The 288358-nt window shown below is 43.1% G+C and overlaps 3 protein-coding genes across 6 annotated transcripts; 2 read left to right on the forward strand and 1 right to left on the reverse strand.

The window, feature by feature from the left end:
- Positions 1-21566: 21566 nt before the first annotated feature.
- Positions 21567-129031, forward strand: CCDC85C (coiled-coil domain containing 85C). Of its 3 annotated transcripts, XM_065685399.1 has the most exons (7): positions 21567-22677; positions 87821-87897; positions 97372-97410; positions 104181-104285; positions 118600-118695; positions 123848-123946; positions 125280-129031. In XM_065685399.1, exons 1-7 carry the CDS (start codon positions 21966-21968, stop codon positions 125367-125369), a joined length of 1218 nt encoding a protein of 405 aa, XP_065541471.1. In that variant the 5' UTR covers positions 21567-21965; the 3' UTR covers positions 125370-129031. The 3 variants fall into 3 exon arrangements, with proteins under 3 accessions (XP_065541471.1, XP_065541472.1, XP_065541473.1); XM_065685400.1 differs by lacking the exon at positions 97372-97410; XM_065685401.1 differs by lacking the exon at positions 97372-97410 and having other exon boundaries at positions 104184-104285.
- A 96-nt stretch (positions 129032-129127) lies between these two features.
- Positions 129128-146356, reverse strand: CCNK (cyclin K). Its single transcript, XM_065685398.1, has 11 exons — positions 146169-146356; positions 144361-144627; positions 143250-143331; positions 142551-142682; positions 141651-141756; positions 141452-141509; positions 139409-139578; positions 137620-137900; positions 133616-133649; positions 132600-132671; positions 129128-130443 (listed from the first exon to the last, which is right to left on the reverse strand). The coding sequence occupies exons 2-11, from the start codon at positions 144555-144557 to the stop codon at positions 129821-129823; spliced, it is 1755 nt and encodes a 584-aa protein (XP_065541470.1). The 5' UTR covers positions 144558-144627; positions 146169-146356; the 3' UTR covers positions 129128-129820.
- Positions 146357-146677: 321 nt separating this feature from the next.
- On the forward strand, positions 146678-209359 carry SETD3 (SET domain containing 3, actin N3(tau)-histidine methyltransferase). Of its 2 annotated transcripts, none has more exons than XM_065685396.1 (13): positions 146678-146812; positions 168903-169012; positions 170586-170678; positions 175363-175511; positions 176633-176705; positions 177132-177388; positions 194409-194455; positions 196318-196432; positions 200440-200514; positions 203176-203342; positions 203972-204057; positions 206002-206162; positions 206799-209359. In XM_065685396.1, the coding sequence occupies exons 2-13, from the start codon at positions 168910-168912 to the stop codon at positions 207240-207242; spliced, it is 1770 nt and encodes a 589-aa protein (XP_065541468.1). In that variant the 5' UTR covers positions 146678-146812; positions 168903-168909; the 3' UTR covers positions 207243-209359. The 2 variants fall into 2 exon arrangements, with proteins under 2 accessions (XP_065541468.1, XP_065541467.1); XM_065685395.1 differs by lacking the exon at positions 146678-146812 and adding an exon at positions 149973-150040.
- Positions 209360-288358: the final 78999 nt, after the last annotated feature.

Consider the following 288358-nt stretch of genomic DNA (forward strand, 5'->3'; position numbering starts at 1 on the left):
TGATGGTCTAGAAACAGAGAGACTGCAAATTTAACATTTCTGAAATCTTTTTAGCTAGGAAATGAGGTACATAACATTGGCAGCTCTGTCAGGCCCTCAGACGTGTTTTATAAAAGACGTATCTGGAAACCAGGCTTTCAGGAAGGACAAAAGAGAAAAGAAAAGAGAAGTCATTCAAGTCCACATAGACAACCTGTCAGGCTCTCTTCTGGAGGGACAGGGACCATGGAAATGCAGACTGCATATAGCATGGGACCGCTGGAGAATCCTGGCCTAAACCAGCAGCTCTTGGGTATATAACTGCCCCAGCACTAGCAGGCAGGTGGTAAGCCCACTGCCACTGGTTTCCAATCGAGTGTCTTCATGAAATATGCAAGGAACATTTTCTGCTACAGGAATATGTAAATTTTCGGTTTATTTAGAGAAGTGTGGCATTTAAAGGCAGCCAAGGAGATCATGCTCTTCCATCCACTGATTTGGCACCTTATCTCTCACATTTTTGGGTAAAGTAGTGAAGAAACACATGTGATGTCTTCCCTCCCCAAAGCCAAGGAGGGCTTTGACCCCAGAACTACTAGCTGCCACTACGGGATATCAGCAAGCATCTGTCCCAGTACAGCAAGTGTCACAGTGGTCTGGGGTCATTGCAGAGCTGGACCGACTGGCTTCATAAGGTCTCATAGCCTCAAACAAAACCTGCTCTAGGTGAAATAAATGGAAATTTGAGGGCAGTTCTGAACAAGTTCTATGATTCTATGATTCCAAGTTCAGATTGCTTTCCTTTCTGTCAGCTGTTCTGCCCTATAGAAAGAGCTTTAATAGAGAATAGTAGACTGTTTAATTCTCTCATAGCCTAACTCTGGCGGAAGTTTATGACAAAAAACCTTTTACAACGAGTCCCAAGTGGGATAGGTGCTTGCCTTCCATTGGTGTCCACATGGGCTCAGTGTCTGATGTGCTTCAGCATGTTTGGCATTCCCACTGTCTGTATGTGCCTCTACACCTTTGAAAATCCAGCTCTAAACTCTTACTGACTTAAATCATAGGATTAAACACTGAGTTTTAAAAGAATGGCATTTTCAGACACTTGGAGTTATTTTGCCATAATAGAAAAGTCTCATATTCTGTACATCAGTCATGATTTATGTGTCAGCCTAACATCGCTCAAAATGCTGAAGCAGATGTGGCACTTACAAAGCATTGCAGCAACATAGCAGTGAAAGCCAAAGAGGCACGGCTGCATCGACAGGCAGGTACAAACTCTAGGTGTTGCAGAGAATTTTTATTTTTTGCAGGGTTTTCCAAGATCTGTTGGAAATAACTACAAATTGAGAGCTATAGTTTTTTGATGTCTAATTCATGAGCAACAGTACCTGTTGCTGTAGGAGTACGTGTGTTTCACTGCTGCAGCTGCAGCGTGAACGCTGCAGCATTTTCATCAGGGGCCTGACGTGTCAGGGGTTGGCAGCTTTGGCCATTGCAAGCAGGAGGGAGCAAAGCTCAGGAGCAAAGGGATTTTCCCTGGCAGCATATGCCACAAGCTCTGAACAGGTCATATCTGGGAAGTTACGGTCTGATCACCTCCCACAGCCCCAGCGGCCAAGCAAGGGGGAGGTCAGGTAAGGAGGTCTTGAACAGACTGCAGCTAATATATGTCAAAATTAACAGCGTGAATTGCACACAGAGATAACTGGAAGGTCACCGGAGATCACACAGCATTGCTATTTCTGGATGCCCCTGAGGTATGTTGCAGTAACCCAAGCTAGACTGATCAGAGCCTGGTTCACTATACCAACATCTGGGTCAGGAGCAGAAGGAAATCCCTCTGAGCAAGCATCAGCAGTGAAAAAAGCTCCTGGTGCTTTGGCTATTCATCAGCTGCAGAGGATCTTGTGCCATTTCTAAATACTAACCCTGTTTTATTCAATGCTCCATGAAATAACCACCTTTATCCCTAGACTGAGAACAGACTCTCAGCAGCCCTCAGTTCTTTACTACTCTTAAAGGCTCTTGTTTGAAGAGAAGGTGGCCTTGCAGGGTCACTGCAAGCCCAAGGCAGGCCCTGAGGTGCTCCAGGATGGGTTGTCTCTAGACTCCACTGAAGGAGATAGCTGACCTTTTGGAATAATGCAAATCTTGTAGCCGCAGTGAGGTTTCGTGCATGAAGCTCTGCCAGGGTACAACCACTTCTGTCAGCAGATTCTCAGCCAGATTGTGGAGATGCCCAACAATGCACAGCCTGTTACCATGTGGATATTTTCTGTATCTGACATGGCAGAGCTAAAGGGATGGATCTGGGTCAAGTATTAGTGGGGTTTTTTTCCTGTTCCTAATACAACATGTGTACAGTGTTTTGGTCTCTGGTGGATCTAAATGCAGGTTTCACCTCAGAGTCTTTGACTCAAATCTAGTTCAGTAATACCTAAGAGCTGTTACCATACAAATAGCTGCCATATGAGCTGTATCCAGCGGTATACATTATTAGCCTGTATTCAACTTTCTGCAGGTGGGAAACTGGCTTGTCCACAGCCCTGCCCTCACGAGGGAGCACCCACAGTTAGCCTTCTCCCCCTCCATGCCTCTTCATCCAAGCATAGAGCATTGCCGGCTTTCTTCTCTGGAAGCTCTGAGAGAATATTTCCTGAATATCCCAACTAAAGATCCCGTCTATGAGGCAAAACGTTGTGTGCGTCTATACTTCATGTGGCATGACTCCATCTCCTGGCAACCAGGGGTAAATAAAGCTAGCTGCTATTTGGGATTCTCAGGATCACTTTGGGGCTTTTCCTCTTACACGGAGCATGTGTGTCCCCTGGCTCTGCCAAAAACATCCTGGGGATGTAAATGGGAGCTTGCCCCAGGGCTTGAATGCCTCCAGTGTGAGACCCTCCCCTGGGTAAGCCAGCCTGACATAGCCAAACCTCTCTCAATTTATTTTTGCTGTACACAGATTAGGGGTATTTACCCCATACTTGCCCAGATTCCACTTTTGATGCCTCAAGGAAGGTCGTGTCCAGCAAACAGTGAAGGGATAATCCGGACTTCAAAGATTTGGATTCAATTGCCTTAAATGAGATGACCATGTATTAACGGTGCTTGTGATATGCAAGGCAGACGATTGAAGTACATAGGCAAATTTCAGTGTTTAGTCTCTTCGTGCCTGTTTCTGTCAGTAAAAAGGGGAGACAATACATCCTTGCTTCACAGCACTAATATTGTACTAGTGCAAGCCATAAAAACACCCAAAGTTTTCATCTTCTCAAATAAAGATTTTATTCATTTTGGACAAAAGCATTTTTTAAGAGTTTAAAATACAAGTAATAGAAACAAATATTGATAATCATGAAAATAGAGGATTTACAGAGAAATGTCAACTTATGCAGCAGTTCACCAGAAGGACGTGAAAATGGAAATGGGAAAATTCCTCCTTCACAGTGATGACTCTTGCCCTTTAAAAAACAGCCAGATGAGACTCTCTCTACCCACAGGGCTCTCCTGCAGTGACAGCTACATTAACCTTTGCTGACAAGCACTTCTCTTTGCTTGTAAAATCAGCTTAGTGTGTGCAAAATTCTTCCAGACTTTAAAATGGTTACTATCAAATGGAGATACGCTCCATGCAAAACAAAACATCCTCGTGCCTTACAATTACTCTTGTGTTGTTAGTGCTGCTCTGAGATCACTGGATGGGCTGAGGCAGGATGATGTCTGGGCATCTGTCTGCTTTGGCTAATACTGCAGAAGAGATGTGAATGTAGGAAAGGACACTGGGGGTTTTGCTGCATTTCTCTCCCTGGGCATTTTTCTGTGCTTATCACCACATTGTCTGTGCAATGAGCAGCACAGCAGAGGAGCAGTAATATATGCTTGGATTATTTGTCTGTTGCTATTAGAGCAATGCTTCGGAATAGCAGATAAAGCCAGCGCGCTCCCTCCTGCACGCAGGCCTGTATGCATATGAACACACACTCCTTTTCTGTCATCTATTTCCCCCTATTAATTTCACATCCTTCTTGTTCTACATCTGAGCCGTCCTTTATACGTGGGGGACTCCTCCTGTGCAAAGGGAATTCTTCGGGGCTTGGGCAATAGGAGGCTCTGCCAGTCTCCTCCCACCCTGTCACAGCACGGAGCCTTTGAAAGTGGGTCACACGAGCCCTGACACCTCATCAGAGTCAAGCTTCTACATCACCTAGGGCCATTTCAAAGACTTCGTAGCCCCATGCTGAATTGAAACTATGCAGCACATACCATTTTGAGGCAGCCAATATTCTGTAATATTTCTATGACATTTATAATTGCTGACCAAAAATCTCTAGGACTAGGACCTTGGAATAAAATACAGGTCAGGCTCTGAACCTACTCCACCCCATCAAAAAAATCTGTCATGTCTAGACCTCAACAAAGTACAGGCATCCAGCACATCACTGAAAAGATAATAATAATTTAAAATGCATAAGGTAGAATTGAATGGGATATGATAGGATAGCATAGCATAGAATAGTGTAGCATAGAATAGAACAGAACGGAATGCCTTAAAAGTGCTTGAAATTACCTTTATGAGTAACTGGCTAATTTTGTACATTCTTGTACTGTCTTTCCCTTAATGCTCCACTGCCAATCCACGATATTCATTACAAAACTCCTACTGAGCTCAAATATGCAAACCTGGCTTGAAAACCTGCCTTTTCAGTGCACTTGGAATTGCCTGAGTCAAATAATTGACTGTTAAAACCTTCAAGTAAAATGTTAATTTGAGTGTGAGAAAGGAGCAGCCTTCTGCTGCAAAAGCAATGGGAAACGACTTAGCTGCAAGCACAGATGCAAATCAGCTGAAGTTACTTTTCTAATAGTTTCCAAATTAAATAGTTCTTACTATTTGCATTATTCTAGGATGTTGGACTCGCAGTCATTGTTGTAGAGATGCAAAGTTAACTGGCAAATCAGACAAGGAATGCTGACTTTCTAAGAAGCTCCTTGTGTGTACTTGGTATTATTAGATGAAATTTTGGAACTGCCCTGGTCTTCTATGTGATAAAATTTAGTTGTATAGTACAGTTCATTAGGGAAGAGGTCCATGAGCTCCTGCTGGAACTAAACTTAGTGCCTTGTGAAGTGTATTTACAACAATGTCTATCATGGTGCTTAGAGTCAAAATGATTTTCTGCCTCCTGTATGCCCACATGAAGGACTGCCAACATCGTGTTCAATGCAGGTATAATGCCATTATTTTGACACTGAACAAATCTGAAATAAATACAGCTGTGGGAATTCAGACCTGTTTTCTGTTGATCACAGAGGCACAATTTTCACACGTGTAAGTCAATGGTAGCACGGCCCTCAGCTTCATTTGGGCCAGGATTTCAGCCAGGGTGTTTTGTCCTCCAAGCTCGCACGTGAGAAAGTTTAAAATAACCCACCAAGAAAGGAAAGGACTGTGGATAATGCAGCCAGGGTGCCTCACCCAAATGGAGTTTACAGCTGTGTGCTACAGACAGCTCATAGGCCAGAGCTCCTATCTCCAAAACACAGCACAGCCCTTCGGATGGTGAGCTCCTTGGGACTGAAAGCACTTTGCTGGGTGTGCTTGTTTAGCGCCCAGCACAGCTGGCCCTTGTTCCCAGGGATGGCTTCCAGGTGCTACTGCAATGCCTCCAAATATTAAACCTAATTGTGGCATATGGGAAGGAGGTTATGAAAGAGAAGATTAAAGAAGGTATAAACTGGGATTTAGGAAGACTTTTTACAATGCATGTGCAGTGATGAGAAGCATTTAAATGAAATGAATAGTAGGGCTGACGTACCCCTGGAAAGCATTACAGGAACACCAGCAGCTCTCATAGGTGGAGGGCCCACGCTCTCAGGGGAAAATGCTCTAAGTGCTGCAGGCTGGTACTGCAAGCAAGCCCAGAGCTGTCTGCCCAGCCTGACGGGCAGCTCTGTTGATTAAGCTATCAGAGGTGGGATCCAGAAGTAATCTTGCTGGTCCATGGTGAGCAGACCCTGGGAAGAGTGGGAAATAACCCTCCCCAAATTGTTCAAGGCTGAGTTTGCAGGAGGGAGCACTGAAGAAGATAATGGCTTTTTAAAAGTAATCAGGAGGAACAGAGGGAAAAGCATTAATTCAAGAAACAGGGTCAAGATGCAGGTCCTGCGTGATGGCATGGCACATCACTCCTTGGCTGCCACTGTGAGCAGCCTGTCCAGCTGCCACCATCCCATGGGTGATGAAGAGGGCAGAGGGGCTCAGCCAACAGCCCTGGGGTTCCTCCATGCCCTGGTTTTGCCAGCTGGAGTGTAGTTGGCCCCTTGCATTTTGCTGGTGCTGTAGACTTTGTGTGTCTCAGTATAAATCAGCTCAGGTCTGGCTGGATTTGCTAAGCTCCATCTTGCCATTAGCCAGGCTAGAGCCAGACTTGCTCAGGGATCTCCACTGTGCTTGGCAGCACTGCATTACCCATCTTTTTCCCTTCTCTGTGGTGTCCCAGCCCCACACAAGCCCAAATGCTGCAGATGTAACTGCAGAGGACACTAACAACCTGTCCCCTTCTTCATGAATTTGCAGGCCAAAGATGCTGGGAAGGGCTGGCACCCTGGGAGAACGTCACTGACAAGATCATAGACCCCCATGTTAGGACACTGAGATGCTGCTTTTGTTAATGGACTGTTTATGGATGGGAATCCAAATTATTCCAGTGAAGGGAGTAATAAGACTTCAAACTTGTGCAAGACCTTTTTTTTGTCCTAGTATCCCTGCCCATTTAGCAGCCCAGCATTAACAGCATGGTTAGTGGTGACCAGCTATAGGGTCTAAGACTTCCTCCTAGACAGCACCTCCCATTACTAGGAAAAGAGATCATTTAAAAGGCACCTATCACTCACTTGCCTCCTGGATACCCCTCTGCTCCCCTCAACCTTAAGGTAAATATCAGCTGTTCCTCTACCAGAGCTTCCTAAGCCTCTCGGCTGCCCTGTGCCCATCTCGCTTGGACTCCAACACCTTCTGGCTGGGGGCTGGTTTTGTTTTATACTTTGTCGAGTGTTGAGCTGCTTGGTTTTTCATTCAGCACCAACAAATACATCTGATAATTGGCTCAGACAGCAATTACTTTGGAAATGTTTTTTATTTGATTTTGGTTGGTTTGCAACTAAATTTCTATGAATAACAAAACACCGGTTCAATGTCTCAGCTTTAACAGACGCATAGGGCTGCTGTGCTTATTTCACAGCTTCAGCAGTGAATAGAACTAATCAAAGCATGTAAAGTAACCACCGTGTCAGAACAGTTCAGAAGAAGGTCACTAATAATCTAAAACTGTGGTCAGAATGTCTCGATTTTAAAGTCTGAAAGAGCCATGGGAGGGGGAGGCTGTTATTTCCTAAACACTTACATTCACATGTAGAAATGTAACCAGTTTAATTTCTGCAACTGTCGTGACTTAGACTACCCACAGTTTCTGGAATCAAACTAATAAAGCCTCAGATGGGTATTTTGGAAGCAGGGTGATTATTATTCCAATCTGATCCAAGATCTAAAGGAATTTCTAATTCATCACATCAAGGTTCTCTGATGAGTAGCCATGAGGGAGATTTCAAAGGTCAGGAGAAATGAAATGCAGATTTAAATTCAAATTAATCAGAGGCAGACTCTAGACTGGCTTACACTTACATGGGTAAACATTCACCATAGGCTATATATCACTCCAAAACATGGAAATATAATCAAGAAGTGAATTTCAGAGCAGTGAACAAAATGTAAACCATAGGAAAGAAACTGTGATTGAAGGCGCAAACTAGACAGCGGCTGCTGGGGAGCAATGGGGCAGGGAAAACGGGAGTGTCACACACTGGGGCAACCTGAAAGCTGCTGTAATTGATGCCATCATTAGCTTCCAGACATTTTTCCACCGTCTGATACCTAAAGTGCTCCTTTTCTGGGATTTGCCCCTCTTGCAGGATGGGGAAGAATCCCTGAAGGCCCATGCTGTGACACAGAGACCGTAACACTGCCCAGGTCTGAGGCATAGGGATTTTACACATGAGCGGTAGAAAGTTTGGAAAGTTTTGGTCCAAAAGCATATAGAAGCTCTGGAAGATGTGTTTGCTTTATTTAATCCATATGTTTGCCCATTAAATAATTCAGAGGATGTTATATTAAACAGACTTCAGAGGAAAGTGATGGAAGTGCATTTGCTGAAGCAAGAGCTTGTATAATGAGACATTCCATAAAAGAAGCTGGACTTTTAAACTCAGAATGGATTAGGGGCATGAATTCATGTGTCCCATGAGAACTTATTACTTACAAACTCAAAGGACATTCAGAGACCTTCAGAAAGAAGTGGCTCTCACTCTTGAGTTTAATTTTAATATATAAATAAATAGTAAATAAATTGGGTTTATAGTTGTAAATAAATTGGGTTTATAGTTGTTTCAGTGTAAGAATGAAGAATGCTGATCACCCAATTAGCAGCGTGGGTTTTTTGTAAACAATGAGGAGTTTATGAAGGATTATTTTACACACTAGAAATAAAGGAAATGTAGCTACAAAAAACGTGCCTTTCTTTTAAGACTACAAAAAAAGAGAATTTAAATTGTACCAAATACATCGCTTTGAAAAAAAGCCCAATATATTTTTCCCTATCTGTGCTGTTGTTATAATCTGCTTGGGCACTAATAACATCAACAGGTTGATGGCTGATTTCATGTTCTCATACAGTAATAATCATACTATGATCACTCTAACTACAGTGCTGCCAAGACTGCAGGAAAATGATAATTTTCCTTAAAGTAATACCTTCAGTAGTGCGTAAAAGAAAGAAACCCAAACTGGAAACTTTTGAATAGCCCCAGTTGCAGATGGGGTCTTGCTCCCCAAACCTGGTAGTGAGGATGAGGATGTGAATGAGGGGGATGGGGATGCAGGGGCCTCATCCTGCAAGCACCATGTGCTGGCCTGTCCTTTAAAATACTTATTTTTCAGAGCCTATTTTGCAAGGTGAGCTTCAGTGTTGCCTCACAAAGGGTAACACAGACCCTCTCCTCTCATCCTGCTCTATTTCCCTTTCCCTCCTCATTTTCACAGAGAATTCAGTGTTTTTTGGCCATCCCTCTTTGATTTTTCTGTAGCAGCAATAACATCTCCCCTAGTTTTCTAGAAAAAAAAGTTTATTTTAAAAGTTCTTTTTGAGCAGTTCATCATTATTTCTGCATCGGACACAAAATACCCCAGTTACAGGTGTGTGCAAAATGTGGTAGAATAGAATATTTCAGTTGGAAAGGACCTACAACAATCATCTAGGCTGCCCCTATGCAATGGATGCCTTTTACTCACCTCAGGCTCTTAAATAAGAGCAGCAAGCTCATAAATATCACCCATCAACCCTGTCTGCTGCCACTGAGACGCTTCCCTGCAATTCTTCAGCGAGGCTTGACCTCTCATACACGGTGGGTGAAAGATGATGACTGATCTGAGGCCTGGATCTCATTTGAATGAAGTAGCATGTGGACAGGCAACAGCTTTCAATAGCTGCCCACATTTTTCCTGAAGCAACTGCTGTGTGTTAGGTTCATAGCCAGAGTTATGCAGGATTTTAAGACAGGGTCTGAGAAGGGGAAATATTTACTGTAAGTGAAAGCAAGTCCTATTCTTACATAGCCAAAGGAATATTTGCACTTAAATAATAAGTGCACTTAAGTGCACTTAGGCCTAAGTAGTATTTCTTGCTCTATCAAGACTTTTGCATTTCAGCTGTCAAATGCACATATATAAACAGATATATATAAATAAAACTATTAGACCAATATTTAAAGCACTCTAATGACATGATCAAAAAGAATGAGAATTGCTTTGTTTGTGTTATCTTTGTCTTGCTGCTGTAGATACAGATCTGCCTCTCTTGCCTTATAGAGAGGACTCTCAGTGATCAGAGACAATTTCCCTAGGATTAAAGCAGTAGACTTTTAGAGTCTTTTAGCACTATCACAGTAAAGAGCAGGAGAAATAAGAGTGTGTGAAGCTTTTGAAAAGTGTAGGCTTGGTACCTCCAGAGGCTTAACCTGTCTGTTTATCCGAAGGGTAGCCAAGGGAAGGAACATAAAACATTTTTCCTCCATCAGCACACCCCACTCCTGGCTTGGACCATACTTCCAAGCTCATTCTGGTGCCTAAATAATTCACATCTCCCTATATCTATTAAATCACTGTCAGATATGAGGATTATAATTGGGTTCTCTTTGTGGTGCTCAGATGCAGACACTTGTTAATGAGAAAGCTCACCAAGATATCAACTCGATTGGCACCAGCTATTTAGCAGCTGTCAGGAGGTAATGACTCCCAGTCACTGCCTCTTTTGCCTGGGTTTGAACCAGTAACCCAGCGACGAAGGGCTCATATCTCATTATTGCCAGTCCCTCAAACCACCTCCTTCCCTTGCAGCAGATGCCTATTGCATTAGAGTCAAAAAGAGGTAATCATGTGTCTAAGTCATGTCCTGTGCTGGAAGAAGTTTGCAAAGGCACATCTGTCCAGCACCTGAAGGCACCACCTTGCATCCCAAAAGTGCTGGGGCAGGCTGCTGGGTGACAGGGATGTACTGCAGACTCTGTCCCCTGCGCGGGCTCCTACACTCCTGCATCCCTTTGCATACCAGGGCCCAGTACGCTTCCAAATGGGAAAGGAGCTTCAAGTCTTTATTATATTCTTATTAATACTACTATGTATGGCCTTTTAAAATAGCTGGGATAAAATAGCACCAAATTATAGACAAAAATCCATTCAAGTTAGCTGAGCTGCTCTCACTTATCCCAAGAGAGGATTCACCTCATCCAGTGAAGCTCAAATGACTGGGCTTACCTGTCTGACATACCTGAGAAGTACAAGGACTGCAAAATAATCCACCTCTAAGAAGACAGGTAAAAATAACAGCAGCCAAATGCACTGTGGTTTTGGCTTCAGTTTATCAGGAGTCTGATCCTGTTAGTATTCAGCAGCAAGCAGTAGCCAGACTGTATTTACAAGCTGCAAAAAAGCCTACTCCTGGGGTAGAAATGGCAATAAACCATTACTTGAAGAAACTACATGTAAAAATAGCTCTTGCTCTCTCCCTTCCCCCAGCTTTGATTTGGTGATGCTGGGCTCTGCCTATGGAAACAAACCTGGTAGGGATGCTGCTTCCAGCAGGGCTGGTGCTGGATGGCAGGCAGGTTCCCCTCCCAGGCCCCACAGCTGCTTTTCCAGTCTGTCAGGTCAGGTAAGTGAAGCAAAGAACAAAAGCATGACTGTGTGTGGAAAGGGGCAGCAGCAGTGACCTGTGGCTCCGGCAGCCCACCTTGCCTTTGCTCTGGCCCCCAGCAGTAAAGAGAGACCATTGCTCAGGGTTGAAAGCTAAGTAACTGCTGCTGGTGTCAGTGATGAGATTTACCTCAATAGAGGAGTTGGCATGTCTCTAAAAGCCTCTCCACATTATTATTATTATTATTATTATTATTATTATTATTATTATCACTAGTAGTAGTAACATTGGTGGTGGCATTAGTATTAGTATCATTATTGGTATTAGTATTATGACTTGTGCGATAATCGCTTCTGTGGCCTTCAGTTACAGACTCCAGCCCATGCAGGGTAACAGCACTGACTGCAGAAAGGCTTCCTTTCCTCATCAGCAGTTCTCTCAAGGACACCAGACTTGTATCCAGGAACTATTTGCTCTTTATTATCTGCTCAAGAGCAGCAACAGCAATCCCTTTCTACAGCAATCTGTGCAAGACGTTGATGTGCTCAGTGGTCAAGGGGGTAGGAAAGGGAAGTGCAGCTCTTGTGCCATCACAGATATCACACAGATGTGGTTCTGGGAATGGCTAGCAGCAGACAGGCTGAAGGGGATGGACAAATACCAAGTGGCTTAAGGGGCTATGCCACACACAGGAGGATCAGAAGAGTCTCTGATCGCTGCTGTCTGCTTCCCAGCCACTGGGCTGGCTCCTTAGGGGGTATTTTCCTGGCTCCTTATGATGGTGTTAGACCTAACCTAGAACCTGCCCTAAATTGCCTGTTGGGGGAACTTCCCCCTTGTTTTTTATTAATCCCTCTCTCTCTTTTCATTACTTACACAGGATTTACACAGAAATGTGCCTCCCAGTTCAAGTAGCATGGAAACTCCCTTTCCCATAGCCTTTCTTTTTCACTGTCCTCTGCAGGTCCCTGAACAGCAAACAAAAGAGAAGTACCATGTACAGCTGTAACAACTGTTTTTCTTGATACAGACAAATTAATTGCTTGCTACTGTTTCTGTAATCATATATCCAAAGCTAGACTTGTTAAAGCACTGCTAAGATAAAGCTTTGGAAGCTGTACGGACAGACTAGATACTACCTTTTGCTGGTGGCAATGCATGCTACTCCGTTGTTGGCTACACCATGTGCCACAACCCTGCCATATTTTCTACTCTTGAGCCACCATCAGCTCCTTCTACTCTTGAGGCCAGCCCAGCTCAGTAGCAGACCAGCTGCATCAGTCAGCAGAGAGCAGAAGTCCACAGCGCCCAGCTTGAAGCATCAGGAGGGTTGTTTAAACCACCACGCATTTTACCAGGCAGGTGACCAGACAAGAGCAACCTCACCCATAGGGCTGGTCCTCACCAGTGATGCTGTGGTGATCCCAGCAATAACGCTGACCTAAAGGCATGGGGTTAAACTGCAGGGAGCACAAGGGCATAATGAATTTGCTTTGATTTGCTCTGTTCAGCTGGAACTTTGGTTTCCGGAGTTGTCAATTCTGGAAACTTTCCTGAGTGTTACATTCACTTCTAATGAAGGCAAAACAGGGAGTACAGCAAATACGTTCAAATGTGCAGGCAGAACTGATCAATTAAGCCTGGTACATCCTGCATGCTATCAAAACCAATGTACATCATTGTTTAAAGTAGTATCTGCAGAGCAAAACTCGAGCTGTACCTAGAATGTGAATCCTCAACTTTGCTCTGGAAATGAAGGCAAGAGACTAAAAATAAGATCATAAAGATGGGGATCTTTGCTGCTTCGGCTGCTCAGTGCTAGAACAGTTCCTGGGTCTGACAGATTGTCTCCGCACTGTTAAAAGGAATCCGAGGCTCAAGGCAATTAATTCCTCACTTTCAGAGTTTTACTTCTGTGGAAATGAGGATTGCTATGGACAATAATGTGTGTTGGGGAGAGGGGTTGTTCAGAGCCGAGGTAAGCAACTGCCTGGCAGAGAATGAATGGCGAATGCAAAGGCACAGCAACCTGCTAGCTGGAGGGAGAAGCCCCAGCCAGAGCAGCACTGCTGTGACCCACTGAGCTGGGGGGAAGGCACCAAGCAGCATCATACCGGTAGCAGAGGCACGGGACATTTAATGACAGGCAGTGCCATGCTGGGGAAGGCACCAGGCCTTGCCATGGCAATTGATTACCATGCTGCTACCTGGGCTTCACCCACGGCTCCAGTGGGGAGAGCGTGGCATCCTGCTTCTGCTTTGTATGCAGATGGCATCCCCATTGGTAACAGCGTCCCTGTCCAGCAGCGGCAGTGAACGCGGGCAGAATGCAGAGGCAGGCCAGGAGCTGCTGTGGCCACCCAAGCCTGGGAGGAAGTTTTAGCTGAGCCATAGGGTGCACTGACTCAGAGGAGTGCTGGTTATGAGGTCTACATGACAACACCTTCCCATTAGGTCCATGTCTGCAGATGCACATCATGTGGTCCCCGGCACCACATCATGCAGCTGACAAGGTGTTGGTGTTCACAAGGTGTCCCTCCCCAGCACCCAGCCCAAAATATCAGACCCAGCAAGGGTCACCACTCCAAACTAAGGGGTGGGAAGTGCAGAGCAGAAAACAGATCTGCAGGCTCCAGGGTTTTCTGATTTTCACATACGCAAGAAGAGACAAGCTGGAAGTGCTATATTTATTCTGAATTGCAAGCATGATTTCCCGGAGGGCTTTCCCTCATTTGGCTGGGTGTGACAATGAGGACCCTCTGGAAAATGTGAGTCTGGCTTCCATCAAAAACATCCTCAGAATTCAGGGATCTCTGGTGCATCAGCATCATAAACAGCTTATCTGCATCCTTTGCTTTGGAATTAATTGTTTTGAAAGGCAGTCCTTATCAGGAACAGAAAGTGAGACTTAGCTCGAAGACCTGCAACAGCAACCCTGGGGTCTTGTGCAACCTCTCTGCAGTTAGAATGAGTGCAGGGGAAGGACACTTTGTCCTTTTTCCAATCTGGGTCCAATTCCATTTCATTTCAAATACCACACAAAGCAAAATGAAAGGGTAATGTGTCTAATCACAAAGAAATCACCCCACATCTTGCAACACTATTGTAGATCTTCCTGGGAAAGACTGATGACAGTTTTGTGTAAGAAAGAAATCTGTGGAGTTTTTTGTTTTTGCATAGGATGCACTAAAATTGGATGTTGTCACGTATGCCACTGTTCCTTTAACTTGCACTGCTTGACACTGAATTATTCAGATATCTTTATGATATATAGAAGTGGTGTCAGCATTTTAGGGCATGACTCTCCTTTCTCATCTGCTGTAAAATCCCAGTGGCTTCAGTGAGCTATAAAAGGCAAAATTAGGTCCTCAGCAGCATTGTTGTCTTGCAAGCAGAAAATACTTACCTCTGAGTGAAGGGTACAGGCCTAGCTCATAGTGTAAAAGCAGATATTTGTAAGTCCCTGGTTCATCAGTAATCTAAGAGGTCATTTATTCATTTGGAAACGAGCAATAAGAGTGTAATGAAGGCAGGGGATAGTGTAACATCTATTTTCTCTACTTCAGAACTGCACAGGTTTCATCGACCTCATGCTGATGATACCAATAGCCTCATCTGCTTGAATAGTGAGGTGCCTGGTCTGTAGCCACCTGTGCCAAGCCTAAACACAGAGCTGTGCCAGGGTAACCCAGCGTATGTGGAGTGGGGGAGCCCAGAAGAGCTCGAAGGGGTGCTGCATCCCTAGGGCATGGGCTGCTTGGGGGCAACCTGCCAGGCTCGGAGGCTGATCAGGCTGTAGCCACTTGCCATGGCACTGAATGCTCCCTAGGAACAACACTGATATTTTTCCATCCTTGGGTTAATTTTTCTTCTTTTTTTAAACCAATGATGGCAAAAATAGTTCAGTTGAAACTGGTTTAAATTCATTGTTACACATGGAACAGCACTCACTCTGCCTCACCTAAAACAAGGAGCTGTTAGAGTCATAAGGAAAACACAAAGAGGCAGTGAGAGAAAAGAAACATGCATGTAATATGAATATACTCTTGGCAAAGCCAGTGTTTAACTCACCAGTGGCTTAAACAGTGCACATCTAAATCCCTGGAGCCCCCTGGGACTTGTGCAGTGGATGGATGCTGCACACCCAGTAAAAATGCAGCCAAAATCTGGGATCTTTTTTGTCCTGCAAAACCACCTCCTGCAGGTACATCCAGGCTGCAGGAACCAAGCTCTGTCCCCAGATACACAGAGCCCCCTCCTGTGAGATCTGCATGTAACTCAGGACAGAATTTGTCCTCAACAATGTACCCCAGTATCAGGTTTAACAGAGGGGTGCAGCTTAGTGATGCCAAGACAGATGTAAAATCTTACCTTCCATTTTCACCACCTATTTGTTGGATCACCTGTGTTTGTAAAGGAGTATTTACAAAAGGCAAAGATGTATCAAGCTATCTCCTGGCCTTCTTCCCGTGTTAGGATGGCAAATATTTTTGAAAGGGATGTAAACCTTGATGCTTCTGGGAAGAAGCCAAGTGGTAGCAGATGGCAGAGAGGAGGAAACTCACCCTATGGGCAGGTTTTTCACAGTGTTCTCATAAGCATCTGGTATTTGCCACTGGCAGAAACAATACAAGGGCCAGTGCTCTGATCCGGCCTGCCTGCCGCCCTGCTCCTGCTACTGTCTGATTTCTTACCCATTCAGAAGCAGTTCCATGACATTTTTATTTCTTGACGCACACTTGGAGTCAAGGTCTCAGTGGCACTCCTCTTTGGGTAGATTATGGAGGAACAGGAGACTAAGCTCACAAGCACATTGCCGCAGCTCTGGCACATGGCACTAGTGATTCACATGTTGTAAGAGTTCGGGGATTTTTAATATCTGAAAAAAATATCAATTGCTCTGATATTGTATGCAGCCTTCTGACTGCACAATGAAGTTGGATCTCCACCACACTAAACTGGCAGTGAAATTTGTGCTTTAGCTGTTATGTATGAATTTGAGAAGTGCCAATCACCAGCAGCTAGGAGCAGCATATGCTTATTGCTTCTTAGGATTTAGCTTCCAGTCCTTTACCAACATATAGATAAGGGATGGGGATGGGGGGGGGGAACCTACATTGTGTTGCAAGGCATGGTTAGAAACCTAAGTGAAAATGAACTTTTGGGAAATGCTGTGGGTGAGGGGATTTTTATGGGCTTTTTCTACTTGACTCAAACATCCCATGTATGCCTACTCTGTAGCTGATCTGACTTGGCATTGCTCCAACAGCTCTGTAAGGGTCCGTGCATGGAGCACATCTGGACCTAGTGTGTGAGTGTGGACCTGTTGGGTGAATGCACGACACTTTGAAATGGGACTGGAAAATAGCTGTAGTTTAAGACATACCTTGAGCACACACACCTCCCATGTCTTCCTTCAAGTACCAGCTCTCCATCTCTGCTGGTCTCCAATTTGGATGCTGTTCTTAGCAGCAGTACTTAGAGGCTACTGCTTATACTTCTTGGATGACCTGTTTTACAGACACAGAAAAGAGTTTGCTGGTCACAACTATAATTCTTCTCTGAATATCCTGAAGGCTTTCAAACAAGCTGGTGCATTTTAGAATTTTACTAGCGGTTTCAGGGCATAAAGTAAAAGGCTTTGTGGACACAAGATGAAACCTTCCACTAAACCATACTACTTTCATAAGCAGAGTGAATGAACTGGATGGCCCGGTTATATTGCCAGAAGCCAGCATTAAGGAGTGCTGCATAATCTTCTAAGAGACTGCTTTTTCGTCATAGCTCAGCCAGATGGGCAAGTGGAGGGATGAAGGCTTTCCATAGGAAGGTTCAGCTGATCTGGGAAAAGAAAGAAGAATGATGCATGGCAGTTCTCAGGTAGCTGCTAACTGGAAAAACGTTCTGGCTGAAAACACTGCTTAATCAGGCTAGAAGCGAGGTACCTATCTTGATAGCAGAGATTAGGAGCATTGCACATATTTTGTTACCGCACTGCTTTGTTGCACAAAACAGAGCTCTTACTGTCGCAATCTGAATGGTTGTATTTCCAACCATTAATCAAGGATTAGTCCTTGGTGCTGATTTAGGAGCAAATACCGATGCTGCAGAGGATTTATAACCCATGTAAATGATTCATGGAGTACATGTTTTAATGAGATGGGTCCTCAGTGTGGGTAAACTGGAGCATGGCCTTGATGCCCATACAGCAGTGTGTACTTCCTAGGCTGCCTTGGAAAAGCAAGGTCCTGGGAGAATCTCACTAGGATTCCTTCTGCCCATCTGCCCACTCCAACCCATGAGGAGTGAGTGGACTTTGGGAGAGCCACCCCTCTCGTGGGAGAGAAGCCATAGCACAGGCCTGAGCTGTGTCTTCTGTAATACTAACATAGCCCTGTAGAGGGAATGCTTTGACTTCAATGAGGCGGTGTATTGCTGTGTTATACCAGGGACCAAATTAATTCTTTGTGTCACCAGCTGAGTTCAGGAGCAAATATCAAGAGAAATTTTACCCAGTAGGTGGTTTTGGTTTTGTTGTTTCCTAAAATTCTTATGATGCTATAATTCGCTTTAAAACTTTATCTCTGACTGAAGAGGGTGGAAGTGTCTATTTAATTCAATGCAAGAGATAGATACGCTTTGATGCTGTCTTACATGGGCATCAATGCTTAAGATAACATGCATATTAAAAGTGTTTTTCACTGAAAGCATGCAGAAGGCCCGATAGCCAGATATAACAAAAAGGAATCAGTAGAGTGTTGTTTACCAACTTCTCCTATGCTTCATCTTAAATCGGCATGGGGAAATCCTGACGCCTCCTGAACAACACCAGGAAACGGGCTTTGTTCACTAAAACTAAAATCACAAACCCATCAAAAATACTCTGATGTTACACACTACCTCTGTTGATTAAAAATCTGCTTGCAACACTGGGTTTGCTATTGATCATAAAACTGTGCACTGACCTAGTCCTTTCCCTCCAAGGTATCAAAGCACTTAGAAAACTACCTCATCACAGCCCCACTTTGCCCATGAATCATCTGGGCCACAGACACTCTCTGAGACCTCCAAGCCTCACCCTTCTGCTCTAACGCTGCTGCCTTTTGTTTCCAACATGAAGGGATTTTCCTCTACTCCAATGCAAGGTTGACCTTGAAGAGAAGATGAAGGAGCAGAAAGGGTAATGATGCATGGTGTCCACCCAATTCAGGACTTGTCACCCAAACCCACTGGCACCATCCCACTCTCTTCATTGCTAGTGGAGGAGTCTTTCACTGGGTAGTCATCAGGACCAGATACCATCTGCTTACCTGGCAGCTTCAATGCCACCTCCAGAGCATGCAGGCCTCCGGATGCTCAACTGCAGCAGGTCACTATGCTTTTATAGCTACCAGAATGACAGAAAACCCTTTGTGAATGGCAGCAGGGTGGATCTGTGTCATTAACATCTCCGAAAGCACAGACATACGCACCGAGTACTGAAAGCAAGTCTTAATCATCACAGGGACTTCCTCTGTGGATATTAATAATCTCCTCACTTCCTTTGAGGAGCCCCCCTGTCTGCTGGGCTCCGTCACTGCCCAAGCATCAATAAAGCTCAAACTTTGAAAAGTTTCACTTAAGAAAAACAGCTTTTCTTGGGAAAAAAATGAAGCAAACCTCAGGCAAGTCCAGCGCTACACTGCCTGGGCCGGGCACCACCATGGTGGAGCTGCACCTGTATCTGTGGTGCTGCCACCAAAGGCTTCTCCTCCCCTGTTCACTTTGGTCAGCAATGAACAATTGCTCTGCAGGGTGCTCCTGCTCTGCTCCTCCTTTTCCCAGCCACTGGGGATCTGCTAGTCAGATCAGCACTTGGGAGGGTCTGGGAGAAGCACTTTCCGCTTCCTGTGGGGAAGGATGCGATTACAGCCTTGTAAATAAATGTTTGGCTTGGAAAATGCCTGGGTGCCTTCAAGACATGATACAGCCACCACTAGTGGCAGCGTGCCCCATTCACAGGGGGTGCTGCATTCTGGTGCCCTGGCTCAAGGTAGTGAGAAACGGAAGATGGGGTACATCCTGATCACACACCATGCTGGCTGTAGCCTGAGGGGTGCCAGACCCCTCTCGGCACAGATGCCTGCTGGCTTCCTACCTAAGGGCTGACTTTGCTGCTGAGGTGGCAGCCTCAGGAAGGGCTGACCAGCCATGGCCAGGGCTGTACCTTCTGCAAAGCTGCCTCCAAGGTGGGCACCCAGGTCAGAACACAGCTGGTCCCAGGTTGCCCCTGCTTTACCTACTCATACTGGTGCCCCTTGAAAGGCGCAAACAGGCCTCACCACTGGCTTGCACAATGTGATTCCCTCCTGTCTAGGGAACTACCCTGGTGTGGCAATGTGCTAGGGAAGAATTGTCCACATCTTCATGTCTGTGCAGCAGCATGTTACCAGGGATCAAGTCCCACATGAAGTGAACCAGTGTGAATGCTCTGTCCTAAGCTTCTCTTACCCTTTTGATAATTGACGGATAAAAGCTGCTTTGGGAGAAGGGTCAACAGTGCCCATGGAGGGGTTGAACTCCCCCAGGTGCAGAGAAGCCCTGCTGTTCTACTTCAGCAGGGAACAGGCACTTGTCTTAATTTGCCAAGGGTATACCTGGACTCAGAAACCCAGGAGCACAGCCTTGTGCAGAAAAACATCCAAGAAGCTGCAGCTTTACCGAGTGAGACTTAGGACGATCACACCAAAAGACAGAAGTTGCAATCCTCTGTCCCTCTCTGTTCTGATGTTCCCTCCATCCACAGGCCATCTGCTCTGCATCCTATGCTCTGGCATCAGATTTGATGTTTAAAGCCAAAGGGTGTCTTGACCAGTTTTCCAGCATGGTCAGACACCTGAGTTTGCACTGGGTTAACCCTGGTGTCAAATCATTTACAGAGGTTCTTCAGGAACCCAAAGCTGGTAATCCCCGGGAGCTTTTTAAGGATACTCACACAAGAAATAGCTGGCAGCACTGCTCTGTACCAGTGCATCTTTCATTTTTACAATGTGATACTGGGAAAAGCAGCCTAGAGAGATAACATGGTCCAAGTAAAAGTACATTAGACTAAAAGTTAGGGATATGATGCAAGGACAGAGGAAATATGCCTACATGTTGCTTGCGAAATCCACTTAATGAACTTTCTGTACCCGTCACTGTGCTCTGTCTGATGTGTGCAGAAGCGATGCTGGCATGCCTGCTCCTGACAGTAAGGACCACCAGGACCTGGGAAGATTTTACCAGGGACTAAGCCATATCTGTGCCTTCAGGGCAGTTTCCTCCCGCACCTCTGAGGTCTGAAGGAATATGCCGCTCCCAGGAGCGGAGAGGTGGCAGGAACGCTGGAACCGGCTCCTCCGACCCGCAGGCTCCGGCCGAGGCAGGAGGGACGCGAGGACAAAGGCGGCCGCCCCGCAGGGAGAGCGGGCTGAGCGGAGCGGGGCCGGGCGCCGGTGACAAAGCCCGCGGCGGGAGGCTGGCAGCAGCGGAGATGCCCCGGGAGATCCCGCTTCGCTCCCGGCCCGAGCCGCCTGCCAGCCGCACCGGGTCCCCCCCGCGTCTGAAGAGAAAGGGGCCGGGGCCGCTCCGGCGCCGCTTTCCCGGGCCGCCCGTCGGGCGCGTTTTCCTGCCTGTCCAACCCCACCCTTGCGGGATGGGGCTCCTCCGGTAGCTTGCCTTTTGAAAACACGCAAAACCAAGAGACACAGGCAAAAAGGGGGTGGGAGACACGCTGTGGGGGGGCAGCAGTGAGCCGGCTGCAGCGGGCAGGACAGGGTAGAGCATGGCAGGGCGGGCGGAGGGAGGGCGGGCGCAGCCCCATCCCTTTGTACCTGCCGTTTGAAGGCGCCAGGCGGCCCCGCATTGGCTGCGGCGTCCGCGGCTCCGGTAACCCGAGCCGGCGGCGGGGCGCGGCGCGGCGCACCGGGGCCTGGCCAGCGCCCAGCCCGGCAGCGAATGGGGCGGTGCTCGGCCCGGCGCCCCTCCGCTCCGCCGCCAGCAGCCGGCCCTCCTCCGCCGCTCATCTCAGCTCGGCTGGGCTGGGGCAGGGCCTCGCCTCCCTGCCCGGCAGGAGGTGGGACCAGCGCCGGCGCTGCCGCCCGCCTCCTCCCTCTCTCCTCCCGAGGGCTGAGCCATTCCGGGAAGGCGCCGGCTCCTCCACCGCTCCTCGGCAGCGCAGCACCGGCATCGGCCGCCGCCACACCGGGCTCGGCCCCACGGAGCCGCGGAGCAGCGAGCGAGCCGCGGAGGAGCGGGGCAGCGGCGGCGGGTGCACGGTCTCCCGCGGCGGGGAGCGGCAGGCGGCGGGTGGGGGGCGTGTGGGAGGACAAGTGGCCGGAGAGTGGGGCGGGGGGGCGGCCGCAGCGTAGTTGTTTTACCCGGGGTAAGTTGACCGATCCCCATCGGAGACTTCGCTCGGAGGGGCAGCGCTCGGCTCCCGGCTCCTGCCGCCCCAGCCCCCTTGGGGGGAGCGCCTGTTTTTCCTCCCCCTTTTCCCCCCGGATTGGTTTTTTTATTATTGTTATTATGGGGTCTGTGGAGAAGCAGATGTTCCGCTCCGGCGTTGCTCTTCATCGTTGTCCAACGCTCTGCGGAGAGCTATAATATTTCTTTCTGGAGATGCTGCAGTGAATTTTAGTCCCAGAAAATCAGGCGAACAAAATAATCCGAATAACCCGAACCATTTGTTACCGTGTGAGAGCGAACGCTGCACAGATGATGGCCAAAAATTCCCTGGAAGGGTCTAAGGAAGACCTGAGCAAAATTTCGGAAGAGGAGATGCTGAGGTGGAGCAAGGAAGAGCTGGTGAAAAGATTGAGGAAAGTGGAGAATGAAAAGATGAACTTAATGGTGGAACACGGCAACTTGATGAAGGACGTGAACCGGCGGCTGCAGCTCCACCTGCACGAGATCCGCGGGCTGAAGGAGGTGAACCAGAAGTTGCAGGACGACAACCAGGAGCTGAGGGAGCTCTGCTGTTTTTTGGACGACGACCGGCAGAAAGGCAAGAAGCTGTCGAGGGAATGGCAGCGCTTCGGGAGGCACACGGCCAGCGTGATGTGGAAGGAGGTGGGCATGTACCAGCAGAAGCTGAAGGACCTGGAGGCCAGGCAGGAGACCCTCCTGCGGGAGAACGTGGAGCTGAAGGAGATGGTGCTCATGCTGGACGAGGAGCGGAGCGGGGCCGGCTCGCGAAGCTCCATCGACAGCCAGGCCAGCCTGACCAACCTCAACGGCGGCTCGGCCACCCGGGACGTGGGGGACGGGAGCAGCACCTCCAGCACGGGCAGCGCCGGCAGCCCCGACCACCATCACCACCACCTCCACCACCACAAGGCCGGCGATAGCAAGGCCGGGGCTATGCGGAGGTCTATGGATGACCTGTCCGCGCCTCTCCACCACCGGAGCATCCCCAACGGCCTCAACGGTGAGCGACATCCCCCGACCCCCAGTCCCGCGGGCAGCAGGTGCCGCCCGCCCGGCTCTGTGACCGCTCCGCTGGCAGGTCTGCTCCCCCGGGGGGTGGGTGAGGGATCCCGGGGCATGGCGGTCCCTGCGGGCCCCAGCCCTGGAGACCTCGGGAGGAGCAGCCCCGGGGGCCAGGGAAGGACCCCGGTGTCGTGTGTGCTCCATCACTGTGTTACCGATGTCTGGGGCTGAGGGCTGGAGTCTTATCTGGAGGGTTGGTGCCTTGTTTTGTTTGCTTATCTTGGCTTTGTGTTTTGTTTTGGTTTTTTTTTTTGACGAAAACCAGCCTGGGTTTTCAGGGTTAAATAAACACTCCCTCTTCTCCCTATCTCTCCTGCCCTTTAAATATTTTGGTTTACGTTGGGCTTGTTTGTTTGCTAGTCTGATCAGATTGATAAAGAGCCTGCCTGAGATTTTGGAAGCATCTCAAGTGCAGGTCTGGCCCACAAAGCATCACCTGTTAGCTCCATGGGCTCTCAGGGCAGGCTGACTGAGGAGAGCTCAGCAGTTTTGGAGAGGTGCAACTCGGCTTGTCCCACTCTGCTTCAGAAACGGGAGGTTTGTAGAGAGGAGACTACTCTCGAAGGGACGCTGTGCTCACGATTTTGTTCAGCCTAGTCATTAAAGTTAGGAGCAAGCTCCACCGTGAAATCATGCCAAGCCTCCTCTGACAATTTGTATTCAAGCAAAGTTTCTCCTGTTGTCTAATAGCGATCAAGCATTAAAACAATAGTGTTGGAATGTCTTTTAAAATTGAGATTATTTTCTTCTTTTTTGAAACCAGCAAGACCAAATACTTGATTTACAGAAGTTTGGCCAAGAGGGTTCAGTAGGAATCAAACTGGGCACCAGTCTAATTAATTGTTATCTGTAAGACTCCTTCTAATGTTCTTAATCCTCTTTTCCAACCAGAGAGGACTGTTTTCTGGTTGGGCTACCCCTTCCCTCCTCCAAGCACAGAGTGGGGGCTGAGGCCCCAGGGGTTGGCTCTGGCTGGTGTCAGCGGTGGATGTGTTTACCAGATAACCGTGCCTTCAGCGACCAGAGGTTTTGGTGGTCCTGGTGGGACCAGGTCCCTTTTTTTTTTAGTGATTTACGGCAAGTCCTTGTGCCCCAGGAGATCTGAGGGCACGCAGCACTGATTAACCCAGTTCTCGGGTACTGTGCTCATCCATGAATTTGCTGTGTGTGGTCCTCTTGCTGCAGCTGTGTGTTTCTCCTCACAGCTGGAGATGTTCTGGCCACCTCACTCAGTAGTGAGGGATTGGTTTCAAGGGTGATCCAGTCACCAGATGGTGGAGGGTGCAGCAAGTGTCTTTAAATGTTTGGTGGTTTGTTTTTTTTTTTTTTTAAATCTCTCTCTTCTATTGTTGTGTAGATCAGAAGTACCTGGTTTGTAAATCTGCAGATAGCTTTTGTTCCTGACTTGACTTTGGTTTCTGAAAGTGTTGCTCTCCAGAGAGGCCCAGGGAGGACGGGGTAGATATTGAATGTACTGTTACTCTTTTGAACAGAAGGGCTTCACAGTTCTGGTTTGTAATCCTTGGACCACATCCCTTTTAGGTATTGACAGCTGACTAGGACAAAGCCAGTCGAACTCATCTGTTAACCGGGGGCTCTTGTGCATACGGGACACCACCACACCTGAGCTGTCCCTTAAACCCGGGGTGGGGCACTGTGGGATACTTTGCCCTGTCTGCGCTAAGAGGAAAACCTCTGCTTGCAGAGCTGGGTTCTTATTGCCCTCCTTAAACGCTGTGTGCGGGAATGAGCCCATCAGCATCATTCAGGGGGTTTGATCACTGTTATCTCAGTCATGCCTTACCCTATGTAAGGGTACGGAGGTAGGTGGAGTATCTGCACATGTTTGTGTTTCCATGCATGCCTTTGCACCATTTTTCATGAGCCTGTATAGAAAGGAGGAATATGGGCTCAGGCATTCCATATGTGACCTTAGGTTCTGGTTCTGGGGTGCCTTTAGGACATGGTCTCTGTGGGAAACACTGAAGATAGACTTTTGCTTTGAACCTGCTTGGATTCATTTCTGAGTGAAGGACAGATATGATCAGCACTTTAAAGCTGGTAATCCTTGTAAAGATGCAAACATGCCTGATCTCTCCACTTAGGTAGTGAAGCCGGAGAATGACTTGAATAGTTGTCATTCTCAGATAGCATCGGTATTCAGAAAGGCCATTTCCCTGGCTGTGCCTTTGAAAATGCTTCTCAATACATATGCAAATGTAAAGCTTATCAGGCCCTTTTTTTGACTGACAGCAAGAAGTCTAGGAGGGGGGCCAATTCTGTTCAGCCTGTGACAATGTGGAGGAGCAGAGCAGGTGAAGGTGAAAAGCAACCCTAGTGGGTCAGGTGGCTGATGGAGCTGTGGTGGAGGAGCCCCTGCAGTGAGCATCCTTCTGAGCATCCTCCCGTGAATGTAGCCTAGATTTCAGCCTTCTTATGCTCTTTTTCTGATTACTTTATTTATTTATTTAACCCAGCAGTAAAAACAGAAGGGAGGAAAAGGAGAAAGTGTAGCCTTTCATTTCCAGGTTGCAAACTTCAGTGTGGTTTGCTATTGTCTCGTGTCTTTAAATATCTGGATAACTAACTGGTGGGTAAAGCAGAGACTGCTCACCCGGCTCAGCTAATACCATGATGAACAGCCCTCATGGACTTTCTTACGGAGAGCAGAAGTTGATCTGAAAGTGACGTAGAGCAGAATTTAGCATCTGTAGTAAGGACACAGCGGAAGCCTTATATGACTGATGGGGGCAAGGCATGGTAAGCTGCATGCTAGAGCATTTTTGTGTATGGAAAAGTTGGAAAGTCCTGAAATTGGAAGCTGGAAGGTCCTGAAATGTGCTGCCCCTGCTAGTGGAATGTGTTGGGGTTTGTATGGTGCTCTGCTTTTCTAGGTATTGAGCAGGACTATTTCACTTGTTTAGTGCTTTTCTGAAGGAGTCAGGAGTATGGTGGCAGTTAAACCGTGTTAAGGAAGTAGCTTTTTAATGAAATCTTAGTGGGAATTTCTCTTCAGCAATCCTTTGGAGGTTTGAGTTTAAACAACAAACCCAACACATCTGTGATCTGCCATCCCTTCATTTTTCTGGATATGTACTTTTATGAACTGGCTTTTTGAAAGCTGGTGATTAATTATTTGCTCATGGAAGATAACGTAATGAGTATAACTCATAGTGTGAAAAAGGCTAATATTAGATGACACATTAATCTTACGCAGCTCTGGGTACTCTGCTGAAAGCCAAGAGGAAATCTTTGTCTGAAAGTAAGTGGTATATGCATTCTGTTCATGTGAGCTGGGATCTGGGCTGCAGGACAGGGGCATTTCCAAGCTACATGATAGGAACTGGCCACTTGCATCTGTGTTGAGTGATATCTCACAGTTCCCGTAAATTTACCCACAGATGCAGGACAGAAATCAAGGCACAGTCACTGTGTTGTGCTTGTGAGTGCTTTGGCTTTCCTTTGTATGCATGGCAGGAGTCTCTCTGTGTGCACGCTGTCTTTCTGCCTGTCCTGCTTTGGGCAGCCACATTGGAGCGATGGCCATTGCGATTGCCTGCTTCCTGCCAGAATAAGGTTTAAAAAAGGAGAAAATTAAGGCAGTCACATTGAGTGATATTAACATGCCCTGGGGGAAGAAAAAAGCCTTTAGGTACCATAGGATATGTCCCTGGACTGAGGTATGTGGGAACACTGGGAGGAGTGACTTGAAGTTCCCTGAGGCCAGGGCAGTGGCTTCCAGTGGCCTTATCTAGATTTGACTGGGACAACTGTTTATCCATCTGCAAGCCTGGAGGCATACAGACTCACTAGCTGGTGATGTGCCTGGGACAAAATCCTGTGCATGCAGGCAAAGCTTTCAGGCTTTAATTTTTTCCCCCTCCCATCAACTCAATGTTGTCATTAGAACTTCACCTTCCACTGAAACTGTTTGCTCTGGGTTCCCAAAATGGTCCGTGTGGTTTCCAGTGTCTCTGACGTTATTCCAGTTGGGTAAAAGTGGTCAGAGAGGCCCAAAGAAAGGGTGTAATAGCAGAGACATTAATCTATGACCTCTCACTGCTGGCTGCTCCAATGAAAGAAGAATGGTCTCTCTGGGTGAGGGGGTGGGAAGATCTCTAGTTCTATTGATTCCCACTTGTAAATGTCCACATATTTACCTACGGGGTACGATATATTGCACATAAAGTGGTGGCAAAGAGAAATGGCTGTTCCCTGTGGGTTGGTATCGATTGGACATGCAGCTACCCTGTACTTATTTCTCTACTTCTCTATGCACCCTTTAGGCCAAATTTCTTTGTTTTTATTAGTGTATTTGTAATCAATATATGTATAATTTACTGTAATGTATTAATGAGGCCTTTGAGATGAGAAGATGCAGGGGCAGAAGCAAAGGGTGAGGTTCATCCCGTTTAATTTGAGATAACTCCAATATAGACTTTAACATCTGTGTCCCCTTGGGCTTCTTTTATTGGTCATGTAGAGAAAGGCACTTTGGTGTCATGATTTATGTCAACTATGCCTGCTTTAGAGAGGGAAGAGTTGCATGCTAGTTGTGCTCTTTCTTTCTGCTAATGGGAAGGAAGCCTTGTCAGCTAGTTCATATGCAACCATTTAAAGTCAGTTGGTGGTGTAGGCTGCTTGATACAGGTTTCTTGTGATTAGAGCAGGAAACCTGCCCTGGGCTGGTACACTAGGTATAGAAACACCCGTTTCCATCTCTGCTGTAAGTTCAGTGAGTTCTGCTAATAGGCTTATCAATGCTAGGGTTTCAGATGGTAAGGGTACAGCTTGAGTTTCTCGGAGCCAGTGGTCATTGGCTATCCAAGGGACTTCAGTGGAGTGCTCCACTTGAGGCATCTTTGTTGTTGCAAGCTCTTGATTTCTTCCTGGGCTGTGCCTGTGTGGCAGTGTGCTAGGCTCCTAAGCTTTAGGGTAGCTGGTGTCCCTGGAAACAAGGCTCAAGATGCTTAATGGAGGTACCAAAATTGGGCCATATCTGGAATTACATTCTCCATAGTGGTGTGTTCTAGTTTGTTTTTCTCTTTCAACTTCCTATAGAAATACCTTATTCTCAGCTGTCCTGTTGAAGGAAAAAAAAAAAGTATTGATTAAATGGCAATTTTCCATGGGCCTTTGATGGAATTATCCGCTTACGCTTGTCAAAGCAATTACAATAAGGGGAATAAACTTTGTTGGTTACATGTAAATTATTTGGTCCTCCGGAGGCATTTCATCAAATAAAGCTGAGGATTGAATTAAATGGTGATCTAATTAAGTGGCAGGCATGGGAACCCAAAATGCATCCTTGGCAGGTGTTACATTTGGTGTGTCTGTGGAGATGGGGGGCATGAGCACTAACAGAAGCATTGTATCTGGGAGCTTGAGGAGCTTTTGTGGAGACAACGCTGGCCACATTCATGAAACCTGGCTGTGGTCTTGCTTACATCTCACACAGATGTAACGTGTCAGGGTCTGCTGATGTTGTCCCCTCAGACTGCCCCTGCAGCATTCTTCTGTACTGGGGCAGCCCTTTGGAGATGCTCTGGGAGCCCGATGAACCATGGTCTTACTGGTAGGCAAGATGGGGATAAGGTGCTTAAGCTGCCAAGTGTCTGGTATACATTAGAAGGTGTGGAGTAAGGGAAGTGAAAAAAATTGTAAGTCCATGTAAAATACACTAAAAATACTTGATCCCAGAAAGGCTGAAGTTCTTTCCATGCTCATACTCAGGCCTAATGCACCCCACTGCAAAACACACAATGCTGCTTGCCTGCAACAGGGAGGGTTTGGGAACTGCGCATCCAGTTTTCCTGCAAATTAGCCGCAACTGACTGGGTTTGCTTCTGCATTCTGTATTTTTAACCTGACTTTTTGTCTGCCAGCCAGGATTCATCCTGCCCTGTCGCCAAATGTCATCATCCCCTCGTGGTTAACTTGCTGCAATTCATGAAACACTTGGCTGCCATAAATAGTTATGTGCAGAGGTTCCTGCTCACGTGGAGCGGGCAGAAATTCGCAGGCAGCGCTGCTAGGCACTCGCACACTAACATGTCCACCAAGAGAAAGTTGACCCACTTCTGCAAATAGACAACTCCTGGCAGAAAAAGTAACACTGTCTCAGAGAATCTATCTTCCGCCTGCCTACTGAGTTGTGAATCAAAAAGCAAGCCAGCTCCATCTTCTGAATTGACGGCGATGTGAGCACAGTGCTCCCCATTGAAACAGGAGTGTGTAAATCAGCCCTTGATCTGAGGAGGGATTAAAATGCCCACAATACATTTGTGATTTTCCTTTTTTTTTTTTTTTTCTCAATATAATGAGTGCTTTTGTTAGTGAATGAGGTGTGTGGAGTTCAGGGCTCAGCTGCTCTTAGACATTAGGAAACATTTATCACCATGGCAATTGAAGGCTGCTGTACAGGTTATTTTGAACACTTTTCTAGTGACTCATGTCTGGCCTGATGCCATTTATGCCAGGTTACTTCAGTCGCCGTGCATACAGGTGTATATATATGCTCTTCCTTCCCTTGAACTGCTTCCTGCCTTGTTATTTGCTCTTCTCAGGAAGCTCATAGCTTGTACTGTCTTCTTACATCTCTGATCAGTGGTGACGCCAAGTATTTGCCTTGTTCAGAGACAGTCCTGTAAAGGGGCTTTGTGAAAGGGACAGGTAGTCTTATGAAGCAGATTACAGGTTATTTATTAGTTGGATTTGAGACTTCAGGGATCTTGGGGTGAGGCAGTTGATTGCTGAAGCAATCCTAAATCTGATGTGAATTAGCTCATCGTCTGCACTGGGCTTCTCTTTCAGGCTTGTAAGGTAGGATGTCTCCTGTTTGCCTGAGGTGCCTGTTGTGGGAGAGGGCTGTGCTGTCTGCAGGAGTGTGAGCACCAGCAGTGAGTGCTGGGCTTATGACACTGGGGTTTTGGCCAGCTGTAAGCTGCAGTCATAGGGGTGACACGCTAGCTGTCTTGTGAAGTTGTGTCAACTCTGGCTTGCTGGCAGAATTAGTTCAATCAAAGCTGCAGTGCTCTGAAAAGCCCTTCAGACGGCTCGATTCCCCAGTTCTGCGCAGTGACACTCAGGACTGCATGCCCCCATTTCATCACCAAGCTCCTCTCCTGTTGGGGTTTCATTCACAGGGGGGTCAGAGACATTTGAGTGTTTGTGAGAGATGGAGAATGAAGTGTATAGAGTGAATGGATGAAGCAGGCCTGGGAAGCAAGAGGTGATGCTTCGCTGCTGTTTCAAACCATCTCCAGGGTAGTAGGATGCTCCAGGGCTGCTTTTGCCTGGGGATTTGGTTGCCCTGTCTGACCTGCCCCTGCCTTCCCTGGGCAATGAAACAAAGCCACGTGGGGCTGAGAGCCCTGCTTTGGTGGGATGGGGTGAGCTGCTGAGTAGGAGCTGCAGAAGACCCATGGAGGAAAGGAGCAGGCAAAAAGACTACTCAAAGTAGAGCAGTAAACCCAAACTATTATTTCGGAGAAGAAGAAAAAGTAAGCCTTACAGCATTTCCAGTCCCCAAAGCTTAATATTTCTATGGAAACCAATGCAGCAGGAGGCTTGCTGTCAGTCTCTGATCTAGTAGGATTGACTAGATTTAAAAAATGTTTGTCCTTCCACCCTGGATCATTTGAAGACAGGTTGCTGCATATCACAAATGCAAGATTAAAACCTACAATTCTGGTTTCCGACTCTCCATTAAGTGCTAATCATTCTCTGGAGGGTTGGCAACCGTCTTTCATCTGCAGTTTTTTACCTGCTAAGGTACATTTCATTCACTCCGTGACACTTATTGATAACGCCTTGTCCTATAAATGCCACTTCTGTGACACTGCTCCTTGAAGGATGACTGTGACTTTGCATCAGGCCATGGACTGCTTAGTGATGTGATACATCTCAGTGCCCAGTCACTTCAGGGACACTGGTCAACTTGAACGGAGTTAAGACTTGGACTCTTTACACTTGCTTTAGCCTTTTATTCAAAGGAAATCCGTAATGTCTGTGATCTGCCACAACAGACATGCTCTGGCCTATTAAGTAGTAGTCTGCTTGATTTTTGTGTAGCCAGAGGGCTACCCCTGGTTATATACCTGCAGCTATTTACCTTTGTCATGTTGACGTTTTCAGTGCGATGCTCAAGGACAACCTACTGTCCACTGTTTTATGCCAGAGTAGCATCATTAGATGTTAGCAGAGTATCAGTAATAAAAAAATAACTCATATTGATTGATGCTGAATCTTTTTCAGCTCCTAACAAAGGTGTTAAGAAAATCTTATTTTTATGTACAATCTTAAAGGGCTTTTATACAATAATAATACAATAAATAAAATAATACATAGTATTATTTTGTCTTCCTGGTTTCCTTTTCTTATCGACCTTACCGGAGTTTGCAGTCTCATATTTATATATTTCCCAGCAGTTGCATATAACTTTGATCTACGCTTTGGATCTGTGGAGCTTTTAATCCCTTTCCACTGAGTTAAAAGCTTGTTTGCTGTTGAATGTGATACACAGTTATAGGTTATATGATCTTCAGCAGTGGCTCATACATCATACAAAGATGGCATATTGTGAAAAACTCTGATAAAATGTCCCCTTGTTCATTTTCCTGATTGCAATTCAAACCCAGTATGGGAGAGGGTCAGTCATTTGCTCCTGGTCAGATGGCTGATGCACCTGCCCTTTGCTGTTATGTATACCTGTGGACTCACTTTGTTTATTTCAGTTATTCATTCATTTCTTTGTGATGTTTATTTTTGAGGCTACAAACCATGTGAGTATTTCAGCCAATGCAGCAGCCCTTCTGTCTTCCAATCCTGATAGCGTGCAGTGTTTTTCCTCTTCATCCTCCTAGCTGCTTGTTACCTCTTAAGATACAGGGATCAGCTTTAAAACCCACATGTTTATTCCTTTTTGATATCCTGAAACACAATAATACGCACCTTGTCTGTGGGAGATCTTCTGGAGTGGCTGCAGATTCCACTGTGGGAAAAATAATGATTTGTGGAGCTGTGTCCTCCAGCCATGTGGTTGTAGCTATGTGTGTGTGACTGCATTCAGCTGCCTTCTCAAACTTGTTGAGTTTCTGGTATAGCTGTTCGCAGTTTATTTGGAAGACTCCCATGCTTGTTTTCTGACCTCTTGTAACAAAATGCAGACCTCTTTTGACAAGATGAGTTAAGACTGTATTGGTTTAGGTATAAGCTTTGAAATTACAAAATGATGGATGTTTTTGCAATTTACAGCACTGAATTTGGAGTCTGATTTGGTGGATTTCTCATTGAACCGAGGTAGTCTTAGGTAAATTACATGGTCTGTGATTCTTCTTTAATGCAACCAGGATAATGATTTCCTTTGTCTTTTCCATGTTCCTTGTGGTTCATTGGGTCATTTATAATGTGCTCCTACAGTGCTCAACAGGATTACACCCTTACCTCAAGTGAGGCCTCTAACCATTGCTATGATACCAGTGATAACAAACAACACAGGTTTTGAGTTAGAATGAGCTAGCAAGGAAGGAGCAGCACTTATAGTAACTCCAGACATTTCTAATTCACAGTTTTGGAGTTGCTTCAAATTTGTTTCAACTTTACTGGGATACGAGCGCTTTATGCACTGGGGTGCTTCCTTCTGTATCGTATATACTTCGTGGGATCAGGATGATGATGTATGAACAGTCTCTAGTTGACTGTCAAAATAAAAACTTGTCAAATAATAATTATTCTCCCAAATGAGAAGACAAGGAGCAGAATAAGACATAAAGAGCAGTGTTTGCCTCTCCACAGAGACAAGTGCAGAACGATGCTGCTGCTGTCACAGCAACAGGTTACCTCAGTGTCTCTCAGAGACTGGGGGACAGTTTGTTGTTATTTCGTCTTATCCTATCTGCATTGCCCAGGTAAGTGTCATACTATAGATGTGTATTTAAAATACAGTTTATCTGGCAGCCTTGTGCAGTTTTGGCTGAGGTGAAGAATCACAGCTGTGAAGCGAATGAGTTCTTGTCACATTGCTCCCTGTCACTGCAAAGCAGCAGTGTCTTTGCTGTAATTGCTGAAGACACCTTTCTCTTTCCAATTAAATTCTTACCTGACCCCTTGTTTACTCTGACGCTGATAATTTGGTACCTCCTAACAAGTCCTGAGTGAAAAGTCATCAAAGTCACTCTTTGGGGTGAGCCCTATGTTCCTTAACCATCTTGGACTTTTAGTCCCATTTGCGTAGTGGATTTTGTAGGGAGGATTTATTTGCCAGAGTATCATTGAATTATGAGGAGGGTGACAAGACTGCAGTAGCTCTTTGTAGGCAATTATATATGAAAAATTGTCAGTACGAGTAGTATGGGAAGTTAAAAACTAATTTTCGTTTGGAATCGAAACCCTAATGACTTTACACTCCCACAGCTCATAAAAGCCTTGTTTCAGCCTCAAGTTGACCAAGATAAAGGGAGGGGGGCTCTTCTATTGCAGACTTTTTTTATGCATGGTTTTTGTGAAAAAGCAGGTTTGTGAGTCACTGTTCATTGTATAAAAGATAATTGCTGGAGTGCTAACCTCAGAAAAGTGACATTTTATGACTTTGACACTAGCCACACAGTGCAAGCTTTTGCTTTCTCTCTTCAATTAGTTAAAGATCTCAGTTTGAAAGGGCTAATTATGTTCCTGTTTGTTGTTTGCCATATATGCTAAATGTTTTCTATATGTAGAGCTAAGCAGTGGGGATGGGGGAAGAAAGGATCACCCCAAATGCATGCTATCTAATTATTTAAAATGATGGGTGTAGATCCTGCGGGGTTAGGTGGATTGTTGTATTCAGTCACATCCATCACTCACAGCAAAGTGAGGAAGAGAAACTGGCTCACGCAAATTCTTTTGTTAACCCTAGGAGCATAATTTAGTTCCTCTGGAAATTTGTTCTTTAAGAACACATTCCTCTGAACAACAGTATTGATTAATCCATGCTTAAATGTAAAGCTACGCGTTTACCCACTTCTCTGTGGTTTCTTGTTGGTTTTGTGTTTTGTTTCTTTAAGTAAAGGGAGCATTTTGTAATGCAGTAGCACCTTAATGCAGGTGAGAGCTGAGGGTGAGTGTGGACATAGGGGTGGTGCATGCAGGTCAGTCTTGCTTTGGCTCTGCAGCAGCAGGTCAAGAGTTTGCACAGTGGCAGGTGATCCAGAGCATCTCTGGCTTTGGGGATCCATTGGGATATCTGAAGGGCGTCCTCTGTTCAGAGGCCAGGTGCCCTGCATTTTCAGCGTGTTAAGGATTTTGAACATCATTCAGACTTGGCTCTTGGAAGTATCTGAGGTGACTAGATAATTTTCCTGGCCGTGGGGCGCTGTACTTGAGAAAGTGTCACTGCAGAGCTGTGAATGCCTTCTGTCTGTGACAGCATAGGTGCAAGAAGCTTTCTGATCTCACAGCCATGGACACAAGCCTGCTCAGAGTCCTGCAAGATGAGGATCGGATCACGTAAATAGCAGCTGATGCAGTTGTTGGAGAGGCCTCTGTTTTTCCTTTCAGCTTATTTTATAGCATTTTGGCCAGGTTGGACAAGGAAGGTTTCCGATGGAAAATCTGCTGTCCTGTCCTTTTATTCTGCCTTATTTGGATAAAAATTAGAAGGCTGTCTTGGTTTTTTTTTTTTATTTGCGTATTTTTTATTTTATTTTTTATTTTTTATTTGGCAGTTCAAAGTGAAGCAAATGTGGTATTTTTGGGAAAGGCTTGGAAATGGCCCTGTAAAAGGAATGTTATCTAAAGGGCAAAACTCCCTGACTGTGTTATGTTTAAAGATGGCAGTATTTGAATTTGACCTTTTCTTTTTAAATGAGAGACTTCATACCTGGATTTAAACCAAAGCCATATCAAACACAAAGGGACAGGGTTGTTCTGTCAAAAACAACATCTGTAGAGCCAGAGGGAAGGGCTGGGCAGCATGGGACGTGTGGCCAGACATGGGGGCCATGGAGGTGCCAGCATCCTGGACGTGCTGCAGGAGGGTAGAGAGCAAGTGGGCAGTTGGGGAGAGAGCTTCTGTCAAGCTCAGATGAAGCCCATACAGCCCCTGTGTCCTCACAGCGGTTGAGGAGCAGGCATCAAGTGTTGCTGCTTAGCTTGAGATGGAGTTGGAGACCACTGTGAAGGGGTGCGGCAGCAGCCCGAAGGAGGCGGAGTAAATGAGTCCAAAGATGTGGTTTGGGAGCTAGCTGTTATTTTTAACAGCCAGTTTCATTGAACTGGGTTGAACTCCCTCCAGCATGGCATTGATGATGGTGCCTGGAGCTATAAAGATTGTATTTTGATCAGCAAGTCAAAAGCAAGTCTACCACTAGTTATGAATACATTTTCAGAATTGCAAGCACAGGAGATCCCAGAATAATAATGGGCAGAAAAAGTTGCCTGAAGGAACCAGATTCCTCGATAAATGCTGGAGGAGGTGTAGACCTGAATTTTGCACTCCTTCCCACCTCAGCTTTTTAAAATGTGCAAGCAGATTTAGTTCCTGAGTTTTGAACCTGTTGAAATCCTGAGCAGACGTAATGCAGGGTGGCAGGAAACCCAACAATGATGAAGTTTTGAAAATACAAATATATCAATTGTAGATGGGTGGGATAAATGAAAAAGTGTGTGTGTTCTGTGCTGTATGTTGTTGACCCAGTTGGTTATTCAATGATGAAGTCTGATCTGTATGTTTCGAATGACAGATCTGGGTTCTGATGTGCTTATGATTAGATTAAGACAGTGTAGTAAACCTTAATGGTGCATGAGAAGCTACTGCTGCATTTGCAGTAATACGTACTTTTCTGCCTTAGAACAGCATGAACAATACTTCATGGTTGTGTAACTCCTTCCAGACGAGGAGTCCAAGAGTGCTTTGTAAACGCTAATGAGTTTGGCCTCGTGGCATATTTATAAGTCTGAGAAGTAGTGTTATTCCCCCCCTTTTTTTAATGGTTTGGATGTTGACTAGCCTAAGTGCGCAAAGAGCAGGCAGCAGAGCTTTTATCTCCTGGTCCTCAGTCCTGGGCCTTATCTGCAGGGCTCAGAAGGCTTCCTAAGTGTGTCTGAGGCATGCTTAGAAATTTACTGCAGATTCAGTCCAGCAAAAGGGGTGTTTTTTGCAAACCTCTGGGTATCCTTTGTAAAGCAAAAAGCATTGTAATTATTTGATAGTTATTTCTTGCTTGCCTCTTTGTTCTACAGCAACAGAGATTGAAGCTAATCCTCTAGTGGAATGAAATCAGTTTGGGCATTATGAATATGGTTTCCTTGCCCAGAACAGAGAAGCTAAACAAATGTGAATGAAAAATGCTGTTAGCTTTACATGGGAATTGCAGGTGGGTAAGGAATGTGAGGTCATCTGGGATTGGGAGCAGTTAATTGCCTGTGTCAAAGGGCAGTGAGAGTGATGCCTGTGAAAAACGCCTTGCAAAGTAGCTAGGATCAGGCACTGATGGACATATGCAGATTTTTCCTCTAGCAGCTTCTTCATCCCAGAATGTCTTAATGATTTGTACAGATTTATGTAGTGGGGTGTTCTGCAAGATGAGCATTGTGTGGATTGTAGATAAATTTTACAGGTATTTTGTGTGTGAATTCAGTGTTTGGTGACAACTGCCAGAAAGACAGTTCTAGAGGGAGAAGTCCCTCTTTGGCTGTAGGATAAGCATATGCAAGCAGACATTTCACGTACTGCTTTCACATTCCTAATCTGAAAAGCTGCTTCCAGATCTCTACTTTTTCATGGACTGGAGACCAGGGAGGATCCCAAGGAGTCTGGTAAGTTATTCATGTGGAGGTGGTGATCTTCATTATGTGGCCATCCATCTGCTAGCAGAATTTGTTGTTAGAATGAGCAGCATTTGTAGTCTCAACTCACAGAATCATTGAATACTTTGGGTTGGAAGGGGCCTTTAAAGATTGCCTAGCATCTTCAACTACATCAGGTTACTCCGAGCCCCATCCAGCCTGAACTTTAGTGTTTCCAGGGATGGGCATCCTGTTCCAGTGTCTCACCACCCTCATAATAAAAAAATTTCTTCCTTATATCTATCTAAATCTACCCTCTTTCAGTTAGTCCTTGTCCTGTTGCAACAGGCCCTACTAAAATGTCCCCATCTTTCTTATAAGCCCCCTTTAAGTACTGAAAGGCCACAATAAGGTCTCCCCAGAGCCTTCTTTTCTCCACACTGAGCAACCCCAGCTCCCTCAGTCTGTCTTCATAGTAGAGTTGCTCCAGCCTTCATAGCATCCCGTGGTCCTTCTCTGGACCTGCTCCAACAGGTCCGTGTCTTTCCTGTGCTGAGGGCTCCAGAGCTGGACACACGATACTCCAGGTGGATCTCCTGAGAGTGTTGTAGAGGAGCAGAATCTCTTCCCTTGACCTGCTGGTCACACTTCTTTTGGTGCAGCCCAGGATATGATTGGCTTTCTGGGCTGTGAGTGCACACTGCTTTTCATCCACAAATGCTCCCTCTTGGCCCACAGCGGTCAAGCCAGAAGACTAAGGAGCTCCTGAAGCTGTTTTTTGAGCTCCAGATTGGGTGGCATAGTGACTGTAGTGGAAGTTTGGTCGTGAGGATTTGAAACGGGAAAACATACTTGTGTTTTCTACAGTAGTTTCATTAGAACAAACGTGGGGAATTTCCTAGGAAGATTTACATGTGGTTGATTACTGTTTTGTTGGCACGATGGAGACTGCAATAATAAGTTACTTGGCACTTGAAAAAAGGTGCTGATTTTCTTTTTTTCAGAGGAACTGCTTTGTTTAGTTTGTCTTTCCACATGTAGATCAGACTCATCTCAGATTTTGAGATATTACTGCACTGAAGATATTACAACACTTTTTTGAGGCTGTTTACATGCAGTAACTGAGTTATACCAAAGGTGAATTTAGCTCATGGTCTTCTGCTATGCAGGTTATGACCACATGAACATGAAGAAGGTTGGTTGATTTCCAGCAAATTGATTCTGAACATATAAATGGCATGTGGAGTCAGAAGCAGAAGGAAGGAAAGATCTGAAGAGTGTGTTCATGTGTATTATCTGAGTGATTTCAGAAAGACAATCTCTGACATCAGTATTCCCTTCTACCATGACATCCACAGGCCCAGAAGTATGAGAGCTGTACTACACCATGTATTCTGGTGGTGGAATTATGTTCAGTGTGTTGCTGCACTTCAGACGTGTGTCTCAGTGAGTTAAATGGCATTAAAGCGGTTGGCTGCTCCATGTGACTGGCCTGTGTTTTTTAGTGTGATTCTGGTATCTTAAATGCTATATTGGCATGTGACTTTTTCCTCATCTGACTGTTTCTGGAACATAACCTAGCCTTAGCTCTTCAGCACAGAACAAAACCTTTTCTGAAACACTGTTTGCTCAAGGGTACAGATAAACTTCAGGTGATTAGCAAGAGGTTTTGGCAAGTCATGCAGATACACAGGGTATTTCAGTAAGTGACGTGGCATCCTTGCCAAGCCAGGAGCCGGAGCATCCTATAGAGAGGCTCTTAGTTGACTGTGCAGTGTTTAATCTTTATAATACAGCCCATAATGTGTAGTGAAAGATCTAGATAATGCAAGAAAATGGTTATTTATCTGGGATTAGCCTACATAAAACACTTACACTGAGCAGAAACTAGGCCAGAACACCCTTCTTTTGTAAATGCTGGTAATGAATTGTGACCTGATCCAGAATCTTTTGTAGTCAGAAGAGCCTTTGTAGTTCCTTTAAAGTGAATGGACTTTGGACCCTGGGCTTTGGCTTAGTCTGGGTTCTTTGGACCCCTGGCCTTTGGCTTACCACTACGGTCTATGTGTTTCAGTGTTCTCACTGCAAAGGGAAAAGTCTTAGTTTAAAAAAGTAACAAAATCCACTTCAGGTCGCCAAGTACACAAACAAGGGTGCCAAATAAACAGGGTGCGATTAATATAATATTTGTAACAAACTCGCAGGTTGGCTAGTTATCAGTGCCTCCTTATGAAGAATAGCCTGTCTGCTTTTCTGAATCCCTGCTCTGCTAGCGGTGCACAAGGCATTTTCCTGATGATTTATTATGGTGGGAGCTACAGAGTAATCCTTAGTAAATAGATTTATACATGTGACACTCTACTGAATGGGAGATTTATACTTGGCTATTCCATGTCTGCTTATTACCATATGATCTTTCATTGGATGCAATTACATGTCTGCCTCTACTCTTTAAAGCTGAGAAAGGTTTCACAATATTGCTATCTTCTTCTGCTCAGCAGAACCTCACAGAGAGGCACCTTCCAACATGATGGATAGGGTTTGTCCCTGGTAGGCCTAGTTGCATGAAGGTTTTGGCTATTAGCAAGGCTCATAGTACTGTTATGCTGATGGTGTTTTAGAAGTTGAGCTTAACTTTGCCAGCTGCCTGAGCTCTCACAGAGTTTTGCACTGCAGAGCTGACCTGGCTATTAGTTGGGAAGATCCTTGCAACTCTTACAGGTCTTACAGGATGTGTAGGTCTTTCCTCTTCATGAGATTAGTGTAACATTTTCATTGCACCAGCTGAACATCAGAACAGAGCATTTTCTTTGACATTAGAATTTATATTTTTATCAGCTGGTATTTTTCATCTAGTTTCTTTGGCACAGATTCTTGTGCTACTGTTTACTCTCCTATCTGCCACATTTTTAATCATAAAACATTCTCATTAGACTAAAATAATTTCTTTCCCTGTTTGGAAATCAGGATGATGTAAAGTCTTGTCAAAACAGTGGCTTAAAGGAGTAAGATCTGCTAGGTATTTTACTTAGTATATATTCCAGGAGACACCCTGGCTGCACTGAAGTCTGTGGCAAAACTTCACTTGGTTTTGGAAGGACTATGTTTTCACTTCTTATTTTCCATTTGCCCATAACTTTTCATTCCTGGCTAGAGTGTACTACATCTTTAATGATTTCATTTCAACATGGCTTTTAGAAACCAGGACCTTTTTTGTCCAGGGTCGGGCCCTGTGTTGCTGCACCCTTGTGATCTGAGACCTCATTCATAAACATTTCTGCAAACATGGCTCTTTATCCTGTGTCCGGGGATGGGAGAGAATCCCAAACAATAGTGAGGCTGAGACAAAAGCCCCCATTGTGGAGGGGGCGACGGGGCGGGAGCATGGAGGGGCCCAGGAGCCTTGGCGGGCTGGGACCATTGTGCCTGTAATTGGATTTCTGCTGGCGGTGGCCCTCCGGTGGGAGCGGGACCTGCCAGGGCCGGCATGCCCGCTGCAATAAACCTGGCACTGGCTGGAGGAGGCAGATGACCTTTAAAGCCCGTGTTGTGGAGCAAGACCTAATACGGTACAAATGCACCAGGTTGCAACTTTATTAGTGATTAGACACAGAGATAAGCCTCAGCACATTGCCTAATCTGCAGGGCCTAATTCCAGGCATTGAAACCAGGGATGCTGATGCAGACGAGCATCCATTTAGTCTGAGTGAGCTGGGGCAGTTGCAGGCAATGTGATATGGAGCTTCTTGATAACCTGGGTCTAGGGCACATTCTGATCAGGCTCTGCTGTGGGGGTGCTGGGACAGGGAAGCAGGCACTGAAAGTTGGAACTGGGGAGAGCATCATACAGCTGTTAACGTGAAAGCCAGCTTAACTTCTGTGATGATGATCAGAAGAGTACTTTCAGTGAGCAGGGATTGGTCCTTCCTGACAGAAATAAGGTGAAGGGTACAGCCTGAAGCAGCTTACCAAGTGGGGTATTTAAGAGGCACCAAACTCCATATCTTCGAGACTGTTCCTGGGTGCTCTGGACCTGGTTTTCCTCTTCTTTTGGACAGGGTAGCCTTTCCTGTGGCGCAGGGTAAAGGCTAAGATGGATTTGGCCCATCGTGATTGATCCATGCTGGATGCTTGAGGCTGTTGCTGAATCCTATTAATGTGTCTGCATGAATGGTGGTGGAAAATGTTAGAAGTTGCAAGCAAAGATGAATCGCCATAGGGCAAGGGTTAAGACAGCATAGCAAGTGTGCTGCTGTGGTATGCGCTGTTATTGGATTTCCTCCAAGGATTGCTCTTTGAGGAGCTCTGGCCTCACGGCATGCTCCAGAGACCTGCTGCTTGATGCCATCCTTTAAACATAATGTGTTAGCCTCCAGTTGGGTTGTATACAGATCTTGGTCTGTGTTACAAATATATGCATTGAAATGTTTGGCAGATTCACACTGCAAATCCAGACAAGCCCATGCAACCCTGACTTTTAAATCCATGGCTTGGAATCTGCCTCCAAGAGCCACTGCAGACTTCCTTATCCTGCAGTCTCTTGGTGGCATCTACCTTGTCTTCAGACCCACTTAGACAAATACATAAATATGATCTAAGAAACCATTTTGCTAATAGCCACACTCTCTTAACTTTATCAATTGGAGGAGCTCTTTTTGACCTTTATTTGGGCAACCTGGCATTCAACTAATCCCACCCGAGCACTGTAGTGTCTGGGTGACCTTTTTGTTTTTATTTTTTTAATCTTGTAAAATGATGTTACTGAAGTTGCTGCATCGCACTGCCTTTGCCCCTTGCCTTCAGGCAAAATCCATGTGGGATTCCTGCTTCTCTAGCTTTCTCTTAGCCCTTCATAACTGTGTTTTGACTTGTGTTTTGAAACACCTGGCTCTGCATTCGGGGCTGAAAAGGGGTGAGAAGCTTTATTTGTTGTAAGAGAAGAAGTAGCACTGGGATAACGTGCCACGAAGAGGTGACAGGCCATAGAAACTCCCTAGGAGAAACCACAGCCTTGTCCCTGTGATGTTAAGCTCTCCAGTTGTTAAGAGGTAACTGGGAGATGTTAAATTCTCCGGTGGTCTGTTCAGGACTGGAGAGTGACCTGGCCAAGGCTGACCTATAGGTGAGAGCCCGATAGGTCTCAGGCCAGGGCCCCCACCCCTGGGAGAGCACCTTGTTGGGCTACTGTATCAGCTTCCCTGCGGCTTTACCTTGTTTGCCTTTTATCACCCAGCCGGGGCTTGTTGTCGGCCTTTTGCCTCCAGAGTTTTGGAGAGGAGCCACTGGCTTCCTTTTCTGTACAAGGAGGCTCTGCATTAACTATTCCTCTCCTCTGGCTAAAGAGGTGTGAGTCTGAAGAGGAAGTTTCTGTTGCTTTGAGCAAATCTGGACCTGATTTTGTGAAGTCAAAATCTGTGAACAGCGAATGATGATACAAACTGTGTGTCTGGTGCCAGGTGGCCTGTCCAGGCCCACTTGGCTGTCTTCCCTGCAGGTCTAAAACGAGTATCATTCCACTAACCTAGTGTTTCATGCATCACCTTTCCTCAGGGTAGGATTGAACTTTTTTCTGAGGGTGCTTGGAGGAGAAGAAGTGGGAGCTGAAGTGGGGAGAGGTTGCTCAGCTCTGTTGCTTGTCTGCGGTGGGCAGTATGTGTGAAGGTTTCCTGATGCAAACTTTGGCCCTGCGTATAGAATCGTAGAATGGTTAGAATTGGCAAGCACCCTAAGATCATCCAGTTTCAAACCTCTGCCATGGGCAGGGACACCTCACACTAAACCATCCCACACAAGGCTTCATCCAGCCTGGCCTTGAACAACACCAAGGATGGAGCATTCACAGCTTCCCTGGGCAACCCATTCCAGTGCCTCACCGCCCTTACAGTAAAGAACTTCCTCCTTATATCCAATCTAAACTTCCCCTGTTTAAGTTTTAACCCATTACCCCTTGTCCTGTCACTACAGTCCCTGATGAAGAGTCCCTCCCCAGCATCCTTGTAGGCCCCCTTCAGATACTCTGCTGGTTTTGTTTTCTGCTTGCATCTGATGCAGCCAGAACGCACTTTGCTCCAGAGCAATGTTACTGCTGGGAGCTCATCAGAGTAGGATTGGACCTAAAGCTTTTAAGAGAAGCCTAAAGCTTTCTGCAGCAGAAGAAAACTCCTTGTTTGCTCCATTGTCTTGGGAAGTGGTGGTGTGACTTCCCACCCACTTCCTCAGTGGTAAGGACAGCACAAACTGTCCCTGAGATGGTTGAGATAGCTTGTATTTGAGGCTTACTGGGCAGCGTGCTCTTTGCTGCCTGCTGGCATCTCCTTCCTCTGAGCCGGCAGCATTGCAGTGTTCTGCTGCACAGCCCCTTCCTCACCCACCCGCAGGGATGGGGGCTCCTGGGGCTGCCATGGGGCCAGGCAATACTTTGTTCACTAATCCCCAGACAGTGTGGCCTTAGTTAAGTAAATCCATGCCTATAGGCAGCTTTGTGAGGCTCATTATAATACTAATTCAGTTGAATTCCTAGTTGGAGATCAGTGGATTCGTATGGTATTGGAAGTTAGTGTAAATTTCTTAGGGTGAAGGAACCATCCACTGAAAGCTGCTTTGGGGAAAGAGGCTGAAACTATGTCAGAATCTCAAAAAACCCCAAAGATGTCTGTAAAATAAAATTTTAGATGTGTTATAAAGCTGGTGTATTGCTTCAGATCAGCTAGGGGGTGAAATTATTCTTTTAGTTGACTTTTTTGTGCAACATCAGCAAGAGAACCGCGTAAACACGTCCACAGATGAAGAGATATCTCTGTCGTGAAATACTAGGCAGGGCAGTTACCAAGCCCAAGTCTAGTGTTATTTCTTTGGGTTAGGTGAGCCGGCTGCTTTAGGTAATTTGAATTAAGGTTAAAAAAAGGCAGCTTTTAAGAGAGAGAGAGAGAATCCAAAGGAAGGTCCTGCTTGACCCCTCAATATCTGTGATGAAATCTCAGCAGTATCCTTCTTTGACCGTTCAGGATTTGACACCTCCAGAACAAGCACAAAGAATGATTATAACCTGTGTATTTTAATTTCATTATTTGGAAGAAGTAATCTGCCCACTGTCCTCGCTTAGGCTGGTGATCTCTTCTATTTATATTGCCTTTTCTATTTGGAAGGGCTGCGCTGCAAGGGTTTAGTTCAGGGAGTGTTTTTGCATGTGTTTTTGTGTTGGTGTTGCACTCTATCATTGCTCTAATGGACCTCTGGAGGAATGTGATACAATAGTTAATGCTGGCTATGCTGTTAAATAATAGCTCCTTCAGGAAGGAAGTGAAGAATAATTTATGTACAGGAAAGCAGAACAGGTACACAGAGAACAATAAAAATAGGTAAGCTGTGATTTCATTAAAATAGTTGAAACAGCTCCTATAGCAGGAAGTTCCTTGGGCTCTGTGATGCCTGAGGATCCCTCCAGCATGCTGCCAGCAGTGACAGCCCCCTGAGGCTGGATGGCCAGGGCTCCAGGAGGGCATGACAGGGAGTGGGGCAAAGCCTGGGAGTTGTTCAGCCAGTGCTGAGCACTGGCAAATGTGAGCATCCGGCATCCCCAAAGCAACATCCTTGCAGATGCAGTACAAAAATCCCACATTTGTCAGGATTTCACAAGGGTGAGGGTGTAACCCCCTAAGTACAATTTTGGCATGAGTGGCACTGCTGGAGCTTGTTTATGCTGGGAACGGACTATAAACTGTGACCTGCCTTTTGGTTGTACCAACACATTCATTCTTGTCTAAATAGATTTGTATGTTAGTATACTTATAATCTGCTGGACACTCTCAGCTTGTGTTTGGATAGCCTTCCTTTTGTACTTAAGTGTAAATAAATACTGATGGAATAGATGGGCCTCCATCTGAACAGTGGGACTGGAAAGGAGGCTGTGCCCTTGCTGTGTGCCTGTGAGCTCCTCAAATAAACATAGAGACCTTCTCAAGGGCTACTGGAAAAACCCCCCTGCCACTAATTTTAAAAGTAATTTATAAATCAAAGCGTATCTCTTGCTTTCCTCCCTTTGGAATTCCACTTTTGAGGGAGGTTTACTTTTGCAGTGCACGAGCTGTAATGTCAGATTTCGGTTACTCCTTGCCTTTAGTCATAGAGATGTATTATTTGTTATTATTTAAGTATTATTTAACTTTCACATGAGAAGTGGTATCCTGTGTCTAAGCTGTTAGGAAGCGATCACCGTTTATCTTGTCAAAGAAACTTCTTGGCCTTTCTGCAGGCTTCACCTGACCCCCTGTGCCCCAGCGCCTCTCTCCCTATTTCACACTTGTACTGGAACCCCTGCAAAGCCTCTCAAACAGGGAAGACATGAAAGCAAGGAAATCCCAGTTGCATTCTTGTAAAGAAGCAGACCACCTACGTGATGGGGCATCTGGGCATGTAGGTCAGCAGTGTATTTTGAGATCATGGATTACCTGTGGTGGGGCTGCAGTTTACATTGCCATACAGCGGGGGACTCGGTAATGCTATCTGGTACTTCTGGTTACGGCACCATTATTGCTTTTCTACTAAAATTCAGATGGTAATTTTAAACCATGGGAAGGCATTTTTCCCCTTTGAAGAGCACTGTTAGTCACTTGTAGTCTCCTCCTTTGTTCCTTCTTTGAGTGCATCAGCCCTCGATCAGATTGTGGGTAGCCCACAATTCCCCAGGTGGGGTGGGAGGGGGTTGCCCACTCCCGGGATGGATGCAGAGGGGGCTGTCATCGTTTGACTCATGTGGGTGTGGGGGCAGGAATGAGAACAGCCACATTTTAATTATTGTCAGACCAAATTAACCAGCATTTTAGAAGAGGATTTTTGCATATTCGCAAGTTACGGTTATGTCAAGAAAATACTAATTGCCTGCAATTTTCCCTTTACCCCCTCTCACCTCCCAGCGTATCTGTGTTTCCTCGCTGAATAATATTCCACCTCTCTGGAAATGTAGTCAAACGCCTGCATGTATTTCAGTGGAAATGTCATTACAGTAAAAACGCTTAGTTTCTTACGTACTGTCAGGTGTTATTGGCACAGGGGGGAAATCTGCACTCTAACAGATCCTTGACTTAATAAAGTGAAAATGATGCCTTGTATCTTAGAGTTGTTTTTTTAAAGCTATCCCTGCTCTCCCAGGAACAATGCAAATTCATTCTGAGGTACTTGCATATTAATAGCACTGCCTGGTTTTTTTCTCAATACTGGGGTGAGTGAGATCTGATAATGCTGTCCAGGGTGGAAAACCTTGATAACTTGACCTGTTAATATAAAACAACATACTGTGTTGCACAAAAAGATAAGGCTACAGAGGTGTGGTGCTTTTTTATATGCATTTTGTGCGTTTCTCTTTCCTCGAGGCAAGAGCTGTGTTTGGTCATGACAGAGTTGGAGCAGGGGGGAGCCCAAATTTGTTGCCGGATACATATGATAAATACATACTACCTGGCCACAGATCCTTTTATAGATGTTACGAATACAGGGTCTCACCTGGAAGGTGGTAAGTGATGGTGGGAAGCAACTGTTGAGATTGATGTAATATCTTTTTTGAAGCTTTCTGCCTTTTTTCCTGAGCTCCTGGAAACTGTGTCTACCAAACACCTCTGCAGTGCTGGGGAGGGTAAGGAAATCCCCACCAGCAGCCTGGTGTGTAGCGGGTGTGCTGCTTGCCCTTCTGTTAAAAACAAGCCCCCAAACCCCGGCAGAACTAGGGCTTGTGCTGCCTCAAACAAAAGTCAGGGCTGCAGGGAAGGGTATGCCGAGAATCTGACCCCAGGAGCACAAAGCCAAAAGGGCAGCGGTGGGAACAGGGTTACGGCCATCCTGGTGCGGCACCTTCCAAGCTGTTTATTCAGTTGCCATTTAATTAAAAGCTGGGGAGGTTGCAGGCACGTTGTTATTTATTTGTTTGTGCCAGCAGAAGCTCTACTCTTTAGCAAAGTTTGTTTCAAAAGGGGACGTAGCTTGAGTGTTGGGGAAGCATGGTTGCCTTTCTGAAGAGTAACTTGTGGCATTGCTTGTTCTCCGATGGCCTCAGTCCCATCTTCTTTGGTGGGCTTGCCTCGGTAATTATCTCGCAGCTACAAAACCAAAAGTAATGTTTTCAACTAATTACTGTAGAATCATAAAATCATTTAGTTTTCAAAAGACCCTTAAGATCATCGAGTCCAACCGTTAACCCAGCATGGCCAAGTCCAGCACTAAACCATGTCCGTAAGTGCCACATCTATACATCTTTTAAATATCTCCATCGATGGCGACTCCACCACTTCCCTGGGCAGCCTGTTCCAATGCTTGACAACATTTTCAGGGAAGAAATTCCAATCTAAACCTCCCCGGCACAACTTGAGACTGTTTCCTCTCATGCTAAGTGTAAGCATCTCCTCCTACTAACGGAAAGTAGGTACCCAGAAAATGCTTGTGCCTGGTGAGGGAATATTGGTTCATGTAGTTTGCTTTCCCAGGTATAGATCCCAGGTTGAAGTGCATCCTTTGCCATTTGTGCACAAATTATTGCTGTTCCTGCTCCAGGCAGGTCAAAGAACCAATCCAGATGCCTGTGTGATCCTGTTAGATCTGGGCTTACATGTATGGGCATTCCCAAAAATGTGATAAAGTGATGGATTATTTTCAAAGGGGTAGAACACTGTTGATGCATTGATACCAGAGGATTTGTAGATGTATTTTCTGTGTGCACCAAGCCCTGTGATCTTGATGACATCCAGGACTTGATATTTCTGTGAGGTTTTCAGCAAGAATATTGAATTAAAATTCAATGGCATTCTGCTGTCTTTAATAATACCCGGGCAGAAAGTACAGGCAGGTAATTTCTGAGACAGGCAACAATCTTCATATATATACTAGGAACAATCTTGAATTGAGTATGCCTTAATTAATACAAATGCTAACTACTCTTACAAGTAAGTCACATTTAAATGTCATCCACTTGTTATTCACTGCCTGTGAGTAATTTTCTTGCTTGCATATGTGTGAATGAAGCGTATGTTTTAAGTTGTTAAGTATCCGAGGTCATATCTAAAAATAGTGAGTGCGCATTGTTTGTTTGCCGGCGTGACTTAGAAGAAATTCTTGATCATAGTTGGTTTCTTCCTGTGTGGTGTTCAGAGGAGAGAGGAGCATTGTGTGGTGCTGCAAAACCTTCCTGAGTGCTGCAATTTGTAGGTTAGGGAGGATTTTTTCCTTTTCGCTCTGAATTCCCTTGTTTGTGCGGTCTGCAGCAGGGGAATCCTTCCCAGGTGAAGCATTGTCAATCCAGACTTGCCACTTTAAAAAGGAAAGGAGGCAAAGCGTGGTTCTTCTGTTCATTTTTCTGTTTGTGTTCACCAGTATGTTTGTTCTGTTGCAAAATGATCAGCAAAGAAATGGTTACCAGCCTTTGCGCTTTAATACCCGTATATGGAAATAAGTGGCAGCAGTTTGAACCCTGTGAGGGCTGTGTTGGCTTGAGCTGTTGTTTCCTGGTAGTGTTGCCCATTGCAGGCTGACACGGACCTTCAGCTGCTGAGTTGTTGGATCTTGCAAAAAGCAGAGCAGGTAGGGCAGGCTGCTAAGGGCCCAAGCTTCTCCAGTCCCGCACTGCTGGTAGGGGATGCTTGGAAGAGTCCTTGTTGGGGATGCCTGGAAAAGTCCTTATTAAGGGTGCTCAGAGAAGTCTTTGTGTAACCAGTCCTTAAAGCTATGTATCTGGAATGGGTGTTGGGTTTGCTTCATTCAGAAATACCTTAGTCACAGCTTTTGCTATTCTAAGAGGTGGAAAGTGAGGTTTTCCTGTGGTGTAGGAGGTGGAAAAGGAAGCTTCTGTAGGAAGCCACAACGCAAGTGCCAAGATGCTGCTTTCCATTTGTGCTTTAAGGCTTCATTCAGCTGCTGTTGCTGAGACGCCTGGTTCGTGAAAATGCTCCTGGAGCTATAATTCTCCCGGAGCATAAGCTTGCTCATGGGACCGTGCATGCACCTGAAGGAGAAGCCAGATAGCTCTGATACAGAGCACGTCCAACGCAAAAAGGTTCATCTGTAGAGCAAGCCAGGGAGTAGGATCTGCAGTGGCTGGACCTACAAAACCCCTCATTGCTGAAAGCTGAACTGAGCTGATTCTTGCCCCTGAGATGGCTTTCCATGTCCCCTGTGGCCTGGCCACTGAAGCTCTGCTGGACGAGATGGACCTGGCTAGCCTCCTGCCCCCAGCCTGGCCCTCTGCTTCCTCTGATGCTTGGTGCTGGGACCTGGGAAGAGGCCTCTGATTATTTTGTTGTTGGGTTTAGGGCTGCTTTTGGAGCTGTCTTGAGCAATGTGGTTCTGGGGAGAGTTAGCCTGTGCTTTGATTAGGCAATCCCTGTTTTGAACCATAAAGAGCCTTAATTCTGCTGCACTAAGGGCAGACATCAGAGCTGGAAAACCAGAGATCTGAGTTAAAGGATCCATCCTGAGTGGCTCAACTCCTTGGCCCTAGGTAGGAAAGAAGAATTTAGCTGTTGTTTCTAACCCCTTCCCATAATATGGCCCCGGGTGACGAAAAAAGAAACGATATTCAAGACTTTTCTCCCCTGTAATGGAATAAATGAATGGTGACCCTCGGACTGTCCATAACGTCTGCGTTTGTCAGAGATGCTCTGGCAGATTCCCCTGCCAGCCTGGGTTTCTCCTTTGAAACGCTTATGACTTTAATCTCTGCTAAAGCATCCTGGGTGATAAGGGATGTTTTTATTTTCTCCATTCCTCCTCATGCTTTCTGGGAGGCCATGAGTATTTTGTAGGCGCACAAAGCTGCCATTTTAGGCAGCAGTATTAGCTTATTAGGTACTGGAGTCAGGCGCCTGTCTTCCTCCAGGTTTTGTGCAGGACTGATCCCTCTGGCAGCAATAAATGACAGCGGTTCCCTGTTGTGCAGATGGAGGTGTATAAACAGTCCTTGCTCGGAGGTAGGAGTCAGCCCTGGGGTTACCCTCAGTAGGGTTTCCAGTGGCTGTGTTGAAATCTGTAGCGATGTGGTCCTGTTTGCATTGCGCTGAGGTCGGTATACATCAGGGGTGACTGTCAAGCTCTGAAATTCCTGAGATCAGGAGCTGAGCACCCCGCAGAGCCACCAAAATGTGCCCATGGCCTGCTCCAGGATGGACAGATGGGTGGGCTTTGCTACCTGCTGGGCTCTGAAGTTGTATCTGTGGGGCCATACCAGAGCTGCTCCCGTGGCCTGAGCCTTCCCCCAGAGCCAGGCTGGCAAAACGCGTTCAAACAAGCTGCTGCTGCTGCTAATCTGCTTAATGTCTCCACACGCAATCCCACATCATCTGCTGCTGCTGCTGGGGAAGAGGGCTGTTGTCATCAGTAGTTTCAAGTGCCTGGTCATGCTGCTGAATTGGGTACAGTGCAAGTTGCAGAGCTGACCTGGTTCGTTAAGAATTCAGTGCATGAATTTAGAAGTCATTATTTCCTCAAACAAGTTGATCTCCGAAAGACCCCCAGCCCTCAGCTTGTAGCTGTGGCTCATTTGGTGCCTTTGGGCTTCTTTTCCCAGTGTGTCCCTGCATCTTGGTGTAAAGGTTGCTCTCTGAAAGGAGAGCCAGGAGTGAGCGCCGAGTGTGGAAGGAGGAGGAGCGCCGGGTGCTAGACCTGCTCTGTTCTCACATGCTTGCCAGGGCTCGGAGGTGGAGGAACGGGAGCCTCCCAAGGTGTGTCACTGCAGCAGTATGTACCCAGCTCTGTGGGTTTGGTGCCTGCCTCTTGTGTTTGTTTGCTCTAAGCTGTGTGGTTACTCGTGGCTCGGGCATAGCTTTAGCTATAGGAACATGTCTTACGTCACTGTGGCTTGTTCTTGGTGGGAAGAGGGTGTTGGTGCTAGTGAACACGTGTATGCTGGTGTGACAGCATTGGAGCAAAGAGAAGAGGGGCTGTTTCTTCCTCGTCTCCACTGGTGCTGATGCAGTGATACAACTTGTGTTCAGACAAGGCTTTGTGCAGAAAAGTGACATGTTGGACCTGGCCGGCCTGGTGGAAGAAGTTGATGTTCTTGGCAAGGTGGGACTTGCCCTTGCTGATTAGTGGCTCCGCTGACTTGCCAATGCAGCAGGTCCTTAATGAAGCAGAATTGCCGTGCTCACAGAGTTCCTGGATGAACTCTTAACATAACTTGACTGGAGCCAAGCAATCAAATTGCTGGGGAAAGAGAGTGTATTTTGTGTAAAGGGAGGAATGGGTGTATTGGGATTTTGCTTGTTTAAATATGTGTATTTGAAGTGGAAGTGAAGCATAAACCAGCATAAACAGAAGGCACAGAAGCAGCGAGCAGTGAAGATGTGGAGGAGGAGGATCAGCAAATGAGTCTAGAAAATAGGAAAATGCAGACAGGATGAAGGGAAACAAATGCAACGCAAAGGCATGGTCAGCCATGAGTGCAGGGTGTGTGGACCTTCTCTTGCAACAACCCTGCTTGGGGATGTGCTGTGGGATCCCTCTGCTTTGGAGGGACCGGATGGCCTCCTGGGTCAGGATCCAGCCTCCTAACTCCCTCACCTTGCATCAGCAGGGATTTTGTCTGAGAAGGAACTGCTTGCTGAGTACTATAAAAGGGAGCAGCAACACAGCTGGGTTCTGTTCAGAGAAAGGGTAGAGACGTCAGTGGATTTTTTTGTGTGTGTGCATTTAAAAACAATGGTGACGAGAAGCCTTTTCTGGAGCGTATTGGTCTTTTCAAAGCCTAGGGAAGATTCTGTCGCATGTTCCACCTATTTGAAAAGATGTGGGAAGGTAGGGAGTGATCCGCAGCACTCGTCAATACATATGTGAGCTCCTTATACAATAGCTAACGAGATTGCTTTCAAAATGTAGTCAGTGATTTATATGAGGGTGGCTGTTAAGCATCAGGCTCATGAATTGCTCTGGGATTTGAATGAAGCTTGTATTTTTTACGAAACAGCTCTCCAAGCCTTATGAAACAGTATTTTGTTGTCAGAACCGAGGAATGTCCAACTCCCTCATCTGAGGACAGTGTTTCAGCCTATCATATCTGTATTTGTCTGTGAAGTTCTGCTTTGGTGCCGCTGCCCCACCATGGGGTGAGAACCTCCAGTATGAAAGCCCCAGAGCCTTAAAGAAGAAATCTCTTGTAATAAAACTATATTGCTTTCACACAGATGTGGAACCCAAAGTAAACTCTTCCGTTTTAACAGCCATTTAGAACAAGGTTTAATTTGATCTGGGAATCACTTTTATTTTTATTAAGAAATGATTTTATATTTGCTTCAGCAGAAACCAGCCTCCCTTCAGTTGTATGGGGTGTTGCCTGCTGCAGTGCTCAGGCCGAGTTAAAGGTTTGCTGGGACCACCTGAGGCTTTGGAGACCACCGTGGTTAATGTACGCAGTCTCACTTGTGTCTGCGGGTGGGAACTGACCTCAGGATACCCACTTTCACAGTGCCTGGGGTAATGGGGCTGTAAACCCTTTAGGAGTCTGTAAGCACTTTAGCAGGAGAAGTAACAACCGGGCATTGTGCACAAATCAGGAGCATAGGCTGGTCCCTGGTGTATGAGGGGCAGGTGGGATGGCTGATCACAGCCTGAGATGGGAATGCTCTGCCGTGGTGAGTACCAGTGCAGGATCACATGCACTTGGCACAATTAATCTCTGAGCAGAAGCGGCGAGGCAGCCCTTGGAACACTCCACAGTTCCTTGTGTGTCCCTGCTTTAGCTGTGATGTCTCCAGTCACTTGGGAATGAAAAACTTGTCTTTATTTTTGTGTGTCTGAACAGCAGCTCAGACAAGGCTTGTTGTCTGTGACTAGGCTTATAATGCAAATAACAACTTCATAATAATAATATTTAGGCAAAAAATAGGTAGCAGGATTAAGATTGCAGTCTGTTGGGTTCTTTTTTTTTTCCCTAATGTTTCCTGGGGTTTTGTTGTTAAGTAAATGCTCATTGGCTCTGTCTGACTGCTTGTCATGCAGCATTTACAGAGAGGCATTTACTTGTGCATTAGTTGACATCCTTTTATCGAGGTTTGTGAGATGAAACTGTGCAGCTGTTTCATTTCAGAAATGCTCTGTTCAGTACTTCTGGGGGTTTTGTTTCCCACCATTGTTCTGCCCCTGTAATGTAAGACTGACATTCGGTGTCATTTGGAGAGCTTTAAAACAGGCCAAAAGCTGTCACTTGCTTAGGACCATCCAGATTGTGTCACATTTTTGGGTGGAAAGGGGGATCCTGAACCTTTTCAGTTCAATGGATTATTTATGTATTTTGCTGAAGTCAGACCTTTAGAAGCAAGGTGCCAGATCTGCAACTGGATTTGGGGAGGGGGCTACGAAGGAGCCTAAGTTCCGGGTAGCATGCCTGGCCCCTGGCTGTCCCTCTGTGGGACAGGGCTCTCTTCTCTCATCCACTTGATTTGCCAGAGAGGGTGGCCAAGGGGAGCTGTTGCTAATTATTTGATACAGCCCAAGTGGAGGTGAATGTCTTCCACTCAGGGAGAAGAGTCGGGAGGCTGGTGGCTTGTACTGATGCAGTTTTAGTTCCTTTGAGAAAAGGGGAAAAGCAGCACTTGCTGGACTCCGGTTGTGTCTCTGCTTTGGCAATTATGACACTTTGCTCTGCTGCTTTCTGACTTTTTCTTAGCCCCTCATGTGTGAACATGAAAATAACCTGGTTTCAGGAGAGTAGGTCTGTAGCCCTAATTGAATACCTAAATGCTCTTTGAGAATGGGGTCCATTGCTGTGGCGTTTTGGTGAATTATTTGCTATATTAGTCAAATAATGTCCAGAGTCTCAGACATAATATAAGGGGGCAGCAAAAACATTGTGCCCACTCCAGAGCAGTTCCATTTAGAGACTGGAGACAACCAGCTCTACTAAGACACATCATCACTGCATGTTCTGTCGCCTGGCCCTTACTAGTGTTTCTATAATACCACTTCAGGGAGTGCAACCAGTAATTCTGCACTTGTGTTGTTTGGGGTTTTTTGTGATCAGTTTTTTCCCAGGAGTTCTCTGAAGTAAGGGGTGCAGGAAACTGCAGATCTGGCAATCCCAATCTTGGATCCTCTTGACCCTTTCAAAAATGGAACAAATATTACCTGGTGCTTTAAAACCTCCCCCCCCCCCCCCCCCCCGCAGGGCACTGTGGATGGGAAGCTGAGCGTGTTTTAGTTCTTGCAGAGCTGAGCTCTTTAAATTGATAGTGCCTGTAGTTATATGTAGCTCTTGTGAAGGAAAATAAGAAAAACATCTTAAATCTTTAAACCTCTCAAGGCCATTTCCATGCCATGCTATGAGGAGTGTGTAACTATAGTATCAGAAGAAATCCAACATGAGTGTAGCCATGCCAAGATGTGCTTACAGATAAGAAGCTGGGCATGAATAAGTGCCTACCAAGGTCACTTGTGGGGGTCTTTAAAGGCTCATGTGGTCAGTTTTTAATGTACCTGGCTTTTGAAAGCGTTGCACACGTTTCAGAAAGCAGTAGAGTGATGCCATAGTTGCTCTGTTCATACCATGTAGATCTCAAAGATTATTAGCTTCTGTACTGAAATACCTTTTCTAGAGTAACAGTGGATGGCGTGTGTGTCTGACCAGATCTTTGAGCTCTGGAATGAATGTGTGTTGCACTTCTATTTTATTTAGATTTGGTTTAACTAATGAGAAGCACAAGTAAATGTTGTTTGTTGCCTAGAGGGAGATCTTGAATGTGGATCATTAAGAAATGGGGTCAGATGAAGAAGAGAAAATATCACTGTCCCCAAACTGGAACTTGCAAACCCATGCACTGTGCAATGCCCCACGGAGCTGAAAATCTTCTGTCAATGCTGATACGATTGTGATGGTCTGCAGTGGTGATAGCAATGCCTGGCTTCAGGGTCTGTGGTATCCCTACATGTCACAACCACTGTGTTTCAGAAGGCTGGATTGCATTTTCTCCTGGAGAGTTTGCCTGATTAATTGCTCACAGCACATAGCAATTTGAAAGCGAGTTTGGGTTTAGTAATAAACCTTTATGGCTCTTGCAAAGTGTATCTCTCCAGACTGGTTGAGGCAGAAGAACAGCTCTAGCTGACCCGCGTTTTGGGAAGACTGCCAGCCCACATAGAGGGAAGATGAGGTTGTTCCTTGTCAGGAGAAGGGGAAACACAAGGTTTTTCTCCCACTTATTCTGAAAACCCACAGCTTGGCAAAATAAATGTTTCTTCAAATTTCTGAAAAAATATTGAATTAATGTAGCTGTAAGTTATGTGAAATGAAATACAGAGGCATTAATTAGAATTCTGAACCATATGGTCACGCAAATACGGAGACCCACACAACTGCATTTTCATATCTAATGTTGACACATTAAAATTCATCAGTTTGCAGCCAGAGTTGTCGTAGTTAATTTAACTAATACCATAACGTTCCTGAGATGCATCATTACACCTCATCATGTAAATATAAACCAGGATGATTAGGGGAGAACCACTCACTTCAAAGACTTAATATAGCTGGAAAACTGCTTACAATTTAGAAGAATTAAAATAAGATGCTAAATATGCCTCCTTCTGCCCCTTGTTAAAGCCAGACCTTTATTAGTTTGCACAGTACCTGATTTCTGATGGTGTATTTTAGACAATGGCTTGTTTACACTTACTTGTTTACAATGTGCCGTTTCGATTCATGGTCCAGTGTTTGGGGCCGTGATGCAGGTTCTGAATGGGAGCTTTAAGGAAGAGGTTGTTCTGCTTGGTGGGCTGAATTGGCACCTTAGTTCCAGAAATATGTATTCCTCAGTATGAGCTAGCCATTGCCATGCCTTGGAAGGAAGAAATGATGCCCTTGGGGAGAGGAAGCTGGAAGGGAAGCCAACTGTTTCAGCTGAAATGCTGACAGAGGGCTCACCTGTGCTGTGGTGGGACACAAAGCCTTGCCCACCTCTTGTTGTCTTTGGCTGGGAGCCTGGTTGGACATTCGTGTTTGTGTCTAATCTTTGGCGTAGGGAGGTGGAAGAGGCTTGGGTCTCCTTTCATGCATCAGTTCAGCTAGAAACTGTCTGCTTTGATCTGCATCTAATTAGATGTGTGTTGCAAGACAGTTGGGTTCAAAAAGTTGATGCATTCTTGATGTCTGCTTAGATACTGTTTATTTTATCTCCTGACTGTAAATGGTCGTGTTTTGTGTGTTGCATATCTGTGCACTGTACACACGTACAAGGAGACAAAATGCACCCCTTGTGATTACAGCAGTCAGCCTGCAGATTTAGGTGTCTGGCAAAAAAGTGTCAGTGGAGTTTTGCTCTATTTGTGTGTACAAGGCTGGGGCTGCACTGGTGACAAGCTGGCCAAGGGACACCAGTTCTGGAGAGCAATGGCTGTGCTCCAGAGTTCTGTGTGATTCTCTGCCAGCTCCACTGTCATTTGGAACTCTTGTCCTTGTGATCAAGACCAGCTACTCTGGAGCTCCTCCACCGTGTGAAGCCAACAAGCAAAGCAGATAAGATCTTGTGGTCACCTGTTTTGTGGGTAGGAATTTGGGACCAGCCTCCTACAGAGGAGTAGTCCTGGGAGGACCAAGCTTAGCATGAAATTGTGGATGTTGAGAACAGGCCTCAAAGCAACCAGCTGATTTGAAAGTTGTGATAGACTTGTGAACCACTGTTACTAACTGCATAAGAGACAATAGGATGTGCAAGAGTCTTGCTGGAATCATCTAGCCCAGCTTTCTGCCCTGAAGCAGGACCAGCTTGTATCTAAATAGATGTTTCTATAGCCTGGTCTTGAAAATCTCTGCAGACGGCAATTCCATAACGTTAACAGGCAAGCACTTCTAGTGTGGCACTGTTGCTACCAACTGGAAGGCTTTTCCTAACCTCTAAGCTAAATCTTCATCATTGTAATTTAGGTCTGGTTTTGCCTTGTCCAATCTGCTGTAGGAAAGGAGAACAGGTTATTGTTTCCAGCTACTTGTCATGTATTTTAGAGATAGCTATTGTGTCTCCCCTCAGTTTTCGCTAGACTAAACAACCTAGTTCCTTCAGTCATTCTTTGTAGGTCATGTTTTCTAGGCTGCAGAGAAGTCTTGTTCCCCAGTGGACTGTCAAATCAATCCGCTTCCCTTTTTTGAAGCGTTATGCCCCAAACCAGCTGGCTGTGCGAGGGTGATGCCAAGCAGAGAGGGAGGGGTTGGTACAGGCCGGCTGCTGGTCACCAGGAGCTCAGTGTGTCAGTCTCCTTGAGCAAGGCACCATAACTGGCACACGTACTTCATGGCCAGTGTTTAGAGAGGGAGAAACCTCCTCTGGTCATGGGCCATGCCTCTGAGGTTCCCACATGTCAGAGCAGGTTGTTGGAGCTCCAGTGGTGTTTGCAGTCTGCGCTGAGTTTGTTGGGAGGGCTACAGGATCCCTGAGGTATCTATGAGCACGTCCTTTTGTAGTCCCAACATCCATTTTTATTGCTGCTCTCTTTTCTATCAAGCAGAAATACATGAAAAAGGAGAGGCTGAGGGAAGGGAGCAGAGTATTTCTCCCCTTGGCTTGTGCAGCGAGTTACCCGAGTTTCCAGAGAGCCTCTCAAGCTTTGCCTCTTTAAAAACTTGGCAGGTTGCCATTGCTTTAGGAATTTATTTTTTATGTATTTATTTTTTATTATTATTTGCTCCAAGCGTTTCAGCTGATTTAATAAGAAACTGTTGGAGTATGGTGTGTGTGGGGACCTGGTGCAATGAAACCAAACCAAGGGACCGTGCTCATTGTCATAGCGTGACACAGGTTGAGGAACCTCCTTTGCCTTGAAATCACAGTTTATGCTCAGGCTTAAAATAGACCTCATAGAAAGTGGTTGCATGGGAAGGGCCAGCTACCCAGCATGTCTTCTTCTGCAGCAAAACTGGTTGCTCACCAGCCTTTGCTTCCACACCATCAATCTGCTGTAAGTTGTCTTGTGTTCCTCTGCAGTGACCAGGAATTTCGGCATCAAAGTCAGGCCACCTCCTACATATGACAAAGGTGCCTCAGCAAATCAAGCTCGCAAACGTGGCCAACAGGTCCCTTGCAGCCAAGCTGCTTGCCCAAGGCTCAGCATCAAGCCATGTCCCAAGTGGCATTACCTGTGGCAAAAGAATGACTAAAGGAACCCTCCAGCCTTTTTCCCAGCGCTCAGGATCACACCCCTATGCATTCTCTCTGCTCGCTGACAGATGCCCGTGCTTTCCCCTCCCCAAACCAGTGGGCCACATGCCAGCCCTGGGAATTGTGCAAGCGCTCGCTCAACCTTGCCAGGCTGCCAGGCGCAAGGATGTTGCAAGAGGACACAGGGCTGTTCTTGCAGTGTTTTGAGGCAATAATCCTAGTTTCCCCTTTCTTCAGTACTGGCAACGGCTTTAAAGGATGGAAGATAATTGCCCTGTGAAATAGATTAGATTTCCTACCAGGCCTTTTGTCCCTGCCAGGTAGTGTTAAAACTTGAGGGGTTTGGAGTGAGAATTTCATGACACATGACCAGCAATTTAGCAATCCATGTGTGGATTTGACCTTGGAGTGTTTGTAGAGGCTCATTGGAGCTGTTGAATACAAGTGTTTACTTTTTACTCCTTTGGTATTTGCTAAACATTTGGGTCTCGGTCATCTGCTGACTTGCTGTTTGGGGCTGCAAACACCAGCCCCATAAAGGAGCTGCTGTTTGCACCGCTCCTTTCCCCCTGCCACACTGCGGGTTAAACAATAACCGAGTTGGGACATTCATTACTTGGGTGAAGCATCTTTTGGAGCTCTGCTCCAATTCATGGGAAGATTTATGGCCTGGTGAATAAATTGGATTTTGCAGAACTGAAGCTGTAATAAAATGATTGTATCGGATTGCAGTGTGTAGATGTGGGTGTGGGGGTCAGGTGGGGCTCAGATTCCTTCTGAGAATACTCACTTTTCCATCTTCCTCCTTTAAAACCTCACTAAAGCAGTGAGGAAAAACAAAGCAGATAGGTTTGGAGAGGATCGCTTCTGACTGGCTGACTTCAGAAGGATGGGTAATTTTAAAACAACAGCATTGTTTCTTTGAGGTTGAACTGACTCAGAGCATTTCTTCTCCTGTTCCTCCCACCCGAAGGGACAGAGTTTATTTTGTTCCAAGTAACAGGTCCAGACTGAGGAAAAAAAATTGTTTTCTTTATTAAATGTTTTGGGGGGAATCCTCAAGGCAAATTCAGCCTGTGTGTTAAAATCCGTGAGAAATGGGCTGTTCCTCAGTGTGTGTTTCTTTCCCTGCTTCTTCACTCCTGCCTTGAAACATCTGGTACCTAAACCAGGAAAAAAGCAGTAAGAAAATGCTGGTGGCGGAAGGAAAGGAAGATGAAAGATCAACATGATCTTCCTACTCTATCCAACACCTTGCTGGGATTAATGCTTTGGCCTGTGATTGCTTGTTAGTTGGTTTTGGACAGAAGATGGGATGTTATGAAGTGCTGAATAGAGGCAGACCAAAGCTATGGAGCAAGCCACGCCAATTGTTGATGCATCTGGAAAGGACAGCCCTGTAGCTGGCTTCAAAACTCACATTCACGTTGTTGCTGCTCTTGTCTGAATAGGTCTGTCACTGGCTAGGATGGCATTGGATGCGTATTTTGCATTTAACCACCAGTTACTAGTGTGCTCTTCCTGGCTGAGAAGGGTAGGCCAGCACCACATCTGTATTATGACAGGAAGCTGGTCCTATTTGTTCCTGGGTCTCATCAATGCAGAAGAGGTGTTGAAAGCTTTTTGGACATGGTTGTATGCTCCAGAACTCTCTGGGAGGGGATGAGAACTGGCCAGCCAAGTGCTGTAACATCCTTGGGATTAAGTGACCTCTTCCTGGAAAAAAAGGAAGGAGGGAGAGAGATATATCAGGGCATCATGGAGAAGAGAGGTGATTCTTCCCCTCAGGAGTAAAGCAGCTGTCCTTTGCAGTGCTTCAGAGCTCCATGTTGCTTCCAGGAGCCTCAAGCCATACAAATTAACATGAATTACATTAATATAGTCAATCCAAAGCCTAATTTTATGATGGCTACAAAGCAAACTGGATTGGGGAGGCAGGTCAACTTTCTCCCTACAACTAGTTTTCATTAAAATGATTTGTAGGGTGTGCCTGTACCTTGTCATGGAGCACAGCGCAGGGATGGACAGATGCCTGTGGGAATGAAGGCTGTAGCGGTGGATCCGGGTGTAACATAACCTCCTTCAGGGCAGGTTGTGCGTCAGGACTTGCTCGCTTGGCCACAGCGCTATCCTGCTCTACTTGCTTGAGATCTGCCTGGCATTGCCCTTGGTTCTCCCTGCCACACCTTCTGCAGGGAGCAGATAAGCACTTTTGGGGGATGATGTAAGTTTTTCCATTCTAAAAGCTACAATGCTGATTTTAGGGCAACGAAGTAAAATTGCATCCTACCTAATGAGTGCTGCTTGGGTAGATTCAGCCATGTAGTTTCAGATCTTGTGCAAACTGGAGAAAACCGTTGATGTTCATGGAAAACAGGCGATTCCAATACAAATGCAGTGCTGACTGGGAGAGGTTGTCAGGGTGCACAGGAGATTTATTTACATTATATATATATATATAATATATATATGTATATATATACACAGAGAGGTAATAGTAATAGCAAATCAAGGAATAACAATAGTTGTTGCAATCTGAGAAGCCTGTCTGGACATTTTGTGGACACAGACATTTTCTGGCATTGAGGACTATAGTCATCAGTAGGAGCTGTGCTCATTCCATTAAAAATAATGCTCATAATTGGTCGGTTCAAAATTCACCAGTACAGATCATTGCTTTCCAGGAGCAGCACTTTATGCTTTTCATTGGACATTGCTTACAGCATCAGTGGACAGTGCAAGGAGAAAATGTGCTCATTAGATATGAGCTTAATTGAGAGTGACATGGCTGGGTATTAATATTAGTCTTGCCGCAGGCTTTTCCTTTCTTTTTTTGTGTTTATAGTCATGCTAGTAGATGCTGAGCATGTTACTCTTTTACTGAATTCCACAACGGTGCCTTCAATAAAAGGAAATAGATTTCCCAGCTCCATTCTAAATGGAGATGCAGCATCAGATGTTCATCTCCTCCAGATGTCGGATCAGGAGCAGTAAAGCAGGAGGGCAGGGCTCTGGTTGGCTCCAAGCACGGGTCACCCTTGTTACTGTTGTGACCTTTTTTTGATGTATTTCTGTTTGCAGGAATCTGCATTTATGGTGGTTACAGTGGCTTATGGAATTTGACTTGGCATTTGTTTTCCTGCGGAATGTCGTGGTGACAAGAAGCTGATGCAGATTTCTTTGGGGTCCTGTCCCTGGGCACTCCAACCTCTTTCCCCTCCCCCTGAAAGTGCTTGGGAGAAGAAATAAATTAATTAGATGAAATGGAGGGGTCCATTTTCACTGGAAACAAGAGAAGCATGCTGGGAAACATGGGTGAGCGCAGGGCTCTGATTGGCACTGAGGGAGGTGGTGGTTTGTATAAATAGCAGGATGCGCTCCTTTGTGCTTGAGAGGTTTCCCATGTAAGGCAGAGCAAAGATGCTGGGTGTGTTGCTGTCGCGAGTAGCGCAACTCTGTATGGTACAAAAAGCTTTTTTTGAGCATGCTTCTTTTTTTCCAGCCTTTCCTCGCCCCTGCACACGCACTCTGTACATAGACCCATTGCAGGGTGTTTTTGGCTGCATGGTCCCTGGCCCCACGCGCTCTCCTGCTGTTCATGACCAGGATGAGCAATTATCAGAGCGGTTTGTCTCACAAGTCAGTGCCATCTGTTTGCTGAACAAAGGGTTTGGAGGGGCTGAGGGGCTACGGCTTTAAAAACCCTAACTGAATGGAAGAAAGGATGCTGTCACCTGCTTCTAACTACACGCTGGAGCATTGTTTCCTCCCAAAACATTCAGTGTCAATTTTATTACCTGCAGCCATGCCAGCTCTCGGCAGCACAGTGTTTTATTTGGGGACAGGGTAATAGATTCAGTCCTTCTGCCTGCTACTGATAGGTTTTGTTTTGTTTATATATATTTTACAGGGTTCAGCCTGACAGTTTTGTCTGCTGGGTAATTAAGCTGAATTATTGAAGGCCCTGAAATTAACACTGTCATTTTTAATAATTAAAATGAAGTAAATCCCAGCCTGTTTCATGAGTTATTTCCTCTTCCCGGTTTTGAAGGTGTGGGTGAACTTGTTTGGAAGAATGTGAGCACTCAGGTAGCTTGGTTTTTAACATTTTGTTTAACAAAAATATGGGGGAAAACCCTATGTCTCCTGTAAGGTCTCTCAAAACATCCAAGCCTTACAAGAAAAGAGAGTAGTAGGTGGGGGAAGTCAGTGTATGGTAGGCACTGCTGGCAGGAGTCTTTCCTGCCCACTGCTCTAGTTAAATACTAGAGAATAAGAGTATGTTGGAGAGTATCCTGGAGCAGGGAAGGAGCTTTACAGGTAGATTTTCTTTAAAGTTTTAATACTGTCCTTGCAATTTTTCACATTCTGTGTTTAGATCTTTTAAAAATTTTTCTTCAAACATGTGAATTTCATTTTTCAAGTGGATATTGAATTTGCTTTAGATTTGGGAATACTTCTCATTGGCTGTTTGGGAAAGCTGGGGTGGTGGGTTTCAAGTCCCACCAGTGCTGCTGCCTGTTGCCTGTGAGCATGCTGTGGGAGTGCAGGAGCAATGGGAGTCAAGGCCAGGACAGGCAGAGGGTAATTCATACTGGAAGGGACCTCAGGGAATACCTAACTGCGACCTGCCGCTCAAAGCAGGGTTTTGTTCATGAGACCAGAGGAGGTTCCCCAGCCATTGTTCTGTTCAGTCTGGAAAACCTCGAAGGCTGGAGACCACGAAACTTCTCCAGGCAGCCTGTTGCAATGTTGGACTGAAGGAATGAGGAAGCTCCTCAGGCCAGTAAGTCTGTGCCTCTGCTTGTGTGTGCACTAATGTCTAAAGATGCAGAGAAGGTCACAGGTGGGTTAGGAGAGCCAGAGAACAGGAGTGGCTCCAGCCCCAGTGAATTTCACTGGTTTCTCTGTGCACACCCAACACTTGTTATTGATAAGCATATTGTTGTATTTCCTTGGTGACACAGTCTGCTATGGCAACAGCTGGCTCTGAGTTTGCAGCCTGCAAGTAAAGAAGAGGAGGTGATGAAGTGCTGGATGGGGCAGAGCTGGGGCTCAGGGTTCTTCTATGGGGAGAAGTATGGGCCATGAGCTCCAGTCACTGCATGAGACTCTCAAAGTTGCTGGCAACCATGGGGCACTTGCTATGGAAAGGCTCAAGGATATGGCTTTGCCTTGTGGAATGTCAGCAGCTCTTAAGCTTCAGACCAGTCACCACATGAAAGAGAGAAGCCAGTGTGTGGTTAAAGCACTGCATTGGGCCTCGTGGGACTGGGATTTGCCACAGATTTCTTGTGTGTCCTTAGGCAAGTCACTTAGCTTCTCTGTATCTCGGTTCCTGTTGGTGAAACCGGGGTAGCAAGGCTTTCTCCATTCATCATGTCCAGTGGAACCATAAGCTCTTTGGGCAGCAGTGGCATTCCTGGGCATTGCAAATGAGGCTTCAGACTCTGCTGTGTGTTGTCTGCATGCTCCAAGGCCAACACACTGAGGCAGACTGCTGCTTTAAAAGCAAGGGAGATTGCTTTAGCATCCAGGAGGATGCGTTTCCTAAAGTTTGCTACCCGCTGGTGAGGTGCTGTATGGCCCCTGCACTTGGCATGGTGTGGGGGATCTCTGCTTCCCTATCCTGAGGAAGAGACTCTGCTCGCTTACCTCTCTGCAGCTTTGCTGTTTGCATTTTGGGTTTGCAGAGCTTCTTTCATCCCCACAGGAGCAGAAACATCTCTTACCCCATTTAGAATCCTGCATGGCAACATACAGCTCAGACCTGCCTGGAGGAGGTTTCAGCATCCCAGGACCTCTTTAGGTTGAGTTTGCTGAGCTCAAGGGGAAAAGGAATGGGTAGGAGGCACTGGAGGTGGCTGTGTTGTGGTCCTCATCTCCAAGGGGTTTGCAGGCTTCCGTGGTTTTGCTCATTCTTGCACTTATTTATCGGTGCTTAGCATGTGCAGGAAAATGAGGCATTTGTTCTCAAATAATGCTGTGGTTAAGGCACACATCTTAAAGGTCTTTAGCTTCGTCTACCTTCTGGCCCACGTTCCCTCTCGTTCCCTTGCAGAGGAGCAGGTAAAGTGTGAAGGGATCACTTGAGCTGAGCTGTGTATGTTCCTTGTGTTCCTGGTTCACTGGAGCATCTCCCAGATCACTTGCAAAGAAACATTTCAGCATTCAGATGATGAGCTGTTACTGCAGAGTCCCTTCAGATGAAATACTTAGCAAATCCATGTTCACATCTCTGAAACTGTGGGAAGATATTTTTAATTGGAAGATCTGGTTTGGTCCCTTCCTAATTTTCAGGAAAGACTGATGGAAGGATTATGACCAACCCTAATTTTGCAAATGAGGTAAGGAAGCAAAGCCCGTATAACAAAACCACAGGGTAATGTGTCATCTTGTGTTCTTTCTTCACTCATTAGATGCATACACTTTAATTGTAATGATGTGTGAACTTTTCTCCAAGTAAATCTTCTGGAATATGTTTTGCCAAAGGAAAGAAATCTCAGTAATACCAGATCTCATGATATCTCCCTGCTGTTTGGGGCATGCAAATTATGGGCGAGTTTCTAATGTGTTAAGTTCCCACAAGCCTAAACCAAATCCTTAAGGAGAAGCCGGTGGGAAAGGCATTTCCCAAAACAGCAGGACTTTTTTTCTTCCTAGCCTTGCAAAGAGATTTTTTTCCTTTATTTTTTTTTCTTTTTTAATAATGAGCATCAATATTAGCTCAGGTTCCTCCTCTTAGGAATGTAGAGCATGAACTTTCCCAGTGCCGTGTGGGCACATTGCCTGAGCCAAGGGCTGGTGGATTCATCCTGTGCGCCTCCCAGCATTTTCATATCAAGAGCTGACTCCTTGATGCTGAGCAGATGAAAGCCTGGGTGACCACGCAGGAGGGGGTGAGGAGCTGCCCCAGGGGTGAGCAGAGGGCAGCAGGGCTAGGAGGTGCAGGGCATAGTGCTGATGTGCAGATCAGTGCTGCAAGAGCAGGTTGGTTGTCTCAAGGGAGAAACTTTGCTGCCTGATCATACCTACCAGCAGTGGACAAGCCTGACTGGCTCATCCTGCCCATCTTGTACTTGTGCTGAATTGGCCATCTAACGTGTGTAGTGTTCCCAGGGAGCGACTTTTCCGAACTGGCCATCCCTGGATCTGGCTGATACCCACCACTGTTGTTGTTTTCTTGGTTTCCAAGTGCTGCATCCGTTTCAGTCTGGGAACTAGGCATGAAGCAGTTGTCCAGTATCTTTTTCCCAGGTAAACATTGCTGTAGATGCTGCAGCTGGATATGCAGTGCAGATAGGTGGGGACTGTCCTTTTTCTGCCAGCGGTAGAAAGGGAAAGTTATTTTGCTAAGATAAAAGTGTGATTTTCTCCCAATAGCTTGGTGCACAATATAACACCCCTTTCTCAACTGTGTTATCCTTGGCAGCTGGGGACAGCTGGAGCTGTGCTCTTGGGACAAGAGGCAGTGAACCAGACCTTTGGGAGTGCATAATTTTTGACCAGGGTTTTGAATATTTCCTTGTTCTCCAGGGGAAAGGGAGGGGAAGATGCTGTGAGCCTGCCTGTGCTTCTGGGCCAGCGCTGTGCTCCTCTTGACATCGCTGTGCCTGCGCATGTCAGCCGAGATACGGCTCCCGGCTGTGTTCTCGCAGTTACCCTCTGTGGAGCTCACCAGGGGTTTGCTGCTGCTGTTGTCAGGGCTCGGCCACTGGCTGCCTGTGTCTGCATGGCTTCCCCAGATGCTAGCAAGGCTGTTAGTGCTAAAATTAGAGCAGCAGGCCGGTGGGTCCCCCAGCGCCAATGGCAGCATGTGCATCACCATGGGGCTGCCCGCTCCCTGCTGCAGCAGTGCTGTGGGCATGGAGAGCCGCTCTGCAGGCAGAGCCCAGCTGGGCAGCTGCCTGCCCCCGTGCCCCTGGCTGCCCCCGTGCCCCTGGCTCTGCTGCCTCGGCGGCACCCGGCACACCGATGGTCTGGATGGAAGGCAGCAGTTTGGTGCTCTTGTGCAACAGACTGGCTGGCAGTTTGGGGGCCAAGAGGGATGAGGACAGAGTTACGTTTTTTGGTTTATGTCTGTTTTTTTGCCCTTGGCGGTGTCCTTTGTGGGCAGAAACACAGACAAGTATAGTATGTGTGCGTCATTTTAATATCATTATTCACAGTTCAAAAAAAGGCTTGAAAAAATCAAGGATGTTCCAGTAACTGTGGTAAACTCCCTGTGATAATCTTTCCAAGGGCTTTGAGAAGGCCCTGTGGCTCTTCTGTTGACTGCAGATCCATTGGCTAAGTGTATAGCACTGTAACAAGCTGGTAGTTGTTATGTGGAAATACAAGAATATTTGTAACATACGTTGTCATGGTGCTTTTTAAGTTATTGTCACCGACCCTGTGGTTCTGAGATCTGAAAGTTGGAGATCCTCTTAAAAAATGAAGACAATGCCAGTAAAAGGAAAAAAAAAAACCCAAGGAATGATTCTTTACCCTGTGCCCACTGTCTAAATTAAAAGTAATTACCAAGAGCAAAGTGCTTGCACTTTCTTATGTGGGGACTGACTTTTCTGACTGAGGGGTTGTGAGACTGTGAAGAAAATTCAGTTCAAGGATGAGCCCAACGTGGAGTCTGTTAAGTAGTGTCTGTCGTCTTCTCTGCTTCAGTCAAGCTGTATTAATCTGTCTGAAAGCTCACATTCCCAAGGGCCACCCAGCGCTTGCTATGCTGTGGCAGTGACCTGAAGGAAAGTGTGTTACTTGTGTTATTTTGTAGAAAAGCTGAAACTTAAGTTTTTACCTAACCAAAACCATCAGTGAAGCCAGCAGTTAAAGTGCTAGAGGATCCTAAAACAAGAGGCACTCTTATCCATTGCCTTCACCCTGGACATGCCCATCTCTGCATGTGATCATGTTTGTCCAAAAGACCTATTACCCCTTCACAGGTGCACAGCTCATGTGGTGGTAATGGGACATGGGTATTCAGTTGGCCAAGTTCATCCCTGAGGTCGTTTCAGTGACTTCAGCAGAATTAAACCAGGACTGAATTTGCTCCTACAACTTTCTGTTTGCAAATTAATTTGGGTGGAATCTACTTTTAATTATGCTTTACCTAATTATACCAGATTTACTGTCGCAAAAGAGGAATGCTCCAATACCCAAAACAAGCACAGTGAGTCCCCTCATTAATCTAAGGCAGTCCCCTTAGATTAATGTTACACTGGTGCTGTGCGTGATGTGGTGATAGTGTCTGTGTGTGTGTGTGTGTGTGTGTGTGTGTATGTATATGCAAAATGCACCAGTATTAAAGGACATGTGAAACCAGCAGGCACCTTTGGGGTTGGGGAGTGCTGCCTTGTGCCACAGTGAGCACTCCCACTTGCTGCTGCCTGCCGTCTGAATTTTTTGTACCTACTGCTTGTATTGCAGAGCTGCTCCTGAATCTCATGCCTCCTTTTCCTGATTTCTCGCCTAAATGTCTTCACATCGAGTCTATATTAATACTTTCATACCTTTCAGCTGCTGAATGTTTTGCTTTCACTGTCATCTCGTTGCCCAAGGCAAATGCTGCTGGGTCCTAAAGGAACACAAATGTGTTGGTGTGAATCCTGAGTTCTGGTATCATTATGTCCCTTTCATCCTAATGACAGTTCCTAACCTTATGATACGTGCTACAGATGTCATAGGCAGCCCTGCAAAATTACTCTCAACCCTCCAATTCCCACCTGGGAACCTGAGCTAATGCAGTATGCTGGAAAAAGACTGATAGGAACATAGTGAAGGGCAGTGTAAAATACCCAGTTGGTTGTTACGTTTACAGAGAAGCATATTTGGGGCAGTATTGCCTCACGGAAAGGGTAGTGTAACTCCTCTGGTGTGCACTGTGCCGCTGTGCCTTGCAGTGCTCTGCTCAGCATTTTTACTTGGGGTGCCCTCCCTGGACTGTTTTGAGTGAAAATGAACATTGGTGCTTAGGAGCATACGTGGACCTGCCAGGGACATGCAGCACTGAGCATCCTGTGCTAGTGAGCAGGACGTGTCCTGGCCCTGTTGGCTGTGCCAGGCATGTGGGGAATGGCATGGGGAAGACAGCCTGCCGCCTGAAACAAGGGGCTTGGAGGTAGGCAAGGAAGGCTCTGTTCATGGCTTTACTGAAGGCTTGTGATGCACAGCAAAGCATATGGATGTATGACTGACTCTAGGCCCTGGCTTTTTATAATTTCTCAGGTTACTGAGCTTTCAGACAGGGTGTAACACTTCCTTACCTCTGTGTGAAGCTTTGCTTTGTTGATATGTAGTTTATTCACTTTTTTCCTCTTGACAGGGAGGCCCAGGGCAGAGCTCGTGGGGGTGTTTGTATGGCACCACTGGAAGCCAGCAGTGCCAGCCCAGAACCCAGAACTGCATCAGCTTGTATGGGAAGTGCTATCAGTACTATGTAGCGTATTGACAGCACCAGATTTGTTGGTAGTAGTGCTGCAGAGACAATAGGTTTGCTACCCAGCACGGCTGGAATGCTACCTGGACTGAGCCACCTTGTTATAACAGCACGTTGTGTTTTTCATTCCGCTCAGCTGAATATCCTGTGCTACAGAGGGTAAAAACCAGCAGGGAGCTATTAGCTCCTGTTTGGCAATGAAGTGCTCGGCATGTGGTTTCAGAAGTGGCTTCGACTGACCTCGTGCTGGGCGGCTGCCAAGGGCCGGTGCAGGCTCCCCGTGTCCAGCTGCACGTCCTATCCTGCCTCGTGCCATCCCCAGCCAGGGATGCAGTGCGTCACCAGCTCATCACGGGATGCCATGAGGTAGCATCGCCCCTTTAGGCAGCTCTCTGCAGCTGGGCAGGCACAAAGGCCTAGGTCTTGCCCATTGTTATTGGCAAGCTTTTAAGTATAACATAGACTTTGCAGCTCCCGGGCTTTGGCCCTCTGCCTCCCCCATACTCCAGTCCTTGCCCTCCTGTGGTCCCTGTTACAGGATTTCCGAGATCTGAGATCCCTAGCCAGCTCTGATATCTTCTGTGGCTAAAACCATCACTTTTATATGAGGGAGCAAGTAGGAACCCTTTTGTTTTTGTGATACCTCTTAATGCATTTTGCTTGAGGAAGCATTTGTTAAAAGGGTTGAGTAGGGTTAGAGAAGATAAATTTGGGCCTCTGGGTGTGCTTGGTGGGCACAAAGCTCTTTCTGTCTCTGCTTCTGTCAGAGACTTGCAGAGCCGTCATATCAAAGCCTGGCACCAGCTACTGTACCATCATCAGCACTCACTTTTCTCCTCCTTCTGGCAAGAAATTTGCTGGGAAACCATTTGTATTATTTAACTAATGATGACCAATATTTAACTAATGATGACCAAAATAATACCATTTGTATTATTTAACTAATGATGACCAATGAGTGGGTATCTGTAGAATACAGTGGATAGACTGTGCCTGTCTGAGGCCTCAGCGCTTACCTTCTCTTTTCTGTGCCTAAGAACACAACCTTCCCTAAAAAGATAAAAATGAAAAATATTTCACAGGAATCCTTTTCATTCCCCCTTTTTGAGAGTGAATCATCCTGAAAATGAGTTCTTTAAAAATGCCCATCTTGGTGCTTGCTGAGGCAACACTATAGTTTTGGGGGAGAAACAGAGAAGTGCTGGAGGCCCTTGTCTCTTCTGGGACATGCACTCTTGTGTCCTTTTGGCAGGGGTTGTCCTAGTGCTGGTTACAGCCAGATCTCCATCATCTTCCATTTTCACTCTCTTGTGCATGGAGGCAGGCCTGGTCCCTCTAGCACAGGGACAAGGGACGCATGTCTGGATGCTTCTGAGGCTGTCAAATACTGGTCCTGGCTCCTGGAAGCAGCCGAGGATGGCTGGAAGATCACTGGCCATTGGGAGTGAAGGGCAGCTGGGCTTTTCCAAATATACCCCTGTGCAGTGCTATCCTGGCTGCTGCAAGAGGAGCAGCAACCCACAGCCTGGACACCCTGTGCCAGGCAGTCTGAACAGCTCCTTGGAGGGTCCCAAGCTGCTTGGTATGATGGAGCACACCAGAATTAATCCACTCCGTGGCATGTGCAGCTGGTTGGGCTGAGCTCACCAGGAGCAGAGCTCTTGCCTCACATGTGCCATTTTTGAACGTCATGTTATGTATGACTTGCATGTCGCTCTGCTTTGGCTAGTGTGTCCTTCTGCTGGGTACTCATGAAGCCTCCAAGCTCTGAGAGGTCTCTGTTTAATTTAGTTTAATTTTTTTAGGTGTTTTTTGGATAATGATTTACCCATTTGCAATCTTACTCTTTTCTCCCCATCGCCTTTCAGGACAGCGCCTGCTTCTTTCCTAAAGAAGCCATTAGCTTGCATGCGCCGAGCCAAAATGTTAGCTCAGCTGTAACAGATGGATGGATATGGGTATCGTGTGGCAACTTAATGAATAATATCTATCACCTAATTTCCTGAATGTTGGCATGTAATGAGGCTGGTGCCATGATTATTACCTCTGTAAATCATGACTTTAAGATGATGACAATCCCTCCTGCCCCAAGGATACGGGACAGCCAGACAATGATGTACATTCAATTGCTGTGTGAGAGAGGCAATGTGTTCAGGAGCATGCTATTGCCTCTAAATTATCTTCTGCCACACAGACACTAGAGGAGATTAGTGCAGATTGGAGGGGAGGGAGGGCCCTACCATGCCGTGAGGTGCTGTATATATGTGTGTGTTTATTCACTTGAGCTAGCCAACGGTGGTGGCATGAGCTGGCCAGGGTGGGATGAAGGTGTGACTCCCAGGCTTGATCTTGGTCTCTCCCCAGTACCAAAGAATCAGGAAATGGAAAGGGGATTGCTCACAGCTGTGTAGAGATGCTTCCTTTGTTTTTCTGATGGGTGCTTGTGGTGAATACCTCTGTGGACAGAGGACTGTGACCTCCCAAACAGCAAACTTGGCTTGGGGGATGAAAGCTGTGAAACCTCTGCCCAGACCTCATCCCTCTACGGGAAGTCTCTGTTGCTATTTCCTTCCTACCACAAGCCACAGCTGGCCATAAAGCAGAGCTGATGCCCGCACTGTGGTGTCTCAGCTTGCTCAAGTGGCTGCTTCCTAGGCAAGGGAGGCATCCCTGCTTGCAGGGCCCTTCCACAGTGTCTTGTTCTTCATCAATGGATTGAATAACCCCTCCTAGTAAAATCATTACTCTGCCGGGATTTTAAGGTGTCTTTTATTAGATGCTATGCTGTGGCAGTTGACAGGGGTGTGGCTCATTGTGAATGAATTGGGCATTGCAGCTGACCCTTGGAAAGCAGCCACTAGCAGCCTGCCTGGTTAGTGCTGGTTAGTGTTGCTGGTTTTTTTTGCTGCATTGCCCCTGTTGCTTGAGTACTTCTTTGTTTAGTTTTTCTTCTCCTTTTAATTGTGTCCCCATCTCCCTGATGTGCCAGTCAGTGTGGTTATAAACTGGCTGGAGCAATGGACTGCTGCTGCTTGAGCCTTCCCTCCATTTTGGTGCTTCCAAGCCATGTGATGAGCAGAGGTGACAATAACCTTAAAACTGTGGCTGCTTTGGGTTGGACCAAAGATACCCCTGGCCTCATGTCCTATCTCCAGCAGTGCCCATGGAAATTAAAACTAGGACAATGTGATGATCACATACAATGATGTGTTTACCTACAGTACTTGCCCAGCTCAAGGGCTTCCCAAGCCAAGAGTGTTACCTTAGAGTTTGGTGTCCCCTGTGCAGCCACCATTGGCATCATCACAGCTGCTTTCCATTCCTGCAGCTCAGCTCTCAAACCCAGATGCTTCCCTGGTTTGTTGGGAGATGGCTGTAAAACCAGCAATACTGTGACTGCTTGGACAGTGTGGCAATAGGCCATCTCCAAAGCCACCCAGTGCTCTGAACCATGTGGGATGGAACTGCTCAGCTGTGTGACCGTGGCCATGTGCTGTAGCGGAGGTGCTCAGGAGGAGACCCATGGCACTGGTGGACCCCTGTGTGTGCAGGGGGGTGGTGTTCCTTAATTAGCCTCTTGTCCCTCTTCCTTGTTGGCTCCCACAGTGGTGACCAGTGTCACCCTCCTCTGTCCCTGGCTCACAGGGCTCTCAGCTCAGTCAGGTTCCGTGGAAAGAAGGTGAGGGTGTGAGCAGCCTGCACAATGCAGAGCCAGAGGCCACGAGTGCGCATACCTCATTAAGATCTTTCTGTGGCTCTGCCTGGGGAACACCCTCAGGTTTTCTGTTCCCTGGGGGCATTTGCAGCCAAAAGGTGGCCTGGAGCATTTCTTTCCTTCCCCCCAAAAAGCATCCTGCCAGTACTTTGCAATGTCAGAAGATAATTCCCATACTGATGGGAAAGATGCTGTCTGCTAAAGCAATGGTGGCCATGCTGGTTGGCTTCTCAAAGTAACGTCAGTTTCTTTTCTTTAATTCACCATGGTGAACTGTCTGCTGTTGTTCTGAGCCTGCATTGAACCTTTTTGTCGCTAAAGACATTGTAGTGCTTATGGCATTAGCAATTACATAAACTGGCTGTCTCCGAGGGGCTTTGCCATGGCATGATGCTCCTTTAGGGTTAGGTAAGAGCCAGCCACGGAGCAGGGGGATGTGAAAGATACACATCTGTAATGGAGAGACTTGCTTGAACTTAACATGCCCCGCAGGAAAACCCGGATTTCGGAGTATTCATGTATTCTCTCTGGCTCCACAGATTAGAGGGGGACCGTGGGAAAGCTGCCAGGGCTTGGAGATCAATCCAGCCTTTGTAAATCCTTTCATCTGACTGGCGGCTTCATACAATTGAGTATTACCCAGTTTATTATTGTTAGTTGATTAAATTCCTGTTGGTCAACACAAATAGTGCTGTGCAGGCTGTGCATTAGTGGGATGGAAATTGGCATTGCAAAGCACTTCCTAGAGAAAGGAAGGGACAACCTGTCATTTAGAACCGCATTCAGGGGACGGTTTTACAAGGGGGAAAGGACAAGTCCCTTCATGCAAGCGGCTTCCCAGGCTTTTCTCACATGCCTGAGGAGGCTGAGCCTGCGGCAAGTGAGTGTAAGGATCAGGTCTCTGCTTTCCTGGCAGCCAGGGCAAGCGGCCTTAGTGGGGATATGCTCCCCAAGCCCCATGTCTGCAGGGCTGGGGAATCATGGTGTGGTGTGGACCCAGTGTGTATAGCCAGGATTTATGGGATGAAATTAGGTGAAGGAGAAAGTCATCAGGAAATGTTTCCTCAAGGTGAAAGCTATTAGGCTGTGGCACAGTTCCTCGAGGGAAGGTATGGACACTTATTTGGGCTGTGTTAAAATGAGAACATGAGAAAAAGCTGGCTTTGGGGAGGAGATGGGTGGTATCGGTGGCTTCAGAGGGCTCCAGGGAGACATAAATACATGCCCCCCCTCGAACAGTGCATTTCTAGGAGGGATGGAGAGGGCTGTGAATGGGACTTTCTGTCTTTCTGCGGGGCAGGGTCTTCAGCTGAGGTTTGTGCTTAAGGGAGCTGTGGACTGCTTTCTGTCAAAGCAAGAGATTACCAGTGGCAGGCACTTGTCCCAGTGTGAGGCAGGAATCTGGTAGGCCCCAAGACAGCACTCCCTGAATTCACTGGTCTTTCAGAATACTCTTTCTAAATACTGCCTGGCTTGTAAGGGAGGGCATAGGATGTATCTCTCAAGAGTGGGAGTAATTGGCAAATAAAATAGTTTGGGAACCTCCATGCTAGAAGATCTGAAACATTTTTATTCTTTTATGAATGGCATTACCTTGAACATACATGTGTTTTCTTTCCCCATCATTGTGCCCGAACCAAAGTGACCCCCTTTATCTTTGGGTATAATGATTCATCTCCCATCTCTATGCAATGTGCACCACTAGAAAATGAGCCCACCTTGTTATCTGGGGAGGAGATGTGGGATATCAGTGGCTTTAGGGGGCCTGTGCTTAGCAGTCTTTTTTTCTTTTGACAAAGAGATATCCTGCAGAAATAAGATTATTTCCCCTCTATTAGTTCTTATATAGTCCTGAGATGCAGACACAGAGGAGCCCCAGGTGACCCTCTGCAGTGAGCAGATAGGAGATGCCTGCAGCAACATGTGACTGGGAAGGAAGATGTTCATGTCAGGGTCCCTTCCCATATCCCTTGCATTTGCCCCAGCTCTGCCATGATGTGTGTGACCAGAACCAACTTATGAATGTGACACTGAAGTGAGCAGGGTCCACGCTGCTGGGAGCCCACTCTTCAAGGCCAAAATGCAGAACATGTGTTCGAAAGTCAATGTGCAGTGGTGTATCCTGTGTGTGCCTGGTGCTGCTGGAGTGGCGATGCCAAGAGTGAGCCGGGGAGGCCGCTTTGAAGACCCAGAGAAGTGCATGTTAACGTGTCTTGTGGGGAGCGGTCAGCCACCAGTCCAAAGGGCTTGAGTGAGAGGTAATGAACCTGTTAATAAATAACAGGGAAAGCTGGCTGTGTTGCATTGTTTTAGTTTCTGAATGTAACCTCAGGGAAGCATGGTAAAGGTTTGCACAGCCCTTTTGCAAAGCTGTAGCAAGCACTCTTTCGGCTTGTGGGATCAGAGGCTCTTCTGATCGCCTGCTGTCTGCATCACCGTGGGATTGGTTTTATTCTTCTCAGTGGCCAAATGCCTGGGCTCTCCTGGGCTGCCCTAGGCAAGGTGATGGCGCAGTTCCCTGCAGGATGCTCCCCAGCCACCTTCCCTCACAGTGGGGTCCCTCAGCCTCCCATGGAAAGGGTCAGGGCTGGCAAGCACCGGCTTTGTAGAGCACTTCTTAAAACTCCTGGCTGAGGGTGGCAGCATGAGAGTAAGTCACAGTTATCAGGAAGATTCATCTGAGGATTGACTTGCTGTTTCTAAGTGGTTTATCCTATTTTATCATAGTAGCGGTGTACTATTAACTTATTTTAAACCAGGTTTTGTTTCCCATTGTCTCGTTATTTCAATCCAGCCCAGTGATACACTGTAATCGGCTCTTCCATCTTGTTTCTACTCCCTTTAGACATTGTGCAGTTAGGAAATGTTTAGGTATTGTCTAGCCTTTCTTTCCAGGCATTAATTATACGTTTACTGTATTCAGATTCTGAAGCCATACCACGTGTCACTCGCTTAACTATCTGGAGTCCGTATTCTGCTTAGTTTGGGTTATAGCATATTTTTGGCTGGCCTACTGCTGTTCCCAGCTGGCCCTGACAAAGCCCTCACTAGCTCAGCATAGCCAACATGTTACACTTGACAGCCGTTCTCCTGGTTTAATTTCCTTTTGCTAACTCCCATGGGAGGGCAGCGGGTACAGGCAGGACAGGGAGGCAGGTAGGAAGTGGGGCAACACTGCTTTCCAAAACAAGGATTTCCCTTTACCCTTGTGTAAGAATACAAGCAACAGTCTCTGTCCACTAATGTAATTTGGTTGCACAGATGGGCTCCTCTGTGACCCAGCTTGACACTGAAGTACAGTGAATTAACTGTACATACGTTATTGTTTTTCCTGTCTGTACTGAGTCCTTAAAGATGTTTGTGAAGAAACACACCTTCCTCCCACCATCATGCTGCCGTTAGTATGACTTAAGTGAGTTAAATTACTAGGCAATTACAGCACGTAATGTTTAACTACAGTCTGCAGTAGGAAAGCATGAGGCTGAATGGTTTTCTGCTGCTGGGTGGAAAAGAGAAGCTGGGCAGGGGAAGAGAGAAAAAACACCTCGGAAAATACCCCAAATCAGAGGGGGCCAGGTAGAGGGGAGCAGGGTCTCCTTGGTGCCCTGGACTGCTACACTTTGCTTGCTGAAGCACTGGCTTGCTGGTAGAGACCAGCACATTAAACCAGCTAATTGGAAAATACTCATCCCAAATGGAGCTATGGGTGAATGCTGGGACCTGTGCAGGTACCCATCGTAGCTGGTAGGAGTCACTGGCTCTACAGCTGCAGTGAATTTTGGCAAGTAGGACCAGGCACAGGGTTTCTGCCTGCAATTTAGCAAGGCTTGGTATCCTTGGCCATAGAAATTTGTGAGTCTTTGATACAGAAGCATACAATCCCCAACTCCGAAAGAGCTTAGCATGCAGGGATTTAGACATTCCCAGGCAATTGCCTTAAGCCATGGGCTCGTGATTATTTTAGGCTTTCTCCCTTTCTTTCTCCGAGGGTCTGACCAGAAATTTCATCCTGAGCTAAAAATGGCATGAAATTGGATGCCTGTGTTAAAAATGCTCTCTTGATACATCAGTATTTTCCTATAAAAACCTGCTTTACCTAAAAATTCTCAATCAGCCCTCAGCCCAATTAGTGTGGCTGATGATGATGATGATACCATGAAGCCATGCATCTTACTAATCACTTGGGCAAGAGTCCTTTTGCCTGCCAGCCCCATCCAGTGGGAATGAGGTTTGTTACCAGTATGAAAAAGCCAGCCATAACTGGATAAATGCTTTTTGCTGGAAAAAGGCCAGCAACTTCTAGCACCTTTGCTACCTTGCACTTCTTTAGGCTCAGGGGGAGAGATGGTGGCAGCCAGCACTGGGGTCTGGATGTAGTGTGGGACAGCCTGGACTGGGGCAGGGGGTGTAACAAATTCCTGGGCACACAATGAGCGAGCGTTGGGCTCTGGCAGGCCCCTGGGTGGAAGGACTTTGATCTGACTCCAGCCTTTTCCCACTGAGACATTGCTTTTGAATGCGTTCCTGCACTCAGCCTTGCTGTGCGCGCTAGACAAAGGCGAGGGGAGCAGGGAAGAATGGGGGGGGGTGTTTACCCTCCTCAGGGATGGTCAAGTGGCCCGAGTCAATAGAGCCTATTTTTCATTAACCTAATCATTATTTTTTTTCTCGCTGCCAATTATATTTTTACCGTCAGTACTCAGAAGGGCATCATTTGCATCTATGAGATTTATTTTAATAGGTGACTTCCTGGATGTGGTGGGGGCATTTGAGGAGTGGAAATTAAAATTCAATTTCTCTCTGGACGGAATAGGATTTTTGAGTTTTAATTATCACGCAGCCTGGATTCCTGGAGGTTGAAGACCACATTGGAAAGGCTGGATTCCATTGTGTGGAGTGGATAATTATGCAGCCCTCTCCCAGGCTCACTGCGTTTATTGTCCAGAAGAATCTTCCCAAGCAAAAGGGGGGAGCAGATTTACAACCCAAAATGCATTTCAGAGCCTCCAGAAGTTTCAAGTTGATGTTTGCAAAGAAAGACAGTAGCAAATATTTAAGATCTTCTTATTTAGTCTTTTAACAAAAAAGCACACCATCAATTAATCTGGTCATCTGCCTTTACCCCTGCAGGTTGCTTAGGAAGTAGTTTTGTAAACTAAAGAGAGTGCTTCTGTAGCTGGAATGCTTTGTGCTATCCGTTTCTAAGCAGGATTCTTTCGAAGGCAGTGGGAATTTCTGCATAAAACCTACCAGCCCATCTGTATGTACAATGTCAAACATAAGATTTACAGCCATCTGAAACTTGGCAGTGCTTCTTACCTAGGAGGTAATCTTAATCTATCCAGGAGAAAATACTGAAGGATTCAAACAAACCTAAAACGTCAAAGTAAAATTCATTCACCACCCTTCTGTTTCACAAGGCTTTTGGCTAACCTGATGTCTTTACTGCAGGCCTTTTAACCGTTGGTGGTTAGAAAATTGCCATGAAAATGAAGAAACTTCAGCAAAGTTTCTCTTTAAATACAGTGAAGCTTTTGCAACTGCAACAACCCTGCCAAATATTTCAAGGGTGGGATCGAATCTGCATGTGTTTGAGTGGGTTCAGATTTGGGGGTAAATGTCTTGTGCAACTTTGGTCAGTGTGATGAATTCAAAGGTTAAAACACCGGTTTGCTCACTCTTCCTTCTTGCTGAGCGCTGGAGCGGCAGTAGTGCCACGTGGAAATCGGGAAGCTGATTCTGGGATATGCTTAGGCTTATTTCAATGGATTTGCAAGAGGTAACTGGCAGGACACTTGGGTGTGTAAACATTGCAGATCAGCCTGTTTTACAGAGCTTTCTGGCTGTCACAGTGACAAGGGGCTCTGAACCCAACTTGACTTTCATTTGCAACTCTTTTTGGTTTCACTAGTGCAAACTCGAGAATCTGTGCTGCTGATAGCTACCTTCTTATCTTGAAAGATCTTGTTGTTTTGGGGAAGGTAGCAAAGGCAGCAGCTTATTAGGGGGGTTTCTGGACTATTACAGTAGCTTAGGACAACCTGATCTCCATTCCCCATGTACTCAGTTTTCAAATTAGCACCTCTGTACTTTCGCTCGTGCTGCCCTGAGACTCATACTCGCGGACACGGCTGTGTCTGTAGCCTTCTCCAGCCCTTTCCTCTGTCACAGTGGCTAGGAGCCTTGGCTGCAGTCAGACTGTCAGTGCTGCTGAGGCCGTTTCCTAACCCACATGGTTTCCTGGCATTCCGCAGCTTGTCTGTATTTACTGAGCTCCTCTTTTTTAGGCTCTTTCGGCTAGAGACCATATGTTGTTGCTGTAGTCATACCGAGCCTCATGCATGTTGGCCTTCTGTGATTTAGGACTGTGAATTTCTTTGGAAAAGCTGGAAATGATAATGCTTTAAGAGAAAAGCTCTCTTTTTTTGTGGAGGTACTAACTCTTGAAATCACTGACTGTATTTTAAAGCATCCAACTGTTTTCAATATAACCTTTTTACTGCAACATGCCATTAGTATTGGAGGGCTCTACCCCAGCACTTGTTCTTCTCCAGAGGGTGTTGCCAGGCCTGCTTTCTTCTTTGCCAGCCACCATGCAGTTAGGTAAGAATTTCTGCAGGTGATGGAAAACCAAAATATGTGGATGGTTTCAGATTTATTGAATCTGACGCGCCAGTCAAAGGCTGTTTAGTGATTCCATTTTTGCCTTCAAATAATTGTGGTGCTTGCTTTCTGGAATGTAAGTGGAATAGCCTGAGATTTTCTCATGTGATACTTGGACAGGGTAGGCATGGAAAACAGAACTGAAAGGCTCTCGGGGTCATGTAACCCATCCCTTTGCCCCAGGGCAGACTCAGCTATACCTAAACTACTCCTGACAGATGTTTGCCTAACCTGCTCATGAAAGCTGCCTTCAGTGGCAATTCTGCCACCTCCCAAGGCAATTTCTTCTAGCCCTTAAACACCCTTGTTGTTAGGGAGCTTGCTCTCCCTGTGTGGACATGGAAAACAATTTATTCACTTCAGTTTTTTTTGACAATCATTTGCGTATTTGAACTCATTACTCCATCTATGTTTCGTCTTTTCTTCTCAAGGCTAAACAATCTGTGTTCCTTTAAGCTCTCCTGATGGATTATGCTTTCCACACTCTTATCCTCCTTATTTCTCTCCTGAATTCCTTCCAAGTAGTCCGCATGAGTCTTGAAGCATGATGCCTAAAACTAGACACAGATCCCTGTTCAAGAACTTTAATAGCACCAATGAAGGAGGATTATTTCCCTTGTTTACATACATGACGCTTGTTCCTGCATCACAATATACTCCTTTTGCCCCTGCGTGACACTGATTACAAACTGCACACAGTTTACAAACTGCACACAGTTTACAAACTGCAGTAGCCCCAAGATCCTTTTCCACAGAACTGCTGTGTATGAGGAATTGAAGGATGGTGCCACAAAAGTTTAGGTTGACTTTGGCAGAGGCTTTCAGCATAGCATGCTGGCAATGGGATGGATTTAGGTAGCTGTCGGTTGCTGTTGTAGAGAATGGGACAGTGACTACTGCAGCGGTAGCCCATGTCAGGTGGGAAGGGTTGGGTTTTTGAGGTGGGAAGGAGGAATTAAGTAACTAGATGTGAAGTGGAAATGAGTGCAGCCTGCCACATTAGTTTCAGGGCTTTTCTCCTGGGCCCATACCCTCTTGGTGAGTTCTAGAGGCTGCAGCATTCATCAAAGTGCCGCCAAAAGGAGGGCATGGAGCTAAGCGGGCTACTCTTCCTGAAGCCGCCAAACCATCCCAAATGTTTTGAGTTCTTTGTGGCCGGTGGAAAGCCACTAATCGGCTTTGGGGCTTTTTTTGACTGGGTCACGTGACCAAGCCATCAAGATTAAAGCAGCACGAGGAAGGAAAAGAGGCTTAAACAGCTGAGGGTGCCTGGCAGGTCATTTTAACCTTTTCATAATCATTAAATCTGCAGAATCCCATTAGCGGTAACTTGCAGCTGCAGTCCCCAAATGAGTGCTGGTGACAACTTTCCGTGCATCTCTGCCTTCCCCTATGGGAGAGTACATCACAACTGTCTGGCAGGGCTCAAACGTTGAGCAGAGAGTCTGGCTGTTCCTTCCTGTGCATTGAGGAGTCCATTGCACCAATGAGGAGCAACCCATGGCTCTATGAAAAGTGGAGGATTTATCTCTCTGTCTCTAAAATTAGACTCTCATTGAAGGTCCTGCTTAGGCCATACTGTGGTAGATCAGCCCTTGCCCATCTGTGGCAGAGAGGTGCAGGATAAGGAAGATTATGATGATCTCCTAATTCACTGCTTTGGCACTGGTCATTGGGCTATGGCTTTACTCTGCCTGAATTGGAGACAGCTGAAGATCCTGCAGTGCAGCTATGATAGGGGAAGCAAAGCTTTTTGGATGGAGCTACATTGACTAAGGCAGTCAAAAAGCCTCCAGTTTGTTGATGATACTCATCCTCTCTTACAAGTTTTTATGAGTGCAGTGTCATGTTCAGTAGCCAGTCTGATCTGCCCCTGTCCTTTCTCCAGCTTCTGCATGTTTTGTTGTCTCCCTTCATATCAGCTAGGAAAAGCTGATAGCAACATGCTGGTACTACAATGTCTGGAAGGGAGAATCTCTTTGATCCACCTATGATTTGAATGCTGTTGTAGAATTGTCCTTTCTGCATTCAGGCAATGCTTCCCTGAGTACATCTACGTGGTTGCACAGTACACCCAGGCAGCTGGTGAAGGTGCTGTCCTCTGCAAGCAGGCTTACAAGGAGAGCTGTGGAAAGCCATGGAGGGCCACAGCAGCACTGTCTGTCCCTGTCCACTCCCAGCAGCAGAAGAGCCGCTACCGGTTGTCCATCTCAGGAGAAGGGAAGTGTGGTGTCATACTACAGGATTGGAAGGTGTTTTACCACCTTCCCATTAAGCAGGTTTTATGGGTTGAGTGGGTTAGACATCCTGAAATGCAAGCGATTCCAGTGGTTCTTGCTGTGCTATTCCATGATAGAAGGACAGCTCCCATGAAGATTGTAATGTAAATTTCATCTAAGCATGAAGGAGAAACTGTTGGCTACTTTCTGATGGGACAAGACAGCTCTTTTCCAGCTGCACTGCAGTACATGGATATATACAGGCACATGCTCCTTGCTTCCCTATCAGCCGACTCCTAATGAAATCTCAGTATCAGGATATCTTGAGCTCCTGTTGTCAGTTGTCATGAGCAGATGTTTTGCCGTGCGTGGAGATGATGTCATGGCTCGAAGTCACAGTAGGGAGCTGTAAAATCTGAAATCAGAAGAGACCTTATCAAACGGTTACAGACTGACTTCAGGCTGCTAAGCTCCCAGACAGGCCTAATGAACTGGAACTGAGTTGGGAATGTGTGGTCTTGAAAAACTTGAGAGCTCGTAGTTACAGGCTTGCTATGAAATGTTAATTAAATAGCTGCAGTGGCATATGTTGCATCCTGCCAGAGCAGCACTTAGCAGCAGCACAGAGCATCACCAGCGCATAACCACTGCCTTGTGAAAGTTAGAAAAATGTGTATTGCTAGAGACCAGATTTCTTTGCTGTTTGTGATTGGACTGGTAACACACTTCTCTCTTGTTTTGAATAACGTTTGTGTACCTGTTCTGTACCTGAGTTATCACCTGCACCTTAAAAATGAGGTCTTACAAAGACAGATGTTGTCGTGAATGGTTTTGGGTGCTCCATATGAGTCTTTTAGTTCTTTAGCATAGTCTAATGCAATGTCTATTCAGTAAAAGTGTGCTGCATCATCTCAGATATGGAAATAATGATATTTTCCATAGTTCTGTTTCTGTAAGTGCCCTCTTGACACCTCTTTAACGCTGCTCAGCAGAGTGCACAATCTACAATGAATGAGGTGGTGGGACAAGAGGTAGAGCAGGTTGGTATGATTTGCTTGCAGAATATCTTGCAAAGCTACAAAAGGAGCTTCTGTCTGTCATAGACCTTGTTGTTGCATATTGTCTTGCCTCATCCCAAGGGAGACCCCAAACTGTGCACAACCTCCTACTGGAGAGGCGTGAGGATTGGAGTTAGTAGAGCATGGTATTCTGGACGTGAGAGAAGAGAAGGTAGTTGTAGGTCAGTGAGGTGGTGGGCATGGGTGGTGGGTTTGTCCATCTCTCAGTAATTTGCTTTAATGACAGTCTGTGAAGCTATGTGAGTTTCATCTGCTTCCCAGATGCTCTGAAAGAGTGCTGTTGCCTTAATAAATCGACTTCCTTACAAGAGTGCTGGCCTATTTTTCGTCCTGCTTGTCTGTGTCAAGAAGCAAAACCAGCAGAGCAATACAAATCTGAAATATGGTGCTGAAGAGCAGAGGTGTGATAACAAAGCTGCCGACTAACAGTAAAATGTTTTATTGAGCACAAATGAAGGCCTTTTTATGAGATGATCTTTGATGGAAAGGGAAGAAGTGAAAATGTCAGCATCCCATCACATGAAGGAGAAGGCAGCAGCTGGCCACAAGGTGCTAACCTGGCAGAGCATCACTCCTTCCTGCATCTTTCCTCCTTGGATTTGGATTATGAAGAATCCTGTTAGGATTCTCCTCTGTGGTGCGTGTGAGGACAGTGCTGGAATGGGGCACCGCGGTCCTGGCCTGCCAGCCAGCACCCCATCACACTGCATAGCAGACACCGAAAAGACAAACCAAACCTCAGTGGGATGGTGTGGAAGGGGACTAAGGCACCTCTGTTTGCTAAAGTCTGCTCATGCCAATTTGTTTCATATTGCCCTGGCTGGGTGTAGGGACCATCCTGCTGTGAGCCCCATCAGAGGGCCCTTGGCAGCTTCCTCATCTCACCAACACCTACAATAACCTTTTCTTGCATCTTTTCTGTGAACAGCCCTAACTAAAGGGGTTGCATTTTTTTCATACGTTCATTTAAGTGCTAAAGCCTTGTTATGAAAAGGTCTTAAATGAAAGTGTCTCAATCCCAACCATGTAGCTATCACACAAACCTCTACTCTGTGTGCTTGTGGTTTGGAGAAATGACATACAAGGAAACAAAAACATTTATTGTGCTACTATCAAAATAAATGTATAATTCATAGTGTTTACCTCTGACACATTCTTTTGATATCTCAGATGAGAATCAGAACAGTTCCAGTATCTCCAAGTGCCTTTGAAAACGATGCTGTTCTGTGCTCTGTGGGCTAAAAGTTTGTTTTCACTGTTAAAACAGTTTCTAATTTATGTTTTAAAAAAGCTTCAGGAGTCAGGCGGTTCCCTGCTCTCAGAGGCTGTTGAGCTAAAGCAAGATAGAGTGATTTGTCTTGCCTCAATTTAGCTGTAATGAGTATTAAGTGGTTTATCTATGTGGAAAAAAGTTACTCAGTTAGATTACATCCAGGTTGAATTACACCCCATTCCAGATGGAGTATGTATTTAAGGCAGTAAATCTTGAGGAGGGTGGACAATAACAGTAATGTTCTTTTTTAAGCTGGAATGTGACTCTTCTACCTCTCTCGGAGAAAATGTGCAGTGCTACATTCAATTAGATTTTCAAAGGCTTTGTGAAGAAATGGGACTTCAGGTTTTACAGCTCTGAACAATTTAGCTTGAAGCATCTGCACTGTACAAGTGATCAATGGCTCATGGTGATCATGGTTTTCATCCATTTCGCTGTTGCGGGTAGCAGCCTGCAGGGCATGGTGCTGTCTCTCTCCCCAGCCTTCTCTTCTGTGCCAAGTGTGATGGTTGGCTGTGACAGGGAGGGTGCTGGGTGTGAGGTGAGTGAGATGTTCTGATGGGAAATTCCTTCTTTCTGGTGCCATCTGGTTCACTAAGGCACCCATTACTCATGCAGCTGTGCTTGTGGCCATGAGGAGTAACTGGAGGAGGATGTTGGTTCTCTTGGCATCCCAGGTGGCACTGACTGCCAGACCATCCTCCCAAAAAGCTTATCCTTGACCCTGTGTCCTTGGCCTTGTCTGCTTCCCTGATACTGTACCTCCCTTTCACTGTGCTAGAGCTAGCTGGCATGGTTGACCAGCCAGGCTAGGGCAAGGTGTCAGTTCAGTGGCAAAGCTCCAGCAGGCATGGGTGGACTCAAAGTCGGTGTCATGAGGTGGTGGCTGGGTGGGTGTGCTGTGGATATGCCCCAGCACCCGGGTCTGGGAGCTACTCCTGCCAGTGAGGAGAGTGCACTGGGGCTGGTGAAGGTGGAGCATTCCTCACAGTGCGTGGCAGGCTTTGACAAGGCAATGCGGACCGTTTGTTCAATTTTAATGAAGGGGAAAAGGGGGGTCCAAGACATCAGTGATTCAGCTCTGCTGCCTCTCCTGGGTGGGTCAGCAGGGCTGTCCTTGCCCTATGGCTCTGGGGGAGGCAGGAGAGGAGGGAAGCTCTGATAAGAGGAAGGTCAGAGGCAGAAAAATGTTGGGAATGTGTTTCTTGATCTAATGTGGGAGAGATGCAGCCTAGGGTTTTGCTGCTCAGCCTGGCAGTGTTACTGCCTGCTGTCATGAGAGTTATGGGGTTTTTAAACCCGAGATCAAGATGCAAATGGCTCACCTGACACCTAATTCAACACAGGCAGGTCCAGAAGATGGAGGCAGTTAGTCTCTGAGGGCACAGCAAGGATGGTGATGGCTCTGAGCGCTGTTTCTCAGCCTTTGCTTGAGATGGAACATCTTCTGCTGACAAAAAACCTCATTTGCTTTCTTTCTTTTGTTTCCTCCATATATTTTATGATGCTGTGGGGTACTGTCTTGCTGAGGTCAGACATCGGACATGGTTTGGGGTTGAACAGTAGTGTTTGAAGAGTTCTAGTAAATCTCCGAGCAGGCTTTCAAGCCTGGAGGTAACTAGTGTGTCCTGGGGATGCAGGGGTTGCCTTCCCAAGGAGTACTCTTTTTTTTTTTTTTTGCAAGGGATATGAAACCTAAGTGAGGAAATAATCCTCTCTCCATTTCCTTTTCTCTGGCAGATATGCTCTATTCTTCTCATCAACCAACTGGTCAGTCCTTGTAGCATTTGGGGCCTGAACACAACAGCTTCTGTATCACCATTCATCCGCTTAACATAAATCTTCTTTAGCTGTTAGCAGTGCTGGAACCCACCCCAAGCACATATTGAAGAGGTTGCTCATGAAGTTCAGGTTGCCAGCCTCCACCTTGGGTAACTTCCTGCTGTGCTTGGGCATAGAGCTGCTGGAGAAGACTTGCTGCAGTTTGTCTGTTCTCCACAGGCACAGAACTGTGAGAAAAGAGCTGGTTTGCATCAGAAATATGTCCCATAAGCTTTTCAGGTTTTGGTTGCTGTGGATGTGGTGTGGTAGTTCACAATATAAACGCTTGGTAGTGGTAAAAGTATACAAAGGTGAGAGGGATCACTGCATATAGCGGGCTCCCTGCCACCTGGGAAGCAGATTTGGGCTACTAATGGGCAGCAGGATTAGTCAGGGCTATGGTTCTTGTGGAGTCCATGTCTGTTACTGGCATCACATTGAGATCTTTAGCATTATCTAGCATTTTTACACTTGTTCATGAAAGTGTTGCTGCCTGTGCAATTTATGCTCACAGAGGCTGTGCTTAATCCAGAGGCGTATCTCTGATTCCCAGGCAGGCATGGATGGAGCCTTTCTTTGGCACCACTTTGAATCCTTCCTTGTAGCTGCTTTGAATGCACCAATACTTGGAGATAAAAATCAGGATCTGTTGTATCAGAATCACTGCATTCATTGTGTAGAAGCACTTGGCTCTGCTGCTGCCCTGGCAGCATGCAGGTACAGGGCAGGCAAGGAAGGACACCTTATCTGAGCAGATCTACTGATGGAAGCTGTTGTATACAGCACACGAGTGAAATGGTGGAGTCTCTGATAGTCTCTAGGTCTGTCTGAAGACAGTTCTTGGAACTGTTCAGCCAAACAGTGTTACTGGACTGAATTTAGGGGTAACTTAACCAAGTGTGGTGGCCTGGGGTACAGAGGTGGTCAGACCAAGGGGTCTGTGGTCCTCCTGGCTTTGTATTAAAGATACTCACACTCCCCTCTTGTCCTGCTGGAGGACAGATTCATTACTAATTCAGCAAGTTGTTCAAGCTGATGCTGAATCTTGCTGACTTAAGCACCAGTCTTCAGCAGCATTATACTCACCACCTTTTGATATGCATGACTAAATTCATGACACTGTTGGCACGAGGCTTTGGCAGGGAAGGTGCTATGGATTGATCCTATAACCTATATAAGCTACTTGGTTTGCCCTCTTCTCCTCTGACCTGGAGACCCCTCCCACGCTGGGGTTGTTGTTGGACAGTTTGTGGTCCCTGCAGCTGAAGGTGATAACTGCTGTGAACCTTACCGCTACTTGAACTGTTCACTGAACTTGCATAGCTTCCTACAGTGTCATCTTAACCTTTTCCATGAGGACAGTTTGGATTTCCTCAGTTTGGACAAAGCACGATCCAAACAAAAAAGGGAGCATGTTTCCTCTGAGAGTGTTTGTGCTTTAGATGGGCACTTGACTTGATCCATCCTGCTGTTCCTTTATGTGCGGTTTGGCACTTGTTTATGGCAGCACTTTTTCAAGCATATTCCAATTATTCTCTTGAATGGTCAAAGCACTCTTAGTGATTAACGGTAGCCTGCATGCTAGCTCTTCTGCTAAACTGCCCCCAGAGTGGCCAAGAAACAGCATCCAGACTTGTGCTGGAGTGCATTTGGCAGCTACTGGCAAAGGCAAAGACAAACTGTTTAGCGCAGAGCCAGCCTAAACCTTATATGTGTGCATGGGCGCATGTTTGTGTGTGGGGAGATGCAGGCAGTGGTGCCTGCTAACCACAGTGGGGCTGATCCTGAAAGGTTCTGGCAGTTGGCAACATGCACCAGCCAGCATCAGTGCTGTTTGCCTTAACACCCTCTTGCTCATTGATTCCTGCTTGGTGAGAAACTCTGTGGTTGAATAGTGGCTTTTGCAGTCATACTGTGATAAATGAAATGAGGTAAAAGATAATTCCATTTTGCAGAGCCCCTTTAGCAGTGCAGAAGATGTTTGGGGTTTTTTGTACGCTTAAGCTGCAAAACCTTTTTCCTGGTGCTGTAACAACTCTCAGCCTCTGCTACCAAAGTGGAGGAGAAATTCTGCAAACATCTGCATGTCTGTAAGGAGCCATTGCAAACCACTAAGCTGTGATGAAAATAGAGACAAGGTTTTCCCAGGTTCCTTTATTTTCTTCCCTTGGAATTTGCAAGTGTGTTGCTTCAAAGCACGTTTCAAAACAAGAATCAGATGTTTTGGAGAGCAGTAAGCCACCCACATAGCTCTTCAGTAAGTTATCTTATACACCAGGTCACCCTATCTGGTGTTGCTGTCTTATTGCAATGGAAAAATGGCCATTACATTCTTTCAGGTTGAATATTGCCATTTTATGTGAGGGTTTTCTGTATTTTATTCTCCTGGAATTTTTCTGTTTAGTGTTATGTGCTTCCACTAGAAAAAACAGATGTCCTGGGCAAGCACTTGCTGTGTGTGTGCTGCAGCTCTGCGGCCTTGCTGTACACAGTTCTTCCCCTTTTACAGCACTGGAAGTTGTGGCAGTGATCTCCTTGTAGGGCTGTGCCAGCAGCTCATTCTTGTGAGGTTTTCAGTTGTTTTTGAAAGAAAAAAGGCACGTGTGTGGAGGGGTTGTTTGTTCAAGCCTAAAATCTTCTTCTGTTATTGAGTATTTTGGTACATTTTACATGAATCATAATGGCTTTTAAAGCTAGGAAATTACTTGTATAAAATCATGAAAGACAGTCTTTCAACTTCACTTTCCTTCTCTACTCCCTCACTCCCCAACCAAGTGGCACTGAGATGAATTCACAGAAGATGTTGCTGTTGCTGAATCTCAGCTTTTTAGTGAAAATCACTTTTGGCTGAATCCCGTACTCACCCTATGAACTTGGGGTTTTATTCTTTTGGTCTTTCTCAACCATGCCTTCCACGGAGTGGGAAGACGTGTTGCTGTCTGTCAGTACTTGCCTGTAGCACAAGAAGCTTACATGTGTTTTTTTCTCTTTTCCTAAAGATTCGTCTTCCAACTATATCAGGCAACTTGAAACAAAAGTGAAACTTCTGGAGGATGACAACAAGCTCCTTTCCCAGGTAGGTTTTTTATTGCCTAATAGATATTAATGTGGCTTAGTTTTCCATATAGTTGTATCTGACTGCCCACTTGAATGCACAAAGGCTTTCGGTGGACATCCTGACAGGGGAAGAACATAATGGACTTTTTATATCAAGCACCCACTGATGGAATTTGGTTTTGTTTTGTTATAAAAAAAAGGAAAAAGGAAGAAAGTAAACCCTCTGTTAGTGTCTGTGTATGTTTCAGAGATGCCTTCCTGCAGAACACCTTGATCTACTGCTGCTCTAGGGGATTCTGTGAGGGTCTGGTGCTGCCTATGCCCTTGCTGTAGGATTTTGTCTTGCTTGCCCATTTACATTGACTTTTATCTTGTTGAAAGAGGAGGCTGTAGTCAAAAGACAGCCTTGGGAATAGTTTTGTGCAGTGCTGGCTCCCAGCTTTTATTTGAGATTTTGCTTAAATCTGAACAGACCTCTCTAAACTTGCACTTTTTGCTTGCATCTGCCCTTCAAAGTCTACTCCACGTGCCGCTGGGCTTTTGATCACTCCTGGTGCTTACCTATCTGTATACAGCAATGTCAAGCAGCGGGAAGAAGACAGCCATTCTGGCTGGTATGTCCCCTGAATGCCCCCACAAAACACTGTGCTTACTGTAGATAGGGGCAACTTTGCTGAATTCAGCTGTCTGTTTAAACCAATGGAAAAGTTAGCCCTTTTCCTGTTGTTCTTTGCATCCTTTCACTGTTGTATATTCTACCTCCCTCACATTTTAAAGTTTTTTTCTATACTTTGCTTCTTATTTCAAGCACTGAGTTTCATGGTCATTTTGTTCCAGATTCTTTCCAATTATAAAGACTGGAATAAAAAAAATACCTTCAATTATTTAAAATTAAAAATACCCTTTTGCCAGTTTGTGTTGTGCTGATCTTTGCATTTCACCAGTTCTGAAGACAGACTGCTCCAGGATCCATGTTTCTAAAACATCCCTGTTAGAGGATGAAGGATCCATGCTTACTGAAATGTCAGTAAAATAATTTTGTCAAACCTTGATTTTACTGAAATACACATTTTAAACTGACTTTGTTTAGACGATTACCCCAGATTTCCAGTGTGCTCATTGGCATTGCTAGCTGTGAAACAAAGCTCACAAGGCACCAAAGAGTTAAAGCCCCCAAAGGGTGCTCAACTCAACAGCTACCGAGTGGCTTCATGTATTAATCAATTGCTAATTCAATTTTAACTCCCTTTGTCTTTTTTCCAACCCTGAGCAAGCTGGTGGTAGTCAAAACCCCAAGACCATTTAATTGGAGCTATTGGTAAGCAGACGGGCTGTGTGTGGGTAGCTGGGGTGCATATGGATTCAGGAATGGACTTTGTGCGCCCTTGGCCCAGCCTTGTCCTCCCACAGCTGAGCATCAGATCTGCCTTATAAGGTCAAAAAAAAAGTGGCTGGTAATTAATGGGTGGTAGATTAATAGTGGCTGAATAGCTGCCTGGACTTATTGCATTGAGAAGATGAAGCCCAGTCAGTATGGGGGTGCGTGGGATTGAACCAGCCCCATGAGCCCTTCCCCTTCTTGCTGTCCTGGGTGGGAAGGCTGTGCCTTTTCCTCCTCAGGTGTCTCTCCTCAGGTGTCCTCACCTTTCATGCTGTGTCACTATGGATGTTGAATCCAGGAGGGAAATGATTTTAAAACAGCTCTGTGCTATGGTGAAAGCCAGTTGCCCCCACCCCAGCAGCAGCAGGCACCAGTGCCAGCCTGGCTGTGACCTTCTGTACAGCCCCTGTGCGATGTCTTAATGGCCCTCCAAAAAGGCCAGGATCAGATCTATTTTAGATCACATTCAGGAATACTTCTTTTTATCATGTAAAGCTTTCCTTAGGGCAACAGGAGAAGAGTTGAAGCTATCACAGTCTGGGTAAACTCCCTGGGAATACTGAGCTCCAAATTTGTCATGCTGCAAACCTAGATTTGGATTTTTTCTCTTTCAATGAGAAAGATGAGGAGAATCTGTATAGGCACAAACTCACATGCATACATACATATTGCTCCCAGCATTTTCTTGGAAAAGTATAATCCACTTACTGTATTCTTACTTGCTCCATCTGATTGGAAAGTGTTTAGCTGTTACCATGCGGATCTTGGGATAAGACTCTAGTCAAAAAGGATCCTGGCAAACTTTCTTCTGTTTTTAAAGCTGCCTGGTGATCCTGGCTGTTTGAACTCTGCAGTGCCAAACTGGCTTGTCAACACCAAAGTCACATTTTAACTCGGCTTGGCTTTCTCCCTGGGAGTATTGGCATTGCAATAATATTTGCAGTCTGGTGTCAAGAAGTTCTATCACCAGCATGCTGAGGAGTGATGAAACCTGACGTCCTAAGTAACAAACAGTGCCTGTGCATTAAAGGATTAACAAATCAGTAGTGGTTATGGAAGTCTTTCTGGCTTCTCTCCAAGTGCTAAACATAGAGCTGAAACAGTGCTTCATCCAGAGACACCCGAGAAGGCTGGTGCTGCAAATGATATTGGAAGTTTACAGGAGGATTTGTATTACAGTGTCTAGTGACACAATGCCTCTGCTCGGTGGTGCATCCTGAGTAAGATTTCTTGCTTTATCTTCTTTGGCATCTGGGGCTGGAAGCTATGCTGAGAGGTACCGCCTTTGTACCACCTTCAGGCGCGGGATTAAGTTGGTGTAGGGGTCCGCAGCCTGCACTTTTTCTCCTGCTTCCTGACATCTCGTTTCTCTTCCTTCAGAGGACGAGTTTTCCAGCCCGTGCCGAGGCAGCTGCTCTGCCCTGTATGTGTTTCCTACTGTTTCCTGCTGTAGCGCAGGCATGCTGGGATTTACAGTTCTGTTTTTCTGGTGACTCATTTGAACAGATCAATGGTGAAAGCTTTTCCTCCCCTTGGGAGATGAAGGAGTACCATCTCACAAGCCACATTTTGCAGTGGGAGGAAATTCAGTGGAGAAGTGGATATTACTTATGATAGCCATGTATGGATTTATCTTGTTCTTTTGGTTTCTAGGTAAGGAGATCTGTATTTGCAGTTGGGAAGTGAGCTGCTGACATTGCTAACCTATCAGTAATCATTGCTTTTCCCATTCTCCTTTCTCTGAGCAGAAATGACCTCAGCTGTATACCTGTCTTTGACTCAGGTTTACACTGTAGTGTTTTGCTGGCATTGTGTTAACTTTGCGTATTAAAATTTGTTGAATTTGTTAATTTAAATTTGTTGAATTTGTTAACATTGCTGGCTGTGTTAACTAGGAAGTCATGCACTTGGATAGCATTGCTGTGCTGGCAAAATCCCTGCCAGCAACTGTAACAATGCACAGCTTTTGTTGCCCTGGTTTATATGGGCTAGGGAGATGCTGTAGTGCGTGCCGCTACCAGAAAGGGCCCCTTAGTGTCTGCTCACCGATGGGGGTAGGTCCCTGTGATGTAAGCACAGTGGCAACGCCCCTGCAGAGGAGATGGGGATATCGGTGTCCTAGGGTAGATAGTGTCAGCCTTTCTCACAAGTGTATCTGGTTTCTGGAAGTTTTAGTTGAGGTGTAGTGAAGGTGAATGTAAGCTCTGAGGCATGTTGGGTGTTGGCTTTGGAGAGCTTCACAGGCATCACTTTTGTAGTCTCACATTCTCCAGGGAAGAAGTGCACTAAGTTCTGCAGTGTGCATGCAATTAATTTATGCACCATCATGTGGGAGAAGTCCTGCTTTTCCACTGTGTCATTGTGGGAAGTGCCAGAAGAGCTGGTGTTAATGTCTCGTTTGCCGTGTCTGATTTACATGAGAGTGCCTTCTATATTGCTAAGATACAACCCCTGAGATGGGAGACCATGTCTGCTTTCCATTCTTCTGAGCTGAAAGTATCTAAGCAGAAAATAGACCCCTTAAGCCACCTCACACGGCCTGTAGGCTAAAAATGAATTTGTAATTACACCCTTTCCCCTCAGATTAGAGAAACCTGGTTTTGTGAGCTTTGGGAGGTCCAAAGGTCAGTTCTGGTTAGTTTTAGGAACTAATGTGTACATTTTAGAGATAGTAACAGTAACAAACTTCTGACCATTCTTTTACATTCTTCTGCATTTTCAGCCATTCTGTACAATGGCCAGGATTGGGCACTTTTAACTAAAACTGAAGTTTACAGGCTTTGTGGACTCATCACCCTGTTCTTCCTCCTCACAACTAAGTCCTGTGCACCATGGGCTGGCTGTTGGGACTTCTTTTGGTTTACAGTATTGAGCTGTGTCTGCCTTCTCCCTTAACAACAGGGATGCCAGAGGCATTTTCCTACTCGAAGGTTCCCAGGGCACGTTGCACACCTTTGTTTCAAAAAGCCCAGCTTTGAACAGGGCAGATGTACTGGGCTGGTGAGACTCAGCATAACTGGATGTTTGACAGGAAGGTCCTGGTACATCTTTCAGGGAAAATTTCAGGTCCCCTGGTCCAGATCAGAAATACAAAAAGTTCTTCCCTGGGGAGTGGGCAACCCTTGGGATTTATGAGGAACATGAGGTTATTTAATTAAAATCACCAAATAGACTTCATTAGTACCAGCACTTCACAGCATTTCAGCATCTCCCTGCTAGCTGATGGGGATTTAGAGTATCCTTGGAAGCTCTTCAGAGCATCCTTGGAAGGCCTTGAAAACTGCGGTTAGTCTTATTTTTAAGACACTGCATACTTAGCCTGAATTAAAAGAAGGTGGCAGCTGTACAGATAGTAAAATAACATTAAATAAGCTCTGTAAACACTGCTATTAAAATAGAGCTGAGGGTTTTGAACTGGCAACTTCCATTGCAAGGGCTTCTACAGGCTGCCTCAATTCTTCTTAGGCAAATGTGAACTTGGCGCAAACATGCACTCAGCAGGCTGTTTCTAGCGTATTGTTCTGAAAACGAGGGGGAAAAACTGGACCCCAGGATTGAAGAGAGCCTGAGACTCAGTACTACAAAGAACAAAGATGTAAATGCCGTTCAGTGGAGAGCTTGATCTCTTTCTGAAGCGCAGAGGACAGAGGAGAGAGGAATTGCCCACAGTGTGCTGGCTGGCTCCAGGAGAGTCAGAGTGCAATTTCCTCTCTTGTTTTATTGTCACTTTTGTGCCAAGTCTGCCATTAGCAGTTCCTGCTTGTGGAGCTGCCTCTCTGCTCTCAGAGCTGCTATAGGGTCTTAACATTTGGGCCTCTCTTTGAATTGTGGCTACAGGGTTTTGTTGCGAGGCCATGGCTTGTGCCAGGAGTGTTGCACATTCCACACAAAGTGGGATGAAATTACAAACCTGTCTTATTTCCCCAAAGTCTACCTACTGTTCGTGTGTGAGGAAGATAACTATAATTGCTTTAATTTAAGGTCTCAAAAGGGAAATTGGATTATTTTGTAATAGAAAGCAACTCAGACATGAAAGCTTTCCAGCACGTTTGGTCTCTGTTTAAATTCAGAGTACTGAAGGGGACATGCCCTAGGTTACTTTATTACCAGTTTTATGTGCTGTTTAAATGTTTAGCTGCATATTGATTTTAGCTAATGAAAAAGGAGATGCATATTTGGGGACTAAGTCAAATATCTCTTTAAAGTCAATGGTGAGTCTTTCTGTAGGACTCCATTCATTTTGAGTATATGCCATGCAGAACCAGATTTTCATGAGGCCTTTCATGAGACCACTCTCCAAACTTTGATTTAGGCCTGTAATGCATTGCACTGCATTTTGCTTACGTGTGTAAATGCAATAGATGTTAACAGAATCCACCAAATGTAGCTTCCTTAGCTGTGGCAGCGCTACATCCTAAGTGTGTTTCATTTCACCTCCTTCTTATATGATTTAAAATGACAAGACTGATCTGACCAATTTGCTATCAAATAAACGGACCAGAGATTTAAGTATACAATATGAATTTATTGAATAAAATGTGTTTGGCTTTTTTTTTTCCACAAATAAGAGATGTATATTTATAAAAGCAGTTTGGAGATGTTTCAGACTTGCATCCAAAAAATGCTTTCAAGCCCTTTAAGACAGTAGAGTTCCTTCTCTTGACTTTTGACATCAGAATCTTGGGCTGCTACCTACCAAAATAAATACTGTCTTGGTATTCATCTCCTATTAGTGGTAGCATCCTGTCTAAAAAGCAGGATCAATGACAGAAAGGAGCTTCTGCAACTTGTTATGAAAGCTGGGTGGTGTAGTCTGTGTTCTAGGGGTTGTCACCTGTGGAATCAGGGGATTTTGCAGGAATGTCACCTAGAGTTCCCCAACAACCTAGGAAATGCAATTCAAGGAGTTCAGAATCCGGAAGTCAAATTACAGACAGAAACGTACAGTATTGAATCTTAGGAATTTGAGATTATCATATCATTTCTTTCAGTTAAGTCAAAATTTTCAATGGGCTGAAGCTGGATTTCTGTGAGAGTGTGAGTGATACACACACACACAAAGCTCTGCCATGCCCCATGTATTTGTTTCTGTCTTGGGTAAGAAAGAACATTGGTTTTAATGAGGCTCAGTTTAACTTCCAGCTGTGAAATGCAGGATTAGTCATATCCTATGCTTAACCAGCTTTGTAATAATTTCACTAGATTCCACTTCTTTCTGCATATGAAGACAGGGTCAGGGAAAACCCTCTTAACTGCAGTTGGATCAGGCTATAAAGAAGCAGCATTTTCTGTGTTTAATGTGTAGAGAGGTTCAAAGTACCCACATTCTCAGTGATCAATCCATCTGGGAAGGACTGAAAAATGTTATAAAGGGAAATGAAACAATAGCTGTAGAGGCTTAAAACCAGATTTTTGCAAGAAGTTCAATGCCAAGGTCTAGATCAGCTCAAGAAAATCTCAGTGTCTGTTACGTGAAAACAACTTGGGGATGTAAGGGAAGGATGTTAGTCATTCATTGCTTTGGTAAAAAAAAAGAGAGGCACCACCCAAAACTGGAAGTTTGTGACAAAATTTTCAGTTTTGTTTTTCTTTTCATGAAGCTAAAAATGCAAATTAAGTCTTTGTAGGAGACTTTTAAAGAATATTCAAGCTATCTCATAAAAACTGAGACTGGCTGTAACTGATTCTTCCTGACCATAATGTCCTTGTTCAGTAGAGAGCTTTGAACATCTGAGTGGTCCTCCAGAAGAGGGGGACTTAAGTGTCCATCCTGCCCTGACTGCTGCTCAAAAGAAGAGAGAGACCTACAGCAGAGCTCTTGGCCACCTTGGTCCCAGCATTAGTTAAAGCCTGCAAGGGACCTCTTCTGATTTGTGAGAACAGGAATCAGGTCTTTGCCTTCCTCATTCCCAGCTCCCTCATTTTATGGCATGTGGCAAGTGTCTTGAAGGCAGCCTCAGACGTGTTGCTGTGGATGAGCTTCTGGGAGTAGATGTGGTGGTACCCATTGGCCTCGTTCCCTGTAGTGCAGTTAACAGAAGAAAACGAATGGTGACTCCAGGAGATGGTCCAGTGAGCTTATTCGTATGTATCCACATCTGTATCTACTAGTCTGGTGGAACTGGGGCAGCATACCTTAGCTTCTTCATTGACATCCCTAATGAAGAGATTTATTTTGGTGCTAATGAGCCACGGATTTGCTCCATTAGTCCGAGACTCTTAAACTCATTACATACAAACCACAGACCATATCAATGGTTATAGCTTTGTTTGGTTTTGTTAACTATTGAGCTGCATTTCTGCTTGAGTTATAGGCTGTGATGCTTGAAGCTTGGCTGCACCAGTCCGTATTCTGTCTTGAGCAAAGCCTGCCAGTTGTGTGATTATAATTATGTACTGCAATGTGATTTGAGCTGATTATCTGAGTCTCCCATGAGTTACGGGATTGATCTTTCTCTGCTGATCTAAAACAAGAGGGAAAAAATACAGACACTCTTGAATATTAGCGGTGTACTGAAGTTCCCTACCTCAGTTGCTACAGAGAATAGAGAGGTTTGAAACTTGCACTGCCTTTATTGTCTGTACCCCACTGAGATGCTAATAAAAATATTTTTCCAAGAGTGGTTATACATGGCAGAATCTGTCTCTTACTGACTGTCTCCTTATTTTTATTAAGCTTTTCCTGCTGTTAGCTTCCCTGACAATAGAGAATTTCAGTTGTCACCATTGTGACCAGGTGAAATCAGCTTGTATGAATGCAGCTCAGGATATGAAGAGCACAGACAGAAGTGGGGATGCTTGTTCCTGCGTTACGTTTGTGAGTAGCTGGTATCCAGCTATGGCACAACAACCAGAATGCATCCTTACAGCTCCCCGTGCTGCTGTGCAAGGGCTGTGCACCTCATTCTCAAGGTCGTACCATTGCCAATTCCACATGAACAGCTGAAAATGGCTTTACTGCTGAAGCTGACTGAGGTTGTGCTCATGACCTCTGGCTGAATACTGGAGAGGAAATCGGGACAATAGGGTCCATCATCCTCTAAAGCCTTTGTCACCAGTCTAAGGAATGATCCCTGGATGCGCTGCGTGTGCAACAGGCATATGAATGAGTGTAGAGGAATTTAATCTCTCCTGTTACAGAAAGCTCATATTATTACATGACATGGAGGATGCTAAATAGTTTTAATCTCATCCCTTAATTTTTTTCTTATTTGCGGAGTTCTTTCAAAATCAGAGACGTTGATTTTTTTATTGCACTCTCATGTGTGTAATTTCCAGCTTTCCTGATAAATGCTGTTGAAGTTAATGGGACTCTTCACATATACTTAAAGTCACATGTGTGCTTTGCTGAGCTTATTTTTGCTTCAATATGTCTTGTAGTGATAACTGCAATTACTGAACCTTAATTCAATTATTTGCTAGCTTCACACAGTGAAATTTCCCATCCCTCAGCTTCCTGGTGCATGAGACCCTAAAACATGGATTAATGAGATAAGGAGGAAATCTCTGTGCAAGGTCATGTGGTGCAGGATGTTCGCTGGGGCACAAGGCTGCCTTGAAAGAGTCACTTGTGCGTGGTGCTGTGGTCAGAATAAAACAGGGCCATTGCACGGGTGCCCATGTGAGACATGTGCAAGGCAGGTGCTTTGCAGCATCTTCACAGTGTCTCGGATGTGTTTCTGCTTTGCTTTACCTCGGCAAAATATCACTGCTCTGCTGGGATTACTAAGGATATCTTGGGTCATGTTCTTACGGAATCGTGTATTCTGATAGTGCCATTGAGCTCTGCAGGTACGGTAAAATATCTGTTGTTGTGAAGAAAAATAAGTTGATCATGCTTTAGCAACTGTTTGTGGGGTCACAATGCTCTAAATCAGGATAGTAAGATGTTAATGTTTCTGTAATTAATGATGGGTTCTGCAGGACTTCATTCATTAATATGGGAAAAGGGGTTGAAGTTCAAAGAATAGTATTATCTTGTCAAGTGCTGCATGTAAGACAAGCTTATTTTAGTCATTCTGTAGTAAAGATAGGGTTATTTCTAAGATTATGAAAGAACTTTTTTTTTCTGTGAAGTTTCTAAATGTATAATGTTCTTCTGTTCCCTTCTAGCTGGCTGACTGCAACAGCTTGCCACGAAATTTCAGTAAGGTAGAGAGCTAATACATCCACAAACAGCTTCTTTCTTGGATCTGGGGCTGCCTTTTAGTATTGCTGCTGGTTGGTTGGGGCTCTGATTGCTTGTACTTTCACATGCTAATGTTGGTGATTTCCATTTTTTAATCATCTGAATCATATTAAATATGCCTCTAATTATTTTTTATTTTCCTCCTGTACTTGTGCAGAAGACACTGGTTGGTAATAGCTGAGTTTTGGCCAACTTCAAATCAAAGCCATTTACCTACCTGAAGAAAGGTTGGTACTTTTAGTTAAATTGCTGCAGGAAATAACACTAAAAGATTTTGAGCTAAACCTTCCATTTAATTACCCAGTTGCATACAATGGGTTGTTGAGTGTCAAAATTGAGGCAGTTTCAATTACTGGAACAATTATGGTTTAGAAAATTGTTGCTGGTAGGTTTAAGAATTTACATTGCAGTGACAGGCAAGTAATTCAGGTAATGGGCAGTACAAGAGTTCATGAAGATGAAAGCAGCCTGACACAGTGGACTGAAATAAAACCTTTCTCCTTTTTCTCTTCACAAGTACATATAATTACAAGCCAAGGTCTCAGCAGAGTTTTCCAGCTAACATCCAAGATTTATGGGGTAAAGCTAGAATGTGAAGTAAGAACGACATTTTTTTTCACATAGACTTTTCTTCATAAAGCCCAAATCCTTGCAGATTTACATGGTCAGTTTCACCCTGATATTTAAATGACAGCTAAAGGAAATCTTGTGCTTTGTAAAAGGGTGGAACAGCCACTAAAAAATGGAAATTGCTTGTCACTCTGAGGGCTGGGTGATGGTGTGGCATCTTCGTTTGGCCAAAGAAAATCTTCTAGACTGGTGTCAATAAGGGTGTCTTCTATTGCCAGTATTGAGTTCCTCACAGTATGCTTTTCCATCTAGTTGCACTTCATGTTAAGATATGTAATTTCTTCTAACATTGTGTTGAATAGCAGGTATAATATTAATACATTTAAGTGGTGCAGTGTGTAATCTGCTGTCTCTTGAGCTTAGTGCCACTGGGTCTGTGTTGTAGGAAAACCAGGCTGATTATTATAAAGCCTCTAAAATGACAGTCCTCTGGGAAGTCTGCTGTCAGTGACTCACATATGCTTGATTCTCCTTTTCATTCTGGACACGTTTTTCTATTCCTTTATAAAGGGACTCCCCAGAGATAAACAGAAGGGGGATTTCTAGGACTCCTGGCCTCTAAATTGGTGCTTGGCTTTGGTTTAGTTGTTGTTTTTTTTTTTTTTTTAATGGCATGTGGACCAGGAGACAAAGCTTTCACAATGCAGGAGGTTACAAAGAGGCGAAGAAAGCATCATCTCAGGGACTCGGGCATGGTCCTCAGGTGCCACCAGCGCCATCCCTGCTGCATCCTGCCACGTAGCAGAAGGATGTAGGTCTCTAGCAGCTCTTCATCACATCTGCCAAGCCTCCACAGGTACCTTGGGCACACTCAGGCAGGGGATGCCCAAGAGTAGACACCTGAATTACTCCCAGGTGACCCTGCAGCTCTTGGGGAGAAGGGAAGCTGTGACCCTTGTAAAGGCTTTAATATTTTGCATGGCACAGGGTCAAACCCATCATTTATGATTAATTTTTTTAAAGCTCTGTTTTGCCTTCAGCTGTTCCAACTTATGCGAAAGGAGAAAATAGTGTTTTCAATTAATGGCTACTTAACGTAACAGCCCTGTTTTGAATGCTAATTCATGAATTACTTGTGTCGCTTTTTAATTTTCCTTGGTCACTTCAGTGCATAATTCAAATTGAAGTAGTTCTGGGTTGTTTTCTCATCTCTTTCATGAGTGCCAAGAAATATCGTCAAGTAAATTTCTACCTTTCTGTTCTTAATTTCTGTTAAGACTGATCCATTTTGTTACATCAAAGTATTTCAGAAATAAATTCCTGTCTTCTTTCTTCTCCCTTCCAGCAGAAGTAACACCAAAGTGTAACAGAAAAGATAATTTGTCTAACTTGTCTGTAAGTTTTCAGCACTTTATCTTCACAGTTGGTTCAACATGGCCAAAGCACCGATCTAACTTTACTGGACAGAAACAGATAGGAAAATAAATGTTTCTTCATAGTACTTTGACCTTAAAGTACCACAAACTATCTATCTTCTTGTGTTATTTGTGTTACTTTCAAATTGAATCACTCAGCACATCAGGTCAAAAAGTCAGAGGCCACCATTTCTTCTCCTTGCTATCAGGATAGAAAACTTTGATAGGAACACATGTTTGCTGATTTTTTAAAAGTGTAATTTTTGGCTTTGGTAAGCACCAAGACTTTAATTTCTATCTCAGGTATTGAAAATGGTACATTATTTTTAAAGGAAAATACTTAACCACTTTCCATCCATGTTAATCACATTGCTTCTGTTTTCTAGACAGAGAAAAAGTTGGGTTTACAATCCATTTTTACTAAAAACCTGATTTGTTGGTCCTGTTCTTTTCTCACTGATATGAATAGGCAAAACTCTTCCCCTGCCAGGAGGGGCATATCTAGGTCCATTTATTTCATAACAGGGCTGACAAGGATCTTGGATTTTGGTCAAAGAACAGCATTTTCCGGGGTCACTTGAAGTTCTGCCTAGTTGAAAAATGTAGCAATAAATGTCATGTCAGTATTTCCAGATAATGAAGAGTTATTGTGTCTGAGTGACCGCTGTGGAGCTGTCAGCATTGGTAGTGTGTAGCACAAGTTCATTCCGAAGGTGAAGCCTTGGGTCCTCAACTTTGTTCCCCTGCTCATCGGCTGGTAAAGAGAGGTGACACCGTGTAGAGTGATGCTGCGTTAGACCTAGGGGCGAACTTGCACTTTGGTACCATGGTAAAAGTTAGGAGATGCTTTCTTCTTCTCTTCTTCTCCTGTTTCCTTTCCTTTTTTTTTTGTTTTGGGTTTTTGTTTGTTTGGTTTTTGTTTGGTTTTGGGTTTTGTTTTGTTTGTTTGCTTACTATTTGGATGAAACTAGTGTTTCATAAAAAATCCATGCGAAAGAGCAAGAGCTACTCCGGAGTAGTCAATGGCCAGTTGTTGGCATTTGTTGAGAACAAGGGAATTTCAGGTTATGCAAGCTGTAAATTTGATCCGGTTAATTAAAGACTGACTGTGAGTCTCCTCAGCTCTCAATTTGTCTCCTTTCCTGTCACTCCCACTCTGCTTCTCATCTCAGAAAACATTACCAATAAAACCTCAGTTGAAACAGCACTGTCCTATGGAGTTTTAGTGCAGATGAAAATGGTTTTGCTCATAAATTCCTTGAAACTCCAGGAATATGAAGTGATTTTACCTGAAGAGTAATTTATTACAGACATGTTGCCCACTAATTGAGATAATCTCCCACAATGATGATGAATAGAGATGATCAGGGATTCTGTACTTTTAAAATGCCATTCTGACAAGAAAGGCAATTTGGGATCCACTTACATCTCAGTAATGAAAATTGGGTAAGGTAATAAGAGACTCCATTTTGTGAATGAATTGACAATGCAAATACCAGGATTTTTAATTTAGGTTTAAGTGGAGTAATGGCTACTCATTCTGATACATTATTAGTCATACAGCCTTTTAATGAGAGATTCGCTTTCTTTTCCTGGTTAGCTCTAACACTGATAGCAAAGCCCAGTGAATGTACAAATGTTTAGGGAGGTCTGATGAATACGTGTCACTGCACAATTTTAATTTAAAATAGGAAGAAAAAGCATTATGGTGAAAAAATACACATTTGCTTTTCATGCAGGGAAAATAAGTAGTGCAGAGCTGTGATTAGTAGGCTGTTGTGAAAAATAACTACAGTAAGATAGATTCTGAAACAAATTCTAGAAAATATAGAAGGAAAATTGTGTTGAAGGGAATGCTGATAAAAGGGACTGGCTTTATGGCTGTCAGCAGTAGGAAAAAGAGGTCCTCTGACCACCTCCAACATGGATGTGTTACAAATAATAGCAGATGAAGACTATCCTTGCACTACCAAATCCACCCTGGGCCCCAAACACCTCATTTGTCTTCTGGGTAGGTCTGTGTTCAGCATTTTTATTTCTTAGATGTCCTTTTTTTCCCCCCCCTTTTTTTTTTGTTCTTTAATTGAGAGCTTGTTTTGATATTCATTGAACTCAGTGGGAATCTTTCCATCAAATTGAATGCATTAGGTCAGATTCATAATCAGCAGTCACTGAAACAACCTAACAATAGTTTTGTCACACACAAGTGCACTGTCTTAAATGGGATTTGCTTAAGAAAAGCAATAGAACTAATCCATTATAAACACTTGTTATAGCTGAGGTTTGACTGTATCTGTATATTTACCAAAACAGTTTCAACCAGTTTAAGCTGAATTGAAATTAATGCAGACTCTTGCTCCAGGCAGGAGCATAGGGCAGTTAAATTAAATCAGTTTAAACTAGCGTATTTTTAGCCACAGCAGTATGATGTTGTGTGTTGGTTAGACTTGGGTCTGGTTGCCTTACTGCCTTACGCTGGTGAGGCATTTTGACTTTCTGTCTCTTGCTACGGCAAGAGAAGAAGTTCCTAGGAGGCAAACAAATGTCCACCAAATCTCTTTCTCATGCCTGTTTCTACACTCCTGGTGCCTCATAGCGTGTGACATCTTGCAAGTCTCGGTGTGGTTTGCAAAAGCCTGGGTAATCCAGGGCCTCTAAACACTGTTGAGGCGCAGTGTATGTCCTCCTGGAGCAGAGCCTTCAAGGAGATCAGTGACCTCTGCGGTCTCCAGCACAAAGCTACAACCTCACGTTTTCGGTCTGCTGTTTTATTGTGCTTTTCCATCGCTTATGTAAGTGCCCATTCATTACAAATGTCAGGGAAGGGTGCCTGGGCAGACAGACTAAGGGAGTGGGTAGCAGTGTCAGGACCTCTCCGGGAGGTTGCTATCCCCCCATGCACATACAATAGTGAAGAAGAGGTTGCACAAAGCAGGGCAGTGGAATCGTAACCAGCCAGGGTAAAATCCTTTCAGGATAACCTCCAAGAGACCCTTACATATCACATGCCTGGGAAAATGCCAGTAAGTGAAGAGTCTTCTCATCATCTTCCCTTGTGACCCACTAACCTTTTTTTGAAAGCATGTACCTCCCAGGCATGGAGGGGGAAACTCAGTTTTGCAGCAGTCACATTTTAGCTTCAGCACGAGTGATCTCCTTCAGATCTTTCTCTGACTCTCTGTTGTGAAATGTGAAAGAAATATAGGCCACGATCTTCTTTGACTCCACCTTGTAAATTCAAGGGAATCCCAGACATCTGATACGCTGAAGTCATTCTGTATCACTTGACTCTGTGTGAGGCACAGCAGTTCCCAGCAGACTGGGTGATACAGGACTAGCATCCCTTTCTCCTGATGGGTTTCTTGAAAACTGCCATTTTCTTCACAGCTTGTAAAAGGAAAGTTGATAGGGTGAGTGCACCAGAATGGTTGTGAAAGCCCTGGGTCATGCTTGGTGTTTTAACCTAAGAAAACAACATTTTGAAATAAAACCAAAGCTGAACATGTCCTAAAAAAGGCCATGGAGCTACAGGAAAATGTTTCTGACACTGGCAGAAAATGACGTATCCAGTCTAAATGTACCAATTCTTCTCTGCTAAATGGGAGCAAGAAATAGAAATTAACTTTCTCTATTTCCAGAGAGCTGTGCACAGCTGCAGTCCCCGAAGTCTTGGTTATGGTTAGGCCTTTGGGGTTACTGAGGGCTTTTTATATACAATTGAGCTGATTTATGACATTTCCTTTTAAATTTTATTGCACCAATGGCTTTTCTTTGGTTCTTTTGAAGTAGAAAACATCATTTCTGCATCAAATGCAAGTCAAAAGTCTTAATGGAGCATAAGAATCTGAAAGGTCATGATTTTATAGGTTTGAAATAGAGGACAGTGCACTGCTTGGTACTCTTAAAAACATGAAAAGTTAATGAGGATGTTTATCGATAATGAAAAGACATAGTCATCTCCCGGACCTTTCATTTTGGCTACTTGTGCATTGGCTTTTTGAGGGTGTGCTTTTATAAACGAGAAAATTTTCTGATGTCTAGGACTGGCCTGCTTCAGAATCACAGAGAGAACTAACAACATGAGGCAGAACCTTTGTCCCAGGGAGATTATTCAGTACTCTCAACACTCAGCACTGATTCTCCCTTTAAGCACAGACTATGATTGCATTTGTCTGGCGTCTAGGGTCACATAGACTACCTCTGTGTATTTGGCTTTGTTTTAGACCTGTGGGTACATGCAAATTTTAACCAAATAAGAAACTGTTCTTGTGACACACATTTTGCAAGCTTTGATGGATCACAGTACCACTCTCATTGCTTTCCACGTGCAGATGATTGGAATAGTGTATGGTGTTTTAAAATGAAAAATCTAGAAAAGGTCTCCTGGTGGATTTCTTCTATGGGTTTCGGTTTAATCTGAAGTCTTAAAAATACTTTTTTTCATTTGTATGCTAACAAATTTTTTAATGAACATGTAGGAACTTAGCCAAAATAAAAAAGCTTCATTGCTGTATCACTTAATGGAGCAGACCTTGAATGGTTCACCTCCAACTGCTTGCAACTGTTTTCTCCAGGCGTGGGCATGGAAAAAGCATTTTATTGTTCACTGTCACTGCTGTTGCAGGGAGAAGTAATGGGAGCAGGTCGCAGGATAGAAGTGATGGAGAAAACCAAAACAGCAGGAGGGGCAAAGCTTTCCTTCTTCTTGTTAACACAGACTACCCTGTTTTCTGTCATTGTCTTTGCAGCAGTCCAGCACAGGGGACCTGAGGACTCTGAGGAAGGGGTTGTCTCCGTACCACTCTGAGTCACAGCTCTCATCACTGCCGCAGTATCAGGATGCCCTGCAAAATGTAAGAGATGTTTCCTTACCTATACACACAGAGCCATGGGTTTCCTCAAAAGTGGGCATGAATGGAGGGGGATACATGAAGGGTAGAGGGGAGCTCTCCCAGCTGAGAATTCACCCTGAAACCAGTACAGCTGTGCAGCTGAAACCTGGAGCTGTGGGGAGGATGGGGAGCCCCTGGAAGTAATGATCTTTGCCTGAGTTTGAGCCATCGTAGGTTTTTTGGTTAGCTATTGGTCACTGCTGGGCATCTTTTAAAGCAAAGGCGAGTCTTGTTATACCTGGAGCTCATTCTTTGTCAGTGCTTTGTATGCCTGCTGTCAAAAAGCCAGTCGTGGATGAAACAGAATATGGTTTGTCAAGTGTCTGGCAGTGCATGCTTGGGGTTGCTTTAGCAATAAGGTTCTTATGACTTTAATTGTAGGTTTTTCTGTATCACAAATGAGGTTTATTTTTCCTGAGATACGCCTGCATTGCTTCTTCTCGAACAACAGAATAATCTTTATTAAAGCCTCTTGCAAAAGTTGGATACTATGCTGCTGTGCCAGGGCTCCTGCTGCACTGGTGTGCCAGGCATGGCTGAGAAGGCTGAGGCCTGCCAGACAGCTGTCTTCCACGTGTTTTCATGACTGCTTGAGACACTGCGTTTGCTTGGTGACATTGTTTTCCAGGCTGCAGGGAAAGCATGGATGCAGTCAGGGAGCCCTGCTGTGAGTGGGCTGCGAGGGTTGTGAACGTGAGCAGCAGCCTGATGGCAGCACAGACAGGGGACCTCCCTGCCACCCCGTGTCTTCTGCTCTGTGCCCAGGGCACTGGTCAGCAGAGCTGTAGGTGCTGCAGGACTAGTTAGTTTTATGTTGGCTGCCTGCTTGGGTAAAAGCCATTCTGTAGATTCAGTGTGCCTCTTAGAGCTATAAAACAGGGGGCAATGACAATTTAGGAAAGCATGCATAAATAAAACTCCACTGTGAAAGCAGACCCCCTTTCTACCCCTGCTGACCTGCAAGATGGATGGAGACCCTCCAGCCAAAAGAAACAAACAAAACCATGCAAATGCTATGGAAGACTTTGTGCCCCATATATAAAGTCAAGAGACTTTATAGGGAGGACAGAGAGAAATGAGTCTCAAGGTGTTTGGCCAGTGCTTTAGAGTTCTGGGGATTTTGCTTCACTTCCCTTGTGCTTGGGCTTCTGATCCCCAGCTTGGTTCCAGGTACAGTTTTGTATTTATCTTGTGGGTCAGGCTGGGATACAGCCAGCAGCTTCCTGCAGAGGAGCTGTGCCAGGACTTGGAGCTGGCAGGGGACTTCTCTACCTGAGCACTGGCCCCCGCAGCTCACCAGGGCTGGTGGCAGATGGTGCTGCCTGCTGGAGCCCTTCCTGGCCACTCATCCCTGCTTCCCCTCCTTCCTCAAGGAAGAGGTGGCACCTGGCATTTATGGAGAGATCCAGGTGCTGCGTGACATTCACCTTCATCTGTCACCCTGGCTGTGTTCTGCCTTCTTTGCAGGAAGATGGTAGATTAAAACAACCAGGTCTAGATCCAAATCCACATCATCTGGGATACTTACATAGCCATTTATCTACCTATTCCTACCAAAATCCCTTTGGTTTGTGGCTTTATATGATGTATTGTTTTTGTGATGAAGAATAGCAATAGCAAATTCATGCAGATGCCTTTGAATGCCTCACACATGTCCCAGACAGTGGACACTAAGATACACCTGACTTTCTCTGCAGCCTTGGTTTTTTGACAGCAGGCATGAGGTTGTGAGAAATCGTTTCTCTTTGGCTTCACACATGGGGGTGATGGACAATTGGTGTCGGCTCCGAGGCTGTCACATCTGTTCAGGGTCTCATCATCGTTTCTGCCAGTGCAGGCAGTTCTTTGGGGAAGATCCTCAGCACATCCCTCTCTGTCACACAGGTTGCGCGCAGGCACCACTCCAGCTCTTATGGCCCTGATATACCTCAGTTAATGAAACAATCTGTATCTAGTGGATCCTGGATCCTGGACACCAGTGCGCGCTCAGGACACATAATCAAAAGACACTCAGCTGTAGTCTGTGCACTGTTTAATGTGCGCATCGTGCAGATGGAGGATTATGGATTTGCTCTGTGGGTCTGCAATGGTTACCAAATATCCAGTCCCGGGGATGAGTTCTGACCTACAGGCCCCTGGCCATTGCAGGGGAAGGTGTGACATGCATGTTTGTTAGCTTGAACTGTGAGCAGGCTGGTCAAACTCACCAGCCCTGGGAACTGCATACCAGAGTCATCTCGTGGTGTAGTAGAGGCTCCCCGTGTTGTTTGGAAAGTGAGGGTGGTTCCCTTGGTCTTAGACCCTTAGTGAGGCATGGGAGGTGACAGCAAGCACCTCCCTGTGGGACCTGTGATTCCCCTTGGATAAGAGAGCAGGCTCCAGGGCAAACTGATTGTGCCAGCTTGTTCTTTCCTATAGCTGGCAGCCTCCAGACATGTAATGGTTACTTGGGAAGATGAATGCTGTAACTCCAAACATGTCGCCTTCCTTCTTCTTCCCCTGACTTTATATGCTGAGCATGACACCACACGGTACAGAGCATCTTTTGGCTCGGTTGGGGTCAGCTGTCCTGGCTGTGTCCCTTCCCAGCTCCCTGTGCACACCCAGCCACTGGCTGGTAGGGTGGTGTGAGGAGCAGACCTTGACTCTGTAAGCACCGCTCAGCAATAATTAAAACATCCCTGTGTTACCAACATTGTTTCCAGCACAAGTCCAAAACACAGCCCCACACTAGGTACTGTGGAGGAAATGAACTCTACCCCAGCCAAAACCAGCACACTGGGTGTCAGCAATGGAAGTGGTCCCAAAGCTTCCTTGGAGGACTTACCCTTCCAGTTGCTGTTTGCCAGGCTGTTGCTATGTCTTCAGTACTTTGTTTCTCCATAGTAGCTGGAACAGGTATTTTTCACCCATGTTGCATTCATGTCTTACCTGCAGTGCATGTGTTTCCTTCGTGGCTGCTCCATGTGGATGTGGCAACACTTGGGAGGAGTTACTGCACTCAGCCCTCTGATTTACCACAGAAAGCTGTTGGAGGAGTAACAGATCAGATGCATGTGTGGCTGGAGTGGATAGAGAAGGTGATGCTCAGTCTGTCCTGGAGACTACCAGATCAGAGCTGTTCTGGAGTTTAACAGTATCAAAAGGGAGTTACTGACTTCCCATTTTGTTTGTTGTCATTGTCCAAGGAGTCTGGATTACCCAGTCATCTGGTCTCACCTCTGGTTAGTGAAATTACATTTCAGTAACACTGAGGGGTTTAAGGAGAATAACGTTGGGTTTAGGTAATTGCAACTGGAGAAGAGGAGCCCTGCCAGTGCAATACTGTGAATCAGGACTCGGGGTCGTGCCTGCCACCGTGGAGGGACTCTTCTCTGCAAACATATGATCCTTCTTTTCACCTTTCCATGCCCCAGTATTTCCCTTGAAGGAATTGGGTGGGAAATCACTCATTCCCTAGCATGTTTTTCTGGCAGTTCTTTACTGTTAAGCTAAATATCACTGAGTGCTCCAGGATCCTCCAGGGGTGTCCACTAAGAGGTGGTGTTTAATTTTTGGAACAGTATAGTGTTGCTGGAGAGTTCACTTATTTCTCTGTGGGCTTTCTGCAGCTTCATTTTAATGATGAGTGGAGACTGGAAGGTGGAGTTATCCACACTCAGTGTCAGCTCTCACTCTCACTCTCTGTAAAGCCCCCCTACACAGTACTTAACCTTTGGTCACATATAATGATTGCTGAATTACTATTCTGACATGGGGAGAATGTGTGGGGGAAGATGAAACTCCCCGTCCACAGCACTAAGCCCTTACTTTGTTACTAATAATCATGTTTCAGCAATTCATTTTCTGAGATGTAAGATCTCGGCTACTGACTTCTGGAGCATGAGGTCCCTGTAGCACAGTTAAGGCGTGTTCCAGAGCTTGCATCTCTGTCTCTTCTGTGCTCCCTTTGGCCTCTTCTTGGGTTCTCTGGCTGCCTACCTAGACACATGGTTTCTGCAGACTTCCACTTTCCTGCCTGCTGCTCCAGGCATGTCTCAGTGACCAGGCATGGGAAGGTGGCCTGAGGGCAGCTCATGTTCCTATGATTGGAGGTACCTTCACCTTGAGAAGCTTATAAGCCAGCTGCCTGGGGAAGCCATTTATCCACATTGGCATGAAACACCATTCAGCCACTTGTTACTACAGTCAGAGCTAGCCTGACTGGCTTAGACTTTAAATTTACTAGCAGCCTTCATGTGACTTATAATAGGAATCCTGCCTTTGGTGGGAGTAACTGTAGCGGTTTGTAATGGAAACATTAAGATTAGCGTGGATGGAGTGTGAATGGAAAAGTGTGTGGAAATACCAGGAGGAATAGTACTAGAGCAAGGGATGCAGGGATGGCCTGTGCTGATGACCAGAGACACAACTGACAGCAAGCAAATGGGTAAACACAACAGGATGTGTGGTTTATGTCAGGACCAAGAGGTCTGTACTGTGATAAAGCGATAGCACAGATGGCTCATCACTAGAAGACCTATTCCCTGATAACGGGAGGAAGGTTACGCTGTGATGTAGCATGCTCTTCCTGTCATTCCAAGAGGAAGTCTTAGATAAGGTGCCCAAAATGAGGGAGAAGCAACAGGCAGCAGCTTTCCGTGGGTTTATGGTGGGTGAATAAAGCAAGATGCTGAGATAAGGATCAGCCTGTAATAACCATTGACTCCTAAAGCATGTGAAAAATGTGTCCAAACCCCAGTTCTTTGTTATCAATGAGGAGGGATGCCAGAGCTGTCATTAGGATTTGCTGGTGTGTGTCCCTTGTCCTCTGTTTCACACACAGTAACCCTGACCACGCCACAAGGACATCTACCTTTTGGTGAATGCGTAAGCATGAGTTTGTAGGTGTGTGGGTGAGTGACACGTTAGAGGAATAAGTTTTAGTTTAAAAGAAATATCACCTTCCCCTTACTTAAGTTTTTGTACTGAGTTTGTGCTGTGGTGGTTTCCTGTGTGACCCCTTGCTGAGGAGTAGGAGCTCCCAAGGGTGCACCGGTGGGTGCAGGAGGACATATCTGTGGGTGCTGTAGGTGGTGGATGGAAGAAGGGATGTGTGCTCATCTGGGGTCCAGAGCTGGGGGTCCCTGGGGAAAGCACCTGCAGATATGCCCTGCGAGGGCTGAGCAAACCTTCCTCTTCTGAGAAGACAGTGGTGATGGTGCCTGTGCTCAGCCTTTGTATACATCCCTAGGGACTGCAAGAAGTATTTCTGAAAAAAGGTGAGATTTCCATTAGGGTATTCAAAGCCACGACTCTCAGGAGTCTGATTTAGTCTACAGCCCAGGCTGGGAAGAGACAATTCTGTTTTCCTCCCTAAACCTACCCCAAACCCAGCAAGGTCCAGAGGAGAACATGAAGAAGCAGGACAAATGTGGTTATGTAGCAGAGAGCACTCAACTGAGGACTTCCAAGTCCCTGACTTCCTGGCACTGCCTCTTCTTGTGTTTTACTGCAGTGCCTGTTTCATGCGGGAGGCAAGGCCTGGGAGGTGGCTCTTGCTGCCTGCCTGCAGCACTGGCTTCTTGGGCTCCTTCCCTTGATTCCCATCATGCTGTCACAACCAGTTGTGCTTCATAGCTCTGCCTTGTAGAGATACTTGGGAAAAGTATATTCCATTTTGCCAGATGGCATGCATATTATTATAAAAACAAACCCAAATGTTTGTGGTCTGTAGGTGTAAAGGCAAGCCATTAGATGGGGTGGGAAGGGATGACGAGCGTCCTTGGCTGACGCATTGGCTGTCTCCTGAGCAGAGCAGTGGTGAGGGGGGTGGTATGAGGACATGTAGTAGCTAAATCCCAGCCCCAGTGACAGTTTGGTCTCTTCCTGTTGACTGGAAGGACGGTGTTCTCCATCCTCTTTCATACAAGGGCTAAGGCAGAAGAAAACACAAAAAGGTGACTTTGTGTCTCTCCCTCAGCACCCTGCAGAGGAAGGACCAAGCTGGCCCCTGCATCAGCCTTGTGTTGTCAAGGAGATGTGGCTGTGGCCAAAGCCTGGTCTCAGATCTCACTGGGGGGCCCAGAACAAGTCTGCTAGTCCCTTACTCAGTCTGCCTGGGAGTAAATCTGTTCTTCTCAGGAAGGAGAACTGTATCATCTCCTTATAGCCAACCTGACTTTTAAAATCCTGTTTGAAATAGCCAGAGACCACTGTTCCATCGTGGTGCCCAGGAGATGCACCCAGAAGAGCCAGGGGAACCCTCTGGGCGTTGGTGCCCATGCAGAGTCACCTGGGGACCTCAGTGTGACCCCAAGGTGTCCCTGCACAGCACAGGGACCCTTCCACTGCCAGCATGAAGCAGCCCCCAGCCCCTGGGTGCAGGGATCCCCAGGCTGCCTGGTGCCCGTGGCGTCCCTGGGACTGCTCTGTACAGCTTCAGCATTGCATCATGGCTTCTCAGTATGCCTTCAGCCCCTTCTGCACTCCCCCAGGCCCATCCTGTGCAGCACCCCAGTGGTCCCCCACATTCTCGCATGCACGTGCCTCATCCCTGTGGCTGTCAGTTGAGCTGAGCACTGCCAGCATGTGTCAGAGGATGACCCCAGGCCTGTTTCTCTCCTTCCAATGGTGATGGCCACAGTTCAGGAGGAACTGTTAGGCAGGAGGAGACAGTGATTGAGGAGCATGGCAGAAGGCAGCTCCTTCCTGCCAGCGTCACTGATACCACCAGGATGCTATTAGGCAGACAAAGAGAGAAATTCAAGGCAGCCGTTTTGCTGCAGCAAGAACAGTGGCTGCGAAAGGAAAGTAAAATGAAAGGTTTGTTGGGATTTGCAGCCTGGGGAGTGGTATTGTGAAGCTTCAGAGTGTATTACCCACAGCAGAGAACAAGCTGATCTATTCTGGAAGGCAGCTGCCCTTCATCAGCAGTTATTACAGCGGCTCTGGGCAGTGGGTGGCTTTTTTCCCCCATGGCAGCCAACCAGCACAAAGTTTGGCAATACAAAGTTTGGGATTTGATGAACAAAAGAGGCACTGACAAGCCATATCCATAATCTGCTCTTACAGGTGACTGCAGGAGGTGAGAAAAATTGGTCTGCTTTGAAGATCCGCTGTAGGTTCTCATGCTCACTTGTCACATGCATTTGTGTGGGGCTGGCAATGTGTCAGGGGAAAGACGCAGCCAGGTTGCAAAGGGGACCTGGAGGGGCAATACAGACATGCACAGCTATCACCCTCTGTTTGCGTGCATCCTGCACCCACCTGGAGGCTTTCACCTGGGCCAACCCCAAATGAGATATGCTTCAAAATCAGGAAAGTCTTAAAAATACCCACTTTTTCCGTCTGAAATCAGATGTGCTTGATGTTCCTTTATTAAGAGAACCAGCACCTCTCAGAATACACACGCTGAGAGTGCCCCTGTGAGTCGGTCAGAGTTAGTGCACTTTGCTCTACAGCATGGGCTCATTGTGTCAGACTTCTTGTTTGCTTCTACCAAGTAGTTATGGGCTAAAATTGCTCTGAATATGTCATGTGTGTAATAGTGCCACAATCCAAGGGGGCAGCTGAAGCTGTCAGTGGGGCTTTTTAACAGGGCTGGAGCTGCGATGCTGAGAACAGACACCCTTCCTGTTTGTAAATGAGATCCAGTTGCAAACAATGTCCTGACTTTGTTTATTCTTTCTTGGGCAGCCCCTGAAATCTTCCCTTTCCTTTGGTGCCCCAGCACAGCCCATACAGCCAGCACTGTGTCATGCCTGCCAGGGAGAAGAGCTATTCTGTTGCTGGGTATCTGTGATGTTTATGCTCAGAAAGCAATGAAGCGGTTAAGTTGTTTCTTTATTAATCAAAATGTCCATGTAAGACCCTAAACAGATACCCATGAATGCAGCAGAGGCCATGAAGATGCGGGAGGTTGTGCCTGAGCCATACAGACAGGCTCTGCTTGGCTCCCGTGTGGACCCAGCGGTTAATGCATGCATTTGAATGTTTACATGAGCAGCTGCTCTCTATGATTAAAGGCAGCAAATTAAGTAATGCCAAAGGAGATTAGCATCTGCAATAAAGTCCCTTGATTTGATAGGGAAGATGCTAATACAGAGTACTGACGGCTCCTGCACTCACTCCTGCCTGTGGCCAGGACCCAAGTTGTGCTGGGAAGTCGGTGTGTGTCTGCAGGATCCCCCACGTGTTCCTTCTCCCGTGCCTGGTGGCAGGGTGTCAAGCGCTCGCAGCTGCGAGGCAGCCCGCTGTGACTTTGGGAACACAGGGCTGAGCAGCCGTGTGAGTGCGCAAGAGGGGAGCGGGTGGTTTGTTTTGAGTGGGATGCTGGCAGGCTTTCTGCACAGCAGGCGCAGAGTAACAATAGCCAAGTGTCATCATTGGTTTGGATCATCTGCCAGGCAGACTGGACACATAAGGGATTTGCGTACTCCCCAGCTCTGTCGAGGGTGTCCTGTGCTCAGGCATGAGAGGTCTGGCATCACCTGCAGCAGGGTGTCAGAAGGCCTGTGTTTTGCAGTGTGGATTCCAGAGGAGCCAGTGCTGGTTGCTTCTTTGTGCATCTGGGAAATCTCCTTGCAGCCAGCAAGGGGCCCTGGGGCTGCTGCCAGGGTGCCTTCAGCTAGCCTCGTCCTGTGGGGCCATGAGACACTTTCAGGAGCAACATCTGTCGTGGCAATGGCAGAGCTGCCGTGGGCATGAGAAGACGCATCAAGGGGGGAAGGCGCTTCGAAGGAAGAGAGGGTGAAATGTCAGCCCAGAGCCATGTCACGCTTCAGTGCTGAGCAGCTCTGTCGCTTTGTTTCAGCCATTAACCCCCCTGCAGCTGCAAGGCAGAGGAGAATGGGAAACATGGCCCAGGTTGCAAAATGGTGAGGGATGTGACCTGCCTTTTGTGGGGCCCAGGGGAGTTCTCAGGCTGGTGGCAACGGGAGCTATTTCTGTGTGTGTCATCTCCAGGGATGCCGCTCATCTGTGTGATGGCACATTTCTCTTTCTGAATGGACCGACTGTGTGAGCCTGGAGCTTGCCCTCAGTGCTGCCTGTGCTACATCTCTGATGGGGACACCATGCTTCAGGGCTTCAGCGAGTTCCCTGTGAGGGTTTAGGGGTGCTTCTTCCATGCCAGAGTGGCTCCATGCTCTCAGTCATAGGTTTTGCTCCTGGTTTTCCTTCTGTGCCCCCCAGTACTGCCTCTGGTTGAAGCTGCACCAGGAACTTTATAAACTTGGAAGCCACAAGAACCATTCATAAAGCCGAAATATGCATGCCAGGGCAGGGGTTTGCAGTCAGACATGGCACCTTTCCACATTACTGCGCAGCTCTGCCACCCGTTTTCCACATGGCTGTGGGTATGTACTGCCTCCTGCTTGTCCATTAATTGTTCCTAATTTACATAGCGGTGTCGGCACCTTTGTGTGTGTAAAACACCTGGATGTTGACAAGGTGCTAAGGAAGGGCCCAAGTATAATTCAAACCTGGGTAAGCAGGCTGCAAACAAAACCACTGTGAGATAAATAGATGTGCTTCGGAATTTCATTGTCTGACAGGACCTGCCTGTAATGTAATTTTCCTTGTTCTGTCTCGGCAATAAAAACTTCACAGTGTCTGATACGACTCCATTTAGCTTTAATGTTGTCTGAGGAATGCCATTAGAAAAGTGTGGGTTATGTAGTCGGGATTGATCCCTAAATGTCTGCTTGTTTTTGGGAATGGTAGACAAAAATTAATAGAAGAGAACGAGAAGATGTGAGGTTCAGAAGCATTAACGTTTGCTCATACGGTCTGTGTTGGTCTGAAGCATCCTCGGTGCCTGGGCTGTGGCTGTTAGGTGAAGTCAAATCAGCAAGATATCCTCCTCTGGGTTTTGAAACAGTCTTTTGCAGTCTTTCTGCAGATCAGGAATAGCTCACAGAACTGAGGTGGGAAAGGATGTCATTAAAAGACAGGGTATAATTGAGCAGAAAGAGATTGAAAACTGATGGCAGGACTAAGGTCTCATGTCTTTCCAGATCCCCAGAGGAATCAAGGAGAAATTGTTTATCGTAATTTCTTTGTTCCTTTTTGAGATTTCCAACCCAAAACCTCTAAAAGAGCAGACACCTGTCATCCCCGGTTAGGCTCTTTTCTTCTTGGGTTCCAAAGCATTCCCACTGATATTAAGAAATGTTCATATTTTAAGCCTTACTTTGCCTCTCTGGAGGTGTGTTATTATCAGGCATTCCCAGCATGCCCTGTTACAGAAAGTCCTATTAATTTTGTTCCTCCAAACATGTAGGAATAGAGTACTGCTGGTGGTACTTGTCAGCATCTGTGCTGGACCACATCCCATGCAACCAGAGAGAGCCAGCAAGGACTCATTAGGCAACTTGGTCTTAGACATTGGCAATGCCATGTGTGGATTGATACAGAGCAGCCGATGTTCTTCAGCACCTGCAGGCTGAGGCCTCTGTTCTTCATTTTTTGTGTCAGATTAAAAAGGATCATTGGCAGTATTCATGGTCTTTGGATTTTCTTTCCCACGTAAGCGCTGCTGCTTTGCTGATTGTCTTTGGGTTCTGGGCTGGAGCGGTGAGTGGGGATAGCTTGATTTGTTTTCTGCTTTGGATTTGAGGTTGTCACCAGGTCAAGTATCATTCTTAGCAATAGAGAACTGGGGTATTTATCCCCTGTGCATAGCATATTGCTTCAAGGATGCGCTGCTATGAGAGACTGCAGAGTTCCTCTCTCCTTTCTTAGTCTGTTAGTGAAACAGCTGGACTGTGAATCTCCTTACTCACTTGGAGATTGAATCACAAGCCCTGCAGGCTCTAGTGAGAGGTTTCTGGGAGGGTCTCAAGCAGAATTGGGCTTTTCTGGTGGACTTGTAGTTTGAGCATGCACGATGTGGGGCTGGCGGGATGGGGGCTGATGCTAAGTGTCATTGTAGCTGGCTGTGGATGAAACAGAAAGTGGTGTACATTGCAATTATACCCAGCTGACCATTTGACACCACAACATAGATACACAGTTGTTTCCTTTTGAATGACGAGTTCCTTGTATAACTGCTGAGTTAAACATGCAAACTTCCAGTCCTGTCTCTGCTGCTGTAAACTTGGAGCAACTCTAAAGCTAGCTGGGCCAAAGCATAAAAGAAACTTTGCATTTTGAGATTGCTTGGCTTCTCATTCTGCTGAGGTTCAGCCTCAGCAGAACTAGAAAAATGACCAAGTTTATTATAAATGTAGTGTCACCCTTTTGGTGACTTCTGAGCTGTCTTTGAGCACCACTCATTTATATAGTTACGTGACACCTCAGCCACATGTCTGAGGATGAAGAGTGAACTATCCCTGAGCTACCAAATGCTATAGAAACCTATCAAGTGGAAAAGCCAGATGTGCATCCAATATAGAGAGTGCATGTTTGACAAAACCAGGCAAGGAGAGGAAATGGAGAGTGATACATGCCCCAGAACACACCGTATTGCTTTTTGCCTGTATGGACAATTTCTGCTTCTTAGGATGTAACCAGATTAACCTTGCTATTATTGTCTGGCAGGGTGCTGAGTCAGTGTGTTCCCATGGCTGTGAAAATGTCAGCTACAGGGAACGGGAAGGGCATGGGTTTCTGCGGTGATGGAGGTCCTCAGAGTGGCTGAGTTAGAGCGCTGGGGTGCCGCTGTGGTAATTCTTACCCACAGTTTCCAAATGCATCTATTTTAGGCATGAGGAATCTCCTCCATATGTGTGGTTTCAGCTACTACCTTAACAATGACTTCCTGACATTTCGCCTGCCCTCCTGCCCTTCTTCCAATCTCCTGTCTCCTATCTCTGATTCCCCCTCCCCTGCATTTCATTCATCTCAGCTGGTTTCCTGCTGGGAAAATGTACATCCTCCTCTTTCTTCCCATTCCCTGACTTTTCTCCTCTGTTGGCAGTTTTCCAGTCCAGCAACCTTGACCTTATCTCCAGTTCCTTCCATTTCCTCCCCTTCAACTAACACTGTTGGTGAACTCTGTCCATTTTCCTCTCCATCCTCCAAAGGCTAGCCATGCATCCTGCTGGATATGTTGTCATTTCTTTCCTTGCAGCTCCTAAAGCTATGTACAGCTCCCTCTTTTGTGGCCTCCTTTGTGTATGCCTCCATACAGGAAGCTTCAATGTTTTTTGTGTTATACAATACATGCAGTACATCACCACGTTTGCAGGAATACTTTTATCTTGTCGGTATGGTGATATGTTAAGTATGATCATGCTCTTTAGAAAAAAAAACATCTCTAATCGTTCTGGTTTCATTTGCATTGTATAATGATTTTGAGAGTGATTACGATCATGGAAATGCTTTGTAGCTCATTAGTGACTTCAGTTCTGTGAGGAAAAGCTACTGCTGCCTGTTGTATAGGAGACCTCGTGATCTACTCTTGTTTGGTCAGAAAACTCTATCTTAAATGTTGTCAACAGCCAGGTCCATCAGAATTCCTTTTGCTCTGTCAGTTTACTCTCAATTCAGAAGAAATACTGGATGTTAGAACTTTGCTTGATATTTCCTGTGTTACTTCTAAAGAGGGCTGTAGGGAAGATCAAGTGTCGTTCATGGCTACACACTCCTGAGTATTCTGCTGTCAGTTGTCATGGTCTTGGCCATTTATGGAAAGAAGGCATCTTTCATGCTGAAGCCAGGTGAATTACACATGTATTGGTGTCTTTGACCTCTGTGGGAGGCTGATTCTGGAAGGACTCTGTTGCATTTACCAGCCCTGTGAGAAATTGGTAACCCATTTTGCAGTCTTAAGTCACAGCTATGCCCCAGTCCCTGGTCCCCAGCCTCTGCCTTTTCTATGTGACGTTATGGACAGGATGGCTGAGGACATGTCCCCAGGTGGCCACAGCTCCAGCAACCTGTAACCCTCTGCCAGCAAGTCCAGAACTGTGGCCAGGCTGTGACTCTCTCTTGGTCTCTGTGTGTTGTCAGTTTGTCACATCTCCTTGGAGAATTACTGTGGAATTACTATCTTATTCTGCTTTTTCTGAGATGCCTGCCTCTCAGAAGGAAGTTCTTGTATCACCAGCTTCTCAGTTGTGAGTATATGGCTGTTGATCATGACAAGGGTCACAGATCAGTGGCCTAGGCATGAATGATTCCATACCTTTCATGCTATTTTTGTCTGTAGCCTAACGGATGGGCCCATCTTTTTCTTTAATGTATGCACATGAACACTTTTATTAGTAAAAAGGCCCCAGCAACTTAAAACATTTGGAAAGATGTGAGGTGGTGAAGTGCCCCTCTGTTCGTCCTCCTTTCTGACACAACTAGCTTGCTGGCCTTGGCTTAGAAGGCAAAATGATGAGATGAAGCGTAAAACATGCTGTGTTTTCAAACGTGGAAAAGATGAGAAAGGAGTGCCTCGTGTTGTATGTGAAAGCATTCCTGTGATGGTGCTACATGCCGCTCTGCCGTCCTAATTTGCTTTCAGAGGCTCAGTATAATCATTCTTTGTATTTCCTAAAGGATGTGAAGACTAAATAGAATTTGATCAATGGTTTCATTGTTGATTTCTCCCACTGCTGCAAAGCAATGCAAAAATATTAGGGACAGGCAGGGTGCATCTCACTGAATGAAGATATTGTGTCTCTCATAATCCAAGTCGGATGCATTTAGAAAGAGGGAAAGCCCTATGAAAAGTGCTTACAAGGCTGTTTGGACAGTAGAAATCCTTTGTAAAATGTAATTTCGGCATCTTTCCCAATGGGATCCTTCGTGCAGGAGGACTGGCCAGCATTTTGGAAACAAACCCGGCCAACATTAGGTTTGGACATCTGCTTGTTTTAAGGTTGCTTTCACAATTTTCTCTGTAGCTGAAGATTGGTACTTGATGTCTATGTAAAAATGTTGCCAGAAAAGCAATGAAGTTACACCAACTGTTTCTTTCACAAATGCAGCTTCTTAGTCCTTCGCAGTGACTGCTTTATGCTGGAAAATCATCTCGTTTGCTTTTCTCCCTTGGCTGGAAGGATGAGAACTGTTTGATCTTGTTCTTGTGCAAAGTTATCCTAAGTGAGTGAAAAAGGTTTCTTGAATCGAGTTAGCTTTAAACCTGGGTGATCTCCTGCCTGAGTACATCTAGACTGAGTGATAGTAGGCTTAAATGGCATTAAGTCAAGTGACTTGTGAGGAAGGGTAGTGGTGTCTTTTGTCTTTGCAGGTGGCTGATGGAATTTGAGAGAAGCTAGCGTTCAAATTTTCTGGGTATTTTCTTCCTCGTTTAAACCACCCAAAAGGAATTAGAGCATATCTTCTCTTATTCCAACAGGGACCAGCTCGCACGACATCTGATCTTGCATCTTCTCCTGCAGCAGGATATATGCCTGTTGGTCAGAAGCCAGAGGCTGTTGTGCACGCTATGAAGGTAAGGATGCTGCGCAGCCATGCAGTGTGGTGCAGTACCGTGTGGTGTGGTGCAGCTAACACTGAAGTGGCAGAACTAGACATTACTTCCTCTCATGGAAACACAACAACTAGAAAGTTAGTGCTCAGACAGGTTGTTGGTAGCCAGCACCTGTATCATGGTGAATAATCATCACTTAAAATAGTTGTGCAGTTATGTTGGGAGTGACTATTTTTTGGGGTGGGAAACCTCCAACAAAAGCTGCTGATGGTGAAGGTGTTGGTTACCCTTTCTGTTCATCAGTCCTGTATAAACTGGAACTTTGGGGTGACAGTGGTGGCCAAAATGCTGTTTTTAAAAGGAGCAGAACAACTGCAGTTCTTCCATGTGCTTTATTATTGAAATCCTGCAGCAGTCTTCAAAGGAGAAGAACTTCTTTTTATATAAATACACAGCAAGCCCCAGCATCATACCCTTGTAGATCTGTGTATCATCAGTGGGGATTACAGTCAGGATCATTGGCAATAAAACCCATGGGACACTGCTAGCTGAATTAAAGGTGAAAACTTGCACCGTGGTTTCACAGCAGTTCTCAAGTGCTAGTGACCATCCTCTAGCAGGAAAAATGTGATACCCTGGTGTTGCATGTTTAACTAGCTAAGCAAGTTCCTTCTGAGTATCTAAGGGACACAAAAGCACAAGTCCTTTCCAAGGTGCTCTAGCAATGGCTGGAAAATCTCTAAGTAAATTAGGCTCTGGTTGGAATATACTGATTTATAGATTTGCAGAACGTTGCAGATTCGTGTGATACCTTTGTTTTTCTGACACTTTGTACTAATCCAGTTTTACTTGTGTTTGATCATCCAAGCCCTCATGCAGTCCAGACTACTTTTGCTTTTGGCTTTTTCTTCCGTAGCTGTGGGGTTCGTACCTTTCTGCTCCTGCCCTTTGTTGCATTTGGTGGGGTGTTGGTGAAGTACAAAATTAAGCAAAGTTGATAATGTTTTTAAGTTACAAGATCAAATAGTTATAAATTGATTATGAACACATTCTGGGGGGAAATTAGGTTCTTACTTGCTGTAGGGGTTATGTGACTGGATTTGTTAGTAAGGGCAGGAAACATGGTTTTAAGATGTGGTTTGGTAAGCTTATGGAAAGGACTAGAAAATCAGTGAAGAAGATTCTTGGAAACTGGAAAGTAAGTTTGGGGGGTCTGGCACAGCGACGCGTATACAGGAGTTGAAGTTTTAAGCTGGTTGTGCATATTGTAACCCTCTATTTCAGAACTTTGTTGATTGCTAGGAAGGGCTGGAAAAACTTCTTCTCTGCAGTTTCATAATTTGCCCAGTGTGATACGTTTGTCTGTTTCCAAAACCCTGGAAGGCGCCATGACTAGAGTCAGGAAGCAGGTACCACAGCAGTCACATCTCATGGGCCATAAATGGTCTCACATGACGTGTCCTGCTTGCACACTTACTTTTAAGAGTATTCTCACATTTGAAGTGAGGAGGAATTCTCCGGTAGGTCAGTATGGAAGGGAGGTGTTTAGTTTTCCATCCTGTGGCCCATTTCCACAGGATGGTAACTGTGGTAACTGAAAAGACTGAGGAAACTGGCCATGCTCTCAATCTCTCCTCCTCCTTTCTTGTGGCACAGTGATATTGTGGCTGTTGGTCTCCAGCTGCGGATCTTAAACTGGGTATAAGATGTCATTGTTTTGGCCATGGCGTGCTGTAACATACGGAATGGCTCTTCTTTGCACCCTGTAGAACTGGATAGCTTTTCCAGTGCCAGCCCCCTGCATGTGGGAAACTGGATGCAGCTTAGACCCTCATCGCCTGTGATACAGTTCATGACCTTCCCTTGAGGAGGGAGTAGAGAAGAGAGCAGCCTACAAATGAGACTTGTGATGTGGCTATAACACATCAGATATTAGCAAAAGCCCTTGCTGGTAGTGTAAAGAAGCCTTTATGGCTGTAGCAGGTTAGCTCCTTACCATGAGGAAAAGCAGAGATGGAAGTTGGTTTTGCTTGTCTCGTGGGATGCTTGCATTCAGATCTGTCCAGAAGCGGTGCAGCTCTGTGCCCAGGCGAAGGACACTGAGGCACTGTGCGCTCTGCACAGACCTGCAGGGCTTCTGGATTGCCTCATCTGCACCCATCTATGCAGTGTCCTGTAGGTTTTTTCCTTAGTTTTTTTTTTTTCTGGCAGCTGAATACTTGATATGTGGCTGAAGCATTGTCTGCCGTTTAGCATCAATAAGTTCTCCCTTAAGCACATTTAGGGGTTTTCTTTTATTTTTGCTTCTGAAATAGATTTTGTTTATTTGTGCCTACTAAATAAGGAGCAAGATGACAAGTTGGCACTCCGAACAGCTGTTTTTGCTAACAAGAATAAAAGGTACATATGCTACAGCTCAGTATCTCACTGAACATCAAAGCACTTTCCTTGGGAATTGAGAAAACCTGCTAAAGATATGGGGAGCTGAGGAGGAGACACATGTAAGAGAACAACATTCAGCCTATAACCCAACTTCCCCTGTAGCAGCAGCGTAGACCTTTTCCATATGCACAGAGCCATCAAGCAGGTGATCAATCGCTCCTGCTGATCTTGTTAAGGCAGGATTTGGTCCTGCCTAAACTAGGGAAAAGTCCTAGCAGGGCATGTAGACTGTTCCCTTGCTGAAGAAGGATGCCATGTTCCCCAGTGCTTTGCCCAGTTGACTTATAAATCAGTAAAATCAGTGAGCCTTGCACCCTTTGGAAAGCATCCTTCAGTCTCAGAGTGCTTTCTGGTACAGAAATGCTTCAACTTTCATCTTCCCTTCCAAAGCTTTACTACAGTCATCCAGACTCTCTGATGGGGTTTTTGTTTGTTTGTTTGTTTTTTAAGTATGCATTTCATGGCCATGTGGGGCTAGTGCAGCCAGCTAGAAGAGAGGTGGATGTGATGGACTGGGTGACTTTGAGGCGACACTGCCTTGATCACAGACTTCAGTGCATGAAGGACAATTCAGTATACTTGAGGTGTTCCTCACAGTTCACACATCATCAGGGAGAAAGCCAGACAAGCCACACGCTCGCTGAGAGCAAGGTGCAGGTGAGCAAGGTGCAGGTTGTTTTCAGGACATGGTGTTCCCGGGCAGAGGGGCAGCGTCACCGCAGTCCAGCCCCATCCGCCTGCATCCAAGTGGAGCAGGCTGCCTGCACTGGCTGGCGTTTTACCCAGGGTCATCACATCTCACCCGTGTGTCCGCAAAGGGGCAAGTGCTCTCAGGGCTCCTTGAAGAACAGCAAAAAGGAGGGGATGGCATGAGCCATTTTTAAGCCTGGGGTGCATTTGTCTGTTTTCTGTGAGCTCCTGGATTGGGATGTGGCATAAATTGTGGGAGGATATACCCTGGTTTCTTAGATCCATGCTGAATCCACAGTCCTTGCACTTTAGCTGAGCCATAGGCAATTTGTGTGAAGGCACATCCATAGTCCCCAGCAGTGTAATTGGAGGAACATTAACCTGGTCTAAACAGCTGAGGAGGCGCCTGGCAGGATTTGAGATTGGCTGGGGCTGGGTCAGCACTGACAGCCCTTCCTTTCTTCAGGACCTGATTTCACTCAACAGAGCGTTTTTTTTTTCTAGCATGTCTTTCCAGGCTAGGCTGTTGAGTTTTTTCCCCCTGAATCACTTTTTCTCATACCCAAGATGCTAATACATCTTTGCAAAGTGCCCATGGAGATGTGGGCTGTGCTTGGGGAGCAGGACAGTTTCCAGGGTAAATGAGTCCCGAGTCATTCAGAAATGAAATACAGCCATAACTTCTGTCTGCTCAGCTTTCAGCTCCAGCTCTGCCTGGTTCACACCATTAAAAGACATTTCTACTGAAAGAAATAGGCTTTGCCATCCTTCCACACCTCCTGGACTAGGGAATGTGGTTTTAGTTTAAACACAAATTGTAGAAAAACTGTTTATTTTTACCCATTGGGATTCCTGTGCCTGCAAGATTGATGGCTGGTGGAAGCAGAGGCTGGAACTGATGTGATCTTTAACTAATCTAAACCATGGCTGTCCTTGATGCTTGCCCTGCAGACACAGCCAGTGCTTAGCTGCCAGCCAGGCAACCCTGGTGCTCTGCACGGGGATGTGATCCTGCAGGCTGCTGCCTTTGTAGCTGAGCACTGGAGGCACACTGACTCCAGACGAGCAAGTTCGATGTGCCGGTCCAGCTGGATCAATAATTAATTCCTCCCTCCTCTTTAGCAGAAAATAGATGCTTTCTTTGTCAGCACGCACACGCCTTTTGCAACCCTTTTGCCCTTCCTCTCCTCCTAGAAAGGATGAGGGTAATCCTTACCTGTGCAAAGACTGGTCCCAAGTAGGTTAAGGGCCCTAGGAGAATGACCTATTTTTGTCTGTAACGCAGTTCAAATACAGCAGGATTGTTGTGCTGAGGCAGACCGGGGGATAATCTACACTGGTATCCCATTTCATGGAGCAGCCAGTGCTGTGTACCTCAGGAAAGGGTGAAACTCATCCTTGCACTGCATCTAGCTCTGTTCTTCCCTAGGAGGTGTAGAAGTAGGTACACACACAAATACACCTGCTGAATGGCTTTATATGTGTGTGGATGTATTGTAGTGAGTAAGACCGCATGCTGTTTGATGGCATTGGGTGATTCCAGGAGCTCTGACCCTGCACACTGAGCTGACCAACTTGCTCATCAGTGGCAAAGCCCTGGGTGAGGTATGTAGGTCACGCATCTGGAGGTAGTCCTGTGCTGTGATGCACCTGAGTTGTGCAACATGCCTGTCTGGAGGGGCAATCTGAATGCATGATGGAGGCAGTATGGAGGGGGTTGCCTTGCTAGGGGTGCTGCCTGGAAGGTGGGGCTATTAGCAGCCTTCCTGGAAGAGATGCGTTTGTGGGCACAGGCAGCTCACTGCCACTTACAACATGGCCCCCCAGGACAGTGCTGGCAGCCATACCATGCAGGGGGTGGACAGATGTATGCCATCACCAGTGAAGGAGGAGAGTGGAGGCACCCATCTTCATATTGTGCTCATCTTGGCCCACCTCGAGGCTTTGTGACTCCTGCCAATGTAGATACTGGTTAATGATGCTGTTAGGGACACGTAATTATTTGAGGAGCATAATGCTTTTGTAATGTTGTTTTTTGTAGGTCCTTGAGGTCCATGAAAATCTGGACAGGCAAATGCAAGACAACTATGAAGAAGACCTGAGTGAAAAGGAGAAGGCGATCGTTCGTGAAATGTGCAATGTAAGAACTCCTGTCAGTAACTCTAGGGGTTCTTTCAAGGTCTTGTCTTAGAAGTATGGAGGAACAGGGATCTACTGCATAGAGGCCCTGCTTGATGTGAGATCCACAGGCACAAGGGCAGAGTGGAGGCTCGGCTGACCACTGCTTTGGGTATCAGTAGCCCGAGTGCCTCATTCATTGCATGGAGCAGCCTTTGCTCAGCTGGCAATTCCCACCTTGCTGCCTTCAAGGGTGTACAGTAGCTAGTCCAGCTGACTGAGAGCTGTGCTAGGGATGCTCCATGGCTAGGAGAGTCCTGTTAGCACTTAACTCCACCTGCGCCCTCAGGGACTTGGTTTGGGCTGAGCAGCAATTGGTTGCCATCTTTAAAGCTGTTTAGCTTGAATGGGTTTGAATCTAAACTGTGAGATAACATCAGAGGGAGAATCTTCTTGTCTGAAGCAGTTGGACAGCACCATGATGTGTGGAGTGCTATCAGCACTGCTAACATGTTGGGCAACCACACTGTTAACTGAACTTGCCACATCTTCCATGGTGGGCCTTCGTACCAAACCTCTGCTCTGCGGTGCCTGCTGCCGTGGCACTGTCTCCAGCTGCAAAGCACCTCTGCCATGCTTCGGCTTTGAGCAGAGTTTGAGAGCAAGCATCCTTGGCAAGGGCTGAGGTACATCAGTTGCTGGATACGTATGAGCAAAGCCAAGGCCACAGTAAATGGGCACATGCTCTTTAGGGTATTTTGTCTGCTTAATGCCACATTCCCTTGTGGCAGGGGGAATGGTAAAACACCGTAACTTCATCCTTCCAAATGGACTAATTTCTGTTTGTTCGTCATCAGCTGGTTTTTCTTTAAATATTCATTTAATGTAGGCAGATATAAAGTGCTTTGCAGCTTCTTATTTCTGAAGAAATTGTCTCCCTCCACCCAGTGGCCCTAGAGTGATAAAACTGTATGTTTGTAGAAAGGCACAGATGTGTATTTTTAATCATTGCCTTTTTCATTCTTGTTTTCTGTTCATGGTAACATCTTTTCTGTAAGCATGGCAGGGGTGACCTAACATCGAACGTAACTTCTGAACCTAGTGTATTTGTTTATACTGCTACCCAAAGCAAAAACAGTTCTAATCTCAAGAGGGACTAATTAGAAAAATTCATCAATGGTGTTTTCCTTGGGAACTGGCGCGCAGGTGCCATCCAGTGGCTCTGTTGAGAGTTGCAGCGCAGCTCCGGGAAACGGCTGATGGTGACTTTCAGACTGCAATTGTAGAAATACTGCAAAGCCTCACGGAGTTCGGATTTTAGTTCCTTTTCCCCACCCAATTATTCTTTCTTACAGGTTGTCTGGCGAAAGCTGGGTGATGCTGCGAGCTCCAAACCCTCCATCAGGCAACATCTGTCAGGAAACCAGTTCAAGGGTCCCTTGTAGGAGCAGCATCCCGGAGACTGGAAGTGATTGATTCTGTGAAGACGGAAGAGGCAGAGCTCAGCGTTTCTGGCTGCCTGTTCTTTGGGAGTTGGGGTTGAGTTTTTTCAGGGTTTTCTTGTTTTCTTTTTTCCCCCCAGCTTTTTTTTTGTAACAATAGTGTAAATATGGCAGCTAAAGGCCTGATTTCCAGGCCGTGGTGCTCTGGAACTACTGTTCAATGGGTAACCATCCAGTAATGCCAGACTTGCATCATTTGTATTGTAGTTCAAACCTGCTTTGTTGTAATGGTCTGTTTGTAGAATTAACTAACTCAAGAGAATTTCTATGAGGAACAAGAACCCTTAAACTACAGAGAAGTCACAGTTTGTATCACTCCTGTCCACCCGCTTGTCAGTGATTCATAGTGGCTCCAGGCAGCACCTTCCAAGGCAAATGCAACTTGAATTTGTTGGCTTACTGCCTGCCAAGCTCTTGAGCTGCTAACACTTACTTTTGGAGGTCCTTATTTGGAAGAATGACATGCAACTGTTTTCACAAAGCGCTGTGGAAAATACTGAGTGGTGAGCTAAAAACGCCAGCACCACTCTGCATTGTATGGTGGTACTCACCACACAAGCCTGCAGAAAGGTATGAGGCTCCATGTCAGCTGTTAATGAACTATTCTTCCTTAAAAATGACAAGAGATCTGCAGTCACAATGTGAATGAAGTCACTTAGCCACACACCAGTATTCCCTACAAACATGGCAGCACTTTCCTTGTACATCTTCTGCTACAGAGTAATTCATCAGAAACTGCCATCCTCACAGTGCTTGTGGTGTTCACAGGATCTTCGAGAGCAGCAAACCTTTCACATAAGGAGGATTCGGGTGGGGTTTTTGATGTTCTTGCTGGATCCCTCACCTATACTGGTTCCTGTGTAAGGTGCCCGAACAACAACCTTGCGGAGCTGAATAAAAACGCCATAAACACAGGCTGTCGGCTGAGACTACTTTCTGCCATTCAAGCTTTATTTTTGTTAATGAACCAAAACAAGTGGGGTTTCCCTCTTCAAATGGTTGTATATAAAACGATGGGACTTACATTCTGCTATTGTGGAGTAGCTGCTTGTATAGTTGTAAGAATTTGCCCCCTTCTTTTCCAAGTTGTTGAAGCAGCTGCCCCTGTATTTCATTAGATGTTCTTTCCCAATAGTCCAGGCAAGCAGGGCTGGGTTGTTAAACTCATTGGTGTGAAATAATTTTAAAGACAGGCATGTGAAAAGATCAAAGCCTCCTCTTCAAATGTTGCATTGATTATAGTGATTAGTTTGAAGATTTAATGACCTCAAACACCATCACTTTCTTTTTATCTCCATAAGAATCAGTCACAGCTACAGACAGCTGAATTAACTGGACGGGTTCTTCCTCTTGAATTAATTTGTTCTACCAGTTGAGTTCTTTGATTTGTGGTATTGTGTTAACAAGGAGCACCAATACAATACCAAGGAGCCCTTGCTGCAAGTTATGAAAGGTAATTGGTCCCATGGTATACAATAAACTAGTTGCCTGGGTGAAGAATTTGCAGTGTCAGAGCTGGAATCTGTAACCAGTAAAAAATAGAGAAGGAATACAATCAAAGTACACAGTATCCAGTAAGAGTAAGCACCGCTTCATTATTCATATCAGAAACAAAAATGTAACAGTCAAGATGAATAGGTTATTTTTTAAAAAGCAAGAACCATCCCCCAAAACACAGGCACATACTCTCACTCATACATTTACCTGTAGCTTATTTCTTACTCAGTATGAAATCAGCTCTCAGTCAGCGAACACTGAGTTAGCTAACTCTTAAGTGTAGTAATATTTACATACTATGGAGTCAGGAAAAATCCATTCTAGAGTCTGTCTCCTTTAAAATATAGCATCTTTGGAGGATTGTGGATTTCCTCCTCTTCGCCTTGTGTTTTGACCACCAGTTTCTAGTCACCATTGATTACTTGTCTTCCGCCTGTACAATTTATACCTTAAGACTGTCGTACCAGAAAACGTGATATAAAGCGGAGACATCATTCTTCTTTAACATCTAATATTGAACAGAGGGTTACTTTAATCTGTCTGCTTGAAAGCCTATTCTAATTTTGGTGGCATCCAATCGCTGGATTAAGTGGAGAATTTAAGCATATTGGGAACAAGGTTAATTTATGTCACTGAATTTTAACTAAAGCAATGCAAACGTTGCCAGCACTTGTAGAGAGTTAATTGTGTTGATGAGATACTTGCTGTTTTAGGAGTGTGTTAGACTAGCAGGACCTCTGAACAAGACAAGAGCTGTATTACTAATCCATTTACTAGTCTCTCCAGATGTGTAATACTCAAATATTCCCTGCTATCACATCTCTCTCAAAATCTGTTCAATGACTTCAGACAAAGCTTGTTTTATTCCACCTGCAGATCTCATCTCCAAAGGAGAGTGCTGCAATTGAGGTCTATTAGTGCTGCAAATCCTGAAGAGCCCGTTTACAGGGTAGCCAGTAGTTCAGCTGAACAACCTTTGTACTCTTAGGGTAGATTCCATTTTTTTTAAGATTCTCTTTGGCAGCATAAATCTTCAGCGTAGAAAGCGTGTCACTGATATTGCAGAAGAACATACTGTACATTGGGATGTTCTTGTCTGGGGGCTTTTGGAATTGCTACTCTTCATAGTTAGCTCCATCTGAGCTGTAAAGTGTCTTCCTTGGGTAAAATGACGCTCAATGACTTTACAGGATGACTTGGGTGCTGAATTTTCAGTTGTCTAAGAAGATGGTGTTTATGCATATTTAGATGCATTCACCTACGTGCTAAGTCTTCTGTGAAAGCTATCTGAGGAGCTTCAGGTATTCAGTTGGAGGGAAGCAGCCCTTGAAATAGTGGCCATTAATTTGATGTATTTTGAGCAATAGTCTTAAGTTAAATTTCCTCAAGATTGAGGCCCTGGGTTCTGCAATCCTCTGACAAAGAAAGCATCCATTGTTTACACATGGACTTTGCTTACTTAAGGAAAGTAAAATCACGTCCTTGACTTTTGTTGGAGTGGCTGAAGTAAGCAGCATTTCCCTAACAGTTTTGGAAAGGCTGTGGTATAACCAGCTCCAGCTGGCTCTCTGCACCTTGAGAAGACTGCTGAGCACAACCTTGTTTGAGAACGGCACATTTTTTATCCAAATACTAGATATAAAAAGAAATCAGTGTTAAAGTGACCTTTTATCTTTCTAAAAACTGTGGGGGAAGAATACTACTGATCTTCTTCAAAGTGCATGGCTGTAAAGTGATAAAATTGTATATTTTTCATAATGTGGGGAAAGTCTATTTGTGCTGCTTTAGAAATCAGTTTAAAAGTTTGATTTCTGTTAAACCTGTGATCTTACAGCCCTGCTCTATTTTCTGTAAATGATTTACAAAGAACTGGAAAAGTCAGCACCTGCTGTTGTGTATATAGCAAAATTCTTTAGACCTTAGCACGCGTTTTTACCTGTTATTGAACCACTCTGGCTTTTTGGGGGCGGGAAAGTAATAGTACAGATTTTTTAATAATGTGTGTAAAACATTCATTTGAAATATTTTAGTAAAAATGAAGTAAGAGACTGATTGTGATAGTGTATACTTCTAGTTGAATAAAATAAAATACATCCTTTTTAAATAAACTGATGAATAAGATTTGGGAGACCCCTGCTGAAATATCTTGCAATAAGTACCACAGTTATGAATTCTGAACTAATAGGAAAAACCTGGAAATCCACTAAATTCAGAACCAATTTTATTTGAGTAGATGTGAGCAAGGTAGTCCCATTTATAACCAGGATGTTCATCACAGTAGGCCGTTACATTCAGACTTTCACACTTACAAAATATATATATTATGTACAGGAATTTGCAAATAGGTGTAAACATACAATACTTTAAGATACCAGTACATTCCAAACCAAAAATATCAGCAAGGCCAACACCTCAAAATGATTCCAGTCAGCTAGCACTCAGAATCTCTCTTAAATACAGTAGCTTTTACGCTTGACATTGTGTTGTTTTAACTGCTAAACACAAAAGTTTCTTATTACGTATCAGATTTCATGGTATCTGGCTATTTTGATAGGCAAAAATAGGCACTGATTTCTAGAAGGAAATTTTCTTCTTGCTGATACAATTGAGCCAATATGGCTGGTTTTGCTAGTACAAAGTAATCCAGTGCTGGAATAACTCAAGACAATTTAAACTTAAGTCAAATGTATAAAGTTAGGATACTGCAAAGCTGATTAAAATCTAGAAGCCTATATAACTCACCATAAACAATACTGCAAACAGATCAGCTAAATTTTCATTTCACCTTCTCATTTCTTCGTCTAAATTATACAAATTACCCTCCTCTTCATCTTTACAATGTAGGTTTTGGCTAGCTACTCCTGCCTAGAAATGGGTATCGTGCAAATTACCTCATGCTATCTCATCCACGTAGCACGTCCAAGTCCTGCTACAGGTGGCATACCAGGTGGTGGAATTGGAGGTGGTACAGGTGGCTGTCCACCTGGGGGAACAGTAGGTGGGGGGTAACTGGCTGGTGGCATTCCCAGCCCTGGAGGCGGATGAGGTGGTACTGCATGAGTTGGAGGCAGTCTTGGAGGTGGGAAATTAGGGTTGTATGTGGGTGGAGGAGGATATCCTGGAGTAGGAGGTGGAATATTGGGCGGGGGGAAAGAAGTAGGGGGTGGAGGTGGAACTGGTGGTGGAGGGTTGGGAGGATAGACATGCGGATGATACGGTAGATGAGCTGGTGGTCCATAGGCTGGTGGTAAGCCTCCGTAAGTTGGTCCTTCTGTTTTCATCATTGACTGAAGACTCTGATAACCCTCCCCTGACATATAGGAATTTGTAGTAGACATCCCTGTAATGTAACTGGTGGGGGGTGGGGGCGGGGGACGATGCGGCAGAGGTGGAGGTTGATGTACTGGGGCAGGATGAGCAGGAGGAGGAATCTGGACCTTTGGCATATCTACTGAGTCCACAGTAGTAGATTGCTCTCCTTCTCCCATTGAAACCGCAGTTGTCAAAGGAGGCTTGCGCTCTGGAAAAGAAAATTTCATTCATTTGTTTGAAGGACAGTGGCTATAACAGCTCCTGAATACTTTGTATTTTTCTTCCAGTTAACATATCAAAAAAGGACTCAATTCTCCAAGTCTTTGAATGCCATGTGATATTCAGTCAGACCTTATGCCACCAGAAAATAATTAAGCTGCCTAACAAAGATCCAAGGTCAGCTTTTCCCATTCTAAAACTTAAATACATCTTTTCTTACTACTATTTTCTTACAATTTAAATACTGTTCTGCAGCCAGCAGAAAGCAGACTGGATGGACAGAATCACAACTAACAGATTCAAAAGTCATGGGACCCAAGAAACCAAAATTCCTTTGATCATGCTTCAATCTTCTTTAGTCCAGAAGAAGGACTCCTTTCTTCCTCTTTTATACTCCAGGAGCTGGCCTGGGATTACCCTCTGCAGTTCACTTGCCTCCCACATTTGGAAATCATTTGAGAATACAGTCCAAAGTCTCAAGACTTTAACATTTGGTTCTAAACCTGTTTATAAAATGAAAACTGGAGGGTAAGTAAGAAAGAGCAACAGGTTGCCTGGGACATGAAATCTTATCAGCTTTGTTCCACTGATTTCAGGGAACTCCTTACCTGACAGTCTAGGGAAGTTCATGAAAAGGTCAGAAATTTACAGAACTATACTTGGCCATTTCTGTGAAGAACATGCTTTAAGCTGTCTTCTCCTTAAATAAAAATCCAAGTTATTTTATTTCCTCTTGATGCAGACATTATAAAATAAGGAATACCACAATGAGAAGACTGACCTAATGGCAAGATCTCTCTATGGTCATACAGTCAGTATTAAAATGCCCAACAAGAGTTTAGGTCATCTTGACATCCACCTTGCTTTGTATATATAAAATCTAAGACATTCTTCAGTAAAAGTTATTTAGAAGCAGATGTAGGGCAGTAATTTCCAGTGACATACAATGACTAAGCTGACAGTGCTAAACGGAATTTGAGAAATCCACCTTATAGAACTTCTGTTCATCTAGTCAATAAGCATTCTTGATTTTTACCTGATTTTTCCTCAGAGCCCCCAAAAACAATCAGTTGGCCTCTAAAGACTGTTCTTAAAATATTTCAATGCTTATACAATGATTTGCTTGTATAAATTTTAAGAAGAAAATTTTAGATAACATGGGAAAAAAAATTCGTTACCTGCCTGCATAGGATTTACCTTATCTAAACAGCCCTAAGTTTAACAGCAAAATTGCCCCCTGGGACAAGTACATAATTAGATCACGCAAGGTGGGTACGCTGGCTGTGGCACCTATGATTTCAATGACTTGTAGTTCCCAAATTATAGCAGGCAGCAATTTCCCCATTTGCTTATTTTCAGAATAATTCTGGATGCACTCAAGATTTAACAACTGAAGGAATAAAGAACACTGTATTTAGAAGAACCCCTTCATTCTTAATTTGATTTTAACAAACAGGAAAAATGGTCTTACTATATTTCAGAGCATTTATTCTCTCTTGTAGTTCCCTACTAGAAGCTGTCATCTTAGAGTTACATTATGGACCACGCTTCATAAAATATTTATGTCATATTTAAGGGTCACTGGAAGGACAGCTAATGCATCAAGTCACTGGAAGCACATTTTTATAACAGTACAATTCATTTTGCAAACATAAGACGTGTGCAATGTTTAAGTTCTCTGGCATATACAAGCCATCTTTTGGGAGACAGGAAAGAAATCATCCCCCTTACTGTTCAGAAGTTACACACCTGCAGAACTTCTATACTAAGGATGTAACATGGAGGACTTCTGTAGGACAACTGGAAGCTACTTTAGTAATGTAATATGGCATCTGCCATCCTTTTGAGCACGAAAGTCCCTTTTTTGCCTGCCAGTGGCAATTATAGTCTTCTAGGCCTTTAACAGTCACAACTCTGTTTTGCCTTTGTCCACCTAGTACAGTCTTGTTTCCATCACAACTTCTTTGCGTCTGTATGGAAAAGCCTGTGCTACCAAGCTCAGATTCCCTCTAGAGCTTACCTACTTTTACTTGCCAAACTGATTAATCAAGTCAACAACCCCTGCCCCCTCACTGACTATCATCTGAATGAAAAGCAAGGCAATTAACAGCAAGAGCAAATGTGTATAAGAAAATGAAAGCTTACCTGGAGGTGGATGTGCAGGAGGTATTGGTGGATGTGAAGTTTCAATTTTAGGAATTTTAGATGGTGGTGCTTCTAAAAAACATTTGGAAGTTCCTAATTGGGCACTGCTTTGCAATATTTTCCAAATTCCAACTCTGGTCTCACACTAATGATTATCATATTACACTATGCAAAAGTACAGTGGAAATCCTACATACTAGCTACGTTTAATAAAAGGAAGCTAAATTAAAGACCTGTGCATAAATAAAGTGGCATCAAGCATTACACAGAAGTCTTCTAAAGAATACATGCCTATAAGTTCAAGCTGTGTATTTTTTAACTAGGGATAAGTTGTCCAATAACAGTAGATAAGTGAAGACGAGCATATATACATTTTTCTAGCACAAAACCATAACTTGTAAATAGTTAAACCAAATCTAAGAAAATATTGAACTATTTTCTGCTAAGGGAACATGTGTCTAGAAATAAAACCCCCTAAGAAGAAGAAAACCCCCTAAACACAAAGAACTAGATGTGATCACTGCAATGAAGCATTTCTTAATCTAGACTATTTATTGATATGAAATACTTTTCACTGGCAGCCATGCCAACAACTAATTACAAATGTCACTTGACTACCAACAGACATATCATTAGTGCAGCTATTTAATGACATGGTACCTTCAATTACTTCAAGGTCCTACCATTTGCTGAAGAACTACTCCAAATGATGCACGGAGTTATACACTGTGAGTTAAGTAGGCTAGCAAGAATTCTACTGAATAGACTGTATTAAGGGGCTGCGCTTGGGAAAAAGTTATACTCCACTTTTTCAAGTTTTGCACTTAAGAACACTTTAAGTTACAGTTTATATTTAAAGGAACATTTATAGTTACAGTATATATTTAAAGACACATCATTAGGCTCAAAATAGTTTCAAACTACCAAGGCTGTAAGCAAACAAACTTAAATGTACATCAGCAAATTACTTTGGTTAAAACAGTAAAATGCAAGCAATATAGAATATCATCCTTTACCTTGTGTCTTTGTCTCTTCTTTTGGAGATACAGCCTGTTAAGAAAAAAAATAAAATAATGGAAATAAGACCTTTGCAAAATACAAAGCATTTTAAAATGGTAGTAAGTGAGCAAAACAGGAAACAACTTGCAACCTGCTGAGAAGTATTTGTACGGTTCTGACTAAAACAGAAACGGTTTCCAACTCAGAACCAGTTTCCTCCTCCCTTCCATAAAAAGAGGCAGGACAAACCCTTTATTTATGCCTGTCTTTTTATCAGGAGGCTAATAATGTCCAGTCTCTTCAGACAGATGCAACACAAACACTGAACAAAGTCAAATCACATCGGGAAAGCCTAGCTTAACTGACAGAATGAATAAGACTGGAGGAAAAAAAAAAAAAAGCAGGTATTTTAGATACAGCATTTTGCTGCTGTTTTCACTGTTGAGTACTGCATCTCATTTACTTACTTATCATCCACTGCACGTACGTCACAGTCCGGTACACTGCTCACTGAGCTGAAAGCAAGAGACTTGGACTCCATTCCCAATTCTGTTTTGACCTGTCATGCAACTTTCACCAAAATCACTTTGGGCCTTTATGCTTTATTTACCAGGACAGGAGGGTAGTGAAAGTATTGCTCAGTGTAAAACATTTTGGAAGCCTTCAGATGGAAAGGCACTGTATAAAAGCCAAATACTATGCTAGAAAATAAACTTTATGCATACTGAGCAAAACCCATAAAACCTCCCATCATCCTTCCAATCCCAAATTTTTGGTTGCTTTTTTGTTGTTGTTGTTTTGTTGCAAGAAGTCTTTCCAGCTTACTTAGTCCAGCTGAGATGGCTAGTGATGGTCTTTGAGAAAAGAAACCTCACTGAAATTTTAAGTACAATAAGCATAATTACAAACATATTTAAAATTAATGATGCATGGCTTCTCTGTCTTTTGAATGAAAGGGTTCTTTTTAAGGGACTGTTTACCTCCAGTGGCTTTACCTTCACAAACTGTTGCTCAGCCCCCATCACATTACTTTCCACAGCAAGAAGGAACATGTATTTTAGTCCAACTTGAACAATGTTCCTTAATTCTGATGAGTGTTCTCAAGATTTTTGCTGTCCAATATAAAGGAACCAAAGGCCTGCTTGTGGCTACCTCATTCTCATATTCACAGTCATTTCAATTCATCTCCAGCCACCTTCTTTCTGGCTGCTGTCTTGCTTTTCAAGGACAATCTTTACCTTTCCATTCCAAACACACATACTTTTCTTGATGACTCTCACAAACTCATCTATTGCCTTCATTTTGCTGGGTGGTCATTTCTTGATTTTCTAGCACTAAATTCCTTGCCTGTAAAACTGCATGCAAACATCAGATCTCTCTGCACGTTCAAACAGAAGCAAGTCTTCACTACGTACTGCAACATTCCCAAAAATCACTCATTCTGTGAAGTCAGTTAATTGTTTCAAGAGACAAGTAATTCCATTATTGTGCATTTCTTAACATGAAGCAGTGTTCAGAAAATAATGTCACTGAGGTACACTGTTAGAACGGAAGAAGCAACAGGAGCCAAGTATCTCATGTGACAGAAATCCATGCATCAGTTTAAATCGCATTTAAGCTAAAGGAAAAAAAAATATTAATCAAGAAGCAACAAAACCAAACCATATAAAAATTAAGCCACTTCTCTAATAATGGCAGCTGCCAAGAGATGAAGGTTTTTTTGGTCCTTGCACTGCACTGTACTGCTCCAGCCATCACATCCCAGGGTCAACATTATCCATTAGCATGCTGATTGTTATTTAATTAGCTAAATCCATACCTCAATAGAGCTGTTCTTTCACTGCTGTTCCCATATGCATTGAAACTGTTCCCACTAACAGTTCCTAGTTTAACCAAACTAAATACTGGTGAATCATTAGATGTAAATGGGGTATGTTTTTAGTGAAGACAACTGAACATTAAAGTGCTCCTCACTACTAGAGATGTAAAGGATGTGCAGATACTTTAGACATTTGGTATAAGCCTGTAAGTCATAGGCCAATGCCTCAGCTAGTTGAAAGTATCATGGCTCAGTAGAAGGTAATGGAGTTATACGAGTTCTTTTAAACAGATAATACAGCATCCAGGAACAAAGTGTATTTATGTTCTGTACAAACCAAAGGAGAAGTCACACAAAGCCCTATTTATAGGAGGCAAACATTTTAAGTAAGGTTTATGGTACATCTAACTGAAGAACATTTTAGAGGCCCTACACATCTTGTTCCCCTAGACTGCTTTCTGGAGAACAAACAATTTCAGACCATCACATTTGCTTTTCTCAAATTCATGCTGTCTGTGCTGTCCTGCTAAATGCTATTGAGTCACCTTTGCTTTATATCTGTTCTGGACGCCTATGATGTACCAGGACTTACACCTTTTTATCTGCACTATTCACTTCCACTGGTACAGGTTTTCCAGAAAAGTTGTGGCTGCCCAGTCCCTGGAAGTGTTCTAGGCCAGCCTGGATGGGGCTTTGGGCAACCTGGCCTGTGGCAGGGGATTGAAACTACATCTTAAGGTCCCTTCCAATCCAAACCATTCATGATTCAATGATGTTTCAGGCATTTTTGCTGTGGGGGCGGGGAGAGGGAAGAGTGGGTGGGGTAGGGAAGATAAGTTCATTGCCCAACAGATCTAACAACCCATGCAAGCAGAATTTATGCCAATGGCAAAAGAAGTATGAAAAGAAATACTGACAATAAAGAGCTCTCCCAATTTTCCAACCTAATTAACAAATTTTATCAGCTTTCTATCCTAAACAACTCCGAAGTTCAGTGCAAGAATTATAAATTTCAGCACAGATTTTTCCCTCTAGTAGTAGGATATGTTCTGCAATCACAAGAGACCAAGTTTTACAGCACTACATTCTTCTCTTTTTTTGGGAAGCTGCTATCAGAAAGATGCTGCACTCTTCCAGTTCTATCTCATTCTATCATTTGTTGCTTCTTCCTGTTTTTTGGGTTGTTTTTTCTGTTGTTGTTTTGGTTTTGTTTTTTCCTTGATGTCTGTTCTCTAATTTGGGCATGCATTAATTACAAGTTAGAGAAAAAGGTGCAAAAGCGATACAAAATTTACTTTCTAAATGGACTTGGTCCAAACGTTTTACTTCTCAAAACACTCTTCTTACTAAGTACATATGAGAAAATCTGCGTAACACCTTAGCCCCTATTTTGTTTGGTTGGTTTTTTGTTTCCATTTTTTCGGTTGTGGGTTGGGTTTTTTGTTTGTTTGTTTTTGTTTTTTTTTAATATAACATACAAGTGAAAAAAAACCCCTCACCAAACAAACAACAAAAAGTGCAGATTAAAGATCAAAAGCTTCAGCTGAATTTGATTATTGTGGGAAAGCACTCTGAGTACTTGTGATATTATGCAACTGCTAATTTGCTTTTTTATTTTCAATGACGGGGTGATAATACAGACAAAGTGAGACTTCAATGTATGATACATTTATAGGCTTCTATTGTTATTAGATTATTTTGAAAGATTTTAAGAATTTTAAAATTTTGACATACATAGAATGGTGACTTCTAAAAGTAAGAGAATTGTAACCAAAGACCAGAGTGAAATAGCGTCTTCATCAGCATTATGCACATCTACATTCAGGTATGGCACAAGAGACCTTCCCTAAATCAAGCCTGCTTAACAGCAGAAACAACAGAACTTGATAGTACAGAACCACAAACAATTAGAATCTTAATAGGTCATACTGACTTAAAAAGTCCCTCCACTAGTTTTGCCTCAAGTGCTATACAAATGTGGTATGCCAAAACTAACATACTTGCCATATAACCGGTGAACAGTTTACTATCTACACTAACATACCTTGCCCTATAACCAACAGAAGTCTACCATATCAAATTAATTGCCAGGCTCATTCCTAAAGCAAATGCAAGTCTGCTGCACACTGCAGGCTTCAAATCAAATGAATATCGGATCAGCTTGAAAATAAAATGCAAGTTACAGTTCAAAGTTAAACTTACTGCCGGTCTTTTAATCTGTCTAGGAGGACTTGACTGGGGAGAGGGCTTTTTAGATTGCTGTGCTTGCGTTTGCTGCTGCTGCTGCTGCTGCGCTGACTGTTGCGACTCTTTTTGCTGCTGAGTCTGTGATTGCTCTGAACCCTGAGACTGCTGTGACTGCTGCACCGTAGGTGTCTGAGGTGTAGATTGAAGAGATGGTGGCTGCTGCAACTGGTGAGGCGTATGATGGGGCATTTGCTGTTTTCCCTGTGAGTATAGATCCAGGATCTGATGACAGATGTCTTAAAAAAAAATAATAAAAAATTCCAAAATATTATACACCCATAATGTACAAGTGTACATTTAATATACAATTATAAACTCAGCTTAACTCTTTTAAAACAGCCTATTTTTCTATTTATATTTGCATTTCAGAGTTTCTTCTGCCTATGCTGAACAACATGTAGATGTAGATGCACACCTTCCAGAAGAAGAACAAAGTGTCTTGGTATTAATATACCACATCATTACTGTGCACTTGGACAGCCAAGTAACTGTGTAACAACAGGGTAGTAATACAGTAAGAAAGTGAGGGAAAGAAGATTACATGTTAAAACTTACATGTCTAGTTAGGCCAGTCAGAAGAGTTTTAGAAAACTAAGTAAAGGGCTAGTACTAAATTCTTCCAACACATTAGCAACTCGAGGCTGTAAGAAACATGTAGGACCAACTGATAATCAGATGCAAGAGCAGCACTCGAGGAAAAGAAAACCTTTCTAGGAAAGCTAAATGAGTTCATGAGCATTCACTGATGCAGTAGCAGAAACTGGAGAAATGCCCATTCTACAACCTTCTTTGATGAGGATTCAACAAAGGATCTACCTGAAACTGAAGGAACTCTGAAAAAAAGCCACAATAAAAACACAGCAAGTAACCGTCTAAGAAATCTTCAGAACTGTAGGATATTCACCTAAAAGTTTCAAGAGCAACACATAGTATTCCACTTAACAAATTTTTAGAACCCCATGCCAGACTGTGATAAACATAAATTTTTAAAGGCTTCTAAAGCAATTTATAGAAGTTTGCTTTGCCTGACATTTATACCAGCTAAGACAGTAAAAATTTTAATGAAGACAAGTCAGTGACCACATAATCACTATTTAATTAACAAGAGTCAAGAAAGGTCTAGGTTTATTTTACGAACTTCCTGGGGCTCTCTCCCTCAAAAGTACAAGCAGCAGGTAAATGTAAGCAATATATACACACAAATGAAATATTACCAAGATATCTGTATTGATGACAAAGATTCGTAATTCATCCCATCAGAATTCAACCCCATAATCTGTTCCTCAGTCACGGTACACCATAAAAAACAAAATCAAAAAACAACCTAGCATAATTCAGTTGAAGAGGTCAATCATCAGTGAGAAGACCCCTGGAAATCAGGCTCCATTAGTTCAAGTGTTCACCAGATTTCTTATTTTAAATGGGGAAAAGGGAATAATTAGAACAATAGAAAACACACACCATGACAATTTTGCAGCTAATTAGCTGTGTTATAAACTAAACAAATCATAAAGGAAATACAGACCAAAAGACTTGTCATGATACCCAAGTGTGCCTGCAGACTAAGTCAGTCTAATCAGTTTAATTTAAACCCTGGTTAAGGCATAGCACATGTGACCTGAGTTATATACTCTACGCATGATTATTTTGACTAAATAGATAGAAAGCAGTTTGCGTTTACTTATGACCTAGATCACACAGTTAAAGGAAATACTCCTCCATCTATGGCAAATGTTTTTCATACCTTCCAGAACATCAACAGGAACATCTTGGACAAATTGCTCCCACCATCGTCTGTACATTGGTTTTGATGTCCATTCCTGTATTTCAAACTTACACAAACGGCCTGCTAAGTACATAACTGCAACAGCTATGATCTCAGGTTCCCACTGCAGTGACAGTGTGGTGCAGAGACTGGAATAAAAATAAATAATAGTAGTAATAAATAACCCCCACAACCGTGAAGATCTCTGTCACAGTACAACACTTCAATGTACAACAGCTATAATTAACATGGTATAAATTCCCACAACACTTTAACATCTGAGACAACTAAAATTAAGATCCTTGTTAAACCGAAGAGTTTACATAACTGTTTCTGCACTACTGCTATAATGAAACAAGGTAATTTTACACAGGTAATTCAGAGGACATATGTCTATACAAGCAAAGCACCACTTAGAACATCCAGTTTAGAGTTGAAAAGTAGAAAACATAAAACTATATGAGTGTGGAAGAAGAAGGAAAAGACAGCATTATATTCCAAGTAGGGGCAGCTACTTTCCACTGATTCTCACCTGCAGTGTTAACTAAATATAGTGTTCATGCTTATTTCCACATAAGTGTGCTGTCACTGCATGACAGTGGTTAGGGAATGACAAGCACATTTGGAGTTTCCCAATGTTTTGCTATAAAATGTAAACAAATACTACTCATCCCCCTCTCCCCTGAACAGCTAACATGAACTTGTAAAGCACAATGCAAGTTTTAGATCAAGCTGTAAAAACTGTAAAAGGTTCTCTCCTGAATAGCTTCTCATAAAGCTAATGCTAAGACAACTGGTATTATTGATATTAACTAAGTTCCTGTCATAATCAAAGTTACTGTTTTCCAGTATTAATTTTAAATTACAAGATCAGGTTTTCTCTTTTTGTTTTCCTTTAACTTTACCTCCACAGACTCTGTAACAATCTGCTTAAAGACTTTTAGCTCCAGCTAGCCAGCTAAGTCTTTATTATGTCCTTAAAGTTCTCCCTGGCAGACTCAGCAGTGACAGTCAAACCATACTTTTTGTTCAACCTGTAAGATCAACACCCAAAAGACTGACAGCAGCTGAAGTGAACATCTCTTGACATCCAAATACATTAAACAACCTTTGGCTCAAATTAATTTAGAGATTTTAGGTGGTATCTACAGAAAGTGGACCACACTGGGGTACTACAAATTAGGCATGTAAATAAAAAAATGCATGTATTTTTTTATGGTGTTCTATTGCTGCAGGTATGACTGAAAGCATTTCTGGATAGTCAGGCCACTCACACTTTTTTTTCCAGTTTTGTACAGAAATTAAAAATTACATTTAGCCATCCTTGCTCAATTAACTTGCCCAGCTCCGCAGAATCCTCTTCAACAAGGCTACAGTGTATTGAGTAGTTTGGTGGGGTTTTTTGGTTTGGATTTGGGTTTTTTGGGGTGAGCATTTTTTTTTTCAGTGCCACACTACACATGAAAAGTGCTTCTACACACACTCCTGTTAAGTGATGTGATCCTTATATTGCAACTACAAAATTCAAGAAATTGGAAATTTAGCACTAAAACCTGTATTCCTCTCTGAATTTAATGGCTAGGTTACTTCTACCAAAGCACTGCTGAAAAAAAAAAAATATATATAAAAAAATAAAAAAAAATAGTATTGACCGACACAATGGAATTGGGAAGTGGCAGCTTCACCCAGGAAGTGCCATGTTTCTCAGACTGGGCAAAAAGTCAGCTTTTATCCTGGAGTTCTATAGTTTTGTTTGGCTCTTTCAAACAGGAACTTTTTTTTAATGCAGCACTAAATCATTACCTCAAAACTGCAAAGGTCTTAATGGTCTACTTCTATACTTATCCTAGATTCCCCACTCAATGGAACTATCATGGTGATGATGGAAGAAATGCTGATGAACATGACCATGAAAACATGTAACAAGCAGAAAAGAAACGTGTCAAAGAAATACCTAATCACAGACTGAAGTAAGCAACAGAAAGCGTTTCACTTTCAAAAGGTTTTGTAGGAGTGTCTTACCTGTCATTAACAAATGTCCATGCCATTTGAACCAGTTTTTGAATTTTATTTTTGTCTCCTGAAAAACAATCAGGAAAGTTACAAGAAATAAAATTAGGACGGACAAACAGGATGGAATAGAGTATTCTTGCACTGTTAATGTAAATTAAGTTCTGAAAATTAACAACAGGTATTACTTGCTCACCCTGTAATATTTTACCTTTGAGTTGTTTGGCATACTTGAGAAGAAACTGGTATGGATGTTCCACTTGCAAATCAAACTTTATTGTTTGTAGTAAGATTCTTTCAAGGACCATCACTTCTTCCTAGAGAATGTTACAGGGTAACCACAATATTATTCCTTCTTTTACTCACATAAAGTACCAGCACAAATACTTTATGCTGATATAAAGCATGACTGCACACATCTCCAGGCAAATATGCTCGTCTGCTTTTGCTTGATTAGGGTTTTTGCCCCTGAGAGGAACAGAAATCTCTCTAACTTCAAACATTATTGTAAACTCAGATACTTTTCCTTCACATTAATTGGAGTCAGGAGAGGGGATATGGTGTTTAAGATTGTTTTCCTTCATGGAGGAAAGAACAAAACCAGACACAGCATGAAAATGCCAAATAAACAAAATTGCAACAAAATGGTAAGCTGTCACAACATCCCTCTCCTGAGTTTCAGATCCTTCTGCTATTATTTATAATGAGCAAGTTTCGAGAAACACAGTTTTGCTAAGTCAAATACTCTAAACAGGAAACTTCAATACTTTTGAGATTCAGTTCTTTGACTTAAGATTTGCTATTGCTTCCTAAAATGACACTAAGACTGTCAAATATGATTTACATCTTGGTGACACTTCTAGCTCTAACCAGAATTACTCAAATTTACTTTAATTTGCAAAATAACATCAGAATTGACATGAAATCAAATGTAAACTTTTTATACAGTTATCCCAGTAGCCTATCTATCACATTACCCAAAAGAGCCATAAATGCCTGCTGAATGTATAGTTAAAATTAGAACAACTGAAAATTGGCCAGTGCTCTTAGGAATGTATGCCACTTTGCTTGAGCAATAGGATGAAATCAATTTCAACATGAGTGTTTTTACCTTTGGGTCATCTCCAAACTGTCCAAACTGTACATCATTTAACAAGCTACGAGCTGTTTTAATTATATCTTTACATTTCTTAGGTGTTTCTTCAACTTTTCCTGCTAGGAAGAGACAGCAGGCTCCTGTCACCTAAAAAACAAAGTGCTTTCAAGAAGTTGTCTGCATGTACATATGCAATATAGTCTAACACTGTAAAAGCACTGTCAGTTTCCATTAACAGTTCTGTGAAAGTTTGTAAGGACTTAGCAAGCATATTAATTTCTAATTTTATTATGATGTTAATTTAAACCTTTACCTTCTCAAAGGAAAAACTATAGAATTTGGAGGACTGTCTTTTATACAGCTTCATTTCAAGGTCAGACACCCAAAGCAGAATTTGACCTGAACTATCAAGGAGTCTTAAGATGCTATTGCACTTCTTTTTTTCTTTTAGCCAATACAGGAGCACCAGCACTATAGCTGTTACTTCTAAAGAACAGTATCTTCAGACATAACTGCAGTGTGTTTCTAAGCCTGAACAGAAATGTACAGCCAAACAAGAACAGTGTATTTTAAGCTGTTACGATTTAAAGATAAAACACGTATTTTTCCTTGAGAGTGGTGGCCAGCAGTAGTACCCAAGTGACTTAGCACCATTTCAATAGTGCATGCCCAGTGCAATCACTGTACAAGGTCATCAATACTGTAAATACTTACATATCTTGGGAATTGTTTGAAGGAATGAAACATATAAAACCGATGGAAATAAATTATTCCAGTTGCTAGAGTATCATAATGTCTGTGGTGCAGTATAAGGACTTTCAAACATAAAACAAATTTAAAACCAAACATGCACAGAGGAAAATACATATTCTGCTTTATCAAGTACCTCAAGTTCAGTGACCAGCTACAAAACAACAAAAGCAAAACAGGAGCTTTAGGGGAAAAAATGCCACAAACCCCTTTATGGTTCTGTAAATATGATTCAGCCCAGAAGCATTTACTGGAAGCGTGCAAAGTCACCATCACATTTATAAGAAGATCCATGCAAGGTCATCCTGATGTTAAATCACACCTGCTTCAGAGAAGATCAAAACCCACAATAAGTACAGAAAAGAACAGAACAATTATCATTTCACGTTAAAATGCTGGTGAGGAGAAAGGTCATATCTACAAAGGGAAATAAACTCTGAACACACTCCCCACTCTTTAATAAGAGTAAAATTTCATCTTCACCAGGTTTTATTAAACAAAGAACTGAGGGGATTAAAAGAAGCATAGGAATATAATAAGAAGCAAGAAGTTTAAGTGGCAGTCTATGAGAATGGAATTTACTAATATATACAAAGTTGTAAATCCCAATCTAAACAAAAAAAAAAAACCCAAACCAAAACCAAACAAAAAGCAACAAACAAAAAAAACCCAGCAAGAGGGGGGAGGTAGAGGTTATAAGCCTCAGAGACAAAATATTGAATTGCAATATCCAATATAGGAAATTGAATGCTAAATGCAAGACTTGACAAGTTACATAGATTCATCTACTAAAACACTGAGTTTCACAACTGCCAAAAGTCATCCTTAATTGACAATTCTATATCATCTTCTCTGTTGCCAAAATGTTTCAGCTGAAATGTTGTTCATCCAATGAATAAAAAATGATAAAAACTGTGCAGGAACACGTTACCTCAAAAGCAAACTCAAGGAGGTTTTTGATTAATGATTAAGAAATATTTGAACAGCTAACTGAGCACGTGACATTTCCTGTAGATTCATTCAGAAAGTCCCCATTCACAAAGACATTTCACAGTAACATGAGTTTAAAGGATACAGCCCTAAACGTGTTCCCACATCGAATATGAATCTGGCCCCTTCCCTGCGGTATCGTGCCTCAGTAGCTGGATCAAGCCCTTCTAGCTGTGACGGTGTATGTGCCAAATCTTTCTTATCCCAGTACCAACATGGCTTTGTATGGTCCAGGTTTGCCAAGTTTACAGAAGGGCTGGAATTTTCCTTATTCTCCTTCATTTATTAAAACAGAATTGTTCTTGCTTTTTAAGTTTTCAAAAAGGAAGTCTTCAGAGAGTCGCTTCAGAACCTTTAAGACAAAAGGAACTCTTAAAAAAAGGATTCCCCCCACCCCCGCCTGCTCAAAGATGAGTAAAGAGGAAGGTGGGTTTAGCCTTGCCCATTAGAAGGGACATTTTCTACACTCAAAGACAAACAATATTTAACCTTGCCCTTATCCTCTCCATATTACCACAAAGTCACCTCAAAGAAACAGACACTGGTAATCTTTGTTATTACCTGTTTAATAAAGAAGCTTCAAGAATGCATTATCAGCTCTATCAGTTCTCAGTAGAACAACTTTCACTTATTCTGTCCATAAAATAAGGAAAACCAATTCAGTGATGGCAAGATTTTAAAAGTTGGGAGGGATATCAACTCACTATTCATAACTTTACCAGCACTTCGTGTATGTATATTCAATGTATGTACATCACCAAGCTCTACAGGCAACTTTCTGGTGTGTACGACTGACGTTCAGCCATGCCTTAATTTACAGACAGAATGGAGGTTGTTTCACTGCCTTTATTTCTTTCATGCACAAGACCATTCTTAGAGTAATTCAATAAATTACAAATACTATGCTCAAATTACTCCAGTCACCTGCAAAAGTTCACTTAACAAATAATGATTACGATGCAATAGATTAAGCAAAACTGTCAGAGGAAGACCCAAGCTCAAAACTTTTAATTTTAAACTGTTATAACTCTCCAGATGTTTCCTTTCTGAAAACGGAAGCAAGCTCACATGAACTGCTAGAAAAACGATGCCTGTGATCGGTATCCTGATCAACTTCACGAAGTTTCTCTTTTTCAGAAAAAAGGAAACCGTCTTTGTTTCACATTGGTTTTGGAAGAACCTTCACAACTGATGGTACCAGTCACAGACCAATCCAACCTTTACCACAAATAAGCAAATAGCTACTTAAAACTATTTCAAGAAGCAACCAATAAGCACCCTGCCACGACCACACGTTCTTAACGTCTTTACCAAAAAAACGTTACTTTCTACAGCAGTTACGGTTCTTCTTCCTCACAAGCTATTTTGCCTCCTAAACTCTGAACAGTTTAAAACCCAATTAGTACTAAAATCGCCCGAAGCAACAGCTGCTACTACACGCGGCGAAAGTATTTTTGAACTCAAAACTAGAATAACCGAAAGCATCCTAAAGGAACTAGCTCAAGCACCCCAAACCGTAACGGCCGACAAGAGCGATGGAAGTCCTGCTTCTGACCTTCCACGCACCCAACAGACGATCTCCGTAGCCTAATCCCGGTGTTTTTCCACCCTACCTTACACGAACCAGCCCACTGAGAGCCCACTCCCGTCCCCTAGAGCTCCAAACCGGCGGGGTGTGCCCAGCACCTCCCAGAGGCTGCCCGCCCGCCCGCCCGCCTGCCGCCGAGGCTGCCGGTGCCCGGGGAGGCGCTCGCTCGCTCGCTCCCGCCCCAGCCTCTCCGCTCCCTTCCCCTCTTCCTCAGGCCCCGGCTCCCGCCAGCGGCCGGCCGAGGAAGAGTACGGAGGCCCCAGGGGCCGGCGCCGCGCGGCCCCACACGTGCGCGGCGTACTCACAGGCCAGGCGCGGGGAGGAGGCCCCACCGGAGCGCGGAGCCTCTAACGACACCGCAACCCCCGCGCCCTGCGCGCCGCCATCTTGGGAACCAGGCCAGGCCGCTCTCGACGTCATCACGTCGGCGTCACATAGCGCGCGAGGAAGGAGCCCGTGCTGCCTAACGGCCAATGAGAAGCGGCAACTCCTGCACCCCGGCCAATCCCGTCTCCTTCAGCGGCGGCTAAGGGCAAGAAGCAGGAGGGTGACGTGCCCCCATGGTCTTAAAGAAGGCCAATCAGAAAGCCGGCGGGGAGAAGATTGCAAGCGATAGAAGCCAATAGGAAGCTGGAGGCATGGGTTAAACCCCAGCCAATGGGGGAGCCACCATGCCCTTTTTTAAGACCGGTAGCGAAGGCGAACGGGTGGTCGCTGAGGATTGGCCGCCGTGGGTCTCGGGGGGGCGGGGCCTTCCGGATGGACGCGGCTCGGCCAATGGCGGCCGCTGGGCTAGGGAAGGGGTGGGGCCGGGGCGAGAGTGCGGGGCTGGGGCGAGCTCGGCCACCGCCTCCCCACCCGCGGGCCGCGGCGTCCGGCGCGAGGGGCTGGGGCTGCGCACCGCGCACCGCTCGCTGCAGGCGAGGCAGGAGCCGCCGCCGCGCGGGAGGTAAGGCGGGGCCGCGCCCGAGGCCCCCACCCCCGGCGCCCAGGGTGCCCCGCTGCCATCCCGGCGGGACCCGGGCCCTTCCCCTCAGCCTCCCCGGGGGGCCTCGCCCCGCCGCGGTTCGCTCCGCCGCCTCCCTTCGCACGGGGGGCGCCGCTCTTTCAGGACGTCCCTTTTCCCTGCGGCCCCGGGACACGTTCCGCGGGCCCAGGCCTCGTCGCTCTCCTCCTTCGCCCCGCAGCGCCGGCCTCCTCCTCCTCCTCCTCCTCCCTCCGTTGCCTGGCGAGCCGGGCAGCCGCTGCCCCGCGCGCTGGGCGCCCACGCGCCACGCCCCTTCCCGCGGGGAGCGGCCGCCTCCGTGTCGGGGGCGTGGGGCCGGCCCGCGCTGCGGCTCCACCGCCTCACCGGAGGCTGGCGGGCGCTCCGGCCCGCCGCCGGCCCGCTCCGCCGTGGGTGGGTCGGACTCGTTTCGACCCGGTGTGCGCGGGTTGGAAGCGAGCGAGGCGGTGACATTCGCGTGTTCACGCTCGTTTCCCTTGTCCCACCACCCCCACTTAGCCCCCCCCGCCCCGAGAGGCTGATCAGAAACCGGAGTAAAACAAGTGGCTTAAAACTGCTTTCCCCGTGATGTAATTCCTTTTTTCATATGTGACCCATCTTGAGTACTCCCTACTCCTACTTCTTCAGCTTTCCAGGGAGCCTCCCGTACCTCCAGCGCGCGAGGTCTGGGTAAGGAGTGTTTCTGCTGGTACGTGGCTCCTCGGAGTCTTCCCCTGGCTGGAAAAGGGTGTTCTGGTTTCTTTCCCTTCCTCACCCCATCTGCAACCTGCTTTAGTAAAAGGGTTAAACCTTTGGAGGAAAAAGGTGGGTTTTGAAATTAGAGTAACTAATGTAAGCTGTTTATGTACAGGGGTGTTACTCCTGAAACAGGAGTGTCAGCCTCCCCCTGTTACTACAGCAGCTGCTGAGGTGGATCTTCTGAACCTTTTCTTGTTACCCAGCAGAACTCGCTTAGAATTGCCGAAGCTGAGGCTGTGCTTTGCATTTGTGTCTTTTAGCAACTTCCTAAATTTTCAACTGAAGCGGCATTTGTTTTTCTACCCAAAGGTAATATTTAGCCACCAGGACAAGCTCGGTTCTTCCTTTTGGAAGTTGTCTCTCACAGCTTAGTTCAGAGCTCCTCTTCTTCCAAGCTTGGTATCTGCTCTTTGGGGTGGACTTGTCCTTGGAACTTAATTATGAGATAAAGTTGAAGGCGAATTGCCTTTGTCCCTTCTAAGAGCATGTTATGTAAACCCATCTCTTTAGGTGACAACTTTGTTCTGTGAAAATTGCTGCTAATGTCCCACAAGTGTTTTCTGTTTTCAGTTTTTGTAAGCTTGTAACTATAAAAGGGAATAGAGCATTTTGTAGGTGAGTACAGAGCTGTAGCATTCTGCATGTCCAGAAACTGGTTCCTGGTATAAGATAGTAAGCCAGTGTACAAGTTGTTGGAAGGAATGGCATGATGGGCACAACGGAGGGAGTGTTTCCTGATAATTTTGCTCAGTTAAGTAGTTTAACATGGTAGAGGTTCAAGCATGTCAGCTTGCTGTTTAGTAGAGCTCTCAGTTACATTTAGCAAGCTGGATTGAAGTATATGTTAAAGTACAGTCGAAGATACATCCTTGGCATAGTGTACCTAGAAATAATTTAGGGTGTTGGGGGAAGAAATGAAATAATTTGTGATCTCTTTGTTACTCTTCCCAGAGATGGCCTAATCTGTAGCTGAAGCCAGAGGAGTCTAGAAATAGGCTTCTAATTTGAGTATGGTACATGATTTTAAAATAAGCCATATTGTGCCTCTCTGTATGTAGATCTTGACAATGTTTTTATTGTAATAAATAGAATGTACTTAGACACATCTGCTGTATCGGAAGTATTACATACTTCCCATAGTGGTGCTGATTATCCAGTTGATATATTGAGTAGTTTCAGCAAATGAGTGTTCTAGTGGCTGTTCTTTGAAAGAAAGAGGTAGTTTAAGGGTACTGGAGATCTCAGGAGTTCTCAGTCTTTACTACCAGGATGTCATAGTGTTTAGGGCTTGTTAAAGGACATGTCACGATGCGAGTGGCTTAAGCATTGAGTGTTTTTGGAGGCCTGGGCTGTTCTGTTAGGTCTGTTTGTGCTGATGACTGAAGTCGGAGTGACTTGCTTCATTCTCAGGAGTTATATTTTATGAAGTGAGATTAGTATTTTCTAAATTAAGAACATATTTAGAAACATGCAGATAAAAACACTACATTAGGTTTTCTAATTAATTCTCCTTGAAAGGAATTTTCGGAGAAAAGTCTGTGGGAGTCTTCAGGAGGAGCTAAACCTAAGCAATGAAATGACAAAAGTTGGCAAAGTAGTAAAGCTTAACAGCTGCTTTTCTGTGAAGAGCAAGTATTGTTTTTTCTTTTGTGGTCAAACAGTTGTCTGAGAAGCTGGTTCAAGAGAGATGCAAAGGAGTTGCAAGGATTAAGAAAGTGTTCCAGTTGTTTCTGGGGGGCAGTTGGTAAATTATCTTGCCTAGAATATCAGTGAGGTGTTTATAGTAAGAAGCACTCCTTCTGCCTAAGAAAGCTTTATTGGGAAGTGGAGGAACATGGGGACAATCCTATAGTTACAAATAAAATAGCTCAGAGTTAGCAAGCTGATAAAAGTGATAGTGATTATGAAATATGTACTTTGTGATGTTGTTGTGGATGTAGCCATTTTTCTTTGCCCTTCAACATTTTCTGTTACCTTCAAATTAATAATTTCTTACTAGAAGTTTATATTTAATTTGTGAGGCAGTCTTGTATTTAGTATCTGACTAGGTTCAACTGCGGGTGGCGTGGGGAGAGAAGAATGTCAAACTGACAGTATTTACTTGTTTTTTTTAGTAGATCAGGAGTGTCTTGAGCATCCCAAGTCAGAATATTGTCAAGATGTGTTCTCTTTGATTCTATATATAACACTAAATGACTTTTGAAATTTGCTTCCCAACACTTGGCTAAATTTGTTGGAGTTGTTTTTTGTTTTTTTGTTTGTTTTTTTTTTTTTTGTAAGTGCATCAAATAAACATTTAGCTGATTTTAGTAACTTCTTTTGATATTATTCTGCAGAGTGGCTTCTTCCCAAGATCACAGCAATATTTATATACCATCATTCTTTCTTTAACCTGAAACCAGAATGGGATTAATAAAGTTTGTTCTTTGCAGGGTAGGTGCATACAGTGTATACAGCACTGGTTCAATCCTTTCTCTTTTCCAGATGCTTTAGACTTACATTAATGTTGACAAACCTGTGATGGCACAGCTTGTTTTTTTTATATATATATATATATATATATATGGAATAGGGGATAATTAATTTAATTCTGGCCATCCTTTGCCAGCTAACTTATTAGAGATGCTTCAGCTTCCTAGAGATGGTTTTATATGTCTAATAATGTTCTAACCAAGACTACTAAGTGTAAAATACAAGAAAGGACCTCTCAAATCTAAATAAAGTACAGTAGGAGTTCTACATCATTCCATAAAAATACCCCATTAGTGTTCTCTGGCCTTGGTCTTGTGTATTTGGAGCTAGACTTTGAAGAGGCTTGTGTTTGTACAAATCAGAAGTCAAGTTCAGTGCCCAAGAGTGTTTTAACATTGCTTTGCATTCTTGCTCTTGCCCTTCTGCTGCTGTAACCTTCTTTGCTCCTTTTTTCTGTTTTTAGCTGCTCTGCCCTACATTGGTTCTTGCCTGCATCTCTTCTACCAAATGACTATTCCAGTTGCTCCATCTATCCCTGTCTGTCCTTTACCACTTCCCATACTGTTCAGCAATCTGCTAATGCTTTTTCTTCCTTTGAAGTAAGGAAGAATTAGAAACAAAGTCTTGCATTTCAATCTGGGATCTGTTACCAGGATAGAGCAGCAGATCTGTCAGCTGCAGGGAAGATTCCACCTGTCTTTCTAGCCTAGGCTGAAACATGCGAAGATGTGAATGACTGTGCCTGAGATCAGTTTTATCTCCAGTGAGTGCATGCAAACAGGTGCTTACATGCTCTGGAGCTGGACACAGCTAAGTAATACATAAGGCATGCATCTGAGACTGTAGCTGCTAATATCCTATTATGAATCAAAATACAATGTAACCTCTAATTTGAGAGGTTTCTTTTACTTTACAGGATTATTTTGATCCCAAAGTTAAAGGCTGTTAAGTTATATATTAGGGGATGATAGGGGGTGACAGACTAGTATATGCTTCCTGTTTTTATTCTTTGATGTCTTCCCAGTATCTCTGATGGAATTGGCTGACCTGTCCTGGAAGTGCCTGAAAAAGCAGTGCTTGGCTTGTTTTTCAGCCAGTGTTTTAATGTAGGTCAAAATTGTCCTTGTGGTTGAAAATGAGCTGTAAACTGTATCAATTCTAATAAGTTACTCTTCAGTCATTTCTGTTAAGAGTGTAAATAACCTGCACTGAAAAGAGGCGAGTCCATCTCCGGGCTCTTGTTTTAGCAGTCTGATTGCTAGCCTTTTCCATGTGGATCAGTTGTCCTCAGTGCTTTACAGCACTAATGCCCAAAGCTTTCACACAGTATTGTTTTAGTGCAGTAGGAAGAGGATGTGACATTCCACTTCCATGGAACCTGTGTTGATTGATCAGTACCTCACCTATGCTGGGTCTTGCTCAGTGTTCCCATTCTGATGATAACTTAAGGGAATATGAATTACTTGTGGAGGGGAAACAGTGGCAACCAAGCATGAGGCGTGGGCTGTTTCCAGCCCCTTCCAGGCCTTCTGAGGGCTTGGATTAATTGTCCACTCTTGGAGCCATTTGGTTATTTTTACTTGACAGCAAAGTTTATAGTTGTAGCCACATAAGAACTTCAGGTACTGCGAAAAGATGCTTTGGGGTTTAAGAACTTTTGCATGGAAATATTTGACAAGGACTTCTGAAACATCTAGTTTTGCAGATTTTGCTTCTAGGTAATTGAGGTGAACAGTATCTTAGCGTCTGCAATTACATGAGTCGGGAATCCGTATGTATACTCTGTGCCATTGTCCAAGTCACCAGTGAGGATGGTAAGCAGTGTTGGTCCCAGTATTAATCCCCGTGGTACACCACTGTGACCAGCTGCACCTTGTGCAATTCATCACCACATCTTGGACTAGACAGTGCAGCCAGTTTTCAGTCCACCTCACTTTAGTTGATGCTTCATCAGTTTGTCTATGAGGATGTGATGGTAGAAACTGCCAACAGCCTTACTAATGTAGAGATACATGAACAGCATCCACTACTCATCTGTCAAGGTTATGAGGTCAGTCAGGCATGACTTCCTCTACATCAGTCCATGCTGACTGTCCCCAGTCACCTTGTATGTTTGGGAGTGGCTTCCCAGTTTACTTGCTTCAACAGCTTCCCTCCACTCAGCACTGGTGAAACCATACTTGGAGTACTGTGTCCAGTTCTTCCAGCGTGAGATTCTGTGAGATTAAATTTGTTTAAATGTTTCTTCTCCTGATCTTCTTTCACTGAGGATAAGTCTTCTTTATACCAGGTCTCAGGGTCTGGGATTCCTGAAGGCAGGTCTTGTCAGAGAAGAAGGCATAGAGTATCAAAGTCTTGTTTTTTTCCTGTGTCCTTTGTCACCAGGTCCCCTGCCTTCATTCAGCAGCAGGCTCACACCTGGCCTAGTCTTAGCTTCCTTTAGCTCCTGATGTACCTGTAGAAGCCATTCTTACTTTGTTGTTGTACTTCATGTTGTCAATTTCAACTCCAAATGGGCTTTGGCTTTCTTGACCACATCCCTGCATACTCGGTGTCTTGCTTTCTCCTGGCTCACCTGGCCCTGCCTCCGCTTCTGTTTGAGTTTTGTCAGGAGCATCTTTGCTCATTCATTCAGGCTCCTTGCCACCTTTGCTTAACGTAGGGAGGCACATAGGGATGAGCCGTTCTTGAGCTTGAAAGAAGTCATTATTGAAGGTCTTACCTCTTTACGGTTCTTAAAAATAATGGAGTACTAGCAGAATAGCTTTCTTTCCATCGTTCAGTTTTCAGTTTCATATGCTAAGGGGTGAAAGTAGTAGACCACTAGAGCATATTTTGTGAAACTAAGAACAGATGTCTGAGGTAGCAAATACAGTTACCATCTCACATCAATCTCCGGTTCCATGAAGCTATATAGGATTTGTTGGAGCATTTGATGCTACTTTTTTTTTTTTTTTTTTTTTTAATTCTAAAGAAAGCAACTCATCATTTTGAAAACTAACCAAAGGTTAAAGTGTTCAGGCATATATATGACTTCATTTCATTTTTGATATCTGTGCAGACAGTGTCTCAGTGTTTGTCAAAGCAGTTCTGATTTACTGCTTTGCTAGTCATTATACCTTGCTCTGTTTTTAAAATTTCTTGACTTTAACTGGGATATAATGAATAATTACCAATTTGCTCTTCTACTGACTATTGTTGGAATGGGATAGAAGTTGTGAACCAATGTTCACAAAGTTGGTTTTTTAACCCTTCAAATCCAGTGATAAAATGTTTGGATCTTCCAGTCTTTGCTGGTGCCTTGCATCTATTTAAAGGTTATTTTATTCAGTTCTGCTAATTGAATCCTTGATTTGAAACCATTTCTTTATAGAAATGCATAGGTTATTTCTTGTTTAACGTTACTAGGAAATAGCTACTGGTGTGTATCTAAAAAAGCCTGTGACTCATTTGTCCAATTTTTAGGTTTTTACATAAACAAAACCGACTTCTCAACATAGGCTCACAGCCTTCTGGGTCAATACTGCTTTGACTTGAGCTTACAGGTGCTGTGGCCTAGAATTAAGGAACTTGATGGAACAAATATATTTCAGTGGTCTTGTGATACTCTGTCGTTAACCTCTGAGCCAGCAGCACCCTTTATAACTACTGCTGCTCACTGTGGAGGGTCATACTGCCTGGGTTTGGATATTCCTGATATGTCTTAATGTTTGGAGGCTGTTCTATATGTATCTCTGATCTTGCAACTAAATAATCTTTTGGAAGCTGCCTTCTCAAAATAAAGTAGGCCTCAGCAGGAAGTTGAGCTGTGTATGGATGAATTTTTCCTTGAGGAACTTTGCATGTTAGAATAATATTTTTAGACTTGCAAAAAGTAGCAAAGGGTGGCTGGTAAAGAAGTAAAAATGGCTGTCTACTTTGGAATGACCACATACAGTGTTTAATCTTCCCCTTTGCGAAGCAGAGTTGCACTGATAGCATATTAATTTATTAACTCTCCTTAAAATAGAAAAGCATCCATCCCCTCTGGAGCGTGCTGCACCTGATTCTGTCAGTCAAGAGTAAGTAAAATGGATGTTGTCAGACCAATTTGGGAGGCTTCATGTGCTGATACAGTGAAGAGACTGATATAACTGTAAAGCTAAAAGTTGCAGAAAATGGCTGTTGGGTTTTCATGTAGCTGTGAGGTTCGGATGGGTATCTGTTCTCTCCCCATTTTTCTAAAATTCAGCATTCAAAAAGGTATTTCTCACTTTGCTCCCAGGTGATGCTTGGGAATAATAGTGAGCTCTCTAAGGGTTCATGAAATTACAGTTTTTGCATTTCTCAATGCAGTATTTAAAAAATAGAATTCCTGCTTTCAAGATGATGACAGTGTGATTTCCTTCTGTCACCGCAGGATGCCTGCCTTGTGTACCCTGGTTCTCTGGCTCCTTAAATCTTTGAATCTGTGCCTTAATATAAAAACCTGACCCATTGCACTTTGTTTTCAGGCATTTAGACTAAAATTAAATGATAGCCTAATGCAGTAACTGCTTGCTTTGTTTCGTGGTGTCTTCTAGTTGGTCTCTGCAAGTGATGTTTGCAAAGTTTTTAGCTGTTCCCTAGTAAATGGTGGTTGTAGTTTTAAAGGTACAGTGTATGTCTACTTTGAAGGTGGGAAGTTAGTGTAGTGATGCAGCTTTTATTTGTTTTACCAGGGTTTTACTGTTGTACTCAAAGAAAGCAGAATTCTGTGCAACACTGAGGAACACTTTACCTTCTGCAAAAATACAACTTTCTTTTCCAGAAAACTCTCAGAAATGTCAGAACAGGTTAATAACAAAAGCTGGTTTGAGCACGTTTCTGCAGACTTCTACCCTTACAGTATGCAGCATGTTGGCCTAAGGCACAGGACATGAGCAGTCTAGTTTTAGAAAGTACTGCTGCTCCCAGAATGCATTTTTCTCTGATGGATATTTACCAGTATCACCTGCAGCAAGATGTCAGGAGCGGCTTCTCTATGGTAATAGTCATGGCTTGTACTCAGTTCTGTCCTTTGTGCTCTTTGAGGAAGAATTAAGTGCTCTGAGTGGAAGTCATCTCTGTCTAGAAATTTGCCAGACTAGGAGATACTGGTTCTATTTGTGGAAGCGGGAAGCTCAGCTACAAGAAGCTGGGAAACAGAATATTGATGGTAACAGCCAGTATAGTGAGGAGTTGGGCTGCTGGCACTCCTCTGGGTTTTAGTGCACGGCCTTTCTTGGGGCCAGAGGGATAGGCTGGTGACATGGTTAGTGGTTTGCACGAAAGAGCACGAAAACTGATTTTCAGCAGGCAGGTTAGTATACCTGAGGCAGTCAACTTGTGAAAAGATGCTGTTTAATCTTTCTCCCTTAATATATAGAAGAGGACTTTGTTCAGAAAGCAGTGTGGCCATTCTGGATGTGTTCTGGGACTGGCAGGGGCAATACGTTTACTCTGTAATGGGTGTGCTGAAATAAATGTTTAAAAAATTTCTGCTTGAGTCTGTTTTGTCACCCTCAAACTTACTAAAATGAAAATAAAATTCTTACCGAGCAGTTCCGCCATAGCTCTTCTGAATTGAGAATTAAAATTCTGAAAAGCTGGTGGCACTATACAGTGCCTTGTGGTCTGTTTGCATTTTGTTACTACATTATCAAATGTCTGAAAGCTCAGGGGTGAAGCCAAGTAACACTTAATATTGCTGCATCTTTCTTGTTCCTGAGAGCCCAGTAAATGCCAGCTTTCTTATTTCAAGTGTCACTAGTTTAAGTAAACATGGAGGAGACTCTCTAAGGGCTCAAGTTGCCAACTGTGAATGCCAGCATTTAAAAAGGGCTTGGAGGAACCTGCTCCTTCGCTTTCAAGGTCTAGAGTGGAAAGAAAACTTGCTAGTATTTCACCTGAAACTTGTAGTCATGCTTTCTAGAATAGTCATTGCTAGTATTTCACCTGAAACTTGTAGTCATGCTTTCTAGAATAGTCACCATTTTAACCACTGGTTAGGGAATGGGCTTAAGGCAAGTGGATTTGGATTTCCGACAGTTGGTAAGCCCTCAATAACATCATAGCATTCATAGCAGAAGTTCTTAAATTTATTTCGGGTTTTTTGTTGTTTTTTTTTTCAATGTACATAGCACTTTAAATGTTGTCAGAAGTTCCTCTCCGAACTGTCAAAATAGTATTCTTTGGGGATTTAAAATGCTGAGTGCTTGGTCTGCTGTGGGTGTTTCCCAAGGACACTGAAATTACAGTACCTTGAAGCGTAATTGTAACTGGGCTTTAGGGCTATGGTCTCTTCAGTGAGAGTTCCCCAGCAAAAAAAAAAAAAAGAAAGAAAAAAAGGGCTCTAAACATTAGCACCTATTAGGGGGCTGGTCTTTAATAATCTTACTGGGAAAGATTTTCCTGTGCGCTATTAAGAAATACTTCGGAGGTGCACTTCTTACCACTTGCATTGTGGTAAATCTGTGCACTGCTGCAGTTTATGTTGGCAACCATTGTATGACCTTACCATATAACAGAGTTCAGTTTCCCTCAAATTTCACATGGGTGCATATGAAATGAATGACTAGGGGGATTTTTTATATACAACACTAGATGATATCAGTCTGTGTCCAGAGCAGGAAGGCAGGCAGATGTGCTATCTGGGTGTGAAAAAGTGCAGCATGGTCTCACAGTGGTGGAGTGCAACTCCAGACTTCTGGGTTTTTTTATCTTCCTCCTACCATGAACTCAGTCCTCTTTTCAAGATAAGCAGTCTGGTGCCTTTCAGAATTGTGCTGGGCACATGATATCACATAAGAGCGAGCACATTAACTGGTGTAGATACTCCCACATGTCCTAGAAAGGTTAAGAAAAGGCATGCAAATACCTACTGGAATTATCCACATTGTTATCTTTTTCCTTTTTCACCCTAGTTTGCACTGTGGTTCCTGGCCACAGCCTGGAAGTCCTTGGCATTGTATAGGTGCTTCTTTACTATTCAAGTGTGCTTTCTTCATTGTACTCTGATAGTGATCCTTAAGCACTGCTGGTAAAGCTGAAGTGCCAGCAGTACCATCTCTGAGTATACCTTTAGGGAGTTCATCTGCTGTGGGCAGAAGCTTGGTGGAACAGTTGTGCTTCACTCAGCTAGAGAAAAATACAGCAGTTATTTTGCAACTGCTTAGATTCTCTTCTGTAAGGACAGGGTATTCCAGGAAACAACACAGAACTGTAGCTGAATTCAGCTATTTATAACTTCAAGTACAATTTAATTATGTACACTGGGTAGTGTCAATTCAGTATCCAAATATAGGTCTTTAAGATTTTTTTTTTTTTTTTTTTTTGTTCCAGCAGTGGTATTGAAACATTCAGCCAATTTAAGTTGTTACAAGACATGAATATGTAATGAAACTCATTTTGAGGGCAAGCATCACATATCCTGCCATATAGAATAAAACAGGTCTTCAAGCTTGTAGAAACTTGTTTTCTGCTGTGGATAGCATCTTTCCTTCCTCCTTTTCATCAGAGAGACTTGCAAGATATTTTTTTGTCACTTAAGTATTACAAGGACTATGTGGGTAGGAAGTCCTTTTGAATGAAAGGGATACAGCATTATCTGGTGTATGGCTACATCTCTATTACCTGGCTGCTTGGTAGAGAAACTTCATGCGGATTGGGACTAGGTATCTTAAGGTCCTTTCCAACCCTAACTATTCTATGATTATTAGAAGGGCCCAGGGACTGTGGCGATCGCTTTTGTAGGATCTGCTACCTATCCCATGATCAGAGATGTGGGTTGTCAGTGTGATGGCCCTACATAATTACCTGATTGGAAAGGAGCAACCTAGCAGGCAATAGTAAATCATACTGGAGATGCAATACGTGTGGGAACAGAGGGTAGGGGAAGGTGTTAAGACAAAAAATAAACAGAACTGATAGAATTTTTCAGCACACAGAAATAATCATGGGCCCAATTGCTACTAGGCTGCTTGAGGGCATTCCACTTAAGTGGAATTATTGTTGCAATTAAACAGTAGTCCTTGGCATTAAGCATCTTTAGCTTTAAATCTCTTCCTTGGAGACATCCAGTTAATTGGAATATATGTTATTGCCTAGTTTTGTATTATTTATGCCATTAACTGTAAGGCAGTTAAAAAGGACTTTAAACAGTATCTCTGCGATGATACCCAAGGATTTTTATTTTGGGGTTATTTTGGGGTTTGGTGGTTTTTTTTTTTTTCTGGTTCAGCCAGGCTCAGTTTCTTCTGCAGTAGCTGTTACATGAAGCAGCAGATGCAGTGATATGTATCCAATATGCATCCAGTCTTTTCTGTGCATCCTAGAGAATTTACATACAAAATATATAGGTGATGCTCACACGCACTTTATTTTTTTCAGTAACACATAGAGGAATAGGTTAACTTCTTGTTAGAAGTTTTTCTGCTGCTTTAAAGACTTGCTGTGTCTTTTCTGGTGGTTAGATTTATTATGATTCTTAGTGACTAAGAAGTTGCAGTGAGGGCTGACCCATGTGAAATGTCTGTCTCTAAGCAAAATACAGGAAATGGTGATAAAAGGTCCTAGTTGTTGAGCACATAAGTCTTGTAAGGTTTACATAAAGAAGTTGTAGTGACCATGCTGTATTTATCCTGTAAAGTAAGTTCACTGTGAGCGTGCTAGCATGGCTCAAGAAGTCACTGTCTGAAATCACTAACCAAACTGATATTGAGCATTGTGAGCAGTGGGAAGTGGGATAGGTTGCGTTAAGCCATCATAGGAGCTAATTCGGAAATTTACACAATTTTTAGATCTTTACAAATCAGTTAAAGTAATGGCAAGTGTAGCATATAGCTGTGAGTTCATGGCTTAGCATATGAACATTTGGAATTAAACATTGTGTAGTATGTTGTTTCCTGATGTATGTGCACAGGATAATAGGTAAAACCAAAGTAACTTTCTAACTGTAGGTCTTGCATAGCTGTGACATACTGGCTAATGAAGATTTGGGGTAGTATTAGCATTTCTATATTTATGGTTATACCATTTGAGGAAATTTTCTCCTGTAAGCATTGGGGGTGTAGCTCTTGACTACAACATCCCTTTTGTAGACCAAACCTTCTTAAAGTTTCTTGTATATGTTGAGGGGGTTGTTTTTAGGATTACACAGTCATAGTGAACAGATCTTCCGGCATGAAACATGTAAGCAGCATTCTCACAAACAATCAAAACGTATTTTACATCTGGGTTTACTGCAACACAAGTCAGTTGTGTGACTGTCTTATGCCATTTGTAATTCTGCAGCCCTGCCGTAGAATTAAGTAGAAGCAGCACCCTGTTGAAACACAAATGCTTTGCATGAACTGGATTTTTGTGAATAAGTACAAATGCAAAAATGTTATCTCATAATGGTTTTTCATGTACTTAGTTGACATTAACCGTTTTTAAAGTAGTGACAAATGCATATGCTGTAACTGTATTCCAGACCATCCTGTGGGAAAAAAAAATAAAGCATTCATTTAGAAGCATTAATAATATAGGCATATATTTCTAATGTGGGGGTTTTTTGCCAGTAAGTTCTTTTCATTAGTGCAAACTTGGGATATGTTTTCAGCTTCAGGTTGGGGTTTGGTTTTTTTCTTCCTTCTTTGCTTGTTTTTACTCTTTCAGTGTTTTAAGAATTTATTCTTAATAAATTTAGGTAAGTGAACTTTTGATATAGTACTATACCTACTTTCAGGAACAGCGAAGCTTACAACCACTGGCTTGGTAAATTTCTTAATGAAAATAGATGCTTGGGAGAACCAAGTAGTCCAGAAAGTGGAGACAAGTAAAAAGTAGCTACCTCCTAAAGGGGATAAAAACCATCTGCTGTCTGATTGTGAAAGAGGTATGGGGAGGAAATACCTGAATCAAAAAAAACAGGCTTGCAGAGAGCTTATCTCAGGAAGAGTGTGCTTGTTCAGAAGTGATGGGGACAACCCGTTTCATTTGCTTTTACCTGAGGGGTGCAAAAACTACCGGTGGGTCATGTGGCTAAATTAGGTCTTTGAAACGAAAATAATACTGAATTTCTCTATGAAGTAGGAGGAGCTGACTGGGGTAATTTCACAACCTTACAAAGAAAGAAAACTTACTACATTGTAGTTGGGAATGCAAGAAGCTGAATGAACATACTGGAGAAAAATCCCTTTGTGTTTTTCTTGTAGGTCTCTAAGTACCTGCTCTTGGTTGCTGTCACTGTTACTTTTCTTCTGGTAAAAGACGTGATGGGGAGAGAAGAGAAATAAAGACTATGGTGAAGATGAAAATTGTAGACTTTGAAAAGAAAGAACAGAGCAACTTCTGTTGTTGTTGCTCCTTCAGCAGATGGTGGATGCTGCTCAGTGCTGTTCTTTAGAGATGGGAAGATACTAGGGGATGTGGCAAGTCTTTTTCAATCAAGAAGACTGAATCCAGGGAGCAGATACTAGAAAAGGAGGGAGGAATGATAAGCAGAATCTTGTAAGACTGAACTGGAAGAAAACTGTAACTGATACATGTGACCAATACCAGTATCTCCCTCTTCCTGCAGAAGATGCGTATCTGGAGTTGTGGGCTCTTGCCCAGAATGCTGATGGCATTCTTGACTTGATGATCAGATGAAAAGTCTGCGCACGGCAGTCATTTTATATAGGAGGGAGTTTACATTTTCTTAACTAGCAGAAAGAAGCTGCATTTGAGGAGTGCAAGTTGTTTTGGGAAAGCAGAAGAATCTAGGGCACTCTGTATTAGTTGAGCCATATGTTGGACTGATTCAGAGTATGGTGTCTTGCCACAAGGAGCAAGTGTAATCAAAGACTTCCTCTTGAAGAAGGAAATAGTGTGGGTATGGCTAAGGGAGTTCTTGGGAAATATAAATTTACATTGTAAGCGGAATGCAATTCTAAGTGAATACAGTATGGGATTTTCTATCATTAATCTTTTTCTGTAGGTAATTGTAGGTAATTTTTGTCATTGTCATTGGTGTTACGGCAATATTTCAGATCCTGTTTAAAGAAAGGCTGCCTTATTACAAGCCCTCTATAATCACCAGAGTTCCCACTTCCAAAAGAGCTTACAATTTAAACAGAAGAACAGAAACATGCTGCAGAAAGAAAATACACAGATACAGTGGACTGCAATGACGCAATACAATGTCATTGTCTGTAGTAGGGCTTTTGGGGCAAGTTTCATGAAGAAATGAAGAAATGGAAGAAAAAGGAAAGTGTGCGGTGGTGGGAGAAGAGAATTAATAGTGAGAATGAGTAGAGTACAGCAGAGGTGAGAAATTGAGAGCTGGGGAAAGGGACTGAATCCATAACTAGTCATTTATTTAGTGGGAACACCTAGATTAATACCTTAGGAGTGATGTGAGTGTTAATGTGGTTTCCAAGTGACATGGTGTAGGTGGTTTTCACAAGCAAACATAGTGTTCATTGTAAATGCATAAGCTGAATTTTTCTTAAAGATCACGGATCTCTTCCTCCACCCACACTGTTCTTACACTTCTTGATACCATACTTTCTATTTGCTATAGAATGCATTTCTCTTTTTACCTGCAGTCATAAGGTTGAAGTTTGGGGGGGGGAACCCCAAAAAGAAACACAACTAACTTGGAACAGTGGAAGCAAAAGATCACATTTGTGGTAAACCTGGTTATATCAAGTGTAAAACCGGGTTCTCCTTACATAGGGATTTGAGAACTCCTGTCAGTTGCCTGTAAACATTAAGCTTGTCCCTTAAGACCCTAGCTTCTTGACATATGTTGATACAAGAGATGATATACTTCCCTCTCAAGTAGAGGGGCAAATGACTTAGCCTAGGCAAACAAACTAAGGAAGAAAAAAACTGGAGCCTGGTTTGTGTGCCTGGTACTTATCTGGCCTCCCTGCAGATGCAGCCAAGGAACAGATCCCACAGCCACCTACTCTGCTTACTTCTCCATGCACTTTGAGTGGCTTGAGAGTTCACTTGTCTTCTCTTGCCTGCCCTTGTTGAGCCATGTCTGTCCTTCTAATACTGATTCTAGATCTGCACCCCTCACCTTCTGTGCTAGTGTATGCCAAGATGATGCGTGGGGTGGGAGCTATTATGTAATGGAACATAATGTAATTAGCATCTACAGGGATCTGAATTAAGAAGCTACAGTGTTAAGATACTGCATTGGAAATATGCTGAGTCCTTGAAGCAAAGTTAAACTTCAATGGGTAATTCTTGCTGTGGGGATTCTTAACTTGGTTGTTATTGTAAAAGCTCAGCAAATTTTTGAGAAGCTGGTTTACTACTCTGTAAAGTAAAAACTAATAGCTGAAGCAAGTAAGGCTTCTGTCTGCTGGGCAGTTCTTTGTGCTTCACCCATCAGTTTATTAGATATTTTCAATCAATATTGACAGAGTGGGAGAACTCAAAAGTAAGTTGGTGGGCTTGCTACAGAAAAAGCTGTGTTGAGAATAGTTTCTCTGCTGGTTGGCCTGTTTGTTAGCTAGTCAGTATGTGTGCTGATGGTTTTGCCCAACATGCACAGTGAAATCAAAACCTGCCAAAGAAGATGCTGCTTGGGTAGTAAGGTCGTGTGGTGGGGGAACTGAAAGCTATGTAGAGTCCCAGAAGAGATGAGGAAGGTAACTGAGAGCTCTGCAGGGATGCTTGGACTATTAGAAAAGGCCTGTCTATGTAAGAAAGGGAGATGCACATCCAGAAGAAATCAGGCTCCATATAATCTGCATCGTGTAGGCTAAATTATTTAAAACTACCTAAGTACTTAAAAATTAATATAGTGCTTGTGTAGCACAATTACTATATTAAGTTTTGTAACAAAGGTTGAAAACTTGTATTTTTACCCAATGAGTGAGAAGTAGGCATTTTTCTCGTGTCTTATGATAGATTTTTACGTTCTTTCCCCTCTATCAAATTTAACTGCAGCTTTACTTAGTGCTACAGTAAACTCCTTGGTGATCATGTGAATCTGAAAAGCGGGGGAAGGGAGGAGGAGGTGTTAATGATTAAATGGCTTATTATTTTCTGAAATAGTATTCGGTAAGATCCATAGTCTATCATCCAAGCTTGGCATTGCTTCTGTGAGGAAATGTGGTCCTGTGATATGATCAGGTTCTCTAATACCAGAAGTATTAGCTTTCTTAAATAAAATGTTTAAGCAGTCATGGGTTTTTAAAAACCAAACCACATGCACTTGGTGTTTGTTCTTTAGTACTCTCAGGATTTTTGTACAGACATCTCATGGTTACCTTCTAAAGCTGTTAGGTGAACATGCTCACTTTTTAAAGCTGTAAGTCAAGAGGAGGCATATTTTACAGCTCATTAAAATATTATTTGTGTGTGATGCGGAAACAAGTTCAAAGTCTGACACAACACAACTGCTCTTTGATAGCATTAGAGGGGGAAGATGGATCGTTTACACCCCTCACTGCCAGTTTTGGAATGATTCTTTTTGCCAAGCCAGCTGATACACTATATTTGGAAATGTGGCTGTGTTATGTATTACCAAGCTTATTCATCATTGCTGTCAGTGTACTCTCTCTCTGCAGAATGCTTTCAGGAATTTTCAACAATGTTCTTTTGAAAGGAAACATAGCATAGTACTTAAAAAATATTCACCAGAAGACAACCAGAAAAGCAAACTTACATACCCCCCCCAAAAAAAAAACAAACCTAACCCAAAATGTGTGTTGCTGCTGTTTCAGATATTTATGAAGTCTGCAGTTCATCTCAGGGCTGAAGGATTTTTTTATGTGTTTTTCTCCACATGTCATGCAGCTATATTTTAAATTGCTGCTTCTGTTGTCATGCATGTGCTGGCAAAACAGCCTGTGTTTTTTCACTGCTGTGTTGAGAAACAGGCTCACAGTTCGTTTCTTTTGAAACAATAGTTTGTCACTTGCAAAAAAAAGATGCTTTATATCTGAAATTTTGTTACAAATTAAAAAATACTGTTTTCTCCAGAGTCATAAATCTTCTTAGGAGTTCCCAGTAATTTCTTTAGAATTTAAATTGAACTCTAAACTCTGTTTCATGAATTGTAATTTTAATTACAAAAAGCAGTTTCACAAAAGAACCACACTTACTTTCTCCATATTGGGTCTCATCATTGTAAGTCTTCATTTGCTGTTTAAATATGGCAGAGCATTGCTCAGCTAACGGCTTTTTGCCGAATGTGAAATGATGTTGTGTGTTAGTTTTCAGAAATTTTGAGGAAAACTTTCATAATCTGTTTTTCAATCATATATTATATAAAATATGTGATTTTTTTTTTTTTTTTTTTCATGGTACCCCTGCCAGTGTTCAAGGCTGGGTTGGATGGGGCTTTGAGCAACATGGTCTGGTGGACAGCGTCCCTGCCCGTGGCTGGGGGTTGGAGCTACATGGTCTTTAAGGTTCCTTTCAATCCAAACCATCCTGTGATTCTATACACAGCTCTACTGGGTTGGCATTTGGAATACATCTTCTGCACAGCTATGCATAGCAGCAATTCCTTTTAAATTATGGTTTTACTAAACAATACAGCTGTCAACGCATAGATTTTAAATAGTTATATCTGTAACTGAGCAGTGAATGGAGATAAGTAATGTAGGAAGTACATTTCTGATTGGGAATTTGATTTTTAAGAGTACAGTTTTGATCAAGATAGATGATTCCTTAAAAGGAAATACTTCCATGCCAAGATATCTCAAGATATCAGTCTGCTTGGTTTTGCTTTTTTGTGCAAGAGACTTGCTGATTTAATAATGCATGCTGCATATTTTGTCTGTAGAAATTCTGATGATTAAGTAGCAATAGTTTAGACAAGATAGATACATCAAAGAGGGAGCAGAGATACTTCCAGAGCTTATTTCATGTTCATATCCTGGTAGTATCCTCCTGAAAAAAAACAATGCATTTCTGATTACAGTGCCATCAATCCAATGGGTTGTGCTCACTGAACTTGTTTTTTTCCTATGGTATGTTTGCTGCATGTTATCTGAGCAGTAGGAGCTGTGACAGATTCTTGTGTAGCCTTGAAATTCTTACTTGAGTAGATTTCAGCTAGAGAGACAAGGGATTTTTGCCTTTAAAACAATATTCACCTATGATATTCATGGAAATACTAAGCATTGTTTGAATTTTTCTTTGTCATATTTAGGAAACTGAACTTCATATACTCTAAAATGCCCCAGGACTTCACATTCTCCATGTGCTCAGGGATAATCTTGTTGCTTGTGCTGTGTTTTGTGTCAGAAAATGAAAGAATTTGGTTTGTTTGCCTTTCTTTTTGAATACGCCTTATAGTTTTGCTTTAGATTTCCCACACCCTTTTGATGTGAGATGTTGTCTCTTCAGTTGGTTTTGAGCTCCTTAAATTTGGAGTTAATAAGTTAACAGTGTTAACCTTAACTTGCATTGTGATCATTCACAGTTATTTAAAATAAGCCTTGGGTTTTGCAGTTTCTTGTTTAATCTCAATGGAAAATGAAAATAGCCAGATTATGTACCTTTCCCACTAGAATTTTTTTTTTACATATAGCATTTGTATTTAAACAATCTGCCATGTACAGTTACTTAACATGGATTGCAATTGTTTTAGCCTTTGTCACTGTGGAGAAGCAGCTTTTCAGCTGCTGTTTGATACATTCCAGTATTAATACCAGCTGCCAAAGAACAAAACTTTTTGATAGGAGTATGATAGGAAGCATTACATTTTGGGTAAGCTACACTGACTAAGGACTGCTATATGTGCAGAGTGCTCAGGAATCCACAGTGCTTCTATGAGTATTTTAGCACTGTTATGGATTATCACAGTGTGTGATAACTTAAAGCTGCTATGGCTGAGGTGATCTTGATGACTCAGGCAGCTGAAATCTTTTGGGTGTCCAAAGCTGCCTGAATGTATCTGAATCCCCTCTCCCCGTGAAGTAACTGAACATAGAACCTTCTGTACTGTACAGGAAGATACTATATACCAGAAGACCACATAGGCTGCCTATACAGACGTGAAAGCATCAGTTGCAGTAACATGTAGAATCATAGAAATATGTAGGTGGAAAGGGACCTCTGGAGATTGAGAGACTTGGTTCTCTTTTAACTTCAAAGTTAGATCAGGTTGCTTAGAGCCTTGCCCAGTAAAATTTTTTAATTCTCCAAGGCTGCGTGGAGATGCTGCTAAATCTCCATCCTGCTCAGTGCTCAACCACCTTCACAGTGAGGAGTTTCCTTGTATTTATTTGGAATTTCCCTTGCAGCATCATGTAGTTGTTGCCTTTTGCTGTGCTTGCCTGCGAAGAATCTGCCCCCACCCTTTGTATAACTTCCTGTGAAGTTAGTCATGGGCTCCTTCTCCAGACTGAACAAATCCAACTCCCTCATTGTCTTTCATCTCATGTGTCAGGCCTTCTGTTGTTTTAATGGCCTTCTTCTGGATGTGCTCCAGGTTGCAAGCGCCTCTTGTTCTGTATGGCCCAAAACTGTAGAGCACTCTAAATGTGGCCTCACTAGTGCCAAGCAGAAGGGAATAATTATTTCACTTGACCTGCTGCTTATGGTCTTGCTTATAGTGCTCAAATTACAGTTAGTTTTCATTGCTTTAAGGATGTGCTGCTGGCTTATGCGCAACTTGCTGTCTGCTAGAGTCTCCACATCCTTTTCTGCAAAACTGCTGCTTGTCCAGTCTGCAGCTGTAAAGCTGAATAGGGCTTTTCTTTCCCAAATGCAGAACACTTTATATTTGCCTTTTATAAAGTTCCTGTTGGCCTCTTCCTCCAGTTTGCTGAGGTCCCTCTGAATGGTAGCCTTACCCTTCAGCATGTTGACTGCTTTCCCTGTTTGATGCCATCTGTAAATTTGCTGAGGATGCTTTCTGTCCTAGTGTCTAAATCTGATTAGGATGTTTCCCAGTACTGACCACTGTGGAATACTGCATCTAACCAGTTGGCATTTAGACTTACAGTTACTGACTACAACTCTTTGAACTTCATGGTCCAAGGGATTTTTGTTTTGCCCTGCTTGTTGTCCACCTATTCAGTCCATGTCTCCTCATTTTGTCAGCCAGGATGCTATGGAAGATAGTGTTAAAAGCCTTGCTTAAGTCAAAGCAACTGACAACCACTGATTCTCCCTGGTCCCTGGTCCAAAGTGCCACTTGTTTCTTCAGAAGGCAGGCAGGTTGGTTATACAGTTTGCCTTTAGAAGTCCGATCCCAGTCACGTTCATGTCCATTCTGCCTGGAAATAGCTTCCCTTTAGGACGCACTCTGCATTTTGTACAGCAAATGAGGTGAGACCGACTACTGTCTAGTTTCCTGGATCCTTTATCTTCTCCTGCCCTTACCTTGCTTTTCTCTTGGGTTTCGTTCGTTTAAGTTACCAGTTTCCTGTCAAAGGCGATCACCATGACTTTTCAAAGATGTTAGCCAGCAGCTTTCCACTGACACCAGCTAGCTTTCTCACTACCTTGGATGTTTCCCATCTAGTCTTATGTATTTGTACAGTAGATGTAGCTTGCCTGAATAGTCTTTTAACTTGATAGGTCCTCTCCCTCAAGCTTTGCTACTAGATGCAGACACCTGGGGAGCCTGATAGCAGACTTTGCTGGTAGAGACCGTGCCCAAGGATTGGGTGCCTCAACTTTTTCTGTACCTTTCATCCCTGGGTTGCTTTCCAATTCAGCCGCTGAACTACACTTTATCTGCTCATAGTGTACCTGTTGAATCATTTCTTCTTACATTTCACATCCCTCTTTAATATCAACTCCAGAGAAGCTTTGGCCTCCCTAATTCAGTCTCTGCTTGCCCAGACAGTGTATCTGTATTCTGCAGTTGCTTGTCCCCACTTCCACTTTACATATGTTTCTGTTCTGTTAGAGCTCAGTCAGTAGTCCCACATACAGTAAGCTGGTCTCCTGCTGTGTCTGCTTATTTTCTTGTGCATTGGGAAAGATTGTTTTTGTGCCCAGAGAAGAGTGTGCAGGAAAATGACTGGCTGTCATGGGCTCCTTGTAGCTTCTCAGGGCATTCTGCTTACCATTTCCTGAGCAAGCCCCTGCTCTGCTGTTGTGAGTCCAGAGTCTCTAGTCTGCTTCTTTCTTTCCTTTCTTTCCTCAAGTTCTTGCACTACCATTTCACAGTTACTGTGTCCAAGGCTGCTGTTAGCTGCCATATGCATGAGTTCTTCCGTATTCACAAGTACCAGATCTTGTGCAACCCCAATCCCAGAAGCTTGTTCAGTGCCAGCATCTAAAATTGTCCCCACTGCATGTGAAAAGCTCATTGGATATTTCACACCCTGCTATGCTGCCCTTCTGGTAGATATGTCACTTAAGTCCTCCATGGAAACAGGGGACTCCGAATACTGGAAAACCAGCCTAGGATGATGTTCCGTTTAGTTTGGTAACTGAAAATAAGTTTTCCTTAAGTCTTGAACCACAGGAAGCTGCTGCAATGACATATATATATATATATATATATGATGTCTGGGGTGCATCTGATGAGGTAAAATAATCTGGTTATATAGCATGGATACTTTGTTATCCATAATATTTGTTCACAGCTAATGAATTTGCAAGTGATCTGAATGATTTTTTTTTTCCTTCTAAGATTTCTACTTTTTAATTACCCTGAGGTAATTAATGTGCAACTACGTGAAATATTGCTTCAGATCATACTGTATGGTTGTCTTATGTTCAGGCCATGCAATATTTGCACATGTGCCAGAAACAACTCCTCATGCTGCTGCTTTAAGTGACTAATAAGAGAAGATCTTGACCATTCATCATTATTGTATTTTGTTTCTTGGTAATTGGTGACAGTGTGCTTCTTAATCTGTTTTAGTTGGAAGATGGGGAAGAAGAGCCGAGTCAAAACTCAAAAGTCGGGTACAGGAGCCACAGCAACAGTACCTCCAAAGGAAATGTTGAATCTAATTAGTGAGTTATTGCAAAGTGAGTTTTGTTTTTTATGCCTCTCTATGAAAAAGAATGCTGTGCAGACCACTCAAAAATGTTCTCTTGTTGAAGTCGGTGAAGTCTATTCATTTCCCGAAAGCAGCCAAGCTTGCTATTTCAGCTTGCTTAAGAAAGTATAGTATGTATCACTGTTAGTATCTACCGTTGTTGGTTTATTTATATGTGTATATATTGAATGTACATATTTCTGGCAGCTTTTGGCTTTATATCTAAACTCAAACATTAAATACTGGGCGAGATTAGATTTTTTAAAAAAACCCTAGGTAACTTGACATTAAAGCTTTGTCAACAATGTTTTTCCTCTAAACCCCAAGAATTGCACTGTTTCTGTTTATTATATGAACACTTCTTTGAACTGATATCAGATTAGGTAAATTAACTGTGGAAAGCAGCAATACGACTCAGTACAACTGCACTGATATTCTTCTTGCTTAAATAAAAATTCTGTTGTTGTTGCTGCTGTTAGGAAACTTTGTAGTGCTTGGTTCTTGTGCATGGGCCAAAGGTTGATTCTCTTGTTGAGAAACTTGGAACTCCTCCTTTAGTTTTAGTAAATATGAAAAGCAGAGCATAATTTCATATGATGCTGCTAAACTGCTGCTCACTCTTTCTGCTGTCGTTAGTGACTGCTAAGCTACACTTCTTGTTGAAGCACATGTCTAAATTTTTATATCCTTGATACATCTAAATGTTCCTTAGAAAAACTGAGTTTTTTCTTTAGCATTGCTCGCAAAGAGGAGACAAGGAGTTGGCAGGGCTGTTTGCTTATGATGCAATTGGCCTCTGCTTTGCTATCAAAAATAAAACATAGATCTAACTTTCTAAGCAAAGTCAAGTATCAGATGTTCTTTTTGCAAGATGCCATATTTCATTCAATGCAAGGTGACCTTCAGCTGTCCACTTGGATTTATCCAGCTTAGATCAAGAAATCCACACAGTGGCATTTAGTATATTGTCAGAGACACCGGGGTTATAATCTAAAGCTAAAGCTTGGCTAAGTGTTCCTTTGCTTGTCCTTCCAGTACACACGCATCTATAAAACCAGTATTGGTTAGGCAAGTCAAATGTATGTACCAGCAAATTTCTCAATTATGTAAGGTAAGCTCTGTGCTATTATCATCTGTTTTCATTACAGCAAGAATGATGGCAAGCAGACTAATGTAAACAGATCGGTTTGCTTGGATTATTGAAAACAGAGACCTTTTTTGTGTGTTTGTTTATCTGAGAGACTACTTAATGGTCTAGTTATTTACCCTTTTTTCTTCTTAGCTTTTTAGACTTTGATATTTCCATGCTTGAAAGAATGTAAAAAAAATATGCTTGAAACAAGTTGTACTGAAAATTTCAAAAGCCTCAATGTCTCTGTCCATGTTAAAGAACAAGATGCTTGTAATGATGGGGGCTGTTGTATTTACAATTTGAACGTATTTGAAAGACAGGTAGTGCTAGTGTTCAGTTAAAGTTTCTGTGTAACCATGACCTTTTATCTGATGTTAAAATTATATATATATACACTTCATTAAGGAAAATATTTTTATGTTAATTCTAGAGTGCAGCAGTCCTACCCCAGGCCCTGGAAAAGAATGGGAAGAATATGTACAAATTCGCTCGCTTGTAGAGAAAATACGCAAAAAACAAAAAGGTAAATGTGAAACACTGTGCCTCACAGTGTGCCTCAGAGTACTGATTAACCTAAAGAATTGTCTGTTGACAGCTAAAAGGAGTATTTTTTTTGTTGCTGTTATTTTATAAGTATTATAGAATCATAGAATCATAGAATAGTTATGGTTGGAAAGGACCTTAAGATCATCTAGTTCCAACCCCCCTGCCAGGGGCAGGGACACCTCACACCAAACCATGTCACCCAAGGCTCTGTCCAACCTGGCCTTGAGCACCACCAGGGATGGAGCATTTACATCTTCCTTGGGCAACCCATTCTAGTGCCTCACCATCCGCACAGTAAAGAATTTCTTCCTTATATCCAATCTAAACTTCCCCTGTTTTAAGTTTTAACCCATTACCCCTTGTCCTATCACTACAGTCCCCGATGAAGAATCCCTCCCCGGCACCCCTATAGCCCCCCATCAGATACTGGAAGGCTGCTACGAGGTGTCCATGCAGCCTTCTCTTCTCCAGGCTGAACAGCCCCAACTTTCTCAGCCTGTCTTCATACGGGAGGTGCTCCAGTCCCCTGATCATCCTCTGGCCCTCCTCTGGACTTGTTCCAACAGTTCCATGTCCTTTTTATGTTAAGGACACCAGAACTGCACACAATACTCCAGGTGAGGTCTCACAAGAGCAGAGTAGAGGGGCAGGATCACCTCCTTCGACCTGCTGGTCACGCTCCTTTTGATGCAGGCCAGGATACGGTTAAAACAAGCTGGTCCCAGTCTTTGCTGAAGATCTCAAACTTTATCACAAAGACTGATTACTTCAAACCCACACTACTTCCGTGAAAGATGGGAAGTTAATTAAGCACACCTTGAGGACTGGGTAAGAGAAACCGCAGACTGGGTATGTGAATGAATGGATTACTGCCACAGCAGGGCCATTTTCCTGAGCATTGCTGCCTTGGCCCCCCTTCCCTCAGCGAGGCAGAGAAGGCATTTGCAGAGATTCAAACCTCAAATGAGCTGAATTGCCTTCTGAAGGCACTCATCTCTCTCTATTCAGGCCTTTGCCTGAATTTAGCACACCACTGTTTGTGAGATTCAGCCTGGGCTTAAGTGCTCCAAAGGGGACAGCTGTAATCATCAGCTCCAAACCTAAAAGGGACAAATAAAGCTGGAACCTGTCAGGACTTGGCTCCTTCAGAGGAAAAAAAAACAACCCACCAACAAAACACAATTACCAGACTAGAGAGGACTAGTCCGGACAGCCAATAACTGATAACCCCAAAACTACATTTTGCATTTGGCAATGTGGCTCTAAACACTTTGCTACAGACATAAAGAGGTTACCGATGGGGGAAGGCAAGCAGGACTCTGCCTTTCCCTGCTTCCACAGAGCACTCTCCTGTTGAACATGTACTCTGTGGCGCAGCATCAAAGGCCTACCATTACTTTAAAAAAAAAAAAAAAAAGAGGAGGGACTGAGGTTCCCAAGTCTAAAAATCAGATTCAAACCTTTGGAAGTGCTACTCCTCAAAGTGCACTAATCCAAGCAGTTACGCATGCCGGCATTCTGAACTAAATTTCATGATTATTTTAATATGAACACTGTACTAGATACGAAAAGCATTGCAGCAATTCAACATGATGACATTAAAGTATGGCAATATAAATACTATGTAAATGCACAAAGTAAAGACATCAGCTGATAAATCCGCTATAAATCAAGTACATAATTAAAGAAATACCTATGGTGCAACAGTTAATATGGAGTTTTTTTGCCACTTTTTGTAACTTTTAAGGTATGCTTATTTTTCAGACTAGAACAGTTTTCTTCTTAACATGTTTGGCAACAGCTGTCTGTTGTTGATACTCTATTTTCATATTAGTTTTGTTTTGATTTGGAGATATCTTCTAAAAAAAATGCTTTTATTATAATTTTACTAAAAATAGCCTCTTTTATGGCTGAGAAGTAACTTTTTACCGTGGAATGAATGGTCTGGTCTGGACATATCTGAAGTCCTGAAACAATTCTTTCTTCTCTGGTATTTATACAATGATGACAAAAAAGTCAGACTGCGATTAAAATGGAGTTTGAGTGGTTCATATATTTGCTTGATAAAGCAAGTACTTAGAGGCATGAAATGCCCTTTCACACCTGTTTTTAATGTATTTTGGCTAATGCATAAAAATCTTTATGAAAGCAATTTTAAGACTGAAGATCAGGTACTGGCAGAGGGCCCATGTAGGAATAGATAATACCGTTTGAGTAACTGCATGCTGTAGCTGTGTAAAGATGAACTTGATAAATAGTTTTGCTGTCCCATGGCTTCTATAAGTGTATGGTACATGTCCATGTTTTTATGATGCAATATATGTGTGAAATGTAATTTGGGTTAACAAGAACAGAGTTAGCATTGGGGTTGGCCTGTTGATCTTCTGCACCAGAAAGACTGAACCATCCATGGGCAAAATGGTTGCTGGCAGAGGTGGTAGAATTAGTATAACAGTATTATGTTAACAAAGCATTTATTTTTTTCCCTTGAAAGATACAAAACCTAGTAACCACAACACTGTTGACATACAAATATCTTTTAATGTAACACTTTTACAGACATAATGTGGATATTATGGTCTCTTTCAAAAACATTTTTTAATGGAACATAGTAGTGTATACTACACATGCACAGTTTTCTAGCTTAATAAAGACTTCAGACAATTAGCAAAGGAAATACAAATTGCTGTTGGGAATTGAGATGAACAAATTAGTATATATTGCCTAAAATGTGAGAATTCCTGCTTTTCTTAAACAGACCACTGGCTTGCAGAATGTGGACTAAAATGAACTTGATTATACAAAACTTTAAAGGTGAAAACTGAGTATTTTGACTTTCTAAAATTTTTTCTTGACTCATTAGCAAAATCGTAAAACTATTTTTCCAATGCAGATTTTCATCAGTATAACTATATCTTGTTCAGTATAGAAATAAATTGTTCCCCAATTTGTAATTGGTGCTTGTACTTTAAAGGAGCTGCTCTTTTTAGTTTGGTAAAATGTGTTAAGTATCAAACCACGCCATATATGAGGAACAGAGGTGTATATATATGAATATATATATGAATTCATACATGAATATATGAATTTCAGAGATGCCTACAGAATGGTTCCAAATACAAGCTGGAGGTTAGAGACTTCCAGTAGCCTTATTTAGTATTTGCTTTTCAACCCTTATCAAGTAGGAAATGTTGGAAATCAAAAGAGCAAAGTCCTGGACAGTGTAAACACCAATAAAAGTTCTGTGGAAGCTATGCGATTAGTCTTACAAGGTTTGTAAGGCTTTAATTCTGGATATATTCCACAGAAAACAGCAAACTGAAGGGAGCATGAAATAAAGCAGAAATGGCACCTTTAAAAAAAAAAAAAAGAGACCAAAACACAGCACCACATTCTCATTGCATTCAAAAAACCCTGTATCAATGTTGAGTTTTTATACCGCATCATCATAGACTATAGTTTTAGATGCTACTTGCACTTTTGACTGCAAATTTGATTTGTCCAGGGGCTTGAAATCCATGATTTGGAGCGGGAGGAAAATTTCAAATACCCTAATGCTTCTTTTCTAAAATCCCTTTAATCTAAAGATGTATTTATCACCTGTGCTTAACCAAAATATCTTTGGAGGTAAGCAACTTGATGATGACATTTTCATAGAATCACAGAATGGTTTGGGTTGGAAAAGATCTTAAGATCATCTAGTTCCAGCCCCCTTGCCATGGACAGGTACACTTTCACTAGACCAGGTTGATTAGCCTTCAACACTGCCAGGGATGGGACATTAACAACTTCCTTGGGCAACCTGTTTCAGGTGTCTTACCACTATCAGTAAAGAATTTGCTCCTTGTATCTAACCTACATCTCTCCTGCTCAACTTTATCACTCATAACATGGCCTGAGCATTTGAGGGGCATTTGGAACTTTTAACATGATCAGACATGAGTTTGGGTTGAAGAAAATGAGACAAAGTACAAAAGGAACTGGTTGAGTATAGCCAGGTTCATAAGTTCTAATCAGATGGCGGAAAAGGGGAAAACAGAAAATGAATGAGGCTTGTGATTTCACAGCTGGATCATGTTTCTGTTGGAGAAGCAAAGCAAAAAAATTTGGACAAACTCTGTGTTGTTGGTAAGATGATCAATCCTAAATTGTTTCAGTAAATCCATTTGCTACAGGAAAAATCTAACTGCCTTGTATGTGAGAATAGAAGCTTGGGATCTGCTTATTTTAATTTCCAGTGCTGAATTAATGAAATTGCAGCTGCCTCTCAAATTCCTCCTTGTGTCTGTATTATTAACACGTGGCGGTGATTGCATTTATCATCAGTATTAAGCTGGGAAATAGTTTTGCTCAGCTTATTTAAAAGGGAAAGTGGAGGGGCCCTTCACATTTCATCACAGCTCAGTTTAAGTGGTTGTGTTTTTAAGATGACTGATAAGCCAGTTTAACAGATTAAGATTTCAGCAGTTTAAGTTTGTGAAAATTGGGTACGACATTTGTATGCTGTTGAGTAACACCTAACAAAGACCACTCCCGACTCAGCTACTTCAAAGTAGAACTGCTGTCGGGTAGCAGGTTGCTTTACATGTGCATTTATATTGAACTTCTTTATCTTTCCAGATCTTCTTTCTGCATTTGTTTTTAATCAATTGTGTTTGTAGGTTTGTCTGTTGTCTTTGATGGAAAAAGAGATGACTATTTCCCTGAACTGATAAAGTGGGCAACTGAAAATGGAGCATCCACAGAGGGTTTTGAAATAGCTAACTTTGAAGAGGAGGGGTTTGGTTTGAAAGCAACAAGAGAGATAAAGGTAAGCATGTGAACATTTGACTTAGGTTAGGAAATCGTGTTTGGAATGTTGCTAAAGAGTTCTGAAACACTCGCTAGCTTCTCTCCCACCTTTTAAATGCTTATGAAACTGCTGTTCTGATATGCTGTCCAATCTGTGTGCTTGAAATACATTTATTGATAAAATTGAGTATTGTTTTTTAGCTATTGGATAGCAATGTGAATTTTTAATTGGCCATTTTTTTCTCTCTGTTGCCTATATTCTGTACATAATCACCAGAATACACTACCTCACTGAGGTATCCTTGTCTTCCATATTTATTAAAAACTTAGTCTCTTCTCTTCTTTCATGTGCCTTCTTTTAAATCACTGAAGTTTTTCCCTCAGAAAGAGGTATTTGCAGTACTTAATTTCCAGAAAAAATTAAAAAACCCAAAGAAAAAAACCAAACCAAAAAACATACACACACAAAAAACCCCAAACAAATTACCTGATAATTGTAAAGAATCTCTTTTGATCATCAGGTAAGGAATATAGACACACACAGCCAGCTAACTGTTAAAGGATAAGCATTTAAGATTGCCTCTTTCCATTTTGCATTTTACATATGGGAAACAGCTTTGAGGAACAGTAAGCTGCTGTAGAAAGAATATAAGAAAACAAGAATATTATATTGATTTTAGGGCTTTAATAGCACGTAGTTAACAAGGCTAGCATTACTGGTTGATAAAAATCTGAATAGTAGTTCTAAAATAAGAATGGGCAATGTGAAAAACCTCTACTGGGAGAAAATATTTGATCACAGAGTTAATAGCAATATAATCTGGTATCTTTGAGGTTGTGTGGGCAATCTAGATGTTAGCAGTTCCAAACTGCAGCACTTTATTTTGTAATCTCAGGCTTTGTTTGAAGCTTTGTGTGATGCAGACTGAATCATTTGGTTACCACAATGTAAAACATGGTGTGTTTGTTTAATTTGCAGTGGAAGAGAAGGAAGAATTTCAATTCAAAATAATTTTGATTAAAAAAAAGGGAGGGGGGGAAAACAACCAAACTTTAATTAAAGATGATGTAGATTTGAGACGCTTGGGCATAACATTATAAATGCTAACTGACCCTCTATGCTTTTTTTCTTTTCTGTAGGCTGAAGAGTTGTTTCTGTGGGTTCCTAGAAAACTGTTGATGACAGTTGAGTCAGCTAAAAATTCAGTATTAGGTAAGAACTTAAAGAAGTCCCTAAGCAAGAAATTGATCTGTATGGGATCATTCAGTAGGAGAAATGCATTTTTAGCTGATCTCCTTTATTACAGGACTTGCTTATCGTGCCAGCTGTAAGGTTTAGAATACCTAGAAGCTTGAAGTGTCAGTGAAAAGAATTTGATTTTCCCTTTGTTTCTGCCTGAGTGCACTAGTACATGCGGCATTTACTGTGTCAAATAACTTGCAGCATAATGCAATAAGGGTAGCTAAATATTTTAGAAACCTGAAAAAGCTGTGGGCTTTTTGTTATTGTTTTGTTGTCTGTTTGTTGTTTTTTCCTTAATTCTTACATGTTATCTCATCATGTTCATTTAAAGTAAATCTACAGTGCTAGTTTCCAGAGGCAATTAACTTAGTGCATCATCTTTCTGGGTTAATTCAGGTTCCCTGTATTCTCAAGATCGAATTCTTCAAGCCATGGGCAATATAACATTGGCATTCCATCTTCTTTGTGAGCGAGCCAACCCCAACTCTTTCTGGTTGCCCTACATCCAGACACTTCCCAGTGAATATGACACTCCTCTCTATTTTGAAGAAGATGAAGTGCAGTATCTTCAGTCAACTCAGGCCATACATGATGTTTTTAGCCAATATAAAAATACAGCTCGACAGTATGCGTATTTCTACAGAGTTATTCAGGTAAGCATCTTAAATGTAATGTATAGTATATGTTGTTCTCATGATGATGATTGAGGAAGGTGTGAAAACAGTGATGCTAAATAATAGAGCAAGTGTATTGCTTTTATCGGTTTGAATCATTAAAGCAATTTCCTGCTGTTTTTTGAACTGCTGTTAAAATTTCACAGATCAGTAGGCTTATGAATATGTAAGAATGTATTTAGTTGGTTGAGAGGGGTGATTACTGCCTTTTGTTTGGCATTGGGTGAGACTTCATCTGGAATATTGTACAATCCTGGGCCCAGCAGTACAAGAGACATGTTGACAAACTGGAATGAGATCAAAGGAGGGCTATTAAGATGTCATTTGCTTCAGCCCTTTATCCATACAAGGAGAGACTAAGGGAACTGAATTTGTTTATTTTGAGGAAAATGATAAGGGATGATCCAGTTATTGTTTTCAGCTTCCTACTGATAGCCAGTCTCCAGAAGTTTGCCTGTGGGAAGTCAGGCTAGGTGACCTGCAGGCACCTACAACCTATGCCTCTGTGACTCGTCGTAAAATGTATAGTCCACAGTAAACAAAGTAAAACTGTAATTGTTATTGACATAGAATAAAACCATTATATATGTTGTATTTCCAGTGACCGTGGATTAACTCTTATTTTCTATTCTTTTTAACATAATTATTTTGATTGCTTTCAAATAAAAATATAAACCTGATAACTATTTGAGTGTGGGGAGGCTTGAGATGGGTGAACTTTTTGTCATGTTCTGAATATATGAGTTAAATTTAGTTTCTCAGAACTGTTACTCTGATGTCTAGAGATAATGGATGTTGTAAGTGAATGGTGATGTAGTGTTGTCAAGGTAGATCTTAATGACCAAACATCCAAAGCTTTTTGTCACAACCTGTGTAAAATGTGTATGACTCTACTTGAATTTCCACAATTGTGTGATCTACACTCATTTTTTTTGGCCATAGGAGACATCAAAAGACAAAACAATTCTATTCCCCTTTAACATTATCAGAGTTCCAAACATTTGCTATTACCTGTTTTAAGTCCACAAAATATAAGTTACTTTGCGTAGCTATTTGGTGTTCTAAGAAGTTAATATATTTCAGATACAGTGTCAGTTTATCAAGTATAAGGACTGGAGGGATACATTTTGAAAACCAAAGTTAAGAAAATAGTGGGTGAACACCACTTAAGATGCACTTCATTTTGAGGCAGGGAGTATGGTACAAACAATGGGTTTGATATTGGGAAGGAATAAAATTCTTCCTTCCAGGTGCCACAATTCAGGAAACGATGGTTTAGCTAATCTCTTCTCTTGCCATGTACTATTCTAGTCTGCCATCCACACTTGACCTTCCAGCCTTTCACTTAATTTCTCAAAGTATAATGCCTCAGCAAACAGAACTCCTAATTTTTTTACTGTTTTCAAAGAGTTATTAGCAGAGTATTGTATAACATTATCCACTTCATCCAACTGCTATTCATGCTCTTGTATGTACTTGGTCAGACAGCAACTATCACTATGACTAGTTCCATCATTTTCATTGACGAATCCTGCACTAGTAATATTATGTGAGAGGTTATGTGGTCACAACATCAGTTAAAAAAAAAAATTAAACACAATTTTATGGAGAGGTGAGATCTGCACTAAAGCCCTGGATTTTGACTGCCATGTGTCCAGTGTTTCAGAACCACTTTTCAGTGATGGATTAATATATGAAGACTGATATCAAAGTGATGCAAACACGGCTGAAGAATGTATATAAAATGCAGTGGTGTAACATCAGTTGAAGCATGAGATACCTATTATATGAAAAGCAGCTTAAATGTTTGACAAAACATTTTTGTTACGAAAGTAACAGTTTGTTATAACAAATAACATATCTGTATTTGTTACAACAAATCACAAATCTGCTATGCAAGTAAGTGATTTCATGTGGCATGTACTCACTGTTTCTCCTGTTGTCTCTTGAACTTAATCAAAGATCATTTGTACAGCACTTAAGCTAATATGGTCCAAATAATGCCTCACTAAAAAATAAGTTAAATTCTGGATCGAAGTCCACACAAAGAAAATAATGTACATGAAATTAGTTTAGGAGCAGACTGTCTTTAGAACCCCAGTGATAGTGATCTGCTCTACTTGATAACAAGCCTTTAATACTCTGCATTATATTTTCTGCATTTACAGTTCTATGGAAGCTGATATAGCAGCTTATAGAAGAAAACTTCTCAGTATGGTATTGTTGAGACTGATTCAGTTCAGTTTGATCTACAGCAGTGGGAAACCTTTGTGGAAATAGTGTTCAAATAAATGACTACATTCTCTTGGGCATATTAGTATACCCAAGAAAGTGATTAGTACTGTACTGTTGCCTTTTATATAAACTGTTAAATGTAGGTTCTGGTCACATATGGTCAGAAATCGAGACCAGATTTTTTTTTTTTGTTCTCCTGACAAAATTCTTTTTATTACTTGGTTTGTGTTCTAGTACAATACGGCTGTTGTTTCACGTTGAACATGAGCATGAAGGTAGATAGAGTAGAAATAGTATGCTTTATTTACTTGTTCTTTGGAGAATGAGTGGTAATAAATATTAGGCAAACTGTAGGTATGTTCTGGTTGTTTGGTGCCATGTGCTGCCACATAACCACAATTTCATCTGAATGTTTCTTAAGTACTATTCAGTAAATGTCAAATTAGGAAGATAGATAATTTCAGCTGTCTCCAGGAGTGCTGAGTGAATGTGCTGGGTGCCTATTATTAATGCTTTTGATGAAAACTCTGGGAAAAGTTTTTTAAAACATTTTAATTTCTGTTTCTGCTCTCAAAAATACGAGCGTCTAATTTATAAATAGTGGAGAAAAAAGGGGGGGGGGGGAAGCATCTTCCCTAAAAGAAAGTACCATTTTCCATTGCTCAGAAAAGCATAAATGAATTTTGGTATCATCTTGCATGCACTTATTATGTGAACGAAGTTGACCCACAAAATACTCATGCTAAGGGTAATTCATGAGCATGTAGAAAAGGGAAGGAGAGGTGGTAAGAGAAAAATTCATCATGTAAACAGAAAAAAAGCAAAGCAAAAGCACTTTACTATGAAAGGCAGTATACTCTGTAAGCTTTATGAAAGTGGATGTTAATTTTTGTATACCATAATTTCATTTGCTACTACTGCTGCTTTAGCATAAGTGTTTTAATGAAAGCTGTCCTGTGTGAGCTGGATTTTGATATTGCTTCAGGTATGCAGACTAATTTTTGTTTTCTAATTTGCAAATCTGCTTTTTGTAATACAAAAATCTTATGTAATACATAAATCTTCAATATATTTACTTTCTTGGTAGCTATAAATCTTCTAACTGTTTATTTTCTTGGTAGCTATTCTACTGCAGAAAAGAAAACTAGTAGCATCTTGACATAAAAGTTGTTTTGATATTTGGAGACACTGAAAAAGGGAATATGTTGTGCAGGCAAAATATTCTAATTCCTTTACAGTATTTTTATTCTGCAAAATGTTTCTAATGGCTGGGGGAACAAATAACTTCTTCAAATGCTTCATTTTCCTTCCATACAGGATTGCGAGACTGTTATTAAAATAATTTGGCTTGTGATAGGTGTGCAGTTTTAAACATTGTTTGACAAGCGCTGGTCTGTTTTATTTCCCTGGCTTCTCTTTAAGGGTGGTTTTGTCAGAATGCTGCTGTGCTAACTCTTTCTCCAAGTGCTTAGTCTGGATACAGATGAAGAATTGGCAGATTTATGAATTTCACAGCTGTTGCAAGCCTAAACCCTAGTCTGGTTTGATAAGCAGAAACAGGTGGGATGTTCAGTAGACAAAAATAAACTGTTGAGTATGTTAGCCAGGCTCTACAACCTGCACTGACACCTTTCTAAACATATGTGATTTGATAACTAAAAAATAGCTAGGAGTTCTTACAGATGGACTTTAAAGGCACATTTGGCCTCTGCATTGCTACCAAAGTACAGTGAATGGTCAAAAGAGTACTTTGATTGCCGCAGACATGTAGTTTGCAAAGTGTTTTTATATAGCTTGTTCCAAAGAGAAATCTGTAAACTGCAGGGTTATCCCTTCCCCTGGAAGGTGTGTGTGTGACTTCTGTTAACATTTATGGGTCCTGCATGTCTACTGAAGGGTGAACAAGCACCAAATGCTTACGGTTTAATATTTGGGGTTTTTTTGTACACTGACATGTAGTAACATAGGCACAAGAGGGAGCCATACAGTTTACAGACATTCACAGTGAGATTACATTCCTAAAGAAAATACAGGCAGGTTTGAACCTTTTTTAAAATAATATGCAGTGGTCTTCGTGTTTGACTTCCAGTTGTATCTGCATGCCTGTTTGTAGTCTATTACAGTGAAGTTTTTGTAAATCAAAACAAAGACATAAAGACAAAGAGTGCTCTTAGACAACGTGGGTGGATGTGCCCAAACTCTATTTATATTTTTGATACTTTGTGTCTGAAGCAGTGTTTTATCTTTTCCCCAGGTGTAGTAAAGGCTGTTATAATCTGTGTTACTAAAAGACAATTTTATGATAGTTAACTTTCAAAATCCTTGAAATGGTAAGTCTGAAACCAGCAGAGCCCATCAGCCAGCCATAGCTTTTGCCGTGGCAGCCAGTATCCAGTGGAATTCTGTGTGTAAGTAGTGTCTGTATGTAGCTGCCTCTTACGCACTGGAAGAAGGATCAGTTTGGAGGAAGGTCCAGGATGGCGATTTGACATTGCTTTAGACAGTACTTTCAACCTGTAGTCTCTAGACCGCTGTGGGACTGCAGATTTTTCTCAAGGGCACCAGCAAGCCAGCTGTCTGCAAAACCAAACAAAAACACCCCAACAAAAACAATATGGGTGACTCTGTAGTGGGTATCTGCTATAGGCTGCCTCATCAGGAGGAAGGAAAGAGTGGATGAAGCCTTCTACAGACAGCTAGAAATAGCCTCATGTTTGCAGGCCCTGGTCCTCATGGATGGACTTCAACCACCCCAGTATCTGTTAAAGAGAAAACACAGCAGGGTATAAGCAATCCAGGAGGTTCATGGAGAGCACTGATTACATCTTCCTGACCCAAGCAATAGAGAAGCCAATGAGGAGAGTGGCTGGTCACATTCATGGACCTCATACTTGCAAACAAGGAAAGTTTTGTTGGGGATCTTGAAGACACCTCAGCTGCAGTAACCACGAGATGGTGGATTTCAGGGGCCTGAAAGGAGGAAGCAGAGCAAAAAGCAAGATCACAGTGCTGCACTTAAAGAGAGCAGTATTGGTGTCTTTGTGGAGCTGCTTGGAAAAGTAACATGGGATAAGGCTGTGGAGGAAAGAGGGACCCAAGAAAGAAAACTCGGTTAATATTGAAGAATTGTGTCCTCCATATTCAAGAGCAGTGAATCCATGAGCAGGAAGTCAGGCAGAAATACCAGGAGACCTGCATGGATTAACAAGTTGCTCCTGGCAAAACTCAAGACACCAAAAGCAAGCATACAGAGGGTGGAAGCAGGGACAGGTAACATGGGAGGAATATGGAAATATTGTCCAATTATCCAGGGATGAGATTAGGAAAGCAAAAGCTCATCAGGAATTAAACCTGGCAAGGATTGTGAAAGGCAACCAGAATGGCTTCAGTAAGTACATGGGTGACAGAAAGGATGTCTATGGGAAATATGAGCCTTCTGTTGAATAAGGCAAGGGACCTGATGGCACAGAACATGGGGAGAAAGCTGAGGTACTGAATGGTGCCTTTGTCTCAGTCTTTACTGGCAAGACCAGCCTTCAGGAATCCCAGTTCCCAGACACCAGGAAGAAGGGCTGGAGCAAGGAAGATATACCCTTAGTGAAGTAGATCGGGTCAGGGAATGCTTAAGCAAACCAGATATAAGGCAAGTCCATGGGCTGTGATGGAGTGCATGCATAGGGGAGCTGTCTGAAGTTATTGTGAGTGACTCATGACTGAGGGATGGGATGCCAACCAGAGGGACTTGGACAAGCTTGAGGAGTGGGTGCATGTGGACCTCCTGAGATTCAACAAGGCCAAGAGCCAAGGTCCTGCACCTGGGTCACGCAACCCCCAGGATCAAGACAGGCTGGGGGATGGAGGTATTGAGAGCAGCCCTTTGGAGGACTTGGTGGTACTGCTGAATGAAATGCTATACATGAGCCGCCAATGTGAGCTCACAGCCCGGAAAGCCAGCTGTATCCTGGGTTGCATCAAAAGAAGCATGGCCAGCAGCTCAAGGGAGGTGATTCTGCCCCTCCACTACACTCTGGTGAGACCCCACCTGGATTACTGCATCCAGCTCTCAGCACAGAAAAGACATGGACCTGTTGGAGCAGGTCCAGAGAAGGGCCACAGAGATGATCAGAGGGCTGGAGCAACTCTGCTATGAAGGCAGGCTGAGAGAGTTGGGTTGTTCAGCGTAGAGAAAAGAAGGCTGCGTGGAGACCTTATTGTGGCCTCTCAGTACTTAAAGGAGGCTTACAAGAAGGATAGGGACAAACTTTTTAGCAGGGCTTGTTGCAATACAAGGGGTAATGGTTTTAAATTAAAAGAGGGTAGATTTAGATATAAGAAAGAAATATTTTCATGATGAGGGTGGTGAGACATTGAAACAGGTTGCCCATCCCTGGAAACGTTCATGGTCAGGTGGGACAGGGCTCTGAGCAACCTGATATAGTTGAAGATGCCCTTACTTGCTGCCAGGGGGGCTGGACTAGCGTACCTTTAAATGTCCCTATCGTGGTTTAAACCCAACCACAAAAACCCAGGACAGTCCCTTCCAACCCAAACCATTCTATGAATCTGTGACTCTTGGTGATCTTAGAGCAATCATGGTGACTGGGAGAGGAGATGCCACCCCTGTCTTCAGGAAGGAGGACCCAGGGGACTACAAGCCCGTCAGCCTCTTTCAGTCCCTTGAGAGGTGCCATCCAGGGACCTTGACAGGATGGATAAATGGGCTGACAGTTGAAGTTCAGCAAGAAGTAGGAAGTCCTGCACTTGAGGAGGAAGAGTGTTGCAAGCAGGTCGAGGGAGGTGATCCTTCCCCTCTGCTCAGCACTGGTGAGGCCACATACAGAGCACTGTGTCCAGTGCTGGGCTCCCCTGTTACACAAGAGAGGCCAGTAAGAATTTTAGAATTAAAACAAATGGAGAAAGCAGAGTCACCTGTTTATGTAACATTTTAGCAATGAAACTGGGTTTTCTTTGACTCAGTTTTATGTTTCTTTGCTAAGTTAATGAGCAAATACTTGCAAATGCTTTCTTTGCCTTCTGTTAAGCTACTGTTACTCAAGAAAGCAGAAGCTGCCCCATGAATCACACTTTTTTTAAATAGAATCTTATTTGGTAGAAGTCATTAATACTTTCAGATAATATCTGTCGTCTGGTTTGTAGCCAGTGTTCCATAGGAGCACTCATATCACTTTTCTGACTACTGCGTACTGACATCTGGACAGCACTTGTGAAAGTGTTATTGTAGACCCATTGTGAATACAGTCCTTGCAGGAATCTATCCAGAGATGTTTTGATCTGTTTGTGTGCACTACTGGGCAGAGAACTTAATTTCCTGGAGGCTGTAATGCCTTTTGATCAGATACTAAATTTGATTTATTATTCATATAAAATTTGACTAATTGATTTAGCGTGAATGAAATTCTAAAATCCAGTTATTAGCTGTTGGGCACTGGAATATCATTTTAGCTAGGACATTTTAGCACATGAAGTTCTAGATCTCAAAATAATATTATAGCGTCTTTAAAATCTGGTATCACATTTGACTCGTCAATATTGGGTATATTAGGTGAGATTTCACGTCTCTAGCTTAATTTTGACACCAGTTTTTGAAGTTGTGATGATACTTTCAATATGACTTATGCTGCTCTTTCGTTATTTTTCTGTTCTGTTTCTAATCTATCCTATTCCAATAAGCATATGATTTTCCAGGTCAGCGTGAAGTACAGCGTCTGGTGTCTCTCTGTACTTGGCTTTAAGATACCACCATTGAATTTCCATGTGCTAAATAACGTTTGAGTTGAATGCAGAGAACTCTACTGCCTTTTAAAACACTTTAAGATATTCAAATGTTTGGAAGTCTTTTATTATTTTTAAGTTGATCTAATAGAGAATATTTTAATGCTTCTAAGGAGTTCAACCAATATGCAATCAAAAGCAAATGTATTTGGAAGCAGATTACAGTTTTGATCATGTATCAGGTAGGTCCTTGGGGTTCTCATTCCCCCCCCCCCCCTTGAGTTATACTTAATTGGCATGCCAGTCAAATAGCCTTTTCCAGAACTTATATCAGTGACACTCTAAAAACCAGGATAGGTGTCACAGTTGTAATCCCTATAAAATCTTTCCCTTTTGTTCCCTTGTCTACTATATATGTCACCTTAAGGAGGGATTTAAAATTCCATTGAATGGGCAGTTACAAAGGTGTAGTAGTGTTGCTATTTGATTTGCTTTGTCTGAACACCTGAGTTGTTCTGCTTGATCAATAATAAATCAATAGGCAGTTAATAATGGAACATATTTATGCTTTTCTGCGTTCTTCCTCTCTGTGAAGGCCAAAATATTGTATTAATCTGTTTTGCTGGCAGCAGGCTGAAGATTGACTGTATGCTTGTACCACTTAGTGTAAGGTGGTTTAGATTTTGCAAACGTGTGCCAAATTTCTGATTTTTGTGTCACTTCTGGTGTATCCCACCCCCAGCTATGACTACAGTATTGGCAGGTCCTTGGCCTTCATTGGGCCATTCCTGTGGCTGCCCCTTTCCATCTCGGAAGCAGCTACAGGCTTCGCTGGGTTGCGTCTGGCCATCTCAGACAAATGAAGAGCTCAAGTCCTTGTGTGGGTAGGAGGTCTGCTGCCTTCTTCCCCTGTTCCTTCCTTGCCTTCCACAGGAACACAGTGACAGTTCTGGGCTTTCAGCCAGCCGGACACAGGAGGAGGTGTTTGGCTGTTCGGGCAGCATTTGCTCCTCAAACAGCTGTTCCCTATCTCCTCCAAGGAAAAGGTGGCAGGCCATATGGAGGTATCCTGTGGTCCAGATTCAGCCGATGGGCGCCAGTTGGACCATGCTGGCCTATATCAGAATACAGGCTTGTCCTACTTGATGTCTTCTATTTCTTACAGTCAAAATGTTTTAAAGTTGGAGGGCAGATGGATAAAACGTATCTTTCTTTCTGGATATAGATGTTCTCTTTATTCGGATATTTCATTGTTAAGATCTCCTAGTCAGTAGGTTTTAATTTATTTTATATATTGAGTGGTTAGGATTCTGTTATACCAGCATAAATGCCCTCTTGCCTCTGGAGAAGCAGAGATGTACTTCAAAATGTATATGCCAGTGCTAAACAAAATCTGTTTCTGCACAGTTTAAACTCCATTTGGGAGGAATAATACATTCTGTTGTTAGTATTATGGGCTTTTAAAGCATTTTTTTGGAAGATGGAGTTCTCTGCCACTCTCCTGGTTGAGAATGCAGATAAGCATCTGTTTTTACAGGCAATAGAGTGGAGAGGGGGTTTTGTTTGCTCATCTGTTGGTTGCTTTTATTTTTGTTTTTCAACTGAGTTGCACTTTCTGGGGCAGTTGAGTTTATCCCCAGAGATGCTGTCTGTGTCTTTTGTGGAAGTGAGTGCCTCAGCAGACATCAGGAGATCATCACGCACTTACAAGTATACTTTCTCATATAAAGTTTGTACTTATTGTTCAGATTTAATATTTTTTCCTGATATAACAGCAGTTACAAATGTTCCATAAATTTAAAATATGATAACAAGCTGATGTTTCTTAGAATGGAATACTCCAAGGATGTATTCTTTAAGCACTGCAAAATTATACAGGGGACTTATCTTTGTTAAAATTAGTAATTTAACTAAATTACAAAGTGGATTATCCTCTTCAGTCAGACCCAATGCTAATACTCCACACAGTAGGAGATTGATATGTTGCTAAGTTTATTTTCTTCTACTATGGTTTGAATGTGAGTTGAAGAGTAAGTGGTAAGTTTTTAGGATGTGTGTGTAATATAGTCTTAGTACATCTGGTTCCAGAGCTTACCATGCCTCCGTGTGCCATGCTGGTTGTGCAGCACTGTACCTTGGTTTTAAGATTATCATGATCCAAGCTTCTACCTCAGTGGCTTCTGATGTGATCTGTAACCTTCAGTAGTTGATTCACAGGTAACAAGATTTTGGCCATACTGCATAATATTAATGCTTGTTAGCAGACTCTTTGGATGTGGAGTGGTTGTGAATAGGAAATGTTGACCCTGTCCTTTTAAAGTAGCTCACTTCAGGCTTTCCATCACAGCATTTTATTTGTGATTGAATGAATTAGTAGTAGAATTGTGGGATGAATTTGTGCATGAACATAGTGCATGTGTTGCACTAAACAAAATGAACAGCATAAACCTTGTACCTCAGGAGGAGACTAAAGGCTAAGTGACATCTTGTGGTATACAGGCATAGACCTTTGTGAGGAAGCCTTTTTCTGTAGCTGTCTTACTGTACCTTACTGTATCGTACTGTGTAAATGAAGCACTGCAGGCCGAACCTATCAATCAAAGGCTCAGCATGAACACTAAAGTCATATTTTGTTAAGAGATTTGCCACACGAGATAATGGACGTAGTGTATCTTTCTGTTAACATGAATGGGGACAGGAGGGAGGGTGGTCTCATTGCAAAACATGTCCAGTCTTAGGCCAGCTTGCCCTCCTACTTCATCCCATCAGCCCCTCGTGGAGCTACATTCAGAGCCAAGTGATTTTGTGAAAGGACAGGAAAAGGAATAGACAAATTTGTGTCATATCTGAGTACCTTCTTTTCTGGGAAAATTTAGTATTTTAGAATTTTGTATGTTAGGAAGTTTTCTGTAATGGTGTGAGCAAGAAATACATGTTAAGAAGTCCATCACTGTCTTGCCTCTGTTTGATAAAGGAGATGTTGCAGGATTGTAGGCTCATTTGCAGCTGGTTCAAAATGTCTGTGTACTCTATCAGCCAAATGGTAATGTCCACTTTGCACGTAAAGTGGGTTTTCAGTCCTTGAGGCTCCCAAGCTAGTAGTTGATGACATGGCTTGTGTTGTCTGTTATGCCACTGCTGTCACATTAACTAAAAACAATTTTTGCAGGTAGAAGGTACAGAAAAAGGGACTGTGCAGTTAAATTCCACTGCCCCAGGAGGAGTCATTCCACTCTGCTTCTGCTACATGAATCCCCTAATAGCCTGGAACAGTACTTTCGTGTGTATATTGGCAGAAAGTAAATAAAAATGCTGACATAAAGAATAATCAAGAATGTTATTTAGATTTAATAAGTTTCAATCCTGTGGCACCTTTTTTAATTTTAAGATTCGTTCTGTTAGGTTTTGCAAAGTAGGATGATCTTTCTTCCGTTAGAAAAGTCACATAACAGCGCAAGTTTGTGGACCTAGTTCCTACTGCCTCATGAATTAGGCTGTTTGAAAATTCCAAAGCGTTCTTCTGTAGTTATAAACTGTTATTACAAAGTAAAATAATCTTGCCTTTTTTCCTGTCAGTGAACTGACTTTACCTCATTAGCTTATGCATCTTATATCCAATGGATAAAGTGAATTCTCGTATCCCTATAGATCGCTAGGATCCTCCACTCTAAATTCCTTATTTTACTTAGCTTTAGGGCAGTTAAAGCCTCAGCAGCTCCACAGAGAGGAGTTTCTCTTCAAGGCTGCTGCTTCAAAGGATTTCCAGAGCAGGGAAAGGGACAGTAACCAGCAAATGCTGACAGATCTTCCTGCTTCTGGCCCTGAAAGTGTGTGTGTTGTATGTGTTTGGTTTTTTGTACACCTACACATTGGCCTGAAACCATCAAGTAACATCCAGCAAGTCTCATAACAAAATCTCCCAATGTTAATGAGTACGCTGGAAAGAGGGGAGAATCCGCATAGAAGGCAGGAAAAAAGATGTTTGGTCAAAAAGAACAAACCCTTAGGCTTGAAGTTCAAAGGAATAAAAGTTAATAAGGTGGAAGCTTAAACTGGGTTTGGCTTTCACTGGCTTTAACCCCCATACCCTTAGTGTTTTGGGGACTGGAAGGGGAGTGGACGGATGGCCTCAGCATAATCTCAGCCCTTGGTTTGATGCTTTCCTGAGTTAGAAATGGAGCTGTCGCTACTTCAGTGGTACACAAGAGGGAGGTTTTTGAGAATATTGGAATCTGATTTAGTAATACTGATACAGAGATTGCCTTGGACTTGTGAATACAGAAATCCAACAAGCTTTTGTCTAGAAACTCAGGAAGCCAACAGACCCAAGGATTTTATTGTTGGCTTTTTTAGTTATGTATTGCAGTGGAACAGTAGATGACTCCGATGGTCAGCTTCTCTCAGCTGAGGTAGTGTCTTTAAACCTAATTTCTTTTCTTACTCAGAGTACAAGGGCTGATGGCACAGTGGAATATACTGGCCAAAATGACTCCACACCAAAATACATCAGTTCTTTTCAAGACGTGGTAGCACAGATATGAACACAAATTTAACCCTGTGTAATCCTGTACACTAATTTTAACTTTTACTCAAGACATTGCATTGCATGTTACAGTAACAGGACTCGTACTTTGCATCACTTGGTAAACAAGCAAATATTATTTAGTTTTAATGGAAATTCCTCAGCAAATTAGGAGCTCTGATAAATGAGCTTTTGCATTTTGTGATTGAATGAGGTTACTGCCTCTAATAGTCTGGCCACTCATTTACAGAAGGTTAATGCCCTCGCAAGCTGAATTGCAGAAGTAAACATTATGATGGTTTCTCAGCTGGAAAGGCACCCACCCTTTCCATACTGAAACCTTGATGCTGTCCAAATAAAATCAAGCACATTTCAGAAGTGGAGGAGTCCTCTAGCATCTAGTTTATAAGACTTAAGAATCATTATCTTGTGATGTCCATCCAAAGATGTGATGGGGAGAGATGATTAGCCCAAAGGCCCCTGTGGGGCATCAGGAGTTGTGCTTTCTTGTGAGACATTAAATGTGAGATACAAACCCCTGGATGTTACTGATTCACAGAAAAATATCTGAAAGTGTCTTTTCCTTTTTTTTCTTCCCTCCCCCTGGCTCCCCCTCCCCCCTTTTTCTCTGGTTGCCATACTGAGTAACTGGCTTCTAGTCTGATAGTGTTTTAGGTGACTAGAATAACAGTCTGTCTCTTTCCGCAATGGCTGCAGACAATCTGGCAGCAATCACTGTTACTTTTTAATATTTCTGGTTATTTTGAGATATCCTCCAAATGTCTCAAAGAAGGCTTGGAACGTTGAACGGGAAGAAGCAATTTTTATTTATTTATTTAATTTTTTTTAGGAATAGCAGCATCAGGAGGAAAATGAAATTCAGCGTGCCACTATTTGTTTTTGCAGTGGTCATCACCCTGATTGCCAGCTCTGACAATATTTTCACAGAAAGGGTAACAAAATAGATGGTATTTGTTCTTTATAATAGCTCTTTCAGTAGAATGTCAGGACCTGCATCTAAATGAATATATTCACATTTTCATGTTCCCATTTCTTATTTAAAGCTTCCCCTCCCAACTTTTTGAAACTACTTCATACAGACTTGGTAAGTTAAAATTAGGGTTCATGCAGTGGAGAATGTCACATTTCAAAGCTAATCTGTAGAGACCTAGCTGCGTGAACCTGTAAAAGCTAGATCTGATTTTTTCTACGTATTAAGTGTTTGTTTAGTTTAAATATGTCTGTATCTTTTTTGATCAGCCCGAGCAATTTGCATGCTGTGCAGCAGTCATCTTCTATACTTTATTAAATATCTGTCAATTATAAATATCAAGGTTTTACATTAATGTCAAGATAGTGCATCAAAAATTCATGGAATATGTGACTTTTTTCAAGGGTATTTAATACTTAATGCATTTGTGTCATTTTTCTTTCTAGATATATTGACAGGTTTTATTAAGTGTTTGTTAGGGAGATTTCATTTTTACCAAGGGACTATAAAGAGAAGCTGCATGCTAAATCAATTTTTTAATCAGAATATTGTTCTTTTTTGTGTGTCTTCAGATTGTTGTAATCTATAGGGCTTTTTAAATTACATAGTAAAATATTGCGAGTCAGAAATCTAACATGGTCAAATATGCTGATGTATCTTAACTTTAAAATAACTATGAAATATTGTACTGTGGAATGTTATAAATATGGTGACTATGTACACTGGGATTTAATTCTGCTTTGTGCCTTTTAAGACCTTGTATTTTGTCCTTTACTGTAATTTACTACTGGGTTTTTGTGAATGGTGCCTGGACAGTCTCCATATAGGGGCAGTAGTCCCGAAGTTTCACAGATACACAAATGGGGGGTACAGAGTGTTCGGCATCTAGAATCTTTGCCCATGGGATGTGCATTCAAGTTGACTCGTCAGAGGGGGATTACTTATGTCAAATGAACAGTTAACTTCACTGCGATCTACTGATGTAATACAGAATTTCTCAGGGAGAGGACAATGGCAATATGTATGTATCATGCTTCCTATATAGGTATTTGTTCCAAGTTAGGGCTGAGCATGTTGGCTGGCGCTCCCTCATAGTAGAAACTGCGCACAGGCAATGTGGTTTTTTTTTTCCTGTAAAAACTCCTTTTACACTGTTTGCAGTCTCTGTAATGCCTTCATACTTCCAGTGCTGTATCACCGTAGTAATTACTGCCGTTTGGAAGATGATCTGTTCCGTGGAAAGCTGCAGTTTGGGAAGAGAGAGGAGAGCAGCAAAGGACAGGAAAGGGCAGGGGTTGCCTGTGTGCATACTCGCGGGTCTTTCTCCTGCCGTAAATTTGCCGGACCCTCGGCTCGAACTGCGGCAGCAGCGTTCATTTACCGAAGGGCAGCTGTCCGGAGCCGGGATTTCCCGATGCTGCAGTAGTACCCCGGCCCGCTGCGGGGGAGCTTCGGTTCAGTTCTGCGTTCGGTGCCGCTCAGGGCGAGCGGAACGGCTGCCGGCGGGGGTGGCCGGCGCTGCTCGGCTGGCGCTGGGGTTGCGCGGCGGCACCGGCAGGTGGCAGTGACGGTCCGCGCAGGCGGCGTGTGGCCGCCGCCCCTCGGCCGCTCGGCAGCGGCGGCCCGTCGCACGGGTGTGCGCTCGGGCCGGGCAGGGGGCCCCGCGGTGTTGCGAAGCGGGGCTTGCTTCCGCGCAAGTTGAGCGCGTGGTGTGCTAGGAGGGTGCTTGCTGAGCGAGCCTGGCTTCTCCGCTCCTGAGAAACATCCGCCTCAGGTGCTGAGCGTCCGGCTTGCCCCAGCAGTAACAGACGAAAACGTTATCGTGGTTTTAAACTCATAACGTGGCTCACTGTCGGTGCTGACTCCCCGCTTACCTCATCCCACTGCTGTGAAATAGGTTAATAATACCAGCAGAAGAAGTTGAAATTAAGTTGTCATAAAGGAATAATACAGGGTTGTGTTTGCCTGCAAGAATTACGCTTTCCAGTTGAAGGCTGAGTCGCTGACTTCATTTCTGGAATCGAGTCTGGACTGCTCTGCTGCAGGGAAGCCACCTCCTGGGATGTGTTGGCTTGGGGTTCAGTTCTGGTTCTGGTTGGAATGCGTTGGTGAGAAGAAATAACTGTAAAATGTGTACAGTTAAACTCGAGGGGACTTGTTATGCAATGACCATAAATAGCTTCGTTATGAATGAAAGTCATAGGGAAATGTAGAGTGTTTTAAAAAGGGAGAAAAAAGGAAGAATGTCAGGGAAGGGACAGGAGGCGCTGGAGCTGTAACTTCTGCCGGGTTTCAGAGAAGCCCCATCCAAAGGGTTAACCAGGGGGGCTGAGGGAGAACAGGCACCTGGGACCTCACACCCAATTGGCAGTCTTTTGTAATATATAATTTGCCTAGAATTGCTCACTGAGCACAAGCTTTTGTTTTCTAATTGATTTACGGTTTGAGCCACTTTTACCTCATCCCCTACTGTCCTGCACACAGTGCCAGCAAGTACATTACAGTGAGAAATGATAAATTACTGTGCACTTGTGATGCTAATGTATCAAGAGTAAAAAAAAACCTGCATGCTACATGGAGCTTCATGCATTAAGAGTGTCATGCAAAGACAGAGCTATGCAAAAAATCATTTGTAACTTCTGAAATAACCATTTGATCATTTACTTCAATTCATCTCTGAGAACTAATTGAACCTGAAGGTTAAAATTTACGCTGTTATGGCTTTCCATCTGTGAATTGGAATAAAGTTCTAAAGACGGTGTGTGAGCGCTTAGAGCTGCCTGTGTTTTTTAAAGTTTTAATGAGCTAATTGATCAGGAAAGTTACAGGTATTGCAGCTTCTTAAAGCATTTTCCAAACCTGAATATTTTGCTTGTGTTGATGAGAACTATGGTATGCATTCCTAAAGGGCATTGCTCAATTTTTAGATAGGAGCATGTGTGGATATGTTAATGCAGATACCATCTAATCAGTGTTTGTCACCAAAACTATTCAAATATTTTAATCTGATTCGTTTCAGAGGTGTAATGAAACTTTTCTTGAACAACACCTTTGCAGGTATAAAGGAAACATTGAAAATTTTGTGTATTTTTTCTTGCATTTGTGAAATCCTGGACTGATATCCCAGAGAAGAGGAAAACGTGGAAGCTGGTGAAACCCAATGTGTGCATATTGCCTGATTTCTTTCCCCCACGCTGCATCAAGGGCTGGATTTTGTTTTACCTTCACATACTCAGTCCACCTTAAATTTTTTATTTTTTTACAATGTCTGTGGGTTCCAGTCTTGAAATATGAAGAAACAGATTTATGGCGGCTGCTGGGCACAACAAATTAAGTTGACAGTGATGTATGAGAGCATAATAGCATGATGATCCCTCTGTAGCGCGGCTGGACGCCTCCTGCTTCATTTGGCTCTTGTTAGGATCTGTTAGGCAGCTAAATAATGAAATTCTGCTGACTGATTTCTGATTTCTCTTTTCTTTCTCTTTTCACCTTTTTCTGAAACTTGCATTTCCCAGACCAGCAAACTGCCCTTAAAGGATTCTTTCACTTACGATGACTACAGGTTGGTCTGTTGTTTAATTCCTTTTTATTATTCACTACCCCCCCCCCCCCCCCCCTTTTATACATAGTGAACTGTGGGGCCCTGGAAATGCTTCTTTGGTGGGAAAGCCCCATTGTTGCTGAAATGTTAAATGTAGGATTTGATACTGATGCACATTCTTAATGAAGAAGAAAGTAAAATAAATATGCAGATTTTAATTGTTACAAAGGAATGGCCATTATGAGCACTTAATTTAGCTAACTGGCACACCTAGCCTGAGATTAGTACGGTAATTTGTTGGGTTTGAAGAAAATAACTCTGCTGACGTTGCAGGAGATTGGGGTTAAATCTTTTTTAAAAATACTTTTTTATTTTTATAAAAAGGCTTTACCAGCACATATTAGTAAAAACTAACATTTACAGTGGCTATTGAGCAGGAAGAGCTGGAGAGCTGCAGCTGTACATTTGAAGCGTGAGTGTCACTTCGAGGTGCTATAGGGAGTGACTAAATAAAAGTAAGAATAATTAAGATAACGAGAGCTTTAATTCTGTTAAGTAATTAAAGTAGCATGAATAAAAGGCATTCATGAGGTCTTACAGGGACATTTTTAGCCTAGTTGTGCTTCTGGGTAAGTCTATGAAAGTGGGGTTTCCAAAGCATGCCCCCTTCCCAGATAGGGTCACTGAGGAGCAAACCAACTTACATGAGAAGTGTTCTGAAATTGTGCAGATAAATTACAACAATTAAAAAGAAACATATTACTGTTATGTTTTAAACAGTGTTTGTATATCAAAATCATCCACAATTTTATCTTGCTTTTTAGAAATTGAGTAGGTTTCAATTTGACAGTACTTTTCTGATGTAATCCTGTCTAATTCTGTATAGCAAATACTTGGAGTCTATGGAAGTTAAAATTATTTTGACCTTCTCCTGGTGGTTTCTTGGTTTTTTGTATGCTTTTTTTTTTTTCCTCTTAAAAAGCCTGTAACAAATACGTGTATTAAGGCCAGAAGCAAATGTTTTCCCCCCTTTGGCATTTAATATTAATTTTTGCCTGAAATAAACCCCAGATTTTAGAAAATACTGAAACATTAAGATCCTCTGGAGATTCTTACATTTGAATAGGTAGCTGCCATTCTGTTTGCTTAACCTGGCTTCGAAAGGGATTGAATGAGGTCTCTGTGCTCTAAACTATGTTATAATTCCGTCGTTCTTCTTACCTGGATATCTGTTTGGAGTATTGGTGTTTTTTTTTTTTTTCCTCTTTATTCTGTTAAGGAAAAAAAAAATAGCAACAGTGATCTAAGCCAAAAGTTTGCAAACTGAAGAGAAGTGCTTACCAAAATACCATGTATGTATCAGATGATGACACTGGTTTCCAGTTCAGGCAGTATATAAGCTTTTTAGGGACCAAGGGGAAGAATACATTCTGGCTCTTACAAGAGTCTGCGCATTGATGAGAGTTACTACTGCCAAGCAGTAGCTGTGAGCTGCTCTGAAGCCTGCAGAAATAGCTGACCCCAGATTTAGGATGTGTGGTGAGAGTTGTGTGTGCAGTGAAGGGTCAGGGAAGCAGGAGACACAGGAGCAGGCACTGGTTGAGGTAGCGGAAGGTGTGAAGGTTCTGTTGCAAAGAGTGCAGGAGAGGGGTGGGATTGAAATCATGGTTTGGGAATTGGTCTACGTGCATGTCTTGGAAACCTCAGGAGCTGTTCCTTCTGTGAATGTATTTCCTTCTACTGTTACTATAGTCAGTGTGATCTTCAAGAAAACTAAATTTGGAAACTCCCAGCCTAAATGATTGCTTCAGGTTGCACTACAGTCAATCAATCATATTTTAATGTTTTGAACATTGACCATCTAATGTTTTTAACTTTTGTAGATGGGCAGTTTCCTCTGTTATGACACGACAGAACCAGATTCCAACAGAAGATGGTTCCAGAGTTACATTGGCTCTAATACCTTTATGGGACATGTGTAATCATACTAATGGACTGGTAAGGATTTCTTCAGTGTAGCTAAAAAGCTTTAGGGCTTAAGTATTAGGCCTTTCAACTGCTGTAGAACAGTTTAATAACACTTTTCATTATGCTTCTTAACACAGGTGTTTTATCTTCCCAAGTGACCCAAAAAAACTAGTATCTGAAGGAAAGGTTTGTCAGTTCCTTAAATGTTTTACGTTGGCTTTTCAGGGAGAATTTTCTTCATCTAGAGAAAACTTTAGAAGTGGTTGGGTACTTAGAGTTACGCCTCGTAATGAGTTTTGCTCCTGTTTCCGGGCCAAAAAGGATTTACAATACAGGACAGATCTGTTCTGAGAATAGGAAGGCAGACAGTAATGGAGGCTGCCTCTTGTAGCTACCACTAGGGAAAGTGGTTAGAAATTTGCAACTGAGAAACACTGTCTGCTCTCCTAACCATGCCCAAAGAGCCTTGTTATGGAGACAGCAACAACAAGAACAAAGCCTAGTTCAACAAAAACAGAACATCTCTCACTACATCAAAGAAACAAAATGCAAAAATACAACTTTAGGGCATATTAAACATTTAAAAGGTGACATATGTATATAGAAAGCCAGACCTGTTGACATTTTGGCTTTTGTGAGCTAGTTCAGAGCATGAGGTCCTGATTTCATCAACAGGCTAGTTAATGTTGAAGTGAGGAAATGGAAAGCTGTAAGAGGATGGTTTATCAGTGATATTTAGGCAATCTCATGTATGCTTCAAAGTTCATACCCTGCAATTGTGTTTCCAGTAGATAGCATTATTTATTGTAAGCAATGAATACAACCATACTATTCAAGTAATGTGGCTCTATTGTATGAGAGTTGACCTGAGTGTTTGGACAGCAGCATGTTAGTATTGTTGGTATAAGAAAAGCCTGGTTTAAATGAACAAATTGTAAAGCAAGTTGTTTCTCACTTGACATTTAGGTAATTTATAATTACTATGACTGTACCAAATATAGCACTTAAGGCTAGGCTACAAAGTTGCAAGTGTTTGGTTTTTTTTTTTTTAATATGTTTTCCTTATTAAAAGGTGATTACTTGTTCTTTAAAAGTGATTCTTTCACTATTTGTTATGCAGTCTCATAACTTTGATTTAGCAATAAAGCTTGAATGAGAGTTTTCAATATAAAGAAAATTCAGGAAATGATACATAAAATTCAGAAATGTATGTTTTTGTAATAGAAGTCTTAGCTGCAAGCATCAGTACTTCCTGTACCCTTTTCCTGCTGGGCATCTCTTTTAGATGTTTTGCAGAGACTTGTCTGTATTCATTAGACAACTTCTAATGAGTGCCTTCAAAGTTGGGATTAGAGGAAAGAGGAAGAGAATTAAGGTTCTGGGAGGGAAAAAATTAAGTAGCCTATATTAAAAGAGCAGCTCATTATGTTGTTTTAATCATTCAAACTTCTATTCAAATTGATAAAGTAATTTTTATTTTTATTATGCTCTTTAACAGTGGGTTTGATATAGAGCCAGCCTCTGGAGGCAAACCTGCTAATGCAGTAGTATGTCAGAGTTGGAAGCACTTTTTTATGTTGAAGTATATCCTAAAGGGTGGGGGAGGGACTGAGCTCTAAGTATTTTGTATATATATACAAACTTAAGTCATTTGTTTCGTATTTCTACAGAAAATAGTTTAAATGTCTATCTAAATCTGTAAACAGCTGTAATATGGATAATGGGTTAAGAAAAGCTACTAAACCTATTTTTGTTGTCTGTTGGTTACCTTCTGCTACTAGAGATAGGGGGAAAAACTGCTAAGATAACTAAGCTGCTCAGACAACTGTAAGCTGTCTGTATTATAGTTTATATTATTGTGGAGTGAGATGAGGGTGAGTTCTGCTCTAATCATAGTGCATTCCTTGAAAATAACATGAAGGCGATTGTTCTTCATTGCAAGAAGTTGGGAAACAAAAGATGGTGTAGTATGTGCCCATCTAGTCTATTCCAAATGTAGTGCTGAAATACTTCTCAAGTCGATCAGCTACTGTATATCCCTGTTCTAGCTTTATCCCACAGGGCCCTTTTCCGTGGGCTAGATAATAAAATGCTCTTTGGGTTTTAACTGGAGCTAGGTCCATCCAGCTTTTTCGTGCTTCTGACACTATTAATTAGATCAACCTGGCTCTAAGAACTATATCAAAATGGCTGTCTTCATGCATTTCGCATTGTTATTCTTTAGTGGGATTGTATTTTGACAGTCAGAGGTTGATTACCCGTTCTGACAGAGCTTTGAATAAGCTACATTTTGCCCGTTGGGCTGGGTCCATCCTTAATCACTGACCAAGCAGACTACTGCATGCTTTGTACACAACTTGAAATTCATGTATCAGTCTGCTTCAGAAATAAAACTGAAGGGATGCAATTTGTCAGCTATCATGTGGGAAGAGAAGTAAACACCCTGTTAATTCTCTTACATGACTACTATTAAAAGAAAGAGGAAATAAAGAGTCTAGCACTCCATTATGTTTTTATAGAAAAGCCTTTCAGAAACACTGCTGTTTATAGGGTTTTTTTGTGTGTGTAGTGTTCTTATATTTGCCTTTATGGAAGAAAAAAGAAGTCCAAAAAATGAGCAGTGTTCTAGTGAAGTATGCTTCAACTGAGAATCCTTCTCTTAACTTACTGGAATTATCCCAGAAAGCCTCCTTTTCCATAGGCGTTTCAGGAGACTGGAATACAGACTTTTCACATTCAGAAGTATTTCATTGGTTTTACACACTAAGAAAATTTTAGGCTGTATTTTGTGGCTCTCATGTTCTCTTCTGATCTCAATATACCACAGACTCATAGTAGACCTGTGGTGGTGGATCCTCAGGGCAGAGCAGTGCTGCAAGCCTCCACAGGGCCCGGCTGCCCATGCCTGGGGCTTCTGTCTTGAATTTGCTGCACCAGGGACAAGTTCCCCATGCTCACTTTGTGAAAGCCCTGTTTTGGCTGACAAGTGCATACTTGATGATGCAAGCAGCCAAAACTATTATTGTGTAAACCATCAACCAAGCCTTCAAAATAATTTATGGAGTTCTGTCTTTGGACAAACTGCAACCAAGATGGGAATCCGGGTATACCGCAACTTGTGTCAGTCAGCTTACAAAAAAGTGTGTTTTCACTTACGAAGGCTGAGAGAGAATCTTTGGCTTCTTCTCAGTTTTTTTCCCCAGGCCAAGAGCATAATTTTCTGTCAGTTAGCTCTGTCAGGACTGAATTCAGGATACCTACCATAAAAGTTGCTTCCTGATCATTCAGCAGCTTATGTTCCACCCTGTGGGTCAACCTGTGCTGGCATCTAATATTACTCAAGAAGATGCTGTTTGTCACTTTATAAAAGTATTGCGTTTTTAGGATAGCGTTACTTGTTAGTGTAAAGACCCCTTTACAATTTTGTAATCTTTTTTGGAGAAGTACAGGTTTGTTAAGAAAGTTTATCCTCTTCCATTGCCTGCTACCATCAAAAAAAAAATAATCTTTTAGCATTTTAAGAGTATTGCTTAACTCTTAGATAAAGGGATTATTTGCAAGTAAATTATAATTCTCTGAAGAATCTATCCCCTAAAGATCCACAGTTATCTAATCCTTTTTCATTGAGAGATCAGAAATGTGGTGGCAGTTGAAGGATAAAGCACAGCATATAGTGCTGTCATTGCCTTGCTCCCTTGGGCCTCATGGGAGTGACTGAAAGCTCCAGAACTTTATAACAAGCTGCTGGCTTTAGCATGGGACTGCCTGTGGTCTATGGAGGGTACTTTTCTCAGAGCCTTCTGTTCACTTCAGGTAAGTTATTTCCTCCATTAGATTTCTTTAATGCAGAGATTTTTTTTTAAAGAGATTGCTCAGGAATCATAAAACAATCACTACCAGCTATGCTATATTGTGCAGAGAAAGAAATAGATGCAATTGCTGTTGTTAATATCTGCTTCCAATAGGACGTTTTGCCATTGGTGGGAGAGAGAAATATAAAATGCTAAAGGTGCTTTTGTTCTTCTTTCCTTGGATAGATCACTACAGGCTACAATTTAGAAGATGACCGGTGTGAATGTGTAGCGCTTCAAGATTTCAAGGCTGGAGAACAGGTAGCGTGAACAGTTATCTACATAATTGTTCTTCAGTTAAGTTTTGTGGGCACTGGTAATTCCATACAGCATTTTAATAGCAGAGTGGTTGTGGATTAAGCCCTGCTACTTTACAGTGTTATTATGGTGAGTTAATTTTGTGGGAACATGCTACCAAATTGCACATTTTCCGAAATAAATATTTTCTCTCACTTGGTAGACCCCATCTTCAGAGGAGTTTTGATTCCTCCTATTTTAGAGAACTAGTTGAAATATTTAATCACTGGTAAATGCACATACATAGGCACTGAGTTTGGTATTCTGGAAGAGGTTAATAAAAGGCCATATCAAAGGGACCAAAGGTAAATATATTTTAGATTTGGGGCATGACTTTGAATGCAATAGCAGATTGTAGAGTCTTTCTTAACGTTGTTGGTTTGTTTGTTAGTCTTCATTTAACAAGAGGTTAAATGCAGTATGATGGCCAGTCATTTACCCATGTTGTCATTCCTATACTTCGTGAAAATGAGAAAGGACCTAAAAATGTACTTACTGCCTTTGGCACAGACACGCATGTGCATTCCCCTTCATCCTGAAGCAGAAAGTACCAAGGGAGAGGCTTGCAAAGATGCATGAAACAGTTCCGGATCCAGTATTTTGTTCAAAGCTGCTAAGAAACAAAAATGAGTGTTAAAACTAGTGATGGATTGAAAACAGTGGTTCCAGGAATATAGGAAATCTCCAGTAGGAGGGTTCCTGTGCTGTGTCAGCAGCCAGCCTAAACCCACAAGTGTAGTAGCACTCAATTTTTCCTACTCATTGTGCAACTGCAGCCAGCATGGCCAGAAAAAGACTTCGTAAAACATCCTGAAATGTTTTGTAACTCGGTCTCTGAGTTACTACCTTTGGAGTATTATTTTGCCAGTCTTACACTTTATAGCCTTTTGATTTTTCTTACGTATTGTTACTTCCTTTCTTTAACAAAAATATGTCTGAAATTTTAAGTATGTCTTTCCAGAAGTATGTTTATCCTCATTGCTATGCCAAGTTTTACAGTGATTGTATATTTTTTGTGTTGTGCTTAGAATTTGTTATGGCAGTCAAATATTTGCTGTTTTTTCCAATACTGGTATGATGAGTTAAAAGGGGTCCACGGTTTTTCCACAAGTGATCCAATTTATAATTTTCCACAGCTGGCAGTGGATGTGTCACATAGCTGTTCTGGCTGCTCTCTCCAGTTCAGTTATAGAGGCTTCTTCTGTTTTGCTTTTATTTTAGTAGTTTCATTTTGTCTGTTTTTTTTTTTTTTTTTTATATATTTCTGTGCAAACTTTAACTGTTATTGACATCATTAAGGCACTTTAATTATATAATGTTTCAGTCTTTTAGTGCACTATGCAGATGTTATTTCTTATAGTTTCAGCTGGAAGAGGGTATGATCCCTGCTTTTACTACAGGAAATAGTCCACAGAATCTGTCCAGCACTGGCCTTGAATAAAGCAACTTTCTTGTACCATTTAATTGTCTTTTTTGTAAAACAGTCTGAAAGTATAAGAGCATACTGTATAATCTGCCCATGATATGTGACTTTCATTTTAATATGAGATGTATCACGGTAGCTTTAAAACTGGAGATGGTTAGCAGCTCTTTCCTTAACCACTGCCTTAACATACCTAGGCAGGTCACTTGTTCATTATAGGAGTGTGTTACAGTACAATGTTTACTATAATTTAATGTCAAGTGTAAGCATTTAGTGCTTAGGATAAATAGTTCTAATCTGAAATTGAAAACAAAGAAAGTAAATGCCGTTGTTACTGCTGAACCCATAAGAGAACACTGCCTTTCTCTGTACCTAGAGAAGAGTAGAAGCTTAGAGATATCCAGAGCATTGCTGTACCCTAAGGTTAAGAAGGGAGTCCTATAACTGTTGAAACTTTTTCCGATCGACAGTTTCATTATTAAACAAAAGGGGACAATATCCTCTTGATGCTGGAGAAGACAAGTGCTACTCTGACCTCTTGCCCACGTACTTCATACAGCCTAGCCCCAAATTAAACACTTCCTGGTTATATTTAGGAGCTTCTATAATGTGAATTAAGTAACCTATATCCTTTAGATGACGAGTTCAGAGTATAACACAAAAATAAATACTGGCTGAACACGGATCAAATCTCTGTATGACATACTGTGGTATATCTGTGCCTTAAGGTAACATCAAAACAAAAGCAAAGTTGATTCATCAGCAGTATAGGTTACTTTTTTGGGTGGACATATGGAGAGAAAAATTACCCCAGAAACACCATTTCTTTTAATGGGCCTTCCTTGTCTTGGATTTTTTAGTCTTTAAAAGGCATGATCATTGAATGCTTATTTCCGTATATGGGTATTTTATGACTCTGAGAAAACAAAGCATTTTTATTTTGAAGTATAGAGTAAGATCTCTTCTTTCAAAGTTTCTCAGTTACATAGATCTGTTTACATCTACCTCTAAAGTATATTGTCACACTATATATAGCATTTGAATGGATACTGGAAAACAAAGCCTGTTTCTTTCTATAACCAAATACACCTTGTACTCAGACTAGTAACTCTTTCAGGAAATAACTTTCTAATTATGTCAGTTTTGTGAGCTATCTTGAGCTTTTTTTCCTGTCCCTTCAACTTCTCTTTTCATCCTTCTAGATTTACATTTTTTATGGCACTCGGTCAAACGCTGAATTTGTGATCCACAGTGGTTTTTTCTTTGATAATAATTCACATGACAGAGTGAAAATAAAGCTTGGCGTGAGCAAAAGTGACAGGCTGTATGCTATGAAGGCAGAGGTCTTAGCTCGTGCTGGTATCCCAACGTAAGTAAAACACAATGCCATGGGTTTTTAAAACTTTTCCGAAGTACATAGTGTCCAGTAGAGCACATATAAAGCTGTTCTATGATAGTTTTCTTCAGTGTAATATTTCTCCTGTTTGTATAGCAAATTATAGTTATTGTAATAACATTTACAGAAGTTCTCTGAGCTATATTATCATCTAATTTGGACAGTATATAAAGGAAAAAGCCTTTGCTTTAATAACCATTTGAACAAAAACAGAGTAAGGATTAATTTAAAGCAATCTGTGGGTTTTCTTTCTTTCCTATCCCTTGCAGACATACTGATGCTCAGTATGCGAACCACAGCATTTTCCTTTTGTCTTTTCAGTCTAGAGGGTACTGTTAGGGGCAGCAGACATGAAACATTGCATTTTCATGAATTTATTATAAAAGCTGTATAAAAATAATTGTAAGTGTAAAATTGTAGAGATAATTGTTCTTTTCAGACACAGGTTAGGGAAGCTTTTTTCCAGTTAGAACTAGTATTATGTAATTTTTTTAAAGTTACTTTTGTAACAGTCCATTTGTTGTATACTTGTAAAGTCTTTATGTTGAAATGAGTTCAAAGGTATGGCAATTGATCTTACATTTACTGTTGTGTTTGATTAGTTCTAGTGTTTTTGCCTTGCACTCCACTGAGCCTCCAATCTCTGCCCAGCTTTTGGCTTTTCTTCGAGTGTTTTGTATGAGCGAAGGTAAGATGTTTTATAAAGATACCCAAACCAAATGTTAATAAGGTTATGTTTGGGGGTTATTTGTTTGTTTGTTGTTGGCTTTGTGGTGTTTGGGGTGGTTTTTTTATAATGCAGGAATGTGATGGACATTTATATAAAACATTAAGCTGGAAGACTGGAGAAGTTGAGGAGTTGAGGTTAAAAAGGGATCTATAAACCAATGAGAAACTCAATCTTTTGCCGTGTTGCCTGCAGGAATATTTCAGTAGCGTAAGCTAACATAGGCTATTCTGTAACTCCTAAAGCATCAGCTAATTTATTTTTTTTAATGGTTTGTTTGGTATTTTTTTAATCTCCCAGCCTGTTGTGAATGAATGGGCTTTGGAGCTTTATCTTACAGTTCTTAGGTTTAATACTGATTCACAGAACCAGATTATACGAGACTTGGGGGTTTACATGCTTAAAATCATAGAATCATAGAATAGTTAGGGTTGGAAAGGACCTCAAGATCATCTAGTTCCAACCCCCCTGCCATAGCATATTAGCCATCACTGCTAGAGTCACTTAGGTATGGTATTGGAATGTTCTGTACTGTAGGAGAAATATGAAAGAGACATTTCAAAGATGAGTATTTTAAGTATTTTTGTAATTCATAATCTAAAACTAAGTTATTTATTTGCAAACTCTTTTTGTAGTGTTTCTCTTAGGAGCTTGGGAAGTATTTTAAGTATTTTTTTGTTAATTCATAAGCTAAAACCAAGTTATGTGTTTGCAAACTCTTTTCATAGTGTTTCTCTTATGTTAGGAGCTTGGGGAGGAATATGTGTACAATTAATAAATATTCATCTAATTTATGCATGTGAAACTTTGGCTAAATGTTTATAATAGCTGCTTGCTGGTTAGATGCAGTTTTGGAGGTTATAGATGTGACTGTTTCATGACAATGAATTTCCTTGCAATTAGGGATGTTGTGCACATGATGTGGATCTTAATACCAGTAGGAATACTGAATTTGTTAGATTTTACATGTGCTCTATTTGCTGTCTTGAACAGAAACAGCCTAACTTATTTAGTGTTATGCCTCCACTGCATCCTATCACCCATCTTTTAGAACATAGTAAGAAACTGGAATAGGCTAGTTCAGTTGCAGAGGACCTGCAGCAATCATCTAGTCCAACTGCCTGACTACTTCAGGGCAGCAAATTCAAGTAAAGAAAGTTTTAGGATGCTGGTGAGGGGTGAATTTTTACTCGGAGGACAAAATGTAGCTAATGGACAGTTTAATAGCATCTCTCTGATGTGAATAAGCTGAGCACAATCATACGTCTTAAATACTGTAGAAGAAAACTTGAGAAACTACATGCAAGTGGTCTGTGAAGTCTGTGATAGCTGCTTTGCAGGAGTGAAATTCGGTAATTAAAAGATTAATGGAATTTGTGTAATGTCAAGGAGCTGCTAAGCATTTTCTGCTCTGTGTGAGGTTTATTTGATGGATGTCTTTTCTGACCAACTGTAGGGAGTTTCTGCTGCTGAAAAAGATTACCAAAACAATAGGGGAAAAAAAATTCCATTGCTATTTGCACACTCTGGCCGGTTCCTTTTATTATCAAAGTTCACTGAACTCTTTCAAGAATTGCTGTCTTTGGCTTATCAAGCATTATACAAGACATTGTCTTGCTGTTAGAGAGTTATGCTGTGTTTCAGAGGCTGTCATACATAAAGTATCTTTATTTCCATATGGAGCAGAAAGTCAGTCCATTTTCTGCTAACTTCAAGACTTCCAGTTGTCTCTTCAAAGAAAACCCTAGAAATAACCAGCATCTCTGATAATTCTTACTTGAGGAGAGGTGTTTTTTTTCTGTTAGCTGCTCAAAGCTATACTATTAAAAATAAAGCTTTCTGCAGTTTGTCAACTGACAAATGATGAGATTATTTTTTAACAGATTGGTTTTATGCTTATTGCAGAAGAGCTGAAGGAACATTTGATAGGCGAGCATGCCATTGACAAAATCTTCACTCTGGGGAACTCTGAGTTTCCCATTAGCTGGGACAATGAAGTTAAACTTTGGACATTCCTAGAAGCCAGAGCATCCCTTCTCTTGAAAACCTATAAAACAACTGTGGAGGTAAAAATATCATTATCATTACATGTAATTTAAATGTCTGAAATGTTCTGTGTTATGATTGTAGGAAAAGATATTTTGTAACCCATCTTGTCTTTACAAACTTCAATCTGAATGTTAGCACATAATTCATTCTGTCCTTTTTAAACTGTAGAGGCAGATTTGCATTATGTAAGGAAAATCAAATCAGATTGCAAAAAGGAAAATTTTCTTAATGTAATCTTGTTAATGTATTTTTTTCTTTGATTCTCCAAATAGAGGCTACCTGCTTTTTCTCTGCAAGTAAAATAGGGAATCAGTTTCAACTTATCATCTACTAGTTAGGCTGCAGTTCTCCAGACTGCAAAGAAATGTGCTACTATTGCAAGCATATCAGTAAACCTAGATATTTCATATATTTGTGAAGTATCCCGACTTTGCTTGTTACGCATGCTGATCTGTGTGGAGAAATTTGGGGCTGCTTTATAAATCATTGACAAACGTCACTGGGACTGCACGCAGACCCCCTCATTCATACATATATCCATTGGCTCAGCCTGAAGAACTTAGTGTTACTTACTGTTAACTCAGAGAAAAGTTGAGAATTTTTTTTTATTGTGTTGCTTCTTATTAACAGTCTTGCTTTTTCTTTTCTAACAGGATGATAGGTCATTCTTGGAGACCCATGACCTTACTACACATACGATAATGGCCATCAAATTGCGCTTAGGTGAAAAAGAGATCTTGGAGAAAGCAGTGAAAAGTGCAGCTGCTAGCCGAGAGTATTACACCAAACAAATGGCAGAAGGAGCTCCACTTCCTAAATATGAAGAGAGCAATATTGCCTTGTTGGAGAACACTGTGGCAGACTCTAGACTCCCTATTGTGTTGAGAAACCTAGAAGATGTAGAAGAGCAAGAGGACTTAAAGATTGATGAAGCTATTAATGCTGAAGTCACAGAGAATGGGTTTGTAAATGGTGAAAACTCTTTATTTAATGGGACCAAATCAGAAAGCAAAAATCTAAATAAAGAGAAAAGCAACAGAGAGACTGAAGATGCCAAAGAATCTTCTTCAGAAAGTACTGATGAGGTTAAAGAATAGTCCTAACATTTTACTTTCTTGTGAAATTAAATTAGCTGAAGTTTATGAACAGTGCGTTTATGTTGGTGTGTTTCTTTGTTAACATTTCTCTTTCTGCAGAGAAAAAAATGGTTTTGCTGCTTTATATAAAAATGAATTTTTAAGTTATTTAAAAGATTTAGCATCCCTTTTTAACTAAGATTGCCATCTTGCTTTCAGGCAAAAACTGGGGAAAGAGGTGCCTTTGGAAGATTTTGCAGCCTTTTGTTGAACCAAATGTATTTTCTTCCTGGGGAAGAATTAAGCTCTTCTATCTGCTGTGCTTTTGTTGTTCTGTCACTCTGACTACCGAAATTAAAAGCTTGCTCTGCCTCCTGCCAAGAAAAGCAGAAGGCAGGACTGACTCGGTATTCAGCTTGAAGGTGGGAAAGCAGTACAGCAGAAAGCTGGATAAGAGAATCAGAAACTTGGGAGACTGGAGGAAAACCTGTTTAAAATCAGGTGTGCCAGTCCAGAGAAAGGTAAGGTGGCAACCTTATGATTGGTAGTTTTAAATGTTGATGAGAATCCAAATTGTATACACTTAAAGTGATCCTCTGAAGATTTCAGTTTACTTTGTTTCTTGTTTACTGTATAAAAATATCTCATCTTTCTTCTTCAGTCAGAGTTAGGCTGCTACAATACAACATTCACCAACTTTTAAAGGCTGACTTCTTCTTATTTTCAGGTGGTACTTTTTATTTACAAGGTTGGCAGTTGCTACTGGAGAGTTTGAAAGCAGATAGGCCAAGCCACGGCTTTAAACTGTACTGTTCAAAGTGAGGTCGCTTCCCAGCTGCTTCAGGTTTTCACAGCTAGCTAGAGATTTTCAAAGCTACACTTTTGACTAAACCATTACTAAAAGGAAAATGCAATTAATATTCCTATCTGCTACTCCTTCCTTTCTCTGTTGTTGGATGTAACATTGAATGTGACATGGTTACCTGATCTTACTCAACTTATCTTTTGGTTAAGATATTAATTGATGCTCTTTTCTTGAAGGAAATGACAGGCAGGCTAATACATTTTTGGCCCAAGTCCAGACCACAGCCAAGTCTGCAGTATGCTTTGCCATTTAGATTGCATCTCCATCTGATGCACATTTCTTGGAATACCTTCACAAGTTAAGGAGGTCTACTGTCTCGAGGAGTTTTGGTCACCCTTGTACTATGTTTTGATTTCTAGATGGAAACAATACAATCATAGCACAGTGAAATACCAGAACAAGGGTAATTCCAAGGGTTGACTTTGAAATTACCTGGGTACTGGGAGAGAGGGAGGCAGAATATTTTTATTTTGTGGGTGAATGGAGAGGACTATAAAGTGATTTAATTCTCTTCTCAGTATTAAGGACTTTGTCTTTTACCTTTGTGTCCTTAAGTTCAAGATAATGCATAGAATGGACAAGCTTGGACAATTGTTTAAAGCTGCTGAAATTGTTAAAGGTTGATGTTGCAACCTGCTCATCCAAGGTCAGCTGCTGTAAAATGTCTCTAGACATATTCATGGTTTTATTAGATTTTGCTTCTTTTATACTGCAACTTGGAAATGTGTTTTTGCATAAATCTTTGGTGCAATACACATGATAAGTAGTGACTTTTGGGTTGTCATAGCAGTTTTTGTGTTCAGCTAGTATCAGTGCGGGGAAAATAGGAAGAAAAATTAGTTTTTTAAAGAATATTTCACTAAGAAGAATGGCACATTGCCATTGCACCTTGGATATTGCTTCACCACTAACAAGATGCTGGACCGGTATTTTTGTAACTATATGCTGCCTTTGGTAGAATGTTATGAATTATTGTCTTTGACGGTTTAAATGTCATACAAAAGTCATTACATTAAGGTTTTTATTAGGACCAATATTCCATTTCTGTTTCTGCCACTTCCATTGCACAACACTGTACTAGATACTATGATGCAATTCTGAAACTAGCCTTCCCTGAAAACTATAACTGTAATTCAGAATTTAAATGCTTTGATTCAACCTGATACACTGTATTTTGTTCCAGTATTTGCTGATATCTATGGCTTAGCAAAGCCTGTGGTCACCACAGGACAGAATGTGTGGGTTTTCTTGAATAAAATATAGTTCTACCATGTCTACTGTAGTGAGTGTATTCCACAAACAAAACTCCTACCAGCTACCGCTATATCTTTTGGGGTCTGTGGGGAGAGGAGTCCAGGTATATATAAAGATTCAAGGAGAAATATCTGGGGGGAAAGAAAAAAGAGTGATTCTAGTAAACAAAAAAGGAAAGTGGTCTGTTAAGCGCATGGTCAAATTCTTACTCTTCATCTGTTACTGTTACTTAGAAAAATATGTTGCACACAATAATAACAGTAATCTAATTTTGCAATTTGCATTTTTCCTCCATGCATGTAATGGTTTCTCAGCAGCACTAACCTAAAACTTAAGCTTTTGAAAACTGAGGTGGAAACAAAAAAAATTGGCACTGATGAGCCCTTATTACCATCTGTCATGAAAACAGACCTTTCAAAGCATTTTAAAGTTAACTTTCTTCATAATGTTTGGTTAAGAGGCTGTTCACACTAATCCCAGGCTAAATGCCAAATCTTGCTTCTGTTTAGCTAGCTATCTGAAGTATTCCTGTAAGAAAGACATCACTTGGATTGCTCGGACTGTTCTCCAGAAACAAAATAGGAGGGGGGAAAAAAACCCTTTTGAATTTTACATGAACCTACCTACTGATGAATCATTTCCCTAACAACCAATAACTCCTTTCGCTCTGTCATGCGAGATGATGTCCATACAGCCCTGTTGATAAAGTCAAATACACAAAATGGAGCAACAGCCTCCACTCTGAAAAAATGCTTTTAAAGTATGTAAATGCAACCTTAGCTCGAGTGCTGTAGCAAAGAAGAGCTGAGAGCCTTTTGGCTCTGGAGGTAAGATGGTTTAGGATCTTGGCTAAAATAAGTTGTGTTTTAGCATCTCGGTTAAAATAAGTATTCCTTCATTTGGACGTCATGAAAAGGCAATATAAACAGAAAATCTATGCAGCTCAACAGTAGCTGCATTCTTGAACCTAATTTGCCTTTAGAGAGGACTGATCATGATGGAGTCATGGAACTTCCATGCTTCAAAGGTACACTGGAAGACTTAGGTTCGGCAAGCTGTTGTTCACGTGTTGCTCACATGTTTAGAAACAGTATGTACTATCTGCTGCTGCCACTTATGTCACTCTTACTTTATCAAAAGGTATAGAATAGTTAGGGTTGGAAAGGATCTTCAGAGCATGTGAAGTAATTATGAAACAGGAGTGTTTCAGTCTGACACAATAAAGGTGCTCCCAAAATCTACTGTTTTTTCTGATGGTATGGACTGAATGCCAGTCCTTGCTATTTCTCACACTTTATGCCAGATGGGAGTGGTCAGAAAAAAACATTGCTCTTTCAAATTTATCTGGTGAAGCAGCATCCATTCCTTTTTCTCTAGAAGCTTTTTAACTGATCCTTGAAGTCAGCTATGACCCATGGCTTTCACATAATTACCATCTATATTTAATAGTTTCTAACATGCTACCTTCTGAGTGCATTGCTTGCTATATGAACTGCAGCACGGAAATTGGTGACTCATGGTTAGAAGAGCTTCCTTAGCCTTTCTCGAGTTCTACGTCTACTTCCTAACAAATGCCACAAGCTTGGAAACTATGAGGAGGATTTTTCAGTTAGAATACAAAAAAAAAAAAATCATACTTAAAAAAAAGCCACAAATGGTCCTGGGTTCCTTGGGGGTTTGTGGCTCCTTAGGTTCAGTGGTGTATTCAGTGTGTTTCAAAACTGAATGAAAGACTGCTATAGAGTTAGTGTGCATGACATGAACCTGAGTTTCACTAACATAAATGAAATCTATACTTTATTTCATGGAATTTTATACTTTTATTTGGTGAACTTTCACCAAATGCCAAAGCACGCACCCTGCAGTACCAAGCAGAAACCAGAACACCCCCTTTTTAACGTTTTTTGGTAGCCTTTTGCTGAATATGGATTGCTCTAGTATTTATACTCCTGGGTTACCAGTTAACAGGCTTTGAAATATGTTTGAATAAACTGTTTTGTGTGGCAGCATGCATTGGGTGGTATATGGTGCTCATGGATTTCTAACATGATTTTTGCCTAGTGTTAGTCTCACACAGTTATATTTTCAAGGTATGTAGACATCAAAATCCACTTGCAAATTAAATAATATCTTTTTTTATCCACATTGGTAGCAGCATGAACTCAACCTAGCAGTTTACATAAGCAATCAAGTTGGTCATCAGTGTTTGCATTGCCCAGAAAGTGTTTTACAGTCTGTACTGGAGGAGTTGGAAACCAAAAAGCATTTGACTTTTGCCTTTGTCTCTCCTGCTAGGAAGCCATGCCAGCTGGAGCTGGTGCCTGTTTTCATCATGAAAGATAGATAGGGGAGAAAAGCAAGGAGGTGTCTTTCCTTAGGTAGAAAATAAAAGCTGGACAAGTGAACACTGCCTAGCTTGTCTTGGATGCAGGGGTTGCTATGCTAAAGAATAAGAAATGTAGGAATAATTTCAGTGTGTGTTCAAAAAGAGTATCTCCAATTTGTACTGTAATTACTGTGGATTTTTAATCTCACAATTAGATAAGTGCTTCACTTTCCCTAGGAACAGGTGAAAACATTCATTACAAACTGTTGTAATGAGTTAAACTTGTCAGTGAGGAACAGACAGATAAAAGTGGCTGCTTGCCTTGTCAGCACAGTTTTGAGGGCAGACCGAGTGCAGTCTGGGTTGGAGTTGCTGTTGCCCATTAACTTGCTCCTTTGCCATTGTGGGAGAACTACTCAGCACGCAGGGGTAAGGAGAGGCTTTGTGAATCCCCCATGGAAAGCTTGTACAAAGCCACAGAGAGCACTATGAAAAAAGAAGGTAGCGTTGTACTCGGGACCCTCACCTGAAACGTAATACGTCTTGATTTAGCGACCTTTGTAATATTTTTGTGTGCAGAAATTATTATATAAAATTGATGAAGCATGGAAGAGGCTTTTGAATCTGAGTCTTCCATCTTACCTTTACAATTTGGATAAGCTAGGTAATCATTTTCCAATTAAATCTGATTCAGACATAGTAAAACAGGTAATGTAGACCACCACAACCTGTGTCTTTCTGCAGCTTAACGTGAATAGGAGTGAAACAGATCTGTAGCTCTTTGAAACTTGACTTTGCTTCTTCAGGAAGGTGTTTAAAACCTGCATGAGGATAGGGTATAAAATCTTGCGTGTGTGAGCAATGCTGATTTCCTAACTGAATCACTAATGCACAGATTTAGACACCATCAGAATTAGATAATCTAACTTAAACACTTAGCTTTTTATTTATATTAAGCATATTTTGTTCTTGAAATAGAGGCCAGCTTGACAGCCCTGAGCACACAAGTCATTTGTCCTTTGAATAGAATCAACAGGGGCAGGAAGCAAGTTTCCCTGCAGCATCCCACACATGGCAAGACTGAGAGTAGCTTAATTCTAGCCTAGTCCTTGTTTCACTCACAGATGTCACTGGCCAGGTAGCCTCTTGCTCTGTGTCAGGCTGGTGCCACCTGCCCTTTTCCTAGATGCACTTGCTATCCATAGGAGAAATACTGGCTGTCCTCCTGGCTAATTTATCGGTGTTTGACACAGTGAGTGGAGGTTTGGTGTTGTGCTGCTGACTCAGATCTGTGCAAATGGAGTTTGGGGTTGGGTTTTTTTAAGCTTTCTTCTTGTGAATGCTGTTTGATTTAAATATTCTGCAGTTTGTTTCACATTTACAGAAGTTGTCTGTTTCTCCCCTGTCAGGCTGAAATTTGGGAACTGTGTGGGTGTCTTTCATCCAGTAATTGCTATATGGTATGGGTGAAGGCAAATTTGTTTCCCTGTACTTGTTCACCATCTTCAGAGTTGTTAGTAACTCAGCCATGGCTCCTAATTTCAGCACCAATAAGTGGGGTGGTATACAGATCTATGGTCCAAAGGTAAGAATAATGTGCTTAAAATTGAATGTCCATACGCAACAGGCATGTACCATCAGCCTCCTATGAACTACAAAGGAATTTAGAGATTTACTTGAATATCCGCAAGAAAGCCCTATTACCTTGCAGCAATTAATTCAAGTGATTGGATGCTAGGAATGGTTTATTATAATTTCACACAGGTAGTAATTTATTAGGGTGGCTGTTTCTTTTGGCATATGTCAAGAAGGTCAGAGTTTAGACTTTTTTGGACATTAACCTAGTCTTCTGAAACTCTGAAGTTCCACTTTTTGGTCATTAATTTCATACATGCTGAGATTGTGACAATTAACCCACTTAATAAAGGTCAAGTTTCAATTTTTTCCAATTTCTGGAACACTTAACTTTATTCCTTCTTGAAAATGGGCAGATACAGAATGATAAATAGTTATTAAATGAGAACGAAGATGTAGTTCTGCTGTCAAGATACTATTGAGCAGTTAGTAACAAAAAGACCAGAACTGCAATGGAACTGAAGTGAAAGGCATAGCCTTGAACAGACTACAGGAAAATGAAATAGAAAGGTATAGATCACAGTAAGCTGTTTAAAATAATTTCTACTAGCATCCTTGTTAGCTTATTCTACCTTAGCTTCTAATTATGCAAATCCATAATTTGTCCCTTTTTTCAGGTACATATGCGGGTTTGTATGTATGAAACCTGAAATATGTACCATTTTCAGGTACATATGTGGGTTTGTTTTTTTTCCTACAGCTCTAAAACAGAATCTAACCATAGCTGAAAGGCATAAGCAAGCAAAGTGAATAAGGAAATAGAATCATAGAATCATAGAATAGTTAGGGTTGGAAAGGACCTCAAGATCACCTAGTTCCAACCCCCATGCCATGGGCAGGGACACCTCACACTAAACCATCCCACCCAAGGCTTCATCCAACCTGGCCTTGAACACTGCCAGGGATGGAGCACTCACAACCTCCCTGGGCAACCAATTCCAGTGCCTCACCACCCTGACAGGAAATGGTGGTGATGTTTTCACATGACCAAAGCCTAGCTGTACTGTATTTTAATAATACCTGGATTTCAATGAGTTACAAGAGTAGATAAAAAACCTCTTGGTTCTATGTAGTCGCATCAGTTCCTAATGGATACATTGGTAGGTTGGTTCTGTCACTTCAAAATTAGAACTGAAGTATGCTGTCATTTTTGAAATCTCTGAAAAGTATCTTTCAAAAAGCATATTTAGTCATTTCAAATTGCATCATCCTTTGAAGAAGTGTTTGCAGATGAATCGGACGTAGTAATTTTCTATGTTAATAAAATCATTGAACTTCTAGTGTTATGCCAGTGCCGAGTGACTTTTGGACACCTATTCTTCATGTACATTTTTCAGCGGTTTTTAGGTATTGACTAATATAGTGAATCCTTCTGGAGCATTACTGCAGCAGTTTTACAGGTTGATGCTGAACACTACAACATAGGAATAATATCCAAATCTTACAAATTATAATAATATGGATGGAAAAGAATAGTGTTTCCTGTAAAATTTTTTCATGAAGTAATCCAAGTACTATTACCCAAAGCTTAGACAGGGAGGCATCATTGTCACAAATTCTCAGTCCTGTTCTGTGGAAGCAGCAGCTTCTGACCAGGCTCTCTTCAAGCACGGATGTACAAAGTGTGTGGCAGTATTAACACAGGCACCGGTATAATTGCACAACATTCATATTCTAATATTCTCACTCAAGATTAGATTAAATTATTTTCCCCCTGTAAAAAAGTGTGGCTTTTGAGTTTAAAATACTGAAATACAGTTTGGCACTGGTGTGGCTTATTTTTCATGGGAAAGGTTTAGCTTTTGCTTTAAAAACTTGCATTGTCCCCAGAGGCTTTTACACACACACACACACACACTCTTGAGGTACCCTCTGCCCCTTATCCCTTTGAGAGGAGTTATTAGCCTGTGCTAATGCTGTCTAAATGCTCAGTTAGGAGTAATACTTGTGGGACAGATGATTTATAGCCACTTGATTCAAAAGATTTTCAGCTAAAGCTAAATAATAATTTCAAATGATCAAATATTATCTGCCACAAGAAGCAAATACACAGCACAATGATAGTTACCAAGCTTACTCTCAGCAAAGTATATTAATCTTTTCCTCAATTTTACTTTTGGGAGTAGTAATACTGTCTGACAGAACAGTTCACTCATCTTAAGCTGAGTTTCAAGACGCAGCAGCATTTTTCCGTAGTGAAATGAGGTTCAACAGGTAGAACTTCAGCCTAAAAATAATGTGCAGTGTTGAGATGGACCTCATGATTTTGCACAAGAAATTAGCTAGCCTTCTCTCTCTTTATTAAGAAAGCTATTTTTGTTGTCCATATTGGGCAACCGTATAAAAATAAGCAAGTTTTATATCTTGGCAGGATTAAATGAGAAGTATGTATGTCTTTTTTCATATCCTTGAATATCAAAACAAGGCAAGCCTATTTAGGAACTAGAATTTTATTGCTTAACATATATTTGCATCATGCAGAGAAGACATTCACTTTCATGGCACGTTTTCTCCCAACGGTTTCCAAATGCCTCGCAGCTCTCACAAAGCTGAATTTCTGCAGTACATTTCTGAGATGAAGGAGCATTATTATGCTTTCTGACATGAAGAAGAGGCTACAATAGGGTGGCAGAGCCTGATTCTGTGGTTCTGGTCAAGAGAAATGGTTTTGTTAAATGTTTTCAGGATCAAGTGAAATAGTTTTGTGAACAAACAATAAGATTGTGTCTAGAAAGAGAAAAAGAAGATGTGCCTCCTATTTGTTTTGAACAAACTCTTGCTAAAATAAGCAGTTCATCTTTAGGAATAGAAGATCATTAAGCATTGGGGTTTTTTTCTCCCTAGCCATGGATTGGGGGAAGAAAGGAATGTTGCAACAGTAGTGCTAAGCGTCCCCCAAGAGAATACATAATGGTACAGTCTGGTCAGCCTATTTCTGGACAGATATAAAGAGTAAAATACAGACAACAAAAGCCAAAGTGGAGCTTCTTCATGAAAGAGCTTCTGAAGACTTTAGGGTAAAGAGTGGTTGTGATACAGATACACGAAGTAACAAAAAGTGGTGTAGGGGATTCATAGCTCGTTGATTTAGTGACAAAAGTGTTCTCTCTCCAATATGTTGGTCTAAACTGCACAAATCTGCAGGAAAGTGTGAGATTTAGCATGTCTTCCTCATGCAGAAAACTTCTCAAAACATTGGATCTGTCAAAACATCCTATTTTGATGTTTCAAGGCTGATTTGTTAAAGGAACAAAACATGGGCAGTGACGCAATCTCTTTGCACTTCCCTACACGTTACTTAAGTACTTAAATTACTTAAATGTCAAGTGTTAAGAGTTTCAGAGAATCATAGACAGGTTTGGGTTGAAAGGGACCTTAAAGATCATCCAGTCCCAGCGCCCTGCCTCTTGGTGGTCATCTTCAAATCTGAAAAAATTATGGAAAGCTCAAAGAATGCTGAGTCCCATGATGACAGTCACCAGCCAGGTAGTGCCCTGCTATAGGGGCAGACCTTCTTTACAATCTCATGCATGCTCATGCAGAAAATCCACATGGAGACAGCAGCTCGTGGTTAGCCACAAGGGCCAGAAGAAGACCATGCCTCTTTGTTCACAAAAGCAACTTACGGTTAAAATCTCTGATTTGGGCTCAAAATGACCTTTTAAAAAGACCCTTTTCAAAGACCCTTTAAAAGACTTCAACCTATTTCTCTGAAATACTGAAGTAAAAGATTCAAAATTATCAGTATCTTAATAGTTTTTTATCCTCTGCTGCAAATGGTCAGGAATTAATTTTATTGCAAATTTAAGAACAAACTAGGATCTGAATTGGAAAGTTGCTTTCTGGTCCAGCCCTAGACTCATTCATAGAATCATAGAATAGAATCATAGAATAGTTAGGGTTGTAAAGGATCTTAAGATCATCTAGTTCCAACCCCCCTGCCATGGGCAAGGGACACCTCACACTAAACCATCCCACCCAAGGCTCTGTCCAGCCTGGCCTTCAACACCGCCAGGGATGGAGCATTCACAAATGGCAACCCGTTCCAGTGCCTCACCATCCGTACAGTAAAGAACTTCTTCCTTATATCCAACCTAAACTTCCCCTGTTTAAGTTTTAACCCATTACCCCTTGTCCTATCACTACAGTCCACGGTGAAGAGTCCCTCTCCAGCATCCTTGTAGGCCCCCTTCAGATACCAGAAGGCTGCTATGAAGTCTCCACGTAGCCTTTCCTTCTCCAGGCTGAACAGCCCCAACTTTCTCAGCCTGTCTTCATACAGGAGGTGCTCCAGTCCCCTGATCATCCTCGTGGCCCTCCTCTGGACTTGTTCCAACAGTTCCACGTCCTTTTTATGTTGAGGACACCAGAACTGCACACAATACTCCAGATGAGGTCCCACAAGAGCAGAGTAGAGGGGCAGGATCACCTCCTTTTACCTGCTGGTCACGCTCCTTTTGATGCAGCCCAGGATATGGTTGGCTTTCTGGGCTGCAAGCGCACACTGCCGGCTCGTGTTCATTTTCTCATCGACCAACACCCCCAAGTCCTTCTCCGCAGGGCTGCTCTAAATCTCTTCTCTGCCCAACCTGTAGCTGTGCCTGGGATTGCTCCGATCCAGGTGTAGGACCTTGCACTTGTCATGACATCAGCCCACCTCACAAGTGTGTCAAGGTCCCTCTGAATGGCATTCCTTCCCTCCAGTGTATCAACTGAAATCTTCTCAACCTTCTCTATGGAAGAACACCAGGGACAGTCTGAAAGACAGAGAACCCCATACTGACCCAATAAAACATAGTTGACTGCTGACACTTCATGCTATAGCAAAGAAGCCAACAAACTGAGGAGGAGTCTGAAAAAGCAAAGCATTGGTTTACTGTCTCAGATTTCTGTTAAAGGAAATAGACAAAATTAAGAAGATAATCAGTTCTCCCTAAGATTACAAGCACCCTCTCTCACCCTAAGATTTCAAACAGATTCAGATTGAGGGATGAAGGTAGAAACTTATCCCATGGGCAGGTAATTACACAGTTCTCTAAGGAGCAAGGTTTTTGCATTGCTTTTGATGCTTTTTCTATGCACAACAGAATGGAAGTTCAGTGGTCTGAGCTGGATTTCCTACATTCCTCGGAAGACCAGTCAGACCAAGTCTTTGATAACAGACTCATCAGTTTGGCAATATGGAACTCGAGGAAGTGTGCATAAGTTTCCCTCCTATTTTATTTTATTTGACAACCTTTTTTTGAAGATCAGAGCATACTTACAATTTTTATAGAACTTCTAAATCATTAAACTTGCTGCATATGATTATAAATGGCTTTTGTAGTCTGCTCAGCTTTTTCATATGCTGGGTTTATATCAGGTAAACTGGAATAAATGCAGGTTCCTGACTCCCACCTGATTTTTGATATCTCCATGAAAACTTACTGGCAAATTGAGTTAATTTTCTACCACTTGAAATAGCCACTAAATAAGGTCCATATGCTTTTCAGCTTTCTGACCTTTTTGTTCCAGTTACAAGTTTAATGGAGCATGTAAGTCATATACCAACCTCAGTAGGGGTTGATACGCCTCTCCCTCATCTTCAGCCTTCAGAGGCCCTTAAAAATACAGCTTCTTTGGTCAGCAGACATTTGGCTATAGGACGTCACCAGTTATTAATATGAAGGAGGAGAACATACATAGAGCATGTGCCACTGAGGTGGTCGAAGTCTGGGAGGAATAATCCAGGTGGAGCAATAGTAATGAGTCAGTTGAAACTGTAATCTCAAACACAGAAATCTTAAACCTAATAAGCCTAAAAACCTGATGTGTGTCAATTTTCCTGTTTAGGTTTGTTGGGGTTTTTTTAACATCTTTCATATTTGCAAGATCTCTAAGGACACCCGTGCCCTCTCTGGTAATGGGATAAATACGGTACTTACTGGAATGAGATCTCATTTTGTTCGGTTTCAAACCAAGTAAGTGTGCTTTAGAGATTATCAAAAGTCTGTAAAGGGATTTACCTCCAAAGCTAACAAACCAGCCATGGAACAAAGGGAGAATAGCCCTTGTTTGAAGTCAGTGGCTACCAAAACGCAGTATGTTGGCACTCTGAGTGCCAGTTTTTCCTTTTGCAAAGCATGCCGCAGTATTCTGGAGCAAGTGCCTCATGCGGTGGTGCAAGATTTCTACCTTTGCTGTCTCTCTTTCCCCTTTCACTGACATGCAGAGAAAACTACAGCATGGACATGCTGCATCACTCTCCATACCTTCAAGCTGAGTTTCAGATGTTGTACTGCTTCTGTCTGGTTCAGATGGGTTATGAGAGAAGATTATTTCATTACTAAATGTACGAACTGCAGAAGACCCAGTCTTAGCTGAATCTCAGGCCAGGACCTTAGACATGGGCTCCAGATTATCCCCTCAGCCTGCAGCAGGGAACAGCTGACTAAATGTGCATCCAGAAGTGCCTAACTTGAGACATGACCCAGCCAAGCTCACAGGGAAGGTGCATCCCTGATTTCAGCACAAATAATATTCCCCTTATTTAAAAAAGGACCTGACCATGTCCTGTGCTTTCTGAGGGGTCTGGAAAAAAACAACAAAAAACCCCACTAACTGTTGTGCTTCTGGCTGAATCTCATCAGGCAATGGCTGGTGCCATGTTCAGAGCACTATTTCTTAATTCTCTCGCCTTCACTTCATACTTATCTCACTTTAGAGAGTGTGAAATTTTTCAGTTCATTATGTTCTGAACTGTTATTTAAGTGGAGCCCGTAATGTTCAGTCAGTATACACTGCACACAGTCATTTAAAATATTCCAGCAGTGCACATTTTTTATAAGTGGTTCAATTGGAAATGATCAAGGTTTGAGACTTGCAGCCTGTAAAGGCTTCTGCTGTGGAAATGTGAAGTGCTGCTCTCAATAATTTCAAACTGCTTCCTAAGCAGGCCTTCTGTTCTGACTGTCTTAAACTGCAGCATAATTTCTCAGCATGGTATGCCCAGAACCTCCATTTAATGTCTCGCTCAGAAAGGAGCCAGATTCAACAGAGGGTTTCACAGAGCCCACTAGCTGTGGAGCGTGGTTGGAGCCCTCACCTCTAAACAAAGAGGTTGGGTGGGAGATTTTTGTTTCCCTCACCCCATCTTGTCCAGAAGTACTGGAACAGAGTGACTGCCCTTTGCTCTGCATGGTGTGTGTCATGCTTGCAGCTTTGTCCCTAGTTCCATGAGATCTTGAGCGTGACTGAGATACAAGCGGAGTCTCTCTAAACGGATTTCCTCTAGCAGTGCACTCTGAAGCTCCAGTATTGTAAAGGAGGATGACACCCTAGAAGAAATTAAGGAAGAACCACAGCATTAAGAGCTCATATCAGAACCAACTGCAGTTTCACTGCCACGGAGTGGAGCCGTGGTGAAGAGAAGGTACTACCCAGGGATCAGGGGCAGCAATGCAGCCATTTAAAGTTTACTCTGCCTGTATTTTGGACATGGCTGCAACCTACGACAACACAGACTGCAAACTTAACTTCCATTTCCTATAACCTGTGCATTCGTGATAAAAGGATCTATGTCAGGGGAGGGTTGTCTTCAATCTTCCCCAGCCTGATTCTGTGCAGCAAAGGAAAGACTACTTGTGAGGGAGAAAATGAAGCTCACCACCTCCCTTCTCCTGCTCCTCAGAGCAAAATGATACTCAGGGATTGCCAGCTGTCTGTTGTGGTGGAGCAGGACGGTGACAACTGCAGACAACACTGTGTACCACACAGAGAAGAGCCTCCATTATTTTTCAGCATTCAAATTTAAAGCCGAAGATGAGTCAGAGATTCCAGTTTTATTGAAAATGCTCGGTAATCTCTAGTAATGACCTAGTCTAACTAAAGAACAAGCACTTGTTAAAGGTCATTTATCTGAGCAGCTAAAAGTGTTCATTTTCCAAGCGCTGTCATCTTTTACTTTAATTAATATCAGCCGTGTATGCTGTTGGCAGTGGCTTCAAATATTGTAGCATGGGAAGACTGGACTTCCAGTGACATTTTTAATGAAAAAATGTAAATCATTTCTCACAAATTCTGTAATCAAGGTGTTCATTATCTAACCCTGGACTGCAGAGGAACACCTACAGAAACAACCCGAACTCTGTGAATTTTGGATAAGTCTGTAGAAATGAGAAGTCTTGCAGACATAACCAAGGAAATTGCTATCAACTGGGGATGTGTCTGAAGAGGCATGGCCCGAATAGCAAAAAAAGACCATGAAAGAGACTGATGAAGCATGAAGAGGCAGAATCTAACTACTGATGCTTAATGGAAATGTAGAACAAGTACCTTAGGAATCTCCAGATTTGGGGAACTGCTTCTGTGAAGATCTTTCTCCTGATCCGGTAAAGAGACTGATGAAAGCCCTGAAGAACAAGCATACATCCTTTCCAGAATGCACTAGGAGTAACCACTCCAGCTCTAGATTTACACCTTGAGGCTGGAAGGGTCCAGCTAGACCACTGACCCTGATCTCCTCAATTGCATCCAGTTACCTTGTACTCGTACATACTGTGCATTTGCCTAAGACACAGGCATCCAATGTTGATACAAAGACAGGAAAAGATAGTTGATTCCATTGTTATTCCTGGCAGCTTGTTTCAATGTTTGATCATTCTCACTTTCAAAAAAAAAAAATATATTTTCCTATTGCTTCAGGTCCTAATGGTAGATTTGGTACTGCTTTGTTTTGCTGGATGCAAAAGTTCTCTCTCTAGTCTCCGGAAATTTCCCTCTGTGAATATACTTGTAAGGAATAATCCAGTTTACCTCCCAGGCTTCTTCTTTTGATGATATAGGCAAAGGAAACTCCCATTGTAAGCTGTTTCCTCCAGCCTGAAAGTCATTTTGGGGAGTCCCTTCTGTGTTCCTCTCATTTTTCAGCACTCTGCAAAGATTTCTTCACTGGAATGTATGTAGGTACTTGTAACACCCAGGCTGTTTATAGTGGTATTCATGTTTTTAATCACCATTTCTTCTGGTCAAATATCAAAGTAGATCTCTTCATCTTAGTGCTTCCTTGAAGCTCCCATAGAGTTCCATGCTCATCGTTTGAATCACTACTACCAATGATATGGTTTCCACAGTTCACAGGTGGACTCTGTATGCTGTTTTCTAGTCATCTGGCTTTGAATTCAGGCATATTAAAAAGTTCTCAGGTTTTGTGATACCATTTTAGAAAAAACATTGGACCATAACAACAGCTCTGTGATCATCTTCACTTATGACTGAAATTGTTACATCTTCTTCAATTCTTTTTTCGGACTAATTTTCTATTTCCTTATTTCTCTAAGTCCAGTGTTGTTTGGGGGGGTTTCTCTGATCTTCCTAATTTCATGTGCTGCATGCCATATTCTGACAAGAAGCTCTATAGTTAAGTTTAATGTCTTCTGGAATATTTTTACTTACACAGATAAAAATAGGGACATGTTCTCCAGTACATTTTTTTGGAACAGAGATAGCTAAACTCCACACTTTTCACATTTAGTCATAATTTTGGAAAAACAACAGTGCCAAACTGCTTGCAAAGTTTGTGAAGCTCAGCTCCAAATTCAGTTTTCCCAATAGTGGGATGAGTCAAAACTTGTCTCTCCAGGTACCTTCACTTTTTACTGTGGATGAGAACTATACAGCATGGGTGCTCGTGGCTTTTGTTAAATATGTTCATGCTCAGCAGTCAGTTTGTACAGTCCTTCAGTAAGGAAGAATATGGATCATCTGCACTAGGCAATTCTCGAGGCAGGCATCTCCTAGAAATGGTCTGAAAGGAATGCCTCTGCTCAGTCAGGCTGTGTCAGGGCAGAGATATTTGCAAGCTGTGGCAGAGCTGTATGTCTTCTTACCAGGGACTGTGCAAGCCTTCACAGCAGAAAGAGCAAGCGGACTCTCAAAGGCAAATTGCACCTTCAAATTGACTTTGCATGCAGGTTTTAAATATGCTCATCTGAAGGACTGATGGGTGGCAGGCCTTTGGTGACAGAGGAATGCTGAGTCAGAACTCATTTGAACTACCCTGAGAGTGTGGAAGGGCAGTAGGAGCTGCTCACCTAAAGCGGTTTCTGGAGGTGAGGGCTGAAGCTGCACTGCGCAATCGGTCAGGGACTAGGCAAAGGAAAATGGGAAAGCTCCGATGACTGAGGAAGGTCTTTAAATTCTCTGTCTTCTACCAATGTTGCAGAATATTTAGGTTAGTTTGAAAAAAAAGTTTTCTTGCATGTGTTTGCTCAAAGCAGCTTGGCCTGGATTATTATCTAGCTTCCCTTGGCTATCAATTTCTAGTACTTCCTAGCATATCATGTAGTGACACAAGAAGTGGGATTAGGCCCTGTTCATCTCCCACTGGAGGTGAGAGTTAAGATCAGCCCATTCACATTTAATTGCTGAATAACACTGGTGGACAATCCCTGCATTATTGCCCTGGTTGCTGTATCCTCACCTGGGGAAAAGACCACGGCCATTCATACAAGTGTGTGATGTGATCTGAGTGGGATATTGCCAAGCCACACATACGTGGAGAGGAAGTGCAGCCCTGCCACCTTTCTCCGTCCTCAGCCATGCTTTTCATTTTGCTCAGACATTATTTTTCTCAGTGCCTACTGCATTTCCTTCCAGCCACCCCACTGAGTACCTGCCACCACAGACGCTATAGTCTTTGTCTTCCACTTATGTCCTTCACACACATCCCACACAGAATCCAAACGCAAAACCAGGAACCCAGGTGATGTAAAAGTGTGAAGTATTTCTGGTTTTTGCATTCACATTGTGGTGTGCACACATGGATGTCAGCTTGTAGCAGGTTCTTGGGATATGGAAAATGTGTACTGGTAAATTTTGCAAACAGCTGGGATAGGGAAAAAGTAATGCTAATTATTTGTACCATTCTGATGCTGGAGGTCACTGGCAGATTGATAACCCATCACACTAGAAACATATCCCAGAATGCTCGTAGCTTAATGGCCTGTAATTGTTTTGTGTGAATGTTACATTCCACTTTTCCTAATCCTAATGACAAGTCAGCAAGTGAGAGGTGTAAAGCTCCGGAAGAGAAGATTTCTAAATGAAAGATCACAACTCTTTCCAGTGCATATGCCCAGCTAATATTCAGAACCCCTGAATCATGCTATGGACAAAATGAGCTTATCTTCGTTCACCATGAGGCTGTATTTTTACTCAGAAACTTGCAGTGAAGATCTCAATGACAGATTTATACAGCATTTAAAAAAAGGTATCTTGGAAGAAGTTTGAACTTTGCTTAGAATGAAGTAGAATCATTATTGACACTCTGAGATGAAAATTGCTCCCCACTTTCCTCCAAAGCTTAAACTAAATTAGTAAACATTTTTTATTTTTTTTTAAGTTCAATATAACTCTTTCTATTTTGACTTCAGTCTTTTGTAACTACCTTGTGTCTGAATCATAGAAGTCTTAGTATTTAATTACCTTAGAACAGGTACCTTAATTCCCAAGACAGATAGCATGCTTACTGTACCCAGGATAGGCAGAAACCTTTGTATTAGTAAGTTTAGTTTCCTGAAGCTATGGGGTTTATATTTATCTATAACCCATTCATAAACTCATAAAGTTACAGTTTAAACTCTTGGTCTCACTGCTCAGTACTTTGAAGTTGCTTCCCAAAGCCCTGTTGACGTGGATGTGAAGAGTCAGTTCCTTCTGCTGTTGAAAATGGGTTTTTTGTCCAAAATACCAAGAATGATTTGAGAGATATTGCTGTCTTACATGCAACTTGTTAAGCCTGAGGCTGGTTTTATAGCAAGAAGAGAAAACACAGTCAAAATGAAGTGAATGAAAGCATATATCTGCACACTGTACTTACAGGTGCAATTAAAGAAGAAATACTCACAAGTTCTGTGAACTGTGACATACCCACACCATCTTCACTTAAACTTTTACCTTCACACTGCTTCAAGTATCATCATTTGGCTGATTTGTGTGGAGAGAGCTGCACTAAAATACATGTACAAAGAGTGAGAAGCCTGTGTATTCTTGACTAGCAGGGATGTGCAAAATCATAGAAACACAGAATCATAGAATGATTTGATGGAAAGGAGCTTAAGATCATCTGGTTCCAACCCCCCTGCAATGGGCAGAGACACCTCACACTAAACCAGGTTATTCAAGGCCCAGGTTATTCATCCTTGAACACTGTAAGGGATAGAGCATTCATAGCTTCCTTGGGCAACCTGTTCCAGTACGTCAACAGTCTCACAGAAAATAATTTCTTCCTTATATCCAACCTAAATCTCCCCTAAGTGTGAACCCATTACCCCTTCTGCTATCACTACAGAGCTGTATTATGTAGATTTTTCCTGACTTTGTTTAACCTGCAGATTTCAGTAGACCCTTTTGTTAATACAGCCTGAGTAAGTTTGAACATCTTTAAATGCTTGAGCTGTCTAGGAACCAAGTTACTTGGGGCTGTTGAGCAAAGTATAAACATCTCACAGTGGCTCAGCTGACAAAACAACCACTGTGTGTGGAGGTGATGCTGCCTGGGAGTAGAAGGCACATTGAGGGTCAAGTATCCCAGCTCTTCCACTGCCCTACCCTGTGATCTTGAGAAAGGGCTCTGTTTTCATGTGCCCGCTTCTCTGCCTATAAAAAGGCATTTTGAGCTAAGTATTCTGAGAGTAACAGATACTCTCAAAACCCATCTCAATGCCCAGAGATTCCCTGGAAGGACTGAGCTGATTTGGTATCTAGGATGTAGCAGAGTGAAGCCCTGTTGGTAATTTAGTGGTTCAACAACAATGGTAATACTGAGAAAGAAACACTATTCAAATCTCTGCAGTTTCTTCTACTTGTGACTGGTGAGTTTAGGCTTCAGGCTATAGCGCTATTTCATGAAATGAATAAGGAATGAGTGTGTTGAGCTATGACCTGAACTCCCTCACACATTAAAATGGGCAACAATATTTGCAGCCAAGTGTGAATCATGGTACCACGTACCATGGTGCCACACACCATGACGAATCATGTCATCAGTGACAAAATAGCACAATGATACTTTGTGGAGACAAGGCACTATGGACCTGCATTTCAGGCATGTTTTCCACTTACACTGCCAGCCCAGTCCTGAAGAGCTGCACCCGTTTGATTCCCTTGGTTAAATCCAGAGGCACTGGTTGGAACCAGTGGCTGTGGGCAGGCTGACTTCTGAGGAGCCACACAATGCCTCTTCAGCACCAGCAACATCCCACCGAAGGGGATGCAAACAAATGTGGTGCTTCTAGTCTCAACACTTGCATTTATCTGAAATAATTAGCTGAAGGGAAAACAAAATGCCTTCTATGCTTGCAAAGCTGGGAGGAAAGGAAGTGCATCTAAGATTGCTCCAAATGAAGCAGCGAGGCTCAGAGGAACCAGAGACCTCTGCTTGTATGCTGCATTCCTTACTCCTGAGACAAGTTTATGAAGGAATGGAGTGCCTTTAATCATTTAATTTGGTTAATTTAAAACTACATATGCATAATTTATTTACAGAGAGGTAAAAACCTCTAATTCCCGCATTTATTATTGTAACACACAGTATTAGAGTGATTTTTTTTTACTATTGCAATCTGCACACTGTCTGAGAGAGTTAGTGTTGAATCATGCCTGAATGAGTATGTTTGAGGGGCTTTGAGACTCCAATACATACCATCCTCCATAAACTATGCACACAACTTTCCAAAGGCTTTGCAGATATTATAATACAAATTAATTTACAGGGCTTTTATTCCCAGCCATTATTTTATGCCCCTTATCTTAAAGAGAAAAAAAATAAAGACTCCTATTTCCCACTCCACACTGTAAGGGGGATTTGGTATTGGTGACACTGCAATAGTGCCTTATGTTGAAGGCACATTTAGCTCATTCACAGCAAAACCCAGGGAACCTGTCTTGTTGAAACTATCTCCAAATACTATTTATGCAATCTATTCATGTAAGTGGGACACCTTTTCTAATTCTAGCTCATGGGAATTTAATTGCCAAGTTTGAGCCTTTGTCAGGATATCTATCACTTTTCAAGGACTTTATGGATGGATAAAGAATTCAGTGAGGTCCAGATCTTTTACAAGACTTGACAACTAATTCTGACCTTCTCGATGTGTAAAACGTGAGCCCTGGAAGACCTGGCTGAGGCAAAGAGAGAGAATTGATTCCAGAGCTGCCTCATTCCCAGGTAGCTTTAAATTATGTTCCAGCCTGACCCAGAAGGTTTCTCCAATGTAAGTATCAGCCCACTCACCTTTAGATAGCTGAATTTTCCCTCAGTCTTTTTCTGACCCAGGCTGTACTTTGAGCAGCCAGCTTCACTGAAGGCATTGTGTGTCCACCATAATGCCTCTCATCACTAATTCACAGTCCCCTGGTATGTATGAAAGCTTAAATTATTTCCTACAGTGTGCATTAGCTTGCACATGTCTATGCTGAATTTCATCTTCCATCATGCTGTCTGGTCAGGTCTTGCTGGAACACATCGTAGCTCCCCATAGTCTTGAATAACCTAAAAAATTCTATGTCATTCGGACATTTTGCTAATTCACTATTTACATACCTACTCCCAGGTCACTAAGAAACATCTCTTGCTACAAACTTTGGGCTGGCAGGCATAAATTCTTAACGTGTATTGAGGCCACGAGTCAATCCAGGGCTATTTTTTAGTTTGATTTATTTGAAGTAGCTTTTAATGGCTTATTAGTAGCTGTTGAAGGCAATGAAATCTGCAGTAGCATTACAGGTTTTGCTTTCTATAGCTGGGGTTGACACTGAAGACAGCAGGGCTCACATTGTGCTCCCCAGTACTAGAAGATAGCTCTTTCCTAAATCTGTGTGGGATGTGAGCCTCTTCCTTTCACTGTATTTTTCCTGTGCGGGGAGGATAACAACTCCCAAAGGCTGCAACAGCTAGCCGTGGTGCAGAAGTATGTGTCTCTATTCTAGGAAACTGGGTTGACCTATTCCCCTGCCTGTGCCGTGGGGGTTGGCATAACAGAAGGAAACGGGCTGACAGAGGCAGACAAGAGCATGCGGTGGGATAGGGAGAAGGAGCGTGGGCAAGTCCTGGCGGTTGTTGAGGCTCCCACTAAGGTTATCTCCCCTATCCCTGCTTGTGCCATGAGGCAGTTACTGACTTGCCCCTTGGAGTAGCTCCGTGTCTGCTGTCCCTGGAAACGCTGAAGGCAATATGGTCATATGGCTCTTCTTCCCAAAGATGAGATCCTTAGGACTGATGGACCATGTTGAGCACAGCAAGTGCACTAACAGTGTTCCCTGGGAAGAAAGCATGACATGGCCTCATCCTTTTACTGTAGAATGCACCTCAATAGATTCATTTAATCCGTCTCCTCACCTACCACTGTAGAAATGTTATCTTTTACTACACAAATACCCTCAATGTCTCCCTAATGTGCTGTCAATACTCCTAAGTGACAAAGAGGGAGGTGCTGTGGGGTACTGGTTACTCTGGATGGAAAGGAGGGGATTTAGGCAATGTAGGGGATGTAGGAGTTAAGGTCAGATTTTGGAATTTTAAGTAGAATTTACAGAGGAGGAATCTCCTTTTTCTCTGTCCCTTGCACACAACCTCACATGATCTAAAACAGTTGGGAATCATAAGCATTCCTGGCAAAGCCAGCATCACACTGAAAAGGTTACCACGAGTTTGTGCTGGGATGTCCAACAGCAGCAAAGGGAAAGCAAGAGCTGAACACTTAAAAAGAGAATTGTTGGCACAACAATGATCCTTTGTGGACAGCATTAGGATGGTATCTATTTCTCACTGGTATTTGTTGTTCTAGGATATATGCAGCCTTCAGTGTATGAGACTGATTTGGCTTATGGTTAGCAACACTTAGAAGGTTATCTCTCCAATCAGAAGAAAAGAGACTTTTAATTACAAGCACAGCAAGACCATCAAGCTGGGGCAAATCCTATGTTTAATCCTGTGCTACTGATCTGGGGTCTTACCTGGTTCAGATTCTTTGGCTGTTCCCTCATGAAATCACTTCCTGTGCTGGATGTTTTTGGTGGAATCATTTTGCAATAAAATGATGGACGGCAGAGAAATATTTGACTCTCAGGCTGAGCACGCTTGGGAAAATACGTGTTCTGCCCACAGCCTCCATCTGAACATAGAAGAAGGCCACAGAGCTGCACAGGTACCTTCACGAACCATCACTCATTCACACTGCGGCAAGGGGCTGGCATTCCCTCAGCCACCAGCTCTGGCCTCCGGTCCTGCTGGGGAAACAGGCAGCATGAAGCCCTCCCCCCCATGCTGTCCCAGCATCACACCAGGGAAAGACAAAGTGAAAGTCTGTGATTCCAGCTTGTCAACACCAGCATATGGAGCAGTGCTTGTTCGAACTTCTCCCTTTGGTGTTCAGCCTTTCGCATGTGGGCTGCATTGATTCAGAGATCTTTGGCAGCGAGCTAATGAGCAGCGTTACCTCTGGGTGGGGGCTGCGCTGCAGGTGCTGTGAAGGCATCTGCCTCCCCCAGATCATGTTCAGTCACCTGGTTCCCAGCCCGGAGGCTCAGGACAGCGCTGCCTTAGATTACATCTCCCGTGTCATCCTGCACCTCACCACCCTTTCCACCCTCCTCCCTGTCCTCCAGCCTTTCCTCCCGCCTTTGGCCACCCTCCTGCTGCCTCTCCGCCCCTCCAGCCGTCCCCACTCCCCTGTCTGCATTCCTCTCCGTCTGCCCGGTTTGCCTCCCATCACAGCATCTGACAGATCCTGCCTTTCTGCAGAGAGACCAGGGCAGTCACCTACAGCTCTCCCCAGGACGCTGCGTCCCACGCAGCAGCAAGGCCCTTTCCCCTCCTGCTCTGTTTGAGGTGGCTTGTAACTGCCCGGGGCCTCCATTAACACTGGAGCCGGCTCAGGGATCTTGTTTACAGGTTGGGCAAGTAGGGTAGGCAGGCTGGGGGTTGCCTTGTTAAAAAGGGATCGACTTTGGGGTCTGCAACTAAGCAGAGAGGCAGCGGAAGAGGAAGAAGAGGTAGGAACGCTGAGGAGCAGGGTATGCTCGAGGCCATTTGGGAGCTGTGGTTTCAGGTGTGAGCTCAACCATAAAGTAAGGCCGCCTCCAGCACTGCCCTGTCAGGGCATGGAAATGTGGCCAGCCCCAGCTCAGGGGTAACATAAAGTCCGTCTCCTTCCCATGGTGCCCGGGCAGGCCTGCCTTCACTTGCTCTGCGGAGGGCTGCGAGCCCCGGAGGGCGCAGAGCCGCAGGGCTGTGGGATCCCACCATGCAGGAGCTCTGCCCAGCCCCTCTGCCCCGCAGAGCTGGTGGGACCGGGCCAGCTCAGCTCCCCCAGGCCCCGGCGAGCAGCCCGGCGTGGGGGGTGTTTGCGTGTCGCTGGGGCTTTCACAGCACTTGGGTTTTGTTCGGGGAGGAGGAGTTTCTCCCTTGACATTTTCACAGCTCCGGAAAGAACAGGAGGGATTGATGACTCCGAGCACAGCAAAGACAAAGAGGTGATCCTGCCCTACCAGGCTTTGATAAACCCAGGCAGCCAGCCACCACTTGTTCTTACAATCCCTCCCTCCCACATATGCACAAGAAACACTGTTATGGGGCCTTTTCAACATTAATGCATGCTTATTAACTGATGTGCCTTTGTTTTCGCTTAAAAACCTTGTTTCTAAACCTCTCCTTAAAACTCGCCATATAGATGCACACACATACTTATTTTTCTGTCAAAGAAATCAGATCTGTAGCATTTGAAGGGAAAAGTAAAGGACCATTTTAAACTAAATCATTTTTTTTTCTTCGTACCGTTTTCTGTCGCCAGATAACTCTTCCGCTATTAATTTCGCAGACACTGTGCTCGGTTTCAGCAGCCTTCACAGGTCTCTTGAGGTGTGTTTGGGCAAGTTCTTTGCTACCAAAACCCTCTTCACTTTTTTCTCAGAAGCACGATGTTTGCACCTCGCAAACCTGACACTGGCACTGAGGCACAGATTTGTAAAGGTATTTTGGCATCTCCCTCCCAGCAAGTCAGACTCAGAGATTTAGCTTTTCCAGTACGATAGTTTGCTCTTTTATTGGGTGGATTTTCCTTCTGTTGGAGGAATGGCAAACCTGAATTGACTTCTCTGAGAGCAGAATCACAGGAGCATAAGGCAAAATCCTTTACAAATAGCACCTAATTAATTCTTGCAGATGCCCAACCGGGAAAACAGGCACTTTAACCCATTTTCTCCCCACAAACTCCCTGGTAAAGCAACTGCATCAGAATATGAGAACACACTTCTCATTCAGTGGGATACCTACGTGGCTGGATGCAGCAACATGCAGATGGGTTGAAGAATATGTGGCGCAGCGGCTTCCTAACAGGCTTTAACGGTTCCCAACACCTGGGTGCTTTTCCAGCACTAACTCAGTAATTATGCAATATGGACAGGCCTACTTTTTTGCAACTGCATATGCATTTCACTGTAACTTTGCAAGATGATCAAATGATTGAGGTCTAGAAAGCTCATATTCATGTTCTGTCTTCAGACTGTTGCATGACACTATTGTGCAGTTTAGACCCTTAGTGAAACTAGTTCTGTTTGCTGCTGTTCTGCCTAGAAAGCTATAGAGAACAGGACCCCGTTGTGCTAATTTCTGGATAAGCTTATAATGAGAGTCCCCATACTGACAAATCCATTATATAAATGGAAAAAGAGACCCAGAGAGAGCAGGGACACAAAAGGGAGTGAACAATACAGGAGCCGCGAATATCGGGTCAGTGAGGCTCTTAGCTTCAGAGTGTCCTGCTCTCACCTGAGGCCAGTGACCTGAATAGTTTTCACGGGGTGGGAGTCTGTTGGATGCCCAAACCACAGCTGAGGCTGGAGCTCAGCATCTATATGTATTCAAAGGGAATATCAGGCCTGAGATGTTCTGCTTGCTGTGTCCTGTAGGATGCTGCATCATTTGTGCCAAGCACTTCCGTGAGGGAATCTGAAACATAATTCCCAAACACCCACCAAACCCCAGCAAACTGCTGAAGTATAATTCAAATGGAGATATTTCGATGTGGTCAGTTAACCCCCTGCTACCTCAAACCCTGATATCTGTATAAATGAAAGAAAAGATAATAGTGCTGGATTGTTGGGAGGAAAGCAGTGATACCATGAGACAGTTTCTTATTAATTATTTATTGGGCGCTGTGATCACGGCTAGGTTTAGCCTTTGCCCTGCTCTAGGTCATCACAAGTATATACCCCATGCCCTCACTCAAAGCATTAAGCAGCCATGGCAAAGACAGGATCTTTGCATGACTGCCTCTAGATCCCAACACATACCCATGTAGCCCCTATAATGGACAAGCACATGTATTATTAAGCAGCAGAAAGCACTCGTACAAGGCTGACGGCACACATGACTTATTTACACTGACCTAAAATAGCAGCACTTTAAGTGATACGAACACAGAAGACTTTTAAAGTGCTCCATGGAGATTTGTGAATACAAGAGAACCCTTTGGCTAATCCTTAAACATTGTTTTCTTTAAAAGTCGGCTCATTTTCTTTCATGCACCTGCCATTACTTTCCTTACCTAGAAGGATCTTCCTTCATTTTTTCCTATATATTGGATTATTAGCAGCTCGGTTAACAACAATCCTCCTACTTTTGTTGGCAGATGCAGTCTTTCAGAACTGACAGTTCCTAAGGGCTTAGGAATACTCTCCTGCAGGGTTGTAGGGTGGAGAATTCTTGGGGTTTTCCCTCCTTTTAACTGGGTTTCCTGATGGAAAATGGCTTTAAATGGCCGTGCTTCAGCTATGCCCACTGGCCAGGCTCGGCAAACGTTGTCCCCACTGCCACTCAATGTCTGTTTGGGGACAGGATCTGGATGCCTGATGTCCCTTGGGAAGTGTGTGCCCAGATGAGAAGGGAGGTCACTGCCAGGGTGGCTGGGGAAGGCTCCTGGGGGTATGCCAGGAGCGTGGGGTGAGAAGCAAGAACCAGTAAAACATTAAAATGTATGTGTGTGCATGCGGGGGGGGGGACCTTAAAGATTATTTAACCAAAAAAAAAAATCGCAATGTCTGACTTATATGAAATTTAATTTAATTTATTTTTACACCAGCAGCTGTCAGTTCAAAGAACAAAAACAAAGTAGCCATCTGTGCTTAATTTCATAAATCTACTGTAGATTGTCACATGATAGTGGAACTTGGACAAAAACGTGTCATGTGATTGGGTCCGGTCCCTTTAAAGTCACGCTTTCATACATAGTCTGATTTAGCTGCAGCTATAGGCATGAGGCCCGACTAAGCAGGCAGCAACCTGTCATAAATGGAGCGGGGTCAGTCTGACAAAAATCCCCATTTCTAGGGCTTCCAACATCTACCCCTTTTTTTGTGGCAAAAGTGGGGTTTGTGTTTGTTTTGGGTTTTTTTCTTATTATGTTTCCAGCATTTGAGCAAAACCATGAGCCTATTTGGTAATAGCAACACCTGTAACGTGAAATAACTCCCCTTCCATGAGACCTAAAATGGTATGGAGAAAACAGGGTGCCAGGAAGGACTGAGGGTGGTTGCAGAGCCAAGTAGTCTCACCTCATCAGAAACCCTTCCCTGGTGCTTCAGCTGGGAGGAAAAGAGTTTTCTTTAAACCTCCACAGATCACAGGTGAACCAGAGAATTGTAAAGAAATGACATTTTTTTAGCCATTCAAGAAGCAGGGCTAATACGGAAAGTCAGAGTGTGTTAACTCTCCAAATTCATTACTAAGAAAGTGCAAGGGAGAGAGATCAGAGGGGGTGTAATTAAAATACAGATCAAAAAGTCGCATTTTTCAATTCGCCATGTGAAAAAAAAATAACAATCAGCTTGTCATATTCTCATTAAATACCAGATGGTTGAGCATGAGTAATAGATCTCTGGCTGACAGAAATCTGCAAACTCTTTTCTTTGGAGAGTTTTTAACTTAAGCAATCCGACCATATCAAATAGTCAATAATGCTCTCAAGGTGAATGTATTTGTTTAGTATTTGCGTGCATGTATTTGTCTGTGCGTGCCAGAGTGTACGTGCATGTGGGGTGGAAACGAGCAGAGCCTCAGAGAAAGTAGAATTAATTCTTAGGTAATTTTAGCTGCCTAACACTTACAGTCTTTCCACTCAGTGGCACAAGAGCTTCCTGAGGTTTTAATGCTTTCCACCTTCTCAGGGATAATTAAGTGATGACCACACCTATGCTGAAAGGAAAAGGCCACAGCTCCTTTATCTAGTGCAGCTACATAGCCATGAATCAGGTTGTCGCTCTGGTGTGGAGCCCCACAGATCAATCGCTTTCTCACAGTGCTGTCATCCCCTCCAGCGGGGAGAGCAGGCAGCTGCCGGCAGCTGCCTTTACTGGGGGCAGCTTGCCCCGGGATAACTCCAACAGAAGTTTCACAGTGGTTGTGTTATTTCTCTGGTTTGCTGTTATTAGTGCTGTATTACAGTAACACCAATGGGATCTGGCTGTAGACCACAACTGAGATGGTGCAAACACAGAATTAACAATATGCTTCTTTTCTTCCCCATATAACTTGCTCTCTCAGTGTGCAACACAAGGTAGTGCTTGGACATGGTCAGGTGGGGAAATTCAGACCTAACTGTATCAGAAGATGCTCCTGGAGACAGCACTGGCAGCATCGGCATTGCTGGTCTCCTGGAGCCAAACCTTTATGTAGCTGAGTCCCTGTCTTGATCCCAAGCACAAAGACATATACAGTCGCTACCTTATTGGATTTTAGCCATTTGCGAGGCTTGATATCGGTGCAGCCAAATGACTGGGAGCCCTGAGAGGCCGATGTAATAAATGAAACTTTTAAGCCTGCCAGCAATGTGAGGAATTTCAAAGAACTTCTGCATGTGTGCAGAGGCAGCAGACATCTTCCTCTTGCCTGCTCCGGCCTGTCACGGAAGTGAACCTGTGCTGATCTCTCTTGGAGACCTTGCATTTTAATTCCAGCCCCCCTTCTTACTGCTGTTTTCCCTTAATCTAAAATAAGTCATTTTGAATGAAAGTAGATGATCTGGTCCTTGTATATGGAAAAACAGCAATTACTGGCAAAGAACAGCAGTCTTTGTGGTAGAAGTGTGGTAGCTTTATTCTCCTACAAGTTTGGGCTGGACTGCTACTTAGAGTAATAGACGTTAATGCCAGAAAAGGGCTTGTGAGGTTTTTTAGCCTAGACTTTTTGCCAGCAAGGGATTTTTCCCTGCAGGATATGGTAACCAAGCTTTAATTAAAAAAATTAGAAGGCATTAAGGCAGCACACAGTAATAGCCTCCTTTGGTGTACCTCACATTACCAACCAACTTGTTAGTCTCAGGCCTTCCTCTTCAACCTACTGACACATCTGTGTTCTTGGCAGATCCAGATCTCGCAATACTGTGTAGTTCAGGGATACCTAGAAGTGGTATAGCTACATTAGCACAATAAATTAGCATGGGTAAGAGCACCATGCTAATAAATCTGGATTACTTCTCATCCTCAAGCTAGTTCTTTCAGAGCTAACTCACTTAAGCACTATAATGTGGAGCGCTGATGTACCCACATGCTATACTAGTCTTTGGGAATGACACTGGTATTATAGGAAGCTCAGAAAGTCCATGGGTGGTGGAAACAGTAGAAGTGGAAAAGCTGAAAAGCTTGAGCTCTCCCTACTCAAGACTTTCGGTTTGTCAGAATAGTGGTGTTTTCCTATGACAAGGCTCCTAGGATGAAGTCTTGGCACCACTGAGATCTATAGAAGTTTTGCCACCAGCTACAGCAGTTATAAAATTTTATCCCTTGTTAATTTTTCCAAAGTGTTTTTTCTGATGGTAATAGGCTAATTCTCAAACTGTTGATTTCTTCTTAAATTCCATAAGGTTTGCCAGTTTCACAACATTTTCCTTATGTGCTTTTCATGGTTTTAGCTAATACCAGCATACATTACTGCCTGAAGCACCTTTTTTGGAGTTGCCATCTTATCACACCAGCCTCACTTTTCAGCTGTTACTTTTTCAGGAGTTAAACCCCCACCTCCCCTTTTTCTCTTGGCTTGACAGGACTGTCAGAGGCACATGTAAGCACTTGCTTTCTTGATCCTGGGCTTTAATGATTAGCTTAAGAAGTCTCATATGCTCCTGTCATGCCTATTGCTACCTCTGTCAACTTTCTTTTTAACACAGCAGACTTCAGTCACACCTAGAGACAAAGTCTGCAGCAACTGCTCTCAAAAGGAAAGACAGATCTTCTGCTCACGAAGATTGGCTAATTAATGGCTAACAAATTCACCTGGAATTTGTTTTCATGTTGAAACTCTTGAGTCATGTTTTCACTCTTGAGTCTGTGCTTCTCTAATCTGGTGGGATTTACTGAGGGTAAGGTAACAGGATCTTCAGCTGGCCATGATTTCTGGCAGCTTCTAGACACAGGCTTCTCTTGGAGACCTGTGCACGTTTTAACACACCATATCCTTCCTGCCTTCTGTCTACAGGTAAGGTGGCTTTGGAGAACTGCTGATGAGCCTCTTTCAGCAGTTTGCCTACACTGCCTTCATTAGGATGACACGTCCAGCAACCGATACTCCAAGAGACTCCTAAAAGCCACACACGGTAAGGAAGTTTCTATGTGGATATAGCCCATCTGACAGATGTTTCATCTTTCAGGACCTCAAGAGCAAGGTCAGAGTCTTGGGTAGAGCTGCTATTTGCAGCGCCTGTCATCAGAACAAAGGAAGTCTTTAAGCTGGTTTTACAACCTTATCAAACCTCTGTGGGCGAGGCAGGAGAGAACAAACTAGTTTTCAGGACCACAGAGGTATACAGATCTGAGGGTAAGCAGATATACATATAGGTGTCTGATGAGTCGTCTGATATACCTGATTAGTGAGAAAGGACGCTTTTGAGGTTAAGACACTGGAGAGGATTCAGGAAATCTGGATTTGGTTCCCAGCCCCACCGTAGATTGCCTGTGGCATCTTGAGTAAGTTGGTTTGCTTGTATCTCAGCTCTCTACTCAAAAAGGGGGCACAGGGCTTTCTAGCTTCTAGTTTTCTTTTAGACAGACAGAGGCAAGTGCACTGATGCCCCCTAAACCATGCGGGTCCTCATCTTGCTGTGGATCTCCTGATACCATCAGTGTGTGAATCACAGTGCTCAAGGGAAGACAGCAATGTATATTTAATACATGTATGTACAAATGATAAACGGTTCCAGAAGTATCAGGGAAGTATTAGAAGTTTGCCACTTTAGAGAACACTAACAGTCTTACTGGCATCTGTCTCTGGCAGTCTCAAACTGTCAACCAAAATTTCAATCAAATCAGGACTGTTTTATTTCATGGTTCACTGGGCAGATAAGTATTTAAACACCTCCATTTTCTTTCCTTCATGCCAGTGCATATGCAGGTCCTGGCTGTAAGAGTAACAGAACTGAAACAAAACCAGGGCAAGACAAAGCTACCTGGACAACATGAAGGCAGTGGCCAGCAACACCGTTTCTCTTTGTTGGCCTTTGTTAGATGGGCCTAAGGAGATGACACTCGCTGAACATCAAAGAATTTCAGTGTGATAATTTGTCCATCATACTGTTAGATTCAGATTTTCTCCTTGCTGGTTGAATTCTGAGTACAACCAGCCCTGGTCACTAGAGCCTCCACACTCTACAGTAGCCGAAAAGAAAGAGGATTATTATTATTTGCAATAGCAGTAACATCAATGAGTGAAAAGCTCCAGAGATGTCCCATTATGTGCTTTTTCTGGTTGATTCAGTGGTCTTTCTATCTTTTTAATCCCTTCTAGGTTATTAGTCAGAGATCCTGCTTTGAGGTTCTATCTTGCAATGTCTCACTTTAAGGCTGTTGTATGGCACTCTCTCTCGAGTCTTTTCTTGGCAAACTCTTGTAGCAGCAGGCTTTGTAGGCAGACTTCTTTCATTACGTAACCTTTTCCTCTTGATAGGGCATCTGTAGTACCGGAGGGAGGAGGACGCCTGATGCAGACAGGTTTCATCCTCCCACCCTGTTTTCATGTCCATGTATTTTCTCCTCTTTAGGAGGACTCTAATACTTCCCCTTGCTACTGAAAGTAGGTGGAGGAACAGCCAGTCTTTCCTATCCTTGGCAAAACACTTCTTCTGCTCTGTTACTTATTGTGGTGCAATGAGCACAAGCACTCTCACTGTTGCAGTGATCCAGGAGAGGAGCAGTGCTCCAGCTAGATTTCCTGGGCAGATATGTGACCCATCAGACATCCACTGAGAGCATCAATAGTTAACAGCCACCTTTGAAAGTGGAGTACGTTGGACTGAGCCAGGAGTTAGTTGTACAAAGGGTATTTATGCCCTAGTGTTCAAGTGTCACCGAGATTGCCTTGCTCAAAGCTGCTCCAAAGGGGATCATTGGATTGGATTGCTTGGGGAGGTCATGGAGTATCTATCCCCAGAGATTTTAAGCAACATGAGTGCCTAGGAGGGATTCTCCATGTACAGCTGATACTACAGTGGTGCAGGAAAGCACATGGGATCACCTCCTGGCATGCTCTGAACATGCCTAGTGGAGTGGGAAACACCTTAAAGTCTTCTGGGAACAGGTCCTTTCATCCTAGACATCTGGGCCCATCTCCTCAGGAATAGTGATTTAAACTTGAATCTTTCACATCCTGGGGGAATATCCTCATCCTTTGGCCTTACAGAGAAAGGAGTCAGGTTTGGTTTATCATTGAATGCAGGTATTTAATTAGCTATGGCAAAGCACACCAGATTCAGCAGAGGGTATTAAGAAAGTCCTGTTCCCAAATACCTGAGAAGGTGGTGGTGAGGCCACTCTACTCAGTGGGAGACCAAGGTTCAAATCTGCTTTCTAATCGGGTGTGTGGGCGAGGAGAGAGGAGGAAGACTTGAAAGTAGATTTCCTACCTCTTATGTGGCTAAGGGAAAAACATGGGGGAGATAACTGTTAGTTGTTTTTCAGTATTTTTCTGATCTCCAGGGGAGGATTTACAGCCAAGACTTCCAAAGGAGATAGGTGCCACCTTCTCTCCCACCAGTAGCTATGTAACTGCCTCTGCTTAATTGCCTCACCACTAAATACTTTACACCACAAAGCCTCTTGTAGACATTTCTTGCTGCCAGCTTGGTCAGCTTCTGTTTTCTCCTCTCCAGCTTCTCTAATCCCGTCCTGAGGTATAAGATTTACTCTGTCCCCTACACCAGACCTTGCACACTGGAATGGCTGTGTCTCTGACCCGGGGCTGAGGATTCCTGTATGCACAGGAATAGATGGAAGTTAGGTATTACAACAGTGTGGTTTTCCTCTTTTGGTGTGAAATCTTCTTTTACCTCAACTACGAACATGTTGAACAGTGAGGAAAGAAGTACTTCTGGCTAACGCATGCACACAATTAATCAAGCCTTGTGATCCTATGACACAGAGCTCTTTGTCTCAAATCTTCTGTAAGGAGCTCCCTCTGGCTAAAAATATATGCTTAAGGCCTTTGTGCTGTTAAACTCAGCCTACTTTATACTTTCTGCCATGTGTGTGGGACTTGAAGGGAGCTGTTTAGAGATAATGCTTGTATTCTCACTGGTACATGACTCTGGGTTTATAGATCAATAAGTATTTCAGTTACCAGCCAGGGAAAGATAAATATATTTGTTGAGGTTTTTTCTTCTTAATGAACAAGTTGTATGGGATGTTTCTTAAATTCTTTGCTTCGCCATGGGAATTTATATTTTCTCTTCTTACACTTAAATTGCATTTACTTCAGTGGAAAATATCTCCATTCCCACACATTTTAACCTCTGTACTCTCTTTCCTATGAGAAAAAGTAGAAGTGAAGAGGAGTAAAGCAGTGAAAATTAACAGGGTTGGCTTGGGTTTTTAGACCTACAACTCTCTGATACCTGAGCCTGCTTGACAAATGGAATTAGTCACATTCTGTAGCATTTTGTTTCATTGTTTTTACCACTCTGGTCACTCTTTCTCTAGCTCTGGCATTTCAGGAAGAAGAAAGAAGAGGAGGAAAGCATTATGCTTTGTTTCAGGACAGAGTACTGCTTTTCCCTTAGCCAAGTCAAAGATTATAGCAGCATGCTCCTGTCACAGATTCCCCTATAAATACCCCAAGCCCATCCCTTGCTAGCCTCACTGAGGTTTTAAAACTCTCCCCCTTACAAAGGAGAGAAGGTAATTTTCACTGACGATGTGACACGTCTTCAGACTCAAAGTTCACAGTGGCGCTCCCCACATGCACATATCCCTGGTCCTGGCACACACAGTATCACATGTGTGCATTTCCTATTTTTACTTGCATCACAAGATCAGGTTTTCCACCTCTTATCAAAGGCAGTCCACAAGTCTCGTGGCCTTCCAATTGGCGTGGCACCATTTTCTGTGCTGCTGAGCTGTGCCTGTATATTAGCCTCTAACTAACCTTCTAAGTGACATATTTCTGCACTCTTTCCTGGATCCGGTAGCTGGTGTTTGGAAGCTCACCAGAGCTTCACTTCTTGGGTTCCTGTTCTGCAGGTCTTCAGGTTAACCTTTCTAGCTTTAATCAAAAAAGATGATGTCAACAGGAATCATATTGCAGGCTTTCCCGGTGCCGATTGTAACTTTTACTGTTGGTTAATTGACAAAAGTGCTAAAAGTCTATTTCAGAATTTCTATTTCATAAAAATGTCTCCTTTGTTGAAGTATCAATTAGCAGTCTTGGTTCAAAGTTTATTTCTCTCACATGCAGCCATTTATTCTGTAATAATTGTCTAGATTCTGACATTAAATACTGTAATTTCTCCTGCTATGTTTAAAACCACTTCCAAGGGCTTCTAAGTTTTATTTCCTTCCCATTTTCTACAGAAATAGCTGGAGTTTGTTCATGCTTGGGGAGATTAATAAAACTATATAGTAGATTGTGAAATTCACCTCAAACCAAAATACAATGAGCTTCATTCTCAGACCTCCTGCAGGCTCCATTTCTTTAATTAAATATATGCCAAGGTTCCTCTCCATGAAGTAAATATATAAAACTACATATTTGAGGGCAATTATAAGCTAGTGTATTTTGACATTTCTTCACTGCAAATCTTTTAACCTTTATTAAGGGAATTCTGGTTAAACGGATTTCTACTTGAGATATATATAGCAAAAAAGCTTACAGCCTGTGTGAAATTATGGACAAACTAAAGAGAAATCCTAGGAAATGTGAGTAAATGAAACCCTGATTTTTGTCTTACGAAAGGTTGTGGCCATCAGAGGCTCATCATCAGCAAGCTCTATATGCTTGTACTGAAGCCAGGGGAAGGTGTTTGCACTGGGGAAACGTCACCTTTCTCCATCTGTAGTCTGGCTTTGCTGGTACAGAGCAGGCAGGACCTATTCCCAGCCATTATTGCAGAGGTGCCATATGGAAAGCAAGGAGATAGGGCTGGTTGCAATTTAGCCCAGACAAAAGCTCTCTGCTCCTGCTCTGTTTTGTTTTAAATGGGAGGAAGACATTAGCTGGCTTTTTGGTTAATCTTTATGTCAGAAATTTTGACAGTGGGTAACTGAGAGCGTGAGATGTGGGTGTGAGGGTGACCATGGGCAGATGAGCATGGCAGGATGGAAAATAGGAGCTCTGAGCAGGAAAACAATGCTTGAAGGTCATTTGCAGCTGTGCTGGCACTAATGGGGAGGACAGGGGGAAATTCCAAGGGTGTATGGTCTTTCTGCCCCCAGGAATAGGGAGGTGATGTCCTGCCAATGGCCACACTGTTAGTGGAATGGCCAGGGCAGAGGTGGGTGCTGCGTGAGAGCTACTGAAGTCCTGAGGTGCGCCCAGGTTTCCACTCCTGGAGGACACCAGAATCCTATTGGTCCTTGCAACTTTGTCTCAGACTATCAAACCTGCTTGATCTTTTCCCAAAACTACTCTGGATGTCAGGGAAAAGGGATAGGAAGCTTTTCTGGGGAGGCCACAAGAGGGGTTAAAGCAGAGGGCATAGGTGGGGCTCTGATTCAGATGTGGCCTGGAGCAGTAAGAGCTCCAGCAGACACTGCTGCAGACACTGGCATGTAGGTACATTAATATGGGAAACCCCTGTGATATGGGAAACATCCTGGCAAAGAAGCCACAGCTCCTGCTTGAGCCAGGAGACAGGAGTATGCCCATAGTTTGGCTATCATTTTGAGCAAACCCAGCAGTTTTTGGAAGCTGCTGGAGGCTAGTGGTTCTTTGCAAACTATCCACATGGTTCTGCCTTCGATATAACCTTGAACTTTAAACTGTCCTAGAAACACAGACCAACACACGCTGCACTTTATATACTAATAAACCCAAGCCTGTTCAAACCTGCTTACTTGACAGCAGGCTACTAGATGAAAGCAGGGTTGGTTCACTTATCATCCAGAAATAGAGAGCTCCAGAAGATTTTTCTTACACAGCATAGAAGTTTCCAACTTTTATCTTTTTTCTTTTTTTCAGTGGTAATCATTCTACCATGGGAATGAAAGACAGCAGGAAAAAGCTCAAACTTGCCATTCTTACCTGGTCAAAACAGAAGTTCTGTCTCCATAACTCTAACTTTCCCTTCAAATACATGTGTTGAAACTCTGCCATGGCTATTTTTCTGCCTTCTAAGAAAAAACATTAGATGATCCATCTATAAGTGGATCTCTGACATCAGTTGGTAATGGATACTGCACACTAAAAATATTCATTCTGAACAGTTCCTGCCCTGCACAAACCCTAAGCCTGTTTGGCCTGACCTTCTGTGGCTTTTCTTGCCTGCAGAATACTTACGAAATTTTTAGCATTCCTGCAACCATACATAACATCTGGGCCTCATTGTTCTATACCTCTGAAAAAGGGGGGCAATGACAAACATACTTTGCATTCACATCCTCTTTCACCTGTTTTTCTACATGTTTTGAATCAAGATGCTCAAGCATAAACTTTTGCTGGTCATTTCTGGATTCCCTCCCAAGGGGCAGCTCTCAGAGGAGGAGGGAGATAGCCCAGCAGACTGATTTTATGCATACAGCACAGAGGTGATGCTTTGTGTTGGGCAGGTAAACAGAAGAGTCATTTATTCAATGTATGCTGTGTTTTGGTTTTATCTGGCAAGGTTTGGGTGTGGGGGTGTGCTACAGCGGTGGCTTCTGTGAGAAGCTGCTAACAGCTTCCCCTGTGTCCAATGGAGCCAATGCCAGTGACTCTGAGATGGACCCACCACTGTCCCAAACCATCAGCAATGGTGATAGTGCCTCTGGGATAACATAGTTAAGAAAGGTTAAAAGTTACTGTGCAGGAAACTGCAATTGAAACTGGAGAGAGGAGTGAGAATATGTGAGAGGAACAGCTCTGCAGTCACCAAGGTCAGTGAGGAAAGGGGAGGCACCTGAGCAGAGGTTGATCTGCAGCCCGTGGTGAGGCAGACCATCCCCATGCAGCTCATGGGTGTTAGTGGTGAAGCAGATATCCACCTGCAGCCCATGGGGGTTAGTGGTGAAGCAGATATCCACCTGCAGCCCATGGGGGTTAGTGGTGAAGCAGATAGCTACCTGCAGCCCATGGGGGTTAATGGTGAAGCAGATATCCACTGGCAGCCTGTAGGGGACCCCATGCCAGAGTAGGTGGATGGTTGAAGGAGGCTGTGACCCTCTGAGAAGACCATGCTTTAGCAAGGCTCCTGGCAGGACCTGTGCAGAGAGGAACCCACACTGGAGCAGTTTGCTGCAGGATTTGTGACTCCATGGGGGTCACACGCTGGAGCAGTTTGCTCCTGAAGGACTGCACCCTGTGGAAGGGTCCAGGCTGGAGCAGTTAATGAAGAACTGCAGCCCATGGGAAGCACTCATGTTGAAGAAGTTCATGGAGAACTGTCTTGCATAGGAGGGACCTCACACTGGAGCAGGGGAAGAGTGTGAGGAGGCCTTCCCTGAGGAGGAAGGAGTGGCAGAGACATGATGAGCTGACCACAACCCCCATACCCCATCCTGCTGTGCCACTGTTGGGGATCAGGCAGGCAAATCGAGACTAAAGTTAAGCCCAGGAAGAAGAAGGGGTTGGGAGAGAGTTTTTTATGATTTGGTTTTATTTCTCATCCTACTCTGATTTGATCTGTAATCAACTGATTTCTCCAAGTCAGGCCTGTTTGCCTGTGACAGTAATTGATGAGTGATCTCTCCCTGTCTTTATCTTGACTCACAAGCCTTTCCTTGTATTTTCTCTCCCCTGTCCAGCTGAGGGAGTGGAGTGATAGAGTAGCTTTGGTGGTCACCTGGTGTCCAGCCAGGGTCAACCCACCACATGCTGGAAGATTTTCTGGTAAAAAATACTGAAATAGTGCTGGTATCTTTTTTCTAGTCTTTTTCACATACCTACAAGAGTTTCTCTTTTACACATTACTGAACTGTAAGCTATGCACATTAAGAGGCCTTGAATGATTTGAACAAGATCTTCTTCGTGTGCTTTTTGCAAAAAAAAAAAAAAAAAGTTCTGTAGTTAAAAAAATAATTAAGATCCTTCTCCAATCATTTGCTTTTGCCTCAGTCGTTGACTTCATAATTCTACATAGTGGGTAGGAAATGCTGTCAGTAACTTTTAAAGTTTCAGAAGTCAGGGGTCACAATATCAATTCTGATGGACAAAAGGATTAGAGGAGCCATGCATGTGTCTTGGGGCTGGAAGGGGTAGGATCGAAAGGTGCCGTCATAAGCTCATTAACTTAAGGAGTACGGTGCGGCTTTGTTGTTACAATTTGTTAGAGTGCTTGGAAACAAGCAAAAGATCAGTTTGTGTTTGGGAAGGAATAATTCAGCCTTGTGTGGATGCCTTTTATTTTTAGAGAAATGTGTCTCCCTTAGACCCTTTTAAAAATAAATCATGTGGAGCAGAGGGACAGTGCCTGAATGCAGAATCAACTATTTGCCAACTGTTTTCTTTGTTTAAAATATGCACTTGCTAGACTGAAGCCCAAACTGCAAAGTTCAAACCAACACTCAAATTCTAAACAGCGCAGACTTTAAAGTCACTAAAGTCCAACTGGGAATCGCGGCACTACAGGCAGTCCTGGAGTTGAATTTCCACACCAGCCTTTGCTTACAAAATATCAGAAGAGGTGCAAGTGCTACCACCTGTTTCCTTCCTCACCACTCCCAGTTTTTGCAACAGCTCAGCGGTTGCGTGCTCCGCCAGGATGGGGATGACCCAAGTTTGGTTTCCAGGAAGGATGGGAAGGCATTTGATCCCACAGGCTCTCAGGGTATCCTCAGGAGGGACTCCTTCAGTCAGTCCTGTGAAAGGCATTTGCACTGGTCTGATGCTAGAGAAAAATAAAAAAAATCTAATGATAAAAATAATAATAAATATAATAAAGTAAAATAATAAAATAATTTTATTATAGCATGATTCCCCTTCCCCCCCCCCCCCTCCCGCCCAGCAAGATTACAAGATTACCTGAAATAAGGTGGCATAGGTACCAAGCTTTGCTTTAGGAAAAGCTTCTTTACGGCAAAATACTTAAGCAGGGGTTGGAGCTAAGAGCTGGAACTTGTGGGGTTTTTTCCTAGGTGAACACCTACATCTTTGCTAAATTAGTGTCAAGCACATGCTTTGTGTCCCTGTCTGGCCCCCTTCTAGTACAGGATTTTACTGCAGGCAGGGCAGTAATTGATAGCCTGGAATTGGGAGGGGCTGATGGTGCAGGGGAGCAGAGAAGGAGAGAAGGGATGTGTCCATCAGTGTATAAGAGGTCACATTCTGGGCGAGGCACATTAAGCCACCAGATAGAACAAAAGGGTAATGAATGCCCTGATATTCTTTATTTACCCCAGTTTGGTAGGCACATTTGTGGCCACTTACTCATTGATCAGGGGTCATAATCAATGACAGCCTTTGGGGGAATTTTGAGTTGCCGCTTACACATAATTAGTTCACTTGGTTTAATAACCTATGAAGATCTTTGCAGAGGAAGAATTATTTGGTAAAGATGAGGGTTTCTTTAATTTTTATTGTGAATGATGCATAACCCAGGACAACAACCAGTGATAATAGCTCCAGTATATGAAAACAGGATATTTGTCATTTAACTAACAGCGCAAGGTTTGAACCTGCAGACTGGGACAAAGAGCTGCTACTTAGCAATTTCAAGATGATATGAGTGGGTGTCAGGCATGTGGATACTTCTAGATCCTTGGCCAAAGTGTCCAGGCTATCCCATGAACAAGATTCAGAGATTTCAGTGGGGAAATATCCTGTGAAAGAGTCATGCTTCCTCTGTCATCCCTGGTAATCTTTCCCCAAGAGAAAAAATCTGCATTGCTGTGGCTTAATTTAAATATGCAAGAAGAATTTGACTTCTTCCCTTACTTTGTAATTAATGTATAAAGTACCCATCTCTTGGCAATATATCTGGTGTGGTGTGTAACACAGCAGGACTCCTGCGCTCCAGAGCTCGGGTTCACTCCTGACACCAAAGTGGACAGTACCAGAGGATAAAAAAGCAAACTGAAAGAAGGCAGCAGTGCTCATGACAAAGTGACCTGAAGAGAAAGGTCTGATGTGCCCAGCTGGGATGACAGCCATCGAGAGACCCCAGTGGACATCCTCGGGGAAGAAGATCCATAGATGGAATCCCTGCCGAGAAGGTTCAAACAGCAAACCCGAGCGCAGCAAAACTGTACAGTTAAAAAAAAAAGGAAGAAAAAAAGATAGTTTTCATGTTCCATAAGGCTATGATTATGTGATATACATATTTTTATTCAAGATCAAAGCGTTGTTTTTAATAGTTAAATATTCACAGATGCAAATGATCTTCGATTTGCATAAAGTGATAATTATGTTATTCATTAGGAGTTGGTAAATGTTGTGTTCAAATTCCATGATCATTTTGCTTTAGGGTTACTGAGAAACAAGTTTGTGAGTTTGGGGGAAAACCTATTGTGAAAGTAAATGGCAGGGTTTATTTCAACTGAGCTGGGATGATTTACCAACCTCCTACGTCCTCAGTATGGCATGTCCAGTCTAGCCCATTATATCAGCTAATGTCTGTGGGGAGGCCCAGGGCTGCTGTCCCTGCAAGGTCATCTGTCAATGCCAGACGGGGAGGGGAAGCTGTCAGTCTCCCCGTGTAATTGTGTCTTCCCAGCTGCACTGCCTGCCTGCCGCTGCCCACACTGCCCAGGCCCCGGCTCCCGGTGCTGTGGGAGACCCATCTTCCCGCCCTGTCTCACACACACACACCTTCCCCTGGGTCAAGAGGAACAATGGTGCAGGGAGGACAGGGCTAGCCTGTGCTGAGCTGCAGACACTTGATAAATGGGTGGGCAGGCGGCAAGTGACAATATGCAGACAAGTGATATCATTTGCAAATGGATTCGGCAAGGAAGCAAGAATATAGAAAGGGGGGAGGACAAAGTCAGGGGCACAGAAAAGGTTTCTTGTTAACCCTTACGGGAGGGTGGCAAATACGATAGCTTGACTCTCCGGGAAAAAAAAATTTGGGAATACTGCTTTTCAGTCCCTTACCTACAACCTTTGGGAGAGCTAAACACCCTAGCAGGAAGTCGCATGACACTAACTACCTTCTGAAAACCCACATTTTTAATATCTGTACTGTGGGCTTTCTCTCCTGATGTATAGATATGGGTGTCTTGGGATTTACCTGGGATTTACCTTGCTTAACTCCTTTGGAGATATTCCCATCCCCTTGTCAGAAGCTGAGATTGGTGCCTCAGAATAAGACCTCAGGCTGCACTGACCTCCCTCTTTAGGCATCCCAGCACTGGCATCACCCCACATGATGATGTAGCCCCATCATCTTAGTGAGTGGGCATCTGGGATGGCATCCACGTCCCACTGGCAGGCCAGCAGAGTTGGAGGGGAGATCAGGACCGCTGCAGGTGTGAAGGGCTCTTCAGGAGGGGCTTACTGAGCCAGACAAACTGGCCAACAGGAGATGTCCTGTGCACAGTTTAAATATTTGTGTATGTAAATATGTTGTAGAGGTCAATCATGAGACCACGGGGTTACTTGCAATCTGCTACTCAGGCAGTGACAGCATCACGCCTACAACTAAGCCCTACACAGAGTGTCTAAGAACATCAAGCACTAGGAGTGTTGTTAGCTTCTGTGTTTACAAAGACTATAGACTGTGTCACCTACAGTCACAGAACATGTATAGAGGCAATGCTATGACCAAGCTATGGTTTAGTATTTTGTTCTTTGTATTTAGGAGGTTTTTGAGAGATGGTGAGAGCTGGTAAGAGCTGGACAGATCTGTAGGATGCTCCTCAGCTGTCTAAATTATTCTCCTCTAATGAGACAACCACTGTGATGTAGGTTTGAAGGTATTTCAGGCATAAGTCCCCGACTCAACTAAACCGCAGCAACCAGCAAACCCCTGTTCCCTGGTAGACAGCATTGGCTTGCAGTGAACCCTGGTAAAAGGAACTAGATCAGGGCGATTCTTCCCTGGTGACATTTGCGACCAGGGTTGTGCTGCAATAGAGGTTCCTGGAGTGCAGTATTCCATGTGATACATCCTCTCCTCTGTGTCTCCTGCCACTCTTGAGCATAGTGTGAACTTTGAAGTAATGCTTCCAGCCCTTTTCCCTGCAAAGAAATGTAATCTTCCTCTTTCTCTCACTCTACTTGCTGGATATCAGCTGTAGCTGCCATATTATAGTTATGCTATTTAAATGCACTAAAAATACAGATCAAATATCTGGATCATCCATTAAGTGTCTCATTATCCTGTTGAATGAAGACTTTCTGACTTTTACTGTGGACATGGACAGGATATATTAGAACTTGTCTGTCATTAATAACTTCGAGTACACACACATATATAAATGGCCAATTCATATCCACATCTGCCTTAATGCTATTTATTAACTTGTATTACCTATGAGAGCCACTAATACTTGTGGAACTTATTTCACTTAGTTTCTGCTTTTTTTTTTTTTTCTGTTCTTTGGCTTGACATTAGCATTGTATTACTTTCAGAACCTCTGTCATTGTAAGGAGGATGGACAAGATGACCTGATAGCCGTCTCTAATTTCTATACACATTTCCCTCATTATGACACTCCTGCACAATAAAAGGCAGAGGCTCAAGCTTAGCATCTCAGAAAAAGTTCTCTTTTCTTCCCTAACCATTTTGCTGTGCTGTTGGCCCTGATTTAGCTGTAGCAGATATGCATCAGTTGGTCTTCAGGGTGCTAAGAACTCAAAGATGGAAGGAGGTCATTAAGGGTCATATAGACTCCATCATTAGAAACAAAATTGCACATCTCCTTTCCTATCTGTTGCTCTCATTTTCTTTTTTTTCAGGAGACTTTTACATTGGTCAGAGAAACCAAAGATAAGGGGTTTACTCTTCTTAGGTCAAGCACTGGCTTTCTGCAATCAGTAATATGGAGTTTCACTTCAGTTGTTCTGTGCCAGATCACTTGATTTCCCATGGAAATCCTAACTTCTTATGCACATGTCTTCAATGCTGAGGACATGCATTTAAAGTTGCCTCTTCTACATGTTGATGACTGGCAATAGTAAAAAAAAAAAAAAGGTAGGGGATTGGTCTCATGGTCAAGGTTTTGGAATTGCATTTCAGGCATTTGGATTTCCTCTTCTATTTCGTGTGGTCATGGGAAAAAAAGACAGATTTCTCTCTGCTTCTATTTCTTTATCTGACAATCTAGGTTGCAGATTTTGTGGAATTGAATTCCTTCTTCTTTGCAAGATACATGGAAATCACACCTGGCTGTTCCCTGTTTCGTATTATCTGCACTAGGGGATGAATTTGGGCTTATTCTGAACTGCCCTGGAAATCCTCATTATGACAGCTTTGCTTGATCTTGAACGTGACTGGCCTTTTATTTCACCTGAGGTGACTGAAAAGGAGTGGGGGAGCAGCTGAACAAATGAAAAAAGTGTGTGGTAATAAATCTGTAGTCAGAGCAGGACTGAAAATGTGATATTTGGAAAAACAATAACTACCAGTAAATTCTTATCCTGAATGTTGATTTCTGCACTGGTCCTTTGGAGAAGCTCCTGGGCCGAGAGGAGCAACAGACACTTTCTTTGGGTTTCCTTCAGGACCTGAACTGCAAGTAGCCAAGCAGTCTTGTGCAGCTCTACCTATGAGATAATACAAGTTGGTCCAGGACTCTGATGTTGGGGCTTCTCAAGTCCTTACAATGGGGTGACTTCCACTTATTCTGAAGTCACTCTTAGCAGAAGGCAAATGTTCAGGTAAATGCAAAGAAGACTGTTTTTATTGCAATCCAAATTTAACAGCATAGTTACTCAATTTCAAGACAGGTGGATAGAAATAGAAAAACATAATTATAACTATCTATATGTTAGATCAACCAAGAGGTGTCTCTCTCTGTTTCATCCAGCTAGCAAGCTGTCAGATGCTTATGCAATTTCTTGGCACAGCTCTTCCTTACATAGAAGTGTAGTCTCGGGCTGAGCTTTCAGATTTAGGAACAGGTTTATCTTTACAACCCCCAACCTTCCCTGAGGATCCATTCTGAATCTGATATCTATGCAGGATAAATGTTCCCTTCTGCCTTGCAGAGCAGAGAATCAGCCCTCAGCATATGACTTCTTTATACACGGAGACCAACATTTTGTGTAACCGCCTATGCTTTATTCAACCTTACTTCTACAAAGAGAGAAATGAGAATAGTGTGCATAGTGCTTTCCAATTTCTCATCAAGATCAGACATGATGATAAGTAACCACTTCGGAGTGATAGTAGGTGTTAGATGGGGTGAATGAACCTTGGGCTGGGCTCTGAGGCATTCTGGGCCAGGGAATTTCAGTGCTCGGATATTACTGACTAATGATAAAGAGGCTTACATTCCTGAACTCATACTTTTATTTTGTATCTATTTAATTTTAAACTTAATTTATTATAAACAGGGGGAAAAGCATATTCAAATCTCTACAAAGGCAGAACGTTCTGGGTTTAATATTAAAATATGTCATTTGCAATAACCTTTATGGCTTTGTCATATACTCTCAATAAATGACTTCTAAGATTGATTAAAGACCTTAGCTTTGCTTCACATGTTAATCAATCTCACCAGCCAATTAGAGCTTCTGTGCTAGAGAGCAACAGAGATTGTCTCTTAGCTATATATGGTAACATTTCTTGTGCAAGCCAAACCTTTATGACCTGGTAGAGGAACTTATGAGAGTTTATGGGAAAAGAACATCAAAGAATTGCAAGATTATTCATACTGATACTTAACGAGTAGATATTTAGAAGTTGTATTTCAGAAGGGGTAAAAGCTAAATGCAGAATTGGTTTCCCTGGGCTGAAAGCAGAATTGGTGCTTAGGAATAGCAGACTCCTACTTCTAAGCCACTCCATGCTCTTCCTTCTTTTTATGACTTGGAGTATGTCAATTAAATTTGCTTCGATTTCACTACCTGTAAAATGGGAATAAAACTAGTTTTCCATCTGGATAATCTGAGGATGAATTAGCTCATGCTGGAAGTAAATGAAAAGCAAGATGCCCGTTCCAGTGATACTATGGTTTCCCACACAAACAATTTAATTGGAAATGAATTTGGAGCAACAAGGGCAGAACTACATCAAGCTTGCAGGTCACTGGTTCCCAGTCCTGACTGCAGTGAGTGTGGTAGGCTATGGAAAATGGGCAGAGGGGGCTACAATCCATTTTCTGCATGTCTCCACAGCTGACCCCCTTAGTAGCTTTTATAGCAGAGAGGCCACAAGCTAGACATGGGAAATCAACACTTGTTGTGTCAGTTCAGCTCAGTGCTGAGGCACACTGATGTGCCTGAGTTATACATGAATAAACAAATGATTCCAGCCACCAGGGCTACAAGGCCCTGCATTTTTCAGAAGATTTTTAACTCACTCAAGATAAAGAGAAATCCTGCACTGTGTAGGATGTAGTGATTAAATGCCCAAGCAAGAACTGCCTTTTGACGTGTGTGTGCCCTCTTCCTCTCACAATGGGTTGCTATGTCCTGACTGGACTCTCTGAGTATTAATGTAACTTGAGTAAATAGGAGTACTTATAAATCAAGAGGTAAAGTAAACACAAAAATTGAAAGTGACTGTAAATGACACAAAAGGTCTTTTGCTTTTTTCTGTGGGGAGTATTTATTCCAAAACACTTTGATATTGTGAGGTATTGCAATATACTTTATTTCATAGAATATACATTTGAAAGTGTTGAAAGATCAAATTCCTAGAATTCATGTATTCTTGAGGTGGATGCGAACAACATGTTAGTACTGGACTGAGGATGTTATCTGAGTTCCATGTATAGCCTGAATTCCAGGCAAGACTGAAGCCAGTTTTATTTATGTTTCATCTTGGTATAATATCTTTCCGTCATTCAATTGTCTCAGTCTAAACATTGCAGGAAAGTTACTTTGAAATGAATGTCTGGGTGTCAGGGGCTTGCGAGCTAATAGTATAATTACTTTTGTAGTCTTTATTAGTTGAAATGTTTATTAGAAAGCTTACTTTTTATCCAATGAAAGATGACAATCTGGGTTTGATTGAGCACTGTTTGTTGTTTTAATATTGTTAGCTGTGTGAATGGGTTAACACACTTCTCATCTTCCAGAAGCTGAAGGCTATGAGAAATCCCAGGGGTAGCCACTCCTCATCCCACATTTGCTGCCTTTGCCAAGGAAAGATCCCATAAGATTTCCCCCCCTCCATCACTAAAGGGTTGTGATGATTTTTAATGTCACTGCCTAGATGGCCTGGAGATTTTTATCTATTGCACTTACAGGTCACCTTAATATTATCTCACTCAGAGGGGGGAAAAAGTTTCTAGTGGGATAATATTAAGTTATACAGCATGACACAAGGTCAGACTGTGAGAGACAAGAATATATGAATAAAGCCAGTGGCCATGAGAGTCACCAGTGTGGAAAAAAAAAAAAAAAAGAAAAGAAAAAAGAAGAGAAAGAAGAACAAAGAGTAAGAGGCGAAAAGTGCTAGTGGAGGAGAAAAGCAGCAAGGAGAGAAGAAGGAAAGATTAAAAGGGAAAAAGAAAGGATCAGGGTCAGAGTGGGTAATGTAAAGTCATCCTTCTTATCCTAATAAGCTGCACACTGTGTGCTCTCAGTGGCCATGTTCATACTGAATTAGCTCCAGACTGTTTCTTTTCTCTGGGACTCCATCTTTTTGAAAATACATCATCAGTACAGCTCCATCCTGAAGGCATATTAGCTAATGCATCATTATTGCGGTGGCTGACTGATGATGTACTAGTGTCATACATCACCAAAGCTGTGCCTTGCTCTGATGAAACGTTGGTGTGGCACATCTTCAGGGAGAAGCACACAGGTCCCACTGCTAACGACTGATGTAAACTACTCAGAATTAAAGCTAAAGCCTTGGAGGAAGGTAGCCAGGAAAGGCGAGCATCCCTGAAAATCCAGAAGCATCCTGAACCTCCTGAGAAAACCTGTGGTAACTTTGAGTTACATTAGTGGAAGTGCCTGGAAGACTGCCAAAATCCAGCTGCTTGGCTTGGACAAGAGTCACGAAAGCCTTAGCAACATGGCAGTAACGTGAGGTAGTTACCATGAGCCAGAAAGGGCAAACAGCAACATTCCACTCCAGCCCTGCCTGTGAAGGCAAAATCACAGCTTGACTGACAATCAGGTCCACAGCAAGGGAAAGGGAGGGATGGGGAAGGTGGGACGGAGGCGACACCTGTCTTCAGGTGGCTGGCCTTGGCCCCCTTCCACATGAGCATCTCTCCCTTCCTCCCTAAAATACACTCACACTGCCTCTATAGGCTCCTGTGGAAGCTACTAGCTGCCTTGAGGGATGGGCTTGCAGAATCTGTCCCTAGCAAATGGGCAGCTGCATCACCCTGTTGTTAATCCTACTGTTTTGGGAGTGGGGTGGTGGAAGAAGAATGGAAACTTTGCTGAATGGCAGCCTGAAACTTGGCACGAAACAGTAATTTCTTGATCCCCACATACATACGCTCTTCCTGTCCTGCAAAGAGTTTGCTCAGCCTCATGGAAGAGCCCTACCAGTTGTTTCATACACACCTACCTTTACCTCAATGCGCTTCCTTCCAAGACAGCCAATGCACCTGGCTCACCTTCCAAACCAGAGGCTGGTCCTCTCTCTGCTGGTGGCTTCCCAGTGCCCTGGAGCAATTTCTGTCCCTGTACCCCAGTTCCCCAACAGGCAGAGTGGGATCAGTGACACAAACCCCCGTTAGATGCAGAGTTGTATGGCTCTGAGAAAGGCCTCTTTTAGTTTGTTTCTTACAAAAGAAGTCTGAAATAAAGCTCTTTCATCTCCAAGGGTAGGTCCCTCTCCTCACCAGTTGCAATTCCCCTGGGGATAAACACAGGCAACGGTCACATCACTGGTAATCATTTAATGAGCTGGATTCCTCTTTTTCCACTGTGCCACCCGTGTAACAGAGGGTCTAGAGTATTTCTGAAGTGGCTCTGTTGTTCAAAATGGAATTACTCCAGTCTACACCCACATTGCTGAGAGTTGAATTTGCTCCAGTGATGCTAACCAAAGAGGATATTTACCAGATAGCTTGGAAATGTAAACTGTCAAAAATTAGAAAAGGCCTCAACTCAGCATATCAAGGTATCATTTTTTCCCTCAGTCTTGCAGAATTGCTGTGCACCTGCCATACTTCACATATCTTTTAATGGACTTAATATCCTGCTTTTTCACAAGGGAAATAATCCCATCACAAGGATGCAACTATATTAAGGAGCATTGGTTTTCAGTGTTCATCATATAAATAACAAATTGAGCAGTGTGCATTCCGACATTTAAGAATGAATGTGCTGCAGCAAGAAAATCTGAGGCTTTGCAGGAATGAATGGATTTTGGCACCATTAAACAATAGTTTTGCTTTTAAAGCATGATTCCTTGCACCTCACAGCTGGCTGTAAGTTATTCTAACATACTCCTTTGAAAATACTCTTCTAACACAGAAGGCCCCAGAGCAGGTCTCTGAAAGATTAGCTTCAGATTTTTGAGATATTCATTGATAACTGAGGCTCATCACCTGTAAAGATGATGGGCAGAGAAAGCCTTCACTGCAAAATCACAAATGTGTGTGCAAACACATACTCGGAGAGGTGGCTCTTTGCAAAATAATCATTGTGTCTCCAGCACCTAATTTGTAATTTCTGTATGGCCATAACCAGGAGCCGGAGTCACTGTCAGTGAGCAGGTCAATGGTAACAGGACTAACAAATAAGTGCCACAGGACACCCTGAGGCAAACCAGCCCCTGACAGGTTCATCCCTTCTCTTGAAGGTTGCGGAAGATAGACTTGGCCAACAGATACGTCCTATCCTTCCTCGCCTAGACCTGAAAAAGTTCTCTTCAAAGCTAATGATAAGCCTGAAATAAAAGACAAAAAGATGACAGTTGAGTTCAGGTAAGCACTCTGAAACACAGATGGCTATGTGGGCTGTCCAAGCAGCTTTGACCTGCAACAACAGCAACTGCAAAATTAATCTGAAAAAATATCTAGTTTTTCTGCTTTCTATCCTCTCAGGAGCCCTGTCAGAGCAGTATTTTCTCAGGTGATTTTCCGGCACTGGGACTCACTCAGTTTACAGCTCTACCCCTCCCCTAGTACTGGTCAAGATCAGGAGAGAAAGTCAGAAAACAGTAATTAAAAGACAGGTACAGAATACCAGGCAAGGGGTGGTGGTGCCCTCAAGGGCAGAAAAGCAGATGGCAGAAGATGGGGCAGTTGGAAAAATGCTAAAAGTTTCAGGACTGCACCAGTACATTTGCTTGGATTTAAGGTTTGCTTTAGCCAGTGGTTTGTGTTGCTATTTGCCAGAACACTTAGAGCTCCGCATCTTTTTGATATCCACTTCATAGCTTGCATCTGTGTCCAGCAATATAAGAAGGTGACAGAGGGAAGGTGCCTGAAGTTAGCCTCTGAAGAGGTCAGAAGGTTTATACCGCCTTTGTATCAACTAGAAACATCTCTGGGGAAATCAGTAATGCAACTTCTTTCCTTTAGATTTAATTAAAGAAACATTTCAGGCTGCAATTTGAAAGCAAGCACAAACAACAAAACCCAACATTGGCTTTCTCTTACAGCTACTGTCTCCCCAGTGCACTGGAAAGTGAGGGGGAGGAATCATTTTTGCATAACATGTACAGAACAGTTTTTTTAATGTCTTAATTATTTCCCATGCTCATAAAGCATTTCAGTCCTATTGTTTCTTTTCACAATCTGTTTGGGGTCATTGGTAAGCAGATCACTTTGCCCACCCAGAGGACTGTGAAACTCCAGGCAAAGCAAGAGAACTGCACGTATGCTTGCTGATCCAAGGTTACCACTACCACCCCTGATGTTTAGAGTCTCCCCCACATCCTTTGACAAATCAATTTGTAATATGCAGGTTGAACCTCGTTAGTAGCCCAGTCAAGACAATGCAATTGGTATGAAACTTTACAGCAGTGCACAGATTATCAAAAACACCTCAAGTCCTCCATGATCTTTGGCTTTCTACTGGGTAAACATCAAGGGAAATGTCAGGCCTCAGCTCTTTTCTCAAATTACTGCTTCCCCAAAAATCCAGGCTATTGTTTCAGTCTCATCGGTAAAGACTGGCTGGCAACTCTGAGCCTTGGAGTCCCTGGCTTTTGCTGTTGTAAGACTGAAACTGGATGGAGAAGGGGCTGAGCTGTTGCTCATTCATGGAAGACAGAACCAAGACCATCACAAGCAAGTTGGTTCTCTGCTGCCAGGGCACTGTGAACCTCTTTGCGGTCCTCTTACCAATGTTACAAAGGAAGAGATCCTTGAGTTAAAAAGCAATACAGGCAGATGCAATTTATTCTAGGACAAACTGCTCATGAGATGTTAGTCAGAACCTAAATGCACTATTTCCATGGAAAGTGAGAGTGGGTAAAGCCTGAATTTCTCTGGATTTCAAAGACAAGAATTAAATTTAACTTAACACACTTCTGACACCAACGCTGCACCATGCAGGTTCAAGCCAATTCTAGTCAAGTGCTTTGTTCTTGGGAGTGTGGAATTCCTTTCCATCGTCCACCAGATTTAACATACTCATTGAGTTGTAGTCATCAAACCCAAATTATTACAATTAACATGCAGTCAGTCTCTGCTGGACAACCTTCTGTATAACTTATATTTGAAGATATTCCAAATATACATTCATGCCAAGTGGAGGTAAATAAGTGAGTGACACTATGGTGTAGGTGGGAATCTGTGAAAAGAGATATCAACTGTGGAATATCTTCTGGAAAAAAAACCCACATATTAATCTGTGAGGTGTTTATTTATAGTATACACACAGATATATATATAGATTATATATATCACCCAAGGTTATTCAATCACATGTAAGTTAATCTCCCTTTCAGTAAAAGACTTTCTCAAGGAACAGAATAAGCAATTGAACACTTAAAAAAAAAAAAAAATCCTGCTTCACTGTGCAGTGTCTTCTGATTTTCCAGTTTTACTACTTCAACAGTTCTCAATTAGCATTTATTCATAGCAATTACTAAAGTGTTACAAAATGAATTCTGCAGTGGAAGTCTATGCAAATGAAACTCGGTCCATGTTACCCCCCTCCATTTGCAAACACACTGAGGCAAAGAGCTTTCTCCTGCTGAAACTTCTGACAGTCTGGAGCTGGGGCTGAGAGTCTGTGCAGTGGAGCATCTTTGACACAGTTCTCACTCCTGCTCCTCAACGACAGTACCCTGAATACCGAAAGCACCCTGAGCACTGAAGGCCAGAATGAACAATTTGCAGATAGATGTAGCAGTAACCCTACTGTACTTGGAAACATCCACATCCTTTGGGGTGGATTAAAGACCAACCATTTTCCATTCTTACTAGAGAAAGCAGAATTCTTAATTTTCCATCCCTGGGTGAATAGCAACAGGAGTATGTTAGGAAGGCACAAAGGATGAACTTGAGAGCTATTTAGATTTTGTTTTCTTCACTGGGAAAATGAGTTTGTCCTGGTATCAGAATTACTTTGGAAGATGAAAACAAGCTGGAACTTACGATTGTTAGAGAGGTCACTGTACTCTCTTAGGCAGCATCTGCTTCAGAACTGGCCCAGATGAAGCCTGTGGTGACCCTTGTCTCCTATGTCTCTGCACCACGTAGGCTTCGTATGACTACATCCATCAGATGTTATGCCAAGCTTGGTCACTGGTGGAGGCTGTCAGCCTGGAAGGTCTAACATGGGGTTATAGCTGTTCCCTAATCTTACAGGCCAGAGTTTGCATGTTTACAAATAAGGGCTGTAAATCACCAGAGAGTCTTGCCAGATTCCTTGAGGAAGGCTCAGTATATAAATGCGATGGGCATGATTAAAAATATTTTGTAGGAAACACTCATGAGAATGGGGAAAATACCACCAACTTTTAATGCATTTTTCTTCTAAAATCTTGGTTTCTTTTCTTTCACAATCAATAAATGCAGGAGGTATCATGAAAAGTAAATCTCTTGGGCAAGTGGAGACAAATTTCCAAGGGGGTCCTAGGGAATCCAAGCTTTCCTCATCAAGCAAGAAGGCACTTCCTGAAGCCACAGAGATGACTGCAGCTGTGCGTGTTCCTGGGGAGAATGACAAAATGTTGGATCTTCAGTTTAATGGCACAAGACAGGCGGGGGGCAACAGCATATGGAGAAAGCTGTCACTTTCATTCCTTAGCAATATCATCTAATAACACAAAATTCTCCTCAAGGATTCTTGGGGTTAGGATATATAACAGGGCAGAAACATGTTTCCTAACCAAAGATGATGTGGAAACCTGCTAAGGTGTTTGGAAGGTTTTCCTCACGAGTGAAGTTGCACGGAAAAGCCGTGGGCATCCCTGCGATGGGAGGGTACAGGTGTTTCAGGCAGAACTGACAGTAGTTTAAGATAGGAAGGAGATATTGTATTATTTTGAAACATATAGAAACAATGCAAATTTATTTACCCACCCTGGAATTTAGCCAGGGCTAAGGAGAAAGCCACACGCAGTTAGTATTTCAGCCTTATAACTTCTAAAGGCTCAGGTCAGCAGTCTCTGAACAGGCATGGACTGGGGAGCTCTTCTGCCCCTCATTGTGTGCTTCTGAGATGAAATGTCTCCACATCATTTAACCACGTACGGAACATATACATCTAACATCCCCAACAGCTCCTAGCACACCTGTGCAGCCCGAGGTGACTACATAAAAGAAGCTAATAAAGCAGCACTTACATTTCATTCATTTTATTCACCAGCTCGAGATTTCAGGGGTGGAATGGAGCACAGCTGGCCTTTGGATGTTAAATATGTTTCATAAGCCAACACCGGTTCAGCACACAGGCAGAAGCCCTTCTTGTCTCATAGCTCTCCACAGGCGATAGAAAGGAAGTATGTTGGCACTCTCACAGCTGGCAGTGGGGTTGGCACGGAAAAGCTGTAAATACTGTGTAGGCATGATGGTGCAAGCTGCCAGGGTGAGAGCGGGTCACCATGCCTCGAGGGGCTCCTAGCCACCCGCAGGAAGGCACAATGCAAAGTGCTTTGCTCTTTTTAACTGAAGTGAAGGGCAAAGGGTAGGGTGGGTAACTGAGATGTTGAATCAGGTCTGGCCTGACATGGATGAATGCTCCTGAGAGTGGAGATGCATCTCAGGAGGCTTTGGGGCTTTGCTACATTGCTAGAGCAAGGAGCTTGTGATTCCTAAAAGCTCCACACTCAGAGGCATTGTCTGGCCCTGGGTTTCTCCCTGCCCTGACAGAAGTACTCCTCAGTACTTGTCTTGTACTTGCTCTGGTGCCTGGCACCTATTCACATGGCAAAAGGAATCTTCCATTTCTGCCCCATCTCACTTAAGAATATGAGTGTCCCATTGAAAGCCATGTCATCTCTGTAGGATTTGAGTAGCTGCTAGAAAGGAAAGGAGCACATGGGAAAGAGCCATGCTATGTCATAGAATCATAGAATCATATGTCGTTTGACTCTTACTGGTTTGCATATCAGAATGTACTTTATCAACTTGTTCTTCCTGAGGGCCAAAGAAATTAAAAGAGGGCAGAGGTACATCTCCTAGGGAAGCAGAGGAAGGCTCTAACCAGGTAATGTTTGTATGTGTGATTCTTGACATGTAATTTGCTCCTTATGACTATGTGCACAGTGCCAGTGAATTTCTGGGTTTATTAAATTATCCAAAGCAATTCCATTTTGGATGCATGTTGTGCTCCAGGGGAACTTCTTTTAAATGGCTGTTTCCCAGAGTAGGATGACTGCTTGCAAAATGTGCTTCCCCTGGCTGGGTGCCTTCGCCGGCAGGGTGTGATAGCAGGGGCTGCCTGGTGCTGGGGCTTAGCCCCATCAGGTACCAAAATAAGAATACCTATGTGCTGAGTGCAAAGACCTCCCCAAAGTCAGCTGTAAACATGGGGGACAGCTGGTGCTGAGCACAACTGAGAGGTGGCAGCCAAACTGTCCTACCACTGGACCTCAACTTTTTTCTCAAGAAACTCTTTTTCTCCTTAGGCATATCCTCTAACCTCCTCCTGAAGGACATGAATAGCCAGTCTTTAGACTCAGCACAGAGCCTTTCTTCAGGCAATCCTACCTGAGTAAGGTCCATAGGGAAGGATAAGGGAATCCATAGCCAGGCAGCAGCCACAGTTCACTTAAAGTAGCCCATAATGTCTTTATTTCTCACCAATAACTATTGAATTTAACAGGGCCATGAATTCCCCTGATGGCAGATGAAAGGCTGATAAATGAATAGGTTTATATATCCAGCCTCTATAAGCAAACATTGCCTCAAAAAAAGAATAAAAAACCCACCCAGAACAAAAACAGAAAGAAAAAAAAAAAAAAAAGAAAAGAAAAAGGCATTGATACTAAAAAGGGCTCAAACTTCTCATTTCAAATGCCCCCAAGGTTGTGGATGCTCAGAACTGAGATTCCAGCTTGGCCTCTTGTAAAGCTGAAGAGTCACATGAAAAATCTGAAACTGAATTGCTTAAATTTAAGGCTTTTCACTCACATTGTGAGATCATACTGTCTAGAGCTCATTAAGTCCTGTTTTCATCCCATTTACACATGGGCATTGCCCAGTGGTTTAGTAGAGTTGTCCATATGGTTGTAGAGAAGGAAATTAGGGTCTAACTCTGTGATAAGAAACATTTTTCAGGCAATGATAAAAGTGGTTTCATGAGCTTCTCTTCATGGTAACCCACCAATGTATCCATACCTCAAATTTAGTCTTTCTTTATGCAATTGTAAAAGGCACCCAAAGAACTTCATAATCTTTAAAAATGATTTTGAAAGCCCTTGGTGCCTCCAAGTTCTAACACTACAAGTATTTTCCCCAGGGCACTTGATTACAGTAGAAAATTGTCTTTTTAATTTGCAGAACTCAGAAAAGTCAGAAGATGGCAGCAGTTCATTCATGCATTAAACAATCCCTAAATCGCATGAAGAGAACATCTCTTCCTTAAAGTTATTTGTGTTATGCAACCACCTAAGAATAAAGATTTATAATACATAAACCAAAATAATTTTGCTTACACAGGTTCTCCAGTCATCAAAGCTATTCTTTCTCATTTTTTTTTTTTGTTGTTGTTGTTAATGCAGTGGAGAAATTTTCAGGGGGCAGGGAAAGTACATTGTCATATGAAAGGTTTTTAGATGGATACTTTTAATTGCAGGCATATGTTTTCAGGATCCCTAAATGTCTTTCCTTATTTTTTGTTCTATTTTTCAAATATCACATAAGGAAAAAAAAAGAAATAAGATGGGTTTGATATTCCCAAATAACACAAGAAGTGAAAAATAATTGTTGTGTTTTTCCCTGCTTTTACAGTCAAATGTTTTTGTCTATCTTATACTATGCTAATCTACATACCTCATCATTTTCACACCATCAGCTGTGGGATCTCTGCTCTCCAAAGATTCTACCGTGTTAATGTTGCATTAATGACTTGTATTACTAAATTTTCTCTACCTTGAGAAAATATATCATAGTACATTTAAAGTATGGCATGAAGGGTTAGCATAAATAATTAAACTAAATTACAGCCATCAAAAACAAGGCAGGCCAGATCCAAGCTGCCTCAGACGAAATCTAGTGTAACTCCATTGCTGTCAGTAGAATTATTCCCAACTAACACTGGCTTAAGGGATGCAGAATCTGGCATCCTAGCTTTTGTAATACAACCTCCTTGTCATTGTGTGTTCACTTATTCACTTAATTCATAAAATTCAATCAATCGCAATGGGCCACCCAGCCACTAGAGTGAAGAAAAGAAAATCTATTGTATATGATATTTCTTTGATCAACTACATCTGAAAGTGCATTCCCCCTCTCCTACCCCCCCAGCCAAAGAATGCATCAGAGACCAGGGCTGACATTGTGGTGCTGGAAGCTGATATTTCCCTCCAGCCTCATTTGTATTGCTTTATTGACATGTTAATGACAAAGTACTTCCCCAGGTCCTATGAAGTACAGAACAAGTCAGAGAAATTAGAATAATACCTAGTCCTAATTAGAAGCCAGGTATCTGCCTGACATGCTCTCTTGTTGTATTTAGCAGCTTCAGATACGTGTACACAGATTGATTGCCCACTTGCTTGATTGATTGATAGAGAGGCTCCACTGAGCTCACAGACACACACATGAAGGGAAGCTTTTGATGTCAATATGAACAAAGATAATGATAGACTTACAAACAATGCCAAATGCTGAGTCTATGAATTACACATAACGCAAACAGAAAATGTGCCCAGCACTGTTCTAAGAGCAGTGAGACTAGAAGGAAGACGTGTTGTGTATGACTGAACCGCATAGCTACAGGCAAAATTATACTGTCAGGAAGATTTGCAGGTGATGTTTCTGATTGCCTGAAGATCTCTGCACATAAGCAGGCCGACAGAAATTAATCCAAATCCTTCCTCTGCAGCATCACAAACACTGTTTTGGAAATCGGCTTCTAGAGCTGGCTTGCTCTGGGAAACAAGGGTTTATCCAGAAAGGAATCAGAGAGATTGATTTTCTGTATGTCACGATCACAAATGTACTTCTATGTGGGTGCGAGGACATTAACTGATGAGAAGGGTCAGTGTGAAAGGACAGAAATGACCAGCAAAACATAGAAGGGCTTCAGATTCCTCTCTGCATCTCCCCCTCATCCGCCCCCAAATAAAAATATTAAACAACAACTAGAAAAACACAAAAACTTTAAGGGGCACCTTGATCCTCGGATGCTGCTGAGCCCGTATTTCTCTGCTGCCTTTGATCTGTACTCCCCTCCTCTGTTCTACACAGTGACAAATGCACTGCACACAGGGCACAGAGTGCAGCACAGCAGGACAGATCCTTTTAGCTAGAGCTGTGCAAAATGTTCATAGCAGAGCCCCAAATCACAAGAAACTTGCCTGGCTTCAGGTTTCATCGCAAACTTGGAACTCAGACCACGTCTGTCAAAAGGTTACTGAGATTTGCTAGGCCTTTGAGAAATTTCTCTCTTTCTTTCTCTTGTGCACTCCTTTTCTCTGTCTCTCTCTAATCTGCCTGAATTTCTAAGCCTGTTTCCACAGTGTTTAGGAGCTAGGAGGACTCACAGGTTTGGATTAAAAACCTGCCAAAAGTACTGTCTCATGGTGTCAATTCAAAACCAGGTGAAAGTAGGTGATTCATTCCAAGAAAAACAAGCAAACAAAACACATAAAATAAAAACAAGAAAACAATGGTCAACTAGCATCCTCCCAGTTCCTGCAAATCCATGAGCTGCAGACTCAGTTCATCAAGGCCTTCTTTGGGAATGTCTCAGTAAACCTACTGATTGTCGTAGTGTTAGGGCCAAAGTGGGATTTTTTGAAACCCAAAAGTCAAAATGAAGCATGTGTGTGTTACTTCCTTTGCAGACCAAAGTGAAATGAATCCCTGTGATATGAAATGGTAGTTTCACACAGCTCTTCTTTTTTCGGTACTGTGTTTAGAGACGCCATGTATGGATTAACAGAAGTTTGTACCACCTTGCTTTTACGCCATCCCTCACTCAAAGATCTCACATCGCTTTGCAAAGATTATGTGATTAATTAGCTGACATGTGGTCAAACAAAAAGTCAGTACTAAGGTTTGAGCCAAGGTCTCCTTAGAGCTTTAAACTCAAGCTCCTCTGCCTTGCTGGCAGAAGAGCTGTCTAGTTTTGTTTGTGCCAATGACATTTCATGATTCGGTTTGCATATTTAAAGAATAGGTGAGTGATCTCTCTCTGGACATACCTTATGTGCTCTGGTGCACATAATATCAAGTGGCATATGAATTCAGCACAGTGATTTGCACTTTTTCAGAGCTTTTTGCATGGTATCTGAAGTACCTGCCTTTTCAGTTCCTAACAGAGAGGCTGGAACTTATGCACAGATTTAATTAACATCTTCAGTTCAGGCCAGACTTTCAAGCAGTGTGTGAAGTTACCACACAGTGGTAGGGGATGCTTTTTGACTTTGATTGACCATATCCATGCATTTCAGAGAACCTAATGCTTTCACAGATACTTTATGAATAAGATCAGTATTAAGCTAACGCCTCTTGTGTCTTGATACAGATATGCAAGCTTGGAGGGACATTTAAAACAAAAGAAGAGAAAATAGTGCCTTAGGCTAGTGCAGATTCAGTTGAGTCATTATGTTTTAATGCCCAACCCTTGTTTGTTTTCTATTTCTCTTTGGAGATCTTTTGCCATGGAAGGTTAAAGATTACTGAGATAACTAACAATAAATGTGTTTGGCGTTGTGACTTTTGACCAATAATTGTAACTTGGGCTGGCTGAAATGAGTATGTATCCGATTTTACTTTACAACCTACTGCAACCAAATTTGACAAGCATGTTAATTAAAACCTTAGCCCTGTTGATTAATATCAAAATGGAGATGGCCATTTCTCTGAGCACTGATAACAACCTGAGCCCTTCTCTTTTATCAGCAGTGTGGACTGCAGTGCTGCAATAATTGCTTAACTGCTCCTTTGCCCGTTAGGACTCAAATGATTTGGCTTTGGAGTGGACTTGAGAAATGACTCAGAGTTTCAACAGACACACCCCGTTACTGGCTCTGTTGTACATTAAATGTTTTCCAATATAACATATTTTTAAAAGAAAGGCTGTGTATTGCTCTCTGTAGACCTGAGGGCATATATTCAGTCACAACATAGGTACAGGTTGAATGATAACTCTGCAAACTGCTGTCTCACACCCTGCCAGCCTGCTTCGGTCCTATTCTGAAAGGGTACCTGGTGAAGGGAGAAGATCCCCTCTTGTGTAAGCCCCAGCCTGACTTGCTGCTACTAAAGTTAGCGACAGGGATGTTTACGCAGCAGGTAGTGCCCTCATGTCCTGCGTACATTAGAGGCTGCAGCTGCAGGTGGCCATCAGGACACTTCCTGGTGCAGAGACCAAGATTAGTTGAGATTTGCATAGGTGGTCAGTCATTAACAATAGTCATGGCTTTACTGGTCTACACTGAAAAAAGCACCTTATAAGCATTCTGGTTTGTGGAGCTTTAACTAAACCAGTCCTGGTGTGGTCATCTCCGAGGCAGCAATCAGTTTATTGAGAGCAACCATCAGATGTGGGCAGTTACAAATCAGGGCTGTGCTGGAACCAGTAACCGAGGCAAAAAGCATCAGTAATTCTCACTACCAAAGCATCCTGTCACCTAAGCCACATAATATCTTTACTATCAAGCCCAGCATCCAACACTGTGGTCCACCCTGGTCACAGAAATACTGTAGGCATACTGCAAAAAAATAAATATAAATTCTTGAATATGTGCTTTCTACCATTCACAAATCTTCAGACAGAAGAGTCCGACAAAAATAAATGAACTCAATTTCCAGAAGTTCTTAGATTTCCCCTGTTGTCCCTTTTTTTTTTTTTGCCTTTTTTTTAGTACAGATTAGGTGATTCTTCAACTAGAAAAGCTTTAGAAGCACTGTCTTCCACAATCAAACATGTTTATTAAACAGATTATTATCTTTCCTGCTTTAAGTAGTTTCTAACATTTTGGTGCCATAGAGGAAGAACAGCAGTAGGTTTAGTTATTAATAATATGTTGTCATGACAATTTTTTTTGCAATGTTGGAAAAATGCTCTCAGTAGCATTCTAGGTACGCCCAGCTTTCAAGGTAGTTGCAATGGCTGTTTTCTTTGGGGAAGGGTGATAAGGGACAGGACTTGCCCTCTGTCGATGTTCCACAAATTTTCTAGGAGACAAACTGCAGTCTTTTTGCTTGCATCTGTAATTGTCCACTCAGGTAAGTGGTCCCGTGAGACTTCTAAGATTATTGGGTATGAAGAAATGAACAGGAACACAGCATTCATGGTACAGTTGAGATTTCTTTTTACTTTCAAGTTCACAATGCAAGGCAATCTCAGAAAGGTCTTTGAGAGCCTTTTTTTGCCAGTCTTGGACTGAAGAGTTCAGTGACAGAAATCCTCAGACAAAAACCCTGCAATTCCCCAGAAAGAGGTCACTGTCAGAATGAAAAATGTACTAGAAATTTATCTGTTTTGAAGAGAGGTGTTGTCTAAGCCAAGAGAGATAAGGAGGTGATTGTGGCTCTGGGTTTTCATCATCCCTAAACTCCATGCCATTTTAAAGGAAAAATGGATATTAGCCAAATGTGACTTCCGTCTCATCAAAGGAGTAAACTTTACATTAGAGGAAGTCCTTTTAGAGGACCAGAGTTATATTTTAAACTATTTAGATGCCTAAGAAGCCTGCTAAGACATCCCGTTCTACCCCATGGCAACCACACCATCTAGAATGGGAGCTAGAGACCACCTTTAAACTCTTTGCCTGCCTGCTGCACATCTCTGAGCATCATGTGCTGCCCCCAGGCAATCAGATACTCTGGTCTTCCAGTTAGTCTACTTTGTATGAAAAATAAATATCCATTGAACTGGAGGAGGAGAGCACTTGCACATGTGTGAGGGGCGAGAGACTTACTCTGCTGCCAGAGATTAACGCACTAATGTGAAATAAGGAAGAGAAGTCCAAATCTCTGGGCGGATAAATATTTTATTATCTACAACAAGTGGAAGGGCTTCCGCAAGAGAAGTCTTGCTGCTGAGAACAGTGTACGGTTGATTGGGCCTCTTCTCAGGGGAAACCCAGCCTTGAGCTCAGGCAGGATGGTAGGAGGAAAGCAAGCCTTCCCTTCTGTGTTGTATCCCTGTCCAGAGGATATGGGAGGAGACATTTTTCTTCTCTCCACAAAGTGTTTATGAGAAAAGGCTGACCTGCTTTAGCAGCCCCCGATTTAAAACAGGGATGGATGATTATCTGCTTTTGTGGGGCAGGAGTTAGAACCATTTTATATTCCTAGTAGAAATACCTCCATTTCCAGCAAAAATAATCCACCACATCACAAATCACTTCTGGCAGCAAACAGCTGGACATGAATGTAACAACAAGCAGTGAGTGAACCCTCCCTAAGCAAAACTGATCCCAACAGGCATCTCATGTCCCCATTACCCAGAGCAGGAGCTGCAAGAACAGGAGCAGGATTAAGAAGCACTTTTGTGCTTGCTCGGTCACTTTCCCATGACAAAATCACTCAAATGCTTGTCCCAGCCACCAGCCTGTCCAGCCCTGCTAAGGGTCTGACAGCAGCAAGGTGCTACAAGAGGGCACCCTGGACACACTGGGTTGTTTGGGGTTTTTTTATTGTCCAAGTTGGTATTGCATTTATTTTTAAGCCAAGCTGGCATTTTTTTTACCTGATCTAAGTGAACAGTTACTATTAAATGTGTTTAGTACATAGTGGTGTGCCACCTCCTTACATCTGAGGATCTGGGGAGGTTGCTTTAGTTTCTTAACTTCCCTGTTCACAGGGGTAAGTAGCTCCAGGAAGGACAGCACTGGGCTGCAGCCTCAGCTCGGGCCTGGGGGAGACACAGGATCACTATATAGAGGAGAGATATGGAGGCAAACAGCAGCAAAGGAGTGCTGATAACCTGTCCAGGGAGGTTTGGTGCTGGGTTTAACTTCCACTGCATGGGATCGACATGGCTTTTGCAGAAAAGGCCCCTTAACCCTTTAGTAATCCCATAGATGAAGGAGGGAAAGTTCTTAGCATGGAACTTTGGGAAGAGCGGATGATGGCCTTTTCCCACCATCCTAAGTTGTGAAAAAATTGTACATCATATTTGTGATCCTGGCCCATGTCAGAAGGAAGAGATGATGGAAACATCTTTGGCAAACACAGACTGCAATGGCTTTAGAAAGGATAAGTCTCCTTACCTGGGAAAACCTTGACAAAGACATGCATCCCACATCTTTGCCTCTCAAACTTTGGGAAGACTGGCAATGAGAAGCATGCTTTCACATGTGTGTAGTGGATGCCTGATTAATGGATGGGTGAGAGCATGCATGGTGGATGGGTGCTGTACATACAATGAAATTAGGTGTGTCATGTGAAGCACATGCTATCTCAGGTGTGCAGAACAGTGCCAGTCTGTGTAGCACAGAGAGCTGTGGGACAGGTGTTACAACGAGGGGCACTCCAGCTGGGATGTGGTTGCAGGTTCCAGTAGCATCTGTACACATGAAATGCCCATAGTGAATGCAGCCCGAGGAGTCTCTGATGTGATTGTTCCGTCACAATCGTTTGGGGATGGCAGAGGTCCTGGCCGCAATACCGACAGGCGTTTCTGTGGGGAGGATCAGGTTGCAGCGCTGTGGCAGCTGACATGCAGGGAAGATGGCTGAGATCAGCCTGTGTTCCCATAACATATGGCTGGGCCAGGAAGGATTGCAAACACGGTCTCTACAACTGCAGAATTTAAGCCACTGTTGAGCTGTTATTGCAGTGTGGTTTTGCTATTTTGCCAAGGCATACTAGCACCATGTATGTTTGGGGATTAAAGCATACCTTGGGTCCCTGAACACTACCTGTTGTCTCGTGTCTATGGCGTGGAGTAACATCCAGGACATATGGCTAGCTTTATTCATGACTAGCACTTAAGGCTCTAACACCTACCTGTGCTGTGGCTAAGCATGTATCAGGTGACGTGAGGTTTGTAAGGGTAAGTCTTATGTTTATTAGAAAGGTGATGGACTTGGAAAGACACGGACAATCTCCCAGGCACACAACTTCCTCCAGACAGAAGCAAGAGCAACAAACAATAAGCATACCCCTTAAATCACATCATTTCCTCCAATGAAAGATTTTAGCTCTCCCTGCTCAGCTTTCCTTTCTTGTATGTTTATGAGGGATGCAAACCTACAAAATCTAGTTTGGCACTGTTGCGATGTAGTGGTACAACCTTGCAAGCGGCAGCCCTGGACAGGAGGTGTTATGTTCCCAGGCGTACTGTTCCTGGTGTCCTCACGGGCAGAGCTACCTCAGAAACGCTGGCCATTGCTGAAAGAGTTAAGAACATCTTGTCAAGGATATGCAGTTATCTGGAACTTTTGTTTATACAGAGAGGCAATAAAACATTCAGCGCCTTAGACCAGTGTAAGAAGGGTCAGTACAAGCTCCAGCAGTTGTATATAAATTAACCTTTTAAGTATGGCCTAATCCATAATGATTCATTGACAGGAATTATTCCAGGAGACTGAGCTGCAACAAATTGTAGCAGTTGTAGCTAACTACAGCACCTCACAGCTGCTGAAAGCTTGGCTGCCTCTTAAGATGAGGTATCTAAGGGAACATTTTAAAAGGCTTTGACAATGTATTTCCACAATACTTGTTAGAACTAGGACGTCTCCAGTGATCTTATGTTCCTAAAGCAGAATAAAAGTATGAGGAATCTGAATATACACATGAAGGATGTTTTGAGAGGTTTTTGCTTTTGCTGTAGCTCTGACAGAATATGAAAAGGATGCTTCACTCCTACACACTGGAGTGGTCACCCAAGAGAGCTCATTTCTTCTCCTCAATAGGATTTAGCCAGGATAGTGCAACAAGCGCTCAAGCTGAGAAGCCTGCAGCGTATTTGCAATTGTCAGAATTGAAAGTGAAGGAAGACAAAACAACCTCTCCACTCCCACCCTCTGTCAAACATGCCTAATGAATAGCTCTACATGCACTATATCAGAAACCCCAAACGTTGACGGCGGTGCGAGGCACTAATTTGTTAGTTATCATAGCTGACAAATTGTCATCATGGTTCCACTCCTTCAGAGGGTGTTGTGCATGTGACCCGGGGAAGGGCTCTCAGGCTTGAGCTAATGGGTGTATGACTTGGAACAGAAGATGATGTGCCAAGTTGGGAACCACAGAGTGGGCTGCCAAAAAAGAACAGTATAATTATCTGTGCATAATTCACGGCCGGAGAATAAGCTTTCCTCCAAAGTTGTCTGCTGTAGAGCTGTACCAGATTCATGGCTTTTGCAGTGAGCATTCACAAAGTAGTGACAATCTGTGCAGAAATGTTCACTTCTCCAAACTTTTTTTTTTCCCTATTGGACTAAAATAGACATTTCTATAGCACTCTGCTCTCAGGACTGGTCTGTTAAGACAAGTGATGACTCACAGATGTATATTCTTACTTTCTTGGATAGTTATCGCTCCCCTCACCCCACCTAATCCTTTCACTGATGGGATTTGAGGGAAAAAAAAAAAAAACCAACACAAAACCTCTGCAAGGAAAAGCACTAAAAATACAAACTATTGCAAGAGTATTGGCTCATTGAATCTTCAGAGCTGCTGCTATACTGGGACAACAGTGGTCCTAGTTCTCAGATTCTCAGGAGAAACACTCAAACATCGTGAGCCAAAGGAAAATTTCCTTTAATTCTTAGCACTTTCAGGCAACACAACTTGCCAGTTCAGGTTCTGCTCAGCAGATGGCAAGGTATGAATGTACCCGTGAGAGCACATGTATATAGCCCACTGCTCTTTCACTTATTACTGGACTGTATGAGGGTTATTTGGTTCTTTTAACCTCATCAGAGATACCACCTCTTCATCCCTGTTATGGAAGATAGCTACTTTGCCTCAGCAATAAATAAAAATTCCTTTTCCAAACCATGTTCATTTTCTTGAATGAGATTCAGCTTTCGAAACAGAAAGCTTGGGAAATTCCTTTGCTAGTGAATCCTTCTGGAGGAGATCATGGTGAAGGACTGAATGTCTCATAAAGTCTATTCTGAATGGGAGGGAGAAGGCTCTTACAGAAAGGCAAAGGAGATGGAAAATGTTCCCATAATTGCTGGCAAGGAAGATGCAGATTTTGCTTGGGCACATTTCTCTTTGAAAGCTGATCCTGTTTTGTAAGGGTAGACAAGGAAGAGTTGCCAAATTCGTAGGACAACGAAGTTTGGAAAGCGCTGGCAAAATATGTGGAATTGGATTAAATTTGACAAAATGTCATATTGCTTTAAGGCTCCTCAGGGTGTCCTGAACCACTTTTGCTCCACGCAGTGCAGCTTTCCTGTAAAGCTTTGGCACCGCCACCTCCATCCCGAGCTGCTCAAAAATGCTGCTGTGGCCATGCTAAAGCTGTAGGGATCCCATCTCATGGGAGTTTTCCCAAAGAATTGGTGCTTATCTCCTTCTGATCTATGTGTAGGAACCCCCCAGGGAAAGTTCTGGTGCTGCAGGGAGCTTGTGGGTATGTGCATAGGGTCTGTGCCATCCAGGGGTACTTAGGCAAAGCTCACTGGGTCCAGCTGGGGGCCGGAGGGGGCAGTGCTAAGTGGACATGAGAGTCTGGATCTGGAAGTACAAATGTACTTTCCAGGTTCCAACTAGCCGTTTCTGGGGTTGGTTGTGTGGGATAACACTTGTGCCTTTGTGGTGTAAGTCTACCCTGTGTCTCTGCTTTGTCTTCCATTACTTTGATAATGAAAACTCAGGACTGAAGAAAGATGTCCTGGTTTTGGCAGAGTGCTTCAGCAGTGGAATATAATTTCAAGCACATGCTTAATTGCTTTGCTGGATCAGGGTGCAAATTTCTTGGTAAATATTGCAAGACTTTCACTTTCTGGGAATGCTCTTAGAAGAAGTAAAAAAACCATTTCCTCTATAAATGTTTGTGGAAAATGAATAAAAATGTGTGATGAATTTCCACTGCTTTATCGTGTTCACCAAACGACTCAACATAGCAATAAGAACTAAAGCTTACACAAACAGTGAGGAATGAGCTCTTCAGCCTTTAACCTGAGTGAGGAAGCCTTTGGGTATGGACATGTCCAGCAGGCCTGCACTCATATAAGTGTCTTTGTCAACCTGACCAATTGACCAGAGGGCATCAGATTGGAGCTACCTAAGGGGTGTCTCCTGGAAAGAGCCCAGGGACCAGCTGGTTCTACACCTGAGGCTGCTTTGATGATAACCAGATGACTTTAGTTTCCAGACATCTCAACCTGAGAGCTTTCATCAGCATTGCATTCGCTGTGAGGAAATTACAGGGAAAAAAAAAATCATAAAAGTACTGAAAAATCAGTACTTTTAATACACGTGTTTTTTCATACATGTAACTAGCCCCAGCATTGATCTAACATAAACGGTAGCATTTACGAGGCCGATAATCCAGCTTCTCATTGATCTTGGCAGTACTAGTAGGGGGCAATATTTACATTTGGTTGAATTGCTCTTGGACAAATTTTCTCCACAGTATTAAATACAAAGAAGCCTTCCATTAACACCAGGAGACCAGGGATTTTCATTCATCTATTTTTTTACCTATTATTAACAAAAAATAAATACATGGCCTGCTTCTCTATTCTGTTGTTGGTCTTATACTGGGATAGCTGCACTCAGTAAAGGAAAGTAGCAGCAAAAGAGAGCTAGACCCTGAATATTTGCAGAAAACAGCAGACTGTTCTTTTCTAAGTACAAAAGAACACTTATCCTCCTTCTCCTAGCAAAACAGAGCAAAATCAATATTTTTTCCTTGGTTATTTCCCTAAGCTTCCTTCTTTCCTCAACACTCTTGCCTCATGCTATCTCCATTCTGGAGATACTCTGCTCTTTTGATAAAGAAAAGAGGGAAATAAGCTTTTTTTTTGGAGTAAATATTTGGATGCATTTTAAACTAAGATGAATTGCACCATAAAGTGTCTGTTTCTTTCTGGTTAATGATAAAGAGTTCAAGCCCTGAAAATGTAGGTGTGTGACTGTGTAAGTTCTGCCCATTGCATCTGGGCAGTCCCATCATGTCTGGCCAGTTTTATCCTGCTAACTGGTAAAGATTCTGACCCCTTATGAAAGCACAAAGGAGTTGCTGTTCCTGCATGTCTCACCCCACCACTCTGGCAGCAGCTCAGGGTACTGTGATGGATGATGCCTTTATGGACACCTCCAGCCTCCTCCTGGGAACACAACAGGGAGACAAGAATTGCAGGACAGAAGCATTTATCGGCACCAGGAAGCCAGTGTCTGTGGCATATCAGCACAAACAAAGAAATTGTCTTAATAGAGAGCCACACCTAGAAGTATTACAGTCCTCTCATGGGATCACATAGCATGTGATACATGAACCCAGGTAGTGAACCCATAGCAAGCAAGGAAGAGCAAGTTTACAGAGCAGCAGCCAGAAAAAGAGCAAACAAGTAATGTGAAGGGAAACACCACCCCCCCACCCCCACCCCCCCAGTATAGTAGCTGGAAAGCCAGAACCAAGTCTGTATGCAGAGCTGACCATGAAAGATAAAGATGAGAAAATGAAGGTAAAGATTTTTACTGTCTCACTGGGAATTAAAGGACAAGAAGCAAGCGAGATGCTGTTGCCAGGAATAATGCCTGAAACACTGGAATAGCTGATAAAGGTGTTTGATTAGGATCATGACCCTGCAGACAGAATGAGACTCTGGAGAAATATTGTATCTTTTATCCCACCTCAAGAAGCAGGAGCTGACATAGACACCCGCCTTGCAGAGCTGCAAAATCTATAGCTCTGGAGATGTTAAACACTCCCTAAATGGAGCCAAGATCATCTGTAGGACACGATTCCCTCTTACAGAAAGGTATAAAAAGAGGAGATCTAGCCCTAGAGAAACACCTCAAGATAGCAAGGGAACAGCTAGCTATCCCAGGAAAAGGTCAAACCAATACAACAAAGGAAGGCAGTGGGTGCAAGGGAACAGCCTACCAATAACACACGCAGAAGAGGCCAGTGTGGGAGCTCTGTAGCGAAACAACAAGAAAGGCTGAAAGAAAAATGCCTGGCAAGGGCAAAGATGCAAGAGAGGTGGAGAAACAAAACATTTGCATCAATCCTGCAGCTGCCTAAAGAATTAAAAAGCAGACTGTCTTTCAGATACCTGCAGCGCAGCTTCAGCAGAAGGAGGGACTTTGGAGGTCCACACACCCGGCAGAGCGTGGTCACCTGCCTTCAGGACCCACATCTGTCCTTACATCAACAGCCAGGTCAGAGCCAACTGAGTCATGAAGCTGTGATGCTGTTGACAGAAGCGATAAGCAGCAATTCTAACCTGGAGAAATGTGACCACATCATGGTGATGAACAATAAAACCACCTTGAGGTCAATGGGCAATGCAGGCTGTTGATAATCCACGAAATACGGGATGTTATTGCTCAGAGTTTATAGCAGTTGACATTCAAAATCACCACCCGGGCAGAGCACTGGGGCAGTGCACAGCCTTCCTGTGGTCACGGTACAAACCCTCAGCACCTTCCACTTGTACGAGGAGACAATCCCTGTGGGCCATGGCCAGGATCTGAACAGGACTAAAGGGCATAGCTCTCTTTCCTGTGCCACATCAGAAAAGATAACATGGCCAGAGAATTTGGCCCAGACACTGCCAGCATTGTGATCAGAGACCTCCTGACTGCACGTCCCCATGCATGGGGTACAAAAGGTAAAAGGGCAATAAAATATTCTGCCCTGCTTTGGGCACCCATTTTTGGACATGTCTGAATACCTACACAAGCTACAGGTCCAGAGCTTATATGCTCCTGTTTCAGCAAGTGCATTATATTCTTTACAATAGATCTTATGCTGCTAATTTATATAATCATCAAAAATTATGTCTTCAGGCTGTATTTTTAAGAGATGGCTAAATTCGTGGTTTGCCTACCATGCCAAGAGACTGGCACATGGCCATGTGCTTTCACACATCTCCTTGCAGACTATGGGGTCGAATTCTAAAACCAGTGGTGCCAACCTACAGATGAAGATATCCCATCTACATGAACTCAAGTGCAATCACAGTGGGACCAACTGCCTCTTTGTTTGGCATCAAGATGTATAAATATCTGACACATCCTATGCAGGTATCTATATATTTCAAAGTAACTGACATGCTAGAATTATCAATAAAATAAAGATAACTTACACAACAATCATCACTTCCTGACAGCTGAAATTTCAAAGGAATCCGCTCTGCCCTTCTTTTAATGAAAATAAGTAACAAAACCTGAAGTTTGTCTCTCACTATCAAAACAACTTGGCTGACCTGTATTAAAGACAGAGTTAGAATTTTTGAGAAACAACAGGGAAGAAATAGGCAGAGATTTTAAGCCGGACATTCTCTCCAATAAATACGCGGCAGCACAGATGACCTAGCTTTAAAACATGGCCTTGTGGAACATCTGTTCTGTTACTACAACGCATACCAGGTAAAGCATGAAACATACATTTAAATATGTATTTCTTTTGTAAATACAATTTTTGAAGCACAACTTGAGATAAAACATCTGTGCAACAACTGTAGATATAAATACAGCATTTAATTCTCTTGGAAAAGTTACGCTTCACAATATCCTTCATGGGGAATTACGGATTTTTTGTGCTGGCAAGGTACAAGCAAGATCCAAGAAGACAATCCCTTGCAGAAAGTGCTTACACAGCACTTACAAATCAGTTTGTTGGGTACTGAGGACAATCACTCCATTCTGCTCCAAGTAATATTTAACCTAGAATTGAAGTGGGGTGGGAGATGGGGGAGTGGGGTGGGGAAGAAGTGTATTAAACTGGATGGCGATGCCGATAGTGCTTGTTACTAAGTGCACCTGCCTCTCAGAAGTCCCAACTTCATGCTCTGGCCAGTAGGATTTTGAAGGTGTATGTGTCCCTTGAAAATGTAATTTAATACCTTGGTGGAGTCTTCAAAGGGCAGAAGTTCCTGGTTGCTGTCTGTTTCAGCAGAAACAGAAAAATACTGGGCATCCTCTGGTTTGAAGCAAAGTGGAGATAATAACCAAAGGAGAGGGAGGACAAGGGTAAATACAGTGAAACTACCAGGATGTGAGGCAGCAGTGATAAGGATATGAGGGCTCTCCAGTGATGTGGCAATTCCTTTAGCCTGTGGCAGGAATATTTCTCACTGATTAGAGCTAATTAGGGAGGACGAGGGTTGAGTCTTTTTTATTCTCCTCAGTAAATTTGCCTTTGATGCAGACTGGTTATAGTACAGCTCTGGTTCTAAAATGGGTTTTGTGCATCCTTTCTTCCCCAGTCCATTTAAATAAATACAAAAAGCTCTTTAGGTCAGTTATGCACAATAAATCTATTTTGGTTCCAGATGACTGATTTGTTTGGCTCTGCAAACAAGGTGAGTGAGAACACCAGTTTTGTTTCTTTTTAGCACTGTAAAGGAAATCTTGCTTAATTTTGTGAGTGCTGGAAAAAGCTCCGAGAAAAGGTAAGGAGGCGGTAAGGATTCTGGTTCTGCACATCTTATTGAGGTACCACAACTGACTTACCGGTGAGGAAGTTCAGAAATTTCATGACCAGAAATTGAGGATGACTGGTACTAGGGAAAGGATTCAGTTGTCTGTCCTAGCACAGTTAGGACAGAGAACTGAATCAGAACCAAATCAGTTAGATCAGTCGGTTGGAGGTTGAAGGTGGACAAATTCAGGTTGGCAATAAGAGAGGCAATGCATTACTGAAACAATTCACTTAGGGTTGTTGCAGACTTGTCCTTAAGAGAAGTCTGGGTGGCTTTCTACAATTCAAATGTGAGCTGTGGGTTTGGTTGCTCGAAAGCCTTGGTGAGGTTCTGCTGCCTGCATTATGCAAGCAGCCTCTACCCTTCAAACCAACTAATCCAAGTACTCACAAGAAATGGGCAGATCTCTGAAAGTTGAAAGGTTTGAACTGCACATGCCCCAGAGACATGCAGTTTGAATACCAAATGTCCCAAATGGCCAAAAAAGGAGACTCCTTAGGAAATCCAAACGTTTCACCATATTCATCAGAAAAATTAAGACCTCAAGCATACAGGAATATGCCTGCAGTGACATACAGTTAAATTCAGGCAGCACCCAGCAGCTTACAAGCACACGTATGCTGTGTCAGGGAGCAGTGGGCACTTCTGCACGGCACCATGGAATGTAAGCAGATTGAGAAGCCAAAGCCAGGTCAATGCCCAGCCACACCAGGCAGCCTTGATCCTTCCATGTGCTTTCTGCACCCAAGCTCACCTGCTGAACTCTGATAGGTGAGCAGAGCACAGCTGCTGACCTCTCACACAGCCTCTCACACGCAGGCTTTCACTGCAGCTTCATTACTGTGCTTTTAATTGCTGTGCCCCAAAAGATGGCTGCTGGTCAGCCAAAGCCCCCCAGCTCTGCAGGTTTCTGCCTTGGCCACTGGGGGAATGGTGTGGGAATGGTGTGTACCCAAGCTGGTACAGAAGAGCAAGATGGTAACCATAGGCACTTGGGATTCATGAGGTAAGCCCGAGTGCTGTGTGTGTGATCAAAGAAGCATTTGCTGTTTTAGTTGCTTTTATTGTGTTTAGTAAAGTGTCCTTTTTTTCTCTGAAATGCTGAGCCTTTTGGTTGGCACAGTTTGGGCTTTTGGCACATTTCAGGGTTTTTTTTCCCCTCTGCAGTTAGGAAAAGCTCTTTTTTTAACTGTGAACTTTTTCACAAAAAAAAAAAAAAAAAAAAAAAAAAATCCCAAATCTTAATAAAATCTGAAGATGGCAGCAATGAAACTGTAGCAAGGCTATGGCTACAGCTTCCTGGGCAGATTCGCTTCACACGTGAAGAGATCCCAGCCCACTGCTAAGCTGATTTTGTAAGGTCTCGTATCTTGGCAGTTTGGGCCCATGGCTGACTTGGCTAGCCCTGCATCACCAGCAGGACTGTCCAGCCCTGTGTTGGGAAGGGCAGTGCTTGCCCACCATGGATGCCCACAGGCAGAAGCTGCCTGCGCAGAGCCCACTGGCAAGCCCAGCCCTCCTCAGCATGTTTGAATGCCCTTCTGCAAACATGACACAGGTGTGTACACAGGGCAAGAGTATTTGCTGGTTTTGTCTGTACTGAGTTGGTGTACACTGAGGCTTTTAGGGATGATGGTTTTACTGTGTTCATATTTTATATCCTTTCTAATATCAGCAGACTGTATCACACTGAAGCTGTAAATTGATTTCATGGGTTGGTCATCTCAGAACAATGTCCAGCCTGCAGCAGACAGATATGCTGTACTTAGGTTCAGAGATAAGGCTTGCTTTGTCAGTGGTATAAGTATTATCACCAGTGTCGCTGGTCAGTAGCTGTGGTCTGGAGCACCCCACTTCCTCCCCTGCTGGTCCCAAGGCTCCTCCTCTGACTTTCCCTGCAGGTAAGTGTGGAGTTCAGCAAAGTTCACCCACCACCACCAGGAACAGTGTGAGCAACGTGGCCGTGATAGAGAGTGATAAAGCAACAGCTATCACCACAAGTTACCAGCACAGGATTTACGGCAGTGAAATCCACCCTGAAGAGTGAGGCTTCATCCTGAAAAAGGGCACAGAACAGTTCAATATGCCCGCGAGCTGCTGCAGAGGACGGGAGACGGTAGGTCTAAGTGCCTCATGGAGGCTGTTTTCAGATTCCTTTACACATTGCCAAATAAATCACAGGCATGGCAGCAACAACAGCCTTGGTGGGGTCTTTGGAGGGGGAGAAGATCCATCAGCTGCCTAACACTTGTGTCCTCAACTGTAGTGAGTCCAGAAGGCGCCCGAGGCTCCTGGCTGTGGTGCTAATGCCTGATTTCCCCCAATTAGTTGTGTGATGGTCGGTGGGACAGGAGGCTGAGAGGGTGAGCGGGTCTTCCTGGACAGCACGGTGGGGGATGATTAGGCAGGGACTGGCAGCGTGTTCCTGCTGCTGCTACTGCTACCGTACGGTGCTTCATGGAGGGGATGCAGAGGCGTAGCAGGCAAGCAGCAGGAGAGTAGGATGCCACATGGCGAGGAGGAGGAAAAGAAAGAGGTGGAGGAGTAGGCAGAAGGGAGATTCAGTTTAACATGGCATGCCAGGCCTCCACTGCTGCTTCCCTCCCTCAGGCCTGCTCATCATGAATTTAATTTGCGCATGGGGTGAGGGGGATTTTGTTGGCATGGTTTTATTCTTATTTGATGTGCTCCTTTGCATGGCAAATGCTGGGTAGTGTGCTCATCGCTGTGCATATAGGCAAACGTGGCCTTGGGTGTACTTTAGTATAAGGCCCTGATTCTGCAAACACATGAATAATCTAAAAAGCAAGAGGACTTAGTAATATGCTTTAAATGACACCTGCTTGTGTCTCTATCTCTCTCTCCTTCTGCCTCCTAGTATACTTTTGCTTCTGGTTACTAGTTAGCTAGTTTGAGCTCAGTATGTCAATTAAGACAGAATGTAATTGAATACAGAAAATATAGTGGGTTTTGGTTGGGTTTTTTGTTTGTTTGTTTGTTTTGTTTCTTTTTTATATCTATAGGTTCACCTCACCTACATATATTCAGTAAAACAAACAAAATCCACTTGTACCATGTCCCAGCTAAGATTCAATACAAGACACCTTCTTTAGCAGGAAAGGCTCAGGAAGGGTCAGGCTTCGAATGGTGGCGGTTGGTATGCAAGGGCATTGCTATTTGGAAAGATTTGTCTTAACCTGACTCAGAAGAAGTTAGGTATGCACTTCGGTAGATGATTGTTTGCTTTGCTCATAGGCACTAACTTGCTTTCTTAAAAAGTTATATTTGGGAAAGCATCTATTGAATTTTTGAGCAATTTAGCGGAAGGCAATGCAATTACCTGTAATTCTGAAGGGGGATCAGAAAATTCACAAAAGGTAGAATGAGCGTATGTATATATATATATACACACGCACATATATATATGTATATGTATGTTTAAAAAATCAATTTCTGAAAACATTCTTGGGCTTTGGTATGGAGGCTCTGAGCAGCAGCAGACAGCTCCCTCTTCTCAGAGGCTGAAACATCGTTACACAAAGATACAGAGACACAGGAGCCACTATTCAAATGTAGCCCCTCAACTTTGCCACCACAAGTGGGTTCTATTTTGGTCCTTGCTTTTGAGGCTGCTTTTGATGAAGGGATCAGAGTTTTTCAGCTCCCTGCCATTACATGTTGCTGTTGACCTCTACCTGCTTCTAGCTTTTAGAACTTTGTTTCCATTTCCATTTCTTTAGTGTGAAGGTTAGGGATGGGAATCTGTATTTTTACAATCTTGGTGCCAACTGCTGTGTGCTGTTGTACTGTGGCTCACTTTCACCTCTCTTACATTTCCTCTTGTGTTTCTAGACCTGAATTGTCCAAAATATCTGCTGGAATACGGCCTCTGGACCCACATATCCTGGTGACCAGGGACATAAACTGTTGCATGGCAAATCCTGACTCGATCAAATTGGCAACAAAGCCTCAGGAGTTATTTAGGTAACAAATGACCACTGATTTTGGTAGCAGGTAAGCCCCAAATTAAGAATCTGCGCATTATTTTCTCTGTGGCTTAATGTGTCCCCTTCAAAATCAGAGTCTTTTCTAAACTACCTTTTTCTTTCCTCCTCTCAGCAGACAGTTGTTTTGGTTAGCCCTGTGCTGCTGTTACATGATCTCTGGCCAACATTTCCAGTGGGCTATCATAAATCTTCACTTTCTTGTGTTTCACGTTATCTTCAGGCAGCTCAGTTACAGCCAGGCCATGGGGAAGCTGGCAAGGGAGTGACCCTGCAGTCACTGTGCGTCTGCAAATTCAAGGGTGTGCAGGGACAGGCACAAACTTTGAGTACCATCCACGTATGACACTGAGTAACTTATTCCAATTGACCCTCTCCTTGTACAGCTCAGTAGCTGCATACTGAGTAACAACATGACATTTAATATTGCTGTTGTTGAAGAAGAGAGGTAAAGGTGGTATTGGGAGATGGATTTTTAGCAGTTAAGAGAACTGGCTTTTAGTCTTTATAATCCTGCATTTTTGCGTCTGTCCCACAGCTTGGCTGGGTAACCTTTCAAGGTTATAGGAATACCTTCTATGCCTCCTTTTGCTTATTACTAGGAGAACCATCTCAACCTTTATGAGTCACTGGGAGATGCAAGTGAGGCATAAATGCAAAAATAATATTATTGGTATTGTATTATTATTTTTCCCAAGGAAATCGCTGTTTTCCACAAAGCAGAGCACATGATTTCTTGTTTATTGTGTAATAATAACCTTGTGTTTTGATGGTAAGTAGGACACAGATACAGCTTTTCAGTGATGTACAGTACTCTTTCTTATCTTTAATTAAATGCTATTCCCTTGTATTGGAACATATTCTATGATTACATGTGTTTACAGTATCTAAGTAACTTACCGTCAGATACACTAATGAAAATCAGCGCCCCAAAGCGACTTGTGCCTTTTGTCCTGTACCATCCCACACCTCTCACATTTTTTATTTTTTTATTATTACTTCTAGTTTCCGTTTTAAAAATTAAAGGCTTGAATTAAACACTTCTGTATGAATTTCCTCCAACCATCTCTGCTTTTGATCTAGGGACATGTACCTATCTAGCTCTCTGCCCTTCCCCAGAACAGTAACCCCTGGGGATACCATAGAGCATAGAGATGATACAATTTAATAAAGTCACAATAAAACATCCAAGGCCTTTCATACTTTTTCACTTTCTTTAACTCAATTTATTTTTCATTTCATGGACAGAGATTTAGTCCTGGTATTAGTTTATGATTTTGCTGAAAGAATTACCGAACACATACAAAAAGGAAATATTATTTTTATTATTTATTTTGTGCCATGTATACCATAGGAAAAAAAAAAAAAGAAAAAGAGTTGAAATCACTTCAGTACTGCTGTGTTTTTCATTACAAAGTTATTACATATAGAAATTACTCCAAATTATCTGAAATGAATGGAAATTATGAGGTTTAAATTCCCCAGGTTACTGCAAGCACAGCACTGGAAATTTATTTTGTCATCTTGCTGAACATAATTGCTACAACAAAATTTCTTCCATTTTACAGCCGCAGCATAACTTATTTATACCAGTGTTGTTGTAATTTTACATCAATAAGTTGCATGGGAAGGAGTACACAGGTGGTAATTGAAAACAATAATTTGTAGTGGGGTCCAGGTGGAACAGTTGCCTCAGAAAAGACTTCATCTGCTGTTCCATACATGCTTTGCATCAATGTGGCCTTTGACTAGGGTGCTATCAAACCTCTGGTCTACCCAGCACCGAGGTGGCCTGATCATCCTAAATTACACTTCAAAGTGTCAGCAAAGGTGAGAGCAACCGATCTATCATCATGGCACTGACCTGCACCTCACAGGCAGAAGCGAAAGCGAGGTGCCTGGGGAGAAGGCAAAATCAAAACTGGGAAAAGCGGCAAGCACAATCCTGGAGTCAGGAGCAGCATCCTTCAAGGAACTGACCTGGAAAGAAACACAATCCAGGACTGGAGTGTGCACATGGGAGTGCACAAGCGTGTGTTCTTGGCATGTTACAGCCAATGCCAACTGTTGCCCATAGCTTTTCAGCTTGACCTCATCCTCAGTGAGGGTGGCAATACATTGTCATTTGTTTGTCAAAGGGAACGCTGTTATTCGATCATTTTCAATTAAGATGTGAGTAGTTGCCTGAGACAGAGCAATGACGTTCGCATTCATACTTTGCTTCACTCTTTATGAACAGGAATGTGTAATTTGGGTGCAATACACAAGCACTCCCAGGCCAGGCATCTGCACTTCTGCGATCCGTAATTGTCAACAGGAATAATGAAACTGCAGAGGCTGGTACTGAATCTAGAAACTGATGAATTTCCCTGATTGAGTTCTGTTACCCAAGTTAAAATAATAAAAATAATAACAATAACAGTGCTAACACGTTACTATGGATATACCCTATTTAAATAAAGTAGGAAGAACATAGAGGAATAAAGGACAAGAATGAATGAGGTGCTGTTCTCTTCTGATGTTCAGATTTGTATTTTCATGATTCAGAAGAGACAGGCTGGAACGTTTCTGTCATGAGTTCAAGCAGAAGATTTCATTGCTACGTTCAGAGCTTATAGCCCTTTGTTATTTTAAACAATCCGAAGATTTCAAATCCTCTTAAAATCATCTAAGAAGGGAAAGAGAAGAAATTGGTTGAAACTTGCACTTGAAAGCAGAGGAGTGCTGTACGGATCCCAAATTTCAGGTTGTGTAAGTTCTGAAGAGAACCCGTCGTCGGAGGAGGGGGTTCTTTGTCCCCTTCACATGCAAACCAAATTGCACATGAATATCTGTCTCTCTCTCGACAACGTTAGGAATTTCCACAATGGAGAAAATGTTAATAGTACCTTTTCAGACAAAAATACCCCTAAATTTCTAGGAGCTTTTCCAGGATTCATATTTTTTTCTTAGAGCACAACTTACGCTGGTTCACAAAACTCAGCTTATTGCACCAAGCAATGATGGCATTTGTTTTCCAAAGACACAAACAATCCTTGGATTGAAGTTGTGAGGGAAGGCGTGCCAGCTTTTTTAAAAAAGCCTCCCCAGCAACAGCGGATTTTGCCCATCTTCCCTTCTTTCTTCGATTTTTCTTTTTTATTATTATTTTTTGTAAATAACAGTCCTCACCGAGGTGTTATGTGGATGCTCAAATGGCGTTCACTGTAGGACAGAGCGTATCTAGTAGTTGGGATGCTTGACTTTTATTTACTTTCCCCTCCACCTTTGCCTGTCAACATGTGTATGTAAATGCAGGTACCCTTTGCCGGATGAGAGAAGGTGCTGGAGAGAATTGTTATCTGACTGTTAGAGAGAGCCTGAAGTCACAAATGTAGGGGCAGGCGTTGTTCTCACTGCAGTCCCTAAGAGTCCTGCAAGTGATTTGGGTGGAGACACAACTGAATCTCTACTATCTGAAGGCATGAATCCTAAACAGACCAAATTCTGCCTTTAGGAATGCACCAGTTGCATTGAGGAAAGTAAACAGAGCCAAATCCTTCATTTTATCTGACTAATAAATAAATAAATAAATAATTCAGTGTTTTTCTTGTGCTCTGGCTTGCTGGTTCCATGATTATTACTCTTTTTTTTTCTTCGGGGGGGGGGGGGGGTTTGGTGGGGGGCAGTGTAGGGGAAAAGTATTGTTTTGATCTTGTTAATTGTAATTGAAAAAAGGTGTGGGAGAAAACTGAGCCCCAGCATTTGCACTGTTATCCAGTATGTTTAACATTTGGAAAGAGTTGGAAAAAATGAAAGACTCTGCAGGAAAAAGCAGAAAAACAAATATAAAACAAAACAAAACAAAACAAACCTCAACACAACACACACACACACAAAAACACAACCAAAAAACCTCAAACACACCAAACCCCACAGCCCATTGACTGAGCAGGGGACTCCAGGGAAGGTTTAGAATGCAAATGTTGAGAAAATTTCATTTTCTGCCTTCACTCCTGGAAACATCAGGAAGTGACAACCACCAAAAATAAGGAGACACCAAATGTCTTGAAAACACAGCAAAATCTGTATTGCTTTTACCTCTCTCAAAAAAGTCTTGGGAGTGGGGCAGGGGATAATACATTTTCCTCTTAAGCCTCCATTTCACTGCACCCTCAAATATACCAGTGTCATGGAAAAGAAAATCAAGTGAATAAATGTTGCAATTTATATATATTTGAATAGATAACAAGAACAATTTTACTGTTTGCCATAAATGAAAAACCCCACCAAATCATTCCTCTAATTGAGGTTCTGAAGCTCTGTTTATGGCTGCAAAGTGATTTGATACAAAAAAAATTACACATTTTGAGTTATTATATCACCCAGAAATTTGATGCCACTTAACTATGTAATTTTCAGAAATGATATAAAACCACTGCAGAAAAATATTCAGGGAAGCCCCAAAGACCTCTTTTTATCTTTTTTTATGGGTCTAAAATGAGAACTCGCAGAGATCCTTGCACTGTATCTGAAGGCTGAACTGCCACCTCGGGAACTTTATTAATATGTATGTAAATATGATCTGGTTAGATCCTGTGTTTCTGTGTCTTTTCACAAGGTGGAGCGGCTAACTAAGCCGATCAGATCAACACCCTGTGTTTATTATTATTTATTTCTCTTCCCAAGCAGCAACATTTAAAGATTCAAAGAGAATGAGGACAGCAGCCTCATTTATGTCAAGACTGTCTCAAACCTCCTTCCTTCCTCCCTTCCTTCCCTCTCTTTCCCCCCCTCCAACTCCCAGATCTGTATCAAAAACAATTTACTTCTAACTTAGCATGAGCTTTCTCAGTAAAGACTGGGAAGAAACTAAAATCACATCACACAAAATCTGCAGCTCCAATTTTTCTTACACTGAAAAGTTATTTGAGCAAATGGAGAGAAAGTGGAAATGCATTCAAAACGTGTCCAAGTGACACATCAAGCTTATCCTCTGTGAGGATATTGGGACTTCCTCTTTGCACTGAAGCCACTGTTATTTATGTATCTATATCCATTTCAAATTTTAGCTGAAGACATTGCACGATTAAAAATAAAAAATAGAAAAATAAAAAAAAAAAAAAAAAAAAGAGGAGAAAAAAAGAAAGAAAGAAAACCCCAGAAGCCGAACATGTGTGTGCAGGGAGTTCTTGACTCAGCATGCCTTGTTGTATATAGGATAAAATGGAATATTTAACATCATATTAGCTTGATTTCCCTTATGATAAGGACGGTGTTTCTGGATGAGAACTCTTCAAATCCCTGGTATATTATCAAGACAGAAAAGATGATTACCTTAATACAAGTTATTTTCTGCAAGACAGTGCTTTTTCCCCCCTAATTTTAAACAAGGGACTTTAGCACCTTCGAAGCTAGCTAAAAGCCTGTTCTCTTCTTGCAGGTTTTGCTCCCGTTTTGCCTGGTTATTTTTATTCCTTTCGGGGATTTTTTTGTTGAAGTCGTTGTTGAGGTCTGCGTGTTTTTGTTGTGGTTACCTGGAGCTGCGGCCCCAGGTTCGCAGGCCGGTGGCGGGAGCCCGCGCTGTACCGTTCCCCCACGTCGGGCGAGCAGTGCCCCCGTTTCCCGGCCGCTGGGACTGAGCACGGCCGCGCAGTCCGGGACAAAGCGGGCGATGCCGGGGCCGTCGCCGCCCGGGGCAGCCCTCGGAGACCCCGGCCCCTCGGGGCGGGGGGGCTGCTGCCACCGGCTGCGGCGGGGTGTGGGGGGAGAACACAAGCGCGGGGCCAGCTGCAGATGGAGGCGGGTCGAGGGATAGGTCAAGGTTAGAGAGAGCTTGCTATTGATCTGGCTTTGAACGCGAGACAGGGAGAGCAGAGAGACTAAAGGGGGAGCTGTGAGACAAGACATTAACAGCTTTCAGTGCTAATGATCACAAGTGCCAGACAGGGGAGGAAAGAGGAGACTGAGAAATCACTTTGGAATTATTTTTTTTTTCCTTATCGGGATGTATTTTCGGAGGAGGAGGAGGAAGGTTGGGGGCTCGCCCCCCTCAGCCCTGCCCGCACCCGAGGGGAGGGGGCTCCGCAGCCGGGCGCCCGCCTGGTCAATCATTGCCGGCCCTTATCTCTTCCTCTCAGTGCCCACTGGAAGACACTGGTTAATCAACAGATGATGCCCAGTAACTTCCTGATAAGCTGCGCTCCGAAGGCGTGCAGCTTCCTGCAGCTCGCTGAGAAACGGCCGCAGCCGCTGCGGACTGGACTTTGCACCCCACGGCCCTGCCGTGACCGGGCCGCAGCCCCGCCTAGCCGGGCCGCGCTTTGCACGGCAGGCGCGGCCAGACGAAGCCTCCCGGCCTCGCCAGCTGGGAGGGGAGGAGTGATGAAAGCGGAGAGAGGAGTGAGGGCAATCCCCATCCCCGCTGACCGGCCCGGGCCCCCCTCCTTGCGGGTGCGGCGGCCAACGGAAGGGAGCCCCTTCCCTCCACCCCCCGCAGGGTGCCGCTTTTCGACCCCGGGGGCTCGTACGACGCTGCCCGGTGGGGTCGGCACGGGCCACCCGTCGGGGCGCGGGGCCGGTCCCTCCCCTGCCCGGCGGCGGGGAGCTTCCGCCGCAACCACCCTCGTCTTTCTTTGCAGGACCCTGCTAAACAACCCAAAACACACACTGGGAAGAACCTGAACAGCTTCAGCGCCGTTAAATGGCTTTTACGTGTTTGCCGTGCGCTAACACAAGCGAGGGTTGAACTGGGGGGGCTGAGGAGAGGGGCACTATGAGGCTGGCCCGGCTCCCCCCGTCCGGGCCGGGAGCTGCGTGGGGGCCGGCTGCCCTCGGCGTGCGGCCGGACTGGGTGCCGGGAGGCCGGGGTCTGCCAGCGAGCTGTGAGCGGGCGGGCGGGTGTGGGGAGGGAAAGGCAGATTTGTTGGAGGAGGCGAGAGCGATGCTGTTTAGCCAAATTCTACTCAAAGCTGAATAAGGGCACCGAGATGAATTCTGGTTCCCCCCCAAAAGGCTCTCACGCAGTTTAATATCAAAAAATACTCACTTAACGTGGAAAGTAAATGACAAGACTGAAGAGCGGCTCTCTTAGCCTGCTCCGGGTGGAAGCTGGGTTACTTGGGTTTCTGCTCCATCTGCCTCCAAGCTCCCCCCCCCGCAGCTCCCCTCGCCCTCTCCAGACCTGGTGCTGAAAAGCTGTTCGCACCGAACAATTTCCTTGGCTGGGGGCTGGGGGTAGGCAGGGGGAGATGGAGACAGAGGAAAAAAAACCCCAAACAAATAATCGCAGGAGATGTGCTGGGAGAGCGGAGGTAGAGGAGAAAAAGTTGGTTTCCAAGATTCTCCCAAGTTAGAAGCGCAGGCCGTTGTGGGCATTTACCTGCGTGTGAAATAGGCGGACAAGTGCACTGAGATTCGGTCCCTGGGAA

This window comes from Lathamus discolor, chromosome 6 (assembly GCF_037157495.1).
Source record: "Lathamus discolor isolate bLatDis1 chromosome 6, bLatDis1.hap1, whole genome shotgun sequence".
NCBI lineage: Eukaryota > Metazoa > Chordata > Aves > Psittaciformes > Psittacidae > Lathamus > Lathamus discolor.

Bases quoted from the DNA above. Each gene is read 5' to 3' on its own strand.
- CCDC85C (XM_065685399.1), top strand. From the start codon at position 21,966: ATGATGGCCAAAAATTCCCTGGAAGGGTCTAAGGAAGACCTGAGCAAA. The intron at 97,411-104,180 runs GTAGAGAGCTAA...TTGTCTTTGCAG, and splicing joins TGCCACGAAATTTCAGTAAG to CAGTCCAGCACAGGGGACCT. The intron at 104,286-118,599 runs GTAAGAGATGTT...TTATTCCAACAG, and splicing joins ATCAGGATGCCCTGCAAAAT to GGACCAGCTCGCACGACATC.
- CCNK (XM_065685398.1), bottom strand. From the start codon at position 144,557: ATGAAGGAGAATAAGGAAAATTCCAGCCCTTCTGTAAACTTGGCAAAC. The intron at 143,332-144,360 runs GTATCCTTTAAA...ACTGCACCACAG, and splicing joins GTGGGAACACGTTTAGGGCT to ACATTATGATACTCTAGCAA. The intron at 142,683-143,249 runs GTAAGTATTTAC...TTTGTTTTTTAG, and splicing joins TCAAACAATTCCCAAGATAT to GTGACAGGAGCCTGCTGTCT.
- SETD3 (XM_065685396.1), top strand. From the start codon at position 168,910: ATGGGGAAGAAGAGCCGAGTCAAAACTCAAAAGTCGGGTACAGGAGCC. The intron at 177,389-194,408 runs GTAAGCATCTTA...TGCATTTCCCAG, and splicing joins ATTTCTACAGAGTTATTCAG to ACCAGCAAACTGCCCTTAAA. The intron at 203,343-203,971 runs GTAAGTAAAACA...GTGTTTGATTAG, and splicing joins GCTCGTGCTGGTATCCCAAC to TTCTAGTGTTTTTGCCTTGC.